The sequence below is a fragment of the Drosophila grimshawi genome, unplaced genomic scaffold, assembly GCF_018153295.1.
Source record: "Drosophila grimshawi isolate 15287-2541.00 unplaced genomic scaffold, ASM1815329v1 contig_311, whole genome shotgun sequence".
Classification (NCBI taxonomy): Eukaryota; Metazoa; Arthropoda; class Insecta; order Diptera; family Drosophilidae; genus Drosophila; species Drosophila grimshawi.
Genome location: NW_025063098.1, coordinates 12,171,866 through 12,385,344, shown reverse-complemented (window position 1 = coordinate 12,385,344; position 213,479 = coordinate 12,171,866). Strand labels below are relative to the sequence as shown.

The following is a 213,479-nucleotide window of genomic DNA, read 5'->3' as shown; positions in this document are numbered from 1 at the left end:
ACGAGGCAAAGAAAGAAGACATCAGCCCAGAGAACTGTAGCTGCCAAGTCAACAAAGCAACAACAAAGTAACAACAACAACTATAGCAACAACAATCAGAGCAATGAAATGTTGCGCTGCTCTAAATGGAAACTGTTTGCATAACCAACCAGAGGACGGGGAGTTCACCTACGGGCAGGCAACCAAAATGTTCTATTTACATTGTGTTTTCTACCAGGAATTTTCAGCGCAAAGTAAATCAAATAGTTGTCAACATTTAATTAGGGACACCGCATGTACAACACTTATTGCAATCGTCTTCCTGCATCTGTCAGATGCACTCATGTGCATAAGTATATACATGAACATGTGTATGTATACAAGTACTATCGCTATGCGTTCTGTATGCTCCTTTCTTTTACTCTCTGCATATGGTAAATACCATTATCAAATCATATTATCTTATTTATAAGCATTATCGTGCCCATACAGATTGCCTATCTATGGCAATGGGCATGTAAAAAAATAATATCTTACCGTGCGGTTATTTCGTTGCTCGCACAGTAAGTTTTGCACTTTCCATTTAAACACGCATCGCCGTCTGTCGTCAGTCGTATGTGTCTTCAGTTATATGTATATCCAGAAAAATAATTATAAAAATAACAATTATAATATATATGCGCAGCTTATGCGCCCCAACATCATAAAGTGATTTTTTGTTTCGGGCCGACAGCAATAAGTCAAAAGAGAAAAAACACCCCGTTCTAATAAAAATAGTGTCATAAAGCAACAGCGTCAAGCGAAAATTAACTCATCGTAAATTACAATCTGTTTATATGTACATAAGTACAACACATACGTGTATGTATGTATTTATGTACAATTTGTATGTGTATGTACTTATATGAGTGCGCAAAATTAAACATGGATGACGGGCAGCAAAAACGTTTAATATGAGAAATATCGTTCGCGCCCTTTGAACAGAATAATGAAAAAAATGTAGATAATAAATATCATTATTAGTTTATCTTATTAATAAAAAATGCATAAGCATAATTCGATCTTTATATTTGTGGAACTTTTATTATTTTAATAATAATATGTGCGAGCAAGAGTTCAAATCTGTCTATAATGCAATAATACACGATACAACAAATTCAACTAAATGTAAATATGAAATGCTAATTGGAAAATAAGAATACTTCAACAGTAAAATCGACTCAAATTAGTAGCTCTTCTTATGTGAAATATAGTCTTAAAACTGTGCCTAACTGTACTCTGGAATAAATCACAAGACTCTTGAAATTGTGCTTAACTGTACTGGATTTTTGAAGCTTACTAATCTTCCAGCAAGGACTTGTTATCCTTCATGAGCAAGAGCACTTGCCATAATTGTTATTCATTTCATATAGCAATTGCACCCCACCCTTGCCTCATTTTATGAAGCAGCTGAACAAAGCAAAAACTGTTAGCATTCATGGCACTGCACAGACATACATACACACACACGCACACGCACACATACATGTACATGTGCATGTGTGATCCACACATTCGACATATGCACACATACGCACGCTATCAATTTATCTTGCTTACATTATGTACAACGCCCATATGTATGTGTGTGTGTGTGTGTGTGTGTGTTAGTGTACGTGTGTATTAGTTATTGTTGGCTTGCGAGTGTGGTAACTTGTGCGCCATTTTGAAATCAAGATGGCGACAACGATAAAGCTTTTCAGCACTTGGAGCGCTAGTGTTTTTTTTTTCTTGTTGTTTTTTTTTATTTATTGCTGGTGCGTTGCTCGCTGCTGTTGTTGTTGTTGTTCCCGTTTGTTGCCGTCGCTGTTTTTTTTAGTGCTGTACTACGAATCTCCAAGTGGCGTTGCGTACATTTTGAAGTGTTGCCTCAAAGCTGAAGCTTTTCACTACAGTTTATGTGCATGTATTTTATGGTATTTAAGACAATTGACAGCCTCTTGAGTTATCAACTAACTGATCCCATAGCTGAACAGTTACTAAAGTCAACACACATTAATCAATTGGTTTTGCAAAAATATCAAACTGAATGCAGAAATCAAAACAATGAAACTATATCTTATCATGCATATACATATGATATCATGTAAGACGTATGTGGCAAGTGTGGGCCATTATCATCCCCATTATCTGAGCAAAACATTGATAGGCAACCATGACCCAGCCCCAGTTTCAACGCCGAACAGGCAATCTGTAGTTTTCAGCTTCAGCACAAGCTGTGGCGCTTAAATATCTACAATGACCGATTAGAGTTTTATTTTAGAAACAGAGTTTTGTTTTAGAATAGATCGAACCATAATATGTATATCAAAATTAGTGGCCAGAAAGTCAATTACTTATCTCATATCTAATGTCAGCCTATTCAAGCAATATGTTAGTCATATTGAATATGTCTGATATTTATTTTATCAATAACGCCTGCCAAAACTAATTCGCTATAAATATGTGGACCAGGTGACTCTGCCGCTTCGCTGGCTTATCAGCTATCAATCAAACCAAGCACCGCCTGCAGCAAATTGACGTGCGGGTGGGGTGGTTAGGTTGGAGGAAATGGGGTTTCCACTTGAACATTGCACGAGCTGACAGTTTCGAAAGACCCCCGAGACTTTTGTACAGTCACGTAATCAGCCCAACTGTCCGCCCATTCCCCTCCCGTTCTCTCAACCCTTGCTTATGCAAACAGCGCCGTCAATAAACAAAACTTTTTTTGCCATATAAAATGACTTTTTGATTTTGACTGGTTGTTATTGTAATCTTTGTTTTCTTTTTCTTTTTTTTTTTTTTGTTACGCGTGACTCTAATAAAAAAAGCAAATGTACTGAAACTTTAATCACAAAAAATAGAGCAAAAATCAAATATAAATAGAGAGAGCAGCAAAACCGGGAATGTGACTTTATCTTATCACACAACAAAAAAATTGTCGCTTTCATAAATGGCGACGTATAAAAAATACATACTACACGAGCATAGAGCGATGTATGTATCTATAACTGAAAAAGCATTTGATATTCGAAAACTGTAAGCAACGCCAAATGTTAGGCATATAGTAAATTTGTACATGTTTTTTTCGACGCTCTCAGTAATATAAAAAGTTACTCTTCTTTATTATTTATACACTCAGTGGCGATTAGCTTTCATCAATATTTCGCTTTTACAGATATTCAATACTGTCATCATAATTGCAATTTCAATTAACAGTTATTCAATTATAAAATTGGCAAAGGGCTTAATGAAGTTAAACAGTTGAAAACTATATACATGCCGATATTAGAGACATTGAGAACTGAAGACTTAACATTTGTAATATTTGTTAAATACTTGGTACAAAATCTTAATTTTCGGGTTTCTGAATGCAATTTTTGGGACGCAGATAGACAAAAGACATCGAATTACAAGTTTGAAGAGAAAGGAGCAGAAAATTCCTTTAGTGGTTATGAAAGTAATAGTAAATTTATAGCATATCTGTAACTCCACGGTTACGGTTACACTTGAGTGTGCAAAAATATTTCAAGAGTAAAATTGTCATTGAAACGAGAACCAGAGTTTACAAGAATTAATAAATTATACTAAAGGATTTTAAATTTTGTAAAGAAAAAATACAATTTAAAAATTTGTAGCAAACAAGAAAAAATTTAGTTGGTGGAAAAAATAAATTACACATCACTAATAATCTTATTTAACGAAAAGTTAACAAAACTTTCCGACTGATCAGAATTTCGGAATGAGCAATTTTATTAGGTTAATTTACAAAATAGCATATAATAGAAATGTCAGTTGCTTGGATGGTACAATCATCTAAATGATTATTTGAACAGATAAATGTTCGACTTCAATTTAAATTTAACATAGGAACATAGGAAAAGTCGAAGTTACTTGATTTTAATAAACCTGTTAGATGGTTAATGAAGGAAGTTAAGGAAAAAATGTTATTAACAGAATGACATTTTTATTTACATTTATTTTCTTAGCAGCCCAAAAGAATGCAACAGTTTTTTACTTAAGGCATGTTGCAATAACAGGGACTTAACAGATCGTTTACACTCGCTAGCTCTTTGTTGCGTTTCGTATGAGTCAGTGGAGGCTTGTCGATTACAACAATTTCGATAAGTCCAGTTAGACATTAAATTTTTCGTGGGAGTCCCACAATTGGAAGAATTAGACTATTTTTATTCTGCAATGCAATCTAAGAGTTTCAAACAGATTTTTATTTTATTCAAAATTAGAATTGAAAGTAATTGGTAGGCAGTCTGAAAAATTCCTAGCTACGAATAAATGAGATCATACATTTTGGATACTTGTCGTTTATTTGTTCAAAAATAATAATAATAATATTGCAAAATGAAGTAAAAAGTTGTACGAGACTAAGACTTAATTTAGCCTTAAATACATAAAATGTTATAAGTTACTAACTAAATTGCATGAGATAATTGTTTTACTTCATATTTTCATTATTGCTTATTAATAAAAAAATAACTTAAGAATCTAATTGGAATTTGATGGTAAGAAATCTCATGTGTTATTCATATCCATAACAGAAAATAGTATTGGGGGCGTAACAACAAAAATCCAACAACAAGAAAATATCATGCTGCAGGCATTTCGCTAAAAATTAAGCTAATATTTTAAATAACAAAACCCTAGTAGTTCGGGGGGCGTCTTTACAGAATAGCTTATGGGAATATCAATTCAATTTGCTTAAATTTATGTACAAAACGAGTGCGTTCTTTTTTATTATTTTTTTTTTTTTTTGGTTTTGGTGGTTTTATAGGCAAGTTGTTGCAAGTTCTTAGAGAACTATTGGTATACGCAATTGAAATTTCTAAACTAAAAATGATTAAAAGTTTCTTTGGAGCTGTGAGATTTATGTAACAACAATATCTTTGGTCATGACAATCAGCATCAACTGACATTTACTCCATTTTAACAATTGTCTCGCGCTCAACGCCATATTTGCGTTCAAATTCATGCAGTTGCTGCTGTGCAGCAGCGTGTAACGCATAGCTGGCAATCTGTTGATCGTGTTGTTGCTGTAGAGTGTGTTGCTGCTGCAGTTGCTGCTGGCGATGATAGGCGGCCAGTTCGTAGTGCTCATCAATTGATGTTGAGCGACTTAGTAACATTTCATCATGTTGCTGCTGCTGTTGTTGTTGATGTTGTTGTTGCTGCTGCTGGTGCTGTTGGTGATCCAACTGCTCCAGTTTTATAATGGCCGGTTGCTCCTCCTCAGCTAGATGATAGTAGGGGGATGAGGTGCGTCCGCTTAGCGCCGATTTACACAAGGGCATCTCCGTCTGACCAAGCTGTTGATAGGGATTTTGCAGGCTGATAATGTTGCTGCGATTGTGACTCAGTGAGGATAGTGTGCTCGATGCCGTGGTCGGTGTTGTTGCTGTTGTTGTGGCACTTAATTGCTTGCTGTTGCTGCTGCTGTTGTTGCTGTTGTTGCTGTTGGAGGCCGACTCCGATTTGATTGCCGTGTTCATGGCCGCCGCCGCTGCTGCTGCTGCTGCCGCCGTAATGGAGTTCGGCATCAGGTGCATAAGTTGCTGCTGTGCCAATAATTGTTGATCGTTGGTGTTGCGCATTGGTTGAGCTTGTAGATATTTCTGTATAATTTGTTTGTTATTCTCATTGTTATTGTTGTTGTGATTAAATAGTGAATTGTTGTTGTTAAGCTGTGTAGGCGATGGTGTGGAATAAATGGAATGTGACATGGCTGATGTGGGCGTGCTAGGTGAATGCTGCATGCTGCATGATTGCTGCTGCTGATGCTGCTGCTGCTGTTGCATGTTAATGGGCGACATTTGATAGGAGGATGCAGGCGACATGTCCAAACCAGCACAAAGCTGTTGCTGCTGCTGCTGCTGTTGCAGTTGTTGTTGTTGTTGTTGAGATGCTGCATTGGGTGATAATGAGGAGGAAGCCATGCATTGCGGCGAGCTGGCCGCTGATGAATGTTGCTCAATGTTTAGTTGCTGTTGCTGCTGTAGCTGTTGCTGTTGCTGCGATGCGTATGACATATATGCGAGTGGTTTCATTTCTGATGTATTGATGTATAGGTGTGTGTGTGTGTTAACAACATGCAGGGAGAGAGAGAGAGAGAAAGCAGACATCACAAATTAGGCATGCGCGCAAATACAAAAAACTATGTGAGTGAGAGAAAATGAATTCAAATCCGCAAATTGCAATTTGAATACTTTAGAACTCACCATCATTGACATCCGACATTTGCTGTTGTTGCATGTTCACATTGTGGCAGGCATTGGTATTTGTGGCAACCAAGGCTGCCGTCTGCGAAGAGCGCATCTTTTTCGACTTTTCACTCTTGGTGCCCTTCGGTTTACGTTTGCGTTTCTGTTCACAGTTAATTAAGAGATTCAGTTCAGAGACTTAAAACTTCTTGCAAGGTACAACTCACCTGTATGGTGTCCTTTTTCATGGTCAGCGGACGCACCACATTGTGCAGCTTGAAGTAAAGGCCGCAGGCATTGCAGACGGGCTCGCCGCCAGGATTGCGGCGCCACAGCGATGTGTAACTCGTCTGGCAATTGGAACAGGACATGCCAGCACGTCGAGAGGCGCTCTGTAAACATTTGTGCAACAATAGTGTGTATATTAGTATGTGTGTGTGCGTGTGTGTTTTGCTTTATGAGTTTTGTGAGTGTTTCACTTTTGCTTTTGATGTGGAACAATATTTTTTTAGGGGTAAGGAAGGGGTGGGTCTCTTGCTCAACGGGTACCAAATTAAATAAACCAAACAATTTAAAATTTGTTAATATCTGTATTAGTTATTTAAAAAACTATATAGATGTTATGGATATTAAGTGTTAGATCAAGCCTGACTGGACGAAGCAGACAGAATTCGTTTTTACATTTATATTTTTAATCCTATTTGATATGAAAAGCAAAGATTATGTTAAAATCATTGCCGATCTAACCAGATCTGAAAAATTATTTCTTAAATTTGTTGATATTTTAAATGTTTTATCCAAGAAAAGTTCAGAGTTATCTAATGAACAGCGTTTCTATGAATTACTGGCAACAATATTAAATAGAAATTTAATAATAATAGTTGAATAATGTTAGTTTGGAAATATTTGTACTAACAACTGAGTTGAACTATTAGTTATTGTGGATTTAGTTGCAATTAGTAATTGGTAATAATTGTGATTGGCATGTTAGTTGCAGGTTTTAGTTGATTGGTTTGGCTTGCAGGTTTGTTTGGTTTGGTTTGTTGGTTTGGTTGGTTTGATTTGGTTTGGTTTGGTTGGCTACTACTACTATTCGTAATTAATGGACGACCTACCAAGCGTCTCGAATTGGCGCGACTAACGTGCTCGTCGAGCGCCGTTGAAGTCACTGACGACGTTGTCGCTGACGTTGAGCCTGCGCCGGCACCGGCAGCGCTGTTGGCATTTATTGTGGCCTTAATGCGGCTACCGGCGTTCACGTTAAATGGGAAGGTCTTATAGAAATCCCCGCCTGATTCAGCGGCCACTGTAATAATGCAATTAGAATTTGTTGTAATGAAGAAAAGCGGTTTTGTTTGTTTTATGTTTTAGTTTTTTTTTTTTTTTTTTTTTTTTTTTTTTTTTTTAGTTTTTGTAGTTGTTGTTGTTTTTGTTCAGGCATACAAAACTATGTAATTTGCGCTTGACTAATATAATAAATTCAATTAATTTTCTCTTTATGCATTTCTTGGTTCCATATTATAATGGTTCAGGTTTGATTTCAATGATTGAAGCGAGAACGTTGCACGCAACTGCAGTCTGGCTGGCGGATTTCTATAAGTTCTTATAGCCCATTGTTCAAGATCTTGCTTGATTTCGCTCTCTAATAACATTTTGGAAAAATTTTGTTCCACACAAAAGCAAATTTGATTTGATTTTTTTTTTTTTTTTGTTAGTTGGTAGTACTTGTAATTGTTGTTGTTGCTGTTGACATTTACCAATCTTCTAGGCTGTTTAATAAGTGGTCGATTCATGCCGTTCATTTTATGATACAAGCCGCATGCATTGCATAAATAGTGTCCCGTGTTATCGCGTCGCCATAATGGGGTTGAAATCGCACCACAATTGACACATTCTCGCCCCTCAGTGAAAAAATCGGCATCGAGTAATGCTTTGGGAATTTAAGTATTAAGAAAAATCGAAATTTGTATTGATATTGATATTTTTGTTTTGGTTTTGCAATGTTAAAGAGTATTGTCTTTTTAATGTTTTTTTTCGTTTTTACGTTTATGTTTAAACATGTAGTTATGTAATTTTTTGTTGTTGTATGTGTGTGTGTGTGTGAAAAACATTTTCAATTGCGTTTTATTTGTTCACATTATTATTATTTGTATTATTATTTTATTGTATTATACTGTTTGTTGTGTTGTTTGTTTTGTTTTTGGTTTGATCATTTTGTTCAAGAATTGATAAAAAAAAAAATTAATTGAATTTATTATACGTTATGCTTAAATATAGAAATGTATGTGTTTAAAAAACAATACTTCAAAAAATAAATCACTTACGAATAACTTAGACGTTTGTTCTTATTGTGTGGGCTTTAAAAAATAATTATTAACCTTATGAAAGGTCCTAGTTTTGTTATAAGAGAATATATATTTCAAGGTCAAATTTTGATATAAATATACAATTTGTCTGCATTAAGAGGACTATTCGTATAGAAATTTCGTAATCCTTACTACGACAGTTTTAAATTTAAGCTGATTTCTAGAAAAAAAAAAACAATATTGGATATCTAGGATTTAATTTGGCGTGATTAAATGAATCAATTTCAATAGTAATAAAAGTAAAACATAAAAATTGGCTCTTATATGATTCTAGTGCTACGACAATTGTTTAATTTCCAATGGGCTACTCGAACTGTTTCTTGACTAAATAAATATGTGAATTTTTATTTGCACACAGATCGTTAGTTCTCAGCCTGTATTTCTATTTTAATGAAGAGGCAGCCAGTTGGAAGCAGTTCTTTTGCCCAAGTGCGGTTTGCATAGACTATGCAAATAACTGAAATATGCAAACATATAGTAGAGCCGGCCAGGACAACTGTTTGAGTGTGAAATTCTACCTAAGAAACCAGCTTGAGTTGAATGTGAGCTCGATTTGTGGCCACACGGCAGACAAATGTATGCTAAACTAGACCTAGGATTTATTTATATAGACATACGTATATATGCCACACTTACTTGCTGTTAGCGATGCCGATGCGAGGAACGCCCGCGCAGGATCGACAGCGTTGGCGGCACCATCGACAGCAGCAGCGGCTGCGGCTGCGGCAACAACGCGTCCATTGCGTATCACATTTGTAACCGCTGCACCACCAGCGTTGCCACCCAACTGCCCTTGGCTGTTGGCACTGGGCGTATAGCTCATTTGTTCATAATGAGTACTCCAGGCATCGCCCTAAGGAATCGAAACATAAAAACAGTGAAAAATTGCTGGACAACTGGACTTTTCTGTGGACTTGACTTACATGTGTGCGGTAATTGGGCAGCGATGCGTAGCCAGCACGTTCGGCACCACTGCCAGAGCCATTGGCCACGCCATTCCCATAACCAGCAGCACCGCTGGTCGGCGCAATGCGCTGGAAGGCTGGCAAAGTGCCACCACCCCCACTTGCGCCGCCGTTGCCACTATGGCTACTCTTTGGCGATCCATAGCCATCGTCCAGCAGCGAGCTGTGTCCTGCTGCAGTCGAGCCACTCGTGTGGAGCTGGCCCACTGGACCAGGACTGCTGCTCGTCGAATTGTGATGCTGATGATGTTGCTGTTGCTGCTGCTGTTGGTGCTGTTGGTGATGTTGCTGCTGAAGCTGGGCGTGTGTGAGGGTGGGCGAGGACACCGTTGGCATGCCATACTGCAAGCCATTGGCGGTCGATGCGAGCAAAGGACTTGCATAGACAGAGCTGCAAAAAGAAATATATAATTTAATTATTAAATAATTCATTTTAGTAATTAATTCGTAGATTTAATATTTACTAGAGTCGCCCTCAAATTATAATGCGTAGATTGAAGAGTAAATTCAACCTCTCATAAAATCAAAAATAACGAATTAAATATATTTATTTTTGTTTGAAAATTCTATCAATTAAAATATAAAAATAAATAATATATTTTACAAAAATATAACGTGTGTAAATTAAAATGTGCTGTTTGTATAAAATATTTCAAATTCTTGGAAATTCGATTTAAATAATTAAATTAAAAGTGCTTAAAAGTTATAATTTTCAGCGCGTTCTTACGGTGCGTTTTTTATTAACTTAGTATGTTTTACCTATAACAATAGTTTTTCAAATACATATTATTATAATTGGAGAAAAACATGTTGAAAGTATATTTTATTTGCTTATGCGAAATTTTTATCAACGTTGTTTTAATGAACTTATTTTTGAAGCGCGTTTACAATCGCGCGCTTATCATTGGGCGCGTTTTGTTAGCGTTTTTCTTACAGCTGCTTCAGCGATGCCAACTGTTGCTGTTACTACTACGACGCTTGGCGGCTTTTGTAAAATGAAACTGCTATTAACATTGCCTTGCATTGTTTACATTACAGAATTCTGCTTGTGTTGTTCTTGCTGTTGTTGTTGTTGCTAGACCACCAGCGTCAACTTTTGGCATGTTTATAAGGAGCTGTGTATGCGTATATATGTATGTGTGGGTGTGTGAGTGAGTGCTCGTGTGTGTGTAATTGAACGTTTGCGTGTGTGTGTATGTGTGTGTATGTGTGTGCACATAAAAGTTTTAATTAAAAATAAAAGTGTTGCAGCTTTTTTTGTTTATGCGACTCGAATTCCCCGCAAAGCTGCTTCAACGGTAGCCTGTGCAAATATTTGCGCTACACTTGGCCGCAGCATGTGGCAATTTCTTTTATTTTTATTTTCGGGCCTTATTAGGGCATAAGCAAATCCCCGATGAGGCAGACAAAAACTGCAAAGTTGCAAAATTGTCTGTTGTGGATCTTGTGGCCAGTTAAAGATCGGAAGTTGTTGTGTTCGAAGCGTGGCAGTTGCATATACAATCTATATCGAGAGCTACAGAATACGAACGGTATTCGGAGTCCTGCACAAGGATTTAAACTTTTACGCACACACACACAAATAGAACAGATGTTCAAAGCAACAGAGTTGCTTTAAATAATGCACATGGATTATTGTTATTTTGCACATGAAAACAATTGAATATCAGTGTAAATCATAGTCTCCATTGTCTTTTACAACCCTTTCAACTGAGAACTCAAATACTGTTATTATTTTTTGTGAACTCAAATCGATGACGTCTAGCTGAATAGCCTCGTTGACCACGCTAAGGTCAGGCACAGTCGCGAAAAGGAATTACGAAAAACCGAAAAATCAAAAACAAAAAAAAACGTAAGATTTTTTATGCTTCTTTTCCAAAATACAGTAAAGTGGGCAGACGATACAACAACCGAAACGGGGCACGCGCGTTTGCATAATGACTTGAGTCGGGTTTAGTTTTATGTCAGTTGCAGTTGACGCTTTTGTCGCTGTCAGCGTCGCTGCTGCGCTGTTGCCACTTATTTGTTGCTGTTGTTGTTGTTGTTGTTGTTGTTGTTGTTGTTGTTGTTGTTGTTGTTGCTGCTGCTGCTGCTGCTGCTGCTGCCTGCCTGCCTGCTAGTAGTAAGAGCGAAATCTAAGCAAGATGCGCTTTCAGTTGGTAAAATATGAATATGAATATGAATATATATACATATATATATATATATACAAAAAAACATTGGCTTGGGAAATATAAAACTTACAAATTAATTAACCGCTACAAAGTCCCCTTAGAATGTAATATACTCGTATGGATATATTCCGTATATGATACAACTTAACAGCGATGTTCAGAGCTGGAATAATATAAGATAAACTGGCAAAAAAATCACACAAATAACCTTAAATATGCCAGATGTAAGCCATTAAAAGTTGTATTTCTTATAGAATCCATATGATAAAAAAATTCCTGATGCTGATATATAAATAATTAAATCATTAGAAAACTTTAAATTAGTTAGTTACATGTCAAGTGTAATCAACTTCAAAAATAAGAACTTTATCTCAATCAACTAAACTCTTTGATTTGATTATATATACATTACATATTCGAATACAAGTTTAATCAACATAAAAATTGAGAGATTAGACTACACTGAACCTGCCACAATGTCGAATTTGGCTTAGCTCTTTGTTTAGTTCAAATATATATGAATATACTAAACTGGATTTTAAGGCGCAGATAATCATTATTAATACTACATTCTAGCTAAGCTAAGGTACTTATATGCTTTATCAAAGCATATATTAAATAGTTGTGAGATATGTATAAACCACACATATTCAGAATTGTATCTAAATCATTTCAGTTAAGACCAATTATTGGTAACTACACCACAACCGCGCAGATAACAACAATCACAAAGACAACGAATGCAACTAAAAAAGCATGACACATCTTGGCATATAAGAATGACTATTGTATATATGCCCAAACACACACACATAGGTAGCTTGAGATGTCGCACTCTGTTTGGCAACGTTCTTGGTACATAGGAAGTGCCAAGACAATAAAAATGCACGATATTATTTAATCAGTGTTCGGTTAATTGCTGCTGCTGCTGTTGTTGTTATTGCTCTTGCTGTTGCTGCAGTTGATGTTGCTATGTATTGCTGCTGTTTGCTGCAGGTGAGTATTTCGCGAAGTCTTCTTGTTTTCCATGTGGAATATGTGAGCTTGCCGCCGTATCTCACATCTGCTTCTGGTTTCTGCACAAAAAACTGGCCAAAAGTCACATACACGAACTCGTCACCCAGCCGCACTCCGTCCGGTCTGTCCGGCGTACACAGAGACGCTATGTACTAAGAGCCAAAAGTGCAAGACGCAAAGCACAGCAGATATGCAAAATGAGCTGGCCAAATGAACAACGGGTTGGTTGGTGGGTGGTGCAGTGGGTGGACAGGCAATCAATTATGGTGTACTCGTATTAATATTCCATGATTTTCAGTATTATATGTACCTAAAAACATATATTGTTCGAGTAATGCCAAGTAAGTTTTGTTATGGCTAATTTCATGTAATTGCAAGTATGCAAAACACGTTTTCAATTAGAACTTCAACGACAACAGAAATAAAAAAATAAAAATTTAAAATGCAAAAATAATAGCGAAATACAAACAAAAAAAAACGGACCCAAATATATTCTACGCGTCGCTCGCATTGTGCGGGTCCAAGTGGGTTTTTTTTGTGGGGATCGCCGAATCTTAGAGGCTCGTCGCCGCCAGAGTTGCCAAGAGAGCAGCTCAGCTGGAGAGCGCTGAGTCAGTATTGAGTGGCAATGACGACAACCCTGCGAAGTTGAGCCATCGCTTTATTTGAAGCTGTGTGTGTCAGTTTTCTATGTCAGAAGGTGGCTTTGAATTACCCCCAATCCGAGTCCGAGTTTGAGTCCAAGTCCCAGCCAGAGGCAGTAAGTACTACGAGTACTACGACATTCGGGGTCCCCCCTCACCGGCGGTATCCTCACACTCAAACAGTTTGCAACCGAATATATGCCGAACAAGTTGGAAAAATGCGCTTTCATTGCAGTTTGTGGCATTTGAATATGCATTTGTTTGTTGGGTGCAGGTTTACTAGTTTGGTTTTATTATGTAGCCGGCTAATGCGGGCCTTGCCCCTCTTTTGGCATATGCCACAATTTTTAGTGTGGCACGTGCGTGGCCCGAAACTTGAACACGTGTTGATGGCACAGGCCGCTTAGCCAGCATGAGTACTAACGTCTTTCTTTTGGCCACATTCTAAGGGCCTCAGTTTTAGTCAAGCGAGGAAAATAGTAACATGTGTGTTTGTACCGCCCCAAATATATAATTCAGTCAACAATGAAAAACATAAATGTGTGTTTGTGTGTGCAACTTGGGGGCAGTCTCATGACTCAGCACTGCTGAGCAACTCAGCTCAAATGTTTCCCCAAAGTCACTAATACCCGCAATTAACACACTGCATGTTTTTTGTTTTTGTTTATGAAATCGGAGCAATCGTTTATGATATTTTGCTTGCCTTTGTATTTCTTTTTTTTCGGGAGGAAACACTGAATGACTGGAAAGGCGCGTCTCTAAAAGTCCGCAATGCGAAATTGTAAACGTATTTGTATAGAAATACATACAAATAAAACGTTTACTGTGAGTTGTTTATTTTGATCGTGCTTAATGTAGGAACATTACAAGTAATCAAAGTGTACCTTGGAAATTCTTCTGTAAGGCAGAAAATGCATTCTATTGCATAATTTGCAATTTAGTTACGATCTTTTCAATTACAACCACTTAACAACATTTAAAAAAGTAATATATGCATATGGTGTTAAATTCACGAAAAATCAATGTAAAATGTAATTATAGTAAATCATTCAGCCTCCTTTCATAAAGAAATAATAGTTATATAATGTTGCAAGGGAGAAACCCAAAGAAACAGTTTTAATCACGTTTCTTCTTATGTATATTATTTTACTATAAGAAACCACGAAAGAAAATATTACTCATAGCTTCAGATATATGAAATTAAAGCATTTCAGCAATTTTTAAGTACAGAAATCATAGTTAGAAAAATATATTTGATTTTATTGCACTATTCAAATTCTATCTTTAAAAATTGTATATTTATTTAGGTTATATTTATCTTGATTGTCTAGTTCCCGAGCTCTGAAAATCCGTTTGAAGAATCCAAAATTAAAAACAACTGTATAAAAACAAATGTTGAAAAACATTCCAAAGTCAGTAAACCGGTGAAAGATGTAACAGGGAACAGATTTTTTGCTGCCCAACGGAATGCACATTTATATACATACATACTTACATACACAAATACATACATTCATATGTATATGTATGTGTATATTTTTAAGCATGTATGTATTATAGAGCAGCTTAATAGTTTGTATTAAACACATAGGTAAATGCATACACATACGTTGTATGCAAACCACCTGAGAATGCAATAGATGAATGTACTACAAATATTGAATATGTACGTGTATATGTATGTGTGTGCGTGTATGTGTATGTATTCAATGTATGTGTGTATGGAGGTTTGGTATATGTAGCTGGGGGACTGGGGCAAAGTCTAAGGCAGGCGCAAACAACAAGAGCAATAATTGAGACATTTGTGCCGTTATTAGAGAAACGTAACAAAAATCAAAGTCAGACAAGCCAAAAAACAAACAAAGTTTGAGTGCTCGACTAAGCAGATACGCTTTACACAGTTATAAATACCAAAATAATAAAATATTTGACTATATTGTCTTTCTTTCTACTTCAAACCGTGAAAGAATTTCGTTTTTTAGGCAACTTTTATATTATTTGCCCAATTGTTATACAATTTGCTCTTTTAAATTGACTAATAATTAAAGCATTAACTTAAGTATATTTTGATTTAGAGTTGTATTGTTATTATGTTTATGTATTCGAGATATCTTCTTCTGTTACTGCTACATACATTTTCGCAACATTATTATGCCCACTCTTTTAGCATTTTGAATGGGTAGAGTGAAAAATATAACAAAATGAAACACATGATTCAGAAACTGACGACAACAACGATCGCTGATCATGACTTTTGGTTGTGCGAATCGTCGAAGCGACACTGCGTTTTTCACCGAAAGGCACGTGCGAGGTGGGGGTTAATAATGAGCTCATTTTCGGGGTAGAGTCGTAGGGGGGCTTGGGTCGGGTGGTATTGGATAACACTCACCTGGTCTGCAGCACTGGGCTGAGCTGTGTGCTGAAATAGCTGCCTGGCGAGAGGCTGCCATAACTATCGCGATGCAAACCACTGCTGGGTGGCGCACTTGTTAATTGGGTAAAGCTCTGCAGCGTTGCCACATCGCTGGCATGGGCGGCGGCAAGCGTGTGCGAAGGCGACGGCGAATCACCGCCCACCGAACTGGCCGAATTGTTGTTGTTATGGTGTTGCTGCTGCGAATGATGATGCGAATGTTGCTGCTGCAAATGATGATGATGTTGCAGATGCTGTTGATGCTGCTGCTGCTGTTGCTGCTGGTGCTGTTGCAGCAACTGATCGTGCGACATGGAGTAAATGGTTGCATTTGCGTCCTTCAACACATGCATATCGGAGACAGCGGTCAGCATATGATAGCTGGTGCCATGATTCTCCTCGAAGCACTCGTCTTTCAGTGTATCCTGAATCACCTCATCGATGTTCGGCGTTTGGGCGTGCGTTGTGTGCGCAATGACTGAATTGGCTGCTGCTGCTGTTGCCACAGCGGCAACATGTTGTTGCAGCTGCTGTTGCTCGTGTGTGGTGGGTGTGATGGCGCTGCCAACGCCACCACCTCCTCCTCCTCCTCCACCGCCATATACGCTGTACAGCGTAAAATTGTTGCGCATTATGGGATCCGTGCTGCTGTTGCTGTTGGCACTCTGCGGTTGCTGCTGTTGCTGCTCGTACAAAAGGGCGTGGGGATGATTGTGATAGGGAAAATGAGCCAAAAGTTGCTGTGAGGCAGCCAGTGCATATAATTCAGTTTTATCCTGTTGTGTGGCTGCTGCTGCGGCTGCCGCGGCTGCTGCTGTTGCTGCACTGCTGCTGCTGCTAGTTAAATCGTAAGCGCAATTGTTGTAGGCCAACCAGCTGGCGTGATGCTCTTGTTGCTGTTGCTGATGTTGCTGTTGCTGCTGTTGGCTTAGCAATTGCTGTTGCAGATACTGTTGCTGCTCGTAAATTTGTTGCTGCTGCTGTTGTTGTTCTGCTTGTTGCTGCTGCTGATGTGCATAGTTGGCTATAATCACCGAATTGTTTAAGCCCCGATAATGCAACGGCAATTCAACTGTTGTTGCTGCTGTCGCAGTTGCAGTCGTAGTTTGTTCTTGCACGTTTGTTTCACTTTTGATTTTGTTGTCAACACTTTCACTCGCGTCGCTTTGCTGATTACTATTTATCACTGCAGCCGGCAAAATAGCTGATGTTGCTGTTGTTGTTGCTATTGTGTTTTCATCACTTATCTCACTTTTACACTTATCAACGATTTTGTAATATTTATCGCTCGCTGCTGTTGTTGTTGTTGTTTCTGTTCCTGTTGCTGTCTCTTCAACTAGTTTCGTTTCGCATTCGGATTTTAGCTCGACTTTATGTGGATTGTTATTAGCCGTTTCGTCTGCAACAGTTTTGCTAGTGACGTCACAAGCTACGTTATTTTCATCATAAGCAAAAGCGATCGTTGAATTTGCAATTGTTGCTGCTGCTGTTGCTGTTGTTGCGCTGGTAACCGCTTGCTTCGGTGTTTCGCTGGCAACTGATCTATGAGCCTTCGACTCAAATGTCGACGATAAATTCGCTGTGGCAAGCGGCGACAACGACAACGATGACGCTGACGGCGACGTCGTCGTCGTCGCTGCTTGCTGCCTTTGAGCGGCGCCGTTCTCCTGCGCTGCCTCTATTGCCGTCTCTTTCACAACGACCGCCTGGTGAGTGTAAGCTGCTGTTGCTACTGCTGTTGTTGCTGCTGTAGCTGCTGCAGCTGCATTTGATCCTGTTGCCTTGTCGCCAGCGCCTTTTTGCACTGCTTGCTTCTTGGCATTGGCCAGCGCTTTGGTGATCTTCATTTTGGCGGCATTCGCCAGTAAATTGCTCGGAACGCGCGGCATTGCGGCACTACTACTCTTAACTTTTTCCTTCGCCTTGCTAGTCTTGGTCATAGTTAGCCAAAGCTCACTGTACTGTATACAGTCGCGTAAGCACACTCGATCGCAGCGCTAAGCATTCAAGCCTTATGAATCGAATATTTTTGTAGGCAAGCTCCTCGCACAAGTTGTAAATGATCCGCGCTGATTACCGTACGTGTCCGAGTCCGGCGCGTTTTTTATACAAACTGAGCTCGAGCACACGCTTAATTTCGAAACGAACAAAAATCATATTAAAAAGTGTTTTTAAAACGCCACTACGAACATGCATATGTACATATTTATACATACATACATACATATGTCTGTCTGTCTGTATAGCGGAATAAGCACAAAGCAAATCAAAGCAACATCCCAAAACTCTCTCGCCTGTTTCACGCTCTTTCCATTCATACAATTACATTTTGTGCTTTGCACTTTGCCTGGTTTGCTCTACATGCCGTTATATTATTTTCATAATCATTATGCATGTTTCTATTTTCTCTACAGCTTCTAATGCCTGCGCCCAACAGCAGCACAAGTCAACAAAACAACAACAGCAGCAGCAACACAATTACAGAACTACACTCGCCGTTTCACATTGACTCTCTTTCCCTCTCATTTATTTGCTCTCTTCGATGTTCGTTGTTCTGCTCATTGTTTTCGTTCGCACTCTCTTCGAATATCGCTGTTGTTGTTGTTGCTGTTGTTGGTTTGGCCTGCGGTTGTCGGCAGGCAACCGACCTTATCGCACATTCGTCGTACCATAGGACGCCTTGCCACTTGCTCTCTCTGTCCCTCTCTTTAGCTCGTTCACTCAACGCGTCAGTTTTAAGCAACGCCTCTCAAACTCTGAACACATCGCACAGAGGGAGGCAGACCAAGCCAGGCCTGCCGAAGCAATTTTTGTATTGTTACTTTTTAAGTGTAGCTCGATTGTTGTTGTTGATTTTAAATGTCGTTGTTGTGGTTGGCTGTTGCCAGCAGCGAGTATTACTCTGTCCATATACATATGTATATATGTAGATGGTATGTATGTACATACTTGGAAGTGCATGGCATACCACTCGTATTGTATAAGTAGGTTTAAAAATTAAAAACAATTCAACCAAATGTGTCTGCAACAGTTTCAGCCAGTGTATAGATAATAAAATTTAATTTATTTTAATATATTCTATAATGGTTGTACACATTATCTACACCCATCACTAAATAACTAAACAAATCAATTATTTAAACACACAGCAAAAGATTTAAATAAAAGTCTCCATTATTAAAGTATATACCATACATTTATGTACTTTTAAAAGCAAGTTAGTCTGTATTTTTCTTTTGATCATATATATTTGAACATTTTTTAATTTTTTATTGCTTACACTCGTAAAACAATTACGATTTGCATACTTATGGAAAGTATCTGAAAGAGGAGTTAAGTGAGATGCAATAATTTAAATAAAATTCATAAGTTACTGCAAATAGAAAATATTCCAAATGAAAACTTAGCAAACTAAGATCCTTAATTGTTCTTAAATTATCACAAATTAAATATTTACTCACTTAATTTTTGTTTCGTAATAAATTTTCAAAAATATCACAAAAGATTATTTGTTGTAATAAAGTGAATAACATACAAACTGTACATTTTACAATTTTTAATTCAAATATTTAAAATAATGTATATATATTTTTATATTATTCATCTGCCATTTGGACTAAAATACTTTTTTCTTCAGTGTTTGTATTAAAAATCTTCTTCAAGCCGCCTCTTTAACACTGATTTTGTTTTTAATTTAAACGTAACTGAATATACAATCCTTAGTATGTATGTAAAAATATATCTATATATATATGATTTGCGATCGGCATTCAGTCATTAATTTCGTTTCGGATAATAACATGGGAAAGTTTTGTGGCAACTCTTTCAAATTATGCGTAAAATCATAATGTGTGGAACCGAGAGCGAGAATCGAAAATGAAAATGAAATTTTTCAATATTTTAAACAACATGCGCAGTATACGAAACATTTTCATGCTCATCAATACAGAAACATAAAATAGAGCATCGTGCGAGACGCGTGTAGAATTTCATAAGCCGCGACAAGGACATGCTCGGGAGCTGGAGACAGGGCGAAAGGCGCCGTGAGAAAATAAAATCGTTGAACGTAGCCGAGCACACTTCAGTGGAGGAGAAGAGGAAAGTCTTTCACTTGTGCCACTCTCTTTCGCCAATTCCCGAGACGACGCGCCAAAATGTTGTCGAAAAGTCGTAAAAATAAAATCTTGTTTGGATGAGGACAACGCGTCTATGTACTTGAGCACTGTTCTAATTGCTGATTAAAAAATTGTTATATTTGAACCAGGACGAGGCAGAGTCGTAAAAGATCTCGTCAGCCCCTACGGATTTTAATGGCATTTTTATCGATATTTGAATAGGCGGCACCAACGATCTGTTTGGACATTTCGACAACATTTTTACGATGCCAAACTAAAAAGTAGGCGACTCTCAAGTGGGTCGCCGTCCCATTCAGTCCGACGTGTCTCTGATTTCAGTTAACCTCTGTGGCAATTAAAGACTCATACTGTGTATTAATATAGAAAATCAAAATTTAAAAAAATTCCAAAAAAGTACAAAAAAATGTATATGCATATTTAAAATGTTTTCTACTGATAACACGATCTCGCTGACTCTTACTAATGCTTGGGACACATGCCAAAGGCCGACGTACGATTTTTGTTTACACTTTGAAATAATTGACTCTATAGACTCATTACATATCATATATGTCTGTATGTATGTAGGTCTGTATATATGCAACCTTAAATCATATTTGTGTATATATATTTTTCACATAGATTTATTCGATTTGAACTGCTTCAGCGTTCAGCCTCATTAACAAATTTCCAATTTATTAAAAATACAAAATATGTATGTATGTACAATGTACAATGTATGTATTTCACATTTTCAATATTGTGCTCGTAGGTTGCTTGTGGCAGTGATTTATATTGAACTTTAACCTTAACCTTGCGTAGACGTCACAAATATGTTAACACGAGTTTCAAGCATGTCCGTACCAAAAATATATTTTAATTCATTCTCGTAATTAAACAGTTAAACTAAAAGTTATAATATACTTTCTAGTCGAAATTCTGTATATCTGATCACACATTCAACTTACAAAAGTTAATTTGCCTTAATCAATTCGTAAATTGAACATCTTTAAGCATGAATTTTTGTATGTAAGTGAAAATATTTTAACGCTTTCAATTGCAGTAAGAATGTTGAATTCCAATTTGGATTTATCGATATTTTCCAATTTTTCCAAATCATATTTGTGTATATGTCAAGTTAACTTTATAAATGGTGAAATTATGACATATAGAAAGAAACCTATTCAAAATCCAACAGATTTTAACTTTATTGTTGTTCAAAGACAATTTTAAAGACTTTTGTGCAAATTTATTAGATATATTGGATGGAAAACAGTTATTCGAGTGTAAATGAATAAAAGAAAAAGGTTAATTTCATATTTTTATTGAATTTGTCATGTATGACTATTTTCATTAAAATATGTGTCAAACTTTGGATGTGCAAAAGTTAAATTTTTGTCACAGGGCAAAAACGTTCTAAAATCTATCAAATACCCATTTATTTAAAACTGAAACTTTGAACTTTGGTTATTTCTGCCATTGCCTAACAACTGTCGCACAGTGCCGCCCCAAAAGCTTACCCACATGCTACACCAAAAGTTCTCACACTAGACAACAACAACCAACAACTTTCGCCCCCCAAAACAAACCCCACACCCCACCCAACTGGCAACGTCATGCTTTGTTTGGCCCGATAAGGCAACGCCTGCCTTACATTGCCTTATAAACAAAAATGCATTGAGCACAAATGCTAATAACGGTAAATGACCTCAAAAAAACAGAATGTAAATTGTGGCTGCAAGTGCATAAATGCTCAAGTCAGGGTTAAAGGCTTTGTGTGTCTGTGTGTGGCTTGGGGATTGAGATTTTTGAAAACTCTGTTTTGGGTTGGCAAGCTTGAAAGGAGTGCGTGTCAACAAACAAATCTGGGCAAAGTAGTTTCCAAAGCATTAAGCATAAATCATCAGTGAGCCCTGAAGAATGTCAGCCAAGCACAAGTGCGAGATGCTAATGATGTGATTTATTACAGACCTGCGAGCTGTGTTCCTTAAGGATACGTGCGTGCTTGTGTGTGCGAGTGTGCAAGTGTGTGGGTAGGTGCTGCGTTTCACACTTGAATTGCAACTGTCAATGAGCCGCAGCGTAGAACAGTCCATCTTGAAAATATCAGATGCCCCGTGTTTATGGCAAAAACATAAAGTAGAAAAAAATTTAAAAAAAAAATAAAATAAAAACTTGGATACTCACAGCACACACAAATGAGTTTTTTATAGCCAGTGCATATAAAACCATAGAGGTTCAAATTAAGCAAGCAATGCATTCGTGTATTTGTATATCCCACGAGACTCGGCCCAGGCATATATTTCTCAAAATATATGTGCACACATATTTATGTATTTATGTATGGATGCGTGGCGCACACTTAAGCCATTGGGCTTAACATTATTTTGACATATTTATGGTGCCCAAAAATGGGTTTGCCTTGGCACTAACAAGTGTCAACTAGACCCAACCAACAAAAAAAAAAACTATCTCACATATCATCTATCGACGCTGATGTATTTATGTATTTTTAATACACATTTCCAACATTGCTCCTCATAAATATTATCCTTGCTTGGTAATTGAATATCCCGAATATTATTTCGCACTTGAGCCAGACTAGTACTGATCTGTAGCTGCACGGCTATTATCAGCATCGTTATCTGGTAGGAATATAATGGCCATTAGTTCTACTGGTATATGGCTTTTGATAATATCAATTAAAGCGCTTCAAGTCAAGTGCCCTGCGGTCGCTCTGGCTGCTGTAAGTGCACAACAATAGCTCTTTATCTGGCCCACTTTATGACCCCTAACAACATGTCTTTAACACTCTTTTTAATTGCAACGCCATTTTTTGGGCTTGTCTTGTGATAAGGATGTTTGCTGGTAGAGCTAAATTCTTTAGTTAACAAGTGTTTTCCATTTTTGTTCAATCATTTCGCATAGTTCTTATCACATTTATAAATAATTATATTATATAATAAAAACATAATGTTTGATAAGCATATATATATATATATATATATATATATCAATCATATACGATATTAATAACCAGCTAACCTCGCATTTAAAAGCAGTAAGCAAAACATTTTTTTTCTCCAACAGATCTTCTAACTTTGGTTTCCAGATGGTTGCCAATCATTTCAGCAGTTACTGAAAGTGAATAAATAAATACATGCGCTAACAAAGCAAATTTGTACAAATTACCCAATATACTTTAGCTAATTTGAAATATAAACAACAAGCAAATCATAGTGAAACGCCACATGCGCCTGAGCTCAACAGCATATCCAAATAAATAAACACTCTGCCCGGGACTCATAGAGACCCACGAACTTTATGTAATATTACTTACTTGGTGACACACACACACACATATTTGATGCACATTTCGAGCTGAAGAGTTTTTCCCACAGATAGAGTAAACAGCACTTGAACCTATTTAAATAGACGTCATATTAAAAACTGTCGAAAAGCCGCGATCAAACCAAACTGATCAGCACTAATCGAGCAACGGCCCAAAGCGGCCATTGCCTGAGTGCCGCTAAACCAGGTAGATTGTTGGCCCAGGTAAGCGAGCAATTTGTTGCAAGGTAAACAGAAAATGGAAACACGCGCCGACAGGATCAAAATTGATCGTGACAAGAAAAGGACGACACTCGCATATCGGCCAATTGTTGTTTGTTATTCATGTACGTGGTCACGAGCTGCTTTTGGGTTCGGGTTCGGATTCGGGTTATGGCTAAAAGGTCTGGTCTAGAGGCTTCCTTCCCTCTGCTTCTCGCTGCGTGCCAAAGCAAATAAACAAAATGGTCATAAATTTGTTTTGGCGGACAGCGTCAAGCAAAATTATTGTTGTTTCATTGTTGGGTTATATAATTTTGAATATATTTTTTTCTAATTAGGGCGTCTACTTCCAATCACTGTGGTTATTGTGCTTTTTCTAAGTCAAATGTTGATTTTATGTTCTTTTAACTGTCTGACAGTAGGTGATGTCTCAACAAGTAGATTGTACATTTTCCTTGGAAGTTTCGAATTTAAGAGCTCATATATAACATAAAAAATATATTTTATAGCAAATTTCTTGTTGAAAACTAAATTTAAATTAAAGTTTTTAAGACTATATTAACTTGTATATTTTTATTATTTATCATCGACAAATATTAATCGACACAAAAACTACATTAAGTGAGAATCTTTAATTAGATTATAAATTTTAAAAAACAATAACGTACATATAATTAAATCAAAGCTTAACATTTATAAAAATTGTATTAAAATATAAATCGAATCAGACTAGATATTAGAGAGTGCAAACATACATTTTAAATTAAAAATAAATATTAATAATTGTAAATTAAAAATAAACATTAATAATTTTGAATACAACAAAAATATATGTCTCATGAGTCTATGAGTTCCTTGTTATCGAGCGCATTCCGTATAAAATAATTCTGCAAAAATCACAGCTACCATAAAATAACTTAAAATTTATATATTTATGTTTGCTGTCGAATAAAGACAACTTCAGTGAGCACGTGCCGTGGATTCATTCATACGAATCACTTTTAGAATTTCCACATTAAAAACCAATTAGTAATGTGCAAGGGAACTAAAACAATTCATTCATCGGCAGCCAGGAATTTCCCGAGTCAGTTTATGAATGAAACCCGAAAATTGTGCAAACAAAAAGCAAAAACAAAAAAAAACGCTACTCAAACTCATTAATTTTTATGCGGCAAGCATGCGACTACCATTTGGCAGTGAAAGTAAGGTTGGGTAATTAAACTCGGCACACAATGCAAACCAATGGACATCGTCTGGCTCTGGCTCTGGCTCTGGATCTGGCTGTGGTCCGGGTATCGTGGTCTGTGTCTTCGTCAGCGCGTCAACGTCTTGGTCATATCCTGTTAAACACATTACGAACAGGTAGAGTCCAAAAGGTACTTAGAGAGACACGCGCTGTCAATGCCTCCAAATAGAGCAGTACTCATCTTCTAGAGTAGTAGGTGCGGTCTGGCTCTTGTTATGGGTCGGGTCTGTGTTTGGTATAGTTTGCATGGATCCTAGATATTGGCTCGAATTGTGTATTAAGTGCTCCGTTGCTGGTGCTTATTCTTGTTCTTGTTCTTGTTCGTGTGGCAATCAAGACAAATACTCGTAGGCAGAAATGTATCTATGTATATGTGTATCTTGTCTCTGACGATATTTGTTTGCTATTTGTTTGTCTTTCGGGATTTCACAAAAATTCTTTTTATACGTTACAATTTTTATGTTTAATTTAAGTATGTACACGAACATGTGTCTGTCTGTGTTCCTGTGTGTGTGTGTGTGTACGTCATGTAAATTGTGTTTCCGTGATTTGGTTTCGGTTTTGGTTTTAGGTTCGTTTTTTTTTTTATTTTCTTGTTTTTGGTTTTTGCGGTATTTGTTGTCGCGGTTTCTTCCATTGTTCTTAAACAAACGAATCGTATGCGGCTCCTCTGTTTGCGATGCATTTTACAAGAATATGTCATCATCACTATGCACGTGTTGCTGTTTGCATAGAGTTCAAGTTGTGATTCCTCTTGTCCTGGTCCCGGTTCGAGTTCAGGTTTGTTTTGGTCGTTTCAAAATCAAAACAGAACTATATACATTTTCTCCATATATGTGCAAATCCATTTTCGCTGGAAAATTACCGTTGAACAACAACGGTTTGATATTTAATATGGCCGCCCTAGGCTTCACTTTGACAGGAAGTCACAAGACTTAAATCGCTAAGAGTATATAGTATATATTTAAATGTATATATCTACACATAACTTTAACGTACATGAATATACATAAATATATTACATATGTAAATACTCATACATATATTTCTGTTGTTTTCCAATTCTTTCGAGGCAACGTCGCTTTTTTTTCTTCAACACATTTATTTTATTTTAATTTTTTTTTCCCATTTTTGTTTCATATAATGTACATTTTACTGTTGTTGCTGTTACTGTAGGGGCCTATTGATAAGGCCGTCATTGCCCGTCGACCGCATGCACACACATATATATATATATATATATATATATATATAAGTCGAGGGACCGCAGTTTTTGCTATGGTCGCAGCTCTGCTCGCACTCAATCCCATTTAAAATACATACTCTTACATACATATATATATACATACATAATGTATGTATGTATGTATGTATGTGGAGCACTTGTTCACTGACAGCGACCGTGTACAACGCACGTCTGCCTCAGCCGCCATCCACGTCTCCCATCCCCTTTCCAAGCAAGACCTACGCCTCCACCTCCACCTTCGCCCTTGCCATCTCGGAGCACTCACACTCAGTACAAACTGAGAGCTGCGCTTTTGGGTTCGTTGTTCGTCATGCTGGTTTCATGTGATCGTAATAATTCTGCCACTTTTAAGTATACAGTCATTTGCTCATAGTACTAACTACAAAGACAATTTACAACATCCATAGATGTACATAAAAGTATGTACTCTAGGACTTAACTGCAAGTTTTCTGTTCCAAGCAAGTGGTTGTGTTGTGGTCACTGTTTATCAACTTGGGATATGTGCATAATATTCTATTATTATGTTGTACATATTAAGTTGTACAAGTTGAGTTATACGTATATTAAAATAATATAATAACATGATTACTATAATAATAAAGATTTTTATATAAAAATATATTATTCTTATTCATTTTTACTTTGAACTGTTGATTATTATTCCCACAATAGTATTGAACATAGATATATAATACTCACAATGTGACTATAATTCAGCTAACCAAACATATGAGTCATTGTGACGCGTGCAAACCCCGTACGGAAATGACTCGATCATTGAGTAGTAATCCACGGTTAGCTTCAGATCCGACGCGCTCATTATGAGGGGCGTTCGACTAGACACATGTGGTCGATGGCCAATGATGAAACCGGAGGCAGAAGAACGGGCAATCGGGCATCAGGCATCGGACAACGGGCATCTGGCATCTGACTCGAAGCCAGCGTTCAATTTGTAATTTGTTTGTGCGCTTCGAGTTTTGGCATTTGGCTTGAGATTTCGTAGGCGTTAACCTTGTTTATGCGACCGCATAAATGTGTCACAGTGGGCACGCCGTACAAATGACAACTCTTTCGGGGATTCCGGGCGCCCCTTGGCTGTTGGTTAAACTCGTCACGTTTTGCGGTCAAATATTTTTATATATATATGTACATATATATTCAAAAAAGGATTTTCCATGCGCCGGCGCAATATTTTTCATATTTTTACCATACCGATTTCCCATCGCCGCAAACAATTTCGCTTTAAAAATTTTTGCATTGCTGCACGCCCACTGGAAATCAGTGTGATTATCACGCGGCACGGCCTACAAAGCCTACAGGAAATCGGACACGGAAAACTGACAACGGAAAACTGACAACGGACAACGGGACACGACACCCGCATCTGTCCGGTACGAACCGAGCGGCGACTTACTACTACAACTTTTCAAATGCTACTCGTGAGACTGAGACCCCGGTCCCACCAAAGCAATACGAGTAAAATATTCTTGATTAAAACTTATCAGAGCACATTTCATATCACCTTTTCAAAAACGCAACAAGCAACAATAACAGCAACAACAACAGCTCGGTAGCTACTTTATTATCGGAGAAACGGTCGAACTCGTTACCCGCTCCCCGATCCCTGCTGGCCGGTGTGTGTAGTTTGGCTGCCTCTCCTCCGATTGGACGACCGGCGGCCGCAAGATATGGCTATCTGAGCCGGCGTAGCACCACCCAGCCCCACTGACGCCACACGGACAGAGAGAGTGAGAGAGAGCGAGAGAGAGAGCGAGAAGTCCGGAGACCAAACCCGATTTGATTAAGTTGCATCACGCGTCGGTCGCGAGACTATACTTATCGGACCAACTGTATGTCTCTCCGTTGTACACTGAACATATACAGTCACACACATATACATACATATACATATACATATATATGTGCGATTGTGCTTCTGTGTGTGTGCGCTCATATATCCTTATCAATTTTTCTATACGTTTGGAAAGGTTTTGTTTTGGTGACGATGACAACGGAAACTTGGGAAACACCGCCAACACTGATTGCCACTATCAGATGCGTTCATGTAAAAAAATAATAATAATAAACACCATCAGCCTCCATTAAACACTCAAATTAGTTAGAGCCGATTTAAAAGTTTGGATTGTCAAATCGAAATCGAGAACAGCATAAATATATTTTTCTCAATAAAATTGAGCTTTTCTTATTTTACTAATGCTATCAAATGTTTTGATACGCACAATAAATTGAATTGAATATTGAAATGCAAATTCGGGGAAAAAATCCAGTCACAACCTTTTTAGGCCTGCTTACCAGAAATTTGCTTATCATAAAAAAACAATACCTGCAAAATGGTGTACTCAGAATAAAATATATGAAATTAGTTTGTATAATAATTTCGAATACTACGCAGACTAATAATTGGAAATTTTACGTATTCGCAAAATAAATCATAAAACATATATAGTATTTAAACCACTAATGAGCTCACACATCAATACAAATATATAAGTATATATATATATAAGCATATATATATAGTATGTATATACATATATGTACATGTATACATTTTAGTAGTCGACAGCAAATAAACAACTCATAATGCTTGTCTAATGATCGAATAGACATCAAATCATGTGTATTATTTGATTACAAATAATACAGCAAAAGAGTCGCATAAATTATTCTATGCGATCGATTTTTTCATTGGGATTATAGTCTCGCACTAGACCTATAACCATACATACAATTTTAACCAGTGAATAAATTTATTAATGTATTCTGTATCGGAGCCATAAAAATAAAGCTTAAAAAAATTCATTGAATTGAATTCTTATATTTCTATCTGAAATTCGGATATGAATATATCCAATTAGATGAATTATTAAGTACCATAATTAGTATTCGATTGTCATCGAATTTAAGTACGATTTAGAACGCCGAATATCTGGCGAGCATCACAATTTCAATTGCTTAAGTCGAAGTACAACAAATTTAAATAAAATCAACAAGGAGATCCCCCAAGAGTCTGCTTAAGTGTCTGCTGAAAACAACAATGCCAATATAAAAAGAAAAATACCCAAAAATCAATAAGATAACATTGTGAAAATGGAAAAGATAACCGAAATGTGCAAAGGAACTTCTATTGCAAGCGAAACGCCGGTCGCTGTGACGTCACGACAAGTGATAAAAAGTACAATGCACACAAAGAACATATTGCAAACGGTGGTGATAAGGGGCAAACGAGTAGCCGAGAGACTGTCAAACAATGGCCGAAGAGTCAGATAAGAAGGTAAACAACCTGCATAGAAGAAACTTTAAGCAGGCGCCGTCGTCGAACCGCTAGAAAGAAAAGGGCCCGGATCCTTAACTGCGATAATATGGACTATTGTGTGGGTGTGGCAGCCCTATCAGCACACATATCAGGCAACTCCATGCCAAAGCCCGGAAGACGCTAAAGATAATACTGCAGACTAAAGAAGCATAAGAATCTCAGCCTACCAAAGATGTTTGTATGTATTAATTCATACGTACATACATATATCAGACGGGCATTAAATATATATGCACAGACATACAGAGCCAATATGGCTGCTCCCGGAGGGAACTCGTCGACTTGGGCTTATCAGCTCTGGCTTTGCTTTGCTTTCCTTTTGTTTTGCTTTGCTTTGCATCGGTTTGTTTTTGGTGGCGCGCATTCAACATGCCAGCGATAATTTAATTTAAATATAAAATATAAATGACCATTTAAATAGAATTAAATAGCGGGTATTACAATAAGCGAAACACCAGCAACAAGATAAGCCCAACTCAACAAACGCCAACAATAACAACAATATATACTAAAGAAATTGAAAAATGCTCCCAGCTGAAGCTGGAATTCATAAATAATCCAGCACAGTTCCATACTCAAGTATATACTGTATATAATTATGTATAAATATATTTGTATATACATATGTACAATCTTTAGTCGCATCATCGTGACGGTGCTGGATGGAGATAAGCAGCAGATTTCAGAAATAAACTCAAACACCCGACAGCAATATTGAAAACCAAAGCTATTTCTACTAAAAAAGAAAAAATTGAAAAAATATGTAAAACGCGTCTCAATGTTTGGTAAGGGGTCAATTGTGTTTACTAGCTGTGCCCGGCCAGAGTGTTCAGCTACTGATAAGACTGTGGAGCGTTCTCTCTAAAGAGAATCTAATGCACCAAGTCAAATGAATCGAAATTGTATTAGAAGTAAGGCAAAAAATTTTGTATTTGCTTTAAAATGAGTTTTTGATTCATATTTGTATATATATACAATTATATTATTTTATGAAATGTACTGTTTTTAAAATTCAGTTCTATTTTGACTTTCGTTAATGTTTTTTTCTTATTTCATAAGTAAATAATAAAAAGTCATTATTCATAATTCAACTTGGAATGGAAATAAATATGAAAACTATTTTGTCTATAGAATCCAGTTGGGGAAAAGATATTGCTAGCGCATATTTAATATACATATATATATTTTTTTTGGACTTATGGTGCTTCTTTGTGGAACATAAAAAAATCAATGGAAATCTTAATCTTTAATTATTTATTATTATTTAAAAAATGTACATTGCATTGCTTGAACTAGTTCAATGAGCATTAAAACTTTCAATATGCGACAACCCTGAGCGCAATTTTAGCCACTTAAATGCTGCAACTGGAATATCAACACATGTGATAAGGTCGGCGCTCTTAGGTCTTTAGATAAGCCCGCTCGGAAAATGACAGCTAAGCAAATCAAGGTCCGATTAGTTTAAATTAAACTATATTACAGATCAGACTCGCAATTTGCTGAAAAATGTCACAAAAAGATCAATTTACATTTCGGCGTGCGGATAAAACGGATATGAAAGCAGTGCAAGAGATGATACAGGTAGGAGATGAAATATAAACACACATATGCCATAAAGTATTCCATATCCCCAGGAACTAGCTGATTTCGAGCGTATGAGCCAAGGTCCCGAGCTGACCGTGGAGGGTAAGTGGAGTTTCAAGACAATTTTGTCACCTTATTTTAATTATTTCCCACACACAGATCTGATACGCGATGCCGGGCTAGATGGCGGACCCGAATATTGTCAAGTCTATGTGCTCAATGACAATGTCACAAGGTAAATACCACTAAAAATTGATAAGAACGTAGAAAGCTAGGCGTCAAAATGAAAGACGTAAGGCAAATGTTTACTGGCCAAACAATTTTGAGTGCCAGCCAAATAACAAATCTGTTTGGCAAACATTTGTGCCCGTTGCTCGTTGGACGGCAGCTTATCAGGCGACTTGATAAAACGCTTGATACATATATGAATATTTGTCTCAACAGCTCGAGCATTGGCTATGCGATCTGCTTCAACTCGTACTCCACGTGGCAGGGACGTTCCCTGTTCCTCGAGGATCTCTATGTGCGTCCTGCTTATCGTAAACTCGGCGCCGGTGCGCGCATCTTTCGCGAAGTGGCCGCCATGGCCGTAAAACTGGACTGCCGACGACTGGACTTCCACGTGCTCAGCTGGAATCCGGCGCGTGAGTTCTACGATCATCTGGGCGCTACGGACTTAACGGCAACAGAAAACTGGCACTTTTACCGCGTGGAGCAACAACAATTGGTGAAACTGGCCAAAGAATTGGATCTTTAATTCCGCATGCTTTATTGTTAGGCTAGTTTAACAATTTGATGCTTATTACAATAAATAATACTTGGCTATAGAAATTTGGCTGTTCACTGTTCGGCGCTCACACTCGCTATAACATGGATCTGCATGCTCTTGGTCGAGTTGTACACCTGGCCGGGCGGAAATGGATGCACCTTGGAGTGCGCATCGGCCTTATTCTTGCCACCCTCGGTATATTTCGACAGTCGTATGCTGGGCATAGGCAAAAAGCCAGTGCTCAGCGGCATAACATCCAGCGATATAGAATGGCTATCCACATCCCTCATGGATACGACACCTGCAAGAAAATATAGTATGAGTAAGTAAGAAGTTTACGATTAATCAAATAAGACAAAGCAATAATTTGTTTGTGTTAACAAAAGTCCAATTAAAAGCCTAACTACTTTAAGATCAGAAGGTCGGCAAGCCGAACACATAATTTGATTACTATTAAAAACGCCTAGAAGCTTACGCTTATGCAGTAAATAAGATATTTTGTGTTCTATGTGATATAAAAATTAACATTTTTTCGGGTTAAGTTTGTATTAAATAAATCTTTTAGAGTTATGGTGCGCTCTTGAAAATTTTGAATGTATTCCTGTTTTGACTGTTTAGAAGTCACACCGAATAAATCAAGTCATCATTTAGAAGATTTACGAACCAAAATCAATGTAAACTTTGAAAATAACCAAACTTGTTGATATTCTAAATAACAATATATTCACATCCAGGAAAAAAATAATCATTTTTATTTACTCTAAGCTTGTAGGCGTTATAGTGAGTGCAACTGCGAGTGTTTATAAACCAAAGACTTACCCATGTCTTAATATGCATTATAAAAGTGTGTGATAAGAAATTAGAATTAAAAAATAAAAAGCACATATATAGATAGGGAAATGAAAAGTGGACAAACGACAACTCACCAGCGGAACGACCACAAACTGCCCACAGATTCTGATCATTAAGCACCTCGTACATTAGATCCACATACGGATTCTCATTGACCTTGGTGATCTTCAGATTCAAATTGCAAACGGTGCGTAGGCGGCACAGTTCGCTCGTCTCCAGCTGTGCCTGCAGCTTGAACAGCGTTGAATAGTCAACCAGATCGAAGGCACAGCCATAATTACGCCAGACGGGCGTTTGGCCAAGCGTTGCATATTTGACCACGAAATGCACCTTGACAATGGACAGCTCGTGCTCCGTTTTCAGAGGCTCCACCTGAATCTCGTACAAGTAGGTGACTGTCAGCGATTTGTAAATCTCCTGCAATCGGTCACTTTTGTAATAAAAAATAACATTTTACTTTTTGATTTTGATGACTCACAATTGGTTGCTGTGACTCTGGATTGAGATCGAGCAGACGCACGCCAGGCACATCGCACTTGACCTTGGCATGCTGCAGCTGCAGCCGTGCATACAGACCCTTCATAATGACCTGCAAGAACTTTTGGGTACCGCATGTGTGCAGCCGGCAAGTGGCCTCCATGGCCGACTGAAACTCGATGGGTATCTGCAGCTCGTTGCGCGACCAGGGACAGCTTAGTGTTATGTGATGTTCGTGTTGTTTGGCCATTTTGCGACCGGGCATATCTGTGAGTACCTCCAGCGGAATGCGACGCTCCTCGAAAGACTTGAAATGCAAAAGCGGCACAAGGAGGACATTCTCAAAGCTGGCATCATTATTGCAATTAGACGCATCTGGCTCCCGAGTCTGACGTATGCGCAGATTTTTGGAACAGCGCAACGTGATCTTTGCATCAGCGGGAAAGATGAAACTGCCGCCGGCGACATGCAAATTGATGGGCTGCACAATGCCAGCGATGAGTGTTTTAAATTCAAGTGAGGCGCTTGCCGGCTTGGTGCATATCTCAAAGATAGGCGGCTGCACACTCGCAGACAACGGCTCCGATAGAAACTCCAGGCTGGACATGCTCAGGCATAGCTGCTTAAACTGCCAGCGACCGACGCGTGTCGCCTTCGCCTTGAGCTCGATAAGATTAATGCCCGGCTGCAGGCTAATATTCTCGGCTACCACAATATTCGTGAAATCCGCCTGCATGCTGGGCGACAGTTTGCGCTTGGTGCTGCTAGTCCGTCGCACCGGCTGCTTAGTCTTGGGCGTATCGCAGACCACAGAGGCACAGTTGAGTGAGTTATCCTGCTTGTGGAACAGCTGCAGTGTGATCTTCAGCCGAGATGCGCACTCCTTGTGCTGTATATTCGAAAGAGCAGCTTCCTGTAATGGTGTCTCCAGTACGGGGGCTACATTGAGTTCATAGCAGAGTTTTATGCATTCGGCGACAATACCACGTGGATACAAACTCTCCACCTTTAACTGCACCAGCAAATGATCATCTTGGATTATGGGCTTAGGATTGAGCACCTCCATGTCCAGTATGCGAAAATGATCCTCGAGCACACAATAGTTGGCATTCTCTAGGGAAGGCTGTGCGGACAGCGTTGTCTTCAACGTTTTCAACGACTTTAAGAACTCATCAAAATAAAAAGTGCGCACAAGTGTCTCCAACTCTGCACAGCAGGAGATGGAGCTGCATGTTTTGGTGTATGCCAGCGAATCACCCATTTTCCGATAGCAATTGGCCAGCTCCAGCAACGTCTGTGAACTCAGTGTATGCCAGTTCTCCGCCTTCAGTTCGCGCAACAGATCCGTGAAGAAACCCACAGCCTTGTGTGGCTCATTCAAAGCGCAATAGAATTTGCCAAGATCGAGGCCAACCAATCGCGCAGAGCGTAAGCGCGCCACGTGTTTGTAGGTGCTAATAGCCAGCTCTGCCAACTCCAGATAGAGCTTCTGAAATGTCTGATTCGAACCGAGGGCCTCTTTCAACTGTTGCGCCGCTGACAATTTGGGCTTTCTATTCGGTGAACGATCGCGCAGCTGAGGCATAGCCTGTAGAAACTGCTGCTGTGGCGGCGCATCGCCAATGCCCGAGGACAGTTGGACGACAATGTGCAGCTGCTCCGAACTAGGCGTGCAACCCGGCAATAGGCCACATAATTTTCCGAGCTCATACAGCTTATCCTTGGCCAAATTCCAAATGGGTGCACAGTGCTGGAAGCAGGTCACCTCGTTGGGTTCCATGGCCTGTTCGCATAGCTGCAGCACTTCCAGAGCGCAGACAAACTCCCAGCAGCACAGAGCGCCCTCCTGGCAATCCAACTTAATGTACTCCACCTCACGCAGGGTAGAAAACAAGAAACCCAGCAAACGCTTGGCGATCTCTGGTATATCATTAGATGTCAACAGAAGATAGGCCTGCCGCTCGAATAAATAGTTGCGAAATTCCAGTAGGGAGACGCCCTCCTGACGTATCTTCTGGCGCATCTCGAACTTATCGACGCGACTCAGACAGATGCCATGGAAAGCGCTGAGTGGAAGTTTAAAGTAGGCCAACCACTGTTGCTTCTCATTGAAGCCGGTGTGCGTAATGAACTGCGAGAACATAGCATCCAATTCATCATACTGGATTAGCGCCTCTGTGGGCAATTCCAGTTTTTCGAATATCAGCGCCAGATCTTCCTGCATAAAAAAGTATTGACGAAAATCCCAATCATCATGGTTGCGTTTCTCTCTCTTGCTGCGTATTAGCTCCTCATATTTGGCTATATTCCGATTGAAGCTTGTGAGCATCAGGAAACGTATGCGCTGCACCAAACAGCGAAAGGATTCCGTTGATTTCTGCTCGAATTTCGCTGGATTCAATACGGAAATACAGCGATCATCGTTTTTGCTTCCAAAATCCAAACGTATCTTATCCAACACTGTGGTACGAGGCAGCAAATTCTTTGTTTTGCGCATATCCAGTGTCTCCACCAATAGAATCATCCAATCGGAGATGCCATAGCTGGTCAGAAGCTTAAGCCAAGCATCGATTTCCTCTCGAATCGTTGATTTGTACGTGTCAATGTCCTAAAAACCAAATATTTATTTTTTAAAAGGCATCCAATTGTAGGTTAATTAAATTGGAAACATTGCTATGCAATCTAAGCGCTAAGCTAATCAGCACCATAAACCACATACACACAGACTCACATTGCATTCCGTGACAAATATATGCAATATAGGGTGTTCCAAAATGCTCCAGTCGCCATGTTTGTATCGCTCCAGTGGCTCCACACTAAACTGTTGCGTTTGAGCCTCCAGGCGAACATGTTTTGTTGGCCGTTGAAAGGTGCGTCGCCATTCGCAAGTGTCCAAAGGAATCGCATTTAGAATTTGCGATTCCAGCGATCGAAATAGTGGAAAAGAACCAGAATCTGGAAAAAGGCGTACTTTACAAAAGGGAAGATATATATATATAGATTACTACTTACATGTAATTATGGGCTTAATCTGCATTATGTCAGTTTTTAATGGTTTATTTTCATTTGATATAGCTTTTTGGGGAGAGTGCGAAGCAAATCAGTCAACGTACAATGCACAACAAAATATCAGCTGTTATCGGTGCAAGAGCGACATATGATTTTGACTACAAAAACTTTACAGTCTGCTTAAATGTTAAGGCCACCGCGCAAAAATAACAGCATAAGCAGAGTTTATTTTGCTCCAATATGCATATAAATGTAGCAAAACTATACTATTTTTAGTGTTATATTTTTAATAATATTTCTTGGAATTGTTATTAGTATAGCAGTTAGTTTTAAAATAGTAAATAGCGAATGGGACTTTAATTTGAATTGAGCATCTGCTAACAGCAAGCAAGTGTCCAGCAATAAATAACAGAGCCATTGCGAGTCATTTGTCAGCTGATATCTCTGCAAGAGATGTGAACTCCACACCGATAACCGATAAATTCGTCGAACAGCTGACTGCGGGCGAAAGCTGAGAAATTTGTTAGAAACAATGCAGTGGAATTAAAAAACGTATCTAGTTAAACGGGGAAAACAATCAAAAACACCTATATGCTAAGTTAAATAATTGATTAAGTGCACACACAAATAGCTATTTTCGAATATGGATATGGCACGTAGCATATTCGGTCGTGACCATGAGGGTTACGTGGGCCGTGAAGAACATACGGTAAAAATTTAATTGAGATGACAGATTTCTTATCAAGCTAATTAAAATTGCTGACTTTTCATGCTGCCAGCAGCGCAAATTACAGAACTTGGGTTCCGAAGACGATATTGGTGAACTGCCGCCAATGATGGAGGAATTAAGTGTTGCAGACGGCTTGCGTCCAAATCCTGGAGGACCTTTCTCAGCGCTAACACCCTCAATGTGGCCCCAGGAGATTCTGGCCAAGCTAGGAGGCGAATCGGAACTGGCGGTTGCAGATCCCAATGATCAGCCCGATTATCGTTTTGATGAATTTGGTTTTCGAGTCGAGGAGGAGGATGGACCCGAACAAAGTTCGAATAAATTGCTCAGCATACCATTTATAGAGGATGCACAGCAGCGCTTACAGTGGATCGCCCACTTAGAGTTTGCCCACAACAAGGAAGCCAACGAACTGAGCTGGGAGCATGTGGAGTTGCTACTGCAGCGCACCGAGAAGCTGCGCAAAATGGTTCAAAACGGCATACCTCACAGTCTGCGACCTCAAATGTGGATGCGTCTCTCTGGTGCACTGTCCAAAAAGCAAAAAAGCGAGACTAGCTATCAGGATATAGTCAAAGGTACGCGTATTATTACGAATATTAGATTTATTTTAAAATTATAGTTTTCTTTAGTGCATTAGTTTTCTTCGCGCATTTATAGATTGCTTTTATTTTTGGTTTTTTGACAGCTTCCAGCAACGATCAATTAATGACATCGAAGCAAATAGAAAAAGATCTGTTGCGCATATTGCCGACGAATGCGTGCTTTAGTCATCCAAATGGAACGGGCATACCGAGACTGCGTCGCATACTGCGCGGCATTGCGTGGCTCTTTCCCGACATTGGCTACTGTCAGGGAACCGGAGTGATTGTTGCCTGCCTGCTGCTGTTCATGGAGGAGGAGAATGCATTCTGGATGATGGTCACCATTGTAGAGGATCTTCTGCCGGCCTCATACTATAGCTCAACGTTGCTAGGCATCCAGGCGGACCAGCGGGTGATGCAGACCCTAATTGCCAATTATTTGGCCAGCGTGGATGAGTCGCTGAAGCGTCACGACATCGATCTGTCGCTGATAACGTTGCACTGGTTTCTCACGCTCTTTGCAAATGTGGTGCACATGAAAATACTGGTGCGCATCTGGGACTGGTTCTTCTACGAGGGCTCCATTGTGCTGTTCCAGCTAACGCTGGGCATGCTCAAGGTCAAGGAAGCGGATCTCAAACACTTGGAAAACTCTGCACAGATATTCAATTCGCTATCCATGTGCTGCGAAGTAGACGACGTTGAGGTGCTTTTCCGTCAGGCGCTAGAGGTGGGCGGCTCGTTAAGTCAAACCGTTATCGATACGCATCGACGGCGTCATCTGGCCTATTTGATGGCCGATCAGGGCCATCAGATTGGCAATCCGGAGGCAGCAGCCAATCTGCCCAAGCAGCAGCTGTCGCGACGGCAAGTGCGCAAAAGTAAATCCATACTGGAGGCGATTCTGTTTCGCAGCGATCCCGAAGCGGAGCAGCTAAAGAACAAGAATATACGGCAAACCGAAATTCTGGTCGATCTGCGCGAGGCCATACTGAAGGTAGGCCGTCACTTCATAACCATCGAACCGAAACTGGCTGGCCACATCCAGCTGACGGCCAACTACAGCACCGAATCGCATGCCAAGGATCACGAGAACTTCATCAATGTGGCACGCACGCGGAAGCGGCGAGCCAAAGCTTTGCATGACTTTGAGCGGCATGATGACGATGAATTGGGCTTCCGGCGCAACGATATCATAACCATAATTAGCCAAAAGGATGAGCATTGCTGGGTGGGTGAGTTGAATGGCTTGCGGGGCTGGTTTCCCGCAAAGTTTGTCCAACTGCTCGATGAGCGCAGCAAATTGTATACCTCCGCTGGAGATGATGCCATTTCGGAAACGGTCACGGATCTCGTGCGCGGTACCTTGGCGCCGGCGATTAAAGCATTCCTTGAGCATGGCATGAAACGGCCCACATTTCTGGGCGGGCCCATACATCCGTGGCTATTCATCGAGGAGGTCTCCTCGCTGGAGGTGGAAAAGGACTTTAAATCGGTGTACAGCCGTCTGGTTCTGTGCAAAACCTATCGTCTGGATGAGGACGGCAAGGTATTGACGCCCGAAGAGCTGCTCTATCGCTGCGTCCAGGCAATCAATCAGACCCACGACAATGCCCATGCCCAAATGGATGTGAAGCTGCGCTCGCTCATTTGCCTGGGCCTCAATGAACAGGTGCTGCATCTGTGGCTTGAGGTGCTCTGCGCATGCCAGGAGGTAGTACAGAAATGGTATCACACCTGGAGCTTTATTGATTCACCCGGTTGGGTGCAAATCAAATGCGAATTGCGTATCCTCTCACAGTTTGCCTTTAACCTGAATCCGGACTGGGAGTTGCCGCCCAAGCGTGGCAAGGAGTCGCAGCCACTGAAGGATGGTGTGCGCGACATGCTTGTCAAGCATCATTTGTTCTCCTGGGACCTGTGAGTCAGCTTATTGTGGGATGGCTTTTAAAACATTAATTTTTATAGATTCCTTTATGTGTGTACAATCATGCTCGCTGCCTAATCCGCCATCTAAATCCTAAGTATTCAATCTGAACAAAAGCTGCGCGTTAGTATCTCATGCTTTCATTTCGTGTGCAATCTTCTCTAAGAATCGAACAGCTTCGGCGTGTCGAAGTTTAAATATTCTTGCAGACTTGTTTGTTTCTTAGCTTATTGAGAAAACTATCTAATTCTCCTTCATTCCTCAGTCGGCTTTTTGTTAAATTAGGCTCTGCAAGAATATCAATTTAGCTTGTAAAATATCTCTTTGTGTTGTTGTAAGCTTAACTTAAGTGCAGTCTACCTTAAGCCCCATTCGCACAGATATACATATATATACATATACATATACATTTAAATGTAGACTTTGCTATTGAATTAAAATATATCCATCCATAATTGTAGCTCCCACACACAACAAGAACACACACAGAATTGTACTTAATTATAAACGTAACGTACCTTTGAATTTAAATCAAATCTTATAAAGTATTTATAATATATATATACCTAGATATTTAACGGTCTAAAATGCATTTCATTAAAGTTTAAAATATATATATATATATATAAATTGTATATAAAGTTGACTTGTCTTCTTGTTTGTGTTAAACTAATTACAGACCAGTCCCAAATAATCATCCATCAAAGTTCCTATAGCAAACTGCGAAAATATGAATACTATGATAAACCAAACAAACAAATTTTATATTTTAACCACTTACAATGCCGGTGGCATCCACACGTGTGCCGACAATCTTGAGGCGTATTTTATCCTCACCCGAGATGACCACATCCTCGTCTTTGGATTTGTAGCAAGGCGGATTTCCGTTCGGACAGAATTGCATATCAGCGGGAATGGACTGTAAGATTTGCGTAAATTTGCTGTGCAAAGTTATTGTAAAGTTAACATACATGATGCGATATAAAGCAGGATAATGGTCCAATTTCGGCAAACATGCCAACTTTATTTATCTGCTTTACGACAGCGTCCAGCACTTCACCTTTGAAGGGCCGAAAGACGATTGCCTTGTATTTCACTGGATATACGACAAAGCCCTGGCCCGGCTGTATTACACCGGAGCCAATTAGATCTATCGTTGTGACAGCTATCACGAAACCATATTTGCCAGTACACGTGCCCTCCACCTCCGAGTAGAGCTTCTGCTTCACCGTCTCCAGCAATTGTGGACCGAAATAGCGCGGATGCAGCAGAATTTCGTGTTCGAGGGAAATCTATGTGACATTTGGTTAGGCAAAAGTTCCAGAACGTATTCGTAGTTGTTACTTACGTGATAAAACATATTTGTTGCAATTACTTTCTTATTTTCAGCTGCAAATTAATATATTTGCCAATGGCATAAAAAACGCGCAAGCAACAAAACATTAACTGTTATCGTTATCGATAACAACTCATTGCCGGCATATTATATTTATCTGTACAGCTGTGTACAGTGCTGAAAATTGATACTAAGATAGAAGGCGGTTATTTTGAAAAAACATATTGCACGTTTATTCGCCCATCCACACATTATTGTCCATCCATCACTAAAAAAACCAACAAGTTAACTAATCTATTCTTCTTTGAGATTGAGTACCAGCTCTTGTGCCCGACCTCCTGACCGAAAGATGCGCACATAAGCCGATTTAACTCCAAACCTCAAAATGGCTGCGATTGGCAAATAATACATAAAAAAGTCCATAAGCCAAATTCTAAAATTGAAATACCATCGAATAACGGCATATTTGTGCATATATGTCACCAAAAATAGACCATAGCTAACAATGAAACGATCCCACAAGTTCATGTCATAATAGTATTGCCTTTGCTGTGGATCTGGCTGCTCCCCATCCAAATAGTCAAAGCTGTAATACTCGTAGCCCTTGACATAAGCCAGGCGCTTGGTGAAGAAAATATTCGCTTGCACCGATAGCATCGTATTGACATGCCAAAGTCCATGAATCAGTGCTTCTGTCATACGATGGAAGTCATCATTGGTCTGCTCCAGTGCCGGCCTATAAACTTTTCTCATAACAATTGCCAAACGCTCTTTGGACTCTGCCCAATTGCGGCCACAGATATTGTACTCATCTTTAATGCCCAACAAATGGCCCAGCACACGCCACATATGCGTTGTGGCCTCCAGGAAGTCATCATCCTTCAGGTGGATTCGATGTGCACCCAGCGTTATAAAGCCAATGAATCCGAACTGTGTCAACGCCAGATCCTTTTGCGTTATCCGCCCGGCAGCAAGTCGCTGACAGGCGCGACTGGACCTCGAGTGTGCCTGCCTCACAGACGCAATGCTTGTCCAGAATTTACCATTCGGATCATCTATCGAATTAAAATACCAGGCTTGGGCGTGAAAGATGGTGCGCAAATAGCGACGATAGGCACTCAGCGTATTCGAAGATTGACGCGTGCAAATGAGCACGCGCAGTATCGAGGGTATGGCAAGCACGGCAATCAATCCAGCCAACATTCCAGACGTCATCACAAAGCGATATTTTCGAAAATATCCTTGTCCGCTGAACAGATGTAAAACAAAAGAGATACAAGTTGTTAAGTAGTGAATGAAATAAAAAAATAAGTTAATATTCAATAATTAACAAATTCAATTAATCGAACTCCAAACAGAACATTAAAAACAAAATCAGCAACGCGCCCATCTCTATCATAAGCTGATAATATTCTTCAATTATAGCACCTACCGCTTGAATAACTGTTCATTGTACCATGACGGCAGCTCCAGCTCTGCCCCGCTGTCGCCCTCCTGGCTACCATTGGTCAGAAGACGGTCTAAATAGCTTTCGGCCCGCTCGTTATTCGCCTCCGCTAAACCGTTGCTTCGGTCTACGTGCATCTTTCCATACGCAGATGTCAAAAAGAAAGTAAAAAAACAAACAATCACAACAAGTTACAACAACAAGAAGAGAAAGTTTCTCGGTGGTTCTCTTGTTACATGCACTCACCGCCGCTGGAATGTTTTATTGCACAAAAACGTTGCTTGTTCCGCTTACGAGTTGACTAAACAAACTAATTGACAAATATTAGCACATTCGCGAAATTGTATTTGCATAGGCAGGTTTAGCAATTTATCCGCCGCGCACTCGAACAATAGATGTTCTCACTAAGCTGCCTCAAGTTACACTGCTAGCTGTGCACTTCAAAACACCTTCAACCACCCACTGATCCGAAGGGCTTTGACTTTAATTATAGCCGATGAGTGAAGCTACAGAGTTGCGCGCCAATTGTTTAAATTTTTTGCTATAAGCTTTAATTTATACTTGTTTATTGGCTAAGAGTTGTCATCTGTATTAAGTCTGTTTTAATATGCACTTCTGCTGCAATGTTATTTATCGTTATCGAAGTACCGTTGACCAGGGATGGCATCAATAAAAAAATATGAATTTCTGTTGTTCTTAATACAAAGTGAGCCAGAGATATTTAAGCAACTAAATAAGTTCTATTTTTAATATTTAATATGGGAATAAAATTTATAATTGAAAAGAATTAGATTCTATACATAAGCCTTTGCTTTTTCCTTTGAAAGCGATAATATTTTGTTTTTCAAATCGGGCAAATATTGTACTCAATTCTATTTTCATTCTGAAACAACGCAAAGTTTCGATTACAATGGATTCAATCTAGCTCAATAATCGATTGACGCCACTTGTCGATTTTCATACATTGCTATCGATGAGATATCCACACATCTCTGTCGCATCTAGCCGACGCGCTTGCAAAAAGGAAAAGAAAGAGAAAATATTTTTCTCACTTTGTGCAAGAAGTAAATTTATTACACGTGTTAGAATACACACAACTGACTTGTCACAATTTTAAGTGTGTTTTTAAGTATAATATTTTCGACGAGAGTGCTTGTTTAAACAGCCGCGAAGCGTGTGAACTTTTGCCGACACCGCACACGCTTTTGCCGCCGCCGCCGCCGATTTGTTGTTTTGGCGCCCGAATTTGCGACGCGCAAAATAATTTGCGTGAAAATATAATTTAGTTGTGTGCTTGAAAATGGTAGATCGTAGCGACAATGGTAAATGTCAATTATTAATATACTATATCTCTCCACTGCTTACTTCTAACATATTTGTTTTCCTCTAAGCAGCGGAATCCTTTGACGATGCCGTCGAAGAGCGTGTGATCAACGAGGAGTACAAGATATGGAAGAAGAACACTCCTTTTCTGTACGATCTGGTGATGACGCACGCACTGGAGTGGCCCTCGCTGACAGCCCAATGGCTGCCCGATGTCACCAAGCAGGATGGCAAAGATTACTCCGTGCATCGATTAATATTGGGCACACACACCTCGGATGAACAGAATCATCTGCTCATTGCCAGTGTCCAGTTGCCCAGCGAAGATGCACAATTTGATAGCTCCCACTATGACAATGAGAAGGGTGAATTTGGCGGCTTTGGCTCCGTGTGCGGGAAAATCGAAATTGAAATCAAAATCAATCACGAGGGCGAGGTGAACCGTGCCCGCTACATGCCGCAAAATGCGTGCGTTATTGCCACCAAAACTCCTTCGAGTGATGTTCTCGTTTTTGATTACACAAAGCATCCCAGCAAACCGGAACCATCCGGTGAATGCCAGCCGGACTTACGTTTGCGTGGTCACCAAAAGGAGGGCTACGGTCTCTCATGGAATCCCAATTTGAACGGTAAGCACAAGACTTGTTAGGCTAAATGGTATAGTAATCCGATTGAAACCGATACCTGTATTGCCGATTCCAAGGTTTATCAGAGATTGATTGAGTTAAAAAGAGAAGAATTTAAAATTCTTATGATTATGCTCTTCCAGGTTACTTGCTCTCGGCCTCTGACGATCACACCATCTGTTTGTGGGATATCAATGCCACGCCCAAGGAGCATCGCGTTATTGATGCCAAGAATATATTCACCGGCCACACGGCCGTCGTTGAGGATGTTGCTTGGCATTTGCTGCATGAATCGCTGTTCGGTTCGGTGGCTGATGATCAGAAGCTCATGATTTGGGATACGCGCAACAACAACACCTCGAAGCCATCGCACACCGTCGATGCGCATACAGCCGAGGTGAATTGTTTGAGCTTTAATCCCTATTCGGAGTTCATATTGGCCACGGGCTCGGCGGACAAAACTGTCGCCTTGTGGGATTTGCGCAATCTCAAGCTGAAACTACATTCCTTTGAGTCGCACAAGGATGAGATCTTTCAGGTGCAATGGTCGCCCCATAACGAAACGATTCTCGCCTCCTCGGGCACCGATCGTCGCCTACACGTTTGGGACTTATCCAAAATTGGCGAGGAGCAGAGTTCCGAAGATGCTGAGGATGGTCCACCCGAGCTGCTGTTCATCCACGGTGGCCATACTGCCAAAATTAGCGACTTCTCGTGGAATCCAAATGAACCATGGATCATCTGCTCCGTGTCCGAGGACAATATCATGCAAGTCTGGCAAATGGCCGAGAATGTGTACAACGATGAGGAGCCCGAGATACCCGCCTCGGATCTGGAAACCCACACTGCTTAAAGCAATATCCATTCAAGTCTTTGGCATATGTTTCCTCTCCCAATCCCCCATCCTCCTCTCCCCTCTATAATATAAAAGAAAACATATGTGTGAAATTGTTTTTGGAAACAACACAAAGCCGGCTTATCTGGCTGCGTGCACTCATTTTAATTTATATATATACATTATTTTAAAATTAATTAAGTTCAGATTCAGTTTACAACAAAAATCTTGCATTAAAACGATCTGAAGACCAACAAATCAATCCACTGTATATTTGTAATGTCTGCCAAAAACTTCGATATCTACACACAAGGCTCGCACATCGCCTTGATGCCGCCGCGACCTGATCTTACCACTGATCACCTGGCCCTTCTGCACATCTTGCGGCTGGTCAATGAAGAATACGGTTTGCTTCCAGTGCGTGGGCGTCGCAGTGGGTGAAGTGCTGAACATGACCGGTCTGTCAAGGTCGAAGAACGTATCAAAATAGCCCGCAAAGGCACCCAGTTTGCCCGTCTCCGTGCACTTCAAATTGAACTCATGCTGAAAATTGGAATAGTTCAAGTCCACTGTCATCATGTCAAAGTCGGCAATGAGCTCAGTCTCTGTGAGGATGTTGTCGGAATTGACCACCTGCATTAGCGGCTCCTCAATGCTTCGTTTGCGCAAATCACTCATATTAACCCCGTAGACATCCGACCAGAATTCCACATGTTGCCCATGCAACTCCTCATTTATGCCCAGCAGATGCAGCGTGCAGCGATTGGGCAGAATTTTGCCATTGGGCTTCAGATGATGATCGCGTGCATAGATAATGGAGTCCAGCATTGCCTCGTACAGCAGAAAGTAGCCCATCCACTCGGATATGATGATGTCGTACTTGGGCTCGGGCAGTTCCGTGTCCTCCAAGCGTCCCTTTATTAACTTTACATTTTGCACCTGGTTTTTTCTGTGATATTAAATAATAAGCAGCAAATTTAAATGGCAAATAATGAAGTAATTAAATACAAATTAAATTCGCTCACCTAACGATGTCCATGGCTGTGTATACAATTTTAGAGTTGTCAATGCCTACGACGCTCTCGGCGCCCGCTTGTGATGCAAATATTGAGAGTATGCCTGTGCCACAGCCCACATCCAGAACGGTTTTGCCACGCAAGAACTTCTCGTTTTGCATTAGAGCTTCTCGATAGCTACTGGTGCGCACCTATGCGAAATGCGTTATATATATGATGGATATTTACAATTCCACCTTTCACCTACCTTATCGCTAAGCATTTCAAGATGGATGCCAAAGTGGGAGTAGCTATTAAAGTATTCCTTATCAAAGGTTTTAGAGTTGCGCACAACGCCAGGCATATCATCCTTATCGCCAATGTCGGTATCGCTGTGCACCTTCTGCAGGAGTGCCTTGTAGTCGTTACGCATCCGTTCCATATCCTCGCTGGCCTGCTGCAGTAGTTTACCTTGCTCCGCAAGGCGTTGCATCAGTTCTTGTGTGCCCACCGCTGCCTCTTCTGGCCCGTCAGTCTTGAGGGATTCGTAGTCATAGCACAGCCATGGCTCGTACGCCAAAGGCTTCAGGTATTTCTCATCATTCCACTGGGGCTGTTCTGTTAATAGTAATTGCTCTGCACTAATCGTCCCTATTCGTATGTAATTTATTAGTTTAATAAATGCATATTGGTCCATTTGAAATTTCTGCTTCAGCTGCGACAAGTTCACATTGTGTTGGCTATTTAAATGATCTATGGCCACATCGATACTTTTTGCAACCTGGGTGCAAAACAAGCAAGTTGTTTGCTCGCCATCATCCTCGCCGATCTCTTCATCATCATCCTCGATGTCATTGTATGCTTCATCATCAGAGCTCAGCTCAGTATAATCATTCGCTGTGGATGGGTAATGGTTGTCAGCGCGCGTTTGACTTTTTATCTGCTACTCACTTACCTTTGGGATCTGTATTTTCCATATTGAGTAAATTAAATTCAGTTTACAGCTTAAAAATGCAAGAACAACAACTTGATGAATATACAACAAAAAGTTTAAAAATGTCTTTATTTCCCTGCACGTGCGCTGAGAAACAGTGTCTCCATACACCAGACAATTTCAACAAAACTATCGATTATTATGATAACAATTTTGCAGCCCTGCGCTTGCATAACCCTGTTTCTGTTTGCGCTGCATTAACAGAATGTTTCAGGTGCGTATTTGATTTTTACCATACTCATTAAAGAAAACTTATGCCATATACTTTTATTAACGTCTATTACAGGTAATGAAAAGATTGCGTTTGACGCAGCCCGTTCGCTTTTGCTCCGCCCTGAGCAACAACTCCACAGCAGCAACGTCTCCGATCCAACCAGCTGAACCCGATCAGCTATACAGCAAATTGGAAATTGAGCTGCGAGGCGTTGATCCGGCGGTTCTAAAGAGCTACACCTGGTTTGCGACAACCGCCGCCGAGCACTTGGGCATTGAGCTGGGCAAGTGGTAAATGCTGACTTATATATATTTATATATATATACATATTTACTCTTTACTCCTCCAGTTGGTCTCCCCGCAAGGCGCATCATGAAAGAATGACTCTGCTGAAATCGGTGCACATTTACAAGAAGCATCGAGTGCAATATGAGATACGTACACATTTTCGCTACATGAACTTCCACAAGTTGACCGGCTCAACGTTGGACACATTTCTCGAGTATATCGAACGGAATTTGCCTGAGGGCGTTGCGTTGCAGGCATCCAAGACGGAACTGCAGCAGTTGCCTGAACACTTGCAGCAGCCTCCAGAACAAGTTTAGCTTTAGATTAGATACGAAATTTAATAGCTCGTAAGTGTTGCAAGCGACCATTGAAGCGTATTAGCGACATGATAACTCTTAAATGGTCGAAAACAAATAAAATGCGATTTGTTAATCGAAAATAGTAGCCCATTGATAACGTTTAAATTTTTATTGACTGCGATAACTAAAGTTGAGCGGTCGAAAATTAAATACCCTTCCTGATATTTAGCACCTTACAATTAAGTCATCCGTCATTGTTAAGGTTTGTATTATAATATAGCTAAATATATCTGTTAAGATAATGCGTTTTTATCTGATTAGCTGACATAATCAGTTTTTTGAGGTGCCTTTAATGAGTTGCAAACTTCGCAAACAATTCAAATACCTTTTCAAGCATATAATAGTATTATAGGCAAGGGTATATTATGAATTGCTTGTGGTCATATCTTGGCATTCATAATGGGGCACTGGAAATGGGGCGCACTTGACAAAAACACAACAATTCTGCATAGGCACTTCAGTCGCGTGCTTTGGGTTCAGGCAAACAGATCCTTGGATTAGAGCTAATATGCATACAGGCAACCTCTTAAAAATACTACTGGCCACGGCCACAATTTACAGCTGCCTATCGCCAGTTGTGTGCATCTATGAGGATAAGATTCTTAAGTTTCTCGAGGAGTTTCGTATGCGTATGTGCCATCCAATACCAAACTTAGGCTTACCCGCATTGGATCCATTCGAGCTAGGTCCTGAAAATGTAGCTGTGGACAACAAATACCTTATCGAGTAAGTCGAATTGTAATGCCGCTTGACTACCACATTTATGATTTATAATTTAATGCGTCGTTCAATAGTTTTACCGGATCAATAGACGACTTTCACTTGAAGGGACTTTCCGATTTCGTTGTAGACACGCTGAAAATAAATATAGTTCCTGGTTTACAACGTAGTACTGTGAAGGTCACCCTTCCATACACCTATTTGAAATCCTTATACACTGCCAAGGGCTCCCTGGCTTATATTGTGAATATGGCCGGTGAGGGCAATGCGGAGTAAGTGACTGCACTTTAAATGTATTTCCAGATATTCATAATCAATGCCACTTTCAGAGCATCAGTTACGGATTTTTCGCTTCTCATCTCATGGAGGATAAAAGCATCGATTAATATAGCAATTACAGGATTGCAAATCGAACTGCATTTGGGTGATTTGAAAATGGATTTGGAGAATTTGATGGAGGAGGAGCGGATTAATGATTTTATACATGCGCTGATTAATGAAATGGGTGTAGAATTACTTGGTGATATTTGGGACTTTGGACACGATTCAGTTGTCGAGAAGGTCGAAGATGTATGTTAACCACATATACTGCAACTTGAAAATTTTTTTATAATAATTTTTCCTTTGTTTCGCAGATTATCAATAGCAAAATATCGGATATTATTAATGCAATTACTGGAGGTGGTGGCGAGGGTGGTGAGGGACCTGAAAGCCCGCCCATTTTTGAGGGTGTGGAACCAGATTGTAAACTCGAAACTCGTACATAAGTGACATATATGATAATATATAAATAAATCCAAAAAAATATATATTCAAAAGTATCTGGTATCAACGGCTATTAATGCCCAGCCTGACGCAATCAGATTTGTGTATCGTTTTAATAAGTGGCACTGTAAGCGTATTTATATAACAAATATATACACAGCTAACTGCTAATCTGTTGACAAAGTGCAAATACACCTATAATAAAAACAATTTCCATCCTAATTTTGCCAATATCAGTTGTGGACATTGCTGATAACGCGTGTTATTTGCCACTTGACGTTCGACGATGTGGGGTCTGAAAACCCTACTATTTTATGGCCGATAATTATCATGATACAAAACGCTTTCAAATTTGGCGCGTTTATTTACAGTATGGCAATGCCATTTCAGTCACAGGGCTACAGCACACGATTATTTTCGATAAGTATCGAGCGATAGTAAAGCAACCCGCTTTATTTGACAGCCTTGCCACATCGAGAATTTAGGAATATTAGAATTTTCCAGAGCAGACCAACGCGCTTATAAGTAAAGGTACCATCGTACGCCATCATTATTCGTATTACAAGTGCCAGTTTGATCGAACGTCTGAGTGTCGACTCGGCAGAAATAAATTTAAGTGGAACAAAGAAGTGAAGTAGCAATTAAACGGTTATCCCATATATTTAGTACATTCTAATCAAATAATACACAAAGGTAAGTTTTACTTCAAATTATTTTAAAATTGCATTTACACTTTCCGTTTGCTGCATGTTGTGGCACGTGCTCAGTGTTCATCACCGCGTGCGCTGGCCTAGAAAAGAAATGAAATATTTCCATTGGCTCACATGTTCTGATTTACGCCTCTAATCAATAATTACGCGTTGATTGCATTCTTAGCTGCAATTAATATCGGATTTTTGTTTGCAACATCTTTTGAAATTTCTACCGTATGGAAATTTTATGACCTCAATACTTGAACTTTAGAGTTGTAGCTGATGGTGTACGTGCGTACTTTGAATGTGTATGTATGTGTGCATTTACATGTGTCATATGTATTGCGTCATTTAACATTAGCATTGCATTAGTTTCTTTTAATAGATAATCAAAGTCATACACATGTATATACGTGCGTGTTTTCAGCGTAATTAGCTTCTTTTTTTTTTCAACAGTGGTCTGGAATATTCCATTAAAAAAAAAATTTGCCGCATCACACACACACACACGCGTATGCGTATTCCAGTAATCGTTTGCCTACTCATATCATGAGTCATAATGACGATTGATTGCTGACGTATGAATTCATATTAATAGTTTCCCAAACATTTGTTGTATTTTAAAAATACATTGTATAACCAAACAATTTTCTTATATAGTTTGCTAATTTTGCTATATTTAAACAGGCGTTGCTAACCGGCTTTTCAATGTGTGCGTGCACGCGCTGTTGGAATAAAATACACAAAACTCAACTTATACATGTGTATGGAATTGACGCGCGCGTGTTTTGTATATAGAGTCGTCTCTTTCGTGCACAATATGAAATATGGTAGACCATCGGTCTGGCAACGGCGTTTTTTCCGTTCATGAGATGATACACATACATTTATGTGTGTGTGTGCACGTTTTTGTGGTTTCAAGCATTCCAGAATTTTCGCCATTGTGTCCCATGCGGTGGATGAAAATCAGCAGCTGCTGCTGCTGATGCCGCTAAAATAAAACTCCATTGTTATCTCTGAAATAATCTTGTTTGAGCTGTATGTGCTTACAAACGTACAAAGCACAATGTTCGTACTTTACGTGGCTTGGCTCGGCTATATAACAATTAGTCATATGTTTGTTTCACCGTTTTCGGTGCTACGCTGACATTAGCACTAACCAGTTTTGGTTGCATGAGAAATTAATGGAAATTTCTAGAAGGCGAAAATCACTTTTACTGCCTTTTGTTATTCTCCAACGTTAGTGACCAGGGTTGCAACCTCAGCCTTCGTAATAGATGTATAGATATTTTGTGTGCTTATGGGTTCCACTTGTGCTTTTCAATTGCTATTTTTATTATTCAATAAGATTGATTGCACAGTCTATTTATGGGTGGAATTTTAAATTTCTGCAGTCTTTGATTATTCAGTCAAATGATTTATTTTCCGCTTTCAATATATAGAGCTTTTGTTTTCACTGGAAAAAACATTTCGTTGACATTCAAAATAATTTTAGTTTAAAAATAATCTCTAAATATACTAATAATAATTGACCCATTTGATTTATTGCAGATGTCTAAAGCACCAGCTGTCGGTATTGATTTGGGCACAACCTACTCCTGCGTGGGTGTGTTCCAGCATGGCAAGGTTGAAATCATTGCCAACGACCAGGGTAATCGTACGACACCATCGTATGTTGCCTTCACGGATACGGAGCGTTTGATCGGTGATGCCGCCAAAAATCAGGTGGCCATGAACCCAACTCAAACGATCTTCGATGCTAAGCGTCTGATTGGTCGCAAGTTCGAGGATTCGGCCGTGCAGTCCGATATGAAGCACTGGCCCTTCGAAGTTGTCAGCGTTGATGGCAAGCCCAAGATTGAGGTTACGTACAAGGACGAGAAGAAGACCTTCTTCCCCGAGGAGATCTCCTCCATGGTGTTGACCAAAATGAAGGAGACCGCCGAGGCGTATCTGGGCAAGACGGTGACCAATGCCGTGATCACTGTGCCAGCCTACTTCAACGACTCACAGCGTCAAGCGACCAAGGATGCTGGCACCATTGCCGGCCTGAATGTATTGCGTATTATCAACGAGCCAACTGCCGCTGCCATTGCCTATGGCCTCGACAAGAAGGCGGTGGGAGAGCGTAATGTGTTGATTTTCGATTTGGGCGGTGGTACTTTTGATGTTTCCATTCTGTCGATTGATGACGGCATCTTCGAGGTCAAATCTACGGCCGGTGACACCCATTTGGGTGGTGAGGACTTTGACAATCGTCTAGTCACTCACTTTGTGCAGGAGTTCAAGCGCAAGCACAAGAAGGATCTGACCTCCAACAAGCGTGCTCTGCGCCGTCTGCGCACCGCTTGCGAGCGTGCAAAGCGCACACTTTCTTCCTCCACCCAGGCGAGCATTGAGATTGACTCGCTGTTCGAGGGCACCGATTTCTATACCTCAATCACTCGTGCCCGTTTCGAGGAGCTGAACGCTGATCTGTTCCGCAGCACCATGGACCCCGTGGAGAAGGCTCTGCGCGATGCCAAGCTGGACAAGTCGGCCATTCACGATATTGTGTTGGTCGGTGGCTCCACGCGTATTCCCAAGGTGCAGCGCCTGCTGCAGGATCTGTTCAATGGCAAGGAGCTGAACAAGTCTATCAATCCCGATGAGGCTGTTGCTTACGGTGCTGCCGTCCAGGCTGCCATCTTGCACGGCGACAAGTCGCAGGAGGTGCAGGATCTCTTGCTGCTCGATGTTACCCCATTGTCGTTGGGCATTGAGACCGCTGGTGGCGTGATGAGCGTGCTCATCAAGCGCAACACCACCATTCCCACGAAGCAGACGCAGACCTTCACCACCTACTCGGACAATCAGCCCGGTGTGTTGATTCAGGTGTACGAGGGTGAGCGCGCCATGACCAAGGACAACAATCTGTTGGGCAAATTCGAGCTGTCGGGCATCCCACCCGCACCCCGTGGCGTCCCCCAGATTGAGGTGACCTTCGACATTGATGCTAACGGTATCCTGAATGTGACTGCCCTGGAACGTTCGACCAACAAGGAGAATAAGATCACAATCACCAATGACAAGGGTCGTCTCTCCAAGGAGGACATTGAGCGCATGGTCAACGAGGCCGAGAAGTACCGCAACGAGGATGACAAGCAGAAGGAGACGATCTCTGCCAAGAACGGCCTGGAGTCTTACTGCTTCAACATGAAGGCCACCCTCGATGAGGAGAACCTGAAGAGCAAGATTGCCGATTCGGACCGCACCACTATCATGGACAAATGCAACGAGACGATCAAGTGGCTGGATGCCAATCAGCTGGCCGATAAGGAGGAATACGAGCACCGCCAGAAGGAGCTGGAGGGCGTATGCAATCCAATCATCACCAAGCTCTACCAGAGTGCTGGTGGTGCTCCTGGTGGCATGCCCGGTGGCATGCCTGGCGGTATGCCTGGCGCAGGTGGTGCTCCTGGCGCTGCTGGTGCCGGCGGCGCTGGCCCCACCATCGAGGAGGTCGATTAATCAACTCACCCACACTATCCACAACCACACAATAAACCAATTATACATCAATCTACACTTTACACACGTATTTAACTTGGATTCTAAATTAGGAAACACACAACAACCACCAAGAACAACTGACAACTGCTCTTGAAAGTTATATTATAATAATACAACTGCAACATAAAATTCCTAAAAAAAAAGAAGAAAAAACCAAAACACTGCTCTTAAATTAAGATAATACATATATATTATATTATTATCATCATACATCGATCGATCATCCAAACAATATTGCTTAACTTGAATAAACTACATCAATTTGAGAAATGCAAATTTATTTTTTATGTTTTAATTTTATTTATAGACTTCTGAGAATATTAATTAAATTAGATTTGCGTTAGTTTGTTTTTTGGCTCCAAATTTGGGGCACGGGCAATAAATGGTTGCACGAAGTTCACTTGTTTTTACAGGCTTCTAAAAATGGATCCCTTCCATCAATAGATTTATATTTAATTAAAAAAAAAAATTCGTTAGATTCGACGTGGCCTTTTAATCAACCCAAGCGAAATTGCCATCCTTGTCCAGCTTGGTTACATGGTTATTGAAGGGCAGCTCACTGTTATTGGGTTTGTAGGAGCCCTGAGCCTGGATCCAGTTGTCGTCTTGGATGTGAACCGATTTGCGGCTGAAAACGCTTCGCTCTTTGGCGCCGGTTTTTGTCTTCATGTTGATCGCTATATCCGATTCCAGCTGCTGCTGCTCCAGCGTTTTCTTGGGTGTTCCCAGTCTCTTGCCGGTACCACTGACTTGATCGAGGTAGAATTGCCACTGCTGCAGCTTATCATCCGCTGCGCGCAGCTGCTGAATGCTGCGCTCGTGACCCGGATTAATGCCAATGGGCTGAACCCCGACAATCTCATTCAGATCGATCTTAATAGGCGCCAGTGCGGAAATAGCACGCGATAATCCGATTTGCGTGTGCCGGATGCGATGCTCTGTAAGATCAGCGCCCAGCAACTCCTCGTGTGGATCCATGCGTATGGGTACTATCTTATTGATCACATAGAGCAGTAGGAACGTCGAACAGATGCCCCAGCAGGCCAAGCAGAAGGCAGATAGCGTTTGTATGCCCAACAGATACCAGCCGCCGCCCTTAAACAATCCACTGCGTCCCTTGGTCGTGTCCATCGGCACAGGATTGTCGGCGAACAGGCCAACGGCAATGACACCCCAAATCCCACACACACCATGCACAGCACTGGCACCCACCGGATCATCCACACCCATGCGATCAAACAGCGGCATCGCCAACACGCACAGCAACGAACCCAATGCTCCAATGATCAGCGCCTCCCAGGCCCGATATAGAAAACAGCCTGCGGTAATTGAGACCAATGAGCCCAAAACTCCATTAATCAGATCCATGATGTCCAAGCGACCATCGTGGCGCCAAAACGAGTAACTGCAAATGGAAATGATAAACAGGAGATGGAATAAAAACGTTTGTTTTACAATATTAATCTGTCTACTTACAGGGAGCTAACAAAACCGCCGCCAAAGGAGCCCATCATTGTCATCACAGCGGCACGAGCTGCATATTGCCACTTGGCACCGCTGACGCCGTAGGTGCTGCCGGAGTTAAAGGCCAGCCAGCCCCACCAGAGCACAAAGAGACCCATGCACGCGTTCACCGGATTTCCCAGTGGCAAGGGATCATAGCCCTCGGCATAGCGACCCAAGCGCGGACCAAGTATGGCAGCCGAGGCAAAGGATGCGGCGCCGCCTATCAAATGCACTGGACCACTGCCTGCAATATCCACGGCGCCCAGATTATTAAGAAAACCGTGCTCACCCCATACCCAGCCAGCGGGTATGCAATAGACCACCGTATTCAGAAATGAGAACAAACAGTAGGCTTTGAAATTGCAGCTGTGAAAAGAGTATAAAAGAGAATAGAATGTTTTAAATATTATATTAGTAAAACCTGTATTCATTTTTTTCGATCTGGACTTTTGTGTCGAAAGAAATGTAATTATTTTCTGTTTATGTAGTATTATTTAAGATGTTTATTCTGAGCTTACCGTTCGGCCATGGCGCCGCTGACAATGGTTGTTGCTGTTGTCGCGAAGGACAATTGAAAGAGGAAGGCTGCAAATATTTGTCCCATGAGCTCATCGCCAACGGGCGGATCGAGAAGAAAGTCGCCAATGGCCATGAATGGATTGGAGAGGGGTCCACGTCCAAAGCTCATGCCGTAGCCAAAGAGCCAATAAGTGAAACCACCAAGCACAATATCAATAACGTTCTTCATCATGATGTTCACCTCGTTCTTGATGGAAACACAACCCGATTCTAACATGCCGAATCCCGTTTGCATTGTGAAGATGATAAAGGACGAGGTGAGCACCCAATTGGTGTCCTCAATCGACAGATCATATAGACCCGGAATCACATAGCTGCTATTTCGTACCACACCCTTTAGGGCCATCACCTGCGACGCAGTCGCATTCTCCAATTTCGACGGCATTTCTTTAATATAAGTTCCGGTGTTGCACGTCCGGTGCTCGAGTGAGTTGCTCCACTAGTGAAGTGCATGTAAATGTTTTTCGGAAGGAAAGTATCAAATTACATGCATTTGATTTAAATGCTTGGTAATCGCAGCACTCACCGAGACTTCAATTATTTAGCAACATTTTCTATGCGTGTTGTTGACAGCGCACGAGCTAATTATACCCTATATAAAAAAAAAGGGTAGCCTTGTAAAAATTGTGACCCTGTAAAGCACATATATTTATTCTTAGCGATTCTTATAAAAGCAATTTTAGACAAAATAAAGTTTAATATTTTTAAATATATTTTCTTATTTTAATAAATTAATTAAATTTTTGTTTTAATTCAGCATCAGGAATTCAACACCAAGATTTTCCTTTAAATACGATTCGTTCTATCTTTTTAAGTCTGCAAATATTATATCTATAAAATACTTAGCAATTCTGGCTATTCAAATCGAGCTCAAAATAAGATAAAATGCCATAATCTCAGTCGATTATCAATATCGGCCTTGTGTGCTTTGAGTCCGATTTATCTCCTAATATTTGGCATGCACTGTTTGTTTATTTATATTATTTAACTTTGTTTTCCTGGTGAAATGATGTGCTATTGTCTCTATACAAATGTATTAAATATTTTGGTACAAAGGACATATTGTAGTCGATCATTTTGGCATAGTCTTCTTATTTGTAGCATTGTAGCAATGGTTTAACACTGTGAACTTGACATTGCGATTAAGCTAATGTTATTGTTGTTGTTGTTTCTGTTTTTGGTGGACGTTGCATGCTTCAAGCGTTTTGCAAAATTAATGCACACAACACGCTTAGCATTAATTTCAATTATGAGATTTTGATATTTTAAATTTTTGCAATGTGGTTGATTTTATATGACAGCTACGTACTTATAAATACATCATTCAACTACTAAATAATCAAACACTAAATAATTTGACCTCAAGCACTTTACTTACGAGGGAGCAAACATCAATAGTAGATACAATTCTACACACAATAGGGAAATTAACATTAAAGTTGTTGGCTGACTTCTTTAGTTTTCTTTAATTTCTTGTTAATTTGGCTATTAACAAACATAGCTAAGGAACAGGAATCTTTTAAAAAGTCGAGCAACTTTATCAGCGTAAGCTCTAAGCCCAACATCCTTTAAGATTCGGTGTCAGCTTAAGTATAATACATAAATAGTTATTTTATGCTTACTGATAGTATCTACCCAATAAATACGCTAAATTTTAATAGATCATGTAAATATTCCGCGCCTTCGCATACGTAAACACTTTCCGTCTTCACGTCATATCCTTGGCTTACGTTAATGTCATACTGCCTTACGTTATTTCCTGTACTGCTTGCGTCAAACTTGGTATTTTCAGGATTTTACGCAATTTGAAAATTGAGTTTGAGTATTTTCGTGTTGCTACAAGGACGGTAACACAGATAAATTTTAGCACTAGTTGGTATTGCTCGGACGTTCGTTAAAAACCGTTGAAAATATCAAATAAATCCTGTGTGACTAGCAACAAATAGTAGTTAACAGTGCAGTTAAAAGTGCATATTGACGCTAGCAACATGTATTTTTTGGCAGTGCTTGCGTTCATTGGAAATGCCAAAGGTAAAAGGACATAGTGAAAACTGAAAAAAACTTAATACACACACACGCATAGAGCATAGAGCAAATCCTTCCTATGCTAAAGAGGGCAGCTAAGTGAAAATTTATATATTTATTTTTCCTCATTCGCAGCATTTACAAACGAAATACAATGTAGTCAAATACACACATACGCATTAAATGCGGGCTTGAAGGGAAAATTGTGATATTTTTTTCTCAAGCAAAATCAATTTCAACTGCTGTTCTCTTTATACAATAACTGTAATATGGTCCATGGCCACAGCAGAGTTTCACAATTTATGGGACACGGGGCACACATATACAAATACACATACACACGCATATATACATATACACGCATACACTTGCACTGCGCTCTTTTTCTCAGGCAGAAACTCCTGCAAAATTGTGAAGGAGGGGGGGCATAACAGTTTTCCACTGGGCCCTGCGAAGGATGTGGCGTGCAAAATTTTGCGTTAGTGCCCATTCCGCTCTCACTTTCTCTCTCGCTCTCGTTCTCCCTCGCTCGCTTGCGCTCTGTCTACATGTATGTGTGTGTGTGTGTGTGTGTGTGTGTGTGGGTGGTTGTTTTGGGTGGTGTGTATGGTGTTTATTTTTGCATGTATGTATACTCTACTGTGTGTTTGACTGTGTGCGTGTGGAGCCGTTTTGGGTGTGTGTAGCTTGTGTGTGTATATGTGTGTGTGTATATGTGTGTGTGTATATGTGTGTGTGTATGTGTGTATCGCAAAAATTTCACTTGGAAACTCGCATGAAAGGCATTATTTTTTTTCCTCCATTTTTTGCGGGGGCGTAGAGAGGACGCTGTTTGCCATTTTCGCTCGTGTGTTTCCTGCCCAGCCGTTCGCACTCGTGTTTTGTTCCGTTAGCCAACACTCGTGTCGTGCACTGCATGTTATTGCAGCACCGAAAATATGCCCCTCCCCCTCCACCCTTTCCTTTCCCTTCTCTGTGCTTCCCTCCCATTTATCTGGCCTGCCTCACTCTGCAAACGCTGGATATATTTGTTTTTAATTTGAATTTCCTTTTTGCTGTTTAGCATTTAAATTATCTTGAAAAGTAATGCGTTTGCATTTAATTTTATTCAAGTGATAAATGTTATGGCCATGTTTTTGTATACATGTGTGTGCGTGTGTGTCTACTTTGTGTTTCTGTGTGTGTGTGTTTTGGTGGATGGTGTGGGGGGGGGGGGCGGGGGGCGGGGGTACAGCACCTGCTGCATTTTGTGTATGTGTGTGTGTGTGCGCGTTGGTATTTGGGCGAAAAAAAACTGTAACTGTTAAATCAGCAGGCATTGCGAAACTTGGTCAAGTGTATCAAAATAAATAATCGTACAGTTGTTCCAGAACTAGTATGCTTAAATGTATTCAAAAATGTATCTTTTTATACTTTTATTTGAACTTTTGTTGAAGTATCTGTGACACACTTATTTTCACGATGTAGAACTTTTGAGTTATATTTAATATACAAACATTTCTCATGGTTTTTGACAGATAAACTGCCTTTAAATATTTTTAATTGTTGTTTGTATAATATACAAAATTATTATACAATTCATAAGATGTCTGTAGCACAAAAATATATTTTGTTCATTTTGTTAAGTGCATTAATTAATTACTTTTGATAATAATATCAATTGTAATATTAAAAATTAAATTTGAAATTGAAATTAAAGGCGTCGTAGTACACGTTAAATTGTTTTACCTTTTTTTTTATATTATTATTTGTTGAAACTTTTAATTTATAAAGGCTACCACATATCAAAGTGAAAGTCAAATTTAGTCTAAAATCGAGTTTACAAATATTTCAATACACTTTGAAGCTTTTCATTTGTTATAAGCCTTGTTTTTTTTATTTATATTTTTGTGAGAAGTTGTTAAGATTTTCGATAACACTGCGCATATAGCTTTATAGAAAAATATAAAAATATAAGTTTTACACATGCAGTTGACTGCTGAATTTAGTCTGGCTGACTTCAAATTTAAACATAGCAATTATAATATTATATTATAACAATTATAAATATCCATTTAAATAGTTGCCCGTAAATTTATATTGGTTTGAAATCAACGTTTGTTTTCCGCTTTATTTTTTTTGGTACACTAGATGGCAATGCGGTGAGCTCGAGCCTCATACAGGGTGGCCACTGCCGGGACTACAATGGCAAGCTGTATGAGACGGGCATGCATTACATGCCCGGACCAGACTCGTGCCGTCTGTGCATCTGCGACAGCGGCCTGCCCAAGGCCTGTAAAATGGTGTTGTGCGAGGCGTTTAGCAAGTGCAAGTCCTTCCAGACTGTTGGCAGTGGCAACAATTGCTGTGAGGTCATCTGTTTGGACGATCAGTTCAGCGATGGCAGCACCGACTTTGGCATTTGACTGGTGGCCAGTGGCATAACGGCCACTCTCTCCTTATCCTTGCTCTTCTTCCTGGTGAATCGCTTGAGGCAGCGTAAAATGCGAGCACGCGAGAATCGTCAGAATGCGGAGGATCAGCGCAGCATTGTGGGCAGCATTGGGTGAGTTCCAAATTTGAAAATCACATTCGAATTTATATTTATAGAAGTTGATATGTATTTCAGTTATATTGCTGGCAACATGGGCTATATGGAGGGCAATCTAAGTGCTATGGATTACTCGTATGGTGGTGCCACAACGCATTATCCACTCTGGAAGCCACCCAGCGGCTATTTTCCACGCGGCGAGGCACCGCCACCCTATGAGGAGGCTGTGGCCATATCACAGGCGGAGGCCCTAAGCGCACAGTGCACTGTCACCTTGCCGAGTCATGTGCAGCGGCAGACTGTGGCCAGTGTCAGTCAGCAGCAGCAGCAGGTGCAACAGCAGCAGCAACAGCAACAGCAACAGCAACAACAACAACAGCAGCAGCAGCAACAACAATTGCAGCAGCAGCATTTGCAACAACATACGCTGCAGTTGCACACACAGCCACAACAGCATCCGCATCCACATGCCTACACGCAGCAACTGGTGCCAGTTGCCACATCTCATACACACGCACACGCACACCAATTGAACGCTGCCGCTGTGGCAGCTGCTGCTGCTGCCGCTGCACAGTCGAATCAATATACGCAAAGCACCACAAATCTGATCAATATAAACATCAACAGTGGCGGCGTTACCACAATAGCAACTGGCGAGAATCATCAGCCGCCCTATAGTTTACAGAGCGAGCAGCAGCAACACCTCCAGCAGCAGCAGCAACAACAGCAGCAGCAGCATGTCTTGGAGCATCAGCAGCAACAGTTGCAGCAATTGCCGGCAGCAACGCCCAGCAATTCGATTTGTGTACAAGCGATGCCCACGCCCAAGCCGATTGTCAGCGAGTGCAGCTATAAGAATTGTCATCTGAATATTAGCGCCAGTGTGACGACAGCTGCAGCTGCAGCGGGCAGCGTATCCAACTCGTTGGCGTATGCAGCAGCGCGACGTACGCCACGCGGCTCACAGGAGCTGTTGCAACAGCAGCCGCCACTGCCGCAACAACAGCAATATCTAACCGTAGCCGATGTGGAGATCAATGCGAGTGCCAGTGCCGCCAGCTATCATTCACTGCCAGCGTCGGCCGAGCTGCTGGCCACGCCCACTCACCACATGACGCAGCAACATCAACAGCAACATCAGCAGCAACAGTTGCTGGCCGCAGCCTTGTCCACTCCGGCCATAGATATGCTGCCATCAATGGAAATAGCAACGATAACAACAGCGCCCAGCAACACAACAACAGATTCGGTGACTCAAACGCTGCCAATGCCGATGCATGCAGCACTTAAATCCCAACAACAACAACAGCAACAACAACAATCGCAGCATGGCAGCAAAACGCCATCGAGTTCGCGTCGCTATCATCGCACCATACCACGCTACTTTGCCGTCGCCGATCCGCTGCAAGTTGTCAGTGTGAAGCCCAAGTCCAGCTCCAGTTCCAGCACTAGCTCCTCGGATGCCAACAAGACCAGCAAGAAACCAATGTGCCAGTGCCCGATACAGCATGTACCCATGTCCTATATGGGCAGCAATGCCAATGCCAATGCAAATGCTTTCCTCAGCGGCGCAGGCAAACTGTTCGCCTCCACGGGCAGCAATCCATGTGCACTCTCACCCGGCGCTGGCACCCGAAATGCCTCCACATTGGCCTATGGTCAGCGCGCCAAATCGTCGACAAATCTGCAGCAACAGCAGCAGCAGCAGCAGCAACAGCTCGGACAGGAGCTGCTCAATGGTGGACGTAATCCATGTGCTCATGAGCCAAAGATTGCCACCATTTCGAAACAGGTGGGCGATGAGCTGCAGCCACATCCATCGCATGCTGGGGGCAATGTATCGGCAATAACTCCGCCGCCGCCGTTGCAGCATCATGAGGATGTCAGTGCGCCGCCCATTGTGCTCGGCCGTGTGCAGAAGCGTTCCAGCAGTTCGAGCAGCGCTGCTGAACGCGCACGGAGCAGCAGCAGCAGCGGCGGCGGACGCAGTGCCTCGAGCAGTGCTGCTGCTGCCCAAGGCGGCGTCGATGTGCTCTCCAGCGCCTATTTGAATCGAAAGGTGAGTTCGAAATGTAAGTAATCCCCATGAGAATGCTTAACTCTGGTCCCTCACGTGGCAATTCTATAAATCATAGCATTTAGCATATAGATGTTTTCAGTTCATAAAAATCAGACAGTAAAATACAATAAGATATTCCCTAAACTATAATCTGCTATTCATTGCTTACTCACGTCCATTTTCCCCTCCGATTTATTTGTAATATTTAAGTTTACTTTGTGACGCACTCAAAAAATAGTTATTTTGGTTACATTTCTTAAAGATCAGATTTACAAAAATTATTTACTACTATAAATATTTGAGTGCTTTCTTCAAAATTGTTCATCATTTTCTGCAGACAAAAAACTATCGAATTTTCCAAATAGCGTTGTATAGCTTAATAAATACCGTTGTATAGCTTAATAAAATGATTTAGAATTCGATTAGAATCATTTTTGAAAATGAGACATAAGCCGATTTGAGTGACACTTTTCAAAGCATCATCCTTAATTAATGTTAGGTTACTATCGCATATATATTTTCTGCTATAATAGACGTTCAAAAATGTATAATAATTGATATATTTTACAGAACAGAATTATTAACATATTTAAAGAAAAGAACGGCATTAAAATGATCCAAATTCCAATTATAAATTTTCTAGTTATCATTTGTTTTCATGCTCCATGATAAAAAAGCTTATTTGCCATTTGACTTTTTGCTAATCGACGTTAGCGCTCTTTACAGGTTGATGCCTACTTGAGTTTGACGCAGAAACATCAGCCACATTTCTATAACCAGCAAGAACAACAGCAGCAACCACAGCAACAACACAACGATCAAAGCAACCCACAATTACCACCGAAACTTTATAAAAGCCTAACGAATTTAAAAACAGCCACAACAACAACAGCAACCAACAGCAGCAGCAACAGCAACAACAATGCTGTGGCCACAATTTATACGCTGAGCAAATCCACAAACAGCAGCATGCATCAGCGTAAGGAGCAAACGCCCACATTGACCCTGCCCCCCGCCAGTCCGTCGGCCAGTTGCAGCGAGAAGTCGGCAGGTGGCAAAATAAACTCGAGTACATTTTATCCGCTCGCCAATAATCATGTGACCTATACGCTGCCCAAGCACATTAGCGGCAAGATCTCGCTGAATAGCACCATCAAGAGCGTTGTCAGCAAGGTGCCCTCGGTGATTAGCATACCCCCGGTGGAAAACAACAACGAGAAGGCGGCTGCAGTTAGCAAAAGCACCACACTGCCAAAAATACTGCGCGTGAAACGGGAGTCAGCCGCTGCAGCTGCAGTAGCAGCATCAAGTGGAGCACCCACAAATAGCACTCTGGCCATTGCCCATTGCCAGATGCCCAGCTATCCGCAGCTGACGGCCAAGGTGCAGAGAGGACGTAGTGTCACGCCCGGCAAGCAGCTACCCGTGTGCACCACATCGAAGAACTGTTTGAATCCTAACGAGCACTTCTTACCCAACGACACCAGTCTGGATGATGACTATCTGAGTGAATGCGAGAACTGTAAAATTGCCCAGAGTGCCAAATACTATCTGGATGCTGAGCTAAACGGTGGTGGTGCATCCTCTCTAACGCCACAAGAGACCATGACGCTGCAGCGCAAATCGCTGGAGGAGACCAAAGAGGAGCCCCACGACAGCTACTACCGCAGCTCGCACACGCTGCCCAGCAATGCCAAAAAGCATGGGTGTGTATCTTTAGTTGAAATCACATAGCTCTACACATTTTTTATTTTATTTAATGTTTTTTTATTTAGTATAAAACTTTTTTTAACTTGCAACTAAATTCCAATTCAATCTAATTGTGTTCCATTTAATACAAAATGTTGAATCAATTTTAAGGAAATATCAATTTTGTTTTTTAAGTTTAAAATCTTGTTAAAAACAAATTTAGTCAATTTAATATAAAAATAGTTTAAACTATGTACTAATTGCTACTGATTTAAAATCTTAAAGGCTTAAGTAGTATTTAATTATAAAATATTTAATTTCTATGGAAGACTTAATTTAAATTTACCATCAAGTGATATTAATTTAATTGCATCCATATATCTAATTTAAATTATTTAAACATCTAATTGGACTATGGCTTAGTTTAAAATCTTTTTATCTGTTTAAATAAATAAGTTAAATCACCAATTAATACCTGAGATTTCCTTACAGTGTCAGCAAAAATAACAATCGCGAGGCGTGGCAATTCTCAACGATACCCGCAGCCAGTTCTTCAGATGAGGATGTCAACGAATGAGATATGAGCCATTTTCTTTAAGATGCCACACCAAACCCTCAAATGCCAAAATTGTGCATCATAAAGAAAACGTAGGCTTCTATATATTTCCAACACACGCACATCCCAAAATTGGCATATATACATATGTATATGTAATTTATATATATATATATATAGATAAAACCTGATTAACTAATTCGAAAATATATGTAAAAAAAAAGATGTGTTAAAACTAAGTATACTTATAATATATCTGTATGTACTTACAAATTAACCTAACAACACAGAACTAGATATTATATATATATAGTAGTTATGATAAACAGCATTGGCAAGAAAAATTTGCTTAATTCAGCACATGTGTACGTATAATGGTATCTATGTAATTAAATCAAATTGTATGATATTTACAGTGTTGCAAAAGTATTGAAACCGTTAGAGAAAAACTCAAAATTGTTAAAGATTTCGATATGTTACAAAAAAAAGTTTAAAAAAAGACAGATTTTATAACAAAGTCGATCTCACTGGAGGAGCTGCTTATAATATGAATGTAATTTGAATCTGTCAACTTACAATAGATATATAGACTATTCATTTATATGTACTTTTAGGTAGCCAGTTGAAATAAAAAAAAAAACGAACTCCAATTTTGCCAATGTTAACTGTCAATAGATTGTATTATGTATGTACGATAATATAACTTTTACATGTATGTAAGCTGACCAAGTTAAAGTGTCATTTCCCCCAAGCACAAATCGAAATGAATTGACATTCATGAATACGGAATACACTCACAACCACACAAACTTTAAATGTAAATGTCAATACCATATAAATGTACACAACTATGTAAAAACTTAAGAAAATAGCTAAAGAAGCAGAATTAGTTAAAAAACGATAATTTTATGTGTTATAAAATAAGTATACGCAAGGATAACCAACAGCACTTTGAGGTGTTCAATGTATGTAAGTCTTTAAATAAATATATATACATATTATTAGATTGATTTCTTGTTAAAGGAATAATACTAATGTACTTGTTATATGTATATGTATAAAATGGTATTCTTCTTTTTGTGTGTTTTACGAAATCAATTCAATATTATTTATTAGGAATATGTAATACCACACAGACTTATGACAAATATTCAAAACAAATGTTGCACACGTAATGGACGCATTGTTCTTAAGTGCGTCTTGCATTTTTATCTGTTAAGAAACGCATACATATTCAAATGTAACTAAATAAGTTACATTGAAATATGGTATATATATAATTAAAAACAAAATAGCAAAGCAGCAAAATTAGGTTCTCAAATGTTCTCCAAAGCTGTCGCTTAGGTCGCTTATTTTAAGTAAGAGATCCTTTTTTTTAACAATTAAAAAAACAAAAAAAAAAATGAAAACTGAAGTTTTGGTATTAGGCTAAGCTTCACATAGAAATGCCAAAGAAATAACAAGGAAACGCAAACATCAAATTACTCTTAACTGTTATTTGAGTTGCTTTTAAATTATTGGTCACTTTTTTGTACAAAATCCTTTGTTGTAAAAGAGCTTTGAACTTTGAACTAATAGGTATTATCAGTTATATGGAATGCATAGCGAAAATGTCTAAGCGCATTCGGGAAAAGTCTGCTCATAATTGTATAATTGTGTTCAAAAGTCACTCAATTTTATAGAATATTAATTGTACAATTTAATATACATTCTACTATGTATTTGCATTGGTTCGAAATGTGTTCAGCAAAACTACAAGAAAGATTTCCTGATATAAAATGCTCAAAGCGTACTTGACCACAACGCAAGACGTGTTCTTCCTAAAGATGGAAGATATTTGAAGAAAAGTATTACAAACAATTACTCAATCTCAATAGTATTTAATTAAACAACGTTTTCAGCAAATTAATAACAAACACAACGTATCTATGTGAATCGCGACTAAGTACGAATTTTTATTAATTAAGCTAATTAATATTGAAATAATTTCAGTAAACCAAAATAAAAAAGCAAACAAAAAACAGAAAACATACAATACATAGTAGTTTACAACTAAATTAGTGTGCGCTAGGTAATAAATCAAGTACGATACAAAATTAAAAATAAAAAAAGAATGTTTCAAAATATGTAATTTAACAAATTATAAATGATCATGTTTCAAAAACGATAATGTGAACTTTGTAATAATAATGCTTAAACAAATAAAAAGATCTATAATGAAAAGTTGATGAACTGTTGAAGTTTTTCTGTTTACATTTTTGGGGTACAAATACTATATTCATTTTCAAATAGTTCCTCCAACCCACGCATGAAAACAACGGTATATTGTAGTTTTAAATGTAAAAATGCATACCATTTTTTACTTTCTTTTTGTATTTAAATCATAAAAACAATTTTACGATATATCAGATTTGTTTTTGTTTTGTTTGCAGTTTGTTTTTATAAAATATGTATGGTATAACCTATTAGTTTCTTGTAATGCTTGGATTTGCTATATTTGCATAACATTTCGCAGCAAAATTCTTTTATATACATACAAAATTAAATAATTTAAGGTATGTATGCATTAATATTTTCAGTGGTTCTCTTTTTCTTTCTATTTCGTATTTTGTTTGTTTTGCTATAAACGGACGTGAAGGAGGACGACGACGCGGAATTTGAAGATGATGAGGAGGAGACGTTGTATCGAATAAGAACAAAATCAGCAATTTGGCCAAACGATAGAATCGTTTGCGATCTTGTGTATATATATATATATACCCACACACACACTTTTGAAACGCTTAGATTGAATATTGAATTCGGAGCGGGTCTGGTAGCTTATCGGTCCTTGGTCCCTGCTTACTTCTTAGCTGGCTGACTATCCAAAACGGGCGTAATTGTCTTGCCACCAAAGATCTGTCCCCAGCCAATCAAACTGTAAAAGGATTAATTAATTTCGTTCAATATTTTGCCAGCTTAATAGTTAGTATTAATAGCAACTACAAACATTTGCTAGTCACTTACCGCCAATGATTCTCCACACGTCTGCTAAGTGCAATCTTTTCACCCTTTTCCGTGCAAACGGGCGTTGTGAGCAGAATCTTGGCCAGATCACCTTTGGTGGCCGAGATGCGCCCGCCAGTGCTGAGTGATCCAATATTGACCAGCAAGATTTCGTTACGTTGCAGCTTCTCCACACGTGCGGCCTTCTTGTCACCATCGGTGCGCACACCGAGCAATCGACGCAGCAGGTAATATGAAATTTCCAGCTCAATGTAAATGTCGGGTAAATTGCCAACGGCGCCGAGCACCTGACCAACCAAACGATCGGCACGGCAGAGTGTGGGATCAATTTTGGTGCCCACACCAATCAAGCCGCCGGGAACTGCATACTGTAGCTCATTCTGTTCGGCAAACAGTGAGACGATGCGCGAGAAAATGGGACGGCAAGTGATGTTGCCATCGCTGTCCTTGGTGACAACACCAGGACGCACCTCAATCTCCTGACCAACTTTGAGCACACCGCTCAATATGGAGCCGCCGGCAACGCCACCCTTGAGATCCTGCACCTCACAGCCAGGTTTGTTCACATCGAAGGATCGTATGACAATTAAACGGGGCGGCGTATTGAAATCACGCTGCGGCACAGGAATCTTGTTAACAATGTACTCGCAGAGTACGTCGATGTTGTACTTCAGCTGTGCCGAAATTGGAATTATCGGAGCACCCTCGGCGACGGTGCCCTGCACAAACTTTGTGATCTCCTCGTACTGCTCCTTGGCCTGACTCTCCTTAACCAAATCGATCTTATTTTGCAATATCAAAATCTGTTTCAGTTTCATAATCTCAATGGCAGCCAAATGCTCTGAGGTTTGTGGTTGTGGACACGACTCGTTACCTTTAAGAAAACGAATATACAATGTTAGTAATTTTAAGATTTTGTATTAATCACTCAATCATCACCGGCAATAAGCAGCAGTGCAGCATCCATCACAGCGGCGCCGTTTAACATGGTTGCCATAAGAATGTCGTGACCGGGGCAATCGACGAAGCTCACGTGACGCACTAATCTGAAGCGACCGGAGCAGGCGAGACGTGCACATGGCATGCTGTCATCCTTGCTTGAGCCATCCGATACAAAGCTGGCCGGGCGTGGGCACTTGGGATTATCGCACTTATAGATTTTTGCATTGGCATATCCTGAAATGCAAAGATTTGTTAGCAAAAGTCAAATTTAAGATTTTATCAATATTAAATTAGCAGTTAACAGCAAAAATAATTTCGTGCTGTTTACAGTGATACCAATTACAAATTATTTAAATCAAATCTGATCAAATTGACAATAGAGACTGGAAACAGACTCTGCTTAATATGCCTGAACCAGTTAAGATAAAAGTTACACATTTTTTGCAATATTTTTATTTATTTTATAATCGACATAAATTGGACATTATAAATACACAATTTACATATAGAGCATACACATATAAATATTCATATAATTATATGCAATCAAACATAATGGGACAAATTTAAAATTCAATGAAATGCAGAGAGCAATTTCAATAAGCTCTTAATTCAAATGTATAATACTTTGGCAAAAAAAAAGGAAAACTATAAAACGATAAGAGATAATACACAGATACACAAAACTTGCTTTTCTCCGTTGCAAAAATTTTTAGGAATTCTATAATTAACAATAAACAGAACATATTTTGTTCAATGTTTTATTTATTCTTTGTCTGTTGTTCAAGTTGGGTCAAGTTTATTATCGGTTAAGAGTCTAACTATAATTCAGCATTTTAATTAATATTGAACACACATGCGATAAACGATTATGACATTGCTTGTGTGACGTCGTCTAGAAGAGCACCTTGCGGCAATTGTCGACGCCACAGCGACATTCAACGCGGGCTGCTGTCGATAGATTCTCATAGGGTACATTGTCGCTATCAGCGCGTATGTAATCAAAGCTGAGCTCCTCGCCAGGTTTAATTTGGCGCAGCGTAAAGAATACTAAATGCGGCAGTGCAACGTTCAGATGCTCAATCCAGCAGGGAAACACAGCCAAATTGGGATTGCACGAATGATTGATAAAGTGCGAAACGTTGCCATAATTAGCCGCATCAATGGTATATTCACTCTCCGCAGTCGCATTGTAATCCAGATCAAAGAGATACGTGCGTCCCCTATCGTCGTAGACCTTGCCGCGCTCATTCGCCTCATCGGTGGTGATGATCTCGCCAACATATTCGCACACAAACTCGCCCTTGCGCAGCAGCTGGGGTGTGCGTACACCCCAGCCCCTTCCGTTGCTCGTCTTGAACAATTCCAGCGGATGCTTGCGTCCGTGTTGCACTAATCGATTTGTGCAGCTGGCATCACATTTACAGCGAGCATTGCACTCATATATGGCACTGCCCTGAGGTAGACGCAAGCGTCGCGTTGTCCGATCGTAAGCAAACAGCTCGCCGGCGAGACGGGAACAGCAGCTACTCCTGCAGTTGCACTCTACTGAACAAGTGCAGCCGACAATGGGCGGCCCAGGCCGTGGCACCAGAGCGCCCAATATGTTCTTTTGTATGTAGACGAAACTTGCATCGATGGTGTCCAGATCAACATCGTTGCGCACACGAATGGGCGGTGCTGGCATCTCGATGCTGTTCATGCGGCTCTCGAATTCAGCCAGCTGCAGCAGCTGCTTACGACGCGCATGGTGGCAATGTTGGAGTTGAAGGCGTCGCAGTGCCCGCTTGCCAATGCGTTCCGGTTCGCGTTGACTGCGACTGCCAGCCGCAACGTACTGGGCCAGCAGTATTAAATCTAAATGCAAGGGCAAGGGCTCATAGTTATCCACATCCTGCTTGAGGTTAATGCTGCTTAAATCAAGTGGAGGACTATTGGCCAATTGTGTCTCCAGCTTGCCCACAATTTCGTCAATATACACTTTATAAAAGTGGGTTTGGCGGTCAACAAAATGCTCGAGTTGAACGCAATCGGAGAGATTAACAAAATCTTCCCAGGTGTTCAGGCTGCTGTCAAAGCCCAACCACTTGACAAAGAAAACGGGCTCGTAATTCACAACTTCGACGCATTGAATGTGCTCCACGACGTGCTCGCCTTTTGGCTTCTTGATCGGCACACCCTCATTGTTTTTGGAGATCTTCAGAACGGGCAATTGTATATCGGGGATAGATCGGGTACTGCGTCGTCGCTTCAGAGTATTATTTTGCATACCACCGGCAGCTGGAATGCGTTGTGATCCCAGAATAGCATCGTGTTCGTCCGAGCCCAAAACACTGCCATAACCGCTACTCTGGCTGGGACTGAGCGAGCTCTGGCTGCAACTGCGCCTAGGTCTTGTGTGATGTGCGAATAAATGGCTGTGGGAAGAAGACGGCTGTGGCAACAAGTCCATGCGGCTGCTTCCTTGGCATTGCTTTTGCTGTTTTTGCCTGCGCTGGGCAAGGCCTTTGAGCAGTCGACGCTGCTTCATTTCGTAGGCAATGCGCTTCTGCTTGGAGTGCACAAGCTTTTGGATTTTCGATTCGCTTAAGCGTTCTGCAAATGACAATTTTGGGTTTTGATTTTTTTTGTGGTTTAACGCGCGTCGTTGTGCAAACGAAAATCGAAAAGAAGAAGAAAAAGATGATCTGAATTAATTAAATTGCTGGATTATCAAAAATCAATGAAATTAAATTTTGCAAAAGCTTTAACAAACTAACAAATCTTACGCAATCAAAAAGTGTACAGAATTAAGACACAATTTAAGAAAATAATTATTTAAATATTTTAAATAGCTAATCTAAACTACTAAAGGCGACGACACAATGCGTTTTTTTTTTTTCCTTTTGTTTGGTATTTTGGGAGTCTAAACCAGCAATTTAAGTTTTTACAGAAAATCATGTTTGTTTGTTTTTCAATCATTTACAGAACACTCAACACACACTTCGATCCAAAATGAAACGACACTTAAAACTAATTGTACACAAAAAAAAAAAACATAAAATACGCCGTTAAGTGGAAAATTTTTGGAATAATCTTCGTTTGAGCACCAAAATATACAATATGTCAAAAGCTTTGCTTCTTTGTTTTTCGTTTTTAAACAATTTGTTTTCGCTTTTAACAATTGCTAAATTCCAGCTTATTACATATTTGTTTGTTTAGTTTGGATATTATGATTAAAATAGTGTTCCTATGGCAGCTATATAATATAAAAGTTCGATCCTATCGCCCCCAATGTCTTGAGCGAAACGAGGACAAAAGACGGATATATACCCAGTTTCATTAAGATAGCCTTTAAGCTGAGGGAGTTATGCACATAAAAGATAAAAAATCGGGCAGACGGACATGAATATATCGACTCAGCTGGTGGTGCTGATAAAGAATATATATACTTTATAGGGTCGGAGACATTTCCTTAAATGCGTTCCAAACTTGAAAAAAATATGATAATACCACGGTAAAACATCAAAGAAAAAAAAAAACAAAACTTTAACAATATTTAAATGATTCTTTCCAGGTTTTACAATAAACTTATATCACAGCGAACTTTAAAAGGTAGTATGTATAATTTTATATTAACAAATTAAATTGCAAATAATTTAATGTCAGTTATATTCATTATTATTCATTTAAAAATAAATTGTTTTTTTTTTATATGTATAGATATAAATGGGGTTTTAATTAAACTTCAAGATCGGTATTTTGAATTTAGGTAAACACAGAAGACACTTTTTCAATTTTCTTGTCGATAATGAAAACTGATCTTTTGCGCTTTGTGCCGTCGTCAGCATTTTAGTTGTGTTTGTTTTTAGTATCTTATAAATATATGTTTTATTCGATATAAAACAATACGGTATTTGCCCATAGCTATAAAAGCCCATTTATTAAACTTATCAAATAACAATGACAAATGCAATATCTTAAGCTAGATTTTGGTGGAATGACACTCGGAATTTTGCAATTGTTTTTTTTATTTATAATCAGTAATGTTGAACAATGTGTCTTTCCAGCAGCGTTGAGAAAGAGACAGATATGTTTTAGAAGAACCACACTCACCGAGTTTAATTGTAATATTTCGTTCCAGTTCATTTTTAAAGCGGACAGTCTGCACTCCAGAAATGGCTTTGACGACGGTGGATTTGCCGTGGGCTACATGACCGATTGTGCCAATGTTGATTGTTGCCTGGCGCGAGATCACCTCCGCTGACAGAGGCGTCAGATTGCTGATTTCCTGTAAAATCACAAACAAATATAAAAAAAAAGAAAATATGTTAGTAAATAGACCACTTGGTGCACTTTTAAATTTTAACAAAAAAAATCACGCCCAAACCGCCAAACATGTACACACACACACACACACGTACAAACGGTACATGCCTATTTATGTGGCATGAGTGTGCGTAGAAAAAGCCGTACATTTTGAGGTTAGATTCAAATGTATATTGCATCAGCTTTTGTAGCAACAGTTGAGCCGCATAACTAATAAATGCATCAAAATGCGCTCAAAACATTGTCAAACACTTTGCAAACATATGCCAAATGGCGCACATTGCAGAAAATGCTAAATATGCTGGCAAATCGCAGCCGCTAACGCCACGTGCTGCATTCTTTTAGGGAGGCTTTTGCAGTCAGAGCACAACAACAATATCAAGTTGTTTGCCATGACAAAGTTTGTAAAATGCATTTTGCGTAGCTGTGCGAACAACGCAAACACTTTTTCAGAAAGAAATGGCCGCTTCGTGGCAGCTCCCCGTTGTTTTAGGTTGCGGCGTCCAAAAAGGAACGGCGAAGACGCGTATATTTGTCTGTCATCGATTCGATGATGATAAGTCCGGCGCACTCACCAAATTGCTAAGGTCCTGCTTTTGCAAATTTGTGTTCGCATTGACTTGAGCTTCAGCCGTGGCCATGTTTTTAATATTTTTAAAAACGCTTTTTATATAAAATTATAAAATTAATGGGCCAGCTCTTTTACACCTCGACATTAAATGTTGTCCGCGCGTGTTGTAAAGGACCGAAAATGCCTTGTAATTTATTAAGTGTTGTTAGCCGTCGCACACTAAATGAACTACTTTAGTTACGGAACCAGATCCAGAATTCAAAACTAAATATTTTCTACAATGTTATCGTTGCTAATTACATTGAAAATAATTTTTAATATGAGCAATCATAATATATTATTATTATATTATTTTAATAAATGCCTTTCTAGAAAATATATGAGATATATTTAAATTTAATTCAAGCATTGATGTTTTGTTGTCTCAAGCACCGATGCATCACTTTTGCAACCCTATCATATGTTGCCGTCAATGAGAAACTGCAAGTGAAAGAGTAATAAATATACGACATAATCTTAATCATTTTTAAAACGCATTTTAGAATAAAGTAACACTTTTCTTTAGAGTAACTCAATATTGATATTTCTCAAAATGAAAAATACATAATAGAAATATTTATTTGGAAAAATTGTTTTTGATCTGTAGACAACCCACAAACAGACGAAATGTTAATAATTAATCATTTGTGTTTGAATAAAGTACTATAAAAAATTAAACTATAAAAGTTATGAGAACATTTTATTTGAAAAACATCGAAAATGGCGATACTTAATCGATGTCTTATTCGAAAATCAGTAAAACAGTTCGAGGTCTCCAAACGTCGATTGTGCCTCCAGGTCTAATCCTGCTATTTGGTATATTGCCGATTGCAATATTCGGCCACACTCATCAGCAGAATTCGCAATCGCATCGAGCGGCGCGCATAGTGTCTAATAAATCGGCTTCTGCTCAACTGTACTAGATAAACTAATTGTAATTTACTATACATTGATCGAGAAATCTTAATTTTTACGTTATCACCGATATAAGCAGCATCATGTCGAGTGTGCCAAAGCGACAAAAATTGGATGCTGTCGCCGATGCAAATACTTCTGCCGGTCCCAATGAGGAGGAGTCTGAGGCGCTGGAACAAATCGATGCCTGTCAAAACGAGATTGACGCATTGAACGAGAAAGCCAGCGACGAGATCCTAAAAGTCGAGCAAAAATATAACAAACTACGCAAACCGTGCTACGAGAAGCGAAGCGAGCTCGTCAAGCGGATCCCCAATTTTTGGGTGACTGCCGTAAGTATTATATGTGTACATCAGTTCTCGTAAATGTTCTCAAACATGTGTAGAAAAGCAGCGGCATCTTTAACTGGCAATGATTTGCATGTTTTGCATTTAGCATTTGCAAAATTCTAATTTCTCTGTAAAGTATTTATTTTCTAGTGACACAATAGTAAAGCTAAAAACATTAATTGATTTTGTGTCTCTACTACATGTGCAAGAAAAATTTCTCTATTCGAGGAACTTTGTCGTTTGTTCTTTTTCATCTTGTTTTCTATGCATGCTGCCGCCACCGGTCGCACCGCTCTTTTTTTGTCTGCGTGTGCGTGTGCTCTGGTGTATGTACATGTGTGTGAGTGCCAATGTATCGATAAGTGTCTGCGTCTCAAGGCGCAAATTCTATGCTCTCTGTATGCTTTTAATTAATCTCTAAATTTTTTTTTGTGTATCAATATGCTAATATTTGCTTCTATAGTAATATTAATACATTTATATACACGTAAAAGCACATTTGTTGTATGCGACGCTGTCAGGTATCGTTATCGATAGCAAGCATGTATGCATATTTTGTCAGTCTGGCTAAGCCAACTTTTGAATTTGTACTAATTTGAGTTCCATTTTGTAGTTCATCAACCACCCGCAAGTATCTGACATTCTGGACGAAGAAGAAGAAGAGTGTCTGCATTCGTTAAACAAACTGGAGGTTGAGGAATTCGAGGATATTAAATCTGGATACCGCATAAATTTCCATTTCGATGAAAATTCTTATTTTGAAAACAAGATTCTCACCAAAGAGTTTCATTTGAATTCGGCGGGTAGGTGGATTTTTTCAATTTTGTTTTCCCATATTAATTGAATATATTATACACGCTCAGCTACCTCTGAAAATGGTGATTGGCCCGCGTCTACTAGCACGCCCATACAATGGAAGGAGGGAAAAAATCTACTTAAACAGTTGCTACAGAAACCTTATGGCAACAAGAAGAAAAGGAACTCTGATTACAAGACTTTCTTCGATTGGTTTTCGGACAATGCTGACCCCGTCAATGACGAGATTGCTGAACTGATAAAGGATGATCTTTGGCCAAATCCACTGCAGTATTATCTCGTACCTGATATTGAGGTGGAACCAGAGGAAGAGGATGAGAACGAAGACAACGAAGAGGAAGCATTTGAGGATGATGACGGTGAAGATGAGGGTGATGAAGACCTTGAGGATGAAGGTTAGTTTGCCCCAAGCATTAACTTTTATGACTACTAACAAATTTATGATTGCAGATGACAAGTAAATCCTTCAATCTATAATATATGAGCAATTTTAATTTTTCCAATTGAGTTCCCATAGTGCTAACCACTTAACTATTATTTTCGTATGGTTATGTAGGGATTCAATTAATGGAGCGTCAACATTATTTATGTTGCAACACAATTGCAAATACAATTTTTAGGCAGTTATACAGTTACGTCTTAAGTACAATCCCTATGTATTTCCGAAAAACCCATCTATTAAACAACAGATTTTTAAAATACATTTAAATAAAGGCGTAAATCTAAGAAATGTTTGTTTGAATTTTTCTCTTCCGAGCATTTTAGTGCTGCTGAAAATAATCGTTATCGCCGCATTGTTCGCCGCCCTGGTAAGAATTCTCTACCATGGCAACTCTATCATTGCGTAGACGAAGCAACCCTGTACGGTGCAGCTGCGATTTTTAGGTGAAAAATTCTGTGCACAGTATAAGCAATGGCCTCCATTAACAAATTAGCACTTTTGGTACGTCGTAAATAAAATACACAAAATCTTCTTTGCTGAATGTGCAATACAGCTAAAATATAAAGTGACTGAACTTGCTGTCCACATTAGCAACGACAAACAAAATAATTATCTAACGCAGATTTATTGGTTATGTAATTTGCAATTTTAACCAACAAGCAAAAATCAAATTATGATTTGAATTGACTTTGTGTATGTAATAATGGAATTTGCCATTTTTACAGAGTCGCACGTTCAGCTCCGCTGCTCAGCAGACGGTGAAGCCGCCAGTGCAGGTGTTTGGACTGGAGGGTCGTTATGCTACCGCACTGTACTCGGCTGCCTCAAAATTGAGCCAGTTGGATCAGGTAGAAAAAGATCTGATCGCACTGCAAGCGACGATTAAGGGCGACAAAAAGCTGCGCGAATATGTCACCAGTCCTATCATCAATAAGAAAATCATGTCCACAGCCCTGAAGGAGGCTTCTGAGAAGCTGCGCTTTGCCCCAACTACCGCCAATTTGTTGGGTCTTTTGGCTGATAATGGACGCTTGAAGAAGCTGGACACCGTTATCAATGCCTTCAAGACCATCATGGCTGCACACCGCGGCGAGGTTGTCTGCGAAGTAGTGACTGCCAAGCCCCTGGATGCTAGCCAAAGCAAGCAGTTGGAGGGCGCTCTCAAGGTAAAATCTAATTGTAATATTTAAATGGCTACCAAGTTTATCATGTGTGACATTTCGCTTGCAGTCCTTCCTGAAGGGCAACGAGTCGTTGAAGATCACCTCTCGTGTGGATCCCAGCATCATTGGTGGCCTCGTTGTTTCCATTGGTGACAAGTATGTGGATATGAGCATTGCCACCAAAGTGAAACTCTACACAGATGTAATTCAATCCGCTGCTTAAACTTGTACGATGTACGTTGATTTGTGTAATAGCGAATAAACCGCCTGGATAGAACCATTAAACGTTTCCAGATATTAGACATGTACATTTTGTATAATTGTTTCAATGTCACAAGTAGTGTGAACTATTTTTTCAACATTTTTCGCTAACGAAAACACGTAAATTTGTATAATCCAATAATTTCAAGCCTCCGACTGCATTATAGTATTTTGACTTCCATTCAGGCAATTTGGCTGTTTCGACTGTTCATGTGCTAGAGACCGCTGAGAATACCACTGCACGCTGCCGCCCGTTGTCATCTTTGGCTGACTCGACAGCTGCTCAATGGGCTCTGAATGCATTGAATTGGATGCAATCTGTGTCAGTTCCTGCTGCATATCAACACGTCCGAATTCAGCATTCAACTCGTTAATTTTTTGCTGCAATGACAATTGCCAATTGTTTTGGCGACCGACCAGGACTTCCAACTCGTATATACGCTGCTGCTGTCGTAAAATTACATCGCTTAGCTCTTTATGTATCTTGGTGCCATTCTCGTCGCCCAGAGGCGGTAAATTGTAAGGGATATGAGCCGAATCATTTGGAGAGTATGCCATCTTAGAGCACTGCTCACATCTGTAGGGACACTTGTCGCTGCTTCGTTGACCTAGCACCAAAACATCCGTGCAATTATTATCCCCATATTCCGCGTTGTGTTCCTGCCGCAGATCATCGTCGTTGTGCGTGGGTGTTTGCAGCACTGTTACTTCGGTCTCATCCATATCTGCTAAGATCGCACAGCAATTCGCATAGCTCGATTCCTTCACATAGATTTCTTCATCCAGACAAACATCCTCCTGGTTTTCATCGTTTTCGCTCGTCTTCCCATTGAACTTTTCACAATGAGGGGGCAGCGTAACGGCACCAGGCAGGAGCAGGACATTTAGCGATGGTCCTCGAATTTCAAATTTATGGACAGCATTTTTTGACGATTTTGCTTCATGGCTATTCTTCTCTGACTTGCTTATGTCCTTATTAAGTGAAGCCTGCTCCTGAGCACGCACCACAAATTGTGGAATGTGCTCAATGCAGACGCAACAACATTTTTGTATGTCCTCCACAGATGTATCGGTTGCGCCCATGCTTCGCTGCCAAATAAGGGCCTCCTTCTTGTTTCTGGGATGGTAATGGGCGCCATCGGGGGCATTCTCAGCGGACTCCTTACCGCAGACGACACAGCGACGGCTCATCAGAACAGTTCAATTTGTGTGTTCTTAAAATTCAAATAAATTTGATTTATATTTTTTTTTTCTATTTGACAATTTGCTCATGTTTTTGGTAAATTTGTATATTAAGTTATCTGTGATGGAAATATTCCGGTTGAAATGAAATCACTTCGTCTTGTTGCTGCTGGCCATTGCCGAAATCAATCCTGGATTCAAGGATGTTCGGTGCTGTTTCGGTTTTGCAAAGGCACCTGCATCGATTCGAGGAATCATATTTGGCATTGTGTCTGCGTTCACCTTGCCCTGGAGCACTTCCAGTTTGGCCTGAATCGTCTGCAGCAGTCGCTGCTGTTGTGTCACGAGATTTTTCAGCTCATTAATGCGCGACTTTTGCTCCTGCATTGTTGGAAATTTAGTTGCAATTGATTTTGTATCCTGTATCACCTTCTGGAGTGGTGTAGCAGTCTTACGTGAAGGACATTTGTTGCCACAGTTCTCCGCACAGGAATTGTTTTCAGTCTGAGCTACTTCCAATAGCAAAACTTCCTGGGCGCTATCAGCATCTTTTTGATGTTCGTCGGGTGGTCGACAAATTGAAAACTTGGGCTCATCGATATCTGGAAAGATGGCTTTTTCCCGAGAGTAGTCCGTTTCCAACACACGGATTACTGAGACTTGAGCTGGCTTCTCCCCAAAATTAATTTTACTGCAGTATGTTGGTAACGTGGAGCCAACCATGATGAGCACATTAACCGGTGGTGTTGGCCTGCAAGGTAAAAGTGTCAGCTTAGTTTTTACTGTGTTCATCGAAGCCTCTTGCTGTGTTCCATCGCCGCCCTCTGGAGTATTGATCGAAGGGGAGTTCTTGTCATCCTTGCAATTACAGCAAAATTTTAAATTTCTGGTCCCAGAAGGACAATGTATTCCTTGATCGTAGTTCTGAGCACGCTGGCTAAGCTGCTCTTGCGGATGCTGCACTTGTTGATGATACTCAGACGGCTTCAACAGCTCACGCTGTCCTTGCTGATCCTCTAGGAGTTTGGTCTGCTGGTGTGCCAACTGATTGCATTTCATATTTAATTTAATACGATTGAAATCGCTTTGCTTGACTGAACTTTCAGTGTCTTGCAATAGATTATTCTTTGCAGCCCATGCCTGACAAGAAGGACCAGAAGTAAATGTTAGGGAGCTGCCCAGCTGTACGAAATTATTGTTTTCTGTTTGCCCTTTTGTAAAATTTTTGGATGCAACATTTAAATCTTTAGAAGAGGAACTACTTAAGCAAAGTTTGAAATTTTTCAAGTGAGATTCTGAGGATTCGGAACCAGAAGTGTGTCTTTTTGGCAACATATTTTGAATCTTAGAGTCCTCTTGATAATCTCCCATGTTCCCCATTGCCCTCTGGAGATTTCCCATATTCTCAAAATTTAACAAGCCAGAGTCAATATAGTTGAAATGATGATCATTTCCTGGGTTCCGAGACGATTGTTCATTAGAGTCACGAGAGTGCAGGTAATCCGATTTTCTTTGCAGGTGTGTTTCAGAATTCGGTTGTGTTTTAGCATCGCAAAAGTAGAGAACAGCAGCGGATTCATTAAACGAGACTCTTGGCCGCTGATCATTTGTATTGAAAATTGATTTATCCGGAACATTGACACCAGTTTCATCGATGTGCTTTTCGCAAACGCAACAGTAATGCCACAAAATCTCAATGGGCACAAAGAAATTAAGCAGACCTTGCCATTTGATTGCCTCAACGATGTCGTGTGGATAGGAGTAGCTAGATGTGGGCAGTTGTCCACAAATTAAACAGCGACGGTCCATTACAATTGAGGACAAAATACTAAATTTTTGGGGACGCCAAAAGTTCAAATATTGATTTTATTACCGAGGAACCATTGATTAACAAAACATAGAAGTAGTAGTTATTTTAAAATGGAAATTCAAATGTTTTAAAATATAATAATCAATAAATAAATAAAAATAAAATTAACTCTTCGTTTCTGCTTTGCAAAACATTTTCTTGCTTGCAGCGGCCGTTGCTGGAACACTGAAAAAAATTAAAAATCAAAAGTATCGATAAAAACATCGATGTTTGCAATAAAATTTAAATTAAATTTATCAATGCTAATCGATGATTCGCCCAGCAATAGCTGATAGTCAGTTGCGCGTTCATGTTTGCGGATCAGTAGTTGTTTAATTTTGAACATCTGCGACGCACGGGCGAACGAACTCAATATCCATCTGGTCTATCGAATTTTACTGCAGTTTTGATGACTGAGTCTTAACAGACACAATGAGTACAAATATCACCAACTGGCAAGCCGACGATCGTGGCACTATGGAAAAAGTGTTGGCCATGTTAGTCCTCGGCCTTGGCAGCCTTCTCTCCGGCATGTTGCCTGTGATCATTGGGGAACGCAATCGACAACGCTTTCCACTGATAACATCACTGATGCTCTGCTTCGGTGCCGGTATTTTGCTAGCCACGGCACTGGTGCATATTTTGCCAGAGGTGACGCCAAAATATTTCGACTGATTGTAATCCGATAAACCAATGAAATTATAATATTGCAGGTGCGCGAGCAAATGAACTCCAAATTCGCCGAGGTTGCCATGTGTGGCGGATTTTTCATCATATATTTCATTGATGAGTTTGTACATTATTTCTTTGGTGAGGCCATTCAGCATACACATGCACCCGCCTCACCTACAACAGGTGTCACAAACCAAATCCAAAGCAATGGATCCTATGGAGCAACGGACGAACGTGCACCTTTAATACAAGGAGCGGATTCAGCGACATCTTCCACGCACCATCATCATCATCACGAGAAGTAAGTCAATTGTGCTTGTAATACCCAGTCCACATATGTGTGTAGGGGGTATTACAAAGTTTTGTATTTGCAGTGTAGCCGACAGAAGTAGGCATTCGGACAATTTAAAGTGTATTATATATAAATGCTTACTTTCCCTTTTACTACAATATGTAAAGCATTGCCATAACATAATTTCATAATTATCTGTCACCACCCTTTCGACTAGAAAACTTTTATTTATTTTATGTATTCAATCGATTAAATGTATTGATTGTCTTTGCTTTTACAGCGGCCATGATCAAAATAACCACGAACACAATCATGCTGCCGTTTCCGGCTGTGACGACGAGATTGTGGAGGATGCAAATGCCCGGATTTGTCATACCAGCCACACGGAGCCATGTGCGCAATCCATGACCGGGACATTGGGTCTCTTTGTGGCCCTCTCATTGCACTCGGCGATTGAGGGTTTGGCTATCGGTGTACAAAACTCATCCACTAAGGTAAGCCTACCTTGACATAAATTGGTTTAGCTTATGTTGCTGAATTAGTTTGCCGCACAGATTAAATATTTATGTAGATAAGAGAATCAGAACTGTAAATATTCATATACACAGATTGCCTCCTCTTGTATTCTAGGTGCTCTTTCTACTCGGCGCCGTTGCGTGTCACAAATTTGTGATGGGCTTTTGTCTGGGTCTTGAGTTTCGCTCAAATCCACGAACAAGCATTCGCTCACAATTCATTGGCATTTCGGTGTTTGCTTTGGGTGCCGTCTGCGGGATTGGACTGGGTATGCTTATCGTTAATATACCCTCAACCTGGTCTAAAACGACGCTACCAATTGTACAAGCCCTGGCTGGAGGCACACTCTTTTATGTGACCGTCTGCGAAGTGATACCGCGCGAGAAGGCTCGTTGGCATAGTAATCTAAATCGTCGCTGGGCGGGATTTGCACAGTTTGCGACTCTCTTTGTTGGCTTTACGACAATGTGCGTAATTAACTATTATCTAGCTGGTACGTTATTGCCAAATAATCAGTTGTAGACTTTTGCGCATCTATTTTCTTTTTTTTCTTCAACTATTTCAGATGACTGAGAATCTCCGTTGTTTTTAACTTGTAATTATAGTTGCACACAAATTCTGTAAATGCTATTTTAATGTAATATTTTTTTAATCTATCGTTAAGTGTTCTCAAGATGTTTGTTTTGTAAAGTCCGAATTAAGTATGTGTCAATCTGTTTAATCTGATTTGTCACTGTGATTAGACCAATATAAAAGTACACAAAGAAATTAAAAACACAAATTTTCTTTATATCTACATTTATATTTTGTTGCTTTCTCCAAAGTATCTATGTGTTTGTTATTCTTACAATTTAGTGGTAATCAAAAAAGTTTTTTGATTTGTATTACTAGGTATATCAATCATAAAACATTTTCATCCTAATCGATTAAATGTAATTGCATACACATTTACCATCAAAATTGTTACTTTAAACCAACATTTATGTAACTACATATTTGTATATGTAATATTTTCAATATATAGATATTTATATATATATATAAATATATATTTGTAAATTTTACTTAAAATTCAATTGTTGGTGGTGAAACGCTGCAGAAATGATAAAATCTGCACAAATTGCAAAGTGTTATAATGTTTGGTCTGATAGGCATTAGGCTTTAATTTGTGTTCTAAATATATGTATACGAATATATATATTTTTTATGTGATTATATAATCAAAATAAGAGTCATTGAAACAGTTTTTAATTTACAATCGAAACCGAAATATGCTTTTTAGACTAAAAAAGTTGCCAATAGCTCTATTCATTGGTTACATACATATGTATTTATAAATATGTATATGCATATGTATACATACTACATTTCTCAGGCTGATAGCACTGGCAATCGAAAACCGACCTTAACATATAAATAAATCTAGAAATTAGAGTTGCTCTTTCGCCGCTGCATTAACACCATGATCATTCTCATCATCATTGTCATCTTCATCGTCAACCCATTCGCTCATGAGACTCTTCAATTTCTCCTGCGTGCCTGTTGGCGATTGTGCCTTGCCATCAAGAGCGGCGCCTTCATCACTGCTGTTGGGTTTCTCTTCGGCTGTGGCTGCGACTGCATCTACCACGGCTGCTGTCGTCGTCGTTTCCTCCGCTTTCTGCTCGTTATTATGGGCTTCTGATTGCTCAGCAGTCTCAACAGCTTTCGGCGCATCCTCTTCTTTCATCGCCTCAGAGCCATCAATCTCTGGCATCTGATTTGCCGGCACATCCATCTCTGCTTCTTCTGGTCGTTCGTTAGCAACTGCGTCAGCTCTAATTGCCTCCGATTCAGAAATTAGTTCATCGATTAGACCTTTGCGAATACTATCTGTTTCCAAATTCGCATCAGCTGCATCTTCTTCATTAGTTTCTGCTACTGTTTCATTATTGATGTCATCGGTTTCGGCCTTGATATCGACATCATCTTCAGCCTCGACTGTAGTCGTTTCCGGGACATCTTCTTTGATAAATTCCTCCTGCCGCTCGTGCTCTTGCTCTTTTTTAACATCTAAGGATTCCACTTTTATGAGCTCAGCGCTTGGTTTTTCTGATTCATCAGCATCCTTTACAACAGCTGGTTCCGACTCAGACGCTGCTTGGCTTACATCAGCACTGCTGGAAGTAGCTGCTTCCTCGATGGTTTCTGTAGTAGTGGCCTCCGGTTCGTCTCCTCCCTTATGCATGCTTTCCAATGCCAAGTCAATATCATCTTCCGGTTCAGGTTGCTCTTCGACAACTTCTTGTACGGTTTCAGCAACTTCTACAGTTTGCTTTTCAGCGGCAGTTTCCGACTCCACGGATGCTCTTAATTCCGTAGTGACTGGCTTGTCAACCATATCGTCGTCATCCTCGTTCTCATCCTCGGTCCAATCGCCCGTCAGCTCCTTAAGCTTTTCGCTAATGTCATCCCGACGTTTTTCCGCCTTTGGCTGTTATTGAAATACAATTTTTAATTGAGAATTAAAATGATTTACATCATAAATGTGCCACACTCACTTCTTTGCTGGTCTGCTCCGCTTCTAGGTCGTGCTTTGATATTAAATTCTCTGCCCATTCAAGATTGTCAATGGACTCCTTGCTCTCATCGGCAGCTTCGCTTTTTTTGCTGCTGCTCTCCACGGAACCGGTGGCTCCCAGTTCGCTATAAATTTGACTGTCATCGTATTCGTCTTCCGTGCCCGCTGAGGATTTGGCATCGCCTTCCTGCTTGGAATCGCCATCGGGTTCACTGAGCACCATGACAACGCCGCCGCTGGGTGTGCCAACCTGTTGTTGATTCAACTGTGACAAGATCTCCTTGCGCTGCTCCTCGGTTAGCTCCACCTCGTTGCCATCAGCGCCGACAAACTTGACCTCCTGCTCCTGGGTCTGCAGCAGTTGATCCGATTCCGTTTCGGCTTCCTCTCGTTGATCGCGGGACTGTTGCTGTCCAATGGCACTGGTCGCCGGCAAGCTGATGTCAGACAGAATGCGCACCTTTTCCTCTGCCTCCTGCATTGGTTCCTCGCCCTCGCCCTCATCCTCTTCCTGGTCGTCATCCTCCAACTGCTCATCTTCATCCTGTGAGCCGAGATATTCCTCATCGGTCTCATCGATGATGCCATCCTCCAGTGCTTGTGCCTTGTGATAACTCTTCATATGCCTGTACAGCTGCAGTTCCTGAGCAAACACCTTGTTACAATAAATGCACTGCTGTTTGTTATCATCCGTGTGCGCCTCGTTGATGTGCTGCTCCAGTTCGCCCTTGGTCAAATACGTTCGATTACAAAGAGCGCATTCAGCAAAGTTGTAGAGCAGCGATTTGATCTGATGCTCGGTGTACATGTGGAAATGCAGCTCCCGATTGTTGCCCGAACGCCAGCCGCAATGCTCGCACAGTGCCGGATCAATTGTCTCCTTGTGGGTGTTGATCAGATGGCGACGGAAGCCGCGATACGATGGAATGCTAATTGGGCGTCCGTTAACGCCGCAACGCAGACACAGCCAAGGACCTGTAAGAAAATCGGGGTGGACAATAAAGATGATATATTCGAAGTCTTGTTTTGGTTATGGTTAAATTCTATTCAGCAATATTTTGCGATCGATTAACTTCAATTTAGAAACCTAATTTGTGGGGGCCTTTGCTTACCAGATGTGTTTTCAGCGCCTAGTGCAATTAGCGAATGCATCGTTTTGCTATCAATGCGTCGCTTTTGCGCCGCTGCAGCAGCAGTTGATGTTGTGGAGGCCGCAGATTCCGCAGGCTGTGCTCCCTCTGACGCCGATTGCTGTGTAAACTTCTGTGCTGGCTTCTGATGCTGTGTGGTTATCATGGGCTTATCTGGCTTGAAGGACACATGCAGCTTCTTGTGCGGCGATGTGTTGTTAGCCGATGACGCAGTTGTTGGTGCTGCTGGTGCCGGCGAGCTGCGTTTGACAGTGGCTGCTTTCTCCACTGGAGTATTGGGCATTATTTTCAGTTTGATATTCTTGTGGCCCTTGACGATGTGCGGATATTGACGCAACACCTCAGCGATGATTTTTGTATGATTCAGCTTGGTGTTTGACGAATCCTTGACAATAATCGTTGGCGTTTGGCTGGGCGAGTCTTGCTTTAGTATAATGGTCGTTGTGCCATGCTCCATCTGTGTTTGTGTGCCAGATTGAGGCGGCTGCTGCTGCTTCGATGTTGATGGCTGTGGCGGCATATCGTCATCATCATCGTCGCCTGTGTGCACATCATCGTACAGCATCATGCTGTCATATTCCGGATCACCATGATCTCCAAATTCGGCTGCAATTTGCTTGCGCATACGCTGCTGCTCAGCAAACTCCTTGACCTCCTCCAAATTGGGCTTCTTCGACGGCGGCGATAGCAGGCTAGTCTGTGCCGGCCTCTTATTGTTATTGTAGCCCTTGCGGAGCTGCTCAAACGGTGAGGTGGGCTCCTGCTTTATATACGAGGAGCTCGATGTGGATTCCCCATACTGTGTGCGATTGTTGATGCCGCCACTGCGTAAAATTGTGGATGTACCACGTGGTTGTTGCCCGCCTGTACGCCCCGTGTTGGCGTTGCCGGGCGACGGTCCACTACGATTTTGGGGCATGGATCCGCGCTGCTGTGCTACCAAGGCATTGCTGCTGGGCACCACCGGACGTCGTCGTATGCCCTTCGGACTGGGTGGCTGTGTTTAAAGTTAGTAATAATATTAGTTTTTAATATTTGTAACTTATATTTGTATCTGTAGCTAAACAGCACTCACTCTCTGTTGTCGATTCACATTCTCCATTGTGCGACGATGTGCCTCCAACAACTTCAACAACACCGTCATGTTCATCTCTTTGGCGGTGCGCAACAGTTTGCCGTACATCTTCAGTTCAAACTCCAGCGTGCCAGTGTACATAAAATTGACAATGGGCACAACAACATCGGCTTGAAATTCGGCCGGCATGATGAGAGCGTCGTCAATGATTTCGCATGTTTGCTCCAGTGCATTGAAGTAATCGGTGCAAGCACTTAACACCAAACGATGCACCTTCAATTGTGAATTGTCGCGGAACTGTAGCGTTAGATCGCAATAGTCCGTTTTGTTGAAGAAATTCTGGAGCTTCTGCAGAAAGAAGACGCCCCAGTTGTCCACTTTCACAGACTTCACTTCACCCATTTTGTTAGGATCGTACTCTCAAAAATAACTCTGTGTGTTCTGTTGGAAGAACGCGGCCTCCCCGTCGCGATGTCGTCGTCGTCGGTTGTCGTTGTTTGGCTTTTCTAGCGTGCGGCTGGCGCAACTGTACTCTGATAGGGGCAGGCAATTTCAATTGAGGATACGATTGCAACGCAGCACAGTCACATAGATACACAAAATATATAGAAAGCAATTTAATTAAATTAATTACGACAAATTTTTGAAAGTTTTCGCACAACTCAAATTCACGGGGTGCACTGGCGTCGATTGATTTTCAACAAACATTAACTGTCACTGGCGCGCCAATGCAACTCCATTGTTTGTGTGCGTGTGTGTGTGTGTGAATGCTAGGGATGGACGCACGGTGAGTGTGCAAGAGTGTCAAACTCAACGCATGCACGAACTGTATGTTACTATACAATTTCTGGCATATAATGTATAAATTCTTAATTGGCATCTATTTTTTAAATCAATTATTAGCTAAAAAAAATGCTAAACATTTAATGTATTGAATTCGATTCGGAAGTCTCCTCATGTTTGTCGTGTGCTTGTAGTCCAAAAGAGTCACGCTCTCAACTCTAGTAAGTATGCCACATATATATAAGCTTGTAATATTTGCATATGTATAACACAATGCACTTCACCTTTTTTGCACACATTTAACATAATTGATTTAATTACCTACACAATATATTTTCTTCTTTAAAAATGCAACTATGTTATATTTAATAAATTGGCGGTAGATTGTCCACACATAAAACGTTTATTAGCAGACTACTATCGTTATCGCTAGTTTCTGCTATATCGTCATTATGCAAATCGTAACTAAATTGCAAGCATTTAATCCACGAAAATATGTTGTCTTGTTTTTTAATATTAATTACGCATTAAACATACATCTATTTTTTATTGCACACTGTTTTTACCGGACAAATTAATTTTTTCCGTGAAACAAAAAAAGATGGCGTCAGAGTGACCTTATTAAAAATCCTCATTTTTTTACAGCAACTGTCACACCAACGATAATTATTTTACATATCGATAGTAATTTTCCGCTTTATGTGAATCGTAATTTTTGCGTGAAAAGTTTTTGATTAGGATGTATTTGCAGTTTATTGATCTAAAAAGATAGGTAAATGAAAAGATGAGATTTGTAAATATTTTTCACTCATACAATTTACAATGTACGCAAACTGTTTTTTGTTTTTAAAATCTATGAAGGCGCCAAAATGAAGCATGCGGCTTGCTTATCGAAATCGATAACAAGCTGCAGCTATCCAGACACACAAAAAAAAATATTTTTTAATTTAAATAATTGCAATTTAAATAATTAAAATGAGTGCGCGACATAGGGGCAAATCCAGACGTGGTGCCGGTGCAGCTTCCTATCGCAACGTTAAATCCAATCACAACTGCGAACGCAACTTTGCTCAACAGGCCAACGAATTGTCCAATGCCAATGACAGCACCGAGTCTGATTCAGATTCCTCGTCTGATTCCACAGATGGTGACAAGCTGGAGGGACTTGGACACCCACCCAATTTCTCTGTCGCCATGTGGGATCTCAATCACTGTGACCCGAAAAAGTGTTCGGGCAGAAAACTGGCGCGTCTGGGCTTGATTTCAAATTTGCGTTTGGGTCAAAAGTTTCCAGGTCTTGTCCTCTCACCCGTTGGGCAATTATGTGTTAGTCCACAGGATCGTGAGATTGTTAGTGCGTCGGGAGTGGCGGTCATCGACTGCTCCTGGGCAAAGCTGGATGAGACGCCGTTCAATAGGATGCGAAGTCACCATCCGCGCCTGTTGCCTTTTCTGGTGGCAGCTAATCCCATTAATTATGGTAAACCATGCAAGCTAAGCTGTGTGGAGGCCATTGCAGCAACGCTTCACATATGCGGCTTTACTGAAGAAGCACGCTGGTTTATGGGCAAATTCTCTTGGGGTCATGCATTTCTGGAGCTAAACCAGAAGCTGCTGAATGCATATGCGGAGTGTAAAAGCAGCGATGAGATTCTGAAGGTGCAAAATGAATACCTGGAAGCAGAGCAAAAGGAACGCAATAAACCTAGAGATCTAAAGGAGTTTTATCCGACAAGTAGCAGCGAGAGCTCAAATGAAGAAAGTAACGAGGAGAAATAAAATAATTGTAATTTTAAAAGAGGCTGCATAAGCTTTTATTGGTTTATACAAAAAGTTGTTATAAATGTTTATATATTTTACAAGCCAGTTCTTGTAAAGCAACTCTCAAATTACATTCTAGAAGCTACACGGATTTGATTTGCAATTCAAGCTATCCATTTTTGGCTGGTTAACGCTTTAGCTACTGTGCATTACGGACATATTCCGGATCGACATTGATGAAATTAGCCATAGTAAAATACACGGCGCTATTCTTCACCAAAAACTTGAGAAAATCATGCAAATGAACCAGAAGCGTTTGCATTGCCGGCTGATCAAGCGCCGAGTAGCTCAGCATGGAGCCAAGTCGCACAAACAGTCGTAAGAGATGAAATGAGCCGTACAGATCGGACAGCGGCGTATCCGGATGCTTTTGCATTATATCTGCATATTGGGTGCGCTCGAATTTATACAGTAGCTGTGAGCCGAGCATCACATTAAAGTACTCCATGATGCCATCGAGTACATCATTAATGGCCACCTCCTTGCTGGCACTGGTAGTTCGGGCCAATTTCTTGTGCGCCAAATACTGTTCAGTTATCTGCTGCACCGTCACCTTGGCCGGGAGCTCGACGAGCTTGTGCTCACGCACCACCGCATACCAATCATCGGTTAAATAATGCTTGAGTTCATCGGGTATTTTGATTTTCACCTCCAGCTTGGCGGTATACGTTTCCTCACTCTCCACGCAAGGCGCTTCTGTCGTAGACGTGGTTGTTGTAGTAGTCGTAGCAGCACCAGCAGTAGCAGCTGTTGTAGTTGTTGCTGTTGGCTGATGTATTGTTGTTGTTGCTGCCGTTGTACTTGCATCCGCAGCAACACCGGTTAAGGATGCCGTACGCTGCAACTCGCTGTTACTATTTTGTGAGCTCATGCGTTTGGTCTTTGGCGGCGCTGGTGTCGGGAGCTCATCTTCCGTAGTTTCCGCAGCAATGGCCGTATCGTCTTTCTTGTCCCCGGCACCAGCGGCACTGGGCGTGTTGGGACGAGCTGATGCTTGTGTGGATTTGCGATTGCTGCGACTTGAGGTACTGGTGGTAGTGGTGGTGCTGCTATTGCTGCTGGAGGTCGTAGTGTTGGTGGTGTGGGTGGTGGTTGTACTGCTGCTGCTACTATTGCTCTCGCTCTTGGCCGTAGCCGGTGCAGTGGCAGCGGGTGTGCTGGCGGTGCCACTGCTACTGCTGTTCATGCCACTTAGCGGAAGCGATGTGTTGCCATCCTTGGACGGCGTCGATGCACGAGATTCATTGCCTACTTGCTCCATTTTCTTGGCCTTTGCACTGCCTGCAATCATTGCGAATAGGTAAACCAATGAAATTGTCTATACATAAATCTTTGACATACCCTTCTTGTTGTCCTTCTTAGAGCGTTCGCCGTGGAGTCGTGCTAGTTCCTTCTGCCGCTTAACGTTATCATCATTGTATTTCAGCACACGACTCTCTGGCACCCACTCGTCCCAGCTATGTATGGGAAAACATTTACATTAACTTGCAATTATTTAAATATATTTTGCCCAATTACTTTTTGCTCCAGCCCGCATAGTGAATGTAATATTCAACCGGCGAACTTTCGGGTTTTGTTTTCAGCACTTTGGCTTCGTAGATAAGCGGCCCGTGGAAGCAGAGCACCCGCTCCCCTACAATATAGTTTTATAGAAAGCACAAATATGGGTTATTATAAGTTATGGACTTACCATCTGCAAATAAAGTAGATGCATCGGATGGTGTCCAGTTATCCATTTTTATAGGTTTAACTTCACCCATTATTTTTGCTTGAAAATATTTGCCAAAGCGACGCAGCTGATTTGAGCAGGTTGGCAGTCCTATTATATACATATATAATTTGATTATCCAGGGCTACAAGAGCACTACTAAAAAGCCGAATCAAGTGCAATGCAATGCAATACAAAGATCTTAATTTTATTTACAACATTGTATGAACGCTAATAACTACATCACATAATGTTACAGAACTAATGTTTTGCTGCTGATGTCGCTGCCAGCTCCTCTTCTTCCCAAGGGCGCGGACCACGCTTGTTTTCCCAATGGTCAATGTCGATGATTTTCACCTTATCATATTCCGTTTCGAGCGTTACTTCTTGCCGTTTTTTCATATTCACGCCGTACTTCTTCATTTCTTCAGGTGAGACGGGCTGCTTCTTGGCATACTGATATCTGCTCGGAACATTTAAACTACGTACATGTGAGTTCCAATTTAGATTATCGCGTCTGCTTACCTCAGATTGGAAAACTGTTGTAGTCCAAAAGAGCCACCTATCATCATAATAAGAAATGGTACTCCATATCTGACTGATTTCCGTTTGGCGTAATAATTTATCCGTTGTGTAAATGACATATTATTTATTTGTATTGTTGTTATGAAATGATAACACTTGGCCCAGTCAGGGCTGATGATTTTCGGCAGTTTCGTGTGATTACATTATCGATATAAATAGCAACGTTGCGATTGCTTTGGCGGTATTTTTCGATAATTCGAATGCTAAAAATATCAAAACACCATTGGGTAAACTACACTTAATATATGTTCGCACCTGTTCTTCGCTTTTAATTTAGAAATAGCTTTGCTAAAACATTCTTCGACCTTGATGTCAATCAAATGAGTCGTATGCTGTGCCAAATTCTTCGCCCAAATGCAATCAATTTCGAGCTCGCAATTGTCTTCCGGCCAACAATAAATGGCACGCTTTTATTTACATATATACTCGTACATACATACATTTGGCGTTAAGTTCAAGGTTTGCTATGCGCAGCCTCTGCACCGACATAAGCACATATGTTTGGCTTTATTTTATTATTTTGCTAATAATTGACAGTGAGGTGGTTTAAGAGAGCCAAAAAGTTTTTCACATGCACACCACCACGACATTTGATATGGAACATACTGAGCTCGCTATCTGTGGTTCACCTTGGCCGTTATGCAGCGGCCAGCGGCAAGGCAAGTGGCTCGTCGCAAAGATTTCCTTTTAGTACCACAGCTCCAACTAGTTCGGATTTGAGTTCAAATCATTCACAAGGAGCTAGATACACGGCGACAATTGAGTCATCAACTGCACCGGCGCACAGCGGGATGTCGACACAGGTGCGCCACTGAGACTGGGTTGGTCCGCCTCCTCGCCTCCCACCCCTCATCTGTCAACGATCTAAGATTATTTTTCAATTTCTGTTGTACCCTACCGACAACATCTAAAGCTTCTCCATTCGACGTTGCACCGCATCAAGTTGCAAGTTTTAAGTTTTAGTCGTCTAGGCCGAACTTTAAAGTTTCTGTAATTCTGAACAATTTTCACCAAATATGGATGCAATTTTGTTAACAAGATTTTGCACTTGTTTGAATCGCAACTGAAAATTAGACTTGTACACACATAAATACATATTTTCTAGAACATATTGGAATTATGAAAAATCCGTTGTATTTATTCGCGTTACATATGTTATCCAATGGCCATGATTTTATTTTTCATATTAAGCAAGTTGATCTAGCATTTTGGCCATTACAATGCTATGTTAGTCCACGGCCTTTCAAAAGCTTTAATATATTTATGTATACATATTTTTTTTCTGTTTTTGCCCATCGCCAAAAATTTTTGAATGAAAGCAAAAACGTCATTATGTGGGTGCTGCTCGGATTTAATTATAAATTCTTACGTGCCCTCATTCCTAAACAAAATTGTTCTCCAAAAGAAAAGATATGCTTTCTATTAATGTTTTTTATATATCTGAGAACATGGCATTTGTATGTACATATGAGAAAATTAATACAAATATATGTATAAATTGCGATATAAGACTTTGAAAAATATATTCATATGATGAAAAATAATAGTATGCAAATAATTAATATAAATTAGAACTTCAAATAACCAAAAATATTATTTTTATTCACATTTCTTCTCAATTTCATTAAAGAATATCTGTTTATACTGGTTTCATGTTTAAAGTCTTAAAAAGGCTTGGAATCATACACTTTAATAAACAATAATATTTTTATTCACACTTATTCTTTTGACTTTAAATTCAAATTATTGACGGTAAAACATTTTTTTGACTGGTTTCAGGCTTAAAGTCAATCATTCACTTTAATTATCTTTTTGGAATATTTTTTATAAACATTTATATTTATCTCTTCCAAAACAACAATACAAACTACGTGTTCATTTTATATTACCTGATTGATTGATTTAAATCTCCTAAAAACATATTTGTATTCATTTCCATATTCTATATATATATTCTATACGACTACATTTGTGTAGAAGGCAAAAATAATTACATGTCCAAATACATATGGCTACAAAATTTTAAATTTTAAAATAGATGATATAATTGTCATATTCAAACTAGGCCCGGCTTCTTCGTGATTCTAGTTAAAAAAGAACAATGTTTTCTTGTTGCGTTAAAACTGAAAGGTAATGATTGCAATAAAATATTTTGAATTTACATTGGATTGTTGAACAATTATATTGAAGAGTGTTTAAAAAATTCACATATCGAATATTACAATTTTAATTTATTAAGGTAATGATGATAACTAAAGAAAATATATTTAAAAGTAAAATGTATCTCTTTATAACTTTTCATATCTATATCTCTGTTATCATATACTCATATCAGATGTATATATGATCATCTGGTCATTTTATTCACGTTTTGCGTAATACTTTAAACTGTGCGTGCTTAATTGGGCATAAAGTGTATCTACATATGGAATTATCTAAAGTTGTTATCTGCAACTGAATTGGGTATATTTTTCACGTTTCTCATAAAATTATGAATCATGATTCATGTGGTTAACATTTCCATTGTAAAATTTGCATATTTTATATGCATTTTAATTACAAATATTACGAATAGAGAATTTGTTCTTCGCTTGTAGAGAAATCTATAATAAAAAATACGCACAATACTGTCAAAAGATATACACATGTATGTATGTGAAACAAGATTTTGTTTTTTGGCATATCAATAACTGAAAATTATAAATAGATGCAAAATATCAAAAGAGCAAAACAAAAACAACAAATTAAAATAACGATACACACACACACACACACACACATTGAGAAGGCAACGAAAATACTGGCAGATAAAGCTTGAAGAAATATTGGGAAATTTTGAAATTCTTTATTGAAATTCTTACCGCCTAAATCCAAATACAAACGCACACACAAATACAAAGGCACAGGTGAAAGAAAAAAAAAATAAAACGAGCAGGCAAATGTCGAATAAAGAGAGCGACGCAGGCGCCAACGAATTCTTCTTGTAGTTTCTTGTTCGTGTTGGTTCTTGTGCTCATGCAGAAAAAACAAAGTGCTCGTAAATTGAGAGGCATCGTCAGTGGCGGCAAAATGCAGTTTCAAAATGAACAAAAATTTGAGCGCCCAGCGATTTGTGTTGAGCATGCAAAATGCTGAGAGACGATGGGGCTGCGGCTTTGCGTTGCTTTGCCCAAAAGTATCTGTCAGATACTCGCATGTGTGCTCTCTCTCTCTCATACATACACACACACAGTGACGCACGCACACAACCACAAAACAGCTTGAAATCGAAAAACAGCGGGCATCGAACGTCAGTATATTGAATAAATATTTTCAGTTGAACATCACAATCCGTTCAAGTCGCGGATAACTCCGAATAAAAGTTTTGTAAGTAAAGGAATGCCAACATATAGAAAAACTTAAAAGAAAAAAAATCTTTCAATTTTCGATTAAAAAACGAAATTTAGTAAATTATTTTAAAAATTCTCCATGTGCTGCTGCTAACTTAATATATCTAAACTAAAAAATATAAAAAGTGCAAAGAGTTTTCTATAAAAGTAAAAAAGGACATTCCCAAAAATACATATAAATTATATAATCAAAGAGTACCAAAATAATAACAAATAATTCAACTAATTAAAGTGCTGTGCATAATATTCAGACAACAAACCGCAAATATTTTGTAAAGTATTTCAAATATTTAGATCGGTTCGGTTCACAATCCAAATTGAGGTTAAGCAACTTTGGCAACAAGATAGAAATAGTGAAAAATTTATTATTATGACAAAATCAAAGACAACAAAATAAAACCAATGTCTTTGACCATATTCATAGTTCGCTTAGCCTAACCACAAGTTGACTTCTAGAATTTCAATTATAAAAATTGCATGAGATATATAAATAAATTAAATATTGTCAATAGACTTTTGCACAGTTGAATTATAATTATAATAATGTTGGCTAAAGTGTAGTACAGTAAAATATTTATTGGGGCAGGACTGTATTTGGAAATAAAATGTAGCATAATTTCTAGATATATTGGTAGCTAAGAGAAATGAGTCATCAGCATTATATACAAAGGTTTCTCGACTATTATTTATTTTTAGAGCTATTCTAATAAAAATACTTAGAAATTGACCTAATAACTATTGGTGTTCAGTACAGAATACAATAATTACAATAAATATTACGAAACATTATTATTTAAAAATAATGGAAGATTTCGCAAGCTGAATTAGTTCATTCCGCTTCTTTTTGTAATCCGATATAGAACCACAGTTCGCAATGTTCAAATCTATCTGAGGAAAGCGTAGGCGAAATGTATAAAAATTGCTCGAAAAGCTTTTCACGGTATATGTATTAAGTAATATCGAATTGGGCAGATACTATTAGGAAATATTCAACAGATGCCAGGCCAGGTTATTTTTAGCAAATCTCGAAAGCTCTTAGAAGCTTTTAGTGTTGGCAGGGTTTAGTCGAAATACTCAGATATATACAGATATTTGTATATGTATGTGAGATGTACAACATTTGAATATATCCACATATATACGTATATATATATATGCTTTAAAAATAGCTGTGCATGAACAATTTTTATGTATAACTAAAATGGTTTTTTTTTCGGTCATGGATAATTTGGAAAATTTTGTGCTAGAAACAGGTTGAATTTCGAGTCGATAGAACGCAGCGTTCTGGTCTTAGATAAGGTGTAGTATATATTTATTTGCATTCTATTGAAATGTAAGTTTTTACAGTATAGCAATCGATATATAATTATCTTGGATAATGGGGAATAGCTGGTATACATTTATTTTTATACATTCCTCTTTGCATGACAAAACTGTTGAGAAATTTGCCTTAAATACTTTCTTATTATTTTTGAAGCGTTTTGTGCTTTGTATATTGCTGTCTATAGGCTCATTAATATATGTATGTCATTGTCAAAATACATGTAGACAAAGTTATAAGACTCCAAGCGGTTTTCTGCTGAATAAACAAACATAATTCATTGTGTCACCTTGCTCAATATACGACATATAAAACATTAATACTGAAGTATAAAAAAAACCCCAAACCTTCTGTCCGTCTGGAATGTCCGTATTCTGTCTTCTGACTGAGCAGACATGCATATATATATATATATATATATATATATATATATATATATATATAAATTGTGCCTCGTGTGCAATTTTATTTAAAATTCGATTTGTTGTTGCTTGTTTGCTCGCCTAAAAGCCTGAAACCTGCCTCAGGTTCTCTCCTCAACCCCTGCTGCCACTGCCCTGGGCAATGACTTTCAGGAGCTGGAATGTAAACAAAATTGTTAAAAATAAACTCATATGTAAGAAGTAGTACATATCATAATGTGAAAGAAAAAAAAAAACAGACAACCACTGACTCAATTAGTTTGGCATTCCAGTCATGACAAATCCAAATTTTGGTCAAGTAGAATTCGCGGACATAATCCAAAACTCTGTCCCAAGTTTTTCGCTCTGCCAGCCAGAAGTGACTCAGATTGGGGCATATTCGAATGCTCCACCTTATCAGCACTTGACACTTATTAATATTCCCTTTCGGAGGGAGAGATAGCGAATTTATTTAAGAGAGCGCAAAGCATTAAGAGTAAAGAGACAAGTTTCCCTTATTGCAGTTCGATACCAAGTGCAGTCAAAATCGGTCAAGAGCTTGAAAATATGTAAAAATAATATTTGCTTTAGTTAAGTGACGCTTTAAGCTGAAACTTAATTTCAACAGGTTTTTATACTCTCTTTAAAAGTGTAAAGATCAGTTATATTGAAGGGAAAAAATTTAACTGAAAGTTCTTAAAAACTAATATATTCTTGCTCCTAACTTAATTCTTAATTTTATTATGAAATTATACAATCGTTAGGTTGAACACAATAAATAAAATACGAACAACTTCATATTTTTGGAATAGTGAGAATTTCATTTCAATAAAATGTATTTTTTACACATGATAGACTTAAAAAATCACTTAAACTGTTTTATCTTAAATTATGCAATAATTAAATATTTTGTATAAATAAACTTTACTTTGTCAACTGAGTGTTCATCACAGGAAGAGCTACATTTCCCATTTGGAACCCAAACCAGCTCCATTCTTCTACTTTTTTCCATAGACTTAGCACTCAAGCTATGATTTTAATATTTAGCTGGCGTCTTTAATTGCGCTTGTTGTTGTTTTTCAGTTTTCTGTTTCTGGTCAATCATCTCACAGTAAATCATTTACGGCAATAGTCAGTGTGGCACGTTTCTGAACGATTTGTTTGTATCCAAAGTGAGATTTTGTACAAAGAAAACTTTTTTCATACTTAAGTATGCAGAGCACATCTAAGCAAAGGCGAAGCTGGAATCATTTCAAAGTAGAGAGTTACCCAAATACAAATTGTGTCAAATTCTTTGAGATATTTGATTTTGAGTAAGATCTGGCATAGAATAGTAAAAGTAATGATAAATATATCTAAATATAAGATTCTAAGCTTTAACAAGAACGAAAAACATAAATTTTTAGCAGACCTAAATTTCATTAACTGAAATTTGTTCCAATGGGTGCTGTATGATAAAGTAAGCCTCTGTTAGAGTATACAAAATACAGGGGGTATCTCTTAGCTCCATAAATAAATGAAAAGATGCTTTAAAACAATATGCTAAATTCCACTTTCATTTCTAAACCACAAAACGCACAATAAACCTATGTAGCTGATGATTATCACATCAATTTTACACTTGTAACAATTTCCATTTGTAATTGTCTTTCCATTTTCATTTTCAGTTTCTTTCGAGTGTGTAGCAGTAAAACAAAAAGCAAGCCACCATGGATGCCATCAAGAAGAAGATGCAAGCGATGAAAGTCGACAAGGATGGAGCATTGGAACGTGCTCTCGTCTGCGAACAGGAGGCACGCGATGCCAACACCCGCGCCGAAAAGGTAAGTCACTCGACCATGTCACATTTGCACTGTACCAAACAAACAACTTATTATTGCAACAAGAAAAAAAAACACAAACAAGATAATACTAATAACAATAATTAGCAAGTTTCATTGTTAGCACACACACACCTTTTTTTTAATTACTACGCATAATTAATACTCAATTTGTGTATTTTTCTTTCGTGTTATCTGCAGGCCGAGGAGGAGGCTCGCCAGCTGCAAAAGAAAATCCAGACCGTTGAAAACGAATTGGATCAGACACAAGAGGCTCTCACCCTTGTCACTGGCAAGCTGGAGGAGAAGAACAAGGCTCTGCAGAATGTAAGTCCAAATTTATATAATTCTTCCACAAAAATGAGATTAGTGTTAAGAAGGATTCTTTTTGTCAAAAGTCAAGACAGTGGGTGGGTAATAACTTTTTAGAAATATTACTAAGCAATCTAGATTTCGGAGTTTCTTTTTTTATTCCGAATTGATCAACATACTTTTTGATTAAAGCTTAATCCAATTTTTACTTTAAGATATGTCGAGCTCCATCTATTTCCATTGCCAAATACAAATATTCTAGTTATACAAAGAAATCAGCTTATTGTTTTTCGAAATTTGTTTAACTTCAGTTAACAACATATTTGTAATGCAGAATCTATAAATTAGAAAAGAAAAAATTGGCAAATTAAGGAAAACTGAACTTGCTTCAGTTTTATTCATGTCGAACTCACAAGAAACACAAAAAATCAAAACAAAAATGAACAATAATTAAAAGAGAATTGGAAGAGAACGAACATTTTTAGAAATGATAAAAGTCGAGTTAATTCTATTAACAAAATTTCAAAATTTTATTTCAATATTCCATAAGTAGGTCAATAGACTTTTTGAGTTAGATTATTTGAAAAAATTCCACTAGAATATTTTTAAAAATTCCTAAGCATTAAGGTATTACTATAAGCATATATATTTGTTGGTAATGGCCATTGTTTCACTTTGAGCCATTAGTCAGCGAAGAAACCAGCAAGAAATACACTTGAAATCAATACTAGAATAAGATTTTTACGACTATGAATTTCTATCTGTGTGTGTGATTAAACGGTTTGGTGACAGACAAATGGCACAGATATTGAGTCCGGGCTCGAAAATGTATGCCATCTGTTCGTCATCACCTATTTACGCGTATTTTATGCGATGATGTTCATTTTTGTTGGCACAGCAAATGTTTGAGGAAATGCCTTTTGCATGTTTGTGTGTTTTTAGATTCCATAAGAAAAACTTCATAGGTTTCAAATGGAAATCGAAATTCAAACAAAAGAAGAAGAAGAAAAAACGACACGCAACTAGAAATGAATTTGCTGTTGGCAACGCCTCGAATGAGCGCTATTTTTAAATATCTGTATGCAGCGCTTGAAAATAGCTTTGCGCTGGTGCGAAAGAGACGCACGGATGTGTGCATGTGCGTATTTGTGAGTGCTGTGTCTGTGTGTGTGTGTGTGGCAATATCAAATAACCCAAAAGCAAAATGGGATTTTTTTGCTTTGCTTTGGCTTTGCCAAAATATTTGCTCGCAAAAAAAACAACAAATCTGTTGTTTCACCGTTGTACAATGAATATTGAAATAGCTGCCGTAGTGTTTAGCAAATTTTTCTTAGTGGTTGGCCACATATCTACTTGAGTTTTCCAAACCAGAAAATTAAATACACATTTTTCAAATCATTTGATTTAAGTTTTGATTTGGTACGAGAGCCGAAAGTATTTCAAGGACTCTTTTTTTTTTGGCTTGCCAATTGGCAACGAGTCAAGAAAATGTTTAGTGTCTACAGGTAACCAGCATACTGTCTGTATAAACATAATACATACGTACGCACATAAGTAAATAAATGCTTATCAGACAACATAAATTTAACACTTTTTGACAAATTATCATTTTCAAGCAGCTTTTTTGTTGTCATCAGCAATGCGTTGAACACTTAAATAGATAATAAAGGCGATGAGATACGCTGAGTAACAAACCCAAATATAATAAAAAATAAAAAAAGAAGATCTGTCACAGCAATTAAATAAAGAAATAATTCAAATGAAATTAACAGGAAAATTTCACTCAAACGCAGCTTTTTTCGCTCTCACTCGATCTCTTTAAATGAAGAGTGAGTGGGCGTTGGAGCTAAACGACTGCTCTCTTTTACCTCTGCAATGATCGCAGTGCAACACAAATACACTCAAAGATGTATGTATAAATAATAATGCTGACTCACTCGCACATGTGGTGCACAGCTGCCTCTGCCGCTGGCTAGGGGGCGCTGTCTCTCCCCCAACTAGGAACAACAACAACAACACCAGCATTAGATGTGCCGTTTGTTAGGCGAGAGAGAAAAAGAGATAGAGATAGAGAGAGCGACGAGTGGCATCGGTGAGCGGCGCATGGCCACAAAAATGATCGCATTTTCAAGTACAACGCCAAAGCAAGCAGCAAGCAACTGCCGAAGGGGCCGAGAACAGCAGCAACACCAGCAGCGCCGCCGCATGCCGCACATAATTACAAAGAATAAATTCAATAATAATTCAAATCAATTCAATCAATAATAAACGTTAATTCATTTTACCAAATTACCAAAAAATAAAACACTATTTTTATTTAACTCGATTTAAATAAAATTTTAGTGATTTTCAATTATATAAATAAAAAACTAAGAGCGCAAATTACAACAGCGGCAACAACAACCAAATAGCAACGCAATTGACGTCTATGCAAAAACGTCTAGCGGAAGTTGGCCAATTCATTAAATACAAAGCAACAACAAAAAATCTTCCTTTTGCTAATTTCAACGCGCGACTGAAATTTGAAATAAAGCGAAAAGAGAAAAATAAAAACTGTATTAAATCATCAATAAAAATAGAAAGACTCAAGCTAACGGTACTATTATGAGCACAACTGTTTGAGGCACACAATAACAAAAACAACAAAAACAACGCATCACGCACCGAGTCACAGACAACAACAACAAAAACGAGCAACTCATAATTAATATGTACGAAAAAACATTAACAATAGGAAATGCTAAAGTTAATAATGCATATGAGTGGCAAAAAGTGAGTTATACCAAAAATCAGGCACCGGCTTTTAAAACTAGACAAAAGCCCAACAACAACAACAATAAAAAAACAGCAACAATTCCAAAAACAGTAGAAAATTGTGCGAAAAATGCAACAAAAACACAAGTTGATCATTCAAAACTGAAACCAGCAACAAAGACAGCAATAACAAAAACAACAGCAACACCCACATTAACGGCTTTTAAGCCGGCAACGCAAACGCCGCTAATCAAAAAATACGTTGGCAACGCGGCACGTCGCCAAACGCTTGCACACCAAATCAAGCGGGCGCACCGCCATCTATTGACGAGCGGAGGCAACGATAAGCAGCCACAAAAGCAACAGCTTAATAATAAACAAACAAGTACATTAAAACACACCCAATTTGTATACAATGTGAAGCTTACCCATTTACACACAATAAAATATGCCTTACATTGTATACAAAAACAAATCAAAAAGCAGCAAGTGCACAGGGCAAATGTAATACTGAAGTAAAATGCAAACGCATTGCCCTGTGCACTTGACTGGTCACACTTTTCAGCCATCGATATCTTTATTTATGCAAATCAGCTGATTTGAGCGATATTTTCATGCAAAATATCGATATCGATATGTAGTAACATCAACAATTCCATATAAAGCAGGTAGCAGCGCAGCTGCTGCAGGACAGCAGCCAACAAAAACAACAAAGGCAACAAAACAGCAGCGTAACAAACGCTCAATAAATGCAAATAAACAGTTGCACTGCCGCAAAAGTGATACACAAAAGAAAAAACAGCAGCGCAGCACTAGCGATAGCCAAAAATCCGGGCTCTCCTCACGCTGGTGTTCCATCGAGGAGCAGCTAAATGTGCTGGATCAACTGCTCCACTACGATGAGCAGTCGGAACAATATTTAGCGAAACTCTACGACAATTATCAACAGCAGCAGCAATTGGACACCGATTCGGATAGCTGGAGTTGCGGAAGTGACTACGACTTGAACATCATGTCGCACAACAACAACAATAACAGCGCCGATGACGACGCCTTGTCCAGCACCAGCGGTGCAGGCAGTCACAGCACCAAGAATTCCACTTCACCACTGGTGCCAGCGTCGCTGAAGCGTCGTGGACATCAGCATCATCCGCGCTTTGCGGGCACCCGTCGCCCCAATGTGCCCAATGTGCAGGAAATACTTGCTGCTCTTTATCGCGGCGACTCCAAAGGTGTCCTCTCCAATCTACGTGGCGAGGTGCATCCAGAGACGGAACGGGACTCGGAGCCTGGTGTTAACCGCAGCACGCTGAGTCTGCCCTTGAGCGAATCTTTGACAAATTCTGTGGGCAGCAACAGTCCCACGCCCACCGATGAGAGCAGCATGATGGATGACACAACAACAACGACAGCGACTGCAATCCCAGCAGCTGCAGCAGATGCCACAGATGCTGCACCCACAATCAAGAAGAAAAAGAAACGCGACAAGGGCGATAAGGAGAAGTCAGAGCGTAAAAAGAAATCCACTGCATCCAGTGGCAAAAGGGAGCGCAGCAAGCGCTCTGCTGCTGGTGGCATCATGGAGCTGAGCAGCGATAGCCTTGCCACCGATCTGAGTGCGGGTGCCATTGATGAGGGCATTGTGGTAAATACCGAGGATGAGGATACCCAGGCACATGAATGGTCCAAGCTCCGCTGCACCAGCGAGGCAGCCGAAATCGTTGCCGAGCGCGAGGCTCGTCGCAACAAGGGACGCTGTGCTGATTATCCGGGCCTGGCATTCGGACGCTCCATCTTCAGCTCGGACACTATGATGAAGTTCAACATTATTCGCAACGAGCTGCATAACATTATGAACACACAGCTGAAGCGGGTAATTAGTGATTGGGTGGGGGGTTTCTTAAGTTACACATATTCCTCTCACTAATCATATTTCTCTTCTTCTCCTTTAAGCCACCTTTTTGCTGTTGCCATCATCAGTCAGCGTTTTAGCCCAAAAAAAAAAGAAAAAAAACTTTCAAAAGTTTGGTTAGGGTTGAAGCACAAGAAAAATTGTCTATTTTAGCTATGAATGCTCCAATTTGTTTCTGTTGTCTGCTCTTTTTTCGAGCACTCACACACACACATATATATATATATATACATACATTTGTATTCGTGTGCATTGCAAAGCGATTACGTCGTCGGCGTCGTCTTCGTTGCTTTCTTTGCTTTGGCTGCCCGCAGAATTTTGTTGGTTCTGCTTTAACCCTTTTGTGGCCCCAGCAAGTCGTTTGTCATTGCACTTTTTTTTTGCTCAACTTGTAAGAAATCTTGACCCAATTGTCTCATAAATATATAGACAGTACAGTGCTCGCTCGTTAATTGAAACACTTTCATATCAGACTTCGAGTTAAAATATTATTTGTTATTACAATATTTGAAAATTACCAATTTTTTATGGCATTTGGTTTGCAAAAAGATAAAAAAAAAAACTTATTTTTTGTGAAAGATAAGAATATTTATTCTAGTCATGACGATTATAATTATAATTCTCGAGCGATTACTGTAATACTTTTAGTCACTTGCTACCTGTCGCCAAGGTTTTCTTTCTACGTGTTAAGCTCTACACAACACATATGTTCATATATATGTGTACGCACATTTGCTTTCTCATTGCAAAAATATTTCAACTGTTTATCAGAAACAGAAAACTGAAAACAGCGCATATTTACTTAATTGCAAGCAATTGTTTAATTAGTTACGCAATTGCGCGCTCTGCATTTTGCCGGTTAACGGTAAACCGCGTGTGAGCACCTGTTGAGTTGTCTCAGCGTGGGCTTCACTCTATTCATCTCCCTACACTCTCTCTATCTCCCTCTCTTTCTCTGTGAATTTGACGTCGCCCAAAAAGGCAGCATATAAAAAAAACAGACTAAATGTTACAACTGCTACAATTATCTTTGTTTTATACACACCCCCGCTCTCGTTCACACATACACACATGCATACAAAATTGTATTCGTTGTAGAACTCCATAAAAAGCAACAGTTGTTGGCTCACAGCAGCTAAAAATCTAAAAAAAAAAAAAAAAAATCATCGTTTTGTACCCAAAAATGTAATTCTTTTTAAACATGGCTCGCCAATTCAATTATTATTTATATTAAATTAAATGTGCACACACGTTCGCTACGTGTTCGTTCTCGTTGCCGCAGCAAAACGCCAATGACCTTCGTACGTGTGTGTGTGTGTGTGTACCCCCACTTTGGCAGTGTGTGCACATTTTTTTATGAGTGTGTTTTTGTATGACACTGACGTTTACTTTTAATTTCTTTTCAATGCCGCCTGCGTTGGCCAAAAATGGGCAGGCGTGCTTATTTAATTGAAATTGACCATTGGCAATCGACAGTCGTCTGTGTCGTTTGGATTATTATCAGCAATTATGTCATTTGCCAAATACAAACTTGTTGCGCGCGTTGCAACCTCTGCCTATCGGTATCGACTTCACTGACATCGATATCGAGAACATTGCCCAGACTAGGATTTTGACAACCTGCTGTTGGCAACACCAACAGCGAATGAGCGCCTCGCAGCGACGACTGATTAGTCATTTGCGTTGCTCCTGCTTGCGTGTTGATAAGCCTGATAGAGCGCCGGCATTATATGTTGTATTATACAATTATCTTGTTTGCTGGCAGGGGTGGGTGGCGAAGAATACGAGGGTGAACAAACACACATATATATTTGTAGATAGGTCGCTTACTCATTGCCTCTCTCATATTGGACAATTGGCCAGCCGTCGTTGTCGCTTGGAATTTTGCATAATATTATTTGCATTGGAGAGCCAAATACAAAAAAAAAAGGCAAAAATCTCAAATATTTCTTCACTAATTAATGCAAACAACAACAAACATGTCGACTAAATTTTTAGCGGCTTTAACAGGTTTTCCAGCGGGAAAGCCGCATGTATATACACACATGCTAGCGCACTCGCACTCACACACATGTGCGTCTGAGCGACACGACACTTATAGGCGAGGCACTGTGAGACTGGAAAGCCGCACACACACAGACAGCTGTTGTCTCTCTCACACATCGTACAAACCACCACCGCCGCTTGATAGGCATGAGCATGCAAAGTGTTTCAGCGGTTCATTTCCAGTTACGTACTCACAAATGCCAGTCGCAGACTCGCGTCGTTTCATCGTCTTCGTTTCTCTCCGTGTGTGTGTGCGTGTAGTTTCTGTGCAGCTTACTGCCACTTAATATATCCATATTAATATTATTTAAACATCCGATTCATATTCCAACATAAATTGTGTATCAAGTGTGCCACAATCTAAACTACAGCCCTGCACATAAAATCCAAGAAAAAACGAAAAAAAAATACCCGACAACGAAGCAAACCAGTCGAAGAAGAAGAAGCAGAAAAAAAGCAGCAGCAGCAGAAGAGAAAGAAGAAAAAACCGGTGGTTAGCGCATACTCTTCTCTTGTCTGCGTTCCGTTCTACGTGCTGCGTCGTGAGTGTGTTTGTGTTGGTGGTTCACACACAGTTTGTAAATTAAATATATATTGTATATATATATTTGGTGCTGCCTGCCATATAGAAAGAAATTTGTATTTCGATAAAATACATAGTGTGCTTCATAATAGTGCCTACTGCCAGTAATAAATACACATACTAAAAACGTATCTCATCTGCCAACGCAAAGTCCAAGTGTAAACACTTAACAAACAACACCCACAACAACAACAAGTACAACAAGAAGAAGAACAAGCAAAGCACAAAAATGACGACCAGCATTCCACAAGGTACACTTTTGGATGTACTCAAGAAGAAAATGCGTCAGACCAAAGAAGAAATGGAAAAGTATAAAGATGAATGCGAGGAATTTCACAAGCGACTCCAGCTTGAAGTTGTGCGACGCGAAGAAGTAAGCACACCCACCCACCCCCAAATTTAATTCAACATATGCGGCTACTTTTGGTATAAAAATTACATTTGAATTTTGCATAAAAACCATGGCTCAAATTGGTCGCTGAGCATTTATTTGCTCTCTCTCTCGCTCTTCCTCTGTCGTTAGTGGTGCCAACGTTTCCAATGCAAATACATGCACACGTACAACACACACAGACGCACTACAAATGCAAGACTGTCACAAACATTCGCTCTCTTGAGTTCTGGCTCTCCTTCTCTCTCTCTTTGTGTCTCTCGACACATTTTGTGTTGTTTTGTTCCTCGTTGGTTTTCCTGTCGCCTTTTTTATTTGACTGTCTTTTGTTATTACGAATTTCAATTTGTTATATGTATGTGTGTGTATGTGTATGTGTCTGTCCACAGGGTGCTTCTGGTTCTTCCAGTAGCTGTTGTCTTGTTATATTGCCACTCTTTTCTCTTTTTATTTTAAATTCTTGTTATCTGTGTGAACAAATTCATTCACCTTTCAAAATTGTATGTTCTTGTTGTCTTATCGGAGACGAACAGATATATTTACATAAGCATATTTTGTGTGCTTTTTGTATATAAATAATTTACATAAGCTGGCACGAAAGCATCAAAAAACCGTAGAATGAGGAAATCTTTAGTGTTATTTTTTCTTTGTGAGCTTTCTCAGCCAATACAATTAAAAACCGGCTCTTTTATTCAGTTCAGTTCAGTGCTACAGCATTTAGCTGGCTGTGTTCTAAATTCGATTAATTATGATTTTTACAACAAATGGCTTCTTTCTATGTGTGTGTGAAGCTTTTTTGGCACAAGCCCAATAGAAAATTTGATGTGCGCTTAATTCAATTCTAATTAGACAATTGCACGAGCGAGCATAGGACTAGATGTATCTGTGTGTGTTGCGTGTGTGTGTGTGTATGAAATCACAATCAATTGTTGACGTCATTTTGCTGGTCGTGTTTCGAGGAAGTTACGAACCTTTCTTTAATTGTTATTATTATTAAATTCAATAATAGTTATACCTATAAATAACACTAAAATGAAATGAATATGCCACACAAAAAAAAGGAAAAAAAAAACAAATGACACACCTTGAAAATCAATTCATTTTCATTGTGTCCATTCCCAATTTCGTGGCATATTTTGTCTGTCTGTCGGTCTGTCAGCTGGCAATGCCCCGTTAGATGTTAGTTTTTGAGTTGATTTTTCTACTCGCTTTTGTTTGTCAAGTGATTGACATTTAGTTCAACCCCTTCTTTGCTGCACAAAATCCAAAAACAAAACATAATGTGCTTTATTGTTGTTATTCTTTTGTTTTTTTTTTTTTTGTTTTAGACAATGCTTTTTCAATGTCATTTGTGTGGCATCACCACCACCGGCAGCAGCAGCAGCATTCATCCATCGGCTCCCCTCTCACCCCTTCCTCTTGCTGTTGTCATGCAATTGAACACTGATAATTTGTGACAAATTGATTTTGATTTACTATCTATTTCGCTCTCCGCTGCTGCTGCTGTCATAAGTGAGTGTATTTCGTAATTTTGTGATTACAACATACACATGACAGCCAGCAGCTAGACGCAAGCTAAGTGCTATGAAACGCCAGCATATTTTATGCTTGAGAGATCGCCACTTTTACGCTTTACAAGTTGGAAGTTGTTTCTGCTGTTTTAGTGTTTTTATGTTATGGTTTATTTTTTTGGGTTCATAATTAAAAATGCATCATAACGTTAAAAACACACCCTACGCACTCACTCGAACGTAGCAGTCGTCGCTCGTCTTTGTTTTTTTTTTTGGTTGCCACGGCGATTTTTGAGTCAACTAAAATATATTTCAAGGTGTGGGTGACTAAGCCATCAACAATTTTTTTTATGTGATACAATTTCTCAGTCATGGAACTTTTGCATACTCATAGCTTTTCTTTTTTTTTCTTATTTTGCCGGCAGTTTTACACAAACTACCGCGCTGCCCCCTCTTTTGCGCCAAAACTTGTTCCGTTCGACTCTGCATTTCTTTACGCTAAAAAGCGTTTAATCTTCAATACGTTTTGTTAATGAGTTCAGAGCGGAGACCACAAAATTTGCTTTGCTTAGTTCTATTCCTGTCTCTATCGCACCCACTTAGCGTCGTGCAGCCGGCGACTCCCGCTATTTTTAAACGAAACGAAACTCAAGTTGAGTATATTTTTTTTTGGCATTTTTTTTTCTGTTGCTTCATCAACGGTTTTGTTGTGTGACTTTCGTATGTGTGTGTGTGTTTTGGAAAGCTACGCTGCTGCTGTTCCCCCTATACAATATGCTCTTTGCATGTATGTGTGCGTGTGTTTCAAGTGTGTGAATGTTTTGTATGCTGCCTGCCTTCCTATCGACTGTTTGGACGATGACGTAAGCCAAAGCGGCGGCGCGCTTCGCTTACATTTCCAATTCATAATCACACGATACTTTTACGAGAAGCGTCCGTCGTCGCATTCTGAGCGTCACTCAATCAACGTACAAATGTATGAATACATGAATTGTATGCATGTATGTGTGTATTAGTATTTGCATTAGTGTAAATGCAATGCAAAATTGGCAATATAGTTTAGCCATCCAGCGTTGAGTGGACCTGGTCTACTGGACTGGAGTGGACTGCCTTGTCCAATCGATGCCGCATTTGGTCAAAGCCGTTTTTAACCATTTTTGGGCGTGTGCTGCACAAACATTTAATTCATTTCAGCGTTTGTTGTCTCGTTTTCACTCGCTCTAAAAGGTAATCGCATCGCGGCGTCAATGTCAAATATTTTCCGTTCTTTAATGGGCATGCCGCTTTATGCTGTTTTATGCTTTGTCTTATCTTTTTGGAAAAACTTGCTTGATGAGAAAAACTTCAAGTTGAAAATGTTTTAATTTTCGGCAAGGTTGCTGGTTATTTTTGAAATAATTTTTTTAAGAGTTGACGTCACTCTGCTGTTGATGATTAGCTGTTGCCTAGTTTTTGGGGATGCCAACTGTCCGTGCGAGTGTAATCGATATATCCCTTGTAGTGAAGATAAGCCCAATAATTGCCTAAAATATTGACGGGCTTCCTTCTGTGTTTTTTTTTTTGTTCCTGTTATTGATTACACACGCAAGCAAACAAACATATTTATTTGCCTGCTTGGGGGGGTTGACGCCGAGGACGACCTTGCTAACTCAACTGGCTAAAACGGCGACTCCGATGAAGAATGGCGCAACGAAAAGGTGGAGAAAATCAATCTCTAATTTCAGATGGAACTCAAGCTGCGGTCGAAAAGAAATTGAATCTCCGAAATATTATTAAATACATAGTCAGTCAAAAGAGAGAGCGCAAAACTTAGGGACCCATTTATTTCTTATACCAAAAGTAGCAAATTAGGAAATGATTATAGTGTATTTCTTGCTTTAGCATTAAGTTCGTAAGTTAGTTCTTAATAAGTATTTTATTTCATTTGTAAGCATCTGTACGTTTGCTATATTGTCTTGTTCGTTTCGAACATCAAATATTTGTTTTATAGGCCGAATCTGAGGTTGCTGCATTGAACCGTCGCATTCAATTGCTCGAAGAAGACTTGGAGCGCTCTGAGGAGCGTTTGGGTTCCGCCACAGCCAAGCTGTCGGAAGCCTCTCAGGCCGCCGATGAGAGCGAACGGTTAGTACAAAATTCTCTTTTTACTTATCTCAACTTTAATTTTCGAATTTATATATATACATACCAAATATAATATTAATTGATAAGTCTACAGCAGCCTACATAAGCAGAACTTAAGTATCTATCTACGGTTTACATATCATATGAGTATGTATGTTTATTTAAACGCTCTTTTATAATTGCTTTTAAACAAATTTAGGATACGAAAAGCGCTTGAAAATCGCACAAATATGGAAGATGACAAAGTAGCTCTATTGGAGAACCAATTAGCACAAGCAAAATTAATTGCTGAAGAAGCTGATAAGAAATATGAAGAGGTATAATTATGAAAATCCATATATTTCTTTCTCTCTACGTTATTAGGGCATTAGGGTTAATAGGGTTATCTTCTTGTCGTTGTTTTTTTTTTTTAATTTTCATCTCTTATTCTTTGAGGTTAGGTGCGTCAATATTACCGTTACTAATTAGGTTGTGGGTTATTTAAACTGCGCTCTCAAAAAACACAAAAAAACGAAAACAGGGTATATATATTTAAGATCCTTTCAACTATTCATGTAAACAGCTTTTAGTTCTTAAGCCCAACGTCGTCGACCGCAGCCAACAACAGCAACGATAATTAATCACACTGGATTAAAAATTGCATATATATAAATATTATAAAATCAGTTTATATTTATGTATATATACATACTGTTATCTTTTTGTATACAGCATGTGTGCCTAGCTTATGATAGTCTCTTAGTAAATCGCTGTTTTTAATAATTAAGTCTACAGCATATAATTTGTTTGTTTATCAAAGAAGCTAAAACATTGCCTTGTTGTGTGTTGCTTTATATATGCCGTGTAGAATGGGCATCAAAACAATTTTACACTTGGCTCTCAAAATGCTTAAAGTAGAAATATAAAAAAAAAACATTGCGCTACACATTATTTTTCCAACTGAAAGCCCTACACTAAACTTTAAGTAAATAAATATAATATATATAGGGTCATGAGATTTTTATGGAACTCCACACAATGCACTGTTTCAGCTACTTGTAACTTTTGTAATAATTGTATTTTTATATTGACTGATCTGTAAGACTCAACAAGCAACAACAAATTCTTGTTTCTTTTGCAAAAAATATCTCTAAATCTTGATCTATGGAACCACAAAAAAAAAAAAAAAAACCAACGATGAAAAATTCAAAACAAAAAACATTTTTCGTATGTCCGAAATTGTCTATGTTTGTTGTGTGTACCACTGCCGAATCCATGTGTTTGTCATAATATCATCAACAACAACAACAACTCACACTTTCGACACCGATGTGGATGTGATGACGTCGAATGATTCACGTTTTTTGGGCGGCTGTACCACCAACATAACATAAAAATCCAATCATCGATAAACAACTTGGTCACTGTCTTCTATGGGCATGGTCGCAACGTCGTCATCCTATAATCTATCAAAAATGTATATAAATATATATATATATATATATGAATATATATAGTGCTCGCAAGATTCTTGAGAATCGCGCCCTTGCCGATGAAGAACGCATGGACGCACTTGAGAATCAGCTGAAGGAAGCGCGTTTCCTTGCTGAGGAGGCTGACAAGAAATACGATGAGGTGCAGCTAAATACCAATTTAACTATGTTAAGCAATAATAACAACAACAGTAACAGTAAACCACAATACCACTTAAATATAACAACTGCAACTGCAACCAACAACAACAATAACAATGCAACTAGTACTGCTGCTGTTGTTGGTGAAACTTCAACTTTATCCTCCACACCAACGACAACAACACAAAGCGAACACAGCAACAACATCAACAACAATGCCCACAAAACTAATGATACTTGATCTGCCAGCTGATTTCTATGCCAAATGAAAGTGTGAAGCGTTAAATTTGGTTTGAATCGGAATCCCCGAGTATATATACGCATATGTCTGTATATATACTTATATATATTTTGGCACAGGAATCAGCAGCAGTTAAAACTCAGGTGCTGATATTGTAAAACTTGTGCTAAAAATCGATGATATGATAATGATGATGCTGATGAATTAATGATGTTGATAAGAGTGCAGCTATATAGCTATAGAAATGCTGGCATGCCGCTGCCTTAGCCGCCCGTTAAACAATATATACTTATACATAAATATATATATATATATATATATATATATATACATACATATATATATATATAAAGAAACATGAAAATTATCGGCTCTCTTAGTTGATCCATTGTATCTATGTATATATAATTGTATGCTAAATCTGCAATTTCTTTTTCTGAACAAAGTCTAGAACAACATTTGTGTGTCTTTTGTAAAAATGAAATGATAAATAAAAATACGTATTTATGTATTATGTAAAGTCAATGCTAAGCGATCCAATACAAAAATTGTGAATGTACTCAAAGTTTACTGGGAAGCCTTAAAAAAATATGAATAAAAAATCAATTGTTAAATTATATGTAAACATATCCAAACTAAAAGCGAAAAATTTTCAATTGCCCAATTTGGCCTTATAATATATCAATTATACATATATATTTTTCTATTCTATTGTATATTTAATATGTAAAAAATTGGTTGGGTTTATTTTTTGTTTTTTTGTAAAAATTATTAATAAATGCAAATGCAAATGTGTAAGGCGTAATTGAATTCTAAACTACATACGTAAACCACTAAATATATATAAAGTCCACTCAGATATTGCATATTCTAAAGCAATTATGTAATACTTATTAATTTAATAATTTAACTCAATTATAACATTTTGCAATAAAGTTGATAATGACAAAATCTATTTATTTAATGATGATACGTTGGAGTTCTGCAGAACATTTGTTTTCTACTTGCAGCAGTTGTACATTAAAAAGAGAGGAAATTGAGTTATTTGTTAGATAACGAACTTTAGCTTAGGGTTGCCTTTAAGCTGGCTGGAATTAAGTAACACAGCAAATTAATTAGTTTATTAGATATAGATTATGAGGATTAAAGATTAGCTGAGGCTGATTTTAATATGAACCGCCTTCAATGCGAATTTGACAACACGATTTGGGTTTCAGCTCGATTTGGTTGCCACAACCTCAATTTATTGTGTTAGCACATTATATCTGGCTGCTTACGTGTTTCGTACGTCAATCAAATCGGCTAAATGAAGGCTATTGATAAACTGCCAGTAACGATAAGCAACGCCCTGCCGCCTATCTATATATTTTTGTTGTTTTTTGTTTCGCAGAAATTGAATGGAAAACAGAGAAAAACAAGAAAGACAAACTGCGGCGAGTTGTGGCTGATAAGCCAAACCCCGAGTGTGAGTGGTGTGTGTGGTGGTTCCCAACCATAAAACACACACACACACGCATACATGCGCATATGTGCTGAGCGAAACGGGAATTTAGAGTCGGCCGTTAATTTGTATATTTAGCGCTCAGCGCAATAGTTTGCCATTGTGACATAAGCAGCTGAAAAGGAGAAAAAAAGTCTTGCCAAACTCTTTGATGATGCATCAAATAATTATTTGACCCAAGCAAATGAATATGACGCTATCTTTATATATATATATGTATGTATTTATGCAGCTCTCTTCGTGGCTATGACTCAGACTCAGTCACTCGCGTAATGCGTTTGTCTCTCTTTTGGGGGTCTCTGATTTTTCGATGCGTGTTGCATTTTATTTATTTTTTGGCCACAAACCTGAATATGCTGAATATTGTTATTTATTAAACCTTCGGAGTGCATTCGGTTTTCAATTTAAATTCATTTCGAGGCGTTTCTGCGCTTGCGCACAGGAAACTCAGTTTTGGTTAGCGTGTGTAATTAAAATCCGTAGAAGAAGCGCTTCTCCGCATATCGAAATTCACAGGTACCAATTTGGCAACGTCAATTTCCTCAACTGGCTCTATTTTGGCAAAGTCATTCTATATGTTATCGCCACATACGTTGTTAGTCATATGTGGCTAAAAGCTTTTAAAATTATAATCTAGTTCTTTGCGTAATGAACCTGATTTCAATTTGAACTGTTAAGCCAAGATTTTTTTTAGATTTTGTCTATATGTGTTGCTTCCGTTTCATCTTAAGATAAACTTATTATTTATGACACTATTTCCTGCAAGACAATCAATTTCCCTTTTGTCTGCTTTAAATATCAAAAGCAGTTCCAAAATTCAGAAGCAACTTCAATATATTTCAACCTTTTCTTTAATACAGGAAAAGTTCTTGCTCAATGATTTTCAAGGGCTTACAAACGTTATATTTTAAGTTTGTTTTTCATAGTTTAATGTACAACTGCAGCAAATAAAAAACTTTAGTATCCATACACAATTTCACGAGCTTTGTGAAGGTTAATATAATAAATATAAATAAATAAATAATAATAACAAATTTATAAATCATAATAATAAATATAATCATACATAATATTAGTTTTAAGCTCCCAAACAAATTGAGTACATTACCAAGTTTAGGATAACTTAAGGCACATCAAATTAGCACAAGTTGTTATCAGCCACCAAATTGCTAAAATAAAAGACAACAATACACTAAATACATGAAAAACTAACAAAACAAAAACTTCGTTTGTTTATTACTAACAAAAAAAGCCTCATTCAGAAAATTGAATCAATCCAATTGTTAATACTAAAAATCCTTGTAAGAAAATATGACATCAAATTTAACTCAATTTTTATGTTCCTTGTGTATATTCAAAAACGATGACGATTGTAAAATTTTGTACAAAACTCAACATATGAAATCACACATATATATATATATAACTGTATATAAATGAAAGGTTGCCCGTAAATTGGCCATGGTTGAAGCTGATTTGGAGCGTGCCGAAGAACGTGCCGAGCAGGGTGAAAAGTACGTTTAAAACTTCAATTTAATTTCAGTTAGTTAAATGTTGTTGCGCCAAAAGCTTTAGAATTGTTGTGCCTAAAAAAGTGGAAAAACAAATGCGAATGTGGCCATAGTTATGTAAGTTTGTTTTTTGCAGCGCTCCTAACTAACAGGTGCGCCACGCCCCCTCGTTCTGTGTTAAAAACCCAACGCAACCTAACCTAAATTTTTTCTTGTTCAAAGTGCATTCTTGCATACATTTCGTTTATTATTTTGATTTGTTTTATTTACGTTAGCTAGCTAGCTTTGCATATATTTCTCAAATTGGTAAAAAATGTGAATATATTGAAAAAACAAACAACAAAAAAAAAAAAATAAAAAAAATTGGAATGTGTGTTAGTGTTGTTAACGCGCATGTCTAGTTTAGAAATAAATCACATCATGCTCCTCTTTCACATATGCACAACATATTCACATTTTTTGCCAACTTCAAAACAAGAATCAATTCATAACTCTTTAACTAATGAACAAACCATTTCTTTTATGTGCTCATGTCTAATCACAAAAAAAAAAATAATAAATGCGAATCCTGCTGCCGTGTTTGTTGCTATGCGTGTGCTCTTTAATATCCTGCCTGCCTGTTAATCTCCTGCCCGCCCGACCGCTCGCTCAACGCGTCTGGTAACGCCTCATCCAAAAGGTGGCCAGAAAATTAGTGCTCATGGAACAGGATCTGGAGCGTTCCGAGGAAAAAGTTGAGCTTAGCGAAAGGTTTGTTTTGCTTTTGTGTCTGTTTAAATACTAACTGCACCACATGTGTTAAATGAAATTAAATTTACGCAATTCAAAACGCCAGACCAAGTTGACAATTTGTTTATTTATAATTTGCATAGTTTACAATTATGAAAAGATATTGTCCGGAGGCGATCAGAGATTTCAACTGCTTATTAAATAATACCATAGACAAAAAAAAAGTGAAATCGTCTGAAGTTGTATCAGTGAAATGTTGTCGCTACAACAATTGCTATTATTATTATTATCTTATTTTTTTTTCTTTTATTCCAAATATTTGCCAAACCTTGGTCTGTTTTGTCCAGTCATGATTTAGTTTTTTCTTTTTAATGTTATTTTTTCTTTATGTCGCCTCCAGACCCAAAAAATTTTGAAAGTGAAGTGTCAACGTTTTTTTTTTTGTCTCTTCATTGTTTTCTGGCGTTGGCGAAACATTAAAAAAAAATTGCCCACAAAATTTCATTTAACTACCGCATGAGACGCGTCTTTGTTTTCCCACAAAAAAAAATGGCAAATTTGTGCAAAATACCAAAGTCTAATGTGTTTTGTTTTTGTTGGCTATAGCAAAATTGTGGAGCTTGAGGAGGAGCTGCGCGTTGTTGGCAACAACTTGAAGTCCCTGGAAGTCTCTGAGGAGAAGGTCAGTATGAAATGTTACGATTCAAGATGCAAGGCCATGATACTCTTTGTGCTCACGCACAAATTTATCAAAAACATACTCTGATCAATCATTAAAATATATATTTTGTATTATTTACTCTACATTACAAAACAATTTAAATATGTATTCCCCACAACCCCGTAACTATCGACAAATCCCATAAACAACAACAACAATAAATAGGCCAACCAACGTGAGGAAGAGTACAAGAACCAAATCAAGACCCTGAACACTCGTCTAAAGGAGGTAGATACAATAAAAAAAATATTTAAAAATAATACTGAAGCAATTTGCGAAAGGAGTTTCCCAGCTCAGTGTGGATATGCAATCAAAACCAACCAGCGATATTTCTGTTACAATATCTGTTTTTTTTTATTTATATAAATTGTTGTTGTTTATGTTTTTTTTTTCTATCTGATTTGAGCGCACAGGACCGCTCAAAGGCTTTGAAAAGCCACTGTACAACACTGGCTATTATAAAATGTCTACCGACAGTGCAACTTGTACATGCCCCTAATACATGTTTATTATGATTTGTTTACTAATTGTTACTATATTTTCTATTTTATTTTCATATTTTGTTAACCCGATCCGCTTTAACGTTGCTGCAACAATAAATTATTTGTACTATATTATCATATTAATATGATATATATAAATGCAATAATTTTTGCGCATTGGATGTTTGTCAACACACTCAAACGGCTTAAACCTGCTCCTCCTACCCCCTGCCACAAACTCTGCATGCATCAATAATTTGCTAAACAATTTGCAATTTATGTTTTGTTAACCAAAAAAAACAAATATCCCAATATTTTTCCACCAATTCAACCAACGACCACAAAATAAAAAACATAATAGGCTACACAAAAAGAGGAAACCTTAGATACGCAAATCAAGGTTTTGGATCATTCCTTGAAAGAGGTATATGCCAAGTTGTATACTATAGAATTGTATATTTTTAAATATTTGTAAGCGGTTAATCTTGATATTTGTGGTCTCTGGTGTTGGTAAATGCATTAATTAAAATCCATTTAATTTATTATTTAAAAACAAAAGAAAAAACCAATACGAAGAAAAAGAAAATATTAAATTGCACAAATCGTTATTCTCAATTTTAAATTAACTGTACATAGTCGTCAAGACACATTCTTATTAATTCGACATACGACATTTGATATTTTCTTTTTATACGAACAACCAAACTAAAATACAAACAAAAAAATCGCAATGGCCAAAAACGTGTTGGAAAAAATACAACAAATATGCAAACAAAGCCGAATCGAAAAATGTATATCAATAACGTGCATCATGGCAAGTATTTCCCTATAGGACGTGTGTGTGTACATTACTTGAAAATTGAAAACAACGTTTTGTGCATTGATTGCAAAGAAAATGAACCAACTCAAAAGCTGACGTTTGGCAACACTATTCCGGCATTCGTACCTGCTGCTTTTGTGTTTAGTGGCAATTCAATCCAAAAATTAATTGTGAAAATGCAATCGACAATCGATAAATAATAAATTAATTATTCTATTCGGTAGATATTTTATAGTCAAAGCACACACACACATTACACACATACAGACACCGACACACACAAGCACTCCAACATAATGATGATGATGATGTATGTCCTAAGCACTGTTATTGATATACCAAACATTTGTTGTATATTTCTCGACGTCTAGGCACGCGAAAATCATAAAATTGTCGAACAGGAGCTCATACAGTTCAAATTAAATGTAGAAACTGTAAGTCGCTGCAGCACAGAGTACTTAGTACGTTTTTTTTGTTAGATTACAATTGTGCTGATGTTAAAATAAAAACCAAAGAATTTTAACAGCATTTCCGAATTGGCTCCATTTTCAATTTATTTATATTTTGTCTTTTATGCAGTGACTGCGTAGCGTCGTACAGCAATTATTGTAGTTATTTATCTATATATCTACACTCCCGTAATATTATTTAATTTGTCTAATTTAGGTTTTGTCTAAAACAAACACCCTGAATACATATAAAAAAAAAAGTGTACAAGTTTTGTAAGACTTTTGAATAAGTGGGCAAAATTATGTTTGATATTTATTGTTATGCTGTTTATTGAATGTTCTTAAATTACTATTATTTATTATTTCATACAACCATTATGTGAAATAATTATTTTAATCTACATTTACTAATGTCCATTTATCATATAAACTAAATACTTACTGCTGGTTTTGGTAGCAAATTTTGGGAAGCTTCTTTTTATATATTTTTTTAAATTGAATTAATGTAATATTTGAAATTCTGTTGAAACGTTAAAAAGAACAGTTGAAGTTGCGTGTTACAACACTGGCGTTTGAACAGAATTTGAAAGTAAGCCACCATGAACAACATGCATCTATGTCAACCGTTTGTGAAAGTAATCTCATTGTTCATGATGGCTATTTGTAGACATAATTTAAATTTGCAATAATATATTTACTAAAATATACATTTTCAACTTTCTATTTACCAACACTTAAAGGCTGAGGCACGCGCTGAATTCGCTGAACGTTCCGTTCAGAAATTGCAGAAGGAAGTCGACAGGCTCGAAGGTATGTCTGTTAAAGAATATTTTCTAATATCATTGAGACTTTAAATCAACTAGAAAAGTGATAGTACAAAATAAAATTGTACAATATTATTTATAATATTTACATTGTCGCAGTATTTTAATGAGTACAAATATAAAAGTTGTAGATATTTGAGCATTTTTATTTAGTAGCATTTTTTTTTTTATTTTACATAATTATAAGTAGGTGCAAAATTAGTTTCCTTATTCCAAACCGATGTTCCTTATGTTACTGAAGACTTATATTACTTTTTATTTTTTCTTTATTACCCCTATTAATATATATATTTTTTTTGTATGTTTATTTTTCATATGATTTTGTTCGTTGTTGTGCCTAACCTTTACAACTTGTGTGCTGCTTTGTACGCTCCCCGCCTGCGATCCGCCAACGCCCTAATGTTGATTGTTATTATTATTTAAAACGCTGCTGCATGCCACGTGTTGCCGTTATATATATTTTTGTAATTGCTTAAAAAAAACAATGATAAACACACGCAGACGACTTGGTGAACGAACGCGCTAAGAACAAACTGCTGCAGGAGGAGATGGAATCCACTTTACATGACATACAGAACATGTAAAAAACAATAATTTGCTTATGTAAATTAACTAAACTGCCTGCTTTGACGTCAATACAGAAAACTGGCGCTTTCCATATTATAATAATAGAAACACACACACACATACACAATTTCACACACACAAACACGCACACATTCTGAGACACACAGGACAACGTCAAGTGTCTTCCATGCAGATAATAACGAGTGAACGCCAATTTTGATAAACTCTAAATGAAATGAAAACGTTAATTATTAAGCGGTAAACTCAAAGAAAAGCAGTCGAGAAAGCAAAAACTATTACGATAACAAAAAAAAAAAAGACAAAACAAAACAAAACGTTCTCTTGTAGCAAGCGCATTCCAAATTTACACATCTATACATTCTATGTGAAAATGTATTTGCAGATATTCATATTTTTCAAGCAGCGCAAGCCGTGATTGAGCGCTGTCCGCGTTGCGCTGTGAATGGCAGCGCTTGATCGATATCATGTAAAATGGCAAACATAAAGATACAAAATAACAACAAAAAAAGAAGAAATGGCGGCACTTTTAAAACTTGTTGCTTTACAATACTGTTGCAATATTTTGTTTTAACTTTTTCTTTCATTTTGCTTTTGCTACCTTTATTTTGTTTTGATATTGATTGAAGTATAACTATATTATAGAAAACAACTACTTTCAAATTAGTTCTGTGTATAATTATTTATACATATGTATGTAAAGTAAAAAAAAGAAAGGAAAGATTCTGTTTGTATTTTTGTCGCCAGCTAAACTTACTGTATTAATTATGCTAATATTTACATTGTTTATACAATTTAAACAAATCGTGTTTGCAAAACGTTGTGTAATATTTGCTTACTTATAAGTTGGCACGCCTTTATTATTTAGACACAAATTCAAAGCAAATACATAAACAAATAATAATAATAAAAAAAACCAATCCAAAATGACACGCACATAGCGCACATCATTCCAATTTCAAGCATTCATAACTAGACCGTTCTTAACACCTTTTCCACTATATACATTTATTAAATTTAAAAAAAATAAATAATCAAAAATCTAATGACTTATCTACGCTATCTGGCTGAAAATGTGTTCTTGCCCTAGAGAGAGCAAGCTAAAAAAAAAGAAAAAAAGATGATGAACCTAACATAAAATGGCATTCAAATGAAATGAAAAACAATTGATTTATTTACGATTTACATAAATTAATTATTTATATTTTTAATATATTACATACTATACAAATACAATACCATGCTGCTGCAATTGCACAAATAAAGTATTTTTCAAGAACAATATATTTTTCTCAAAAAAAAAAAAGAACAGACCAAAACAAACCAATACACGACATCATCGTACCGCATATTTGTTTTGTCGTACTTGTAACCCAAGGACTTGAGTGTTGTCGATGTTTTTGTTGTGAACATCCTTGACCACTATTGGATTCGTCAGTTAACTATCCATAACAAGAGCTGTCAATATTTGCACTAATCCTAATTTTTTACTTTTAATACAACTGACTAACCCCAACTGAACCACACACTCTAAACGACCAACCAGACGAGATGATCAACGAGAAAGAGCATTATGCCATCATTAACGATAGCTTGGACTTCACGTTTGTCGAACTAATGGGCATGCCGCCTTTCTATAACGATCGCCACCCCAAGCCACCCACACCGGAGCCAACCGAAGCGGAGATTGCCGCTAAAGAGGCACAGATACGGGCGGAGATCGCTGACGAAGCCGTACAGCTGGCTGCCGAAGGAGAAGAGCCTGCTGCCGATGAGGAGGCGGGTGATTTTGCTGCAGAAACTGTTGAAGTTGCTCCCGCCGAACCAGTCAAAGAACCTACACCACCACCGCCACCATTTGATTATAACATTGATCTGCCGCCCGAGGGCGCTGAGGTGCCATATGTGAAGAACTTCGAAGCGGGAGATGCTCCGCCAGCAGCGGATGTGCCTGCTGAGGCAGCTCCAGCTGCTGAGGGTGCTTCAGTTGCTGAGGGAGCTCCAGGTGCTGAGGGTGCTACAGCAGCTGAGGGTGTTCCAGGTGCTGAGGCAGCTCCTGCTGAATCAGCTGCACCCGAAGCAACCGCTCCTGCATCCGATGCACTCGCTGAAGTACCTCCAGCTTAAATCGTATTAAATATTGTTTCATTTGATTGAAATTGAAATAGATCACCAAAGGATCTCAGTTGTAAACGATCTCGTTGTGGCAAAAAAAAAAAAAAACCAACTGATAAATGTGTTTCCCTCGTCAATCTTCACTAACATTAACAATCCCCCGTTCATGACCCTGACTGAACCACAATGCTAGGAAAAAAGCATTTGATTTTTAGTTCTTTTAGTTGCGCTTTTGCTTCCATTTCACGCTCTCTCTATCTCCATGCCTCTCTCTCTCTCTCTCTCTATCTCGCTCCCGACTGCTTGTTATGCTTTCACATTCCAACAAACAACCAACTGCAGACGATCTAATCGTTGAAAAAGAACGCTTCTGCCTCATCAGCGACAGTCTCGACGAGGCCTTCTTGGACCTCATCAAGGGCCTCGAGCCCTTCTGGACGGTGCGCAATCCAAAGCCACCCACACCCAAACTGCCAACGCCAACGCCCGAAGAATTGGCTGCCATGGAGGAGGCCAGAGCCGCAGCGGAAGCGGCCGCCACTGCACTTGCAGCCGAGGCTGAGGGTGCCGAGGATGAGGTTGTTATATCGGAGGATGGTGTGCCAGTGGTAGTGCCAAAGGCGCCAAAGGAACCAACACCACCACCAAAGGAGCCAACTCCACCACCACCACCACCACCGCCATTCGAGTACTCGATCGATTTGCCACCAGAGGGCGCTGAAGTGCCATTCGTCAAGAACTATGAGGCACCACCACCCGGCTCCGAACCAGAGCCAGCACCAGAGGGCGAAGCCGCTGCACCGCCGGCCGACGGAGCTGCCCCACCAGCAGAGGGTGCTGCGCCCGCGGCTGACGGTGCTGCACCACCTGCTGAAGGGGCTGCCCCACCAGCGGAGGGGGCTGCTCCACCAGCTGAGGGTGCTGCACCACCAGCAGAGGCAGCTGCACCGCCAGCTGAAGGCGCGGCGCCCGCGGCAGAAGCTGCTGCTCCACCAGCAGCTGAGGCTGCTGCCCCAGCCGCCGAAGCGCCACCAGCTTAAATCAAATCAATGAATATCGCAAATCGATAATGAATACTGCTCCTCGTAACTGACTTGATCGATCTGCTCCGTAATACACACAACTGCTGCTAAATTCTGCCCTGCTTTTATTTATTTATTTAATTTGACATTTATTAAAACTTATTTAAGTGAAGCATTGCAAAAAACAAGCTGCTCTGATTGGCTGCCCTTTTTGTTTGCCTGTTGCATTTTAATTTTGATTTTGAATTTAACAGCTAGCGGCACACTGCCTTACCGACACAGAAACGCTGCTGCCGCCAAGCAGTACTACTACTGCTTCATTTTTATTTCATTTTTATTTGACAAGGTAAATATATTTTGTATGTTTTTTGTCCAGGTGATTTTAGTGTCAGTTGAACGTTTCTTGTGTCCTATACATATATATTTTTGTGCGAGGTTTATGTTTACTCATTTATGTGAACTTGATTTTATTTTTATTTTTTATTAATTTCAATATTTGTTCTCTTTCCTCCTGTGTTCTTATATGATTTGGCATTAAACAGACGACCTTGTGTTGGAGAAGGAGCGTTACAAGGATATTGGAGACGATCTCGATACCGCCTTTGTCGAGCTCATCCTCAAGGAATAAGCGCTCCACCATTGCCCGCCCCAAAGAGCCACAACAAAATCTATCGTCACTTATCGCACATTTATCGTTTTATCGTAGCATACTTGTAGGCGTGTTGTAAACGTATTTTGCTTACAAATTTTGATTTTTGTGTGTGTATTCGTAGAAAAATTGTCTGTAGATTTTGTATAAAGCTTTCATTAAATTATATGTGACAATCGCCTTGTGTATTTGTTTAACTCAACAATTTTACCTATTATTTGTATTCACAAACTATGCAATAAACTAAAAACTATTTAAAATGTTTGCGTTTTTCATTTGATTTAACTGCTGCATTCGTAGATGAAGTCAGCAAAGGTAAAGAGAAGTACAAAACTATTGCCCAGGAATTGGAATACGCTGATCTCAACAACTATTAAGCTGATGACGCCAACAATGACAACTACAACAACAACAGCTACAAATGCAGCCTGAGATCTACAAATTGGAGTCCAATGCCTTTCGACTACCAGCCACAAAGCATTCAACTTAAACATTCCAGAACGATTCAATACACTTATTATAATATTAATAATAAAGCAAATTTTTAGCAATTAAATATATACAAATATTTAAATGGATGAAAGTTTGAATGAGTGCTGATTATTTTTGAGTGAAAACAAAATACGAAATGTATTAACATTTAAAAGTAAATCATTTTCAACTTCAAATACAAATCCAATATGCCTGTCATTATTTTCCATTTACAATATCTCTAAAGCCCACCACAAGTCAATAACTTATACTACCTTAGTATTTGCTTTATGCACCGCCAAATCTACACAAAATATTTGCAGCTCTGAGAAACCAGTCAATTTTATTAATTATCAAATTATTTTCTTATGCTTGAATGCTAGATTGAAAATGTATCAATTTAAAAAAATTAGAATATTTATGGCCTTTGAATGAAAATGCAAAATGCAAATTTAAAAAGAGGAATAAAAAATAAAATGTACACGTTCATAGCTTTTGTAATTCTATAATCTTTACGAGTATTTGTGTATGAAAAATATCTTCATTTCACAGTTAAGCGTTTATATTTTTATGATAAATAAATGGAAAAAATCTTTGCAAATAAAATACATCAAAAAATGTTCTTTTCATTAATATATGGAATTTGTGGTATTCATTTCAGAAAGGTGTGCACAAATGTATAAATATATCTAGATCGAAAATATTCGAGCTAGAAGTTCTATATTACTGACTTGAGAATAATACAGTCTTTTGTTGGCAAGAGCTTTCAAAATTGAAGTTCTGAAAATTTTGCACATATGGTGCTAAATATAGATTATTTGATATTATAAATACAGTTTAGCTCTCTAACAGCCAATTTAACAAACGCCAAGATTGAATTTGATTGAAAACGAAAAATTTCAGTTTTTCATATCGTTATCATATATATGTAGATTATTCACAGAACTCTGATCGATAAGCTATAAATCATTATAAGAAGTATTCGGATCCTTAACTTTTCAAATTCAAAATGCTTACCCAAATTTTCAATTTAGTTCTTTAATTTATTCCTTTAAATTTTGATAGAATTATGTAAGGGATTTTGCAATTCAATTGATTCAAGCATTATATTATAAAAATGTAGAGAGGTGAAGGAGGAATATCACGTTTAAGAGATTATTCTCACAAATCAAATTTTGCAATTTCGACTGTAAATGTCTGTGTATGTGGATTACGCAAATGTAGAGAGCCTTAATAGACTACAAATATACTTATTACATTTTTAGCGATAAAATTGACAGACAATAATTTCAAGGATGCATGAATTACATTCTTTTTGAAAATTTTAGAATTTAAAATTGCAAATTTATATTTGTGTTTGTTTTTGTATTCTTCGCGTCACGTACAAAAACGCTGGCAAGCAACTTTTACCGTGTGAAAGAAAATGAAGAAAAAAAATTGCTCAATATTTATTGAATCAAAATAGATTCTCATCTTGTTAGCCGTGTCCGTCTCGGGCTTGTTTTGTTCATTTATGAGCTATTTTTAGCCTCACTTCGGACGGATACAGATACACAAATAACAAAAAAATATACCTATATATATATATCTTTCAATTAAGTAAAAAACCAAAAAAAAACGCATAATTTTCACGCCTGTCTGTGAGGCATATGATGAGAATGCAGTAAAAGAAAAACGGGAGCATTATCCAATAGATACACGATTAGGTGAGAGAATTTCACGAAAGAGATGTGTGTGTCTGTGTGTGTGTGTGTTTATTCGTGAAATCTTTGAATACACAGATACACAGACACAAATATCTAAATGTAAAGTGGGAAATTTCGAGGGAAATTGTGATCGGCCCATGAAAAGTTGCGAAAGCACTTTTCCGCTTATTTTTTAATGGGAAATTTTACGAAATGAACAAATTTTCAATACTGCGTTGGTGTGTGCGAATGTGTGCGAGTGTGTGAATGTGACTGTGAATGTATATGTATGTGCGTATTCTTATGTAGATATCGATGTGTGGGCCTTGCGTTATTTCTTGGGGTCGCTTTCTTGGCACTGCGACTTGGTCAGCATCAGTGTTCTCGGGGTTTCGACAGCGTATAGTGTGTTTGAAACGCTAAGGTTAGTTGCGGCTGCTGCCAGGATTTTTGCATTGGGAATATTTTAAAGAAAAAAATCATAAAAATTATAATACATAATTTGATAAATTCTGCGTAATTAATTTGTTAATAAACTTTGCATGGTACTTGCAATATCAAAAGAGTTTGGTAAAATAAATTAAGTGAAAAGTGCATGCAAATTGCATTTGGCAAATGTATATTGCAAATTGCTTTCTGCATAACGAAAATTCAATTGATATATAAAAATACTTAAATTATTAAATGTGCATATGTATGTGTCTATAAATAAAATAAAATTAAATAATTAAAAAAAAAGTATTTAAAATTCGAATAAAAGTGTTACAAGAAATATTTTAAACCTTTTTAAAACCACTAAAAAGGATCTGTGGATCGAACATATTATGCCTCCACTTGAAATAAAGCTCAATATACGAAATATAATGAAACATTTATGATAACTTATGGACGTTGTGAGACATTCACTTATAAGGAATTTTGTAACTAAATCTGACAAAAATATCCGTCCCTGTGTGTATGAGTGAAAATTTGCACACACACACACACACTTACACTCTCAGACGAAAAGCTACACACAGATAGACACACAAATACATATGCACATACGCACAATTCTCATATATATATATATATATATATATATATATATATATATATATATATATACACACACATACAATTAAAAAGCTGCTGCTTAGCAGATTTCTATTATTCTATAAAATTAACTGCAGACAGACACCTGCCTGTGGCACATAAAGACACGCAAAGATACAAATACAGACACAGATACAGATGCAGATACAGATACAGATACAGATTCAGATACTCGGGAGGCAACTTTAAATATTTTATTTTTAACTCTACTTGAAACTTAGACGAAAAAGCTTTCACTCGCATAGCTTTCATGATCTCATGAGCGATGAACGCAACCGAACATTTGCTATTGGTAATTTATCCTTGAGTTTGTTTTTGGCTATATGTCAGAAATGTTCGAAAATTATTAGAGAGCAGATGTAGAGAAATCGCTACACATGTATATGTCTTATGTAGATATGATATAGATATTTGGGGATACCACCCACACAACATTTTTGTTTTATATATATTTTTGAAAGATAATGAAGGCCATACATATATAATGTAAATGTTTAATAAAAACTTTTGAAAGTTCTTCAATTCATAATTTTAAAAAATTTGATTATGTATTATAATAAAATGGGATACAATTTTTTAGAATCTACTTTACTCTTTTTATAAAGCATTGCGAAAACAATTAATACTAATAAGAAAAAATATATTTCATTTTTCTATCAGACTGAGTCCAAAAAAACTTATTAGCTTCTTACTCCATTCCACATCCGGCCCAACAATTCTCAACACAATATAATTAAGAAGCAATTTATCTATGAGAAATTTAAAGCTTAGGCCACCAAGGTATAACCCCTCTCTAACTAAATACAACATAAATGACTTTGCCCCACTTATAAAGATACTCACTCACACAGAAAACAATCTAACACATATATAGATACATATATATCAGAAACGCCTACACATATTCTGACCCCAAAAAAGAAATGCGTATAGAATGAACTGAAAATTTTCAAATTGCAATCAGCGTGTATATCTATGTATGTGTGTGTGTGCGTGAGTGTGTTGAAACACATGATGGGAATTCTAGAATTACACGCCAGGCAAAAATGTCCAAAAAACGCCAACAGCGAATTGCTTGCTGGTCTGCGTGGACTGGATATGCTCACATGCAAAAGCATATCAAGTTTATTTTTAAACTCTTTGAAAATCGGACAACAAAAAATTCATATGGAGAATGCGAGAGACAGAGACAGATATATATATATATATATATATATATCTAGGTATATATATGTATATACATGTACGAGATATTGACCAGATTTATAGTGGGCGTACTTTCAACGAAAAAAATTACGTTAGCTTTTATACATTTTCAGCAAACTAAAATCTGTTTACATTTGGCTTTGGGCTTATATATGTATGCATGTGTATATATCTGTAAATTATATTCTTAGCATATTGAAGGCCTAAAGTAAACACTTTTTTTTTTGTATTAAGTGCATTTTTATGAGCTGCTAGAAAACATGTGAAAGGCAATTGAATTGTTAAGTGAAAAACTTCAGAATTACTTGGTGAAACTTATAACTAAAGATTGTTTTTAGACAGAGAATATCCAGCTAAATATAAAATTGTATATCATTATATAAATGCTAGTAATAATAATGTGAAATAAAACATTAAATATACAATTAAATTGCATTTCTAATTAATCTTTGCTTTTATTTATTAACTATCTTTGCAGTGCCTTTTTCCAGTTATCTTCCCTCCTAAGCGAAAAACAAAAACACAAACACCATGGACGCCATCAAGAAGAAGATGCAAGCGATGAAGCTTGAGAAGGATAATGCCATTGATAAGGCAGATACCTGTGAGAATCAAGCTAAGGATGCCAACTCCCGCGCCGACAAACTTTACGAGGAGCTGCGCGATTTGGAGAAGAAGTTCGTGCAGGTTGAAATCGATTTGGTCACCGCCAAGGAGCAGCTGGAGAAGGCCAACACCGAATTGGAAGAGAAGGAGAAACTGTTGACCACCACGGAATCCGAGGTAGCCACCCAGAACCGTAAGGTCCAACAGATTGAGGAGGATTTGGAGAAATCTGAGGAGCGCTCAACCACCGCACAACAGAAGCTGTTGGAGGCCACACAATCGGCCGATGAGAACAACCGTATGTGCAAAGTATTGGAGAATCGTTCCCAGCAGGATGAGGAGCGTATGGATCAGTTGACCAACCAATTGAAGGAAGCCCGCATGCTCGCTGAGGATGCCGATACCAAGTCCGATGAAGTGTCGCGCAAGCTGGCCTTCGTTGAAGATGAGCTGGAAGTGGCTGAGGATCGTGTCCGCTCCGGTGAATCCAAGATCATGGAGCTGGAGGAAGAATTGAAGGTGCATACCAATATCAAAATTACCAATCAAAACAAAAATATTTCATATATAAAACATGACAATTGTATAGGTTGTCGGCAACTCGCTGAAATCTCTGGAAGTGTCCGAGGAGAAGGCCAACCAGCGTGTTGAGGAATTCAAGCGCGAGATGAAGACCTTGTCCGTCAAGTTGAAGGAGGCCGAACAGCGCGCCGAGCACGCCGAGAAGCAAGTGAAGCGCCTGCAGAAGGAGGTCGACAGGCTAGAAGGTATGTTTCTCTTTCACTTACTCTATTTTACACTTGAAAAAAAAACGGATACGAGTGCGCCAATGAGATGGGCTTGCACCTATGCCTATATACAAAATGTAAATATCGCATTGAATTGAAATTCTTATACTCAATGCAGCTTTCACTAATGCGTACAGTTTTTATATCTTGTTTAAACAATAAATATAAATCTATTGTACAAAGTATGCTGATTGTTGATAATATCATACACTGCTTTTATTAATTTGACATTTGTAATATATAAATGAAAAATAAACAACAAATGCTTTTTGCAGACCGTCTCTTCAATGAGAAAGAAAAGTACAAAGCAATCTGCGACGATTTGGACCAGACATTTGCTGAACTTACTGGATATTAAAAAAAACATAAGACCAAAATACCAAAAACACAAAAAAATGCCAAACAGTTCCCCACAATTCTACTCACACACTTACAAGCACAGATGGATTTCCTTCCTATAAAAAACTCGCATAGACAGTTTTAATCATTTTGCGCTATTTGTCCACCGTGTAGATTTGCCACATTTTCATAGTCACGATTTACACTGTAAATAATTTGATTAGCCTTGTTTAAATGTGATTGCTGTCCAAACTTCAAACACAATTCCTTGTACCTCCCCCACCCCCCACCACCCCCCACAAAAAAAAAAACTATACACTGTAAAAAGATATGTCCAGGCCAAAGAAAAACAAGTTCCACTCTCCATATGACAATGCCAACTATAGTTATTTATGCTTTCGAAACAACAGGTGATTTCAATTATGTATTTTATATCGACAAAATTATTTCTGTTCAGTGTTTTATGTGGCATGTTCGATTGTCTTGCCCACCCAGACACAAATCAAGCCCAACTCTGTATGCCACTCTCTGAATTCAACCATCTACAGTCTATGTGCTGCACTCTGCATTTATCTGCTCATTATCATATATATTTAGATTGCAGTCCAGTTTCTGAACGATCTCGTTGACAGCTGTTGAATGTTGGCCCCCCAACGCACATCATTGCTTATATTTTGTTCAGCGTTAATGCTGTCTTAGAGTTAGAAAGACACGGATTCTGTATATTTACCAATTTTCCACCCAGACAGCAGACACCGCAATCGTTTATTGTATAATAAAAAGTACTAAATTAACAATAAAATCAAAGGCTTGCGAAAACAGCGCACAACTAATTACAAATATTAACCGCAAAACACTTGTTTTCTTACAGTGTATTATAGCCACCAGATGGTACCGTGGCTCAAAAACTTATGTTTTATGTGTTCAAAATAAATGTTGCATTACGTTTTTTTCACAGTTTTTAAGACTAGTATTAACGCTCACATATTATTCGATTCACAGACGAGCTGGGCATCAACAAGGACAGGTACAAGTCCCTGGCCGACGAGATGGACTCCACATTCGCCGAATTGGCTGGCTATTAAGCGGAGCAGCCTCTGGACCATGCGCAAGAAGAGGAACTCAACTAAATGTAAACGATTTATCATCTCAATATCATTTTGGAAATCAAAAACCTAAAAAAAAAAAACGAAGAGCTACAATCAAATACCAAGAACAACATCTATTGTGTATATCTTTAAGCCAAATCTATTTCTAAATAAATAAATAACAACAACAATAAGGTCTACAATATCAGCAACAACACCTAAAATGTATGTCAGATCGAAATGTTCCCGTAAAGTCAAATTGTTTAACACAACAAAATAAGTAGCTACGACAACCACAAGAACAACCAAAACTGAATTCAATAATAAATTTTTGTATTTTTAAAATCATGTTTAAAAATATTAAGAAGTCGAGCAGAACAAACAATCATTTAACATACACAAGTTTAGTAAAAGATAAAGAGATAAATATATGTATAGAGAGAGAGAGGGAGAAGAGAGAGCGAGAGAGTTAAACATGTATCTATGCTGTTAAGAATGATGGTTGAAAATTTGAAATTTTATAATATATTTAAAAAACCACACACAGAAAATACGAAAAAAAAGTATAAAAATTTATAAAAAAAGAATTACAAAAAAAATTATATGTTGCTGTTTGCTTGGATGAGAAGGCACTACTTACTTTCATTGCATGGAACAAAATTCGTAATCTTTGTAAATTAAATCCCATTACGTGGAGACTATCAGAAATACAGGCTTTTCGTTAGAGTATGTCTAAAAAGTCAATTTCGTCAATTTCAAAAGGGAATCAAATTTATTTTTCACTATTGCATTATGCACTTCTTTTCAGGAAGGTTTGTATTAACCAAAATATAATTAAGTATGATTGGTCCTGAATGCTGCAATGGGAAAAGTCCTTTATGTTTGAATGTCTGAAGAGTTTTATCACATTTCAAAAACTTGGAACACAACAATAGCTCTTAAAATGATTAGAATCGATAGATATAAATGTCGTCGTCCCATTTAAATATCCCTCAAACAATTTTTTGGTACATTAATACACCGAAATCATCAATCGAATTGATTTTTATCAATTTAAAGATTTATTTAAAAATGGGCATTTTGTTGCGTTTGTCTTGATTTCTGAGTAAAGATTAAGAAATGTTTGCCACATGATATGATATCTTAAAAATGTAAAGCGTGGTGTTATTCAGCATTTTGGGAAAACCCCTCAAGATCAAATCAAAAACCCAAAAATTAACAAATGCGTCATCGAAGCGGATCACAAAGGCCAAACAATATGAACGACGAGAGGAGACCTTCGTTGCAACATTGTTAACCATCAGATAATAAGTAGTCAAAATAAGTCATAATGAAAGTCAAAGCTTGTATGCGTTGAATACTTTATGGCAACCATCAGAAATGATATTATTATTTTTTTAAGAGCACTTCTCACATGTGGGCACAGAGCGAAACACGCTCCATGATTTAATGATGCTGATAATACTAATCTCGGACCGGCCGTCTACAAAGTCAGAAATGATCGCAAAATCAATTTAGCGAATATTTAATTATATACATATTCAACTCCCCTTTTTTTATAATCTGTGCTTATAATATGTTCATCTATAGACAGGGCTAACAATATTATTAAGTGTTGTCGTGATTGACAGTTGGACATTTATTCAAATAAGCTTGTTGAAACCTTATTATATAAGCAAAAATAGTTTTGATCTTCAGAAAGTTTACGCTAATGAAAGTAACTAAAGGTATCGTCAGATGGGAACTTATCTCTGTAGGTGTTTAAGTTTTTATATTACTTTATTCTATTTAACATGTGTATAAAATAATATCATAACAAAACGATAAATATAAATAAAAATAATAATTATAATTATAATAGCCCTGCTTATATGTTTATAAACCGAATTCGACTTCAAAGTTACGATGTTCCAGTAGTTAGCTATTCAATAAAAAAAGTAAGTTAATTACATTAAATAAATGTGTATTTATCAATGGACTAAAGTAGACAATAAACACATTCACAATCACTTAAACAACAAGTCAAAAAGGCGCCGCCGTCAAGCAAACAAAACTCGAACCAAACCCAATGACTTACATTTGTGAAGAGCGTCGGAGAAAGTGAAATTTTGCATTTCACGCGGTTAAAAAAATCGAGCAACAACAATCACAACGGCAACCGGGCATGCGTCGACGTCGCAAAGGCATTGCCATGGTCATGATAGCCAAACGGAGCTCCAATTGAGAGCTCCAGTCTCAGTTTGAATCTCAGCGCCGACGCGACGACAACGAGAAACGGCCCGCAATTTGTAGAAAACGAAAGTGCTTATTTGTAGCTTGAGATTGTGAGGGGAATATATTTAAAGAGAGTGGATAGTGCAAGCTGTCATTACATGTCGCCATGTCACCGGCCGCAATGAAAATAAAAATAATAAAGTGTCGTCATGTCCATGTGTATATGTTGATGTTGTTAATAAGTCTGGGCCCTTGCCCTGGATTATGCAATGCGGAGAGTGAAACTATGCAAAAATACGCAAATGAATCATTGACGGCACCAAATTGGTCACAATTTCTCGAAGATTATGTTTTAAGGTGTGTGTGTGTGTGTTTATATTGTTGCCAAAGTGGATTAATTATTTGTCACTTGTGCCACTTTACAGCCAGAGCAACAGCCAGCGCATGTCCAAGGATCTGGCCTATATGGACGGTGGGATGAACGGACCGCTCACTTACCATTCCTCGGCTTATAAGCGGCCCGGCAACAATATTTACATTACGCGTCGCATTGGCGAGGCTGTGGAGTTGGAGCCCCATCTGCGTACGCCAGTGGAAAGCCAAGGACCTATGGTTAATCCTCAGTTCCGACCCATGACAAACCAAATGCTGCACCAGCAGCAACACGAACAACAACAGCAACTTCAACAGCAACAGCAGCAGCAACAGCAGCAGCAACAACAACGCCAACAACCCGGTTTCTTGCAACAGCTTTTTGGTTTAGGTGGCTCTGGTGGCGGTGGGATTTCCAGCAATGCTCCTCAAGCGCACTTGAGACCAGTGCAGGCACACGCGCAACAGCAACATTTGGGCCAACAGCCACATGCCAATCCACCAAACACATTTCGAGCTGTCTCTGAAAACGATTTGTACCTGCTGGGTGCCATTGAGAAGCTTGTCTATCGTGTTGGTAAGAGAATATAAAACTGTGCAAACCAATTTTTAATATATTAGAAACTTGTTAATAACAAATTTATACAAGTTTAATTGAACATCATAAAAAAGGATTGCATGCGAACGATTCAAAAGCATGTTAAAGATTTATGAAATACCTCCTAGATTTAAGATGGTTCTAAGCTTGCTGGTTTTATCAACATGAAACTTCAATTTTTAATTAAATTCACTTTCTATTCTCTAGATTATTTGGAAAGCCGCGTGCGACGAACGGAACAATTAATATACTATCTGATGGCTGGCAACAATCAGAAGGAAGTGCGAGACCCTTGTCCGACGAACTTTACACGCATCAGTGACAATTGCTACTATATAAATAGCCAGCAGCAGGTGAACTGGAAGACGGCGAATACCGCCTGCAAAGGCCTCTCTGCGCATTTGGCTGAATTCGAGAAGGTGTCCGAGAATGAGGAGATAATGGCATATTTGTTAAATCAGCCGGCACATCGGGGACGCGACTATTGGCTGGGTGGTCTCAACCCGGGTTTGTTGTGGATTTGGTCGAATTCTGCAAAGCCCGTCAATCCGAATACAAACCTTACATCCATAGCAATGTCACAGAAGGGTGAGAACTCAACCGCCACCAATCTGGTGGACAGCAGCGAAGAATCTGCCGAGGACAAAGATATACTCAACAATACAGTGCAGATTGAGGGCAAGGGACGCTGCCTGCGTCTCAGTTACAATTCGGGGAAGCACAGCTATGTGTACTATGGGCAAGAGTGCACATCCAGGCACTATTACATCTGTGAGTACGAGGACAAGACTCTGGACAATAAGATACAGAAGATCGCGCGTAACCTGAAGCTGTTTGATTGAAGAACATTCGCACAAGTATACAGTATATTCGTTAAGAATTTACATCCAATAATACTATGTCATTAACACAACATAAAGTCCAGAACAGGCATTATATTATTTTTTAGCTTAGTATGTCGGCATAAATCCAAAAATCAATATACTCAACTGTTTAATAGTAAGGAAGGAATTTTAAACAGAAGTCAATAAATATATTTTTAAATTTAAAAAAATTGCTAAGATAAGTTTTTAGCACCAATAAATTGATTATGTTAATTTTTGGCCTTATGACGACAAAATTCGCGTCTGATTTGGACTGAGAAGAGTGTTGCAAACAGTAGAAGGACCTGTGCTGAGTCCTGATTCCATAGTGCTTTAAGCAATTTAGATTCAGATGACCGACCCAGAGCAGACCTATTTAATATAAGTTTAACTTTAGTAATAATAAACATGTCGCCTTTAATTTTCAATGAATTTCTTGTGTTAAACATAACATATTTTTTAATATTTATACATTTAAAAATAATATAATTTATAACACATATTGTTCAAAAAGGATACAGCAAATTAAGGAAACTTTGTTGTTGGTTTTTTTTTTTTTTGCTCAGCAAAGCTTTAAGGAATAATTCGAATGCAAGTTTGAAATTTCTGGCTGTGCCGATTGATTAACTTAACAATAAATTGAAAGTAGATTTGTGCATGCTATAAGCAAAATTGTATACACCGAGCCGAGAGATCTTCGCTAGCAGCAGATATGACTTAAAGTCGCAATTTAGTCCGGATACAAGTAGTCCTGCAATATGTTTTGGAAAGCTATCTTAATTTTGCCTCGATCGCGTCCGTTCAGCTTCTGTATGTCGGGCAAGAGGCTCATGAGAAACATGGCATCCGAATCTGTCTTGCAGTCGCACAGTTCCACTGCACCCGCTGTCGCCACAGTTCCGGATGAGTTGTTCACCTCTAATCGCTGTGTGGCCGTCGTTTGATGATGCGCATGCGAGTGTGAGTGTGGCATATGGATATGACGTTGGCTCAGATAGGCGCTGCTGGTCGTGGGTGCAGATGCTGCACCAGTAGATGGTGCTGGCAATTCCGCATCGGATGTGGACGCCACACCGATGCCGGCAACAGAAGCACTAGCGTGTGTTGTAGTGCTCACCATATCGACGGGCTTGCTGGTGAAAGTGGGACGCACAAATGAAATGTTTGGGTGCGTTTGCATATTGGCAGCGCTAACAGCAGCCGCCGTTGCAGCGGCAGCAGCAGCGGCACCTTGCAACTCCTGTGAGCGTGAGCGCTGAGCACGCACCTCGTCTTGATACGAGCGCAACTGCAAACGATTCACGTGCTGCAGTCGGCTGCTGCTGGCACTGTTTGCATGCTGTTGATAGTGCTGTGCATAGCGTTTATCTGCCGGCAGTAGCGATGCGGAGTTGGATGTGGAACTGGGTGCCGCCGTGTCGTAAGTTAACGCACGCATTTCATGCTCATCATGTTCATCCTCATCGTGGTGTTGGTGATGTTGATTCACACGCTGCTCGGGTTCTGCTTCGGTTTCAGGCTCGTAATCATCAACGGGCTCCTCACACTCCGATTTGATGTCATTTTGGAAACGAGCACGATGCTCCTCATCGATGATCTCATCCAGTTCCGAATTGTTGTGATCGTGTTCATCGAAGTAGTCCAAGTAGTTGTCCAGCTGTTGCTGCTGTGGCGATTGCACTGCACTGCTGGTATTCACTTGCCCTGGATTGTTATTCCCGTTGGTGCTGCTACCCGCTGGACAATTGTTAACTGTGCGTTCCCGCTGCATGCGACTGGAAAGACTGCTTAGATGCGCCAGTGCATCTTGCACCTGTGTGTCCAGCGATTTGGGCTGCTGATGCTTTTTACGCAGATATGGATGAAGGAAGAACATCCGATCAAAGTATGACCAGCAGGGCGGAACTTTCTCTTCCAAATAGTTGGTGTATTCCCGTCGAAATGAAATGCGTAAATTAGTCCATTTGGCCAAACTGGCACCGGGGTTCTTCTCCAGCTTCAAGTCCACCTCACGCCAAAAGTTCTCCACGTATGGTCGGCAAAAGTAGTATTTGTGTCGTGGATTGTAGATAGCTTCATCACGTTGCACAATATCGATCAGCTTGAATACTTCCTCGGTGAGCCAACGGGAGGAGCTCGCCGCACTGGCTGCACATGTGTTGGTGGACACAAATTGATTGGAAGTGTAGTCGCTTGCCATTTTGGAACAGAAACAGTGACGGTCTATATCTTACATTTAGTCTATTGCTATTTTTCTCAAGTTTTATTGCGGTTTTTTTCGCAAAACATTTTATTGTTTTTACAGTTTCGAGTGAATGGCAAATCAGCTGCTTTCTACTAATTGATCGACTATCGTGCATAATTTAGTTGGTATTTTATCGATAGACAAAACTATCGATGTACGTCGCGCAACTTTAAATTAAATATACTGAATATTTAAGCTATCCGCCAGAGTTGCATTCGCTTAATATCCATGTTATTTACATACATCGATATCGATATTACTCAATGTGTATGTAGTGCGAGTGTTTTCGTTTTCTTTACCCGTATTTGTTGTTAAATAAAAAAGCTGCCGCTGAAGTGGGTCGTACATTCAATTTCATACATTCAAGCATATAATTGGGGTGTCATAAACATTTGTATATTGCTGCACTTGCTTGGCACATGGCACTTTTAGCTTTGGTGACACCAACACACATAAAAAAAAAATAGCAGACATACTGCGCCGCCTCAGAGTCTCACACACTTTTGTTTATATACGAAAATAATCTTTCAGAATATTGATATAGCCGACATAGAAGTTTGATGCGTTGCCCGTTGCCGGCATTAGCGATATGGCAGTTAAGGTGCAGTTTGAAATTGGTCACACATCAAAGCTGCGCAGCAAGAAACATCCGCTGGCCTTCACCCACGACTGGGAGATATATGTACAGGGTGTGAACAAGGCGGACATAAGTGCATTTGTTGACAAGGTTGTCTTCATTCTGCACGAATCCTTTCACAAGCCAAAGCGTGGTAAAAATTTGAACTTTATTACTGTTTCTATTTTGCGCGCCAAAATAATAAATTTGTTCTTTTCAGTTATCAAAGATCCACCTTATGCCATACAGGAGTCCGGTTATGCCGGCTTCATATTGCCCGTCGAAATATTTTTTCGCAATCGGGACGAGCCAAAGCGCATCATGTATCAATATGATTTGGATCTGCAGCAGACGGGACCGCCACGCCATCGCGTCGAAGTCAAAACACATGTTTTTGAGGCGCCATCGGAGGAGTTTCGTGCCAGGCTGATGCGTGGCGGCGGAGTGCCGGTTTTTGGCGCTAACATCACAGCCACCGGCAGCCTCAACCGCACGGCGTCACCCAGTGTCGGTGAAGGATCCGGCTCGGAGTTGAATCTTGTCAAGGCAAAGGGTGGTGGCGGCAGCATGGTAATTGATGGCGTTTCTGTCTCCAGCAAGAAGCACAAATCTCGCACCGAAGATGGAGGTAAGGTCACTGCCTTCGCGCTCTTCGGACCGCCGATTCTGCCGGCTGGAACTGCGCCCAAGAACTCGCCTGATGGGAAGGCACAAGTCGGCTCCAGTAGCGCCAAGAGAGGTGGCTCTCATGATGCTAAAGAGAAGTCGACCAAAGAGCGTGATAAATCTAACAGTTCAGATAAGCCGCGCGACAAGGACAAGAAGGATCGGCATGGACGGGACAAAGAGCGCAAGTCTGGCAAATCCGGTGAGAGCAGCAGCAGCAGTAGGCATGACAAAGACAAAGACAAGGAAAAGTCCAAAAAGGATAAGACTCGCGACAAGGAGCGCGAACGTGAACAGAGCAGCAGCAGCGCAGTCACAGCAGGCTCCACGGCACTGGTGCGGCGTACAGCGAGTCCCAAGGCTGGCAGCAGATCTAGCCTCGCCGAAATGAGTCCCAAGAAGCAAACCGACAGCGCCGCTGCCACGCCCAATTCTCGTTCCAAGGAACGTGAGGAACACAAGTCAACAAGCAAGTCCGAATCAAAGGACAAGGATCGCAGCTCGAACAAAAAGTCGAAGAAAGAGAAAAAGGACAAGGAGCGTGAACGGGAGCGCGAGCGTGAAAAGCAACGTGAGGAGCGCGACAAGGATAAGCGCACTTTGAAAGATGAGCGTGGACATAGCGACAGTCCGGCCACCGGCAGCAGTCAGTCACAACAATCGCTGCCATCTCAATCTCAAGCCAACTACGAAGTACTCAAGGCAACCGGCAAGGCCACGCCCAATTCGTTGGGCAGCAGCGCTAGCGCCAGTAGTCTGGCCTCCAGTAGCAGCAAGCAGCGTGCCCACGACAAGGAGGAGCTGACCGCACAGGCGATCCAATCAACCGCAAAGAGCGGCGAGAAGGTCGTGGAAGCGAAAAGTGACAAGACAACGAGCAGCAGCAATGGCAACAGTGCCACAGATAAGAAATCGCACAAACACAAGAAAAAGGACAAAAGCAAAGATAAGGACAAAGATAAAGATAAGGACAAGGAGCGCAGCGATCGTGACAAAGACAAGGAAAAAGAACGCGATAAGGACAAGTCCAAGGAACGCGAAAGGGAAAAGTCACAACAACAGCAGCAGCAACAACAGATGCCAAATGCAACGGAGAAACCCATAGCAACATTGGCAATAGCAACAATTGGAGCAGCAGTCGCATTCGGTGAATCCTCACCCAAAACCGAATTGACCAGCCAACAGGTTGAGACAAATACAGATAAAACTGTATCCGTGCTCAGCAAGAAGGACAAACACAAAAAATCCAAGGAGAAAACCGCAAGCAAGGAGGATAAGCGACAACGCGATGCGGATTCAAAGCACAGCAATAAGCAGCAAGCCACAACAACTTCAGCAAGTGGAACTGCGCAGGCGCCAAGCAAGGCGGCTAACAATTTAGATTTAAGCGACATGGATTCCGCACAATCAGCACCAGACTTGGCGGCCACCAATGCACTAGCAGCGGCCACTGCGGCCACACTGCAGCATTCAGATAGCTCCAATAGCAGCTTTCCCGATTTGCCGGCGAAGAGCAGCCAACAGAAGAGCGCACAAGCAGCAAAGAACACACAGAACCTTAGTTCAAAGGATTCCAAAGCTTCTGATTTAGCTGGCAAGGAACACAAAGTTAAGTCCAAGCCAGGCGACAAGCTAGAGAAATCAGAGAAGCTGGATAAGTCACCAGAGGCCAAGACAGAGAAGCTAGACAAGTCAGAGCTCAAAGAGGAAAAGAAACGCAATCGACGCAACTCGCAGAATAGCAATAGCGGCAGCACCACCACCACGGCAACCACCTTCATTGAGCCCGCACTGAAAACCACCAAGAAGGAACTGGCGGGCAAAACGACGCGAGAGAAATCCAAATCGCCCTCGCTGCGACAAACAAGTGTGGCGGCTGTAGCCGCGGCGTCCAACAACAGCATTGTCTCCTCGCCGAGCAGCCATAATAACAACAGCACATTGAATAACAATAATAGCAATAGCAATAATAGCGGCCATTCGCCCGTCGAGCCAACGCTGGGTGGTGGTGGTGGCGGCGGTGCCGGCAACAATACGCCATTGCCCACAGAATACCTGACCGAACTGCAGGAGCTGCATCACAAAATAATGACGTTGCAGGACAATGAGGAGCTGCAGCAGGTTGTCGAAATGATTGCAGCCACCGGCTGCTATGAGATCACCCACAAAACATTTGACTTTGATCTGTGCAAATTGGATCGTGTCACCGTGCAGCGACTTCAGGAGTTCCTTGCGACGTCGGTGTCGTGACCCAAAATGCCAACGGGAACAGCGGCAACAGCGGCCTATAGCTAAGTGGGTTGCCCTAGGCCAACTCTCACTCATGCACATAACCAAATAATCATTACACATACAATTAGTTTAAACATTTGAAAATGCAATGCGAAACTTCATCGATTACACAACCCAAGTTGTATTGGCTTCGTGTACTCGTATTACGTGTTGCACGGCCATCTGTCCGGTTAATTTAAACATTCTGTAAGAAGGATGAACCGAAAGCCGTAAAGTATGCGATACTTTTCACACATATTTACTCAGCGGCCACCCTGTGCAAGGCTATCTTTTAGATACTATACATTACAGTTAAATTAAAGATCAACTAAAATAGTTATCTTTTGATTTACGTAATTTTTTTTTATATATTCGTGATCTGTTTGTGTCCTAGAATATATTTATTAGTTTCCTATTTGTTTGTAAAATTTGATGCTAATTTTTAAAAAATATTTATTAATTTTTTTTCGGTATTTTTCTACAAATAAATCACAACTTTGGTTTTTATTTCATATGTTTTACTTTGCTCCCATTTCATTATCAGTTTATAACAGTGCATTAACTAACAAATAAACCTTCTTTTATATAATAAATGTTGAGAAAGCTCAATCCATAGCATTCGATCCAAAGTTAAGATTCGTACTGTGTGCGATATATTATAGTTACTTATATATACATAAGTATATTTTTAAAACATAATAGTTAAACATATACATCTTAATATATATAAATATATATTTATATACACAGCACATACAATAAAAAATACATTTTAGCAGATCGGCGGATCAGAAAAAGTGCCATTTGAAATATTGGGCAAAATATAGCCCATAACTCAATAACAGTTTACATATGGTTAACACATGTTTTCAAGTTTGTGGAGAAGATTAAATATCTGCCAGTTAAGATATAAATTCAGGCGAGTGCATCAGCCAATTAAAAACGAAAAAAAAAACATAATTTGGCTAGGCAGTTGGTTTTCGAGAAAATGTTTGTCATATTTAGTAATATTACTACACCAATGTATGTTTATTGCAATTCTTTGCGGTTACGAATTTATGCAGGCAGTTATACTACAGAGATTAATTACATTAATTTATCTATAATTAATGTAGAAAGTTTGAGCATAGTTAATGCGAATAATCAATATAAAAATACACACAACTTACAAATAAATAAATAAATAACTTATGGAATCACTACAATTTTTACAAATGATAAATACTTTGCAAATCGTTATAATTGATTAATATTCGAAGAAGATGAATAATATATTGAAATGTAACAATATAAATAATAAGTCTTATAGGAAATATTCGAGTGTTTGTTAATATTAATTCTGTTTGTGCATTGTATGACTTTGGCTTAGTTTTATTCGCGACAGTAGCAAAATTTGCGCAATTCTGGATCGCGCTCGTAAATGCATTTAGCCTGCGTGCCGTACTGGTTGACACGTGAGATATCCGTGAGTTTTGTTGTCACATTGAATGTGTGCAAGTTGTGCGCGACACTCGCCTCATAAAGCGCTTGGCCTGGCTGCGTGACCAATTGTAGTTGATAGAACTCCTCGTGGACAACTGTATGCCCACTCAGATCCGCCAAAAAGCCATCTCTATCGATATTGGTCTTGAACTCCAGCAGCTCCTTGTGCGGCTGCAAACGCAGCGCCCAGTTGACCTGCACCAGTTGAAGTGGCGCACATAGCTGACGACGCTCTACCGTTGCTGCATTTATGGTATCTACAATGCTGCTGGCTGCCTTGAATATGATTCCCGCGTAGCGAGTGTCGTTCAACGTCAGCGGCAACCAATTAAGGCAAGCGCACCAGTGCGGTTCAATGTACGCATCGGCGCAGGATCGATTGTTGGGTATGCGCTCAAATAACGATATCGCTCTTCCACGTGCCTGCTCCGAGATGTGTATGTCCCTTGGCTGAACTGGTGCCGTTTTGATATCGTTGCTAAGGTTGTCGTAGTTGTTGTCTGGTGTCAGCTCATAAAGGCCCGAAGTTTGCAAATCTGTAAAAGGTAAATGTGTCAGATAAATAATGAAAACTATAAAAACGAGTCAAATGTTGTTCTTAAAAAAATAGTTAACAATCCATTTAGAAAAGGTAAATGATTAAACTGTTGACCGGATGATAGGGGAATCATTTTCCGAACATGTGAATCGTTCGAAAATCAATGAGAAATGAGATTAAACGAAATAATTAACTTTTTTCTTAATTATTATCAGTTTATGTGTAAATAGTTATTTTTGATGAAAACTTACGGATCAGATGCTTAAGCGTGGCATGCACATCAAAGGGCGTGCTGAGATGATGTTCGTTGGCTAAAAAGTTGTTGTACTCCTGGGGAAAACGTTTCTTAAACGATTCGGGAAATGCAAAACTGAAAAAGGGCAGGCGCTCCTCCTGTTTGCCTTGTAACGTGGCGCGCACCTCGGCAAAGCGATTGCCATGATCAGCCATGAAAATTAGTATGGTATCGTCGAGTAGCGACTTCTCCTTCAGTGACACCAGCCAATCGTGTACATCGTCATCGGCAGCGCCCACAAGATTTATAGAATCATGTGAAAGCCCGCCATGAAAGCTAAACACAAACCGTGGGGAGTCTCGATACTTCATCATGAACTGCAACAAATTTAAAATTAACGAGGAAGTGCATTAAATTTCGTTCGGAAAATAGTAACTCAAGTATATTAATGATTTTTTTTTTTTAATTTAATTATTCATCTTCTGATTCTAAACTATTTTTCTTATTTTATTGTATGTTGGTGAATATATTTTAAAAAAATAATAAACTTCTGAAACCGAACTAATGTGCAAGCAACATCTTTATAACAAATCTTACTCACATTCTTGGTGTAGTCCAGCATGACCAGATGATCTGGCTGGTTGCCAACGCAGTTGGGTGCACTGCCGCTCAGCATATTCGAAGCCTGCATGTAGAATGTTCTCAAATAATGATCAACGGGCTGGGAATCGAATCCGTTCATGCGGTATGTGAACGTGCCCACATATGGTAAATCCTCATTAAACGATGTCAAATAGCCGAGGCGTGCAAAGTCCCGCCAAATCATGGGATATGCATCGACGCTACCAGAACCGGACACGCGTTTCCTTGTCTCCGGCAGCTCCAGTTCTGTGTGTCCAGTGAGCAGCGGCACCAGTGCCTGTGGAGTGCCATCACCCACAATATTGTAGCCCTGCAGCACAATGGCGCCCAGTTGCTGTGTCAAATAGGCATAGCTTCGCGGTAACTTACGCATGAAGGCATTCCTACTCAGCGAATCGAAGCCGAACATCAAGACATTGTAAAAGGGAGTCGTCGGCAGGTCCTGTAGCTGTTGCTGGGCCTGAGCAACCACCTCGGGTGGCAGCACAGCCAGATTGGGTGCCAAATTGGGAGCCGGTGGACGTTGCACCGTGTCCCGTATTCCATAAGCCATGCCAAACCATCTCTCCCCGCTGGTTGCATGGCATGCAACCCGAACAAAATCACTGTTCTGCAGCACATATGGCTCCTTTATTCTCACAGTGCGTCCAAAGCGGGCTGTGTAGTCCGACTTGCGTATAATATCCGTGTACGAACACGTTATATCGCCATGGATTGCGCTTATTTCGGGCTTCACAAAACATATCGATTTCTAGAAAGTTTTGGAAGAAGTATTTAATTTAATAATGCAAAGCACTTTAGTTAACTACAGAATTGTACAGAGATAAAGTTGTTTACCATGACCAGATTTTTTTTTTATGATTGCGTTTTCAATTAATTAGAAACCGGCAGTCACTTATCGACTATTATCATTCAATTTGTGAATGACTGTAAAACTTCGGCCGTCTCAAATTTTTTTCATTATTTTACCTCACACATGACCCAATCCGGCTTGGATCCGCAATTTATTTTTTCAACCAGCTTGTAGAATTTCATAATTTCGGGATTATCCAAGGGTAAGTGCGGTTGTCGGCATTCGCCCTGATTCATCATGGACCTTATCGATCTCTCAATAATTTCGCTGTAAAATAAATAACCACCATAAAATATGTATTCATGTATATATACATCTATATATACATTTGGCCTCATGTGTGTATTTATATGCAAATATGAGCAGAAGAAAACTTACATTTTTAGGCTTTTATCCACATCTTCCTGCTCACTGTTCAACACATACAATAATAAGAACATCGATGCTACACTTCCCATCAGTATCAGCTTTTGTACATTCCGTCGTATAACCCGCATTTTTAACCTGCAACTAGCCTTTTGTTTGAATAAATCCCATAAATATATGGATCGAGGGGCGTTCCTTATCTGAATTAAGTGAATATTGACTCACTCACGCTATGCTCTTTGTAACACTCAAAGTTATTGACACACAAAAAGCTAATGTAAATTGCGATTTTTATTGTTAATTTATTAATTGTGTCGCTTATACGACAAGCATTTTGTTAAACTGCCCCGCGTTAAAAAAAAAATCAGCTGCTGCAGTTACCCATACTTAACAGTGTGGCCGTATTACTGGTTCATCTTCAAATATTTTGGTATTAATCTTCAAATTGAATTTATTGCAATAACTGTTTTTTAACGTAGGCAATTTAATGTGATTTGATTGATTATTTATTGTTGGCTTTGTATTATTTTTGACCCACTAACTTTTGGCGGAAATATTTTTTTTATCTGGCTGTACTTTGCATTGTAGTAACGGAAAATTAAAAGTATAACTAAAGTTCATATAAGAAAAAACAAATTGCTTAGTTTAAACATTTTATTTATTAAAACCAAAGTAGATATTTATTCGAGAAATTTTCTATTATGCTGATAAATTTTTTTCGATAAGGCATTATTAGTTACTTAAGCTATTTATATATAAGAAATCTAATTTTGAACACCGAAAAATGTTAATTATTTTTATGTAATATCAATACATCAATATTTGACTTATTCGATTTCACATGTGTCATTAGATTTCGAGCACTTTGAGAGTTTATATAAATATTTAACGATAATGGCAACGAAATACACAATGCCAATTACTAAATAATAAAATGCATAGACGGTAAACTGTTCAGATGTGGTCAAATTAAGGCCACCACTATCAGAGACGACCACCAGAGTGAGCAATGATTGTAAAACGAGTGCAATAAGTGTGTTAATGCCAAAGATCAGGGCAAAGCTATCCTCTAGCAGACTTCCGGCCAATTCGGCGCTGCAAAAAAAAAAAAAAATCAAATCGGCTAAGAAGAGAAAAGATAAATAAGAAGCGAATGTCAAACTAACCTGGCCACCGTGATGGTAAACCCTAAGAGTGCTCCAAATAACACATAGCCCAGATATGAAAAATATATATTTGTTGTCCACGATGCCAATAATACGCAGCCACCTTCAAGAACCGACAGTACTGCCAGCGATAAAAAACTGGCTCGCGTTTTCAAACGACCTGCATGAAAATAACCCGCAAGTAAAGAGAAGAGAGCAGCCAATGCAGTCAAAGCGGCATCCACGCCGCCATTCCACACAATCTGCATGCAATTAAGCTGATTAGACTAGCAATTAAGGCATATTATAATACTCACTGTTGGCTCGTTGTCAAACGATTTCCAGACCACTTGCATATAGGTCGTAACTTGCAGCTGGCCTGCAAGACTGATTGCATACCACAAGCTCCATTGTTGTACCAATGGATTCGTATATGCGCTGTAGAAATGCGACCACAGCAGGTTAAGTGGTTGTATACGATCCTCCTTGGCGATAGGCGGCTGTGGTGTATCAGTTATGCGCTCAACATTGTCAGTCGGTGTTTTTACATTGTCATTGCTATTGGTTTTCCGATGGAAATACAAGCTCTTCTCCACTTTGGGCAGTCCGAAAGACCAAAGAAGTGCCAAGACTTGAGCTGTGCAGAAAAGGACAGATATTGATGTTGGTAAAGTGATTGTTCGAAAATTAAATTTACGATGCTTTAATGCATTAGACAACTTGAAAGGGGCTTATGAAAAATGATTGGAATAACAAGTTTTTTAAACGGACTGACAGACTTATAGACAAGACCAATTTACGTCTAGACCAATTTAATTTAATTGTATACTTACATCCAGCGGAAATGTACAAAAGCTGCTGATAGTTCATCCAATCCAGACCTATTAAAAGTTGTGCCGATAATCCGGCAACTAGCCTGCCCACAAGCATGGCCGCTCGGGTGTGGGAGGTGACACGCGGATAATACTTTTTGTCGACCTTGGCATAAATGTAGGAATAGTAAGCCACCTCGGTGGCCTGATAAAAGCCGTAAAATACCTCAACAATTTGCAAACCCAATAAAGTTGTCGTCCATATCAGTACACTCCAAATAACAATGCCAGTTAAAGCGTTGGCAACAATCATCGGTTTATATCTACAAAATATATGTAACACATAAATAGACACATATATTTATTTGGAAGCATTGCGCTTACCTTAGAAAATCGGTGACAAGAAATACGACAATCAGCAGGCCGAGATAAGAGTAGGTGCCAATGGGATAGACGGCGCGATTCACCTGATCCTGCGTCACATTATACCACTCACCCAGCAAGATCTCGGCATGGTAAGGTTCCGAAGGACGCAGCTCGCGTAAAAATCCAAATACACATAACACGCCTGAAATTCTTAGCCAAGACAATTCCATCACTAACCCCAATGCCTGCCCAACACTGTCTAATCGGTGCCCTGGGTCTGAGGGGCTTAGCTGCCGGCAGCACCTTGACTACTCATGTACGTACCATATCATCTAAATAAATAAAGTAATCACATATAGTGTTATAGGGTTATAACTTGAACAATGATTATACTCTTATTGTAATCAGCGCACTTCAGTCTATAGATTAAATCTTGCCGACAAATCGCGAACCATCATTAGCAAGGTGCACGATCTTTCACATTACACTATCTAAAAATTCACACAATAAACCATTTTGCTACATAAAAATTTAAAGAGCGTTTAAAGTCGTCGTATATGCAGTCATGTTACAGGTTTTCAATTAAGTATATCAACAAGTATTACTTGTTATAATAAATGTTTATGTCTATACTAGAAGGTGAATTACCTTTGTATACTAATTAAGCAAATCGTTTAATTATTAATTGTGGGGTAATTTAAAAAGACACAAAAAGATTATCACTTGTACATTACAAATACAAGTTGACATATCCGACTCTAATTTGTATAGTATCCAGTGATGTTGATCCGGATAAAAACCAAAGATAATAATAATAATAATAAAAATAGTGCTAAGGTATTCTCAAATTTTTGACTTTTAACGTCACTTGCCCCAGCGAACCCAACAAATGCCTCATTACACCGATTCGTGTTTGTGCGCATGTGAGAATGAGACATCACTGTGCACAAATAAATTGAATATGAAATGAATCCATTTAATCATATGATTCATTCTTGGTAAAACTACCTGGTCTAAGAACTTTGCGGAACTAAGGCGGGTCACCGGTTGCGGATAGCCAACGACCTCTCCCGGGAATGTTAGCTGCGAGATTCCTCGTAGTCAGATCAAACAGCGGATATTATTATCCACTGTCTACCTACCTCCATCCTATCTCCACATCTCACTTCAGACCGGACTGAGGTGTCACTCGAACCGTGCCGAAAGTCAACTATGCTGATAGCCCGGATCAACAAATAGCTCAGTCTTGATTGGTAGGCTCAGGCAAATGAGTGCTTACATAGGTAATGCGGATCTCTACCCGGATGAACATTTATTTCTCCGCAATTATGAAAGTTCTGAAAATATTAAAATTCAGCAGCATGCAGAAGGCGTCTTTGATAACACATGAAGAAGGGGCACAATAGATCTGGTAGGTCGCAGTGCAGATATCCCATTAATAATAATAATAATAATAATAATAATAATAATAATAATTATAATAATAGTAATCATTTTAATTTGTACATCATTTCTTGGAACATTTAATGTTGCGTTTTGAAAAATGTGGTTGAAGCATCGAACAGCATGATTAAAATATCATTTTAAATATAGCACTGCTATGTATGCGAATAAAATTATATATATATTATATTGTGACCGCTTACAAACAAGAGCTATTAAGTACAAAAAGCTCATTTTCAATGGCGAGCGCGAGAATTGCAAAAACTGAACTTTTAACAAACATTAATTTCTAAAAGTTTACTAATAAAATATTCAAAATGTGAAATAATACTTAAAAGAACAATCCAACAACATTTGCAGACGGATGCGGGTTTCTTTACAAAGTATAAAAGCTCTTTAAACTTGTACGTTAATTAGGAGAAGCAGTCAAAACATAGAGTGAAGACTGTGAAAAAAATTGTAATATGAAATAGATTGATTAAGTTACTTTCGCAATTCTTACGCATGCCACTGCTTAGATTTATTCTAAATTAATGGTTTTTAGCTGGTCTTTCTCATATCTGCGGTTCCACAGATGCTCTGTGAGGACCGATATTAAATATATGATTGCCACAGCAATGAAATAAAAAGCATAGACCGTGTACTGTCCCACAGGAGCGAGCTCAAAACCAGTTTCCGAGACAACAATGACGGTAAGCAGCGATTGAAAGACCAAAGCGAGTAGTGTATTAATGCCAAAGACCAAACCAAAGCTTTCCTCCTGTAGATTACGTGCCACTTCAGCGCTAAAAGTGAAAAATTTAAGTAAATCATAAATTGCATAATATGAAACGTACCTGGCCACAGTTATAGTAAAGCCATAGAGTGCGCCAAAGATCACAAAACCCACATAGGACCAATAGATATCATGAGTCCAGCAGCAGATTAAGATGCTGCCACCTTCCAATGCAGATAGCAACGATAGCACCAGCAAACTGACTCGTGGCCTCACACGATCATTATGCAGATATCCTGCGGCCAGAGCAGTCATTGCTGCTAGAGCGGTCAGTACGGCATCTACAGCGCCGTTCCACGCAATCTGTGGATTTGGTTCGATAGTCTTCCAAAGTACCTGCATATAGTAGCTAACCTGCAGATAGCCAGCAAAGCCCAGCGCATACCACAAACTCCACTGCACCACTCGCGGATTTGTGTAGGCATTGGAGAAGTGCTGCCAGAGCAGGCGCATAGCCGGTCTAATTGTCTGCTGACTGGCCATATCAGAGTCGACTGATTCTACCTGTGTTTCCACCTGTAGTTGTGATGTCCTGCGTGCTTCGGGCGTGGACTCAATCGCATTTGCTTCACGATGAAAATACAAGCTCTTGTCCACCTTAGGCAGACCGAAGGCCCACAGCATTGCTATGATTTGTGCTAGTGAAAAGTGTTTAGGTTAAACCAATTTAGTTTGATGTCTTATAATTGATTAACTCACTGGTCAGCGTTATATAGTTGAGCTGCTTGTAGTCCATCAGTTCCAGATTGATCATAAGCTGCGATGTTATGCCTGAGATTAGCTTACCACCAAACATTGCAGCCCGAGTGTGGGATGTAACTCGTGGATAATACTTTTTGTCCACCTTGGCATAGATATACGTATAGTAGGCCACTTCGGCGGCCATATAAGTACCATAGAAGAATTCCAAGATCTGCAATGACAGCAAACTGGTCGTCCAAATGAGCATGCTCCATATGATCACACCAGCAGCACCAATTGTTATTATCAGTGGCTTATAGCTGCAAAGAAATGAGGCAGATTATTTTACTATACAAATTAAGCTTTGTGAGACCGCTATACCTATTTTGTCTACTTTGAGCAACAAGTTCATTTATTTATGGAACTGACACTTAATCCTCATCAATTAAATAAACATTTGATTCTCTATTGAAATAATGTAAACTTTATTCTTTTTTTATACTCTTGTGGAGGGTATTATAATCGTATCACATATTGTGTATATATCAGCATCTGAGTGCATTTAGCCAAGACAGGCTTTCTGTTTCTGTTTTAAATTTGATTGATCTAATTATCGAAGTCGGGCCTATCCATAACTGTATCTGCTATTCGAACAATCAGTTTAAAATGGCTTAGTAAAAGAAGCCTTCAGTAGAACATTATTTTTGTAAGAACTTTAATACTTTCTGGATGGAACTCTTTATTATATTTGAAATTGCTTATACTTGAACTTCCAGATCGTATAGCAATCATAGTCCTTTATCTGTAATGCATTGAATTGTTTACAAGGCTACTTTAACATAAAATGAGCTATAATATTTTTAGTAATTTTATAACAAACTTACCGCAGAAAGTCGGTTATGAGAAAAACGAATACCAATTGAACCAGGTTTGAGTAGGTGCCCACTGGATACACATCTTGTACAAGCTTTTATTTACAATTGGATGCGAAAAGTCACAGTTAAGAACTTGCTTAATGAAAAGAGACAAAATATAAAATCACCTGTTGCTCTGTAATATTGCGCCATGGACCCAAAATAAATTCCGTGACGTAGGGCTCTGAGGGACGAATTTCGCGTACAAAGCCAAAGACGCACAGCAGGCAGGATATTTTGAACCATTCCTTCATCCTGTTACCGTTTCACGTAACGTAATTAGCTTAATGCAATGAAAGCTATCGTCGTAATACGACTATATGCTGCAGTCTATTTTACCTGCCTCAGCTGTTTGCGTACCTTTTATTTGGATTTTAAATACAGACAGGCGAATTGCGCTTCTTGGAATCCATCAAGCTGATACAATCTGTCGGTTAATCTTATCGTTGAGTGGATTTATTTGGATGTGGCTGCTTGGATGTCATCATCGAACTTCGATGCGCTGCACTGATTGCTCTTTAAATGTTTGTAAGATAATTGAAAACTTTTATGTTACAAAGCGCATTGCACGTTGTTTTCGCCTTGGCGTTCGGAGAACAATTTGCCGATTGCACGGAATTCAAAATTTCAAATGTCAAAGACAAGTGCAAACACACATACATACAATCAAACGTTTGATTGTTTGCAAACAGTTGGTTAAACTGATTTGGCGGATACCCTATACCACTTAAAATGCGACTAAGAACGTGGGGAGCGCGCACCGATCTGACTATGTGCATGTTATCAGTGTCACATTGGATTTATTTCAGTTTATGGCACGAAGTGAAGTCTGTAAGAACAATAACAATAAACCCGTAATTATTTTGAGTTTAATTAATTTATTGTCTGTCAGCACAAAATAATTTTGTATTTCGTGTTATGCCGGCTCTTATATCACAATGCAACAGCTGTGTGCAGCGCTCATGCGCTGTTCGTTTGGTTGGCAACGCGATGCTAAGCAGCTGTTCGCACTTCATCTGTAATTCGCGCCAAAGCTAAATTCGAAAAAAACTACAATTCCAATTCTGTTTAGCAAATTGATTTTTGTATATTGTAAAAAATACACGTTTATTAGCGCTCACATTTTAAATTTATGTTTGTATGTGTCTGTGTGTGTGTGTTACAAATTAATTATGTATTTATGCGTATGTATAACAAGGAAAAAGAGGGAAAACATTTAGCTATTTACACAAACGACGGAGTATTAATATAATAATTTGATTTTCATGTGAACAATTTGTATGAACAGCAGTCCATTTGTCAAGAGATATCAATATACTATGCTAAGAATTATTGGCCACATTTACGGAAAGTTAGAAAATACGTGTAAAAACTCTTAATAACAGCAACATTGAGGTTAGACTCTTTCGCACATGTTTCGTGTGTTCGTTGATGATTGTTCCATTCCCAGGCATTCTATTTCCATTACTGCTGCGCAATTGGCGTGCCCTGTGGACTTAAAGCTTGTGCTGACGTCGCCGTCATCGCCGATGGCTCCGATTGAACGAAATCAATCGATGCTGAGTTGATGCAGTAGCGCTTGCGATTCGGTTTCGGTCCGTCCTCGAAGACGTGTCCCATGTGGGCGTTGCAGCGGGCGCAGCGTACCTCGGTGCGTATGCGTTCTGGATGTGCAATTAGTAGTAAAATATTGCCCCCTTTTTTATTTGTATTTTTTGCAGATGTGAGATTAATTGGGTACGTATGTTCGTTCATTTTTTTTTAATTTTTGTATTTGTTTATGTTGCATAGAGCAGATTACGTTTTCATTGTGGTTTGTTGGAATTTACAATCATTGATATTTGCATTTCATTGAGTTTGTTCAGATTAAGATAGTATTGAAAATTATAAAATAAATATAAAAAAATAGGTGAAATGATAAGCAGACAGAGAGCGAGATTTCGTGAGAGAGGATAATATGCAAAGGAGTATACGCAACACAAAAGAGAGAGTGAATTGATAGTTGATCCAAGCAATATGAGAAACAGAAAACGTAAAGGCAAAAATGTAATTGTGCAAGAGACAGCGAGACAAATGTTGCCAGATGGGAATGTAAAGTTGCGATTGCATCAAGGATAGACACAAATAGCGATAGCAAGAGAAGAGCGAAAAATAACAGTAGACAGCGTCGGTCGATAAATGAAGAAATCAATATAAAGATGATATTTTTTTGCGAACGATTTAGTTGTGATATACATTTTATATTGGAATTGTAAAAATAATGTTTTTATATTTGTAGTTAATAAGCCATTTTATGCATTGTGTGTTTTACATTATAGTTTACGGTTTTAACAATGATTTTGAGTGTGTTTCGATGAGTGTGTGTAGGTGTGTGTGTGTGTAGGTGTGTGTGTGTGTAAGTGTGTGTGTTTGAGTGTTTTGTTAGCAAAACAAACCCCCAAAGAACGTTTACAGGCGGTATATAAAGTATTGGTTTTGTTTTGTTTTTTTTTCGAAGCGAGTTAAAAAAAGAGAAATAGAAAAATATATGAAAAGTATACATTATTCAGTTTGTTGGACAATATATGGATCGGCTACAAAACGTCTTGCAATGTAATACATCAAATATAAATATGAATAAATACCAAACAAAAATAAATAAGAAACCATCGTAAGGCATATTAAAAAATATCAACAAATGTGTTAAAATTAAATAAAAAGCGAAACAAAGCAATGCGACCAGCTATTTAGCTTTGGTACATAAATACATAGAGTATAATAAATATATATATACAATGAATGTTGATGAATTGTTTGCAATAAATTAAAGTAGTTGATCAAGTTATGCGTGCTTTATGATTAGAATTGTTTATGGAACTTGGAAAGCTCGAGTAAAATGTTTCGAAACCGTAATTAAAAAAGTAATTGAATAATGAGAAAAATAAAATAAATTCTGGCTTATGCACCTTTTCCTACAACATAAATGAAATTTTTGTTAAATGGGGTCTTAATACTTTATGCCAAGCCTCAAATCACAAATCGGCGCTATAAACATACCAACAATATATATAATGAGTATTTGTTTTTTTTTTTAGCATATGTAAATAAAGTCCTATAATATTGGTAATATATGCATGTACTAGATGTACTTCAACTTAACATATAATTTGTTGTCTTTTTTGGTTTTTCTTTTTTGCATTTTGTGTGCATAGATCTCTCAATATCATTATTTCTTGGACGATGTTGTCGTTGCTGCTGGTGGTTGACTTTTCACAAAATCAATCGATGCCGAGTTGATGCAGAAGCGTCGATGCTTCGGTGGAGGTCCATCATCGAACACATGACCCATGTGAGCCGAGCACTTGGAGCAGCGCACCTCGGTGCGAACCATCCCTAACGTTTTTGAAATGACTACTGTTGTTTTAATCATATATTTGGCATAATCATTTTTTTTTTTGTAGTGTGTTGCAGCAGATAACAAAATGTCAAAATTTGTAATTTTTTTATTTTGGGAAATTTGAGAAGTGTTTTTTTTTTGGTATTCAGTTTTTTTTGGTTAGCAAAAAAGATGTGGATAAAAGAATAATACTCAATTAGGTAAGTTTTAGTTTTTGTTTTCGGTTCAGAATTCGATTAGTTGCACATTCATCAAACAGGAGAAACTCACAATAAACAACACAAACAGTTTGCGCTTAAGCGGCTTTACAACTACAGTGAACACACACATGGCTTTAAATTGGTTATCACGCAAACGTATATATATGTACGCATTTTGTACCAGTCTACAGATCTTTCTATATATGTATATATGTAACAATAACATCAACAAACACGATGGGACAATTTACAATACAATAATGCCGGATAAGACAAACTCCATTTCAATTCAATACTGTTACTGTAGTTGGATGTACAACATATGGGTTAAGCGGAGCTTAAATATATTTTCCGATTCTTTGAATTGATCTTGATACATGTAACTGTAAGCGTCTCTGCAACTGAACAAATTTCATCTAGAATCTATTAAAACATTTGTATATTTATACAGGGTGCTCAAAATCAATTTAAAATTCATTTACAGTCAAAGCTGTTATTGCAAAGCGACAAACAAATAAAATATATTTATAAAAAAGAACTGTACAAAATTAAAATCTCAAATGCAAAACTTTTGCAAACATCTAAAAGTGCTGAACGTATCTACAGCTACATTTAATTGCACTATATATATAAAGATATAGTGCACATACCTGGTATACTGGCATCACGATGCAAGGTGACTTTGCCCTTATCAAGCACATCGTTGAACGCTGGCCAGCCGCAGCCCGAATCGTATTTGGTATCCGAGCTAAACAAGTCCTGATGACAGACAATACACTGATACACTCCCTTCTCATAGTTCTTGTTGTAACATCCTGAAAAATGGCGAAAGGTGAGATCGTTATTATTTGGTTGTGCCAACATAATAATGTAATAAAGCGCACCTGTGAAAGGGCGCTCGGTGCCCGCTTCTTGTGTAACCTGATACTGCAGCGGCGTTAGACGTTTGCGCAGTTCCTCTTTGTTTACCGTAATCTTTTCGCTTTTATTCTCCATGCTGGAATTTGTCGCGTTGCTGTTGTTCTTGTTGCTATTGCTGTTTCTGTTACTGTTGTCGCCTTGACGTGATTCTGCAATTTAAGACGATTTTGTATACTTAAGCTTGTGGTTTACAATTGAGTAGTTCACTTTTTTTCACAACAATTGAGCAATTGATATCAAGTTACAACAGAAAATGCATATGGCATGCATTAAGCATGTGTATTTAAATATACGATGTGTCTTCATAAGTTCCACTAGAAATCGTTTAGCTATTCGTAAAAATAATTCCAATAACTGTAACCAACAAATTGAATTCTTTAGCTCTTTTCACACTATCTGTCTCTTTAGCTGAAGATTCTTATTTGTAGTATTATTAGGTTTTTCTCCGCTTTTTCCCTGCTCTTATAGTCCTTACTGTGCCTCTTTTCTAGTCATAACCTTCGTCGAAATCTTTGTCCTGGCTCTTAGTCGCTATTTCTCTCAATTAAATATCACCCTCATCTGCGATTTTCAGAAATTCAATTAACTCTTATCCAATTTAAGTACTAATATAAAAAGTTTTTCCGTTAGTAATGCACAAAATTTGATTCTCCACTTGTCCCTTTTTCAAAAATAGGCCGCCCTCATTGCAAAGTTTTACTTTGGGAAATCACTGCTATCAGCAAGAGTAAATATTTTTTCTTAATAAATAAACACTGGTTTTTATTAAGACACAACATGGAGCTTTAAGAATATACTATCTGAATAGTAAGATGAGTTGGTCTTGATTTCGCGATTATCTAAATTTCAATGCTATTTTTCCGAGTGTAGTAGTAGCTATATTATTTGACTATTAATAAACGTTGATTTGCAATCTAGCAAACAGCAATTGCTTTATATTTTGACCCACAATTAAGTTATCAGTTCACTGGCATTTCAGCGCTTAAGTGTTCATAAATTCCAATAAAAAAGTGCAAGTTGGCCTACAAGCGATAAGATGGCGAATCGTCTTGTTATCAATAACTATTTGCATTAAGTAATCGAGGAATATTCACACTAAAAACAAGCCAAAGAAATTTCAAAAGAAGAAATACTTTGAAACCACGCAATTGGTATGGACATACATGTATGTACAAGGTATAAACAAAATGCTTGTGACTTGAAGCCATTAAAGAAATGAAAATTGAAAATTCGAAAAGGTGTAAACATATTTGTTATGGACGCTGCACGGCTACAAATTGAATGAAGAAACGCATTGGTTATAAATAAATATATGCTGCCTCACTTAAGTGAAGTGGCGCCCAATATAAACAAAAACAGCAATAACAGCAGAGGTGCACGAAATGAGGGAAAATTGGGGCCGGTTTTTTGTACAATTAAAAAAAAATTGAAATCAGCGATGTGTGTCGCGCACAATTAAAAACGATGAATTCTTTTCAAATAAAAAAAAAAGCTACAAATGCGAATCACTGATTCACTGTCTGGCTAAAAATAGCAACTGAATTGACAGCTATAAAGTGCGCAACGTATTAATGCCAACAATTTGAACTAGAAAATTGAACCGTAATTGGAAATTCGCCAATCACTGGGCAGGCATGTTGTGTATAAGAAAAATCGATTGAATTGTATTAAGTTTAACAATAAATCGAATCCATTGTATTATTTCGAGCTGCTTCCAAATGGACAACAAATACTAGGCTACAGACACACCCACTAACACCCCCACCACCAACCCCATCCCCATAGAATCCCCGTCAAACTCACCTGCAAAGGCACGCACGTATGGAAGTGCAGAGACAGCGCTGGCTCCTGCTTTCAATTGATTCACGTTGCACCTCTGCTTGTTAGTAATAAGTGCGAAATTTCGTGCCCACAGTGCGTGGCGAGAAAGTGAAAACATTTTTAAAGCACCTCGAAAATTGACAACGAAAAAGTAAAACAACAACGGCAACAAATGCGACTGCAGGTTGCACTTGGCACTGATGGGTTATTTAATCACTGGTGAAACGGTAAAATAGCAAATGGCGAAAATTCAATGTTTTGCACATGTGTGTTTTTCTTACGCCCACATACACACACATAGAACTAAACTAATATTTATGCAATTTTGCTCACTTCCGTGTTTTTGGCATTCTATTTCTACGTATTCACAGCTTGTTTGCATGTGTGCACACAGACACGGAGGGAAAGCGCATAAGAGAGAAAGCCAAACCCAATGGATGCAGTTTGCCCAATTGTACACGGTTGCTGAAAAAAATATAATAAACACACACTAAATTTCCTACTGAGAAGAATTTTTCATGAAGAAAGCCTCGTCCAAATTACTTTTCCAATAAAAAAATGCCTAAAACGACAGACGCAAGGCAAACTGAAACATGCACACACACACGCACATTTACACCCAGTGTCCTTGAATGGGGCGCTACGCTAGAAAAACGCTCACCTGCAAATATGTATGTAATTTGTGGTTGTTGCTTGTTTTATGCGCTATTTTTGGCTTTTTGTTTATAATTTTGTAGCTGATGGAGGCAGCGCTCAATCTGCGGACACCAACCACATACAATGTTTCCCCAGCGAAGGAAAATTAAAAACTAAAAACTAGTAAACAGCTGCCTGTGGAATTATACAACATTGCCAGACAGCGCGTCAAACCTCAGCAGCTGTTGAATAGCGTTGCCAACGATGATAATTTCGAATTTAACAATCTGGTAACATTGCAAAATTATTTGTTGTTTTGTTGGCTGCCCAATGCTTTAATTGCTCTTAATTTGATCATTTTGTAATATAAAGCAGGCAGAATGTGTGTTTAAGTAAATGTGACAAGTCTCTCCGTAAATAAAAAAAACGCAATGTGAAAAGTGCATCTTAAAAAGCTACTAGCAGACCACCACGTTGAAAGAGGGCGTCAACAAAGGGCGAAACAGTGTGAAGAAGAAGAAACTAAAAAGAAACAACTCAACGCCATTCAAATTTTTTTTTGTTTTACTTATCAGTGATACTGAGTAGTGAATTCGAAGCCATGAGCAATCACAGATATCACCACGGCGGCGGCGGCGGATACATGCATCCGCGCATGTCGTATCCCCATCATACGTTCACATACGTTTCCAGCTGTGTGAAATACCTTATCTTTCTGCTAAACTTTCTGTTCTGGCTATTTGGTGGGCTGCTCTTAGCTATCGGGGTATACGCTTTCATGGATAAGCTGAAGGACGGCAATGGCTGGGTTCGGTTGGAAACTGTTTATGATGTTATGTTTAACATATCGTTAGTCATGATCATTGCTGGCATTGTCGTATTTGTGGTCAGCTTTGCTGGCTGCTTGGGTGCCCTTCGCGAAAATACCTGCCTTTTGAAGTTCTACTCCATGTGCTTGCTGGTCTTCTTCCTCTTAGAAATGGCCATTGGTGGGTGGTGATCTTAACTCTAGTTGACATTTTAATAAATTACTTTTCTACTTCTTGTCTTACAGCAATCATTTGCTTCGTGTTTCCGCAGAACATGAACTCGTTTCTGGAGTACCAGTTTACTGACAAGATCATTCACTCTTATCGTGATGATTCCGACTTGCAGAACTTTATAGATTTTGCCCAACAGGAGTTCAAGTGCTGCGGTCTCAGCAATGTTGGCTATCTGGATTGGAGTAAGTGCAAATAAATAATAAATAGATTGGCTACAATGGGATGTGCAAGTGCACGTAACAGGCGGAAAGCAGATTTTCTCAGAAGCCATAATGTATATACATTTGTATATCTATATTTCTTATCAAACCGACGAACTTAGTAGATCATAAAATGTTCGTCAATCTGTAGTCTGTCTGTTTTTGTAAGATTATGCCTATACTTCAGCTACTTAAACATAGATATAATTGCAAGCACTGCAGTACAGAGTACTTTGCGGAAATAAATGAAATTTCCAGTGCTGCATGATAAGAAGAAAAGTTAATCACTTATGGGAGTCCAGCGCCAAGTAGAGGATCTCAAACATTTGAATACTCCCAGCTAGAGCACTCTTACTTGTTTTTAATTGACATTCTTTAATGCTTTGCAGGCAAGAACGAGTACTTCAACTGCTCGTCACCTTCAGTGGAGCGATGTGGTGTTCCCTACAGCTGTTGCATCAATGCCACCGATATTAGCTCAGGCCTAGTCAACATTATGTGCGGTTATGGTGTGCAGGCGCACACGGTGCCGGCGGCCAGCAAACGCATTTGGACTAGTGGCTGCATCGAAATTGTTAGGGTCTGGGCCGAGCGTAATCTGTATGTGATTGCTGGTGTTGCATTGGGCATTGCTTTTGTGCAGCTGTTTGTTATCTACTTGGCGAAGACTCTGGAGGGCCAGATCGAAATGCAGAAGTCGCGCTGGTCGTGAGTGCCATAGCATCCGGTTTTTTACGGATATCCTTTCGATGATTTCTCCTACTACTACGACACACAAATGTAAGCAAGCGATGGTGAAGCTTCTCGGCCAGGCCGTCTTGTGTCGCCGTCGCCAACTACGTCTTCGTCTTTGTTAATCTGGTCCGTGCAGTGCTCAAATATTTTTTCCACAATTTTATCTACAATTATTATTCGTAAGCTATTATTATACAGTTGTTGCTCACTCGAGAATTGTTTACATCTCGATTTCTCTTGCCTTTCAATGTGCATTTCTGTGCGTTTCTCAATATTATATACTCTGAATACTAGCACTTATATATCTTATACATGTATATCCCCATATAGCTATAGAGATTACTGTATTACTAAATGCCACCTTATGGGATGCATTGACCCATTTAATGCACGTTTATATCTAAGTATTTTAATGGCTTATCGCATAGCATAGACAAAATTCTAAGCAAGTAAACAAATTTTATGTATTTATATGCAATACCTTTGTGTTCTCTACATCATATTAAAAAAAAGACATAATGTACATAGGTGTTAAGTGAAGTGTATGCATTTAAAATTGGCATTTTAATTCAAATGTTAAACAATACCAAACTGCATGCGTTTATTGTACAATTAACACAATTAGTAGTAATATTTATTACTTAAACCTATTGTAGTACATCAAACAAAAATATACTTATCTCACAATATTGAATAAATAGATGTATATATATATATATATATATATATATATAAATGTATACATATATGTACGCATACATAAGCCTTTGTCATTGTAATTTGGAATACAAGTGTCAACAAAATGAAAAACCTTTACTCTGTTATATTAATAGTATTCTTCGACAAAGTAAAGTTGGTTTCTTAGTATAGGATTTCTTCAAAGACAATCCAAGTGATTTGATTGTACTTTTCTTATTTAATGAATAAACGAAATTACGCAATAATGAAATATGCCAACAGGAAATTAAAATAATATTTTTGCCAAATCATCAAAATAAGCATATTTATTAATATTTATTTGAAACGAGGCGATAAGCAACAGATAAGCGATTTTAGTTTGGTGAGTGTAACTATTACAACCACACCATGAAATACCCTTATCAGTATTTTACTTCATATGTGTGCGTGCACAGGAACCACATTGCTTTATAAATTGAAATGTTTGACACCTTTGCAGTATAAAAAAAGTGAAAACATGATAATTGCAACTTCTTAGTACTTAATAATGCTACGAATGCTTTCTCCCTTGTGCATCAGATCGAAAGCTTCGTTAATTTTGGCCAATGGCATCTCATGCGTAATGAACTCATCCACAAGGAGATCCTTCTTCAAGTAGTCCTCTACAAGCCTGGGTACATCGGAAACCGAACGCCAGCCACCAAAAGCGGATCCCTTCCACACACGACCCACAACCAATTGGAATGGTCGGGTTGAGATCTCCTGGCCTGCACCAGCCACGCCAATCACAACCGATGTACCCCAGCCCTTGTGTGTAGCTTCCAGAGCAGCGCGCATGGTGTTTACGTTGCCAATGCATTCAAATGTATAATCGAAGCCGCCATCGGTCAGATCAATCAGATAGTTTTGAATGGCGCCCTTGTCAGCAACGTCTTTGGGATTCACAAAGTCCGTGAAGCCAAATTTCCTGGCCAATTCGAATTTTGAGGGGTTGATGTCTATGCCGTAGACCTTGCCAGCGCCCGCCTTCTTGCAGCCGAGACCAACAGCTAAGCCAACGGCGCCCAGACCCCAAACCGCACATGTGCTGCCGGGCTGCACCTGTGAGCAAATAACTTAAGACAATGCTTTGAATTAATTATTAGATGCTGGCTTACATTGGCGGTGTTCAGGGCAGCGCCGTAGCCCGTAGAAATACCACAACCAAGGAGACACACCTTATCCAGAGGCGCAGTCTCATTTACTTTGGTCACCGAAATATCAGCAACGACTGTGTACTCCGAGAATGTGGAGGTACCCATGAAGTGGAACAACTTCTTGCCCTTGCAACTGAGACGTGAGGTGCCCTCGGGCATTACACCAGCGCCCTGGGTGACACGAATCTTTTGGCAGAGATTGGTTTTACCGCTCAAGCAGAACTTGCACTCGTTGCATTGGGGAATGTACAGAGCAATTACATGATCGCCTGCCTTGAAATTGGTAACACCCTCGCCAACGCTCTCCACAATGCCGGCGCCCTCGTGGCCCAGCACGGAGGGGAACAGACCCTCGGGATCGTCGCCACTCAAAGTAAATGCATCGGTATGGCAAACACCGGTTGCCACTATTTTAATTCGCACCTACACAACACGTTCAACTAATTAGTTTGTCGAACTGGAAAAAGTAGACTTTGACTTACTTCATGTGCCTTTGGTGGCGCTACTTCGATATCTTCTATAACAAGTGGTTTCTTCGCCTCCCAAGCGACAGCTGCTTTACATATGATTACCTAAGCAACACACACTTACTAGTTTTGCATTCGTTAATTATCTTTTTACTTATACTCACTTTTCCCTCTGTAGCTGACATATTTTCTACCTATTTTTTAATGGAAAAAAACTGTGACTTTATTTCACAAGTGCAGAAGAGCAATTGATAGAGATGAGCATAGCCGGCTGCTCTCTTTCTTTTTGGCGCCCATTGTGAACTTATTGCGAGTGGACCACAGTAGGACCACAATAAGCTCTGCGTGATCTTTACAAATGCTGTTCGTAAATTTTCATTCGATTTTTTACAAAATTTGACTCGACTAATCGATATTACCTTTAATTGTGGAAACAATTTAATACACATTCTATTTATGCATGAGGTAATTAACGATAATAAAAAATATATAATATATTTGAAATCAAAACAAATCGCTTTTGCTGATACATATATTATAACCAGGTGGCAACTTTCGATATCGAAATTCGATTGCTGTGAATTTAAATATATACCATAAATACTGTCAAATACAAAGCTTATTATTGTGGTTTTTGTTACTAAATTATGCCAATCCAAATAATTAGATGTGTTGTTTTAACAGCCCCTTAAAATATTTGTTTTATTTTTAGTTTCTGAACATGTGGCAGCATTGAATTTCAGAGCGGTGAATAAGAAAATACCAAATACAATAATACAGTCACAATCATTGCTGTTTGAATTGGAATAGTCCGAATGGAATATAACCGTTTACTTTTGAGTTAAATATGCTTAAAAAGATTACTTTTTAGATTATGTACTGCTGTTTATTCCAAATGGCAATCCATGCAATGTTTTTCTTTCTTCTAATCAACAGCTGTTTGATTGCATTTGTCAAACAAAGTGCTGCGCAGGCGTTAAATTACTGTAAACATAATGCGCCCAACCCAAAAGGCGGCATTGTCAATGAACGCAAAATCAGCACAAGGACATCGAAATTCTATGAAAAATCAATAATTACATAGCTACCGCGACAGGCAGCCGGAAGTGCATTTTTTGCCAGTTCAAATACGTGCAGCTCACTAAAAACCAAATTCTTTAGTTAATTGACTTAAAAAATATGTGGATTTTAGAGTTAGTGAAATATATATAGAGAGCACAAAATGGTCGGTAAAAGCGCCATGGGCGCGGAAGTGACAACTAAGGAACGCCCCGTTTTCATACCGCCACGTAAACGTCAACAAAACAAAGCCGAGGCCAAAAAGCAAAACTATGTGGATCACATAGTCAATGTGCAAGTGAGTTTTAAATGAATATAACAAATGATTAAAGCTCTAAATAAATCAACTTTTTATTTTTTGTTACCCAGCCAAACCGCGCCAAGCTCTCGCCCTCCAACCCGGGTCTTGAGGAAGAGCTGCTTAAATCAAAGCTGATCATTAAAAACAAACAGCCGCTGCCACAGCTGCCTGGAGAACTGGGCTGTGCCCAGGACACCATTGCAAGCACCAATTCGGCTAGCTCCACGCAGCACAGCAATAAGTCAACTCGATCGGCCAATAATTTGAATGAACTGCAGAACTTTGAGTCCGTTTCACAGGGCACCAAGTCCACGTCGCAGCGGCATGAGAGTAGCACAGTAACGCCCAGCAGCTGCTGCTACTCGGAGAGCAGCCTCGATGCCAAGATGAGCAAGTCGCAGGATTGCCTCAGCCTAAGCAATCGATCATCCTCAAAGAAGCGCGTCAACATACGCACCTCCGACTTGCCCCATGTGCGCAGCCAGCGCGCCTCGCCTGACATTACCAACTACGAGGATCTGGAGTCGGGCGAAACTAGTGTGTTGAACACATACGATCACAGTCTGGAGCGTTATCAGGCTCGCAAGGCAATCGATGGCAACAACTATTTAACCATGACAGGTGTGTAACAGCAACACTTTTTTATGCCATTGGACTATTGCCAAAATGGCAAGACTAGTCATAAAGATACTACTTTGTTTCAGTTTGAAACCCATGGATTGTATATAATTTTTCTATATTCTACAGGCACCATCAAACGGGGTCGCAAGAAGGGGCAATCAATTGATCTACAGATTAACATAAGTCGCGAGGAACTGGAACAGCTGAATGCCCATGCCATGGCTAATGAGTCGCATAAGGGGCACAATCTGTGCTGCACTTGCAGCTGCGGTGTTGGACTACACATTTTTCTAATCTCGCTGATCTGTTTGCCCTTTGTGACGGTTATCTCGGCTATCTACTCTTTCTACATTGGCACACTGACCTGGTACAATATGTTTAACTACTACTGTGAGGAGAAATCGTACTTGCATAAGATTTTCGTAACGCCCATACTATTTTTGGCCTATCCGCTGGCCATATTCCTTTGCACTATTGGGCTGGGTTTGTATTCGGGCTTTCGCCAGCTGAGTCTGCAATATAGTAGCTGGATCAACGACGTAACCGATATAGAAAAGGGCTTTTATGGGTGGCTGTGCGGCTTTCTACACATGCCCGACTGCAGTCCCTATGAGGTGGTTATACTCACTGATATTTGCGTCGCCCCACAAGACCCGCAGCGCTTGCACATCAATAAGCCCAGGCAGGAGTTGTCCATGTAATAAAAAAAAATGAAGTAATCAAAATCCAATTAACAAGAGCAGCGCTAACCGTCGAAGCCGTGAAAAAGTGTTGACTGCAGCTGTCATACATCAATTTGAATTTATCGTTTAACTTAACTTTATTTATTATTTTTATATAGTCCACCAATAATCCCTGAAAGCACTGCAGCCACATCATATCGAACTATTTGTGACGGTTTCGATTTTCGACCATATGTGTGATAAACGTAATTAGAAACAGAAAAAAAGAAAAAAAAAACATTAATGACACAAATCTGTAGCTTTGTAATGCGAGTACATCAAAACTAAAGTTCAATGCATTTAGTTTCCTTTTTGGCCAAATTTGTTCCTTTTGCAAGTTTAGCTTTAGAAAACATCAACAAACATATACACATATATACGTATGTATACAAAAATATATATACAAACTTATCACTATCCAATTTTATTGAGTCTATGTAGCTATTAAGATTCTTGTCTTGTAAGCCACTCAAACAGCGTCTATATACTCAAAGAGCCGTTAATAATCAATGTTTTCAAAGCTCTTTCTTGTTTCTCTCTAACTCAAAGCCAAATCTTTCAAGATCAGTGAGGAATATATAATTCCAGAGCATTACAATTGCATTTACGGATTATGCATTTATATTATTATAAAACAAAATAAAACTGCGTAGTGGCTATAATGGAAACTTTTTTCTTAATTGTAAGCAAACTACATTTTTTAGTTTTAAGTACTACAAATATATTTAAAAAAAAGCCAATACAAGAGGTTATAATACTAAAATATATGCGACATGAGCAAACGTTTTTAAATAGAAATTCTACAAATTAAGAGGTATACTTAATAACAAAAGAGAGCAGTTATTTAAATACTCTTGCAGACATATTAATCTAATATCTTCCAGGAGTCGTGAACGTTCTTTGATCATATATAAGTCTAGAATAAATTATTAAGAACTAGTTTTGCTTTATACAAAAACTGGAATATTTTCAAGTGCAATGATTTATATATTTGAGATATGTATTTATATATGTAAAAACCAGTAGTTTTTCCTAAGAACAACAACTTAATTTTCGACTGATCGTTCCTTTGACAGCTGCATACATAAATGATATAGGGAACTGATCCAGCCGATTCCGAAAAATGTACTGCTTGCTACACACAAATAATATAAATGTTTCATAATAGCTTCAAAAATCAGAGACTGCTATCCATAGAAATGTTGTCTTGATCATGAAAATATATACGTACATAAATAGATATGTTTATCAATGTGTGACCAAATTACAATGCCCTCTGCAGGATATTAAAATAGCACATACATGTATTTAAATATAACACTTATTAAATTGAATAAATCAGTTCGTGAAATAAACTCAACAAATCTATAACTGAAAAAAATCAGTTGAAATTCTTCCGCAAGCATGGACATCAATTTATTTATTGAAGTTGTGTTTGAAATTGATGCAATAGCTTATACATTTGTTGATATGTCTGCTTATAAATATATTTAGCGATAGTTCTCAGATAATCGATTTGGCAGAACGAAAATGTTATTTCCTTTGTGGAATCTTAAAACAAAATATTGAGCTGAGATACAAAAAAAAAAAGCTATAAAACCGCGAGTTCAATCTTTCCCGCAGAGTTGAAGCACTTCAACTCTCTGCTTTGCACCGGCGAGCATCAACATAAATAACAATTTATTTCTAGCTCTACTAGCTGACTTTCGTTTGGATTTCAGTTTCTTGTCTACGCACCGACCGTAGGCAATTCCGTTGTACAAAATTTCGCGCGCTAATTTTTCGATCTGCATACTGGCCTTAAATGTAGGTGAACATCTTATGTTAGCTTGGTGTCTGTAATGGTGAAATGATACTGTTAGATAACATTTAAGCGGTATGTTAACGCAATGTGAGCAGCTGGCGCATGTATCGGCATCGATGTTTTTTGCATCACTAACATTTTTGTACACAGCAAAAAATCGATTGAGTTCGTCGAGGAAAAACGACCCCCGCGTCCAACACACCAGCCCCAAGGCAGAGGGAGAATAGTAGTAGTAACGACAGTCCTTCAAACATTACGCAGCCTAACGTCAAGCAAAAACATCAAGGTTTGACCAATAGAATAATTAAGAAGTATCAACGCTGCATGCAAAGAGGAGATATATCTCAAAACGTGCAGCGCAAACAAAACGAGTGAAAGTGCAAAATTAAAACATACATAAATCTATGCGATTGCCGTTTACCACAATTTCTTCCAGTCACCTACACAAACACACACACAGCCTCAATCCGAGTCAGCCCCAGCAGCCAGCGTATCCACCCCCAACAGAAAAGTGCACGCCGCGTAAGTCGTCCACACGTTAAAAATAGAAAAGTAAAGAAAAACAAATAGCGTATATATCTAAAGGCAGAGAAATTGAAATAAAAAAAAAAACGAAAACAAATTCAAAAACATAAAAAAAAATTCCAAACTATATGTATATTTACTTATTTCAGTCAGTGGTCAGTGGTCAGTGGTTTATTAATTAAAGAGAAACATCAATTGGCAAGGCAACTAACTCAAATAAACCCGTTCACAGCAACCGCGTCGTTGACATCGATCCACAGCATCGAGCACCAGTGGCAACAACAACACCAACACCATTAATATCAAAGGCAACGTGATGGCTTTCGCCGGATTGAAGAAGCAGATCAACAAAGCGAATCAGTATGTGACGGAGAAAATGGGTGGTGCGGAGGGCACCAAGCTGGATTTGGATTTTGTGGATATGGAGCGCAAGACGGATGTCACTGTGGAGCTGGTCGAGGAGCTGCAGCTGAAGACCAAAGAGTTTCTGCAGCCAAATCCAACGGCACGGGCCAAAATGGCCGCCGTCAAGGGCATCTCGAAGCTGTCGGGCCAGGCAAAATCCAATACGTATCCACAGCCCGAGGGTCTGCTGGCCGAGTGCATGTTGACTTATGGTAAGAAGCTCGGCGAGGACAACAGCGTGTTTGCGCAGGCGCTCGTCGAATTCGGCGAAGCGCTGAAACAAATGGCCGACGTCAAGTATTCGCTGGACGACAACATCAAGCAGAACTTTTTGGAGCCACTGCATCATATGCAGACCAAAGACCTCAAGGAGGTAATGCACCATCGAAAGAAGCTGCAGGGCCGGCGTCTCGACTTTGACTGCAAGCGTCGTCGGCAGGCCAAAGATGATGAAATTCGTGGTGCTGAGGACAAGTTTGCCGAGTCATTGCAATTGGCCCAAGTGGGCATGTTTAATCTGTTGGAAAACGACACTGAACATGTCTCACAGCTCGTCACCTTTGCTGAAGCACTATACGATTTTCACTCTCAATGCGCTGATGTGCTGCGTGGCCTGCAGGAGACGCTACAGGAGAAGCGCGCCGAGGCAGAGAGCCGGCCACGCAATGAGTTTGTGCCCAAGACGCTGCTCGATCTGAACTTGGACGGCGGTGGCGGCGGCCTCATTGATGACGGCACGCCGTCCCACATTAGCTCGAGCGCCTCGCCGTTGCCCTCGCCGATGCGCTCGCCAGCCAAATCCATGGCCGTCACACCGCATCGCCAGCAGCAGCCCTGCTGCCAGGCACTCTACGACTTTGATCCCGAGAACCCAGGCGAGCTGGGCTTCAAGGAGAACGACATTATCACCCTTCTAAATCGTGTCGATGACAATTGGTACGAAGGTGCCGTCAATGGCCGAACTGGCTACTTCCCCCAATCGTATGTGCAGGTGCAGGTTCCTCTGCCCAATGGCAACTAGATTGCATCATGCATTGTGCAGTATAATTTAACTGAATGTTGGTTTCGTCGTCATCGGCGCCGCGCAGCTTGGCACATACAATATGCAATCAAACAAACAAACATACAAGCAAACATACAAGACATGCAAACAAGCATACATACAATATGTAGATGGATTAATATGGTTAGAGTTACGGCTTAGCTAGCACAGTAAATTCACGTGGCCATGAATACAATACAAGAACATCAAATTAAACCGCAAATGTTACATGCGATAGCAAAACAAAATTTTACCAGTTGGCAACACAATAACTACAAATTATTAATTACAACTAAATTAAAAGTATGTAATATTATGTGTGTAATACTAACTAAATTTACAAAACGTTACAAATGAATAGAAATTTCCATGTGTTTCCAATTCAAGAATGTTGTCTCCAAATTGTTCAACTTTCAATTCTATTTTATATGCTTAAATCAAAACAACATCATATACAACATTATACATACGCAAAATGTATTACAGCATACATACATACATACATAGCTTGTCAGATTGGCCAACTCCCAAATATTAATTAGCTAGATATCCATAACTGATAGATACATACATAAACTATGTTGCTATTTTTCTGCTTTCTCACACATTGATCGTTGTATTTCCTAAACTCTAATTTCTATTTCGCTCTCTATGCAAATTCTATATGGTATACCTATTGCTACCTACCTACATGAAATACCTACTATACCTACTATTTATTGTATATCCTCTACTGATATTTGTGCAAAAACAATACTCCACACATTATCCCAAAAATCATAAAATCAAAACCAAAATCTGTCTTAATGTTCGTTGTGAAATGTAAACAATTATTCAAATTCAATTCAAGGATGAAACTAAATCAATTTCTATCCTACATTTTTGCTCCTTTTTATGTGTGTTGTTTTTTGTTATTTATATACATAACTATTATATAAATAAAAAAACAAATAATATATATACATATATATATGTATATATAAAAATAGATATATTTATTAAGCATATTATCTACATGTATATTTATTATTATGTATTTATTATAACATATAGCAGCGTTAATACAAAAATTAATAATAATAATAATAATAATAACGGCAAAGTAATGAACAACGTAACAGAATCCTCCTACGCAAAACCAGCATATAACTAGTTAAAATTTGAATATAATTACTGATATTAAAACGTTGATAATAACTGTTAAAATAAGCGACAACATAACAACAACAAAAAAACCAGTCAAGTCAGTCGAAGCATAGCAAACGAAAAAAAAAAATGAAAGAAAATTACTAACCAAAAAGCAAAAAAGTTTACTAACAATAAATGCCTAGAAGAATATACACAATATATGTATCTGTATCCAAAAAGCAGAAGAGTCAAGTCCCACGTTGGCATATAGAGTGGTGCATACCATGCGAAATATACATACGAATGATGTATATATGAGCAAAAGTATACAGAATAATATATATTTACTGATAATAAATTAGTTAATGAGCAAACAAAATTTAAATTTACGAGGAGCGAAAATAAAACTCGCGACATTTGCCAAACATTTCTAGGCGGCCATCCACCCCCCCTCAAAAAAGATTTGGCCTAAACGGCAAAGGCGAATGTTTTATTGACGCATTAAATGAAGATGGCAAGTGTAAAACAATAATAATTGTAATTATGCATTTTGTGTGGTGGAAAAATAAACGTAATATATACACACCTACATACACATACAAGTAATACCACAAATTATATAAGAATTACGCTAATAATTAATACCCTAATTTATGCAAAAACCAAAATTGACTACATTTAATTTTCAATGTGTCTTTCGTTCAAAATCATAAAAAAAAACAAAAAGAAAACCAAATTTGCGTTTTGTTTTATTTGCATGTTGACCTTAAAGCAGACTTTCCACCCCCTTAGCCTTGGCACGAGCACAAGGTTTTCGTGCATGTTGCGTAACATTGACTTGGATGCTGCTGCACGGGGTTGGGACTCGACTCGACTCGACACGGTGACGTCGACGGCGCCACCAATAAAGCACATGGGGCATTGAAATTTTCGATTTTGCGCGAGCACAATGAAAAGACAGTGGAACCCAAATCCTAACCACCCCTAAAAAAGAAAAGGTCGTGCTAGTTGGCATGACATTGAAATATGACGCAACACACCCCGCTCCGCTCATCTCATCATCTGTTGAGGTCATGCCACCAATGCTGTAACATCCCAAAATGGGTTGGCCTTCAATGTTGAATGAAGATAGAGTAATTTCTAGAAGCAATTGTGAAATTGCTTACAATATTATACAAAAAACATTATATAAAATAAACTAATATGTTTAAGATAGCGTCGTCTTCGGAATATACAAAACAAAACAAAAAAGAAAAAATCAAAGTTTTTCCCAAAAATTAAGTTCACTACTTTGTTAAATGTCTAAAACACAAATATTTCTGATAACTATAACTACAAGAAACAAGGCTTTCAAATATTAAGTTTGTGATATCTATAATTGTTTGTAAAAATAATGTATATACATATATGTAGCGAACTGTTGATTTGTAAATTAGTTATCGCATTTTAAGCACAAACTGATTCATTTGATAAAACTCAACGCATTTTATTTGCTTTTATAATAAAACGTGCATTTTTGTTGATTTTATATAATTTTTGTAATTTCTTATCTTATCGTGTCTTAGAATGTATTTTGCAATTTATCATTATGAATTCGATTTTAATATGTGAATGTTCACATGTATATCTTATCAGTTTAGCAGACGGTCTAGCCCGATGACTAATTTTAAATAAAACAAAAGATTTAAGAATGTGGCGCTGGCTTATCAACACCTAGAGTTTATTTTAACAACTATTGTGATCAGGCAGAATACAATAATTCATGTGTGCACTTGGAACACTTGGAGAATACTCAAGATAAGGGCGCAAGCCAAAGCCATTAAAGATACTTAGACAAGCACATACTGCTCGTAATGGGTGAGCAGCCTACGTTTCGGCCTTTGGAGCGCCTCGTGTCCCAGGGTCAGGCAGACGGGATCCTTCTTGAAAACACCCTGGGCCTGAAGGACAGCGTGCGGGGCACAACGCCAGGGATCCTCGGTATCCACCTGCCACTTGAAGAGCTTTTGGCGCAACTGTTTCAATGTGGCACTATACTTTGGCTTGTCGACCAGATTGAGCTGTTCCAGTGCATCCGCCTTGATGTCATACAGTTCCCACTCCGGCCGCTCGTAATACTGTTTGAGGGTGCGATACCAGGGGAATGGCTGTCTATTGATGGTGGCATTGAGTATCTGTTGGAAGGTGGGCGATGTGTAGAAATCCTGATCAATGGGAAAATCTGCCCAATAGTTGAGATTGTGGATGAGCTTATAGCGTCTATTGCGCACCATACGCATCGGATAGGCCATTGTCACCTCATGATAGCTCTGACTGCCGAAAATTGCGTCGCTCTCCTGTGGCTCCGGCTCCTTCTGCAGAATGGGGAGCAAGGATTGACCGCTGAAGCGAGTTCCATTCGGCGCGTGCAGCTGGAATGCATCCAGTACGCTGGGATATATGTCCAGCAAGCTGGTCATAGCGGCGCTCGTCTCATGACGACGGGCCTCTGGCTGTGGCGAGCTGACGATCAGCGGCGAACGAATGCCATGTTCGTAAAGATTTGTGCGTCCGCCGGGGAAAGGCGGCCCATTGTCTGAGGTGTAGACAATAAGCGTATCCGCGGCTAGACCTGCTGCCTGTAATTCGCGCAATATTAAACCAACACCCTGATCCAATCGCGAGATGGTCATATATTGGGCGGCCAGCTCTTGCCTAACCACATCGGTGTCTGGCAGCCAGGCGGGCACTTCCAGATTGCGCCAGTCGTAGTATATGGGCCTCCAGTCCGGTATTGTACCCATGCCCTCCTCTCCGCTGCCCCAGCGCTCGCAGAACTCACCATACTGCGGTGTAATGTGTCCACAACGATGCGGATCGTGGAAGCCCACCATCAAAAAAAAGGGTCTCGCCTCTCGCTTGGCCTGTGCCAGAAAATCGCGGGCGTAGTCCTTGATTCTGGTGATGTTGCGACCAATCTGATTGATGGAATGCTGCTCCTCCGTCTGCTCAAAGTCAAAGCGGAAATTGGAGGCGCCCCCAACATGTTTCTTACCAATGATGCCGCTGAAGATGCGACCGTTGCTCTGTTCCCGCAACACATTCGGCAGCGAACTCACCTCGGGCAGCACATTGAAGTTATGCACACCCTGATGCAGACCGTACATTCCACTGGCATGGCTGGCCTGGCCAGTCAGCAGCTGAGCCCGACTCGGACTGCAGCTGCTCACTGAGGTGAAGGCGTTGTTGAACAGCAGCCCGTTGCGTGCCAACGCATCTAAATTGGGCGTCTGGCAGTACTTGTTGAGATAGGCGCCCATCTCGAAGCCAGCATCATCGGCCAGCAGCAGCAGCACATTCTGTGGCTTCTGCGAGCAGCAGCCGCTGCCCAGAAGCAACAGCAGTGATCCAAATAAAAGGTACAATCGCATTGCGATTAAATTATCAGTAGCGGCCAAGTCAAGTCAATCTATCGACTCAGTGTGCCTGAGTCCAACTGATCAACAAAACATTTCAGTATATGGAACTTAATTCGTTGTCAGCAGTTTGTCTGCTCTCATCTGGCTCCAGGCACACTCAACTCGCATTCAATTCCAATTCCAGTTCCAGTTTCAATCTCTTTCCCAGCACGAGCTCACTGCTGCTCTCTCTCTCTTGCACAATAGCCAAAACTAGGTACACGAATATACACCCATACTTATATATATACATACATACCGATATATACGAGAACATACTTACGTATTTGTGGACTTGTACATTCACTTTGACCGGCTTTCTTTCACAGCAGTTTAATCCACCGTCTAACCGACTACTATGATTTCAACTCATCTCATTTCATATGCTATTTAAATGTACACAAAGAAATATACAAAATTAGTTAGCGAATTATAAATACAAAGTGTATTAATGAGTTAATCTTCTTGCATTTAGTTTTGTGAAGGTTAAATACATATATTGTAAATAAATTTATAATTATTATTTGTAGGATGTGAATAAAGTAATACAAATTTCTTCATTTGCAAAATGTTGCAAACTTGGCAGGGGATATCAGCAGTCTTCAAATTAAAATCGATTTAAACCGCAAATGCAAAATGCTTATTTCGTTACTTAAATAGTTTTCTATTTAAGATCTGCGGGGCTTCAAAATAATTTTGCACTGCAATTATGATTTTGCTAAAATGTATATATATATATATAGCAAATGGTTACGCTAGTCAAGTGTAGCATAGGCTATTCTTCATTTTGTTTATAACAGTGCGCCAAGATAAGGCAATTTTGAGGTTATTAACCTGAAACCAGTTTTATGCCTGACAATTCACAGGCGTCTGGAGAGTATACATAGATTATATATTAATACAAATCTTTTGCGTACATAAATAAGAACAGATAAAATGAATAAATACAAAAATGCGTAAATAGTTTGCATTTGATTTAATAATTTTAAAAAATGTGTAAATGTACTTAAAGAGGAAATATTTTCACATGATATAAGTAAATAAATCTTGTTAAACAAACATTAAACAAATGTTAATAACTAATTCGTTGGTTGATTTGCTGAATTGTTTGTGTAGTCAGCTCCCTCACACCAATTGCAGACAAGCAGCGACTCCAAGTTGCCGTCTATTTTTATGAGAGAACAGATATCAGACATAATGCCATCTCAGCCGATGATGTCATCTGACGTCATCAAAATGACGATGCGAGGCCCCGGTTCAGAACGAAGCGGAGCCTCTTAGAATAGGAGTAGAACCTGCAGATCAACACGTGCTATGCAACCAATACACCTCCTTGCGATATTAACACGAACAAGGCTGTAACTGATACTCTAAAAGATGTTTAATTGATAAAGTTGTCACTGCGATGAACAGAGCATTAAAGCCACTCAATAACGACCCTTCCATCATTTGACAACAATTTTTTGTGGAAAGTTAACTACTTTTTGCGATAATTGACATATACATCCTTGTCACACCAATAGCTGACAGCATGCCATTTCATGTGAGGCTCCGGCCCAGCAGGAAGTGAGTCCTGGCTGGATTACAGGAGTCAGTTCTTTCTTTAAGTACCACTATTGTTTAATATTACCTAGGTTTTTTTGGTGAGAAATAATAAAAAAAAATTAAAAATCACAACAGTTTTGTACTCCAGTTTTACAAATTGCTTGGCTAATTGATTATTGCGTACGTAAATAGTATATATCTGCTCTATAACGAGTATAGTCGAAATGCAGAAGTGTAATTGCTAATTAGCATAAAAATGTGACGTTGGCCAATCTGCGCATTTTCAGATTTGAGCTTACACTTTAATGCGCAATTTCTCCCAATTGCCGGTTTTGTATGTCTTTCTTTCAAATAATTATATAAACACACACAAACATATAGTTTTGGGTGTCACGAGAATCACAGTCATTTAAAGTACATTTAATATACACATATACATCAATGTATATATGTGTATCAAATCGGATAGATATTTTTAGCAAGTGACGTCTTAACCAATTTGCCAGAGGGTGCACGATAATACCTAACTACATAATGTATATGCATTATTAGAATTCATGAATTAACGACAAATGTTTATTTGTAGCTTTGACACGCAACAAAAAAGCTTGTCAACAAGTCTTTAGCAACATGTTGTGCTGATTTTTAACCTGGCAACATGCTGAAGAGGTAGACATCAGCTGTGCTTTTCAGCTGCTGTTGCAATGCGTACCAATTGTTGCATCAGCCAAGCCGGCAATATTCCAAACTCTCTCTGCTCTCTCTCTCTCTCTCTCTCTCTTTCTCTCGCTCTCTCTCTCTCTCTATCGGCCCTCTCACGCATGGTGCATGCCAAATGTTATTGGCCGTTATTTCTATGTGCACTCTACAGTTTTAATATGCGTCATAGGCGACTGTAGGCACGAGCAAAGCTTTTTCGCTCTCTCAAGCGAAAATTTAATCTTCATATGCGGTGTTCTTATCTCATTAATTGACGGATGCGCCTTGAGTTGTATGCGAATAGGGTTATCTTGAAATTGTTATACATATTTTTATACATTTATATAGGTACTTTTCGGATTATAGGAATAACTAATTTTATTATTGTTTGGATGTATATATAATAAATACCCCAGAGCCTCCAGTGTACTTTTTTTTTGTTTGTGCTATTTTTTTTTACTTCATCACGATGAGATTTGCAAAATCAGGTACACTATCTAAAATAACAACTGAAGAATCATAAATCACAGACTATAGTTGGATTTTGTAATAACCGATTAATTTAATAGAATTTAAAGAGCTTATGACTTTTAATAGTTTTTTCTATGCCATCATTTATTTCTGTTTTTTTTCCTTAACAAGAAAATAACTTTGTCGACTTTTTGGTAACTAATAATATTTATAGCTCGACTCTGCCTATAAATTGAGAAAATATTTGATACATATGTTTGTTACAGTTTTCACTACAATTTTTGATACAGGTTTCCATTATATCATAGCTTTTGATTAATTATATATACACTTAAAATTGTGCTCAAATATAAATTCTTAATTAGTTAATTGTTATTAAGGAAGGGTAAACAATAGATCATCCATGGTTAGGAGCTGCAGCAGTCGTTGCAACTTAATATGCAGCATACAACTGTTGAGATGAGCACAGCATCTTTGTGTATCATAAATAGAATTCGGTTTTGGGGGCACGGCAACAGCGCCAACAGCTGAGAGATAGGACAAAATCAGAAAACTTATGTCTGGGAAAGGGGGTCTGTCGAAGTCAGCAGCAAATATTTATCAGCAGCAAAAGTTGCTTCCGTCACAACGCTCTCCGTAGCCCAGTGACTGGTTGAGCGAACTCACATTGGTTAGTAACAAAACTTTGGCCGTCGTGAACAGAGCAACTTTTAATATCGTATCGCAAGTCAAATCAGAGAGTCATTTCAGAGAGCTTTACCCCAAGCAGCAGCAACAACCGCAACAACAAAATAATCAAACTTAAAACTGTGCAAATTTTCGGAAATTTGTGAAATTGTTTAAATTTGTGTTGGATGTCTGAGTACACTGTGCATAGAAAAACCCATTCATTCAATTAAAGATATATTCTTAATGGCATCACAAGCTGTACTTCCGTATAAAGATTTTTTATTCATAGAACACTAAGTTCTTAAAAACCCAATTGAAGTGACAAGTGTCAAGGAAAAAACAAAGAATTATTTGCGAGAGACGCAATTAATCAAAAAACTACATTATCAATTCAAAAAGTATCTGAGATAGCAGTTATATCTAGATACAATAAACAAATCAACTAAAACCAATACAGTGCATATTCAATAACGTGAACTACTAATCTTATCGGTTAACTGCCCCAATATTATGTTCGTCGACTCTTCTATTGCTGTACCAAGAACAACAATAACAACAACAAGTAGAGCGCGTGTCGCCTACGAGAGAGACATTGACAACAAGCGCAGCATCAACGTCATGCAACATTCGCCTGCCGTTGTCTTCATGTGTGTGCAACATTCGCAGCAGCAAGTTCCCATGCTTAACAATTTCATGTGTATGCGTATGCGTGGCTGGCATTATAATTATCATTACAACAATTGTCTACAATCGATTAAGGGCACCTTGTCCACCAAGACTCTCCTAAAGCGCTCCAAGAACTTGCGAAAGAAGCGCGGCTCAAAGATTCGCGGCAATTTTTATTGTAGTGGTTTTCGTTTTTGAGGCAACACACCGGACACACATAAAGAATTCAAAATCTCAATTCACATAAAAAGGAAATTTGTTTAAGCGGGACTTGCTTGCCACACGCGGCGGCATTAAAATGAGTGGTAAGTTCATAAAGCGTATCATATTGACATTGGCAACAAAACCCATTCACATTACACCTAAACATCATACATAGTGAAACTACTAAAACCAAAATTTGATGTAAAAAGCTATGTGTACGTAATCAGCACATGTCCCGCCAGAGTGAGGCGGCAACATTTACAATGTTGAGGCCCTTCACCCATAAAACGCGTATACCCTAGAGTTGCAGCATATGAGAACTGTTGGGCATTTTATGGTTCAAAGTACTTTGCAGCAATAACAAGCAATGATAACTTTATTATCATATACTTTGGCATTAATTGATGAGTAGAAAGTTTGAAATTAAGCAAAAGCGCATTTGATGATTAACTTAAGAGCAAATCAGTTATTTAAAAAAATTCAATGATTTGCCGATTAATCTGTGCATAAGTTATTCTTGATCATGAACAACATTAAAATCATGTCTATCTGCAAACTAGTCTCGTAGTTTGAAAGCTATCTTAATGACCATTGACTACATCCGTCGATTTGATTTAGTCATTAGATAATCACCATCAATTCGTATACACATTTGTAAATTAAATAAAACTAAATATGTATAAAATAAATAAATAAATAAAATGGAATGTATGTCAATAATAGACACTTGTATGTACGTTTGAATGTACATAACTGGGTTCATCATATATTTTCTGGGTGCACCCACCGCTATTACTTAAGAAGCAAGAAAATCAAAGTTCACAAAAGCATTACGCGAAAGTGTTTTTCATTGACGTGGCCCTTGGCACAGAAAAACGCCCAGTCATCATGGCTTGCAAAAGTCCGAGACGGTTTTCAGCAACAAGTTTTTGCATTGCTACAGTCTTGCTGGCCAAATGCCAACAGGCGGCTTTTTAATTTTTTTTTTTCGAATACAAATCTCGTGCCACTCAGTGCCCGTCTGTATTCGGTGCCAAAAAACCCCCAATATAGTTAAGTATATAAATGCACACACATTCATGTGAACGTAAAAAATATCGCAATTTGAACAAATTTCCACGAATTCGGTGTACCGCTTTGGCATAACTGATAATTAAATTGAATTTGCTTTCAAAGCTTGTGTATGGCAAGCACCCTACCTCTTACTAACCTATCCCTCTATAAATAAAACATATGTCACATGCTAGAAAAGCTTTTAGTTTTTGCATTGGCAGCATGACTCATGAGTTTTGTGTAAATACCATTGTACTCTGTCAATATATACAGACCCACGCTCTTCCGTATATGTACATGTGCATTGTGCTTGTATTGTGAGCAGAAAGCTTCCGAATGCGGAGAAATCTTTTGTGGAGCTTTTATCTTTACACAGACAAGTGCACACACAGCAAATCAGCTGCTGATTCACGAATGGAAGCTTTTTTGGCTGAGTACTTTTTTAAATGAGACCGACTCTCAAAATATGTAAAGCCCACATTTAAATACTTAACGTTTCTTCAAAACTCAAAGCCGCACTCCATTTTTTTTTAATTTGTTTCACCTGGCACACTGATATTGAAAAATGAACAGTTTTGGGATCAAGACACTGAGTACATGTATATATATTTAATAAATGTACATAATGTACATAAATGTATATATGTATATATACAACATACACAAAATACATTACAAGCATTTGTTCGACTACGGCACCTCTTGCCTGTATTTAAATTAAATGTAAATATATATATATATACATATAAAATATATGTACATGAGTGTCCATTTGTAAAAAGTAATCTGCACGATACCTAAAACTACTAAAAGATGACTCATAGTCAAAATACCGATTAAGCTATGTTTTTTGTTTGTACACGTATAAATAGTAACTTATATATAAGCCTACATACATTTATATATAGTTGTAGTTATACCTAATAATGTTTCTGAAAGCAAACAAAAAGTATTATTCATACTGAATATTGCAATTGCCGGCCGGCCGGCCATTCGTACATTCGAGCAGATGGGTCAGGGTTAGGAGGATAAAGGTAATTCAGTGCACGACAAATGTTTTGCAAAATACTGACGCCATTTGCTTGAAATTTGTTAGAGTTATATTTCTAAGAGTTATATTAATCTATTATTTGCTGTCTAATTTGGATTATTTTAGTTTTACATAATACATTTGTATTTTCTTCTACTTTAATATATATAACAATAATTGGGGCCATTGGGAGAACCAATATTAAATAAACACAGTGACGTCACAAAATTCCGTTGCTGTGAAGAACCTTGTTGCTTGCTGCTATCGTGACAAAAAGCTCGCTCCACATGCAGCTTTCGCTTATGTGAATGCGAGTATCTGTGTCACACATACACGCTCAGAAAGTTATCTGTTTGTGGAAAACTGGTTTGCGCTGTGCTTTTTGAATTTCACAACGAAACTAAATTCATGAGAATTACAGTGCCGTACACATTTCTGAATCGCCTGGTGCTTATTTCTTTTGCGTTCGCCGCGCGCAGAGTCAATTCCAAGTGAATACTACAAGCAAGCAGTTGAGTGTGACTCAACACAGTTTGCAGCAATATTGAATGTGAAAAGTGGAATATAAAGTCCATAAATACCAAAAGAAGGCAAACTCCTAGTAAAGAATAAAGAGTGTTTAACAAATATTGTACAAGTTTCGTATTACTGTTGTTCTACGTGGAGCAACAACTGCGCATTTGTTAAAGCAAATTTTTTAAGAAACGGCAACTCGCGTTCAGACATTCAAGTGGTGGTTTGATAGACCACCCAATAAATTGCGTCGCTTAATAAAATAAGTGAACTTTTCGGTCAGGTTTCGACAACCCGCCAACAGCGCTTGGAGACACAAGTGATAAATTAATGTAAGTAAATACTGGAATCAAGAATATATAGAGTTCTAGCGAACAGTGTTGTTGGTGAATCAGTTAAGTATATATACTATATGCCGACAGTTTTTAATTATTGCGTCCGCCATTTTGTACTAAGTGCGTAACAACAAAAGCAATGACACACATACATAAATATGTACATACATACATACAAATGCACATATATATGTGTAAGTAAAAATACACACACACACGTATTTTCTTTGGCAACGACGTCAGCAAATGACGAGAGTCGGACACAGATTCACAAGCCAATTTGTAGGTGGTTTTTTTTGCCGACTATATTCTGTGTGCTGCTAATTAAATACATATTTAATTGTACATTGTGTGTATGTGAATGTGTGTGTGGTTTAAGTGTGGGCCAATAATATGTACATAAGTTTGCATGTGGTACTGGGGTTTTTTCCCTAGCAATTAATAATTGCTTTTCGTTGTTGCTCTGGTGCACGATTTGATATGTCAACAAGATTGCGATATGCCCCATTATCTGCAAACACACAATGTATGTGTCCGTGTGCAATTATCTAAATGGCACCAGGGTAGACAATTATTGCCGTTAGCTTTGGCAGTGCCTCGATCGGCAGTATCCAACTACTGATTAGGCCTGGACTTGTTGTTGTTTTTTTGCCACTGTGGCTTTGGCGGCCATTTTGTTAACGACATTGTTGTGAAATTCAATTTGAAGCTTTTGCTTTCGGCTCTGTCTTTTGCGCTCGCCTCGCATGATGCGTAGGGGCAAGGGGAGGGCGGTGTCGGCCCTTATCGTCGACTATCATGAATTTGCAGGGTGTTTCGAATAAGGAAGTACTTTTTATAAGCCGACTAATTTATGGTCTATAGATAATACATATTGAAGTGAACCTAACAAGTGCGCACTTACCAGTCAGTTGATTTTATTATTAAATAAACATATTTACATTGTACGTATATACATACATATCAAAACTGTAAGTAATGTGAAGTTGTTTTCTGTTTTCTTTGCAGTCTAAAAGGAAGTTGTGTCGACGACTCTTTTAGAACTTGTTTAAAGTTCCCTAACAATTTCATTGTTCCTCTCCAACGGTCAATTAAAAGTGAGTATACACATTTCTTTTTACATTTAGTTGTAAGCCTCATTTGCCTGCTTGGTTAAATTAACTACTTCCACTGATTAGTTTGTAAGCTTGTTATTTGAAAAAATTAATACCTTTATGTACTTATGTAAATGCATATTGAAAAAAGGAGTAATTCCACAAAAAAGGAGTAATTCCAATTTAAAAAAGGATTTGATCCAAAAAAAAGGAGTAATTCCATTAAAAAAAGGAGTAATTCCAATATTAAAAGAGGAGTAATTCCAAAACCAAAAAAAGGAGCAATTCCATAAAAAAAAATGGAAAAAAGGAGTAATTCCAATAAAAAAAATGTATATTTAATATTAAAAAGACGTGTACATAAAAAGGAAAATATATAACAAGGCATGAGAAAAAAGGAAAAGAAAATCATAAAAAAATTAACGCCTGAAAAAAAAAATAAAACACCAAACACTCACAATACTCATCCATTTGCTGTACCAATCCTGCAAAAATAAAATTCGCCCTGATTTATAACTCAATGGTCGGAGATATCATGTCATCTCTGCTTTTTGTCAGTTTATTGATGTCTCTAACCTATTGAAGATATATTTACGATCTGCGCGTACATACAACCCAATACACAACATTTCGCACATTCCGCAACATTTAGTGGCGATAGCCCTATCAAAGGATCGTCGATCTGTGTAATAACAAAATCTTTTTCTTTTGTCTACTTTCTTTCACATAAAAACAAAAAATATCAAACCAAAACTCTATAATGTGCTTGCTCCACTCATCGAAAAATCCTGAAAAATCAATCAAATATAATACAAATTATGAAAAATGTATATATTTTGAAATCCTGTCGAACCGAAACCAATAAACCGTTCACCAAAAAAAAAAAAAATAAAATATTAACGACGAATTTGAAAATATGATTGGAAATTTGCGTCGAATAGCCACGTTCAAAATGGCATTCACTGTCGAAGTCTCAGCCAGCCAAAATAGGGCCAAGAGCGAATCAGACAACAGCAACCATCACAACAACCACAACACCGAGAACATCAGCTACGGTCAGCTCAGCAACACCGATTATTTTAACGGCATCAACTCAAGCAGCAACCAGACGGAGTGCCGAAAATCCCAGAGATATAATATTGATGATCCAGGAGCCAGCACGGGCACAGGCAACAACATACGAGGCACAGCAGAGCAACGTCGCAACTACTGGCGAGAGAATCTACTCGTCCAACTGCAACTGCTCGCAGAAGAGAACAAAGCAAACAGTGCCTACGACGGATTCGCCTATGTTGACGTTAACGACGAAAACGACAACCATACCGATCGTAATAAACACGCTACCCAATCCAAGAATTATATTGATCAAGGTGCCCACGCAGAACAGCAGCAACACAGACAACAGCAAGAGCGACAGGACAGAGCCGAGCGCGCCTCGAACTCGTCTTATCAGAATACCCTTTTTACCAGGGTCGGTACCAGCCACGGCTTCAGTGAAACGTGCTTTGCCTACGGCGAGCTCTTCAGTAAACTTTACAACTTCGGCGACAGCATCCCGTATCGTGAAAGACGCCATCAAATCGACTGGGACAATATACCCACAAGAACAGTGCTCGAACAGCTCCAACTCTCAATTAAATCGAGTCAACCAGAACGACCCGACCACAACATCGACAACGGTGACCCAAACGGTCCAGGTTTCGAGCACGCCCCAGACTTTGGCGTCAATGGCTGGTATACAGCTGACAGGTGCAGACATGCAGTCCCCCCAGGATATGAGTGGAGCAATGCCTACTGCTACAGTTGAAGAGATTGATGTTCCGGTGTTCATTGATGGTGAGTACTGTGTTTTTGTGTGTGTGTAATTTGTACCAGCACTCTCTCATTACTGTTCGAAAATCAAATCGAAATCGAGTAGCCAATACTCAAACGCATGGCCAAACAATCAGTTAGAGAAAGAGTCAGATAGCAGGCATCGAACGGCGACCGACTGCCCTTCCCCAAAGGGGGGTTAGTTCGGTGCTCCATTCTGCCTATGACATCGAGGTACATTACCACGAGTTGACGAAGTGGAAGATCACAGTGCAATGACCCATTGCGACCACGCAGCAGTCGATAGAGTAAACGTAAACATTCCTTTGCCTAATGCCAGATCGGTCGTGCGTCGGGTAAAGGCAACCCGCGCAAATCTTTTCTGGCGGCAAGGAGCAATCTGGTACCACATTCATTTCAGGCTGATAAATATTTCCAATTAAATCACTTTTTAAGTTTATAGTAGGTCGTTACAGGGTATTTGAAATCGTTCAAAACCGATCAAATATTTAAATTAATTGCAGGGGACATTTTGGACGCTATAAAGAAAACCAATTCTTGACTCTGAATCATTCTGTTTCCATGCAGATACGTTTGGCTTCAAATATATATTAATATACCTTGGCATAGCTATCTTAAATTGCGAAAAGTTATTCGAAAACTTCGATGTTTTATTTCCTTTTTAATATATAGTGTCTTCAAAAATATCATCAATTAAAAGGTCATAGTGCTTTTAGCAATGAAACAATAAAAACAAATGTTTCACTGGAATTAAACGTGTTAGTAGACATATATGTTGCATAATAAAACACATGAGAACGTTGCGCTCGAGAGTAACCGAATACTGAATACTCTGTTGCCAGTTTAATACCAGCTGATAACAGGTGTCAATGAACCTCTATCGGGATGGGGGAGAGGAGGCAGTTATTTGTTGTGTCTTGGTCTCTGAATAATCATTAATTTGGCTTTTAAATTGGGGGTCTATAGCTCTAAAATTACCGGGCTGTGATTTGTGATTTAATTTGGCTAGTTCCAAGATTGATTGTGATAAATTTAAAACGGAAGGACTTGATTTCTTAGATACTAACAGTTAAAGAGACTGTGTCAATGTAAACAGATATAATTTTATTTACGTATTTTTCAATGCACTTAATTCCCTCAGCTATGTCATAAGAATATGCCGTTTTTCTGAGAAAAATAAACCAGTTGTACATTTATTTTTAGTTTTAGTCAGATGAATACTCGAAAAAGTATACCTATATACCCATATACTATGTGTGTATGTAGAAACAATATTATTTGCTCGAGTCATTACACATTCGCGAATAAGTATAGAGTATAGAGTGCGCTCTATATAGTGTTTTCGATTGGCTTTATTTTTATTTTTATTAGTCTCTGTTTCTACAAACTGGATTGTCTGTTTATCTCCCATAATTTTAATGCTAAAGTCCCCATATTTTCTTGGCGGTGTCCTTCAAAGATCGGAATACGCCACGTCCACCTCCGCCGCCCTCACGCCCCTCGTCCCTAAAAACTTTAAATGGCTTCCCCCTCGTCCCTAAAAACTTTAAATCTTCCGCAGATTTTGAGTTAGAGCTGTCAGATTAGGTAGATACGTTACTGGTAGCCGCCTTTAAGAACCGAGAAAAACTTTGTATGGCGACGCCCTCACCTGCGCCCATAATCGCCAACGCCGATATTTCGGAAAGTGTAATCGGTAAAGTGCGCATATCTCCCACAATTTTAAAGATATTGCTTATAATACCCTTCAAAAATCCGGAAAAAAAATGTTGCCCGCTCCCACCCTCGCCTTCAAAATCGATAAAAGCCTATATCTCACTTACCAAACTTGCAGGGAAGATTATTAGCAACTTTCTCCTACTTGTTATCCGCTGGAATAACTTACGGTATCAAAGTATTCCGCAGTCGGTTACGCCGGACTGCAACGTTCTCTCTTATTTTTTTTGTTTGGTTTTTACGACAATGATTCATGCGATTTGCTCGTCAGTAGTTCTTTTTTGTGCAACTCCAGCAACAGTAATTTTAACTGCGCACTTTGTAATAAATGCACACATATTTATATAACTCTTCTGCAATGTACGTACACATAGCAATATTCATATATATATATATATATATATAATTATATATTAAAATATAATATATATGTTCGTCAGCTTATAGTTTTCAGACTCATTTACTTTGTGTTAGACAAATGTCTTTCTGCTAAGTGTCCATATATAATGTAGCGCATGTGAACTTTGCCTTCTAGTTGCCACCACATCAATTCTCCTTTTTTACGCATACTAAAATAAAATTAATTCGATATGTATTCAATAACCAACACCAGAAAAGAAATAATCAGATATGTATTCAATAACATAGTGCAAGCACACCATGCACACCAAGACATTTATGTATAAGCATTTGGCATATGTATTTTATATATGTTTACACAAACATAGAGCAATTCCCCTTTGCTCGTTTAACTTTACAAAAAGTTAGACACAACACACCACTTTGGTCACTTTGGAGCTGCAGAAAACCATCCTCCCCATGCTATCTCATAGGTAGCGAGCCCTGTTTCCATAAATGGGCATGCTGGCAAAATTGATTTTAACACGCTCATTTTGACAATAAAAAAGTTGAGTTCTCTTTTTTTTCAACCCAAGGCTACATATATACGTACATTTGTATAAGTTCACTGTGCGTTATTGGTATTAAATGAAAATCATACGTTAGTTCAAGTGCAATGGCAACAGATGATTCATGACATAGATTCAACTTCTTATTTAATATATATGTAGTAGTTACAATCGCTTGTGCATTATTCTTAAATAAATGTGTGCCTTCATGCTAGGAGTACATAGACAAAATATTTAATGCACGTGTTCAGCCCTTTGTTAGGTCCTTCTTACCACAATTGTTGTGAAATTCGATTAGCATGATTTGCAAAATATGAGAGCGTCGTTCTCGCTCTGAAAGCGAATCGTCGCCACCTTGCCACCACTTGTAGGAGTATGTGTGTACTCTCTCTGTTGTTTGCGATCAACACACAGCGCTCTCTTTCGCTCCATAAGAGCGGGACAGCTGATTTGTGCCGGCCGGTTGATTGTCTCTCTCAGATACAAACGCATACCAACATACATATACAATACATATGTATACCATTTTATGCATCGCGTATACGCGATGTGGTCCGACATACATAGGTTGTTGTACTTTTTGTTTTCATTAGTCTGCTATATTTGAAAACAACAACAATAATTTAATTTAATAAGTTGCAATGATTTTGCCTAATAAAAACCAATGAAAATTAACCACTTCGCTAAGTGCCATTTACATTTATGTATAAATATATATGTTTTGAATTCTCTGCTCTGATGAAATTCCATTTTCAAGTGTATTGGTACATCAAGCGACCAAACTACACACAATAATTTATATGTGTGATAGCTTGCTAACATGGCCTACTGCTATCACAACATTTGTTATTGTTCGAGAACAAGTCCCAGTTTGAGATAAATGCGAAAGAGCGTGACAGCGATACTGTCAAAAAACACTTGCAGGCTCTCTCTGTTGGTCTGTGTATTCGTGTAGGTGTCTTCGTGTGCTCTCTCGTTCTTCCGATCACACATCGACACAGCTTACACAGTCGCATACGAAGCGTGCGCTTGACGCATGAAGTCAGTCTTCGTTGGTACTTAAGACGAGAAGAACGTGTTTCGCAGCACAGGCGGCAGCGCAACCAAAATTACGTTACTAAAAGCCGAACAAAAGGTGAATATTTATGACAATTAATATTTTGTTCAATTTAAATTAATTTCTTGAAAATTAAAAAAAAAAAAAACAAAATGTTCAATGAGATTCAGTTTAATTTTGGTCCGAAAAATTAATTATTATATACATTATGGTAGGTCCACCAACTGCAAATGCCTGTATCATCTTATCTCTGTTTTTGCGTCACTATGGCAAATTTAAATACCAAAAATTTCTTCTTTGTTTTATCTTATAAAGTAATTAATTGTTGCACTAGGTTAAAAATGTTGAGTTGCTATTTTAGGTAGACACGCAAGGAATTGTTGCGCATTTTTATATTTACATATTAAATTCACCAAAAAGACAGTTCAAATTGCTTTGATTTTGTTTCAACCCTTTTAACAACCAATACGACAACAACAAAATATGACTAGACGGCAGCAAACATGAACGATCATGTTCGTTTGAGCGCAAACGTCATGTGCGCAATTCTCTTATTCTCTCTTAGTGTCTCTTTCCTCTCTGCACCGACTGATTTTACAAGTGTTATTAGTAATTTCTTTTCAATTTACAAACATTTTCTACAAATTTAATTAGGTGTGCGATATTAATTTGTTTTCCATTATATTCTAATGAATCTCGCTCCATAATTTTCGCCAATTTATTGCATTTTCACTCTTAATTTTCCTGCCATTTTTCGTTTTCGTTTGTTGAATTTCACAACATAGCGTGAGTGAGATAGCGTGTGTCAGCTGAAAGGTATAGCTAGTTGTCTCTGTCTCATTTTGTATCTCACCTGAAAAGTATGCAGCAAATCTAATCCTAATTTGAAAACAAATATGAAAGTGGCTTTGATTATTATATTATTGCATACAATCTTGAACCTGAATGAATTAAGTAAATTAATTGCGATAAGTGGTCATTATAGAGCAAACACACCCATATTAAATATGAATACGATGAGCTACTCGAATCAATCAATCGAAAAACAAAACATTAACCGGCATTTAAAATGCACTTGTAATTAATTTTGCATTGGCATTGGTATTAATATTTTGTGTCTTTCGTAGAATACCTGCAAAATATAGAAGCAAGTTTGTCAACGAGCAGCAACAACAAGAGTGAGGAGATTGGAACAGAGATTTTAACCGAGACGGATAAATTTGACTTTGACTTTGATATAAACTTGATTGCCGAGGATCTCATTGAATGCAAGGAAATGGATCAGTGCAATCTGGGCATGGATAGAAATAACAGCGACTACTACAACTGCGACTTAATTAATATGGATACAACTGACTTTCAACAATTCGAGGACGGCGAGGAGTTGGCACTTGATATGAACTCAATGTGCAAAGGCATCGACATCAATAGCAATCTGCGCGAGGATTTTAGCCTGGAAAACATACTGACGAATTCGGAAAATCCAATGCTTGCTAACTTTTCACAGGGATCCATCTCAAATAGCCAGGTTACCAAAGAATTCACAGAGCTCCCCATGCTGGCCAATGAGAACAGCATGGAGAACAGCTCCTACGGCTTCAGTCAGCCTTTGTTTGGCTCTGGCCATCTGGATGGAGTCAACGAAGATGTTTGCCATTTGGTCGCTATGCCCGACGGCATGCCCACTCTGGGTGTCAAGCGCACAGCTTCTGCAGCCACTATATCCGTAGCCGAGTCAATGCCACAAAAACGCATCAAACTCGGACTTAACATTAACAAATCACAAATCAGTCATTCAGATGTCATCAACACGCCCACCATCATCGAGCAGATGCTCAACTTTGATGAAGTAAGTATTGCATACCGAAATTAGATTGACTCGATAGATCGATCGAGATCGGAACATTGTAATTAACTTTTTCTTTTTCATTTACAGCTTAATTTTGCCAACACCACCTCCACCCGGGATGAAATCTATGAAGATCTGCGCAACACTGAGGATATCAGCTCCATCACCATTCTACCAGATTATTGCACAGCGCCAAATACGCCCAACAGCACATATTCAGTCGGCATCGCCCGATCGCCTGAGCCAACGTGCCAGCTTGGATTTGGCGGCTTCATCACTGCACCTGTTTCACCCGCCTTCTCCACTGCCAGCACATCTCAGTTCAGCGTCACAACATCCACCACTGATAAGTCCAAACGCAAGCGTGGACGGCCAGCCAAGGAGCACGCTGATGGCCCCGATCCGGAGCTGATGTCGAGAATGACACATGAAGAAGCGAAATTGTACCTGGATCGCCTTAAGAATAATGAGGCTAGCCGTGTCTCGCGCAAGAAGACCAAGAAGCGTGAGGAGGAGGAAGTTAAGGACGAGGATGCCCTTATCGCGAAGAATCATGAACTGCGCGAACAGCTGCAGCGTCTGAAGCATCGATCACAGAAGATAGTAGATTTCCTGAATCAGAATCATCATAAGAGAAGCACATACATCAAGCCCGAGCCGGGGCATTGAAATTCTCGTAGCCATGCCATAGTCAATAAATCCTGTGCCTCTTGCCGATCGCATATTGTGACGGAGATTGCTTGTTGTAAGATTAGTGTTTATCCAATGTTAAGGTAGTCGTTGAACAAGTCGCTGTAATGTGTGGCCACCACTCAAGGAGCCACAAAAAAAAAAAAAAAGAAAAAAAAAACATCAATGTTAAACAAAAATTGATGAATACAATATTTTTATATCATCTAAGTGCATATGCATGATTTGAAAGCGCCACATAAAAAGCGCACGATTTTTAAATTTTTTTATTCGTATTTCTATTATGTTTGCAATTGTCAAATTTTAATTACATGTTTTTATACTTATGTTTTACATATTTAATAATTGTAATCAACATCAAAACGTATCTTCAAGCTCATTAGAAGCAAAAAAAGAAAGATAAATACAAAAAAACAACAAAAAAATGAAGTAGCGATTAATTACAATTATATATAAAAATATTCTTTTATCGCAAAAATACAAAAATTGTTACAAACAAAAAAAATTTAAATATTGTTCAAGCTATGCATAAATGTATTCCACGTATATTTTAGAATTATTATAAAAACTGAATCGTTTGAATAAAGTGCATGTCCTTAAGGACATGTCGAAATCAACATATTCTCTTTCATTTTCTTACTACTTTTCTCTAGGTTTACTCATGGTATATAATAAAAGTTCTTGCGTTGCGCTAATCGTTTTGGTTGCCAGTTTGAATCTAATTTCGACTAAGAAAGCATTGCATTCATTGAGATTTAGCAAGGAATACGAGGGCTTATTTCCGCACATATGGACAAATCAATTACAATGTAATCAATACGTGCAATATGGCAATTACAATCTAAATAGTGATTTTGACTTATCAATGTCACCCCAAAACAAAAAATATGAGGCAATTAATTAAATTGTTTATTCAAGATTCTAGACAGTTAATGTTAATTAGCCTATTGCACATTAATTTTGAATCATATCGTTAGTCGAATTCGTAAAATGATTTTAAAAACCAAAACCGTAAGAACTTTAAGTCCAAAACCAGCACCGTTGACTTTTTTGCATAGCCTTGATTTGTTTGGTGTTCAGCGCGCGTTGAACAACAATCCGTGACGGGAGATGGAATCCGCCAGAGATTTAGCCAATTTAACTACAATTACGCTTGATGGAAGGGTTTGCGTGACTGTAGTAAACTGAAGTTGGTGTCATTTTTGCCGCTGCTGCGATTGTTGCGTTTTGTTTGTTATTCAAATATTTCTATTGTCGCATCGCGCGCTTTTGTTCAGATTGGGTGGGTTCATTTACGCGGCTTCTTGGGAGTTTATATATTTAAGGTAGCGTAGTCCTTGGAAAGTCTGTGCCGTAGTATTTGTGGCGTGGCAAGCAAATAACAACCAATTACGCGGTTGAACTTTGTAGGCGAAGCGCATGAAGATGCACGAGTAGAGCGTCAATGCTGAACGGAGAAGCAGATAATAAATTAATATGAATATTAAATAACTCAATTAATATGAATAATAAAAAAAAAACAATCTGGCGCTAAACTGTCAGCCAGACTTCTCCGACTATCTGAATCTGGCTTATCAGTGCTTTCTGATTAGCAGCCCGGAATTATAAAACGTATCTTTCTGAAAGTGGTTTTCGGTTACGAAAGCTTTTATGGTAATTTTTATTCAGCTGACTGGTAAACTGGTTATAGCAGCCCAAAACCTTACCAAGTGTCATTCTGCCAGAGATGAATTTTGGATGCTTAGTCGTGTCGGCAATCGCTGCTACTGGAATACCCCAATTGGCAACGGGTCCCCAGAAGTGGGTGCTCATAAAATAATTGCGCCACTCCTGGGCACTCGTGGACATTGTGCGGCGGACAGACATTCTGCTTGCTGTTGTTGTTCGAAGCGGATAGCTGCAAATAAATACGCAATACACTTGAGATTGGCGTCTTCCTTGAATGCGTGCATATGTTTTGTTCTACATTTAGAAATCTCAAGGTCTTACAGGTTGTTTTTTCCAATGTCGCAGTTCTGCTGATCCTGGTTGTGGGCGCTGTTTTTGCTTTAGTCGGTGAACAAATTAAACCAAAAATTGTAAACGAAACTTGTTTCGAAATGTTATGTAAATGTTAAAGTTTAAGAAAGAAAATTACAAAGCCTACACAAAACCAACAGCTGCTCAGCACTAGAATAAACTTCTATCTTTGTGCGCTGCTGTCATTTTTAGGCCTTTTTTTGAATATTTATCGTAAGTGGATGTGGCAGCACTGCTTTGTATAAGAACGTGTCACTCGTATACGACATAAAAGCACGGTTATAATTTGATTTCATAAATAGCATTGGCCGTTTTTTGATTTAAATATCAGATGAAATATAATCATAGACTTAATTACATTTTTTTTATTGATACTCAAAAAGGCTACTTTCTTTTTAAATTTCTCATAGAATGCGAGATTGTGACCAAAAATCTTCAAATAGCTGAAATGCTGAACAAAGAATTTTTGGATTTAGGATTAGTTCAGATACTCTACGAGTGAAAATGGAATGTTTGAGTTTCTCAACAACTTCCAAATCGTTGAATACAGTTCGATACAATATGTCAATGCGATTCTAATGCACCATATTCTTGAAAAGTCTATATTTATATATCTGAGTCGCATTTAATTTGCGCCTGCTTACCCCTAAAAGTATGCCTTGCTTTTGGAAATGCTTGTGGGAAATTTATCCAATACATCAACCTGTTATACGAAGTGCACTGATATTTCCCACCCGACATTTGAAACGAAATTTGATTTGTATTTTCACAAAAAATTATGTGTGCAATACTTGGACTCACTTTAATCTGGAAGTAGCAATTATTTGTTATAAATTTGCTAATTTTAAAGGGAAACGTTTATGATTCACTCAGAAATCCTTGCATTTCATTAAAATGAAAAATCATTATTGATTACATATCCAATATGCCAAGTATTGGGACTTAAATTAGTATGGAAGCAGAAATTATATTTAAAAATATTATTACTTTTGAGTAGGAAACGCTTTGCAATTGTCGTTCTTGGATACAAGCAAGTAAATTATAAAGAGAAAACATTTTGTGCCTCTATTTGCGTCAGCCAAACTGTTACCAATTGTTTGCTCAGCCATCGCCAATTACTGAAAGCATTTGCTGGTATTGATTGCACTTGACTTGGCTTATCACTGCACCAGGGGAAACTATAAAAACCGGCAGTGGTCCAACAGTTGGGCATTAGTTGAGGTAAAATGAAATTTCAGCTAGCAATCTGTTTGGTTCTTTTGGCAGCCACCAGTTTGGCCAATGCCTATGAAGGCGATGGGCAGCCGGCCTGCCGCTCGCAGGAGGAATTGGATGTGGCCATCTATCGCGATAGCTGGGATCCTACTGCGTTCTGGAAATGCGAGTCGCTCAATGAGCCCGCTTCCAAGTTGCGTTGCCCGGCCGAGATGGGTTTCCTCGACAGCGTTAAGGAGTGCGTCCCCTGGGAAGAGTGGTCTTGGGAGAAGCCAAAAGCACCACCCAGCGAGCTGGATGATGAGTAAACTACAACAACAATAACAACAACAACCAATGTGTATAATTGGAAAAGCCAAACGTGACATTTAATTATTGTCATTGAATTCAATATTAAAACTGCGCTAGGCGGCTTATTAACGCAACAAAAATAATCTGAATTAAATATGTATGCTAAGTCTTATTGGGATTCTATGGGAGTCTTAGTCACGTGTGCGCATGCCCCAAATGGAGGTGCGACGCGTGCCAACAGTTGGCCGCCCCACCGAGCTGTGTATAAATTTGTTGATGCTAATTTTCGGCATTTGCTTCTCCAGCACCTCCATTGCGGCATCCGAGAGCATGCCAAAAATGTCCAGATATGTGAGAGATGTCATATTTTTAAGTTCTCTAAAATTGCGTTAAATTAGTTAAGAAAGTTAGCAAGACTTCTGCGCACAACTTACATGAATTTCGCGGCAGGTATGAGATAGCAACGCGACACGGACAAATACTCAAGACTGTTGAATTTCATGATTGCCGCCAGTGCTGTCGGCGTCAGACTGTTGCAGTCGGAAAGATCGAGCTCAAGCAGCTGTGGACAGCGTTTCTGCAGTGTGACAACATCTGGAACGAAAGCAAAGTTGAATAGTGAAATGTGTTTGGTCTTTTTTATCCTGGTTGGCTGGCAGCTTACGTGCATCAGAGAGGACTCGCCGGCAGCCGGCGACGTTCAATCGGATGACATTGGACGGGATGTGAGTAACTAGTGCGGTGACCGCGTCAGCGCTTAAATCAGTCCACGATATATTCAGGCTGATGAGTTTCTTTAGCGATTCCATCATTTGACGAACGCTGCCGGCCTGCAAGCCACCGACCATTGACAAATTGAGTGTCTCTAACGCTTTGTTCTTTGAGATCTCAAAGCATATCTCATCGTTGACATCCGCATGCTCCAGACTAAGTTTCTTGAGTTGGCGGCAATGCGCGAGCAATGTGTGCAAAGAGCTGAGCGAAATGGAGGCAAGACTCAAGTCCAAATATTGCAGACGCGACTGAAAGTCGATGGACGACGGTTCGCATGTAAAGGCTGGATCTTGTATCTGTGTGGGATTGGAATCGATTAGAGAAGCGCAAATGGTTTTGAAATTGTTCACTTAAACTTACGTCTGTTTGGGCGAGGCGCAAGACAGGCACACCACGACGCACCACCTGCTCCAGGGCAAGGGGACGCAGTGTGCGCAGACCGAGATCCAGACGCGTCCACAGCGTCTCATCGCGGGCACAGTAATGGAAGCGACGACAAACAGTCGCTATGCGCAGCAGGGTCTTCTTCGGCAGCCACTTAAAGATGCCCAGCAGAATCTCATCGGAGAGCTTATCAAAATAGTTGATTCCGCTGCTAATGTGAGCGATCATAGCAGGCGTGCGATAAACAAAGAAGTTGTCACTGGGCGCCAGACGCGTTGTCACCGTTTGCAGCAGTCGCAGTGGTGTCGGTGGCGCCACACCTTTCTTTTGACCCAACAACAGCGCCTGTTTACTGGTCGAGGGCAGTAAACCGAGTGCCGTTGGTTGCTGTTGTTGTTGCAGTTGCATTTGCGTCGGTGGCGGTAGTACCAATGACGCCTCATTTTGATTATTGCATGTGACGGTGGCCAGAGGATTTCTGGTGCGCTTGCTGGGCGAATTGGAGTTGCTGCCACCCTCTCCAATATTGTTCAGAGCCGTGCGCTTTGCCTGCGCCAAGGCGTGCAGCTTCTCCGCCGACTGCAACAGCAAACGCTCCTGCGTATCTTCGGTGTAAACATCGATCAGAGTGTTGTTACTGACGGTGCTATTGTCCAGCGTTGACGAGGTCGAGTTAAGACTTAGTCGCGTCTGCTGATGCGCCATGCGAGGCACACTTGTTGTGCTGGGCGTTGTCTCGTTGGAGTTCTCATCGCTGGTGTTGCTCACCGCAAGTGCAATCGCCGATAGAGCCGACGAGCTGCTCTCCTCCGAGTCCAACATGCCGAAGCCCATTTCCTCGAGTGTCTCTAACGTCAGCGCGGAAGGGGACGAGGTGTGCTCGTAGATCGACGCTTTCGTTGCAGCGGTGCCGCCGTTCTTACTTGTCGAGCGTTTTCTGTAACAAGCGGGAAGATGGAGAGGGTCCGAGGGAGGTCATTAATTAAAAAGTGCTCAGAATGCAATAAGTGGGCCAGTTGCTTGGTCAGCAGGGGTCAAGCACCTTTCTTCAATTGGATATGCACAATTTTATTTTATTTGGCAGCAACGTGTGACGTCACTGAAGTAATTCGCGCCTTTTGCTGACCAGGCAATCGCTCTGCGCTAGTCGATCGCAATGCAATTTCAAAACACACAAACACATATTTACCTGGCTACTGGACACAGATTTTCTATGTTTTCGGCACCCTTTTGCTTGCGGCTGCTCATATTTATTATAAAAATTATCTTTTTTTTCGTCACGCACAAATTACGCGCTATTTTTTTGTGCAGCGTTGCCCATATGATATTTGTGTTTTAATCTTTAGTAGTGCTGCCAGATTGTACATAATACTCGCTCTTTTTTCAGCACTTATTATTAACCAACACTTGCAAGACAGGGAAAACAACAATTGTCTAAAATCGCTGGAAAATCGCAATTTGGGTGACAAATAAAAAGGGAAACGAAATTGCGAAATTAAGAATGTGCATATATTTCTAAGAATATGCATAATTACAAAAACCCACAGCCAATGACACAAAGATACATTGAGGAAGACGACCGCGAAAACAACGATAACGACAACGATTGCGTCCCTTGCCGCGGAGGCCCCTTTGCAAGGTTTGTGGCTGCTGCTTTTGTTGCACTTTCTTTGTTGCCTGAGTCGATGGCAGTTAAAAGTAGCTCTTTGCGTTTATTTGTACAGGACAGCATATATTAGATAACATATTATTATCGGCAACAATTTCAGTTTGCAGCCTGAGTCTTTTGATCTTATAGATTTTCATTTTGCTTACCCACAGCAGATCCATCAAAATGAGCATTCGCACTCGTGCCCTAGTCTTCTCCACATTCTTTGGCAGTTGCCTGGCCATCGGACTATTGCTGGCCAGCATGACGACCAATCACTGGGTGCGTGCGTATCCACGACGCGGCAACTCGACGGAAGCGAAGGGGGATGTTAACTTTGGATTGTTCTATGGCAATCAGAATTTAAATCCTGGATTTGGTGTGCGCACTTATCCGGTTGATGGTGAGTTATTCAATGGAATTAAAGTACGTTTTGATTAAATGGCAATGCACTTCTGCAGTTTACTCCTTCATTCGCACCGAGCACGGTGACACCAGCTTCTGGCTATGGCTGCTCACCACACTTGGCACTGGATTTGGATTGTTGGCGTGTGCCGTTGCTGCCATAGCTGCTGTGCTCAAGTCGGCTTCGGCTGCTAAGAAAAACGGCACCATGGTGCTCCTGTTGGCGGCCAACGTCTCAGCTGCGGGCGCTCAGGTGGTTGCATTTTTGGCCTGGCTGGTGCAGTTCTATCAGTATCTCATCCACAATGTACTCATAGCCGAGCATCAGCAACAGCATTGGTACAGCACCGGGCTCGCCTATCTTGGCTACAGTTTCTACCTGGTTGTTATTTCCACAATTGTGATCCTCATCAACATAACAATTCTGCTATATGCCAAACGACGTGAGCATCGCGATCGCCATCGTATGGAGCCCCTAAGCAAAGATAAGAATACGGCGGCAATCATGCTCTACTAGGCGGAGAGAAAAGAAGTATAACCCTAATGTAACCTCAAATTAAAATGTTCGGTCAAGCGATGCGGACACCACGAAATCTCAGCGGCCCAATGGTTTGTGCCTTACTTAAAAGATGCCCCTGCCTGCCACATAATAATTATCGAATACCAATCTGTATCTACAAGTTATTATTACTTTTATTCTTCTGGTAGTTTATAAGTCGGCATAACTATACATATACATATCCTTATGATGTTGATCAAGTCTGATACGCATTTCGATTGCACAAAGACACTTGATGAAAGCAACGCACGATACAAATTATACAATTTACTCTATGCATTTTTATACTCGAATGAACTTTATATACTCGTTTTATATACATTTTGATGAGCATACAAATAAAACAAACAGTCATTATTAAGATATAAATTATTTAAGAGTCTTATCCTCTCCATGTTTTCTCCAATGTAAAAGGAATGAGAGCTGTACAGTAGCACACGCTACGCCACGGGGCAACATCCGCAAAAACCCAAAACTAAAAAAAAATAGGAAAACGCAAAAAATCTCGAAGAAAAGTTATTTGAAATAGGAAAGCAGTCTGTGTGGCAGTTTTTATTGATGAATTGCTCAATACTTTTGACTTTTACCAAATGTCACAACAATTTCTTCATTGTAATTATAACGTTCCAGCTAATTGCCAAGAAGGACCACACCGTGGCCATCAAAATCAAAGGTGTCATCGCATTGCATTTTGCAAACAAATCAATTATCTTTTTTTTTCCTCTTTTTTTAACTGTTCTTTCCGTCTGGCTGAGGACCCCTGACTGATGGCTGTTTCCTTGCAAGGACATTATTCGGTGTGTGGCTTTGTTCTGCGCTGCGGCAACCACTTCCTATTTCTATTTGATGTCATGCCCATAACACACACAGGACAGGACACACTATCCTGCTTCCTTTGGCTTGTCGATCGAGCCAATTATGTCATCATTAGTTTTGATTAGTTTGTTGGCTCATTGCGATGGGAAACTGCACGAATATACCTACTACAGCGGACTCTCAACAAAGCCGTTTGTTTTGAATTTTGTGGCACTTCCGGCACCACCTACTGTTTACCTTTGGGTTTGTTGTCCAGCTGTTTTGGTTGATTTTTGGTCTGATTTGAATGCAATTGCATAATATTGATGAACGCATTTTTAATTGAGGGTAAATCGGGGCTAAAAGTTCAACAAATTGAATGCTTTTCTTATATGGAAAGAAACTGCTGACTTCCATATGCATCTGTCTCTGCTAGCTATCTGCGCTTTATCTGGCCAAACAGATTATGACTCACCTTATGCCACATGTGTGGAATAACCATATGAGACCCATATGCAGATATGTGTGTGTATTTAGCTATCTTTTCAGATGCATTACGCATAGTTGTGTAAGTCCTGGCGTTAGGATTAGTTTCCAAAATTGCGTACGTTTGCTGGGAGAGATAATGGACAAATACGGTCATTAGGTGCGGTTGAGAGATTAGAATGCAGACAATCGACTTATTAAGAGTGTTTATGCAGATAAACGCATCGTTTAGCGTGTGTCGGGACATACCCACTTTTCCGCCTAAGATTAGCCGAGACTCTTGGAAAATACGATTGCAAATCGTCAAGGCAAACGGTCCTGTTGATAAGTAGCTGGAAATGTTGAGCAATGTCTACGCTCTGAAGTGTGGCCTGTACAAACATAATTAGCGGGAAAGTCTCATAATCGGAACGAGCACAATATACGTATTTGTATTTATGCATGTAAGTAGCATCAGAATAGAAAATAGAAATACCAACATGCCAGCCACACACGTTGTGATGCGAGGCGATTGCGGGTTATTGTGGCACTTTACTCGTGCGTTCGATACAAAACTATTTCTTTACACAAATTTGTCTGTAGTCTCTTTTTTATAGGCTTAGTCTCGTTTCGAAATTGTGAAAGCATTTCCAGCAACCGCAAACATTTGACCCGAAGAAAGCCAACAAGAGGGCCAGACAGGCTGTCTCCTATTCCTATTCCTTTTCGTCTTCGTATTGCTCGCTGCTTGGCTGCTGGCCAATAAATTTCCCAATAAATGGATCCTCTGACACTTTGTATGAAATGTCAGCGCACAGGCAACGGCTACCACTCCGGCCACTACCCCCTGCCAGTCCATGGGTGTGTGTTTGACTGTGCGAGCATAGGGGATGAGGGTTGTTCCTTGAGGGGTTGAAACCCGTCCACGCATTTTGCTTGGCCGAGAGAACTGGCGCTGTGAAAGGTAGCAACCGCGTTTCTACACTGTTTTACACAACGAGGCAGGGACTCCATTTTTATTTTTCTATGCACTGCTCTTTTTCTTGTTTTTTTTTTTTTTGCAGCAGCAGCACTCATTCAATTCCTTTAGTATTGTTGGCTTGCGAAATTATGGCCCGTATATTTCTCTATTAGTGCACAAAAGACATTTCAATTTCTTAGCCTGACGCGTTGTGTGGCCCAGCTAGAAAGTGGAAGACGTCTTCCTATTCCTGGTCCTGATTCTACTAGTTGGCAATTATCTGGTTGCAAAATTTGTGGACCACCCGACGACTTTTGTTTTGCCTTTTTGTGGTCATGAATGGCAGATAGGCTAGTGCCTCCTACGTTGCAATTGTCCTAAGATGTCAGTTGGTTATGGATAGCCAAACGACTTTCTTGTTAGGAAGTAGCTTCGTTTGATATTGTTTGGTAACAATGCAGTCTTGTTTATTTTTATAGTAGGTCAATTATATTTCTAACTTCAATTCAAATTCACGAGAAATGTTGAAAATTGCCTAGTTTGATGAACATCTTCATATGATTCCTAAATATTTGTTGCTGGCTTATCGATACAAAATATATTAGGAATTTATTAAAAAATCATTTAGTTGACAGACATTCTTTAGAAAGGCTCTAAACTTTCCAGTTTTTTTTCCTAAGCTGATTTTTTATTTTTCAAATCGGACAAGATCAAGAAAAAAAAATTAATTAATAAAACAATACAAGATTTAACCGATTTTTTAATTTGTCGTTGCTGACAAAAGATTATTAACTATAGATATGGTTCAATATAAACTTAGCCAGTTGCACACGGCGGTTCTAGCCAGGTTTGATATGGCAAGAAAAAGGACACTACTAAATACATTATACAAATAATTATGTGCATAATAGAAACATAATAAGGCATAAGTGTGATTTACACGGGTCACTATCAACTACAATATTTAATCAGTTCTGCGGCAAATTTCAGATCCGAAATCATACATTTCTTTTTGCAGAATTCTTACAACATTTGACAAAGAACTAAGCCCTGGATATTTTTTAAATTCTCTTATGTACATAGAGTCCAATCTGTTGCCTATAACTCAACACTTGTCAATGTGATCGACATAAATAGACAGTATTTATTTAGTATGTACATAGGGCATTTAAGTACATTCCCACACTTCAGAATATAAAGGAATATAGAAGAAGATTTTATTGAATATAGCAACACTAATTAATTGCCAGCAATTACTGGACAATACTTAGCAAACATCAAGTGTCGATCTGGACGACATCAATTCCAAACGCTGACGAAAAGCATATCATCTTGAGAAATGTGTGTTTGAGCTGGATGCCATTTGTTCGTTTTTATTAATTTATTTTTTTTTTTATCTTGGCCAAGTGCTCAAAGTGCAGCCGCTGTGTCTGCTGCAAACAGAATTAAAGAAATCAATGGGACATCATATTATTAGTTCGATCATTGTGCCACTTGTGGACGACGACGCACTGTCTGCCAGGAAAAATCTTCTCATGACTGACCGACCAGGGGACAACAGGTAGATAGATAGATGTATATGGTAGACCTGCACGCCTCTATCAGGCGACCGTTTTGCCATTGTCTGGTTGTCTGGTAAAAAGGTTGAGAGTCAGTGCCCACCGGTCTGCTACGGTTTCAAAAATTGCAGCCATTGTGCACACGTAGAAGTCACATTGATATTATTTTGGACCGGGGGAAATCGATCGCTTGTTCGCATAATAAATTCCAACATTTTGTCAGAGCAGATCAGACATTGTGTCTGTTGCAGTTAGTTGCTCAGGTGGGCCACTCATTGTCCTCATGAATGACGCAAGCTGTCGTGTGAGTAATGGCAAGGATACGTGAACAATTGCAATAGGTTCTGGAAGGGGGCGAAGCCGACAGGGACTGTGAGAAAACTGTGTGAAATACTAGTCAAGTCGGCCAATGCCTCAAATCAGTCAGTCAGTTTTAATATTAAATTGGTTCTGCCGATAATTTAAGATCTGTTCTCTAATGATTTGAAGCTGGGCGTTTGACTTGGCCAAAATTAATGGTTATTTGGCCGTTTTTGTGAATGAATTTTTCGCAGATTTTTGCCCAAAATGACTTGTGAGTTTCAACCCTTTGATGAGGATGCGCCAAATGTGCCGACGAATGCAAACTGCAGATTTTGCTTTGAATTTAGCCGGCATGATATGTCGAATTTGCCAAATGATTTGGCTAGTGGGAAGTGAGAGTCATTAATACGTTTGCAAAATGGCCGTAAAATTGTAGATAACCATAAATATATGTCTTAATTATGGCGGACATCGATTGATTAGAAAAGGATGAAGTACGATTCTTTTCATTCTTGAAACAAACACAAACTGCACTTTTTACCAGTTTGTTCGTTTTTTTCTTTAGAGCCCACGAGAAAGTAAAAATTTCACACATATAATTTGTTTTTCGAATTTTGTATGTAGTAAAGTTGGTTTTTTTTTGTGTAAACATAAATCGTATAATACAGCTCTGAATATTTAACTATATATTTAAATGTAAATCGTATATTGCTATTAACCGCATTCAGCATATATATAAAAATGTGAAAAATATTTGTATGTCTAGGTTGTATGGTCTCTTAAAACTCTTAATCGCTTAGCATATGAGAAAGGATCACTTAAGGATTTATTTACACATGTGCGGGTTTTTTCGACGCTTCTACCTCGTCACGTACTGGAAGTGTAAATATTCATTAAAAAATAAATAGCTCAATATTTGCATATATATTTTTGTATGTGTATCGTCATGGATATCTATCTTCGTCTTCAAGATTGGTAGCGGTTAGCTGAGGTAGTTTCTGCTGTTGTTGTTGAGTGTTTGCGCGAGTTTGCGCCAGGTACGCCTGAGGTAGATGCTCTAGGATAGAGTATTGGCCGGCATTGAGTTGCTTCTTGTTGTAGTTGTTGTTGTTGTTGGTACGGTTGGTAGACTGTAGTTGGGCTTGTAGCGTTTTTAAAGCGTGCAAGCGCTTCACAGATCGGAGCTGGAGCTGCAGCTGTTAATTGTTTAGTAGCCATAGAGATATGGATACATGGGCATAAAGATGGCCGGTCCCAGCTGGCGCTCTTGTGGCATATGCGTCTTCATATGTTTCTTGAGATGATCGCGACGGCCGAACTTCTTGCCACAGGCACTGCAAGGATATGGACGGAGACCCGAATGGATACGCTTGTGCCGCGTCAGCTCCTCGTTGCGAGTGAAGGTCTTGCCGCAGGTTTCTACGTCGCACTTAAAGGGTCGCTCGCCTGTAAGCAAAAATAAAGAAAGAAGTACTAATTAGTAAGGCGAGTCGAGTATATATGTGGTGGTTTGTGTTTTATTTACCGGTGTGTATGCGAATGTGTCCTTTTAGTTGGCCATTATTCGAGAAGGCCACATCGCAATGGGGGCACTTGAATTTCTTTGGTCGCTGCTTGCGAGCATTCAGCGCCTTCAGCTGCGCATCCTCGGCCATGACACGTGCGTACTCCTGCTCCATCAAGCCAATCGTGAACGGATCCATGCCAAATGCAGCAGCGGCCGGTGTATTGGCGGCGGCGGCAGCAGCTGCTGCTGCAGCGTAATACAGATCACTGGCGGGCAGATATGGAGCTGGCTGCGGCGACAGCTGCTGTGGCGCTACTTCTGTGGATGCTGCTAACGCTGGCTGCGGCGTGGCATCCAGCAGTGGAGTCGAAGTGCGCGTGTAACTGCTGTTAAGTCCATCCTCATAGCTGGACTTGCTGCTGTGGCTGCTGCTGCTGCTGCTGCTCGACGAGGATGAGGAGGACTCTCGGTCGCTATCCTGGCAATAACTGCTGCTGCTGGGCAGCTCCGTTTTAATGGTCACTGTTTCGGGCTGATGCTCACATTTCACTGTCCTGGCGGGCGGTGCAGGTGTTTGGCGTTGCGTATCCCAGGGACGGAACAGGCGCGAATATGTTTGCGGGGGATGCATGTTAATTGTCGACATTTTCGTTTCGTTATTTTCGTAAATTTGTGTAGATATGAAATCACCGTGTTTTATATATATATCTATGTATTTTTTACTTGGGCGGAACACTTGACTGGTGCAATTGCGGGTGCCGGAGCTCTGCGTGTGCGTTACAAGATCTCAACTCGAACTGAACTCTCCCGGCCAAGCGACGCACAATTTAAAGAGATTTTCTGTTCATTGAACGCTAAGGTCCTTGCCAGTAGGCCTACCTAGCGGTCTACCTACGTACACGCATACACACACACACGCACGCACGCATACACAGATACATTGAGGGCATCCGTCGCCTGCTTCATTCATCGATTTGTTTGTGGCCTATCTGTCTGTGTGAGCGAGAGGCACGCTTCAGGGTTGTTTTTCGCACCGCACAACAATGGCCGCTCACGCAGACTCAAATACACACATATACTCTCGCACACACACACACACACACTCACATAAATAGGCAGGCTGGCAGGGCAGTATATAATGTACTCATGTATGTGAAGTCGCTTCGCGTAGTTTTCATGCCAGCAAATCTAATCGACTCTCGAAATGGCAGCTTCTTTGACTTTCGCTTTTAATGTGTATATTCGCAGCACTGCGCTACTATTTATTAAGTATATACGTACATACATAAATACATACATATATTAAAGGAAGTATCTATTTTTTTTTATATTTTTGTAACTCCCTGCGGGGTGGAAGTTTAAGTGAAGCGTTCATGATTATGAATTTTACGCTTACCTACCGACAAACCCCCTTATACGCAATTTGATAAAAGTTGTTGTCTCTTCTGAGGCGCAAACTGGGCTGGGCTGGATTGTGGACTCCCCCTTTCCTCTTCCCCCTTCCCCACACCGCACCGTTCCGATGACTCTCCTGCATAACTTGGTTATCTGTGGGTTGTTTCGGGCTTGCCCGAAAAATCAAGGGGCTTGCTGTGGCTGCTGCCCTTCTGTGGTGGCAATTTATTATTGAATTAAGTGCTTCTTACTGGGGGTTGTTCCCATCTTTGCGCGTTGTGGCAACTTTTGTGCTTTAAATATGCAAAATGTGTATCAAGCGCTATGTATACTATTATATGCCGAGATTTGTAAACGAGGCAAATTGTGGCTTCAATATTCACAGCATACTCGTTGGGGTTTGAGTTAAGGTTTGAGCATGTAAAATGGTACAGTTGCTTAAGGTTTATCGTTGGGATGCTCTGGGGGTTGACATGGATATATTGTTGGGCACTTTATGGGCCCTGGTAGGCGTTTGCCCCACGCCGAATGGAGATAACTAGAATAGAATAGATATCTTAGAATATAGCTGGTGTTGCTTTAAATAATGTTTGTATTTAGTTTTTGCTTTTGATTTATTACATTTAGGCTTAACTTTTATTATAGTCGATATAAATACATATCATATGTACAAGATAAGTATAAAATTGCAATTCATCATTTTAGGACTATATCTTATTTTATGGAACAATTTTGTAAGTAATATAAGCAAGAGAAATTGTGGGTAATCATTTGAGTAATGAACTTTGTTATATACAAGTGTGGAAAAACGTATTTTTGAAATTATTATATTGTGCTGGTGTCATTAATCGATAGTTTTGCTGTTCTATCCGCGCTTCTTGTGAACTGTGGCTTCATATTTAGAGATGGTGCTACTTGTCCCACATAAGCCTACCGCTGCGTCATTAGAAACAAAAGGGAAATCATTAGGATTAAGTGCAACTGCTTTGTTCTCGCAACGCTAATGAATGCAACGGGTGCATCTCTGCTCTGGAGTGCACTGGGTTACGTTGAGTTAGGTAGGAGTACGGGTTTAGGGTTGAGCCCGTAGGTGGTTTTAGTACCTGCCATAAAATTACAATGCGCCATGTGAGATTCATTCACGAGTCGCGTTACCACAGCAGATAGCGAACAGACTCATTCATAAATGCGCTTTGCCAGGAAACTGAGCTGGGCGAGATCGGTCAGGTAGTTGGAGGTGGGCTGTCGGGCGCGGCGAGGCCATAAAAAATGTACAAGCTTATTTGTGTAGGCTGGCACTTAGGCCAGCAGCCGCGTTGGGTTGAGTATCGGGCTTTGGACTTTCCCTGCATGTTTGTCAAATAACGAGCGTTGGATTTTCCACGCATTCGGAACGGATTCAAATTCAGCTTCGGCGACGCCGTCGGCATTGCCATTGGCATTGGCGTCATAAAGTAGCACCTACCTAAAACAATGCAATGATCATAAATTGTGAAAGTAGATGTTGTAAAATAATTAAATATTGCATATTTCCAGCCAATGACAATACAGTTTTCATTCATGGAATGTCTGCGATGCTTTGCTTTCCATACCTAGTCATATTTAGAACACACACAATAAGGATATGGCGTCATATTCATACTTTGATTAATGAGGAAATTTCACATGCTTACGTGAGCTCAGCAACGTTGCAACAGTATAGCAAACATGTGTATGGAGAGACTGTAGGCGCCTCATTAGTTGGCAACGATATGTGGCCAGGGGAAAACACATCCTAACCAAACTATGTGCAACTGCAACTTATGTTAAAGTGCTTATCGTTCAGTATCGTCGCATCCCGCGAAGGACAGATAAGCCAAGCACATCTCTGTCTCCGGCTCTGGCCCCGGTGGATCGTTTTGGGTCAAGATTAGTTTGCTCACAATCCGCTCACAGATCAAGATACATCCGGCTCTGTTGGGTTAAGTACGCATCACAAGCTTGAATTAATAAGTTCAAGTAATGGACTAGGTGTGATCTTTATAGATCATTTATAATCGGGATAACCTAGTGATTAAAATGCGATCAATATGAGCGTATGTCAGATTAGCTGGGGGTTTGGATTTTGCCAACCCAAAGTCTAGGCTAATCCAGCATAGATAGAACAATATTTCAAGATGAAAAGCTGGATTTATTACTATTCTATGCTCTGGTAGTTCTTTAGAATCGACAAAATGGGGGTTAGACAGTTTTAAACGCCATAACTGAAACGAATGTAAATAATTAAATTAAATTTTTTCAAATACATATTTAATATATTTTACTTAAATGAAATGCGAATGGTCATTTAATTAATAATTTAAATAAATAGAATCATACATTAAATTTTAAAAAGAGAGATTAATTTTAGCAAATGTATAATGTGTAGTGTAAGAGGCACAATGGAAACTTCCATGGTTGGAATAAAAGGCATTGATATGATTATAAATAAATACAAGAGGATAATCAGAGAAGATAAAGAATTCAATATTGCATATTAAAATGTAATTTCGCCATTTCGTTAAATAAAATATATAAAATTTATTGTAAACACTTCCGTACACATATGTATTTAATACACTGTTATAATTTACTTTTATCATTTTTAATTTTTCTGCTCTCTCAAAATATTAAACAATTCGATCAAAACTTCAAGCTGAAATTTACTTGTTTATAAATATGTTTTAGGGTAATTTCGACCTGATTACAGGGCATTTGTTAGTCAAGCACTGTTAATTTCATCATCAATATATTTTTTTCGTTCTGCTGGCCACACCCACTCGTTGAACTGCCGTTTAAATGACAGTCAAGTTCAGAGTCAGACAGTTCTGATACTGTTGTTATTAATAGAAGCTTTTGCTTTTGCGTTTCGCTTTTGTTTATTGTGTTTTTTTTATTGTGTTTATTTGTTGGTGCTTAAAATGTAAAAATGTGTGCCACACACCGCGTACTTATACATATTTTTATATTTCATACATACATACATATGTTTGTGTACTAACGTTACTTTGTACAAACGCCACGCGCTAACGCAATTTCATCATTAATTTGTCGAGCGAAAACAGAAAGCTCAAAACAAAAGCTCGCTTCCACTTAAGCGAATCAAGCACATGACTCACACATTCGTATGGGACTCAATTAGTCGACTTGTGGACGATGCGATCGCTGTTGTGTTTAGTGAGCAGTTGATGTTGATGTTGGAAAGGTCGGATCAATTGGATCGTCGCTAAACTTTCAAGATGCTTGTCGAAATTTTGGCCGTATTGGCGGTAGCCCTGCTGCTGGCCTATCGCTGGGCCACAGCCAAATATAAATTCTTCGAGGAGCGAGGAATCCAATGCGATAAGCCAATTCCCTTTTTGGGTAGCATGTGGAAAATGGTTTTGCGCCAACGATCAATGTTTGATCTAATCATTGATTTGTATAACAAAGGCGACGGCAAGTGAGTATCTTTTGTATATTGCTAGATAAGAAACCGGTTGCAGCATTGTAGTTCCCTGAAGGTCAAGTAATTGAATTCAATACGCAATTGAAAAAAATTGCACATATCTAATTTAATCACTTAGAATGTGTGTTTATATAGTCTTTTTTTGTATTAAGTGTTGAGGTTCATCATTTTACATTGATTGTGATGATCAAATTATCATGGTTGTATGTATGTATATTGAATACTTCGTTTTCAATTCCGAGCATCTTTTTGTCGAGAACCTTAATTTCGTATAAATGTTTTAAAATTACTTGCAGTAGATGTTTAAGAATTATTTTTATAAGACATTCAAGACTAAACAACCAAAATCTTATCAATTCCTATCTGAAAAATGTCTTGATATGAATATGTTAACCTTGTATACAAATTACATATTCAATTTTTATTATTTGAAGATAGTTCAAGTGCAAGTCGCTTTATGTAGAAGATAAGAGTTGCTGCTTTGCAAATTGGGGGCTATTTAAAGCTCGCTTATCGGTCAACATTTTGTTTATACTTCTAGGGTTTTCGGCATTTTTGAGCAACGCAACCCATTGCTGATGATACGTGATCCGGAACTGATAAAGCAGATAACAATTAAGGATTTCGATCACTTTATCAATCATCGCAATATCTTTGGCACTGACGTTACAGATAATCCCCATGATATGGACAATCTATTCGGTAGCTCCTTATTCTCCATGCGTGATGCGCGCTGGAAGGATATGCGCAGTACGCTGAGTCCTGTCTTTACGGGCAGCAAAATGCGTCAAATGTTTCAACTGATGGACATTGTGGCCAAAGAGGCGGTGGAGTGTTTGAATCCCAATCAAATGCCAAGCGATGGATTAGAACTGGACATGAAAGATTATTGCACCCGTTTCACCAACGATGTCATCGCCTCAACGGCCTTTGGCATGCAGGTGAACTCGTTCAAAAATCGTGATAATACATTCTATTTGATGGGCAAGAAGTTGACCAAGTTTACGGGACTGATGAACATAAAGTTTTTGCTCTTCATAAACGCAAGTTGGCTTTTTAAGGTGCGCTCACCAATTTACTAACTAAATATTCAGTCTAATCCTTTCAGTCTCCCGATTGTAGTTTTTTAAATTATCATTGTTTGATAAGAAGAGCACAAACTACTTTGTGCGTCTAGTACTGGATGCCATGAAGTATCGTGTAGAGAACAATATCGTGCGGCCAGATATGATTAACATGCTAATGGAGGCAAGCGGCATGGTCCAGTCAGATAAGGAGAAGTCGGGTCCAGTTCGTGATTGGAGCGATCGCGATATAGTCGCCCAATGTTTTGTCTTTTTCTTTGCGGGCTTCGAGACGTCGGCTGTGCTCATGGGCTTCACAGCCATAGAGCTGATGGCGAACGAGGATGTGCAGGAGAGACTGTACGAGGAGGTGATGCAGGTCGACAGTGATCTCGAAGGCGGCCAGCTAACGTACGAGGCGATAATGGGCATGAAGTATATGGATCAGGTCGTATCCGAGGTTCTGCGCAAGTGGCCGGCGGCTATTGCCATTGATCGTGAATGCAACAAGGATATTACCTATGTGCTCGATGGCAAGAACGTTGAGATCAAGAGAGGTGAAGCCGTTTGGTTGCCCGTCTGCGCCCTTCATCGTGATCCCAAATACTTTGAGAACCCCGAGAAGTTTGATCCGGAGCGCTTCAACGAGGAGAACAAGGACAAAATTAAGCCATTCACATACTTTCCATTTGGCATGGGCCAGCGCAATTGCATAGGTGAGTGAAAGTAAATCGCATTACTATGCATGATATTCCTATATATTCTCTATATAGGTTCCCGCTTCGCACTACTCGAGGCCAAGGCTGTCATCTTCTATATTATGCGTGCGTTCCGCATTGCGGAATCTTCGAAATCCAAATTACCCATAGAGCTTGACGCCGGTGGTTTTCAGCTGATGCCCAAAAATGGTTTCTGGCTCAAACTCGTTCCGCGTAATTAGATCGATCAAAATATGATATTACGTGTTATTTCGTATATATTTACATTTTTATACTTAAAATTCATGTTGAAAATTATACAAAGAAAACTGGTATGGAGTATTAAGAGTGTTTCAGTAAGCGGTGCAAATATAAAAGGCATGTATGGGTTTTATTATTATTATTGGCGGGACTGCACCGCGACCTACTCGATCTATTGTGCTCCCTTCTGAGCCTATAGCGCCTCCATCAACCACAGCTCCCGAAAAAATGCGAGAATCTATGTTAGATTGAGGGCTGCTATGCCTCTGAAACTCATAACATGCATCGTTAGGATACTGCATCCTCGTCTTCTTATTATTTTGATCAGCATAAGTTTTGTATAATAAAAACTATTCGACATATGATTCTAAAACCAGATATTGATTCTCAACTAAATAATTTCAGATATTTAACTGCGATTTACGAGTATTTAAATATATTCTTATATATTTTCAGTTTTTAAATTTAATAAGCTAAAAGCTCTGTTGATTTCAATTATAGTCTCATCATGCAACTTTAGAATCAAAAAATTTTACCATTTCACCTCCAAATTTTTGATAGCTATGCACGAAAATTAATTATACAAATTATACAAAGCCCCCCATTTGGCATTGGCCATTGAGGCATCAGAAGGCACTTGGCGGGGCGTTGCAAAAGCAGCTGGATGCTTGGATGAGCTGGCCATGTTATGGGTGTGAATGGCGGCTGAGGAGAGAGGCGACGTCCTTCAACGGAAAACCGCACTTTAACGCGAAGACATAAATCAAATTAGTTTTTCAAGCGAATGCACTCGACTAATTCGAGCGGTGAACGAGCCATAGTACAACAGCAAGGATGTTGCTCATTTTAGTACACACACACAAACAATGGCAATGCTGCTGGGCAACAAAGGGATACACTACACCCCAAGATATACACACACACACATAGACACACACTATACACAGATATCGATTAATATTTATCCCGTGACACAACGCCACAAAAACCGCGGCGGCCGTTGGTCCATTAAAAGGCACACAAAAGGAACAACCAACCCCGACAAGGATTCCTCCTGCGCCCCTGGACAATGGCAGACGACAGTCAACACGCGCGTTTAAATCGCATCCACTTCAGGCATGATCAATGCTGTTTAGTTTTCTCACTAAAACGAGCGTTTGGCTCGATATCCTTGGCGCACGCTCCTCTCTCCCTTTGGGGCATGCCACAGGCAGCAGGCAGATGTGCTCACTCTCTCGCTCGCACATACATGCGCTCTATGCGTGTGTGTGTGTTTGTGTACGTGTGTGTTTTAGCAGCTGCCTTGTGAGCAATGGCGTTTTGTGTTCGCCCCGCCTACCGCGCGCGTTTTGTGTGCGTTTTTTGTCGTCCTGCGTCAGCTTAGGGCGCAGGCATATTCAAAGTCAAAACAGTTGTGAAAATCGTCGAGAATTTTCAATTTCGTTCCAGTTGCAATCGTTGAAAATGCACTTAACCTCAAATCCAATAATCCGCTTGTAATGCAGTTCATTCAAATACACTCTGACTACCGTTCGTGTCCTGTGTCCAGTGATCGTATCCTTGTGTTCATGTCCTGCGGTGCTTTCAATTTGAATACCTATGCGGGCAGCACCATTTATGTGTGTGTGTGTGTGTAAAGTATTGACCTCGGCGGGTAATCGTTGTATTATTAATGGAAATTTGCCTTCAAACAATGTCACAGTGGCATATCGAACTATTGGCTACTGACTAGGTTTGATTTACCTGCCCCGGATTAGTTGGATTTTCTTCTGGGCTTACAACACTTTTCAGGGCTCATGTGCAAAACGAGCGTGTCAGCTTTGTATATGTGTACTGCATGGTACGTCAATGATAATATTATGAATGTATATAGAATGTAGAATATGCTATGTAAAATCAATGAATTTAAATTTATTTTTATCGATATAAATAAAACTTGATTGGTGACTTCATCCCAGCGTTTTCTATGGCTAATATTCCATTGGAATGTGAGCAATGGCCAACTGCATAAATTCTGTCATTGCAACTTTTTGCCATACTTTCTTGAAAATTGGATAAACGATTTCCTGTGTTCTAACATTGTCAAAACTGACTGCATTGCCGTTTTATCATGTATAAATATTTAATATATTTACACGATTTAGCAAAGATATTTTATGATCAACATTTATGTTTTAATTTGTAAGCCTTTTACTTAGTAAAATGAATAAAACGGTCTTGTGCGAAAGTATGTAACAGGCAGAAGGAGGCATCTCTTTACCCATATAGTATATACATATATCTTTGATCAACAGCCAAGTCGATATAGTCCATCTATCTGTCTGCGTGAATTCGCGAATTTCAGAGACTAAAAGAAATAAGTTCGTCAAATTTGAAATATAAGTTCTCTTATATATTGTTTTTAAGTAACTGATCATGATTTCAAGATTGGATAAGAAACATCCAAGTAGAAGTACAAAAGTACAAATTTTTATATTGAGCTCATGAATATATGAGGATAGTATGTAAATTAGCTTATTTAGCTTAACGATTCCATAACGATTAGAATTACTACTACTACTTGGTTACTAGCTTATTGAAATTTCATTTCCTTGTGGGGCAACTTAATTTCCTTCTTTAATTTGCCATGTGACACGCTTTACGGCTTATGACAGATTTACAAGACGAAATCGTCTTAGGATTTGAAGATTTGAGCAAGCGAGCGCAAATAATACGTGAAAATCGGTAACAATTGCCGGTTGCAGCACGCTTCTTTGGCCCAAAAGCCTACCCATTGACCGAGTACCGAATCCTGATCCGCCTAGCACTGGCGGCGATACTGTCTTCCTGGTTTCCTGTCGCGGCAAACTGAGGCAAACATAAGTGGCTTGCCTCGCCCATGGCCTATACCAAAGTCAAATGCAAATTGAAATGTACGAAATGGAACAAAGGCTGCGCAGAATTCTGTAGAATGTCTAAGACACAAAACGTTACCGAGGATTGCTGTTGTCGGGTTGGCAAAAGCCTTTTCACACTTATCAATGGTGTGCGGCAGGACTTTGTTGGCCATTGAATGGCCGGATGCAAAGATCGGTGAAAGGCAACGGTAGGAGATTGCAACTGAACTGAACTAAAGCAGAGACTGTGACTCCTATGGTGCAATTATGATGGAAAGGTGCTAATAATAACCGATAAATTCATGTTTACCTAACAGCCCAAGGTTCTGGTCAGCTGTCAAGTGTCTGTTTGTGCGTGTGCGTGTGATGAATGAATAAATGACTGAATGCGTGAATGCATGAATTGTACAACTTGCATGAATGATGAACAGCATCTGAAGTGTCCTCCTCAACCTATACTGGCTTATGTAGTAGGTGTTTGACATAGGTTTATATGCATGCCTCGAACTTACCCAACGTTGCCATTCTGCTGCCCACGTGCATTGAGGGCAATGCAATTGTTGCAATTGCCAAATATTGCGGGGGAAAATTGCATTCGATTTGATTGATCGGCGAATTGTTACGCTCGTGCGATATTATACAAAAAACAGTGAAAATTCCACAAAAAAAAACGATATTTTTTTTTTTTTATTAAAAAAGAGAACGTTGTAATAATAATGAGTACATGACAATTGTTTGATTGATGAGCACTATACGTTGGTGCTTCAATAAAAACTTGATATATAGTTAGATTACATATTAGTATGTATTTATATATATCTATAAATATATATATATGTATGTGTGTGTGGTTAAATATCTCTCGATCGCATCTCCGTCTCCGTCGCATCACTGGCCTTATGTAAAATGTCGCGAAACCACAAAAACTACTATAAATTGACATCATAAATTAAAATTACTTCCACCCTTCTTCACATAGGCGCTCCACCAGGCCAAACCCAGTCACAGCCCTCGATTCGGCATTGGTTTTGTTTAGTTTCTTTTTTTGCAGAGGGTTGGCCCTGCGGGGTTGGTGAGTGAAAAACCCAAAAAGCCAAAGGCCCAAAATGCAAACGTCAAGCGGCTGAAAAAGGGGCGAGCACGCAGCCATCAACACGATTATTTCGCATAAAATAAATTGATTCCTGTTAAAAGTCAAGCATGTCCTTTGAAGCTAGAAAAGGAACTGTACACACACACACACAATCTGAGACACTTTCATGCAGAGACAAACCGAAAACAGCGCTTGAAAAATGTCGAAATTTGTCCACAATAAGTTCTTTATTGAGTCGCCATAGACAAAGGATTACATCGCCGTCACCGCCACCGCCACCGCCATAAACCACGGCTGAGACACTCGACCCAGCTAAGCAGTGATGAACAACAATGAAATAACAATGGCTGGAGAAGACAGGGAAAACTGTGCCATGTCTTCGCCTTGAATTGCGCCAGGCAACCGCATCTGTAGCGGGGCAGTCCCGACACCTTTGCCTTGACACCTTCCCTTTTTGGTTGGTGTTGTTGTTTTTGTCCTGCCATCTATTCAATTCAATAGAAAGTGGCATATAAATAATGATGAGCGAGCCAATTTTGGGCAGTTGCGTCAAGAGTGAGTTCGAGTTTGGTCTATTGTTTTGCCCCGGGCTGTCTTT

At 39.0% G+C, this 213,479-nt stretch overlaps 45 protein-coding genes and 1 long non-coding RNA gene across 85 annotated transcripts; 23 read left to right on the top strand and 23 right to left on the bottom strand.

The window, feature by feature from the left end:
- Window positions 1-4,312: 4,312 nt before the first annotated feature.
- On the bottom strand, window positions 4,313-17,888 carry LOC6563494 (box A-binding factor). Of its 3 annotated transcripts, none has more exons than XM_032736746.2 (7): window positions 15,765-17,888; window positions 9,499-9,931; window positions 9,212-9,428; window positions 7,325-7,515; window positions 6,437-6,601; window positions 6,228-6,372; window positions 4,313-5,624 (listed from the first exon to the last, which is right to left on the bottom strand). In XM_032736746.2, exons 1-7 carry the CDS (start codon window positions 17,726-17,728, stop codon window positions 5,290-5,292), a joined length of 3,450 nt encoding a protein of 1,149 aa, XP_032592637.1. In that variant the 5' UTR covers window positions 17,729-17,888; the 3' UTR covers window positions 4,313-5,289. The 3 variants fall into 3 exon arrangements, with proteins under 3 accessions (XP_032592637.1, XP_032592636.1, XP_001989516.2); XM_032736745.2 differs by lacking the exon at window positions 7,325-7,515 and adding an exon at window positions 7,967-8,139 and having other exon boundaries at window positions 4,313-6,058; window positions 15,765-17,880; XM_001989480.3 differs by having other exon boundaries at window positions 4,313-6,058; window positions 15,765-17,880.
- Window positions 17,889-23,442: 5,554 nt separating this feature from the next.
- LOC6563495 (thialysine N-epsilon-acetyltransferase) lies at window positions 23,443-31,700 on the top strand. Of its 2 annotated transcripts, none has more exons than XM_043215109.1 (5): window positions 23,443-23,458; window positions 30,768-30,866; window positions 30,920-30,971; window positions 31,029-31,104; window positions 31,314-31,700. In XM_043215109.1, the coding sequence occupies exons 2-5, from the start codon at window positions 30,792-30,794 to the stop codon at window positions 31,624-31,626; spliced, it is 516 nt and encodes a 171-aa protein (XP_043071044.1). In that variant the 5' UTR covers window positions 23,443-23,458; window positions 30,768-30,791; the 3' UTR covers window positions 31,627-31,700. The 2 variants fall into 2 exon arrangements, with proteins under 2 accessions (XP_043071044.1, XP_043071043.1); XM_043215108.1 differs by lacking the exon at window positions 23,443-23,458 and adding an exon at window positions 30,669-30,689.
- Window positions 31,615-36,085, bottom strand: LOC6563496 (trafficking protein particle complex subunit 10). Of its 2 annotated transcripts, XM_032736936.2 has the most exons (6): window positions 35,980-36,053; window positions 35,699-35,922; window positions 32,969-35,575; window positions 32,565-32,907; window positions 32,458-32,463; window positions 31,615-31,939 (listed from the first exon to the last, which is right to left on the bottom strand). In XM_032736936.2, the coding sequence occupies exons 1-6, from the start codon at window positions 36,002-36,004 to the stop codon at window positions 31,710-31,712; spliced, it is 3,435 nt and encodes a 1,144-aa protein (XP_032592827.1). In that variant the 5' UTR covers window positions 36,005-36,053; the 3' UTR covers window positions 31,615-31,709. The 2 variants fall into 2 exon arrangements, with proteins under 2 accessions (XP_032592827.1, XP_001989518.1); XM_001989482.2 differs by lacking the exon at window positions 32,458-32,463 and having other exon boundaries at window positions 35,980-36,085.
- Window positions 36,086-36,481: 396 nt separating this feature from the next.
- Window positions 36,482-39,782, top strand: LOC6563147 (small G protein signaling modulator 3 homolog). Of its 2 annotated transcripts, none has more exons than XM_032737301.2 (3): window positions 36,482-36,685; window positions 36,756-37,284; window positions 37,395-39,782. In XM_032737301.2, exons 1-3 carry the CDS (start codon window positions 36,620-36,622, stop codon window positions 39,212-39,214), a joined length of 2,415 nt encoding a protein of 804 aa, XP_032593192.1. In that variant the 5' UTR covers window positions 36,482-36,619; the 3' UTR covers window positions 39,215-39,782. The 2 variants fall into 2 exon arrangements, with proteins under 2 accessions (XP_032593192.1, XP_001989519.1); XM_001989483.3 differs by having other exon boundaries at window positions 36,483-36,685; window positions 36,759-37,284; window positions 37,395-39,781.
- Window positions 39,783-39,839: 57 nt separating this feature from the next.
- Window positions 39,840-40,579, bottom strand: LOC6563148 (DNA-directed RNA polymerase II subunit RPB7). The gene is made up of 4 exons (XM_001989484.3): window positions 40,566-40,579; window positions 40,189-40,509; window positions 39,999-40,136; window positions 39,840-39,937 (listed from the first exon to the last, which is right to left on the bottom strand). Exons 1-4 carry the CDS (start codon window positions 40,575-40,577, stop codon window positions 39,887-39,889), a joined length of 522 nt encoding a protein of 173 aa, XP_001989520.1. The 5' UTR covers window positions 40,578-40,579; the 3' UTR covers window positions 39,840-39,886.
- A 183-nt stretch (window positions 40,580-40,762) lies between these two features.
- LOC6563149 lies at window positions 40,763-42,515 on the bottom strand. 2 transcript variants are annotated; one of them, XM_043214933.1, is made up of 3 exons: window positions 42,247-42,515; window positions 41,986-42,151; window positions 40,763-41,802 (listed from the first exon to the last, which is right to left on the bottom strand). In XM_043214933.1, exons 2-3 carry the CDS (start codon window positions 42,135-42,137, stop codon window positions 40,848-40,850), a joined length of 1,107 nt encoding a protein of 368 aa, XP_043070868.1. In that variant the 5' UTR covers window positions 42,138-42,151; window positions 42,247-42,515; the 3' UTR covers window positions 40,763-40,847. The 2 variants fall into 2 exon arrangements, with proteins under 2 accessions (XP_043070868.1, XP_032592954.1); XM_032737063.2 differs by having other exon boundaries at window positions 41,986-42,137; window positions 42,247-42,514.
- A 449-nt stretch (window positions 42,516-42,964) lies between these two features.
- LOC6563150 (chromatin assembly factor 1 p55 subunit) lies at window positions 42,965-45,046 on the top strand. Of its 2 annotated transcripts, none has more exons than XM_032736759.2 (3): window positions 42,965-43,322; window positions 43,392-43,952; window positions 44,093-45,046. In XM_032736759.2, exons 1-3 carry the CDS (start codon window positions 43,301-43,303, stop codon window positions 44,800-44,802), a joined length of 1,293 nt encoding a protein of 430 aa, XP_032592650.1. In that variant the 5' UTR covers window positions 42,965-43,300; the 3' UTR covers window positions 44,803-45,046. The 2 variants fall into 2 exon arrangements, with proteins under 2 accessions (XP_032592650.1, XP_001989522.1); XM_001989486.3 differs by having other exon boundaries at window positions 42,969-43,322; window positions 43,395-43,952.
- Window positions 44,898-46,909, bottom strand: LOC6563151 (protein arginine N-methyltransferase 1). The gene is made up of 4 exons (XM_001989487.2): window positions 46,735-46,909; window positions 46,048-46,676; window positions 45,810-45,991; window positions 44,898-45,733 (listed from the first exon to the last, which is right to left on the bottom strand). The coding sequence occupies exons 1-4, from the start codon at window positions 46,754-46,756 to the stop codon at window positions 45,043-45,045; spliced, it is 1,524 nt and encodes a 507-aa protein (XP_001989523.1). The 5' UTR covers window positions 46,757-46,909; the 3' UTR covers window positions 44,898-45,042.
- A 27-nt stretch (window positions 46,910-46,936) lies between these two features.
- LOC6563152 (28S ribosomal protein S10, mitochondrial) lies at window positions 46,937-47,728 on the top strand. The gene is made up of 3 exons (XM_001989488.2): window positions 46,937-46,987; window positions 47,060-47,277; window positions 47,337-47,728. The coding sequence occupies exons 1-3, from the start codon at window positions 46,979-46,981 to the stop codon at window positions 47,590-47,592; spliced, it is 483 nt and encodes a 160-aa protein (XP_001989524.1). The 5' UTR covers window positions 46,937-46,978; the 3' UTR covers window positions 47,593-47,728.
- A 369-nt stretch (window positions 47,729-48,097) lies between these two features.
- Window positions 48,098-49,287, top strand: LOC6563153. The gene is made up of 4 exons (XM_001989489.2): window positions 48,098-48,360; window positions 48,429-48,626; window positions 48,684-48,924; window positions 48,990-49,287. The coding sequence occupies exons 1-4, from the start codon at window positions 48,143-48,145 to the stop codon at window positions 49,119-49,121; spliced, it is 789 nt and encodes a 262-aa protein (XP_001989525.1). The 5' UTR covers window positions 48,098-48,142; the 3' UTR covers window positions 49,122-49,287.
- A 271-nt stretch (window positions 49,288-49,558) lies between these two features.
- Window positions 49,559-53,643, top strand: LOC6563464 (heat shock 70 kDa protein cognate 4). Its single transcript, XM_001989490.3, has 2 exons — window positions 49,559-49,812; window positions 51,363-53,643. The coding sequence occupies exon 2, from the start codon at window positions 51,363-51,365 to the stop codon at window positions 53,319-53,321; it is 1,959 nt and encodes a 652-aa protein (XP_001989526.1). The 5' UTR covers window positions 49,559-49,812; the 3' UTR covers window positions 53,322-53,643.
- A 34-nt stretch (window positions 53,644-53,677) lies between these two features.
- On the bottom strand, window positions 53,678-55,897 carry LOC6563465 (putative ammonium transporter 2). The gene is made up of 3 exons (XM_001989491.2): window positions 55,388-55,897; window positions 54,840-55,235; window positions 53,678-54,768 (listed from the first exon to the last, which is right to left on the bottom strand). The coding sequence occupies exons 1-3, from the start codon at window positions 55,831-55,833 to the stop codon at window positions 53,856-53,858; spliced, it is 1,755 nt and encodes a 584-aa protein (XP_001989527.1). The 5' UTR covers window positions 55,834-55,897; the 3' UTR covers window positions 53,678-53,855.
- Window positions 55,898-57,359: 1,462 nt separating this feature from the next.
- LOC6563467 (putative mediator of RNA polymerase II transcription subunit 26) lies at window positions 57,360-64,438 on the top strand. The gene is given in 5 exon segments (XM_032736760.1): window positions 57,360-57,479; window positions 59,604-60,018; window positions 60,082-62,062; window positions 62,789-63,768; window positions 64,244-64,438. Coding segments are annotated over 5 exon segments (3,504 nt in total). The 5' UTR covers window positions 57,360-57,436; the 3' UTR covers window positions 64,329-64,438.
- A 2,274-nt stretch (window positions 64,439-66,712) lies between these two features.
- On the bottom strand, window positions 66,713-73,316 carry LOC6563468 (eukaryotic translation initiation factor 2 subunit 3). Of its 2 annotated transcripts, XM_032736761.2 has the most exons (5): window positions 73,139-73,316; window positions 72,351-72,525; window positions 68,253-68,489; window positions 67,314-68,187; window positions 66,713-67,224 (listed from the first exon to the last, which is right to left on the bottom strand). In XM_032736761.2, the coding sequence occupies exons 1-5, from the start codon at window positions 73,202-73,204 to the stop codon at window positions 67,149-67,151; spliced, it is 1,428 nt and encodes a 475-aa protein (XP_032592652.1). In that variant the 5' UTR covers window positions 73,205-73,316; the 3' UTR covers window positions 66,713-67,148. The 2 variants fall into 2 exon arrangements, with proteins under 2 accessions (XP_032592652.1, XP_032592653.1); XM_032736762.2 differs by lacking the exons at window positions 66,713-67,224; window positions 67,314-68,187; window positions 68,253-68,489 and adding an exon at window positions 68,699-70,850 and having other exon boundaries at window positions 73,139-73,303.
- A 705-nt stretch (window positions 73,317-74,021) lies between these two features.
- LOC6563469 (protein SET) lies at window positions 74,022-75,936 on the top strand. The gene is made up of 5 exons (XM_001989495.2): window positions 74,022-74,107; window positions 74,168-74,420; window positions 75,031-75,220; window positions 75,281-75,628; window positions 75,684-75,936. The coding sequence occupies exons 2-5, from the start codon at window positions 74,172-74,174 to the stop codon at window positions 75,692-75,694; spliced, it is 798 nt and encodes a 265-aa protein (XP_001989531.1). The 5' UTR covers window positions 74,022-74,107; window positions 74,168-74,171; the 3' UTR covers window positions 75,695-75,936.
- Window positions 75,937-76,063: 127 nt separating this feature from the next.
- LOC6563470 (ATP synthase subunit O, mitochondrial) lies at window positions 76,064-77,146 on the top strand. The gene is made up of 3 exons (XM_001989496.2): window positions 76,064-76,176; window positions 76,401-76,841; window positions 76,906-77,146. Exons 1-3 carry the CDS (start codon window positions 76,147-76,149, stop codon window positions 77,059-77,061), a joined length of 627 nt encoding a protein of 208 aa, XP_001989532.1. The 5' UTR covers window positions 76,064-76,146; the 3' UTR covers window positions 77,062-77,146.
- Window positions 77,134-78,328, bottom strand: LOC6563657. Its single transcript, XM_001989497.3, has one exon. The coding sequence runs from the start codon at window positions 78,288-78,290 to the stop codon at window positions 77,244-77,246; it is 1,047 nt and encodes a 348-aa protein (XP_001989533.1). The 5' UTR covers window positions 78,291-78,328; the 3' UTR covers window positions 77,134-77,243.
- Window positions 78,329-78,332: 4 nt separating this feature from the next.
- Window positions 78,333-80,102, bottom strand: LOC6563658. Of its 2 annotated transcripts, XM_032736887.1 has the most exons (2): window positions 78,737-80,102; window positions 78,615-78,662 (listed from the first exon to the last, which is right to left on the bottom strand). In XM_032736887.1, the coding sequence occupies exons 1-2, from the start codon at window positions 80,088-80,090 to the stop codon at window positions 78,643-78,645; spliced, it is 1,374 nt and encodes a 457-aa protein (XP_032592778.1). In that variant the 5' UTR covers window positions 80,091-80,102; the 3' UTR covers window positions 78,615-78,642. The 2 variants fall into 2 exon arrangements, with proteins under 2 accessions (XP_001989534.2, XP_032592778.1); XM_001989498.2 differs by having other exon boundaries at window positions 78,333-80,102.
- A 320-nt stretch (window positions 80,103-80,422) lies between these two features.
- On the top strand, window positions 80,423-82,377 carry LOC6563659 (zinc transporter ZIP3). The gene is made up of 5 exons (XM_001989499.3): window positions 80,423-80,781; window positions 80,844-81,103; window positions 81,375-81,588; window positions 81,725-82,103; window positions 82,176-82,377. The coding sequence occupies exons 1-5, from the start codon at window positions 80,563-80,565 to the stop codon at window positions 82,181-82,183; spliced, it is 1,080 nt and encodes a 359-aa protein (XP_001989535.1). The 5' UTR covers window positions 80,423-80,562; the 3' UTR covers window positions 82,184-82,377.
- Window positions 82,378-82,678: 301 nt separating this feature from the next.
- Window positions 82,679-87,732, bottom strand: LOC6563660 (centrosome-associated zinc finger protein CP190). Of its 2 annotated transcripts, XM_032736770.2 has the most exons (5): window positions 87,717-87,732; window positions 86,397-86,929; window positions 85,283-86,318; window positions 84,151-85,145; window positions 82,679-84,083 (listed from the first exon to the last, which is right to left on the bottom strand). In XM_032736770.2, the coding sequence occupies exons 2-5, from the start codon at window positions 86,796-86,798 to the stop codon at window positions 83,040-83,042; spliced, it is 3,477 nt and encodes a 1,158-aa protein (XP_032592661.1). In that variant the 5' UTR covers window positions 86,799-86,929; window positions 87,717-87,732; the 3' UTR covers window positions 82,679-83,039. The 2 variants fall into 2 exon arrangements, with proteins under 2 accessions (XP_032592661.1, XP_001989536.1); XM_001989500.2 differs by lacking the exon at window positions 87,717-87,732 and having other exon boundaries at window positions 86,397-87,152.
- A 344-nt stretch (window positions 87,733-88,076) lies between these two features.
- On the top strand, window positions 88,077-88,980 carry LOC6563661 (18S rRNA aminocarboxypropyltransferase). The gene has a single exon (XM_001989501.2). The coding sequence runs from the start codon at window positions 88,155-88,157 to the stop codon at window positions 88,956-88,958; it is 804 nt and encodes a 267-aa protein (XP_001989537.1). The 5' UTR covers window positions 88,077-88,154; the 3' UTR covers window positions 88,959-88,980.
- On the bottom strand, window positions 88,967-90,841 carry LOC6563662 (nuA4 complex subunit EAF3 homolog). The gene is made up of 4 exons (XM_032737273.2): window positions 90,691-90,841; window positions 90,519-90,633; window positions 90,342-90,457; window positions 88,967-90,281 (listed from the first exon to the last, which is right to left on the bottom strand). Exons 1-4 carry the CDS (start codon window positions 90,830-90,832, stop codon window positions 89,140-89,142), a joined length of 1,515 nt encoding a protein of 504 aa, XP_032593164.1. The 5' UTR covers window positions 90,833-90,841; the 3' UTR covers window positions 88,967-89,139.
- Window positions 90,842-90,885: 44 nt separating this feature from the next.
- LOC6563663 (cytochrome c oxidase assembly protein COX16 homolog, mitochondrial) lies at window positions 90,886-91,721 on the bottom strand. The gene is made up of 3 exons (XM_001989503.3): window positions 91,549-91,721; window positions 91,234-91,466; window positions 90,886-91,171 (listed from the first exon to the last, which is right to left on the bottom strand). The coding sequence occupies exons 2-3, from the start codon at window positions 91,350-91,352 to the stop codon at window positions 90,970-90,972; spliced, it is 321 nt and encodes a 106-aa protein (XP_001989539.2). The 5' UTR covers window positions 91,353-91,466; window positions 91,549-91,721; the 3' UTR covers window positions 90,886-90,969.
- A 2,850-nt stretch (window positions 91,722-94,571) lies between these two features.
- On the top strand, window positions 94,572-123,295 carry LOC6562990 (tropomyosin-1, isoforms 9A/A/B). Of its 14 annotated transcripts, none has more exons than XM_043214910.1 (10): window positions 94,572-94,659; window positions 98,072-98,227; window positions 98,426-98,551; window positions 109,724-109,857; window positions 111,354-111,471; window positions 114,656-114,726; window positions 116,059-116,134; window positions 116,339-116,401; window positions 118,665-118,734; window positions 121,791-122,582. In XM_043214910.1, the coding sequence occupies exons 2-10, from the start codon at window positions 98,114-98,116 to the stop codon at window positions 122,486-122,488; spliced, it is 1,470 nt and encodes a 489-aa protein (XP_043070845.1). In that variant the 5' UTR covers window positions 94,572-94,659; window positions 98,072-98,113; the 3' UTR covers window positions 122,489-122,582. The 14 variants fall into 14 exon arrangements, with proteins under 14 accessions (XP_043070845.1, XP_043070848.1, XP_043070846.1 ...); XM_043214913.1 differs by lacking the exon at window positions 121,791-122,582 and adding an exon at window positions 123,013-123,295 and having other exon boundaries at window positions 94,586-94,659; XM_043214911.1 differs by having other exon boundaries at window positions 94,586-94,659; window positions 120,880-121,804.
- LOC116805398 lies at window positions 100,916-103,396 on the top strand. Its single transcript, XM_032736949.2, has 2 exons — window positions 100,916-101,675; window positions 101,956-103,396. Exons 1-2 carry the CDS (start codon window positions 101,246-101,248, stop codon window positions 103,215-103,217), a joined length of 1,692 nt encoding a protein of 563 aa, XP_032592840.1. The 5' UTR covers window positions 100,916-101,245; the 3' UTR covers window positions 103,218-103,396.
- Window positions 123,296-125,626: 2,331 nt separating the features above from the next.
- On the top strand, window positions 125,627-130,742 carry LOC6562991 (tropomyosin-2). Of its 2 annotated transcripts, none has more exons than XM_032737682.2 (4): window positions 125,627-125,699; window positions 128,055-128,701; window positions 128,772-128,949; window positions 130,312-130,742. In XM_032737682.2, exons 2-4 carry the CDS (start codon window positions 128,108-128,110, stop codon window positions 130,392-130,394), a joined length of 855 nt encoding a protein of 284 aa, XP_032593573.1. In that variant the 5' UTR covers window positions 125,627-125,699; window positions 128,055-128,107; the 3' UTR covers window positions 130,395-130,742. The 2 variants fall into 2 exon arrangements, with proteins under 2 accessions (XP_032593573.1, XP_043071152.1); XM_043215217.1 differs by lacking the exon at window positions 130,312-130,742 and adding an exon at window positions 129,246-129,709.
- Window positions 130,743-132,678: 1,936 nt separating this feature from the next.
- Window positions 132,679-134,889, top strand: LOC6562992 (myb-like protein P). The gene is made up of 3 exons (XM_001989507.3): window positions 132,679-132,968; window positions 133,037-133,560; window positions 133,789-134,889. Exons 1-3 carry the CDS (start codon window positions 132,778-132,780, stop codon window positions 134,421-134,423), a joined length of 1,350 nt encoding a protein of 449 aa, XP_001989543.2. The 5' UTR covers window positions 132,679-132,777; the 3' UTR covers window positions 134,424-134,889.
- LOC6562993 lies at window positions 134,843-136,756 on the bottom strand. Its single transcript, XM_001989508.2, has one exon. The coding sequence runs from the start codon at window positions 136,642-136,644 to the stop codon at window positions 135,175-135,177; it is 1,470 nt and encodes a 489-aa protein (XP_001989544.1). The 5' UTR covers window positions 136,645-136,756; the 3' UTR covers window positions 134,843-135,174.
- A 202-nt stretch (window positions 136,757-136,958) lies between these two features.
- Window positions 136,959-140,742, top strand: LOC6562994 (protein ENL). 2 transcript variants are annotated; one of them, XM_032736933.1, is made up of 3 exons: window positions 136,959-137,024; window positions 137,221-137,459; window positions 137,526-140,742. In XM_032736933.1, exons 2-3 carry the CDS (start codon window positions 137,279-137,281, stop codon window positions 140,219-140,221), a joined length of 2,877 nt encoding a protein of 958 aa, XP_032592824.1. In that variant the 5' UTR covers window positions 136,959-137,024; window positions 137,221-137,278; the 3' UTR covers window positions 140,222-140,742. The 2 variants fall into 2 exon arrangements, with proteins under 2 accessions (XP_032592824.1, XP_001989545.1); XM_001989509.3 differs by lacking the exon at window positions 136,959-137,024 and having other exon boundaries at window positions 137,064-137,459; window positions 137,526-140,640.
- LOC6562995 lies at window positions 140,742-144,712 on the bottom strand. Of its 2 annotated transcripts, XM_032736934.1 has the most exons (6): window positions 144,588-144,591; window positions 144,371-144,502; window positions 144,109-144,259; window positions 143,099-143,890; window positions 142,514-142,874; window positions 141,003-142,260 (listed from the first exon to the last, which is right to left on the bottom strand). In XM_032736934.1, the coding sequence occupies exons 2-6, from the start codon at window positions 144,487-144,489 to the stop codon at window positions 141,614-141,616; spliced, it is 2,070 nt and encodes a 689-aa protein (XP_032592825.1). In that variant the 5' UTR covers window positions 144,490-144,502; window positions 144,588-144,591; the 3' UTR covers window positions 141,003-141,613. The 2 variants fall into 2 exon arrangements, with proteins under 2 accessions (XP_001989546.1, XP_032592825.1); XM_001989510.3 differs by having other exon boundaries at window positions 140,742-142,260; window positions 144,371-144,712.
- A 286-nt stretch (window positions 144,713-144,998) lies between these two features.
- Window positions 144,999-146,957, bottom strand: LOC6563335 (thiamine transporter 1). Of its 2 annotated transcripts, XM_001989511.2 has the most exons (5): window positions 146,700-146,955; window positions 146,337-146,638; window positions 145,821-146,140; window positions 145,525-145,766; window positions 144,999-145,453 (listed from the first exon to the last, which is right to left on the bottom strand). In XM_001989511.2, exons 1-5 carry the CDS (start codon window positions 146,909-146,911, stop codon window positions 145,186-145,188), a joined length of 1,344 nt encoding a protein of 447 aa, XP_001989547.1. In that variant the 5' UTR covers window positions 146,912-146,955; the 3' UTR covers window positions 144,999-145,185. The 2 variants fall into 2 exon arrangements, with proteins under 2 accessions (XP_001989547.1, XP_032592950.1); XM_032737059.1 differs by lacking the exon at window positions 144,999-145,453 and having other exon boundaries at window positions 145,646-145,684; window positions 146,700-146,957.
- A 1,201-nt stretch (window positions 146,958-148,158) lies between these two features.
- On the bottom strand, window positions 148,159-151,431 carry LOC6563336 (thiamine transporter 1). 4 transcript variants are annotated; one of them, XM_032737534.1, is made up of 6 exons: window positions 150,855-151,431; window positions 150,623-150,749; window positions 150,465-150,547; window positions 149,599-149,900; window positions 148,961-149,537; window positions 148,159-148,909 (listed from the first exon to the last, which is right to left on the bottom strand). In XM_032737534.1, the coding sequence occupies exons 2-6, from the start codon at window positions 150,746-150,748 to the stop codon at window positions 148,645-148,647; spliced, it is 1,353 nt and encodes a 450-aa protein (XP_032593425.1). In that variant the 5' UTR covers window position 150,749; window positions 150,855-151,431; the 3' UTR covers window positions 148,159-148,644. The 4 variants fall into 4 exon arrangements, with proteins under 4 accessions (XP_032593425.1, XP_032593426.1, XP_032593424.1 ...); XM_032737535.1 differs by having other exon boundaries at window positions 148,961-149,202; window positions 149,404-149,537; window positions 150,623-151,318; XM_032737533.2 differs by having other exon boundaries at window positions 150,623-150,793; window positions 150,855-151,316.
- Window positions 151,432-151,556: 125 nt separating this feature from the next.
- On the bottom strand, window positions 151,557-157,503 carry LOC6563337 (methionine-R-sulfoxide reductase B1). 5 transcript variants are annotated; one of them, XM_032736921.2, is made up of 4 exons: window positions 157,474-157,503; window positions 154,955-155,140; window positions 154,721-154,885; window positions 151,557-152,191 (listed from the first exon to the last, which is right to left on the bottom strand). In XM_032736921.2, the coding sequence occupies exons 2-4, from the start codon at window positions 155,064-155,066 to the stop codon at window positions 151,959-151,961; spliced, it is 510 nt and encodes a 169-aa protein (XP_032592812.1). In that variant the 5' UTR covers window positions 155,067-155,140; window positions 157,474-157,503; the 3' UTR covers window positions 151,557-151,958. The 5 variants fall into 5 exon arrangements, with proteins under 5 accessions (XP_032592812.1, XP_032592808.1, XP_032592809.1 ...); XM_032736917.1 differs by lacking the exon at window positions 157,474-157,503 and adding an exon at window positions 156,795-157,073; XM_032736918.1 differs by lacking the exon at window positions 157,474-157,503 and adding an exon at window positions 156,795-156,984 and having other exon boundaries at window positions 151,557-152,158.
- Window positions 157,504-157,805: 302 nt separating this feature from the next.
- LOC6563338 (tetraspanin-33) lies at window positions 157,806-160,105 on the top strand. The gene is made up of 3 exons (XM_001989514.3): window positions 157,806-158,437; window positions 158,503-158,673; window positions 159,081-160,105. The coding sequence occupies exons 1-3, from the start codon at window positions 158,050-158,052 to the stop codon at window positions 159,401-159,403; spliced, it is 882 nt and encodes a 293-aa protein (XP_001989550.1). The 5' UTR covers window positions 157,806-158,049; the 3' UTR covers window positions 159,404-160,105.
- Window positions 160,106-160,425: 320 nt separating this feature from the next.
- Window positions 160,426-162,015, bottom strand: LOC6563339 (alcohol dehydrogenase class-3). The gene is made up of 4 exons (XM_001989515.2): window positions 161,932-162,015; window positions 161,783-161,872; window positions 161,262-161,723; window positions 160,426-161,205 (listed from the first exon to the last, which is right to left on the bottom strand). Exons 1-4 carry the CDS (start codon window positions 161,950-161,952, stop codon window positions 160,639-160,641), a joined length of 1,140 nt encoding a protein of 379 aa, XP_001989551.1. The 5' UTR covers window positions 161,953-162,015; the 3' UTR covers window positions 160,426-160,638.
- Window positions 162,016-162,703: 688 nt separating this feature from the next.
- LOC6563340 lies at window positions 162,704-166,054 on the top strand. The gene is made up of 3 exons (XM_001989516.2): window positions 162,704-163,124; window positions 163,196-163,748; window positions 163,875-166,054. Exons 1-3 carry the CDS (start codon window positions 162,990-162,992, stop codon window positions 164,447-164,449), a joined length of 1,263 nt encoding a protein of 420 aa, XP_001989552.1. The 5' UTR covers window positions 162,704-162,989; the 3' UTR covers window positions 164,450-166,054.
- Window positions 166,055-166,447: 393 nt separating this feature from the next.
- On the top strand, window positions 166,448-169,159 carry LOC6563341 (endophilin-A). 4 transcript variants are annotated; one of them, XM_032736864.1, is made up of 4 exons: window positions 166,448-166,560; window positions 166,711-166,796; window positions 166,949-166,961; window positions 167,032-169,159. In XM_032736864.1, exon 4 carries the CDS (start codon window positions 167,116-167,118, stop codon window positions 168,223-168,225), a length of 1,110 nt encoding a protein of 369 aa, XP_032592755.1. In that variant the 5' UTR covers window positions 166,448-166,560; window positions 166,711-166,796; window positions 166,949-166,961; window positions 167,032-167,115; the 3' UTR covers window positions 168,226-169,159. The 4 variants fall into 4 exon arrangements, with proteins under 4 accessions (XP_032592755.1, XP_032592754.1, XP_032592756.1 ...); XM_032736863.1 differs by lacking the exon at window positions 166,949-166,961; XM_032736865.1 differs by lacking the exons at window positions 166,711-166,796; window positions 166,949-166,961.
- Window positions 169,160-171,057: 1,898 nt separating this feature from the next.
- LOC6563634 (N-sulphoglucosamine sulphohydrolase) lies at window positions 171,058-172,847 on the bottom strand. The gene has a single exon (XM_001989518.2). It carries the CDS (start codon window positions 172,782-172,784, stop codon window positions 171,204-171,206), a length of 1,581 nt encoding a protein of 526 aa, XP_001989554.1. The 5' UTR covers window positions 172,785-172,847; the 3' UTR covers window positions 171,058-171,203.
- Window positions 172,848-176,204: 3,357 nt separating this feature from the next.
- Window positions 176,205-189,760, top strand: LOC6563635. 2 transcript variants are annotated; one of them, XM_032737572.2, is made up of 5 exons: window positions 176,205-177,166; window positions 181,005-181,093; window positions 182,032-182,926; window positions 187,732-188,453; window positions 188,541-189,760. In XM_032737572.2, exons 3-5 carry the CDS (start codon window positions 182,233-182,235, stop codon window positions 189,120-189,122), a joined length of 1,998 nt encoding a protein of 665 aa, XP_032593463.1. In that variant the 5' UTR covers window positions 176,205-177,166; window positions 181,005-181,093; window positions 182,032-182,232; the 3' UTR covers window positions 189,123-189,760. The 2 variants fall into 2 exon arrangements, with proteins under 2 accessions (XP_032593463.1, XP_032593462.1); XM_032737571.2 differs by lacking the exon at window positions 176,205-177,166 and adding an exon at window positions 179,545-179,993.
- Window positions 189,761-190,031: 271 nt separating this feature from the next.
- LOC6563636 (mitochondrial pyruvate carrier 1) lies at window positions 190,032-191,353 on the bottom strand. Its single transcript, XM_001989520.2, has 3 exons — window positions 191,133-191,353; window positions 190,850-191,040; window positions 190,032-190,590 (listed from the first exon to the last, which is right to left on the bottom strand). The coding sequence occupies exons 2-3, from the start codon at window positions 191,007-191,009 to the stop codon at window positions 190,436-190,438; spliced, it is 315 nt and encodes a 104-aa protein (XP_001989556.1). The 5' UTR covers window positions 191,010-191,040; window positions 191,133-191,353; the 3' UTR covers window positions 190,032-190,435.
- Window positions 191,354-192,373: 1,020 nt separating this feature from the next.
- On the top strand, window positions 192,374-192,822 carry LOC6563637. The gene has a single exon (XM_001989521.2). The coding sequence runs from the start codon at window positions 192,389-192,391 to the stop codon at window positions 192,683-192,685; it is 297 nt and encodes a 98-aa protein (XP_001989557.1). The 5' UTR covers window positions 192,374-192,388; the 3' UTR covers window positions 192,686-192,822.
- Window positions 192,719-195,133, bottom strand: LOC6563638 (S-phase kinase-associated protein 2). The gene is made up of 5 exons (XM_032737380.1): window positions 195,016-195,133; window positions 193,803-194,763; window positions 193,333-193,738; window positions 193,103-193,262; window positions 192,719-193,046 (listed from the first exon to the last, which is right to left on the bottom strand). The coding sequence occupies exons 1-5, from the start codon at window positions 195,072-195,074 to the stop codon at window positions 192,860-192,862; spliced, it is 1,773 nt and encodes a 590-aa protein (XP_032593271.1). The 5' UTR covers window positions 195,075-195,133; the 3' UTR covers window positions 192,719-192,859.
- A 105-nt stretch (window positions 195,134-195,238) lies between these two features.
- LOC6563639 lies at window positions 195,239-196,807 on the top strand. 2 transcript variants are annotated; one of them, XM_001989523.3, is made up of 3 exons: window positions 195,239-195,465; window positions 195,651-195,877; window positions 195,936-196,798. In XM_001989523.3, exons 1-3 carry the CDS (start codon window positions 195,350-195,352, stop codon window positions 196,394-196,396), a joined length of 804 nt encoding a protein of 267 aa, XP_001989559.2. In that variant the 5' UTR covers window positions 195,239-195,349; the 3' UTR covers window positions 196,397-196,798. The 2 variants fall into 2 exon arrangements, with proteins under 2 accessions (XP_001989559.2, XP_032592962.1); XM_032737071.1 differs by having other exon boundaries at window positions 195,251-195,465; window positions 195,648-195,877; window positions 195,936-196,807.
- Window positions 196,808-201,728: 4,921 nt separating this feature from the next.
- Window positions 201,729-202,674, bottom strand: LOC6563640 (transcription factor Sp5). Its single transcript, XM_001989524.1, has 2 exons — window positions 202,047-202,674; window positions 201,729-201,967 (listed from the first exon to the last, which is right to left on the bottom strand). Exons 1-2 carry the CDS (start codon window positions 202,672-202,674, stop codon window positions 201,729-201,731), a joined length of 867 nt encoding a protein of 288 aa, XP_001989560.1.
- Window positions 202,675-204,117: 1,443 nt separating this feature from the next.
- LOC116805425 lies at window positions 204,118-205,659 on the bottom strand. The gene is made up of 3 exons (XR_004365166.1): window positions 205,097-205,659; window positions 204,527-204,888; window positions 204,118-204,359 (listed from the first exon to the last, which is right to left on the bottom strand). It is a non-coding gene; the product is annotated as an uncharacterized LOC116805425 (long non-coding RNA).
- Window positions 205,660-206,563: 904 nt separating this feature from the next.
- On the top strand, window positions 206,564-208,993 carry LOC6563641 (probable cytochrome P450 9f2). The gene is made up of 4 exons (XM_001989525.2): window positions 206,564-206,883; window positions 207,431-207,950; window positions 208,012-208,669; window positions 208,727-208,993. Exons 1-4 carry the CDS (start codon window positions 206,681-206,683, stop codon window positions 208,891-208,893), a joined length of 1,548 nt encoding a protein of 515 aa, XP_001989561.1. The 5' UTR covers window positions 206,564-206,680; the 3' UTR covers window positions 208,894-208,993.
- Window positions 208,994-213,479: the final 4,486 nt, after the last annotated feature.

Excerpts from the sequence above, each read along its gene's own strand:
- LOC6563150 (XM_032736759.2), top strand. The coding sequence starts at position 43,301 with ATGGTAGATCGTAGCGACAATG. Across the intron at positions 43,323-43,391 it reads GGTAGATCGTAGCGACAATG|CAGCGGAATCCTTTGACGAT; the intron begins GTAAATGTCAAT and ends TTTTCCTCTAAG. Across the intron at positions 43,953-44,092 it reads ATGGAATCCCAATTTGAACG|GTTACTTGCTCTCGGCCTCT; the intron begins GTAAGCACAAGA and ends ATGCTCTTCCAG.
- LOC6563148 (XM_001989484.3), bottom strand. Across the intron at positions 40,137-40,188 it reads CCTGCTTTATATCGCATCAT|TCCATTCCCGCTGATATGCA; the intron begins GTATGTTAACTT and ends CAAATCTTACAG. Across the intron at positions 39,938-39,998 it reads GTGTGGATGCCACCGGCATT|TTTGCTATAGGAACTTTGAT; the intron begins GTAAGTGGTTAA and ends ATATTTTCGCAG.
- LOC6563336 (XM_032737534.1), bottom strand. The coding sequence starts at position 150,748 with ATGAAGGAATGGTTCAAAATATCCTGCCTGCTGTGCGTCTTTGGCTTT. Across the intron at positions 149,901-150,464 it reads CTCATAACCGACTTTCTGCG|CTATAAGCCACTGATAATAA; the intron begins GTAAGTTTGTTA and ends ATTTCTTTGCAG. Across the intron at positions 148,910-148,960 it reads TTTACTATAACTGTGGCCAG|CGCTGAAGTGGCACGTAATC; the intron begins GTACGTTTCATA and ends TTTCACTTTTAG.
- LOC6563658 (XM_001989498.2), bottom strand. The coding sequence starts at position 80,090 with ATGGACCGTCGCTGTTTAATTTGTGGACAACTGCCCACATCTAGCTAC.
- LOC6563335 (XM_001989511.2), bottom strand. The coding sequence starts at position 146,911 with ATGGAATTGTCTTGGCTAAGAATTTCAGGCGTGTTATGTGTATTTGGA. Across the intron at positions 145,767-145,820 it reads CGTTTGACAACGAGCCAACA|ATTGTGTGGAATGGCGGCGT; the intron begins GTGAGTATTATA and ends AATTGCATGCAG. Across the intron at positions 145,454-145,524 it reads TTTACCATCACGGTGGCCAG|CGCCGAATTGGCCGGAAGTC; the intron begins GTTAGTTTGACA and ends TTTTTTTTGCAG.
- LOC6563149 (XM_043214933.1), bottom strand. The coding sequence starts at position 42,137 with ATGCACGTAGACCGAAGCAACGGTTTAGCGGAGGCGAATAACGAGCGG. Across the intron at positions 41,803-41,985 it reads AATGAACAGTTATTCAAGCG|CGGACAAGGATATTTTCGAA; the intron begins GTAGGTGCTATA and ends ACATCTGTTCAG.
- LOC6562993 (XM_001989508.2), bottom strand. The coding sequence starts at position 136,644 with ATGGCAAGCGACTACACTTCCAATCAATTTGTGTCCACCAACACATGT.
- LOC6562995 (XM_001989510.3), bottom strand. The coding sequence starts at position 144,489 with ATGCGGGTTATACGACGGAATGTACAAAAGCTGATACTGATGGGAAGT. Across the intron at positions 144,260-144,370 it reads GTGGATAAAAGCCTAAAAAT|CGAAATTATTGAGAGATCGA; the intron begins GTAAGTTTTCTT and ends TTTATTTTACAG. Across the intron at positions 142,875-143,098 it reads TGCTGGACTACACCAAGAAT|TTCATGATGAAGTATCGAGA; the intron begins GTGAGTAAGATT and ends AATTTGTTGCAG.
- LOC6563340 (XM_001989516.2), top strand. The coding sequence starts at position 162,990 with ATGGTCGGTAAAAGCGCCATGGGCGCGGAAGTGACAACTAAGGAACGC. Across the intron at positions 163,125-163,195 it reads ATCACATAGTCAATGTGCAA|CCAAACCGCGCCAAGCTCTC; the intron begins GTGAGTTTTAAA and ends TTTGTTACCCAG. Across the intron at positions 163,749-163,874 it reads CAACTATTTAACCATGACAG|GCACCATCAAACGGGGTCGC; the intron begins GTGTGTAACAGC and ends TATATTCTACAG.
- LOC6563341 (XM_032736865.1), top strand. The coding sequence starts at position 167,116 with ATGGCTTTCGCCGGATTGAAGAAGCAGATCAACAAAGCGAATCAGTAT.
- LOC6563495 (XM_043215109.1), top strand. The coding sequence starts at position 30,792 with ATGTCACAAAAAGATCAATTTACATTTCGGCGTGCGGATAAAACGGAT. Across the intron at positions 30,972-31,028 it reads TCCCGAGCTGACCGTGGAGG|ATCTGATACGCGATGCCGGG; the intron begins GTAAGTGGAGTT and ends TCCCACACACAG. Across the intron at positions 31,105-31,313 it reads CTCAATGACAATGTCACAAG|CTCGAGCATTGGCTATGCGA; the intron begins GTAAATACCACT and ends TTGTCTCAACAG.
- LOC6562992 (XM_001989507.3), top strand. The coding sequence starts at position 132,778 with ATGTCACCGGCCGCAATGAAAATAAAAATAATAAAGTGTCGTCATGTC. Across the intron at positions 132,969-133,036 it reads CTCGAAGATTATGTTTTAAG|CCAGAGCAACAGCCAGCGCA; the intron begins GTGTGTGTGTGT and ends GCCACTTTACAG. Across the intron at positions 133,561-133,788 it reads GAAGCTTGTCTATCGTGTTG|ATTATTTGGAAAGCCGCGTG; the intron begins GTAAGAGAATAT and ends TCTATTCTCTAG.
- LOC6563639 (XM_032737071.1), top strand. The coding sequence starts at position 195,350 with ATGCATAATTACAAAAACCCACAGCCAATGACACAAAGATACATTGAG. Across the intron at positions 195,466-195,647 it reads CGCGGAGGCCCCTTTGCAAG|CAGATCCATCAAAATGAGCA; the intron begins GTTTGTGGCTGC and ends GCTTACCCACAG. Across the intron at positions 195,878-195,935 it reads GCGCACTTATCCGGTTGATG|TTTACTCCTTCATTCGCACC; the intron begins GTGAGTTATTCA and ends GCACTTCTGCAG.
- LOC6563636 (XM_001989520.2), bottom strand. The coding sequence starts at position 191,009 with ATGTCTGTCCGCCGCACAATGTCCACGAGTGCCCAGGAGTGGCGCAAT. Across the intron at positions 190,591-190,849 it reads CTCTGGCAGAATGACACTTG|CATTGACGCTCTACTCGTGC; the intron begins GTAAGGTTTTGG and ends TTCTCCGTTCAG.
- LOC6562991 (XM_032737682.2), top strand. The coding sequence starts at position 128,108 with ATGGACGCCATCAAGAAGAAGATGCAAGCGATGAAGCTTGAGAAGGAT. Across the intron at positions 128,702-128,771 it reads AGCTGGAGGAAGAATTGAAG|GTTGTCGGCAACTCGCTGAA; the intron begins GTGCATACCAAT and ends ACAATTGTATAG. Across the intron at positions 128,950-130,311 it reads GGAGGTCGACAGGCTAGAAG|ACGAGCTGGGCATCAACAAG; the intron begins GTATGTTTCTCT and ends TTCGATTCACAG.
- LOC6563640 (XM_001989524.1), bottom strand. The coding sequence starts at position 202,674 with ATGTCGACAATTAACATGCATCCCCCGCAAACATATTCGCGCCTGTTC. Across the intron at positions 201,968-202,046 it reads ACACATTCGCATACACACCG|GCGAGCGACCCTTTAAGTGC; the intron begins GTAAATAAAACA and ends TTTTGCTTACAG.
- LOC6562994 (XM_032736933.1), top strand. The coding sequence starts at position 137,279 with ATGGCAGTTAAGGTGCAGTTTGAAATTGGTCACACATCAAAGCTGCGC. Across the intron at positions 137,460-137,525 it reads CTTTCACAAGCCAAAGCGTG|TTATCAAAGATCCACCTTAT; the intron begins GTAAAAATTTGA and ends TGTTCTTTTCAG.
- LOC6563635 (XM_032737572.2), top strand. The coding sequence starts at position 182,233 with ATGATCCAGGAGCCAGCACGGGCACAGGCAACAACATACGAGGCACAG. Across the intron at positions 182,927-187,731 it reads TGTTCCGGTGTTCATTGATG|AATACCTGCAAAATATAGAA; the intron begins GTGAGTACTGTG and ends TGTCTTTCGTAG. Across the intron at positions 188,454-188,540 it reads AGATGCTCAACTTTGATGAA|CTTAATTTTGCCAACACCAC; the intron begins GTAAGTATTGCA and ends TTTCATTTACAG.
- LOC6563641 (XM_001989525.2), top strand. The coding sequence starts at position 206,681 with ATGCTTGTCGAAATTTTGGCCGTATTGGCGGTAGCCCTGCTGCTGGCC. Across the intron at positions 206,884-207,430 it reads TATAACAAAGGCGACGGCAA|GGTTTTCGGCATTTTTGAGC; the intron begins GTGAGTATCTTT and ends TTATACTTCTAG. Across the intron at positions 207,951-208,011 it reads ACGCAAGTTGGCTTTTTAAG|TTTTTTAAATTATCATTGTT; the intron begins GTGCGCTCACCA and ends TCCCGATTGTAG.
- LOC6563147 (XM_032737301.2), top strand. The coding sequence starts at position 36,620 with ATGGATATGGCACGTAGCATATTCGGTCGTGACCATGAGGGTTACGTG. Across the intron at positions 36,686-36,755 it reads TGGGCCGTGAAGAACATACG|CAGCGCAAATTACAGAACTT; the intron begins GTAAAAATTTAA and ends TCATGCTGCCAG. Across the intron at positions 37,285-37,394 it reads CTATCAGGATATAGTCAAAG|CTTCCAGCAACGATCAATTA; the intron begins GTACGCGTATTA and ends GTTTTTTGACAG.
- LOC6563152 (XM_001989488.2), top strand. Across the intron at positions 47,278-47,336 it reads GGCATTGAGCTGGGCAAGTG|TTGGTCTCCCCGCAAGGCGC; the intron begins GTAAATGCTGAC and ends TTACTCCTCCAG.
- LOC6563464 (XM_001989490.3), top strand. The coding sequence starts at position 51,363 with ATGTCTAAAGCACCAGCTGTCGGTATTGATTTGGGCACAACCTACTCC.
- LOC6563634 (XM_001989518.2), bottom strand. The coding sequence starts at position 172,784 with ATGCGATTGTACCTTTTATTTGGATCACTGCTGTTGCTTCTGGGCAGC.
- LOC6563338 (XM_001989514.3), top strand. The coding sequence starts at position 158,050 with ATGAGCAATCACAGATATCACCACGGCGGCGGCGGCGGATACATGCAT. Across the intron at positions 158,438-158,502 it reads CCTCTTAGAAATGGCCATTG|CAATCATTTGCTTCGTGTTT; the intron begins GTGGGTGGTGAT and ends CTTGTCTTACAG. Across the intron at positions 158,674-159,080 it reads TGTTGGCTATCTGGATTGGA|GCAAGAACGAGTACTTCAAC; the intron begins GTAAGTGCAAAT and ends AATGCTTTGCAG.
- LOC6563661 (XM_001989501.2), top strand. The coding sequence starts at position 88,155 with ATGAGTGCGCGACATAGGGGCAAATCCAGACGTGGTGCCGGTGCAGCT.
- LOC6563662 (XM_032737273.2), bottom strand. The coding sequence starts at position 90,832 with ATGTATATAATAGGACTGCCAACCTGCTCAAATCAGCTGCGTCGCTTT. Across the intron at positions 90,458-90,518 it reads TATGCGGGCTGGAGCAAAAA|CTGGGACGAGTGGGTGCCAG; the intron begins GTAATTGGGCAA and ends TCCCATACATAG. Across the intron at positions 90,282-90,341 it reads TAAGAAGGACAACAAGAAGG|GCAGTGCAAAGGCCAAGAAA; the intron begins GTATGTCAAAGA and ends CAATGATTGCAG.
- LOC6563657 (XM_001989497.3), bottom strand. The coding sequence starts at position 78,290 with ATGAGCCGTCGCTGTGTCGTCTGCGGTAAGGAGTCCGCTGAGAATGCC.
- LOC6563465 (XM_001989491.2), bottom strand. The coding sequence starts at position 55,833 with ATGCCGTCGAAATTGGAGAATGCGACTGCGTCGCAGGTGATGGCCCTA. Across the intron at positions 55,236-55,387 it reads AGCGGCGCCATGGCCGAACG|CTGCAATTTCAAAGCCTACT; the intron begins GTAAGCTCAGAA and ends CTCTTTTCACAG. Across the intron at positions 54,769-54,839 it reads GGCGGTTTTGTTAGCTCCCT|TTACTCGTTTTGGCGCCACG; the intron begins GTAAGTAGACAG and ends TTCCATTTGCAG.
- LOC6563660 (XM_032736770.2), bottom strand. The coding sequence starts at position 86,798 with ATGGGTGAAGTGAAGTCTGTGAAAGTGGACAACTGGGGCGTCTTCTTT. Across the intron at positions 86,319-86,396 it reads ATGTGAATCGACAACAGAGA|CCACCCAGTCCGAAGGGCAT; the intron begins GTGAGTGCTGTT and ends CTTTAAACACAG. Across the intron at positions 84,084-84,150 it reads CGGAGCAGACCAGCAAAGAA|CCAAAGGCGGAAAAACGTCG; the intron begins GTGAGTGTGGCA and ends TTTCAATAACAG.
- LOC6562990 (XM_043214910.1), top strand. The coding sequence starts at position 98,114 with ATGGATGCCATCAAGAAGAAGATGCAAGCGATGAAAGTCGACAAGGAT. Across the intron at positions 98,552-109,723 it reads AGAACAAGGCTCTGCAGAAT|GCCGAATCTGAGGTTGCTGC; the intron begins GTAAGTCCAAAT and ends TTTGTTTTATAG. Across the intron at positions 118,735-121,790 it reads GGAAGTCGACAGGCTCGAAG|ACGATCTAATCGTTGAAAAA; the intron begins GTATGTCTGTTA and ends AACCAACTGCAG.
- LOC6563659 (XM_001989499.3), top strand. The coding sequence starts at position 80,563 with ATGAGTACAAATATCACCAACTGGCAAGCCGACGATCGTGGCACTATG. Across the intron at positions 81,104-81,374 it reads CATCATCATCATCACGAGAA|CGGCCATGATCAAAATAACC; the intron begins GTAAGTCAATTG and ends TTGCTTTTACAG. Across the intron at positions 81,589-81,724 it reads TACAAAACTCATCCACTAAG|GTGCTCTTTCTACTCGGCGC; the intron begins GTAAGCCTACCT and ends CTTGTATTCTAG.
- LOC6563470 (XM_001989496.2), top strand. The coding sequence starts at position 76,147 with ATGGCCTCCATTAACAAATTAGCACTTTTG. Across the intron at positions 76,177-76,400 it reads TTAACAAATTAGCACTTTTG|AGTCGCACGTTCAGCTCCGC; the intron begins GTACGTCGTAAA and ends CCATTTTTACAG. Across the intron at positions 76,842-76,905 it reads AGTTGGAGGGCGCTCTCAAG|TCCTTCCTGAAGGGCAACGA; the intron begins GTAAAATCTAAT and ends TTTCGCTTGCAG.
- LOC6563663 (XM_001989503.3), bottom strand. The coding sequence starts at position 91,352 with ATGTCATTTACACAACGGATAAATTATTACGCCAAACGGAAATCAGTC. Across the intron at positions 91,172-91,233 it reads CAACAGTTTTCCAATCTGAG|ATATCAGTATGCCAAGAAGC; the intron begins GTAAGCAGACGC and ends TGTTCCGAGCAG.
- LOC6563153 (XM_001989489.2), top strand. The coding sequence starts at position 48,143 with ATGCATACAGGCAACCTCTTAAAAATACTACTGGCCACGGCCACAATT. Across the intron at positions 48,361-48,428 it reads GACAACAAATACCTTATCGA|TTTTACCGGATCAATAGACG; the intron begins GTAAGTCGAATT and ends GTCGTTCAATAG. Across the intron at positions 48,627-48,683 it reads GCCGGTGAGGGCAATGCGGA|AGCATCAGTTACGGATTTTT; the intron begins GTAAGTGACTGC and ends TGCCACTTTCAG.
- LOC6563494 (XM_001989480.3), bottom strand. The coding sequence starts at position 17,728 with ATGACCAAGACTAGCAAGGCGAAGGAAAAAGTTAAGAGTAGTAGTGCC. Across the intron at positions 9,429-9,498 it reads TGCCCAATTACCGCACACAT|GGCGATGCCTGGAGTACTCA; the intron begins GTAAGTCAAGTC and ends TCGATTCCTTAG. Across the intron at positions 6,602-7,324 it reads GCGCCAATTCGAGACGCTTG|AGCGCCTCTCGACGTGCTGG; the intron begins GTAGGTCGTCCA and ends AAATGTTTACAG.
- LOC6563339 (XM_001989515.2), bottom strand. The coding sequence starts at position 161,952 with ATGTCAGCTACAGAGGGAAAA. Across the intron at positions 161,724-161,782 it reads CGCCACCAAAGGCACATGAA|GTGCGAATTAAAATAGTGGC; the intron begins GTAAGTCAAAGT and ends CGTGTTGTGTAG. Across the intron at positions 161,206-161,261 it reads CTGCCCTGAACACCGCCAAT|GTGCAGCCCGGCAGCACATG; the intron begins GTAAGCCAGCAT and ends ATTTGCTCACAG.
- LOC6563151 (XM_001989487.2), bottom strand. The coding sequence starts at position 46,756 with ATGGAAAATACAGATCCCAAAG. Across the intron at positions 45,992-46,047 it reads TTGAAATGCTTAGCGATAAG|GTGCGCACCAGTAGCTATCG; the intron begins GTAGGTGAAAGG and ends CATTTCGCATAG. Across the intron at positions 45,734-45,809 it reads ACAGCCATGGACATCGTTAG|AAAAAACCAGGTGCAAAATG; the intron begins GTGAGCGAATTT and ends TTAATATCACAG.
- LOC6563469 (XM_001989495.2), top strand. The coding sequence starts at position 74,172 with ATGTCGAGTGTGCCAAAGCGACAAAAATTGGATGCTGTCGCCGATGCA. Across the intron at positions 74,421-75,030 it reads CCAATTTTTGGGTGACTGCC|TTCATCAACCACCCGCAAGT; the intron begins GTAAGTATTATA and ends TCCATTTTGTAG. Across the intron at positions 75,221-75,280 it reads GTTTCATTTGAATTCGGCGG|CTACCTCTGAAAATGGTGAT; the intron begins GTAGGTGGATTT and ends ATACACGCTCAG.
- LOC116805398 (XM_032736949.2), top strand. The coding sequence starts at position 101,246 with ATGTACGAAAAAACATTAACAATAGGAAATGCTAAAGTTAATAATGCA. Across the intron at positions 101,676-101,955 it reads GCTTAATAATAAACAAACAA|CAGGTAGCAGCGCAGCTGCT; the intron begins GTACATTAAAAC and ends TTCCATATAAAG.
- LOC6563637 (XM_001989521.2), top strand. The coding sequence starts at position 192,389 with ATGAAATTTCAGCTAGCAATCTGTTTGGTTCTTTTGGCAGCCACCAGT.
- LOC6563468 (XM_032736762.2), bottom strand. The coding sequence starts at position 73,204 with ATGGCCACGGCTGAAGCTCAAGTCAATGCGAACACAAATTTGCAAAAG. Across the intron at positions 72,526-73,138 it reads AGCAGGACCTTAGCAATTTG|GAAATCAGCAATCTGACGCC; the intron begins GTGAGTGCGCCG and ends GTGATTTTACAG. Across the intron at positions 70,851-72,350 it reads AAATATTACAATTAAACTCG|AACGCTTAAGCGAATCGAAA; the intron begins GTGAGTGTGGTT and ends TGTCATTTGCAG.
- LOC6563638 (XM_032737380.1), bottom strand. The coding sequence starts at position 195,074 with ATGAGCAGCCGCAAGCAAAAGGGTGCCGAAAACATAGAAAATCTGTGT. Across the intron at positions 194,764-195,015 it reads AATCTGTGTCCAGTAGCCAG|AAAACGCTCGACAAGTAAGA; the intron begins GTAAATATGTGT and ends CGCTTGTTACAG. Across the intron at positions 193,263-193,332 it reads GCGAGTCCTCTCTGATGCAC|ATGTTGTCACACTGCAGAAA; the intron begins GTAAGCTGCCAG and ends CTTTCGTTCCAG.
- LOC6563337 (XM_032736917.1), bottom strand. The coding sequence starts at position 156,930 with ATGTTTTCACTTTCTCGCCACGCACTGTGGGCACGAAATTTCGCACTT. Across the intron at positions 154,886-154,954 it reads CACCGAGCGCCCTTTCACAG|GATGTTACAACAAGAACTAT; the intron begins GTGCGCTTTATT and ends GCCATTTTTCAG. Across the intron at positions 152,192-154,720 it reads TCGTGATGCCAGTATACCAG|GGGGCAATATTTTACTACTA; the intron begins GTATGTGCACTA and ends CAAATAAAAAAG.
- LOC6563496 (XM_032736936.2), bottom strand. The coding sequence starts at position 36,004 with ATGCAGATTAAGCCCATAATTACAT. Across the intron at positions 35,576-35,698 it reads TATTTGTCACGGAATGCAAT|GACATTGACACGTACAAATC; the intron begins GTGAGTCTGTGT and ends TTTGGTTTTTAG. Across the intron at positions 32,908-32,968 it reads CAGAGTCACAGCAACCAATT|GAGATTTACAAATCGCTGAC; the intron begins GTGAGTCATCAA and ends GACCGATTGCAG.